This window comes from Heterocephalus glaber, unplaced genomic scaffold, assembly GCF_053883595.1.
Source record: "Heterocephalus glaber isolate CG9 unplaced genomic scaffold, H.glaber_assembly_v1.0 deba00000678, whole genome shotgun sequence".
Lineage (NCBI taxonomy): Eukaryota > Metazoa > Chordata > Mammalia > Rodentia > Bathyergidae > Heterocephalus > Heterocephalus glaber.
Window position 1 is genome coordinate 2,853,457 of NW_028258157.1, and position 288,358 is coordinate 3,141,814.

At 44.2% G+C, this 288,358-nt stretch overlaps 1 protein-coding gene, 2 long non-coding RNA genes and 1 other non-coding gene across 11 annotated transcripts; 1 reads left to right on the forward strand and 3 right to left on the reverse strand.

The window, feature by feature from the left end:
* Nucleotides 1–28,920: 28,920 nt before the first annotated feature.
* On the reverse strand, nt 28,921–29,024 carry LOC147829186 (U6 spliceosomal RNA). The gene has a single exon (XR_015449456.1). It is a non-coding gene; the product is annotated as a U6 spliceosomal RNA (small nuclear RNA).
* Nucleotides 29,025–50,081: 21,057 nt separating this feature from the next.
* On the reverse strand, nt 50,082–211,904 carry Sema3d (semaphorin 3D). Of its 6 annotated transcripts, none has more exons than XM_004839776.4 (19): nt 211,726–211,904; nt 181,331–181,511; nt 155,000–155,184; nt 140,903–141,063; nt 120,269–120,331; nt 112,598–112,717; nt 108,308–108,401; nt 105,865–105,990; nt 97,778–97,920; nt 88,015–88,129; nt 87,022–87,091; nt 84,205–84,349; nt 76,054–76,276; nt 73,958–74,046; nt 71,972–72,013; nt 69,276–69,433; nt 66,714–66,778; nt 61,239–61,378; nt 50,082–54,255 (listed from the first exon to the last, which is right to left on the reverse strand). In XM_004839776.4, exons 3-19 carry the CDS (start codon nt 155,145–155,147, stop codon nt 53,821–53,823), a joined length of 2,337 nt encoding a protein of 778 aa, XP_004839833.1. In that variant the 5' UTR covers nt 155,148–155,184; nt 181,331–181,511; nt 211,726–211,904; the 3' UTR covers nt 50,082–53,820. The 6 variants fall into 6 exon arrangements, with proteins under 6 accessions (XP_004839833.1, XP_012925809.1, XP_004839831.1 ...); XM_013070355.3 differs by lacking the exon at nt 211,726–211,904 and adding an exon at nt 211,096–211,248 and having other exon boundaries at nt 50,082–54,252; XM_004839774.3 differs by lacking the exon at nt 211,726–211,904 and adding an exon at nt 211,096–211,248.
* On the forward strand, nt 211,824–213,343 carry LOC147829187 (uncharacterized). Its single transcript, XR_015449444.1, has 3 exons — nt 211,824–211,915; nt 212,260–212,393; nt 212,496–213,343. It is a non-coding gene; the product is annotated as an uncharacterized LOC147829187 (long non-coding RNA).
* A 4,638-nt stretch (nt 213,344–217,981) lies between these two features.
* Nucleotides 217,982–223,472, reverse strand: LOC147829188 (uncharacterized). 3 transcript variants are annotated; one of them, XR_015449447.1, is made up of 3 exons: nt 222,830–223,472; nt 220,094–220,211; nt 217,982–219,937 (listed from the first exon to the last, which is right to left on the reverse strand). It is a non-coding gene; the product is annotated as an uncharacterized LOC147829188 (long non-coding RNA). The 3 variants fall into 3 exon arrangements; XR_015449446.1 differs by having other exon boundaries at nt 217,982–219,824; nt 221,751–223,472; XR_015449445.1 differs by having other exon boundaries at nt 221,751–223,472.
* Nucleotides 223,473–288,358: the final 64,886 nt, after the last annotated feature.

Here is a 288,358-nt window from a genome sequence, read left to right on the forward strand (position 1 = left end):
CACTCTCCTCTGAAGGGAGATGAGCTCAGTGCCTCCAAAGCTTCAAGAAAGATGCTCTTCCGGCTGTTGGGAAATCTTGTCAGGGCCAGAACCCACCTTCCGAAGCTGTGGGCATGCTCAAACCAAGGGCAGTGGCAGAGCCCACTGGGCAAGTAGTGGCCAACATTACCCAGGCGTGGCTTTCCTGAAAGGCTCTCTGCAGTGCACAGGACGAGGCGCAGCTCCACGCTTCTAGGGCAGGGCTCTCCAGTCTCTTGTAACACGAAAAGAAAAAAGAGAAACAAAAGAAGCAACTGTTGGCATGTTAAGGCATCTGGTTGCTTTCAGAACCGAGTTGCTCCTTGCTTAAAGGGATTACTTGGGTTGCTACAATCTGCTCAGTGTTCCTAGCAGGGCAGGGTGGTCCTGAGTAGCAGCAATTGCTGGGATGCTCATGTTAGTGTCCTTCAACTCCCTCTGCATCACCAGAATACGTTTATATGACTTTAGACCTCTGAGCCTCCCTGGTCAGTAGATCTCCCCCTGCAAGATGATTATGAGACAGCATTGTGAACAGTTATCTGTACACCAGTGCTTCTAAGAGCATTACAAACAATAGGCAAAAAATGTAAAAAAAGACCTCAAATGTCTACAAATGGATGAAAGGATAAAGAAAATGTGCAGACAGACTTGGGGTGCACATCTGTAATCCCAGCTGCTTGGGAAGCTGAGGCAGGAGGATCACAAGTTCTAGTCCACCTGGCTTAACTTAGGAAGACTCTGTCTCAAAATAAAATTTTCCAAGTCCCAGGGGTGTAGCTCACTGGCAAAATACTTGCTGAGCAAGAGGTCAATCCACACAGTGAAGAAGAGCACAAGAATAAAAGGAGGGAAGTGGGAAGTGTGGCACAGTGCACACACATACACACTGCATTTTCTTTTTATTCACACTGACTTCTGTCTCCAGAGATCTTTGGTTGATGGGAAAACAGCAAGAACTTTAAAGTCAGATAACACATATACTTAATGTCACTAAAATGTATGACCCTGATTGCCACGTCCACTCTGGTAGCCCCTTTGTGCCTGTGGAAGGGCAGCTCTGGACCCCTCACATGCCTGTCCATCCTTCTGTGTCTGACTCACTGCAATGAGTGTGGTGTCTGCAGGGTCCAACACTGTTGCAGAATATCTCAGAGTTTCCTTCTATTAAAGGGGTGAATAATAGCATAGTGTGTGGGTAACAAATAAACAAACAAATAAAACAAAATACACACTTAAAAATAACAGGGAAAAATGGTTAAGTGACTTTGTATATTTTATCACAAGAAACTAATTAAATAAGTAAATAAGTAAATGCAAATACACACACAGACTTCCTCTCTCTCTCTCTCTCTCTCTCTCACACACACACACACACACACACACACACACACACACACACACACACAGTAAAGAAGCCTGCATCTCCAAACCCAAATGGCCAAAATTGTGGACTAGGGTTCTGGCTTGTGTCTAAATGTCCCCCAAACCCTCACAGGGTCATAGGTGGGGCTTTTCAGAGGTGGCTGGATCTACAGTCTGTGATGCTGGGATTAAGAATGTGTGATTACTAAATCAGTCCACTGATAGTTTTGGCATAGTTCAGGGTATAGATAATGGGAAGGCCCACCTTGGGTGTGGGTAACAACACCCAAAGGTTGGGTAGCTTGAAAGGGATAAAAGGGAGAGGAAGGCTGCTGCTGCTGCTGCTGCTGCTGCTTCTTTACTACTTCACTGCTTGCTGCTTTTGCTGCCTTCTGCCTGTTTCTCCTCTGCAATGCTTCTGTGCCATGTCACCCTGCCTCGGAGCCAGCCAGCTATGGACTGAAACCTCTATGAACTGTGAGCCAGATAAACCTTTCCTTCTTTAACTTTGAGTGTTGGGTATTTTGTTTCAGCAATAAGAAAAGTAACTAGGGAACCAGCATTTGTGGAACTATGCCACCTGATGGGAGAGAGTGCTACTTTCTTGAAGAGAGAGACCTTTGGAAGGTTTGGGTGAGAAGAAATGTTAATTCCTGAAGAAAGTGTCACTAACGTGATCATGGATTCAGCTCCTGTGTACTTGAAATGGAGGATACACCCCATGGGTGAGCCTGTTCCCTCAAATGTCCCAGATAGCATGTTCAGAGAATTTCTCAACTCCTTCTAACCAGAAATGTTCACCATAGCTGGAAGGGCTCTGAGGGAACCCATGAGTCTCACAATTCTGCAGTGGAGGTTGACTTTTTTCATTATTATTGTGACATCTCTGAATCCTTATCCTTGTGTGGTCTAAGGAAATACGAGTTAAACAAGCTTTTGAATTCTAACCTGCATAATAATTGTCAGCAGTAGAATGATAACTTCAAATTCCAAATGGAGAGGTAAACAAGAATAGAAAGAACCTCCCTGTGACTGTTGACAACTGCAAAATTGCCACTTCTGTTCTCTCCTAACACCAGTAATTTCCACCAGCAACTCCTAAGTTGCTTCCCCTCTCCATCCATAAATCTAGCAGAAAGTAATAATTTTTAACAGAGACAACATAAAATGTTCTCTGAATTACAAGCGCTTTTAAACCAATTGCCTGAGGCCAATGCACTCTTTGCATCAACAAGTCAGTGAAAGCTGATTGAAAGAGAAAATCCCAAAGGGTGGCTCAGTGATTGATAGCTGGGAACACCTGTACTAAAGGGCTGGCCACTGAGAACTGGGAGAGGAAGGGAGGAGCAACTAATCTCAAGTTCACAGCTCAATCCTTGACAACATAATTGCACCTCACAGGCTGATATTTTCATCATAGTGCTAAAGAACACCCAGTTACAGAATCAGGAGGACACATGTGTGCCAGTCTTCCACCTACAATGCAGTGGTATGTGTGTTGGCAGGGGTTGTCTTATTTTATTTATTTTTTTAACAAAATGCATAGCTATTGAAGATGTACAGTAGCTAATCATATATTTCCTTTCTTCCTTATATTAAAATCATTTACCTTACTATTTTCACTAGTATCATTCTAAAAATAAGCTATAAGCTGCCAACAATATAATATAAAATATCATTAAAAAATCTCTGTATCTTTGGAACATTGGGGAAATAAGTAAACTATCTTTAGCAACAAATCTAATGTGTTATTTTTGCTCTACACATTCACAATCTGGTGAGTGTTACATTGCTAGAGGCTAATAGATTACACATGTAAACAACAATATGCCATTAAAATTCTTCACTTACCAAAAAATCATGGAATAGTGAATAGACTACAAAAATCCACTATAAATTGGAACTATTCTAATGTGTTTGTAATTTGTTAATAAAACAGATTCCCCCCCCTCCCCGGGAATTGCATAAATTCTGTAGATAACAGAACCAAGCATCTACCACAGAGTCAGCTTCTAATAAGTCTGCTGTGGATTTTGTAATAAAATTATTTCTCCAGGAAAAGAAAAATACAAGTGAAAAGATTTTTTATTTGCATAAAAGTAACTAAGCTCACCTTTTCAAATCAAATTTCTATCCTTTTGTCATTCAAAATGGCATGAAATTCCCAGAATTTGAATCAAAGAGATCTTATGAAACATTTTTTTCTGATTTCTAGGCTTCATGGCCAATAAATAATGCTCCCTGGGGTCAGCCTGTTAGGATTTCAGCAGGTGAACTTAAGTATTGATATTAGGGATGGACAGGACCACTCCTGTCTATTTTCCCAGTTGAAGCCCTGTCTCTGCTGTACCTCTTCAAAGGTCACCAGAGGCAAACAGTGGAAGCCATGTAGATGACATTTTCCCGGAATGTAGTAGAGTCCAGGGCCTATGAAGCTCCGGAGGGTCCACATTTCCTTCATGTGAAACCCAGCTCAGCTTCATGGTGCTCTTTAAATAGTAAATGCTTCTCTCCCTTGTGTAATAGTGGAGAAGCATCTTTTATATAGTAAAGACTATAGTCTTGCTTCTTACTATTCCTAAATCCAGTGATTCACTGCTATATCACAAGCAATAATTCATCTTGACTTCAGCTTATTCTATATTTCCACCTACCATTAGACAGACACTCAGAAGTTTTCTTGTTGATGATGTTTGCGTACCTGTGGTGTCTTTGATTCAATCTAGATTTATTAACTACTGAGTGTATTCCTTAGTTTTTTAACATTCACAAATTTTGTTAAGGTAGAATATTTATGGAATAAATATCTTGAAAACGTTAATGAAAAAAACAAGTATGTGACATAACATCAAGCTTGTGCTCTTTAATTGACTCCTAAATAGGAAGAAAAGGCCCAAAGGGGAAGGGGAAGTGGGAGGGGTAGGGGAAAGGAAAGAAGGGAAAAGAGAAAAATGGAGACAAAGTCTCTGTAAATAAGGAGGGGCGGAGGGGGTTAAGGGAGGGCAGGGGAAGGGAGAAAAATAAGAACCAAGATACTCATGTAAAGGTACAAACCTCCAATGCTGAATGCCATCATATTGTATACCTAAAAGCTACCAATAAACTTAATGAGAAAATAAAAAATTAATAAATAGTCTTGAAATAAATGGGGCAAAACAAGCTATTTTTAAATAGTACTGAAATTTCCTTCAAAATCTTTTTTTTTTACTTTATGAAAAATAAAATACAATTTCAGAAAAAAATAAGGAAATAACTATAGTTAATACATCGTGTATCTGACAGTCCTATTATTACATCTGAACCAAGGAAATTTAATACATGTAAAAGTGACAGTTTGATACAAATATTTTTTAAATTTTCATATATTCCCATGGGTTATTTGCACCTTTCTTCTATGAATGATGCAGCACACAGAAAGCCTAGGATGTTATGCCTCATGTAAACCAGAGCTAACTAGCCATAGGTATAAAGCAACAGAGGTGCTGAGCACAGAGTTCTGAGGAGTATGACGCGTAGAAAATGTGTTTTTTTAAAGTGAAAGTAGGCACCGTTTTTACACTCAAAGTATTTTTACTAGTAACCTTTGAAATATTTAGGCAGGTGGCTAGGTATGGATTTGGTCTGCGGAACAGATGTGTATCTATGCCTAACAGGTCATAAAAACCGAAAGGTTAATGAAAGGGTAAGAGGTGTGACATGAATGGGCTTGCTGTGAGTCCACTGTGCTGTGGAGCTGCGAGGTTGGCACAGTGCACAGAGAGACGTAATAAAGATTCCATTTCCTCGCTCCAAAGAGATATTTAAGTGTTTCCATCTCCCTTGGCTTGGTGAGGTGTGACCTTCTGCTAGATTATTTTCAGGTGGAATGAAGCTGTAAAGAAATAAGAGGCAATCAGAGTAAAATTTAGAAGTCCAATGTTCACTTCCTGAGTAAATAATAAAAATAAAAATCTAGAAACACAGGAGACTTGTTAAAAACATTATATCATCATTCCAGAGAATATAGTTTTCAAATGAAATTCAGTATTAGAGGCAGTTGGGTTTATTCTTTTATTATTTATTATGATTGTTGGAAATTACAATTTATTTTTAAAATAAAATTTCTTATAAGAGATGGAATTCAGCATTATAATGTAAAGTAATTTTATTTATTCACCATTGGTATATCATTTTGAATTTAAATTAGTTTAAATCATACATACAAATCACTAAAGTAACTTATAAAGTGAAATGTAGTAAGTTTATTCTTAAAAGGCAGATATGTTAGTACACAGCAATTATTTGACAGCCCTGTGTCTGGTAATCTTTTAAAAATAGCACAAGTAGCTATTACAGAGGCAGCTCTACAGGAAGCCTCGTTTTATAAAGTAATTGATAATGAGCACAGAACGAGGGGCCTGTACAGTCAGGGATTCCTGGGGAACAGGGCAGGACATGTGTAGCCCTGTAAGGTGGGATTTGCAGCCTGGCTCACACTGTTGGAAACTGGGTAGCCCCACAGCTGTGCCTGCAGCCTTGAGGGTGAAGCCAGTGCCGCTCAGTCCAAGAAGCTGGAAGCCTCAGAACACCAGGCCCAGAGGAGTTGCCTGGTCAGAGACGAAGCCCTTAAGTTCCCTGCAGTCTCACTGGTGCAGCCTCATTCAAAAGCTGAGGACTCGAGTCTGTGGGCAACAATCTACAACCCTCCAGAAGGACCAACCATGTCTGCCCGAGGCTCTTCACCTTTCTTCCACCTTGGGTTGCATCTCCCTGGTGACAGTGCCTCTCACATCCACAGCAGGTCTTCCCCACCAGGTTCACTGGGCCATGCACCAAGGGTCCCAGAAACCCCTCACAAACACACCCCACAAGTGTGCTTTGTCAACCTTCCAGGTGGCCCCCTCAATCCAGTGAAGTTTACACCCAGAATTAACCATCATCCTGAAATTGTGGGACCCAAAATTAAACAATAAAACTCATTGCCATGGTTCTGATCTAAAATACCCCCGAAAGTCTCATATGTTCACAGGTGGAGCTTCTTGAAAGTGATTTGATAGTGCAGATAGGAAGTAATCAGTGGAGTAGTCAGTGATCAGTTCACAGCGGAATGTGCTGTTAGAGTATAGGCCTTTTGGGAGGAGGTGGTCCGTGGGCTGTGTCCAGACAGGGTGCACTCTTGTTCTCAGATCTTCCCTTCTCTCTCTCTGTTTCCTGGACACCATGGGTTGGGCATCTTTCCTCTCCCATGCCATCCCACCATCCTGCTGCTTCTTTGGAGCCAGCCAAACAAGGACTGAACCCTCTGAAACCATGAGCCAAAATAAACCTGCTCACCTTTAATTTTCTAGTGGAAGGTATTTGTTCCAGCAATGAGAAAGTGACTAATACAGTGCTATTTATGTTATGATGTGTAAAGTCTGTGTGGAATTATTAGACAAATGTACTAACATACAGCTCAAAGATACTAAGCTCTCAGAGAATCATAGCCTAATGCTAGTATATTTTGTGATATTTTAAGAATTATTTACAAACATTAAAGAATAGCCCTTTGTTGATCTTCTTTCAGATATTAAACACACTTTAAAAAGCAAGAATCCAGAAATATAATATTGGTTAAGTAGAGTCTAGTTCTTTCTCCCATAGTGTATTGATCTGTTTGTTGGACAAATGTGAAATGTTAAAATTAGGCACAGAATTTCTATGGTTAACTCTTTGTTCAAAGGGTGATGTTAAGCAACTCACTAAATATTACATAATGATTTTCTGAAGATGAACTTAAGATCATTTCCAATCTCAAATGTTGGTGAAGAAAATGCTTTCCACATGGCTTTCAACCCACCACGATCAATGATCTTCTCTGAAGATCATTCCTAGGGTAGGGGGAAGGACACTGACAGCGGTATGATTGTAGGTCCACTTCTGCCTGTAGCTTTATGGCTCTAGAAGGAGATTATTCCTATTCTGCAATTGTCATCAACAAAACTTTGGATCCACAGCCCTGTCTATTTGGTGCCTTAAAAGATATATAATGTTGCCATTGAAAGTCATTTTCAGTCAAATTTTAGAATACATGCTCCTCTACAGTGTTTACCAGGAAACATCTTGAGGAAATGGTAATATTAAAAAGTATAGTGAAGCTTATCTGAATATTTAATTTCTTAGACTAATTGAAGGCAAATATAAGTACTCTCACTATCTTTCTTAAAGGGACAAATATATGGAAAACTTACAAGACAATTTTACTAAAATTCGATTTCCCTGAATAGGAGAAGTGGGATAAATGTAAGGATTAAACAAAGCGATGCCTACCAATGCCTGGGACATGTATGTGCTCTACAAATGTAACATATAATTAGATATCATTAACTCTTGTCATCATCAGTATTTTTAAAGTTTGGAACTCTACTTCACATTATAATATTCAACTTAGACCACGTACTTCCATGGTTCAAGATTTCAGAGTAAAGAAAACTAGATATTGGAAATTCCTTCTTCTCTCCTCAGCACCTGGTTCTGTGTGTGCAGATATTACATATCAAAAATGCTATCTTTTATTCACAAACATTTTTCCAAACCATTTGAAAATATAAATTTGTGCTTAGTTCAACGGTCATATAAAAGCAGATGTCATTTGTCTATTTCATGTAGATTGTTAACCACTGTTTTCTTCTATTTATTAATTTACTTATTCTTGAATCAACATCAGTAAGTATTTTATTTTTGCTTTATGTTATTTTAGCTTAGTTTCATCTAGTTTTGGGGTACTGGGGATCAAACCCAAGGACTTGTGTGTGTAAGATAAGCACTCGACCACTTAACTGCGGCTCCAGCCCTAAAACCATCCACTCTTATTCTAGTTTTACAGCATCTCAACCACTTATAAGCTTATTCCCCAGATGTTCCTTTCTTATGTTGTACTTTTCCATTCTACAAGAATCACTTGATTTTCTTTTTCTTTTTTTTGGTACCGGGGATCAAACTCAGGACCTTGGGCTTGCAGGGCAGGTGAGGGCACCACTGTGCTAAATCCTCGGCCCCAAGAATCACTTGATTTTCAATGACATATGTCAATGCTCTGCTGAAATCCTCCATCTTATTTCTTATTTTTCTATCTTTATTTTTCTTTTCTCTTGACTCTACTGATGGAAGTCCTTGTCTTTTGGACAGTTCTGGGCATCAGGAGTTGTTTGTTTGGGGTATTTTCCTTGATTTTGAACATGTGGCCATCCCTCTTCATAGGGCAATTTATTTGATTAGATGTCAACTTCGTATAAAAAGAATTTAGAGAAAAAAATGGGACTAAAGGCAGGAAGCAAAGTATAGCCTCTCTGGGACCCGGTATCAAGACACCTGACAAACAACAATTTAGCAAAGAAAAAAAAAAGTAGAACCGTAGACATCAAGAAAGAGCAGACAGGAAAACTGGAGGCTACAGAGAAACAGAGGACAATGTAGCAAAAGCCATAAGGTAACCTGGCTCCTGGGAGGGCTCTGTCTCCACAAACACAAGGTGAGCCAGCACCAGGGGAAGGGGGACGGGCAGAGGGCCCCAGGGACGCCCATGGTACTGCAGGCTGTGGGAGCAGGGTGGATGTTTACCCTGGAAATGCCTGCCTCCACTTCACAGGCTAGAGTTGCAGAAGAAATTCACTGCGGACTCCTCCGCTTGGGGTGATACAGTCCGAAGCCATTTTGGGAAGGGTTTTATTGTTCAGGATCCAGAGACAGAACAGCTACACTTCAGGGTCCCTGGTGTCACCCTAGCACTATGAACAGTGGGAGACAGCCACACCAGCCAGTCACAGAGAGAGGCTGGGCCAGCACAGAGGCCTGGGAAGCTGAAGCAGCAGTGGGCGGGCTGTGAAGAACGTGGCCGCCCACGCCCTGGGCCAGGAGGCCAGGACAGTCGTGTGGCTTTCAGAGGGGACGGGGCTGAAAGTGCTGTCATCGCGTCTAGCAGGCTGCCTGGCCTCCCTCACAGCCTGCCTCTTGCACAGGTCCCACCCTGAGAGGCAGGGGCAGAGGGGCCTCTGGGAAAGGGCGGCTCCTCCAGGGCCCCGGGGCCGTGAAGCCAGGTGGACGAAGCAGCGGCCTGGGGCACCAGAGGGACGGGAACGCGGACACCGCTGGAGGGAACGCAGCCCCGAGGCAGAGAGCACCCCTCGGACCCACCTCACGCAGTGGGACTTGGCTTCCCAGAGCAAAACAGGCCTTAGCTGGGCCTCAGGACCCAGTGCCACCAGGGAGAGATCTGCTACCCAACACGAGGAGGCGGTTTAGGGCCGCCTTTCTCTTTTCCTTTGTGTTTTTGGGTTTTGTTGTTGCTGTTAGTTTGGGGTTTTTTTCTGTCTTTTGCTTGTTGCTCTTATTACTTTTTACTCTTCTTTTCTGTTTATCTTTTTCTGTTAAATTTAGCTGATTCCATTAATATTTTTTATTCTTAAATTGATTCATCTCATTTCCTCTCCTCATCTTCCTTTTGTTACTGTTTCAAATTTTACTTCTTTCATTTGCTCTTTTCTCATTCTCTCCTTTTTATTAACTTTATTAATTTTAGCTATTTATTAAGCTTTAGTAATTTTATGCTATTGTTGAATTCTTTTATATTGTTGATGGTATAGCAGTAGGCATTTACTGTATGTCAACATTTGGTTGTATGTGTCTGCATTGCTACTGTGTATCTGGTTTTTATTGTTAAACATGGCATAATTGTAGCTATTATTGATTCTATGGTATGTCGATAGCATGTTAGTCTTTGACTCCGTTATTATTGCTGATTTCTGTTGTTCATGATTACAAAGTTGTTGCTCTTAATTGGTTTTTAACGTATGCCAATATCTGTTTTCTCTTTGCATACTCAATATTATTGTGATTTGTTTTCTTCTCTCTGAGCAGTGTTGGAGACAAAGTCCCCAGGAGAAGACTGGACATCATGAAGACTCTCTCTTGTCATTCTGAGCAGGCTGGAGAGTGGCATAGACACAGCATCATCATCAAGCTGAAGAACACATCCTGGGGAGATGGAAGCCAACTAAAGGACCTCCACAGTAGTGACTTTCTCTCTCTTAACTGGTCTTCAACCCACAGGAGGAAAACAATAGAAACACGAACAAGCAAAGCAGCAAGATGTCCTCGCCAAATCTCTGTCTCCCCAAAACTAATATCCTGAACACTGAATTAGAGGAACCTATAGGCAAAGAACTAAAAAACATAAAGCCACAATGTTTGAAGAGATAAAAGAAGAACACGTAAGCAAATGCATCAGATGTTTAATGAGGCCAAAGAGAATTTAATCAAACAGGTAAAGGATTTTACCAATAAAATTTTCAGAGGCTTAAAGAAGAATAATTTGAGTTAAGCAAGACAATGCAATACATGTATGACCATTTAGAAAATACTTAGAAACTACGAGAAAAAACAGGCAGATAGATGATATGAAAAGTGCAACAGTTCCAGCGCCTGCCTCACAAGCACAAGGCCCTGAGTTCGATTCCCAGTACCAAAGAAACAATTAAAAAATTCAATGGAAAGCATGTGTGTGGACCGAACAATTCAAGGAAAGGAAGGATGAAGCAGATCATAAGTCAATAATACCCTAAAAAATTAAGATGTCATGAAAGCTGGATTCTCCAGCTACTAGAAAACTCAAAAGGAATGAACATTGGAACTATAGGAATAAAAGAAAAATTAAAGATGACACAAAAGATATAATAAAAATTTTATTGACTGAAATCATAGCAGAAAAATTTCCAAATCTAGGCAACAAACTCAATATTCTAATACAAGAGGCACACAAAAGTCAAAATAACCACGCCTGAAAACAAACCACTCCACGACACATCATAATCAAAATTCCAAAAATTCAACCAAAGAGAGAATACTAAGAACAATAGAGAAAAACAGCAAATATCCTACAAAGGCAACATCATCAGCATAACTGTGGATTTCTCAACACAATCCTTATAGGCTACGAGAGCCTAAAGTGAAGTTTTTTAAATCTTAGAAGACAACAATTGTCAACCCAGACTTTTATATTCTGAAAAATCAGTCTTCAAAACTGACAGAGAAGTAAATACTTCCTAGGACAAAGAAGTCCTAAAGAAATACATGACTGCTAAACCAGAACTACAGAAAAGAGAATCCAGACAGAGATGGGGTAGGGGGGCCAGAGCCAAAGAGCCCAAAGGAACATGCACACCTAAATGGGAGAGTAGCAAAAGAAAAGGAATCCGCACTGAAAAATAATGCAGTGGCAGGATTCCATAAACAATTTGCTATGATAATTTTCAATGTTAATGCTCTCAGTTCCCCAATCAAAAGACTAAAAGGTTGGTGGGAATGTAAACTAGTACAACAGTTATGGAAATCCGTATGGAGATTTCTCAAAAACTAAATTAGAATTTCCGTATGACCCAGCAATCCCCCTTCCAGATATCTTTCACATAGAGCTTAAGATATTATAGTACAATGATACATACATGCCAATGTTGATAGCAGCACAATTCAAAATAGCTAAATCCTGGAAGCAGTCTGTCTACCCATCAACACAGAACTGCATAAAGAAAATGTGGTATCCATACATAAAGGAATGCTATCAGCTATAAAGAAGGTCATTTGTGGGAAAATAGATGCACTTGGAAAATATAGTGTTAAGAGGAATAAATCAAGCACACAGCTTAAATACTGTATGGTGTCTCTCATTTGAGTAAGGCAAAGTACAATCAAAGAGAATAATTAGGTTTGGACAAAGGGATGTATCTCTTGCAAGAGGGATAAATTATCTCTGTTTGAATTTGTAAAAGTTTGATAGAAAACTTTCCTAACATTCCTCTCCACATGGGAGGTGAAATCACTGCTTTTCAGGTTGTATTGTATTGTTTCATTTATCCTTTTCCACCTTGCCAAACCCGCATAATATCCCCTCATTTTTTAAATTCCACACCAATAACGTGTTCATTACTTACACACACTTGGGCTTATTCCATTGTCATTTATTCTAAAATGCTGATTTACTGAAGGCAGAAAACAGTCAGTTAGCTACAAACTTGGCAGTGTGCCAAAGGATAGGATGAGAAGTAAAATATTGTCAGTTTATGATAATCTGCTGTGTCCAGTGTGTTCAATTTAATGTAAATTAGTTTAACAATTGGCCTTAATCTATCAAGAAGATTATTACTAGCTGTTTTTAGTAGTAAAACTGCAGAGAGAATTTTAAAAACTTTAAAACAATGGCTTTCTGGCAGTTTGTTGATTCCATTTTTTCTTTTGTGACTTATAACAAGTTATAAAATGCTAAATGAATTTTGATGACATTTTACATTTGACTCAACAATTGCTTTTATCATAGAGTGGTAAGGACTACCAAAAATACAGTAAAATTAGGATACAGGAGGTAACATTCTTCTCTTTCATTATCCCTCCCCAACACCTGCTGTGGGACACTGTGCCCTTGGCCATGGGATCTCTTCCCATAGTCCCCACTTGCATTAGCCGTGACTCACACGGATAGGACCTGAAATCTCCCCACGTCATAACTTGTGGTGCCACAGACAGCTAAGTTAGAAATTATTATAAGGCAGTTAGACAAACCTGGGCCCTCAGCATAGAAAACAACTGAGGCACATTCACTGGTTAGCATTATAAAAAGAGAAGAGGCACTACTTCCCCTAGAAATGAATAGGAGTGATTGATATTCTAAATGGACATCAATTTTCCTGGCCCATTTCCTTTCTAGAAATTCCTTGTACATGAATTGTTTTCCTATTTGATCTCCATTTAATCAATATTACCTGGGTGACTGTACTTGTAATCTTATTGGTTGATCATAGTTTTGTCCCACCTCATGCCAATCTTGCAATTTTCCATTGGGTCTTATAGTTTTGTCCCACTTTGTACCAGTGGCTTTGCCCCATAAAACACCTCTGAAAAGTGGGGTGGGTGGGCAACGCACTTGCCGATCCCCCTTCTGTCTCTCTTAGACAGAAGGTATCTTTTGCTCAATAAATCTTTCCTACTATTAATCTCCGTTGTTCGTAGAATTCATTCTTCAATTTTACAGAACATGAACTCACTTTTCAGATATCTAACAAGTTTGGGAGTTATATTTCCCTTGTTTGGATTATTTTTGCTTATTTGGACACTATATTTGGATTACTTGCTGCCCTATATCAGTGGGATGCAAGTATCCTAGTTAGTTTCCTCCTTGATGCTACAGAATACCCGACAGCCACAACTTAAAGAAGAAAAAGTCTATTCGAACTCTCAGGTTGCAGAGGTTTCAATCAATACCCAGCTGCCTTCAAAGGAGGGTGGCATAGGAAAGGAGAAACAGTCCATGGCATGGTGGTAAGAAGCAGAAAGAGATCAAGGGAGGAGGGAGAGAGAGACCCCTCCAGGCCACTCCCCCAGTGACCTACTTCCTCTAACCAAGCTTCACCTCCTAAATCACATTCAGCTAGACACTCATGAGTATTACACATGAATATTACACACTCATGATCTCACCTATGAGTACTTGAGGCTTTAGAAGACATCAAGATATAAACCATCACATCAAGTTCACACAAGGCCAGTCAGTCCTCACCCAAGAGAACTGCAAATGGGAACAGAACCCAGAGAAGGAAGGAGGAGGGAGGAGAGGAGGACAAGGGGACATACAACGAATTCTATGTGTTGTGTATCACCTATATCACACGTGTAGCAACCTTTCATGATGAATACAATCATGATGTCCTGCAAACATGAACTAAGACAGATAAAAACCTAAGAAAAGAATGTGTAGTCAATGTCTGATACACAACAAAGGAAAATGATGTGGTTGTTCAATGTATTTAGAAAAGATCATTTGACAAATTCACTTTTGATTCCTGACAAAAATATTTCAGCAACCTAGAAACACAAGAGAACTTTTTCAGTCTGTTAAAGGGTGTCAACAAAAGGCAGAGGAAACATCGTACTTTAATGGTAAAAACTGAAAACAGTAAGAGAAGAACAGGCAAAGATCACTGCCCCTCTATCTTTCCCTGGATTGTCACCTCAGGCAGGAAAATATAGTGGCAGAGGGGAAAAAGGAGATAATGGATTCTACAGAAAAAGTACACTAACTTATACCAGGGGTACAAAAGTTCTCTTTCTCTCTCTCTCTCTCTCCTTACATCCCTCCCCTACCCTCTCTCTCCTTTTTTTCTAGTACTGGTGACTGAACTAAGGGCCTTTATACTAACCTGCATCCCCAGCCCTCTTTATATTTTGAGACAGGATCTTACTAAGTCAGTAAGTTTTCCAGGCTGGGCTCAAACTTAGGACACTCCAACCTCAGTCTCCCAGAGCTACAGGCAGGAGCTGCCATGTGTGTTTGCATGTTTTCTTTCTTAAATTAATTAGTGGATATACAAAGTTGGCTTTGTTATCATAGTTTAACATGTACAAGTAACATTATAAACTCTTGTTGAAACAAATGCTTTAAAAATAATGTCTAATGGAAAGAAAACCAATAAGTACTTACGTTAGGTAAAGATAAGCTAATAACCATGGGTATATAATGCAATTACTTTTGTAGACAGGTGATAATTGAGTTTCCTTATAAAGACTGCATATGAGTTCCAGCTCCATACAGGTGAGATTTCATCTACTCTGCATTTTACTCTGACCTGTGGGCATCTACAGAGGCCTGCACTCCTTCGTAGTGAGTCAGTTCCCACAAGGAAGATTTTATTTCAGATACAGATATTTACCTCTTCTGTGCAATGACTACAGAAGAGACAATTGTAAAAAGTCTTGAAGAGGTGGAAATATGTAGGGAACACTGTTGAGGGGCTGGGACCCCACGGAATACCACTTAACAGCTCACAAATGCCTAGGCCATTGTGTCACCAGCTTCGCAGGTTCAGTTTCCATCCTCACTTCTGAAAGCACATCACAGCTCTGCTGATAGTTCACAGTTTTTCAAAATAGACCAGTAGGGCCTTAAATCCCAATATTGTAGAAGGCTTTTTCACAATGCTTTCCTATATACACTTAGGTAAAGGAGTGATTGGAGGGACAAAAACTTTTTCATACTATTTAATTTTGAAGAAAACAAATGTAAAGAAATTCAAGATTAAACATGGGAAGAGAAAGAGGTTACAAAAGAGCAAGAGTAAACATGGACAGATAGCTGAAAAGACTTCAAAAGCACACTAGAACTAATAAGCAAATTCAGTAAAGTTTCAAGACAAAATCAACATACAAAAATCAGTATCATTTCTGTACAATAATAATGAACTAAGAAAAATCCCACTCACAGAAGCTACAAAAATACTTGTGATAAATTTAACTAAGGAGATGAACGAGTTTTATTCTGAAAACCATAATATGTGATGAATGCATTTGAAGAAGACATGATGGATGAAAGCATATTTCATTTTTATTGATTATAGTAATTAATATTGTTAAATTGCCCATACTACCCAAACCAATCTGTAGATTCAAGGTAACTCGTACCAAAATACAAATGATATTCTTCATAGAAAGAAGAGAAAAAAACACTTTTTTAAACTTTTTATGGAACACACAAGACTGAAATGCCCAAAATAGACTTGAGCAAAAGTGCAAAGTTGGAGGCATCACACTACCTAGCTTCAAACTTTACTAAAAGATATAGTAACCAAAACATCAGGATATTGGGATAAAACCAGATGCATAGACCAGTGAATCAGAATAGAGAGCCTAGAAATAGATCCATGCATTTCTAATTAACTGATTTTTGTCAAAGGTGGAAAAGTACAAAATGGAGAAAGGACAGTCTCTTTAATAAATATTGTGGAGAAGAGTGGATATCCACTTGAAAAAGAAGGAAATTAGATAGTATCTCACAATATAGATAAAAATTCACCTACGATGGATTAAAGTTTTAAATATACATGCAAAACTTAAATGAAACTACTAGAAGAAAACATACAGGAAAATGTCCATAACATTAGTCTAGATAACAATTTTTTAGATAGGATCCCAAAAGCACAGGTAAGAAAAGCTATAATAGAACAATGAGATTACATAAAAGTAAAAACCTGCTCAGCAAAGGAGCAAACAGAGTGAAGAGATAACTTACAAAATTAAAGGAAGCATTTCCCAATCATATATGTGGAAGTTAATACCCAAAATACAAATGATAAGAGCACAAATAGTTCAGTAGCACAAAAACAAATAACCCAATTTTTAAAAGCTCATTAGATCTAACAGACATTTCTCTATGCTCAACAGTGTTAATCATGAAAGAAATGAAGGTCTCAGCTGTGATGAGAAACTATCTCATCCCAGGACAAATGGCCACAACCGGAAAGGCCAAGCACGACACACACTGGGAGGTTGGAGAGAGAGAGGCATCATCACTGCACTTTCCTACAGGGACGCAACTCAGGGGAGACAGGGCAGTGATTCCTCGCAGTGTCAGAGGCCAAAGATCGAGCGATCTAATAGTGAGAAATAGCCAAGGGAGTGAAATCCGTGTGTCACAGAGTAATCCTCACTCCCGTGCTTACTGCAGCACTCTTCACTATAGGCAGGATGCGGGGTCAGCCTCACTATCCATGGGTGGCTGAAAGGATAAAAAAAATGTATCGCACACACACACACACACACACACACACACAGTGGAATGCTATTCAGCCATAAAAAGGAAGGAAATCCTGTCATTTTTAAAACATAGACAGACCTAGTGGACACTCTGCTGAGTGAAATAGCCAGACACAGAAAGACAAATACAGTAGGCTCTCACCCACAAATGCAATCTTACAAAAGTCAACCTCACAGAGACAGAGAGCAGAATGATCCTCATCAGGGCTGAGGGGACGGGTCGGGGGACAGGGAGAGATTTTTCTCAAATGATCCAAAATTTTAGTTAGCTTAAAGGACTAAATCCAAGAAGTCTGTTGTATAGCATGATGACTATGGTTAGCACTAAACTGTGTTCTTCAGAGTGGATTTAAAAGCTTTTGTAAATAAGGAGAGGAAGAGGGGTTTCGGGGAGGGAAATGGGAAAAAAAGAAGAATCAAGTTATATCATGTACAGGTACAAACTCCCTATTATGAATGTGATCATTATGTATATCTAAGTTGTACCAATAAAATTAAAAAAAATAAAATGTCCTCGGTACAGAAAACAATAGCCACATGCATGGATACACAGGTGAATTAGCTGGATTTAGTCATTCTGCAATGTGTATGTACCTCAAAATATCATGTTGAACATAAACAATTTTATCTATCAATTTGAAGTGTAATAAAATCCTTCAAACAATGCTTGCACATGAAAAGAAACTCACCTGACACTGCTCCCACTTTACATTATTAAAGCACCGCACAACACATCGACATTAGGCAGCAGACTGTCCACACTCGCTTGCTGCTTCAAGTCTTTGTCAGTTCCTTTTTGTCCTGGGCCCACTCAAGTCCCTTCTCCCAGGAGGGTGGACCGTGCTGGGAACTGTGCTTGGGCACCCAGCGGGTTTCTGGGTGCAAAGGCCGGAGGCGTCTGCGTTGTCAGAGAGAGGGTGGAGGGGGAAAGCCCATTTGATGCAGAGAAGGTGGAAGGCTCCCTGAGAAGGTCACGCTTGAGCACGGAGCTCCAGCTGCCACGCCCTGCCAGGAGCGTCCTTTTGAGATGCAGGTAAAGAGGAGAAAAGACTGGAACTAGGAAGCAGGCAGCAGAAGGACCCCTCCTGGCCTCCACCTCTGTTAAGTCTCCTCCGGCCAGCCACACCTTCCACCACTCCTCAGTCTCCTCCACCGGAAGGCACCAGACTCCCGCTCTTCCTGACCTGACCTGGACGCAGGCCTGGGCACCCACACGCAGACCTGCAGAGCTGATGGGATGGCAGTGAAGCCACGCCAGTCACCATAGCACCACAAGGCAGTGTTTGCATTCTGAGATGAGAAAATCCACCTCAGGGCTGCCAGCCAGAAAGCCAGGGGATGATTAAGTTTGAATTATAAATCTAGAGCTCTTTTCAGTCATGTCCGAAATTTCATTCAAAACTGGTAAAAAGCTACTGTAATACACAGAAGTACCATGAAGAGTACAAATTAAACACACAAAGAGGGACTGAGGCTGGACTTCTGGGAGGACATTTGAACTTACCTGATGTCACCATTCTGCAAACACAAATTAAAGAAGGGAAAGTGTGCCAATATCTTGGTGGAGTGACAGCATAAGCCAGCCTCAGGCCTGGAGTCTACATTGCCCCCAGGGACATTTCCAGGCTTATTCAAGCTGGGCATGGCCTTGAACGATCCGGAAGAGCTCATGCTTGGTGAGCGAACAGCACCCGAGGTGGGGGACACAGGTAATTTAACAAACGGCACCCAGCTGACTGAAGAACTGGTGGAGCATTCATTTGAGAGATTTTGTTTACTAGTCTTTATTACAAAACAGAGATGCTGTATGCTGATTCAGAGTGTGTGGAGTATCCGTCTTCCCCCTGGACCTTGTTTTGAAGTAACAGGGTTCATCTTTAGTTTCAGATGACGGAGAGCTGAGTTAATGTCGAGAGCTGGAATCAGAGGTATGCACGGCTCTGTGCTTTCATCTTGGCTCAGTCAGAATGATATCGGTGGTGGAGTTTTTTAATGCAGGCTGTTGATAAAACCTGCTTTACAAAGGAGTACTCAGCATGATGTTTCATCAAATTCTGTTTCTCTGCCTTCTGTATCTTTCAGAACTGTACTTAACAGTGATGTATTGGGGCTTCCTGTCTGTGGTTTGAGACCAAGTTACTACAAGTTAGACAATTTCTTTCACAAAAGGAAAGAGGAAGCTCTTGGTTAACTGCTAAAAAGGAAAAGTTCTCTCACATGGATCTGTAGAAGGAGCGATGACCCTCGAGCAGCACCTGTGTCGCTCCAGTCTCTGTTCAGAGAAATCATTTTCCAGCTAATGTTGAGGCCACTCAAGCACTCCACCACCATAAAAACAAATTGCTTGTCAAACCCACAAAGTGGAAAACCCAACTGACTTGAGGGAGTTAGCAGGAGAAATAATTATTGAAACACAATTCCAAATGCTCCAGAACTGAGTATCGTATTCTGTCCTGTGGGCCGAAAGCACTCGGCTGGCCTAATGCAGCTCCTAACCCTGGGGCAGTCCCGGAGCATCATTTACAATTCTCTCGCCCTGAAGGAGCAGGCATTGGTGGAATTGATAAATACAGTCTTCAACATTAACTAAATAATCTTCCCAATAGTCTGGTAAAACAGATGGAGAAAATAAAACAGAGAAGTTCTTAAAGGGCTTAACTCAGTCCGTAGAGACAGTCTCCTGACCAAGTTAGTCTTGGACCTCCGAGTTTGGGTTTATGACACTTTTTTCCATTCTTTACTTACAAACACCAACCATGCTTCGAGACCACAGACACCTCAACCTTCCCCCAGTGCAATTGTCTTTCATCCCTTCCATATAATTAAGAACAGGACACAGAATCCTGCAAAGGAAATTGTAACTTTTCCATGAATGTATTTTCTAGTATATATATTCATGAATATGAGAAGGGCTTTTCAATAGTAGATTATTTCAAGTGGGTATTTTCTCCTTTTTTTGAAGTATCAAATTAGTTCAAAGCACATTGTTTCTAGTAGCTTTTAAATTAATTCCACTTCTTCCCATAATCAACTCCTTTGTAAATAACTAGAATAAGCTCATTTATTCCTGAGTTCTCCTGGGTGACAAGTACTTTTCTTGGGTGCCAGAGTGTGCAGACAAGTGTAATAGGAACTGCAAGGTAGGGAGAGAGGTGACGCTGTTCCGCTATTCCGCAGAGTCAGTCGCGCTGACAGCAGCCACTGGGGAGCTCAGTGTGTTTTCCAGCCCCGGGCCGGGCTCACTTCCCTTCACTGGGCCCTTTGATGTAGGGCTTCTTTGCTGTTTTTACTTTTTAAGACCGTGGAACTGAAATTTTCCAGGTTAGTGCCTTTACACATCGAGCCCATACAAATGACTGATCTGCCATTTTCCCATTCAGAGCTTACCAAACCATCTTTTGATACTTTGGTTTTCCATCTAATTTTTCCACATAAAGCTTGCCTGACAGTTTTAGTTCACAATATAATTAATACTTTTCATTATAGTTTATATTTTTGTGATTTTTCTTGGCTTGGATTCTAGCCCGAAGTCCAATCAACTCTGGGTCCGTGATAAATGGCATTTCAGAAACTGCAGAGTTGAGCGTTATTCTAACAATCATTCTTAGGTCATGCTAATGTGTCAGTTTTTGTGGTTAGTGATTTTTCTCTCAAATACCATCTGATCTTTAGAAATTTGCCTGAGTTTCAGAGGCATGTGAATGCTACTTTTGTACAGCCCTTTTAAAATATCCCACATTGCTACATTTATTTTTATATCTTATTCATATGTTGACCTTCTCTTTCTAATAATAAATATCTTAAGACAGAAAGTAAATCTTGCTAAATTTAGATTATTCTAGTCCAGGTTGGGTGTCTGGCAAATACTAAACCTCATCATTGATTTTCTTGCTGAATTGAGTTGAATTTTACATTCTCAAGGGGAAAGACTAATTTGTGGACTCCTTAGCCTTTCTTTACATTATCTGTTCAAAAATCCTACCCCTTTCCAGCTCGGCCCTCTACTGTTGTCTTATCTCAGAGGCACAGCATTCTCCTAGCCCTCCCAGCACAACTGCACCGTTCTGCACTGTGGTCAGCATCGGTTTCAGGAGCAGCCGCTCAGGATCCCATTCCACCTTCTCAGTGGCCGCCATAGCTCTCATGTCCTTCCCTTTTAATCAGGCCTTTAATTTGTCTAAATTCCTTCCAAAAGGTAAAACATGAAAAGGGGGGACAGGTGGTGCAGAGAGTGCCCGACGCAGGTGATGGGGAAACTTCAGCTGTGAGGAAGCAGGCACAGCTTGCAGCTGGTGTCTGTCTCCCAGGACCTTGTCCTGTGTCCCTTGGAGCAGGTGTTGGCCCAGGCTGACCCAGCGGTGAACACAGGCGACTCCCAGCTTGGACCTCAGCGGCCGCACTGTGAAAATGGTGGCCTGCCACAGCCAGTACCACAAACGCGGTGATTTGAAATATGAACCGTGTCAGGCGTCCGGAGGGCACCAGCCTGAAGCCCAGCCGTGCCCTGTCGGCCGCGCCTCGCCCTGCCCCCGAGAGTCTGTGCCTGGCTCTCGGGTCATCCAGCTGGGCCTCCATGGCTCTGCCTTGGTGTCTTCTGGCCTGTCTCCCGCCATCCGTCACTGGAGGACAATGCTCCTTGGAGTTAGGGCCGCCCAATAGCAGGTGCGCTCACCTCGAGATCTGTAACTCTCACACGTGTAAAGGTGCCTTTCCCAAGGGAAGTCCCCTCCTGTTTTCATACTTGCAGGTCCACTGTTCCCTCATGACAGGCATCGAAAGCCAAGTCTGGACCTGTGGCTCTGAAGAAGAACCCGAGAAGTTGCTGTGACTAAGTGCTCTGTGGTCCACAAATGGCATCCCGAAACAAAGGACCTTGGCAGAGATTGAAAACTTCTGAAAACATTCAGACTGTTACTAGTAATGTATCAATATTGTTCACACACTGCAACAAGTGAACTGTACTAATGTAAGATGTTAAAAATAGGGGAAATTGTGTGTGTGTAATTTAAATACGAAAACTGAATCAATGTGAAACGTTTTTCCTTTAAACACAGTTTTGCTTTGACAATAACCCTATTATTTGACAATAACAGATTTCAAAGCTCAATTTCTCTGCTATCGTGACCCCTTTTGAAGTACACAGGAGCGCGTGTACCTGGGGGCTTCCTCCTGAACAGCACAGCGAGACACCTTCTTTTTCTGGCTCATTTCACGTTCTGCTACTGTAAAAAAAATCCTATCTAGTGGGCTAAAACAACCGTGATTTATTATGTCTTCCAATGTTTTCACTGGACTTTGTAGTCATTTTTCTGGCCTTGATTTTAGCCTCTTGGCCCGCGGAGTGAGGTGCCTGCTGGGCCTGGAATGTCCCAGGTCGGCCCCTGGGCAGAGGCAGCTGCAGAGCCAGGCCTCCAAGCCACCCTCTCTGTCCCCGTGACCCCAGGGCAGATTTACTGCATGATGGTTCAGGGCTGCTGAAAAGCTCAGCAGCAGAAACTGCCAGGTCTTTGTGAGGCTGAAGTCGGAGACCTGGATAACATCCATGCTGCCGCCCGGGTCCCAGGGTCGGGTGGATTCCAGGGGAGCGAGCAAGGGCACAAACCCCCAAAGCCAGGGCTCGCTGCATGCTATCTTGAGTGTGAGTTCGCTTTTCAAGAAATATTTACTTCTCCAATGTTTTTAGCACTCCACAGTCAGGACCATGCCTCACGACCCTTTTCCCTGCATTTCTAGGACACAGGACCAACAGTAGCAATTTTGCTGAGATGGCTAACTCAGTGAGAAAAGTTTCTGAAAGCCTCCCAAACTTCAGCACTGCTAATTTCCCAATTGTGCATCATTACCTGAAACCACAGAGACAGTGAAATAGAGTCACGTCACGCTTGGAAACCAGGAAGCTGGCACTGAGACTCAGTCCTTCTCCTTTCTGAGTCCCTGCTCTTTTTGTTGACTGTGTTAAATTTTTTGGCTTAAATAACTTCTAAGGAAGAAAAGAAAAAAATGAAAAGAAGAAAATGTGCCTCATGGGGTACCTTTAAGTTTCTGATGTTATGCCTACTGAGCTTACGGAACTTCTACTGAACTCACTCTTCCTATGGTCTGAATTCATTAGCTTTGCTGCAGGAACATCTTTCTCTTCCTCCCTTTTGCTCACTCACTTTTGCCCTTGCATGCTCTCTTTTTCCTGTGATAAATCCTGCTGGTTGCTTGGAAATTTTTGCGTTTCCACGGCCTTTTCACTTAGAAGTCTACCTGAAGTATTTTTATCCAATCACCCAGTCACCGAGGGCTCTTTCTGCTGACCTCAAACTCTTTCTCCTTTGTAATTACGAAGACTCACGGGTGACATTAGTAGCTCCATGTAATCTAATACGTTTGCATTCCATATTTTTTGTAGGCAAAGAAATCAACTTGACAAAGTAATGACCTTAACATAATTGTCCTTAACAAAAAGGTTACAGTGTTCTCACCAGAATAATAGCCCTGCAAGCATTCTTTTTTGTGAGTCTACATCTTACTTGGCTCTGAACTCTTTAAAGGTAACAAATAATTATGCCTTATTAAGCACCTGCACAATGAACTTGGAAAATCAGACTATAGAGGAATTAAATCCCAACCTTTGACTTCTCCTGTCAGATGCCAGAATGATTATTTCTACTGGACCTTGGGTTGACGTTAGGGAGCAATTGGCTAATCCTCATATTCTGCAAACCTGCTCTCTGGTGTCTTGCGAATGTCCGTCTTGTTCTATGTCTTAGATTTATGTTGATTTATTTACCATGTGTGGTAATAGTATCTCCTTTTAACTTCACAGGAACAATATCTATCTGATTTTGAGCCCCTATTCTCAAGGGAACTCAGGAAAATAAAGTTTGAAAACTTAGAAATAAGTTTTTATCTTTGCTGCTTGTTTTCATCCTTAAAACAGAATTTGAACAAGTGATTAAGTAGTGATATTGAAAGGAAAAGTGTATGTCTAATTACTTGGGATTTCACTCTTGAGAGACGTATTAGAATAGTACCACAACTCGAACAAAGAACTGTGGACTTGAATAGCTTTCCCAAGAGTACGCTTAACATACTCGTGCTGAAATTTAATCACTGGACCACTAGTATTTTGCAAACATAGTTGGAGTTGTCACTGCCTTTATGTTACAAATATCATGAAGCCTAGAATTGTGAATAATGGTAGCCCAAATTATATTCAGGGAGAAGTGTGGACCAAAATATTTTGTTAGATGAGATAGGAGAAAAAAACCATGGGGAAATGAACTCAAACAGGAAAAGTAAGCAAAGTGAACTCACAGTAAGTAACCATGCACTCTATGTGAAGGAACTTTGTGTGAATATAATAAATGGCACAGACGAACATTACCAATAGCAGACCATGAGAAGGAGGTAAACCAGGGAGTAGAGAAAGAAAAGAGCAGCACTGAAGTCATGATTTTATGTATAGAGTTTGCTAAAAATGTGTGAACATAACTTATATTTCAGAAAAACCCAAATCAGGCACAGTAGAATTTCACACTCGTGTGTGACAATGTAAGTGGAAGACATGCCACCTTCCTTCCACCCACCGGGCAGTTCACGGTGCTTTGTCAGCTCAGGCAGGTCCAGTCTGGACAGCACTCACTGAGTCCCTCCCACCTCAGTCACCCACGGCCCTGTGGCTGTCTGCTGTGCGAAGGGGAGCTGCTTCACTATCACAATGTTAGAGATGTCACTTTAAGTCACCATGGTAGTCACTTTAGGGATGTGGATGGAAGAAGCAAAATAAAGAACTCAGGCTTGATACTTACTAAGTTGCTTAACAGGAGGGAGAGAGGGATGAGAGGAATATTCAGAAGGCTATAATGTAGAAAGTGCGGCCCTAAATCAGGGACAAGGATGGGAAATTACATAGGAAAAAAACTCCTGCAGGAGAACAAGAGGCAGGTTGGCTAAAGAGGAAGCTTAGAAGTCATTACTGGCCTTTTGTTTTGTTTTTATATAAATTTTTGTTTGTTTTGTTTTCTTCCCTCACTCTCAACAAAGACTTGAACCTGAAACTCACTAGGGGATGCTTAATTCCATTCAGATATTATAAGAAAAGCTGAAGAAAATAATTCAAAGTCAAAGTTGAAAATGGAATTGGTAAGATTTAACCAGAAAGAAGAGTTAGATTTCAAAACGTTGCACCTCATCCAAGGAGCTACAAAGACAGGGGAGATTTGCAGAACCACTGAAAGAAGATTGATCCTGGATTAGTTCTTAGGTCCTACCCGCAGGAAAACTGACTATTTTCAGATTGACCAGGCAGACTGAACTGTAGGAATCTATTTGTATTTGTGGTGGTTTTATTTTGTTTTAAAATGTTGCCTTATTAGCACATGTCTGCAGCATATAGTGATGGCATTTGTCGTGGGGAGTTGGTAAACACATGTGACACACGCTAATTCCCTTTTCTTCCTCTTTCATTCATCACCCTCCTGCTTCCTCCATCCCCAAGGTCTCTTCCCCTTTGCAAAAGACCACCTTGTTTCCTATTATCTATCTTACATTTTCCCCTTAATTACATACAGCTTGGCTTTCTCACATAAGAGAAACCACGTGATATTAAAGCTTGTGTGTCTGATTTATTTCATTTAACATTACACTTTCGAGGTGCATCCATTTTCCTACAAATGACTCAAATTTATCCTTCTTTATGGCAGAGCAGTACTCCATTTTTATAAATACCACATTTTCTTATCCATTCAACTATAGATAGCCATGCAGGTCACTTCCAAGATTTAGCTATTGTGAGTTGTTCAACTATAAAATGCATATTTGTGTATCACTGTAATATGAGGTCTTTAACTCTTTCTAGCTAAGTTGAACAGAATTTCTGATTTTGACATTTGGATTAATCTCCATACCAGTTTCCATAGTGGTTGTACTAGTTTGAGTTCTCACCAACAACACAGGAAGTTTCCTTTGTCCCAGCAGCCTTGCCAGTGTTTGTTGTTATTTGATTTCTTGATGATAGTCATTCTTTCTGGAGTGAGATGGAATCTCAGTGTTATTTTAATTTGTGTTTAATTAATGACCAGGGGTGTTCAACATTTTTTCATGTATATTTATTGGCCACATGTACTCTTCCTGAGAAGTGTCTATTCATTTCACTTGACCATTTTTTGATTGGGTCTTTTTGGGACATCTAATTTTTTTGAGTTCTTTATATGTTCTAGACATTAGTCTTCTGCCCAAGAGGTAGCTGGCAACATTTCTTTCCTCATTCTGTAGGCTGTCTCTTCACCCTACTGTTTGTTTCCTTTGCTCCCAGAAGCTTTTTAATTTGACATTATCCTATTTGTTGATTCTTGAGGTTCTTTCTTGTGCAATTGAGTTTCTGTTCAGAAAAGCCTTCCTGTGCTATATCCTTCAAGAGTTTTATCTATTCCAGAATATTAAGCATTCTGTTTCAATACATATGGCCTTGATCCTTTTGATTTTAATTTGGTTCACGGTGAGAGTTATGGGTCTTTTCTGCATGTGTATACCGAGTTTTTCAAGCATGGTTTGTTGAGGAGGATGCCTTTCCTCCAGCATATATTTTTGGCCCCTTTGTTAAAAATGAGATAGTTTCATCCTCTCTTCTGTTCCATTGATCCACATGTCAGTCTTTGTACCAGTACCATGCTATTTTTTATCATGGTAGCTTTGCCATATAGTTTGAAATGCCTGATTGTGATACCTCCCACTTTGTTCTTATTACCCAGGACTGCTTTTGCTATTCTAGGTCTCTTCTTCCATACAAATTTTAGGATTTTTTTTTCCTAGTTCTGTGAGGAAGGCTGTTGGTATTTTATTGGGGATTGGATTAAATCCATATTATCAGATTTGAGAGTGTGGCCATTTGGCTATACTGGCTCTGCCTCTCCTGGAACAGGGGCTATTCTTCCATTTTCTGATGTCCTCTTTGATCTCCTTTTGCAAAGTACTAGAATTTTCATTAAAGAATTATTTCACTTGTCTTGTGTTAGGTTACCTCCTAAGTTTTTAATTTTTTGAACCTATTGTGAATAGTATTGTTTTCCTAGTATTTTTTCTTGGTAGGTTCATTGTTAGTGTATAGGAACACTATTGATTTTGTATGTTGATTTTGTATCCTGCTACATTGATGAATTTACTTATTAGTTCTAGGAGTCTTTTGGTGGAGTTTTGGGGGGGTCTTTTAGAAATGACAATGTGAATAAAGATAGTTTGGCTTATTTTTTTCCCATATGTATCCCTTTTATTTCTTTCTCTTGCTTGATTACTCTGACTAAAGTTTCAAGTACTACATTGAACAGAAGCAATGATAGTAGACAGCTTTGCCTTGTTTCTGATTTTTGAGGAACATTTTTCAGTTTCTCCCATTTATTATGATGTTGGCAGTAGGTTTGTCATAAATGGCTTTTGTCACATTGAGGTAAGATCCTTCTATACATTTTTCTTCAGAAATTTTACCATAAATGCATATTGAACTATCCTTGCATTCTAGATGAAGTCTTCCTGGTCACAATGTATGATCTTTATAATGATTTATTGCATTCCATTTGCCAGTATCTTGCTGGACATTTTTCCATATGTGTTCATTAGAGAGATTGGCCTGTAAGTGTTTTAGTTGAGTCCTTGTCTAGTTTTGTAATCAGAACAATGCTAGCTTCCAGGAAGGAGTTAGGTAGTATTTTTTCCCTCTCGATTCCATTAGTGTAAGTAGTATTGATGTTAGATCTTTCCTGGAGTTCTTACAGAAATCAGCAACAAATCTATTGGTTACTGGGTTTTTCTTAGTTGGTAGGGCTTTTTAAAATTTCTGCCTCAATTTCATGGCCTGTTATTGGACTGTTCAATATTTTTATATCTTCTCACTTCAGATTTTGTAATTCAAGTAAACTTAGGGATCTATCCATTTCTTCTGGATTCTCCAATTTACTGGAGTACAGGTATTCAAAATAATTACTAATAATCTTTTGGATTTCGGTGATGTCTTCTATGATATAATTTTTAAATTTCTACTTCCTTGATATCTTCTGTGACTCACTGATTATTCACGAGGGTATTGTTTAATCTCCATATATTTGCATCATTTTTGGTTTCTTTTGTATTGATTTCCAGTTTTATCTGATTACCATTTTCATCTTTGTGGTATTATTTTGATTCCTTATGGGCTTGTATGTAGTCAGTTTTGGAGAAAGTTCTGTGTGCTGGTAAGAAGCATGTACATTCTCTTGTTGAGGAATGGGACACTTCGTAGACATCTATTAACCCCACTTGTTTGATGGTGTGGTTCAACACTCGCATTGCTTTGCTGACTATTTTGCCTGCTTGACATGCCCCTTTCTGACAGTGACCTCCTCTACCTCTCTGATGAGCTGTAGCATGAAGCCCATTTTGTCTGAAAACAGGAAGCTATTTCTGCTTATGTTTAGTCTCCTTCTTACCAAATACTGTTTTCTATCCTTTGCTTTTTAGTCTATGAATTTCTTTTTGGACTAAATGCATTTCTTGTATGCAGAATAACATTGGATCTTTTTAAAATTTAACCTGCCAATCTATATCTTTTGATTGGGAAGTTGAGACCATTCATATTGAGAGTTATTTCTGAAAGGTATTGACTTACTCCTGTAGTCACATTATTTTTCTGTTGTTGATTTCTTTTGTTTCCCTTTTGCTTATCTGCCCACTCTGTCTAATGATTCATTCCACTAGACATTTTGGGTCATTGACTGCACTGTCTCTGTCTACAATATCCTTGAGAATTGTTTTTGGAGTCCTTTGGTGGTCATAAATTTCTTACAATACTCTTTGTCTTGGAAAGACCTTATTTCTCCATCAATTTTGAAAGATAGTTTTTCAAGATATATTAGTGTGGGTTTGAAATCATTTTCTTTTAAGGCTTGAAACACTTATCTCCAAGTGCTCTTAGTATTTAAGGCTTATAAAAATATAAAAGACTTCACAAATCTGCATGGCATCCCCATGCAAGTACCATAGGGCTCTCTGTATTGTTCCAATTTGGGGATATGTATTGCTAAAGTGAGCACTGAATTGTATGAGTCTTACTAAAGACTCTCAACACTTTTATAAAATTTGCTTGAACTGCATTTGTGATACACATACCTACATCCTTACAGTTCAGCATTAAATTTTTACCTTCCCTAACGTACTCATGACAGCTAATTCAGCCACACAACACATTCACCCTGTGATGATGTGGCACTTCATGGGCGCACTAACCTGATCTCCGAAAACATGACATAAACTTTTTTCTGGTCTCATAGTCACCTATTCTCACTCTTCTGGCCTCTGGCTTTTGCAGGTTGCAATTCTTCCCTTACTCTGGGTGGATGTCGCTCCATCTGACAAACCAAGGCTTAGGAAGAGGTGAGTAAGCTGGACTCAACACCTACCCGCACACACACTGGGAACTCTTATGTATACAATTTTATTGTCTTTATATACACTCAATGTATGCAATCTTTCATCTAGAAGTCACCAATTACCTTAGTAATGATGTTATTAATTTAATAGTTATTAATTTTGCTTCTTGTCTTCATAAATTTTGTTCAAATATTCCCTTCACCTGTTTGATCAAGTTTCTTATTCTCTTAAATCTGTCTGAAAAAAGAAAAGAAAATAGAAACATAAACTGTTCTCTCCCCTGCTGTCTTTTCTTTTGTTGGCTTTGTTTTCTGACACTGAATTACACTGTTGATTGAAGGTGGTGTCAAAGCCCACCAGCCCCAAATTTCAGGAGCACATGTGCTGTCAGTAGACACAGGGGATCTCCAGAAAGGAAGCTGTGAGAAGGAATACACTATAGTATTTGGGGCTAGACTCCATTACTCCAAGGAGGGACTGAAGAATTGGGGGTTTATTTTGAATTGAGTGCTTTTGGGCAGGAGAAACAATTCTGTGACTGGGTAGGTCAGTCATTTTTATCTAGAAGGTGAAAGAGTGAAAGCCTAATGAGGGTTGTTACTAATAAAACAGAAACAGTCTTTCTTCTTAGTGAGGAGAAGGGCAGTTATTTTTTAACTTCTTATTTCAGGCATAGGCACAGGATGGCCTTGTAGGTCTTGTGCACTATCCAGTGTCCAGGCTTGGTTATTGTTTATGGTCTTTGTGCATTGCTTATGCTCACTGGAAATATTCAGCCACTGGAGCTCAGCTGCCAAGTCTCCATCTTTTTGAATTCAGAATCACTTTATTCACATGGGTATTTTAATTTATTTGTTCATATTTCTTCCTAGGAAGATCTTTTCTGGTTGGGTTGGCTTAGAACCAAGTGGAAGGTGTGATGGGCATGTATGATGCTGGCGTGGGTCTCTGTATTAGTTTCTCATTGCTGGGACACAACACCTGACACACACAACTTAAAGGAAGAGAGGCTCAAGCGATTCATTGTTTCGGCGGATAATTCAGTCCATGGTCAGCTGGCTGCAGGGCAGGAACATCATGGCGGACGGGCATGCAGCAGAGTTGCTTTGATTGTGGCATCGAGGAAGCAGAAAAGGGAGCCATGGCAGGGAGGGAGGGGACAGGGACCACACACAGTCCCCACGGCCATGTCTCCAGGACATACCAAGAAGTGTGCTCCACCCAGGAGGCTCCGAGCAAACCAGTTTGACACTCCACTTAACTGGCACAGTCCCTTCCTGAAACCTCTATTTCTGCAATAAGAGAGAAGAGGAATAGAGCTACTATAAATTTGGAAATAGCAGAGATCTCAGCTGAAGAATAAAACTCATGTCAGCGTCAAAGAAATCAATCAAAAGCTGTGCTCATGTCAAGCCGTCGAGTGACCTGCATGAGTCTTGTCGATGTCTGGACTTTGGCTTTGCCACGTGACTGCAGGATTGCCCAGGCATCTTCTGTCTAGGTCACTGAAAGAAGCTTGCTTCAGCCTGCCCCTTGTCGCCATCTTGTGTAAGTGATATGGAATGGCTTTTATTTGAATTATTCCAAACTGCAGTGACTGGGGACAGCAGCAAGTGGTTCTCCATGCTTCCCCTTAAGCTCATGCCATTGGGTCTAGAAAAACAAAAAACTCTAAAAGCTTTGGGGAAGCTAATTTTTTTTTTAGATTTTAGTACTGATGTAGCTTTTTCTGGTTGTTTTGTTGTCTTGCTAATACCCATGAGGACTGATGGGGAACTGAAAGGGGAATTAGTTTGGAAAGCAGCCATTTTGTTTTCTTATCTAGAGAAATGTCTGTGGTTTCTAAAGACTAAGAGAAGCAAAGGTACATTTTTCCTCGGGAGTATTTAAAAGACTTACAGGCCAATAATTAGAAGGTCTTCAAACTTTCATCAACCTGAAATTCTCAGCATGTGACAGATCTTATGCTTCATTGCTTCCAAGTGAGAAGGAGATAAGCTTTAACAAATGGATCTGAGAATGGCTTTAGTATCCTTTGGTAAGGATGACCATGACCTCAACTGCAGACCTTTCTAAACAAAGACACAGTGGCCACTGGAAACCTGCCGACTTGTGCTTAAGGAAGGGGTTTGGGTTGAGTCTGAAATTCTCCCCAAAGCTTCTAGGTCGAAGGCTTGATTGCCAAGGAAGCAATATTCAGAGGTGAGGCCCAGAGAGGTACCCGGATCCCGAGGGCACTGACATCAGGGATGGACTAATCATCCGTGAGTCCACGGGGAGGGGCCGTAGGGGTGCGGGGCCTAGTGGAGGAGGTGGCCCAGAGGCCACGCCGTAAAGATGGCATCTTGTCCCTGCACCTCTGCCCAGTTCTCTGTCTCAGTTTTTCTCTTCCTCTTGTCCCCATTAGCTGAGCCACTTTGTCGCACCCCGAGCTCCCAGCATAAAGTTCTGCCTCGTGGGAGGCCCAGAAATACTGGAGCCAAGTGCTGTGGACTAGAACACCTGGCCAAGAGCCAGGTGAGGCTGTTGCACTGCAAGCTGTTTTCGCTCAAGCATTTTGTCATAGTGGGGGAAAGCTAACATTGGATTTTGTGAACAGGAAATAATCAAGCAGACTTCAAACCATCTACCTTTCCTCACAAAATACCCTAACCACTGACCCAGGATGCCAGTGAATATGGTGGAAAGGGATGTAGGAAATGCAGCGCCATGCTCAGGAAAACAGCTTTAGCATAACATGGAGTCTCCACACTTTCTGCCACATTATTCCCAGGTAAAAGCAAAATAATTAAAATTTGTTATTTTTATACTGCTCACAAATTTGGGTGAAATTATATGAATTTGTTTCCTTTAAATTGGCACATTATGTGCTTTCATGAATGTAATCACTGACTTTCAAAAAGTGTCTAAAAGAACATAAAGAAATGCATCCCATGTTCAATTAATTAATTCTGCTAAATACATAACCTCCCAAGAAGTAAATGTAGCTTTAATTTATTTAGACTTTTTCATTTCTAAATATGTACTGTGAATTTTCAAGGCAGGATATAAAATAATGTCCTACATTTATGTGATTGATCAAAACTTTTTCAATTTCCTTCCTATTAAAATTTTCTAGAATATTTTTACAGCACTGAAAACACACTGCATCTATACCACTTCTCTCGTTTTCATTAATGAAACCTGTCAGAGAGGCCGCAGGTTTAGCTCAGTGGTTTTGCCGTCTGCTGCGCAAGCGCAAGGACCCGAATTCGATCCCTGGTACCAAACAACAACAACAAAAACCTGTCAGAGAGAAGCTAAGTGATTTGCCCATAATCTGGTGATGGCAGTGCCCACCCAGAATGGTACCCAGGACTCTGCTTCTCAACCCACGTTTTCTAATACCTCAAACACACCGAATATTTACATCTATCAGCAACAGGTGTTTATTTTAAACCTGCTTACGTGTATACAATGTGTTATCTTCTTATTACTGTAGGATACATTAAAGAGTATTTTTGTCCATGCCTTTTATAATCAAGTAAATAATCTGACAATGTAAAAGCTGTTATGCTTAACATTTTGTCTGTATTTGGCTCTTTTTAAAAATATATATATATATATATGATACATATTAACATAAAACACGATAAGACTGATAGGAATAAAAGTAAGTTGGATAACTTTGTTAATTTTGTGCTATAGCCATCTAAATATGGCCAAGTAACTCAAGTCACCCTATCAGATGCTCTGCATTGCTGCAACTGCCAGTTTAACCTGAACCTCATGTTTAGGTATCTGCTACATGTTCAGAGTGGAGCATTTGGTGATATTGCCATTGTAAATAAACCGTTTTGCTATTAACCAAGTTCAATAATATGCAAAATATATTAGTTTTTTGAAGGCAAGGATCAGCTGTAGAAGTATTATGGGAGCAGGGAGCTTAGTAAAGAAAGCTAAGTGGATTGTAACTGTTAAAGATTCAGTCAGGGGAAATATAATAACATTGTTATGCAGATGCAACCTGGAACTTCCCCTCAGGGCATTTAAACTACATGGTAAATGGAATAAGGAGTATAATTTTTACCAATCTGGAGATAGCTTAGAAATTAAAATATACTAAAAATCTGATAATTGCCATTTCTGAGAATGATTACTTTAAGCCAAGACAAAACTTGGATGCATTTAACTATCTCGCACACTAATCGCATCATTACCACGCTGCCCACGGGAACGTACTCCTTAGGGTTGGTCACACAGAAGTCCTGACCCCGTGTTGGCTGTTATTTCAGAGAGAGAACGTGCACACAGGTCTAGTGCAGGGAGAGCTGAACACGGAAGGAGTTATCTATTTTCCTGGGATCCGTGAAAGCTGTGGATCTGCAGTCTGAGGAGACAGAGCCCCTCCGCCCCGCCCCTTCCCTGAGTGTGCTCCTCCTCAGGACGTCCGCTCTGCACTGCCAAGAGCTTTCCTCCTCTGGTTCTTCTTCTCATCCCAGCCAAGTACACACGAAACGTGGCTCTCACCTCTGCACACTCCCTGTCTCTGGAATCAGCAAGCTCAGTCCTGAGGGTCTGTCTCAGAAGGACTGCTGCTTGGTTTCTCTCCCCCGGGCCCAGGCATTTTCACCAAGGCCCACTGGCCATGTAAATTATCTCGGGCTGTCACACAGGGATGCTGGAGGAAGAAGCCCACGTGGGATTCACCTCCTGTCCCCTAAGCCTAAGCGGTGCCCACTATACGCGAGTTTGACATCACAGAGGGAAGGACAGTGGATAAAGGCTGAACTTAACTCAGTGGTACTCGGCAAAGTTTTATGCTTTAGGGTGTAAGAGCTGAGCAACAGGCTGAGCGCTGTCTTGGAACTGAGACTTGAAGCCTCCCAGGAGACGCGACTTCTAGCACCAAAGCGTCTACACGTCAGGTGACTCGTCTGCTCACTGGCACATGGGACACACAAGAGTGGGGGGTGAAGGGGAGACCTCTCGTCTGCAGGAAGCCAAGGTCTGGTTTTGTGGCCTCCCACGTAACCCTGGTGCACTTGGTCCTTTCCTTTCCAGCTGTCCTTGCCGAGAGCCCTCAACCCCAGCTGCTTCCCACTCCACCTGGAAGTCGCCTTCACCCACCTGGGTCCCTGCCCAGGACCCAGCACTCCTGGGTACCAAAAAAAAAAGATATGGAGTGAGCTAGTTGTGTATGGACTGAAATTTTTTCAAACCAATCAATACGAAACTGTTTTATGTGGGTTTCTGTTTAAAGGTGTATTATTTAATGTATGTCCTTGGTTTGTTAACATTGAACTATTGGCTCACACTTGTACAACTCATGCCATTACAAAGCTCATCTACATGTCCAAAAATAACTGAAAAGGTGCTGTAACTAATGGATTTTTGTGTTTACAAATAATTCTGAGCAGGTAGAGTAATTCTCAAATGTGGTAACCACAAATAATAAGGACTCACTATGATCCACATGGACTCGTTTCGACAGAAGAGGAGAAAAGGTCTCCCAAAATAATGGTTGAAATATGCAGAGAAGAATCTTCAGGAAGAGCTTCCAAGGTGAGTGTTTGCCAGGCAGACCCAGAAGCTAGGCAGCCTAGATATTTAGAACAGCAGAAATGGGGGCACAGAAGGGAAGATTCATGTGTTGTTTGAGTACAAAGGATGGAAGGTTGGAAAGATGTCTGCGCCCCCATGCCCACTGGACCACAATTTACAGTGCACACAAATGAAATCAAGCAACATCTCTATCAAGATTGTGCGAATAAAGAACATGTGGTATATAAACACAACAGAAGACTGTTCAACCATAAGTCATCTGTGATGATGTGGATGCACCAAGAGGGTATTACTCTAAGTGAAGAAAATCACATCACTCACATGGGACCTGAAAAGTCAGGCACAGTGGGCAGAGAATGGAAGAGCTGTAACCTGGGCCTTGCGGGGGAGCAAGGATACAAGATTCTGGTTGGATACGAGGTATATGTCCAAGAGATTTATTGTAAAACATGGTGATGATAGTTAATAGCAATACAATGTATATTTTAAAATTAAGAGACTAGATTTTAAGTGTCCCCACAAGAAAGTCTCAAGTATGTGAGATAATGGGTTGAAAATTGGTTTGATCTAGCTGCTCGGCTGTATATAAATACGACATGACTTTATGCTGTGTACCCTAAATATACAGAAATATTATCTGTCATTTAAAAAATAAACTACAATAAGAAACAAGAGAGGTTAATTTAATTGAAATCCAATATGAAGTTAATTCAGGAACTTAGTGTTAGTCATCAGTATTTGAAGGTAGAAAGATCGAGAGGGAGAGAGAATGAAAGTCCCTGTCGGAATGGGCCCTGACCAGGTCTCTGGTTTCCTGAGCAAAATTCTACTTGTCTATGGTTTGGGAACCATGAGGAAGATGAAGAATTAAGCACAGAAATTTATCTTGAAATGTAACTAAAAGAAAGGAGATTGGAAGAAATATAATCATAGAGCACAGGAAATGAGGATGTGGTCTTGAAACAGAGAAACCATGGCAGTAAGACCTGCTTTAGAAATGGCGGGAGTGGGAGCGACTGGGAGCCCAGTGGACAGTGAGCCTCAAATTCCAGGCTCTGCTCAGAGGCACAAGAAGAGGTGCAGAACAACGTAGATAGAAGGAAAGTTGAAGAAACACGTGTGTGACAGGTTTTCTTTTCTTTACAAAATAAAACATGCAAGTATTTGCACCTTGAATTTTTTGATGAAGAAGATAAAAAGTTCGCCGGCTTTTCCACAAAAATATCACATTTCTGATCCTGGCAGTGGCTGTGAGGAGGACCTCTTTGCTCAGCGGGGTTTCTAAGACCCCTTTGCATTGCATTCTTGAGACAAGGGAATCATACCCCGAAATGAGGAGAAGCTTTAAAATAAAAACTAAGTTATTTTGCAGAGAATAAAGTGACTGTGAGGAAAACTGCTAGTGAGGTTTCATTGTTGTCACCCTAACAAGCCCAGCGTAACAGTGCTGAGCTCCTCACTGCGGACAGAAGCAGACATGTGCGCTCTGCTAAGTGGTGTGTTCTCCTCCAGGCAACCTGTCCTCAGCCAGTCTGATTTACGGAGCCACCGATGAGGACCTAGAATGAGCAGAGCAGCTGTTTTCCTGCCCTACTAGGGCACCTGGGACCCTCTGACTCCCCCCAAGGCTAGCAGTATTACCAGTGCCAGCCTCTCAGACTTCTGCTTGCACGTTCTGAACAAGTGAGGGTGGAAAAGTTCGCATCTTCTCCTTCCAAACATAAATTCAGCGCAGGAAGGCATTTGTCAGAATAGCGCCTGCAAGTTGCCTTTTCCTGTGCACTTGGTTCCCAGTGCTCACTGGTCATGACCCACTCCCTAAGGGGACAGAGGACAACAGCTACTGTGTTTACTTTGTGTGAGGCCCGCCGGGCTGTGTGTGTTCTGTGTGTTTTTAGGCCATAAACCTTTGGGCTGGGGCCCTGCTGCATGTGGACAGCCGGACAGAACGTGTACTGTAGCTCGCCTGTGCCCACACTGACTGAGGGGTCATCAGCCTTCCTTCCTTCTGGCTGCCTCTGGGAATGTGGCCGGACCAGGAGGGGACATCCTAGGGGTCATCTCTTGCATCCATAGTGAGTTACGGAAGCTTACTGGTTTGGGTTTTGAGCCACAGTTGGACTGCAGTTTAGAAAGAAGAGTTCATCACAGTCAGGAATAGTCACTATTCGTCTTGGCTGACACCAGGCGAGGTAATTGAAAGGATTTCCAAAGAGCTTTGTGATCATACACTGGGCTGATTGCAGGCTGATATTCAGAAACTTCTAGGAACCATTTCAAGGCCTTTTCTCCTAAGCTAAAATGGTGCTGTATGCCCGAAAGGAAGACATCCTGAAGCCTTTGTGGACAATTTAGACTCCAGAGGCTCGCAGCTGTAAACAAGGGAATCTTCTAAATTACATTTAGTCGAGAATCTTTTCCTTGATATAAAGAAGCAAATTTAAGATAATGTAGTTAGACGAGGAGGTTATTCTTGCGTATCACGCAGGCTATGCCCAGCTCTGTAGGGGAATTAGAAACACTTGACCTGCTGATAGCAACGAAGGACAGAGGATGACATCTGCTTGACTATAGGACTGGAGCCTGGCCCTCCATTCTGTCTCCAGCTGCCCCACGGCCTCCAGCCCCGCCGTGACAGGACAAACAGAATAACAAGGCTCGCACTGCCGTTCATCTCAATTCCACTGGGTTCTTCCACCTGGGGATCGTTTACCCTCTGGAGTGAAAATCTTCATGGACCCCCAGCTCGGTCAGAATCCATGCAATCTTCCCTCTGTCTAAAATGCCAGATTTTGATGTTTCTCTTACGTCCACATCAGCCTCAGAGCTGTGTACCAGCTTGTGAGCTATTCTTTGGGCTCCTTTCTGGCCTTTGGCTTGGTTTCCCACACAGGTTGTTTCCTGTTTGCTTTTTCACTGTAATTTTGTCCACTGCTTGTTGCCCAGTCCTGCTGTCCTTCCTGTCCTGGTGCCCTTACTCTACTGTCTTCACTTCCACTTTCATTCTTGATGGGCCGTGAGCTGGGAGCATTTCCGAGTGTGTGGGTACGGTTCCCGTGCACAGCTGGAGGTGTAGCTGACAGTCTGCAGCGAATGCGTTCGTGTTTACCCTAAGGACGTGGGCTACAGGCTGAGATGCTGTGTCCCCCAATGCACATTCCTGGGAAGCAGTTTCCAATGTGAAGATGGCTGCAGGTGGGGTTCTGGAAGCTGAGAAGAGAGCCCATGAATGGGTGGAGGGGCGTGAGGCAAGGGCTCCCAGAGAGCCGCACACCTCGTCTGCTAGGTCAGAGTGAGGGGACACTAGATCGGGATGAACGACCTCACCAGGCACCAAAACTGCTGGCATGCCGACAGGGTTTCCCAGTGGCACAGCTATGAGTAAATATGGTATTTCTTAGCTCCCCTGTCTAAAGGATTTTATAAATATTTATACTCTATAAATTCTAGAGGCCCAGATGGACTAAGGCAGTATGCATAAACCCAGTGAGGATGCTGTCGAACACCTGTGACTTGCTCAATTGTGGTGCCTTGACCAGGAGAGGCGGCGCCATCTGACCTGGCTGAGGAAGCCACGCCAGTCACCTGGCAAAGATGGGGGCGTGGCTGGGGGAGCCCTGTCAACCTCTGGTCACTCCCAGGTCCCTGCACTGGAGCACGGGCTTTGGCAGGTGACATTTGCTTTCCTTTCCTGGACAGATTCAGCTCTTGCCACAGTTGATCAAAGCTGAGGAAAGTCGGAATGACTAGTGGAGATTACTCACACTCACACACACTCAGAGTTTAGGTTCTACTCTAAAGCGACTGCTGCCTGAAATGAACTATGCCTGATCCTACTGCTGTAGGGATTTCTCCACTTCCACACTGACGCTGGAACTTGGCACGAAGACATCCGAGGGGAAAGCAGAGCTGGAGTTTAACAGCCCTGTCTGTGTTGCTTCCCTCTGTCTTCTCATGTGGGATGATCGTTTCACACACGTTAAATTCACAGTATGTTCACATAATAAATTCTTACTAAATGTAAAAAATTGGCAGGAGATAATTTGGAAGAAAGTATTCCTGAAAAATTGCCGCATTTCCACCGACTAGAAACTCAGCATGTACGGCGTTGTTAATCACTGCTCATACCATTCCTCCTCGTAATTTTGTCTGGGAACAAGGTGTCCCGTCCGGTTGGCTGTGTTTGTAGACGCTCAGATGAAGGCCTGCAGCTCTCTCCCGGGGTCCGCTCTGCTGTGCGTAATCAGCTGGGGGGGATCCAGTCCTGCCGACCGATCCCCAGCACCGCCAGGGACAGCCCGGCAGGCTCCTGCTGACAGCTCCCTCCATCCCCCTGATTGCAACTTGGGCAGGAAGAGAAATGAGCTCTGCCGAAACTGAAAGTGGAATTAATTCTCCAAGCCTGCAAATGAAGTGTTCTGCGTAACGCACTTCCTCCTGGGCAGCTGTAATTCACCGAGGTCCTACAGACACTGCTGCTCTTTACTCCTGGGCAGAGCAGCAGGAACACTGGGCCAACAGCCCACTCCAGCCTCGCAAAATGTTTGCATTTGAAATTTATTTGATACTCACTCTGGAATCCACCCTTGATCTTAGCTGAGATCCTGACGTTAAATCACAGACGCAACCGAATGCTCCTGAAGAAGATGGAGTCCACTTCACAGACGTGAATGGATAGGGAGAATATTATTAACTGAACCTGTTAACACGAATATTTTACAAGGTGCCATGACTACTACCTAGCTCAGTCCATGACTGCAGTTTTTAAATCTATGGTGAGATAATGATGCTGAGAATCATTGGAAAGAACATGATCATGGAAAAAAGAGTAAATGAAGTTAAATGTAAATATATGCTGCACCTGAACATTAGCATGACTATTCAATTTTTATGGGCTAAGAGTCACCTTAAGGCTAATCTCTTAACTGCATTAACATGACACATACATTCTTAGCAGAGTTTGAGGGGCAGACACAGGGGGCTGTTTTTGCTTTACTAATTTTCCACTGTAAAATAAGACAGGAAGGATGTTAGGGTCACTCGGCTTGGGTACCGTCCTATCTGTTGCTTCCATGTGGCCTCAGACAGTACCTGTAAATCTAACTTAACACTGCTTATTTCACAGGAGGTTGGTGTGGATTAAATGAGAAAAGAGAAAATACTTAGACTTGGTACAAACTATATGCTATGTTCTTATGTGTAAAATAAATAAATATCTCGCATAATCTAATTTATGAAATTCTAAGGTTTTCATGTGTAAGTGTAAACAAAGTTATTCTGTTAGATTGCTACTAGAATTTAATAAATAATGATTTAAATAGATTTTAAATTATTAGCTATTAAGAAAGAGAAACCAAATTCAATTTCTGTCTAAAACTAATGAGAATATTTATTATTGACATTTTCAGTTATCTTTGGGCCAAAAGACAGCTTTATTATTGTTAATAACTTGGAATTTCAAGTCAGATATTCTTTGGTTCTTTGGTTTAGGAGCTTTGTGATATAATTCTAGATATGATTGCAGAACTTGCAAAGACCTTCCATTCTGAGAGCTGCCTATTATTTTATTAATTGTGCTCTTTATTTTATAGATTCTTAATTTTGATATAATTCAGTTTTTCAATGTCCTGTGATTATAAGGGTTTTTAGCAAAAGCTTTCACACTCTCTTACATTCATTCCTTTCTAAACGCTTGTGTTTGCACCTCACATTAGATCATTATGTCATGTAACACTCATTATTGTATTACATCAGGGTACCATTTTGTTTTCATCCACATAGTGAGCTGATTTGCCCAGCATTATCTACTCACAATCGTCTTCCCACTGATTTTTGTTCCATCCTTGTTATAAGTCAATTGACTCCCCTTGGTGCTCTGTGCTCACTGTCCGGTGGTGTGCTGATTCACTCCTCTCTTCCGGGGCTGGTACCAATCTGCTGCCTTGGCTGTGACACAGCTTTGTAGTAAATGCTTGGCATCTGCCAAGTTAGGATTATTACACATTAATTTAACTCTTTGGCAACAAATAGGCCACACTGTAAATGCTACTTACCAATTTTGATTGCAGTTGCATTGAACTTGAACACTAATGGAAAGAAATAAAATTTTTATATTATATAACAGTAACTTTAGCATAGAGTAACTCCTCCTGTCGTGTGCCAGTTAAACTTTACTCCATAAATAATGAGTGTATTCTTGGTTAAGTCCAACATACTTTTAATTCTTATTTTTTTCTTTCTTTTTCTTTATTTTCCTTTTTGTGATTTGTATTCATTTATAATTTTGTTCACAATTTTATTTGTTAAAACAGTTGTAGAAAGTGCTGTAAATTTTGTAAGTTGATTTTACATTCATTTTAATAGGTTTAATGACTAGTTTTCTTTTTAAGCAGATAAATGTATCATCTGTGAATAATTCTCATCTAATCCATTTCTTGGTTTTCTTTCCTTTAGTGTTAGACAGGATTTCTACTACTGTGTTAAACAGTAGCATAGATCGTGGTTATGCTTATCTTATTCTTGAACTTGAAAGGAATAAAAGGAAATTTTATTTATAATATTTACATTTAATTTACCATCTTTACCTATTTAGACATGCTTCCCTTCTGCTTAAAACTGGATAAAATAATTAAATAAAAATAGTTAAATTTTATCAGGTTTTTATTTTAATTTAGATAATCAGCTGCATTATTTCCATGTAGTCTACTAATGTATGAAATTATGTTTATCAATTCTTTTTAAGAAGTTTTATTAGGCTATAATTCATGTTCAATAATATACAGCCATTTAAATTGTATGATTCAATATTGTTTAGTATATTCACAGAATTGATGTAGATTATTCTGGAATTACACCATCTTAGCTTTGCTGGAAAGATCCTTCTTTGACATTTTTTTATATTTTGTGTAAATTGTCTTTAATCGCCATCTATCCATCTGAGTGTCAGAGTAATAACCACAGTCAGAGGCCTCAGCACGAACCCCAGACGCCGAGGTGGGAAATTAGCTGAGCACCGAAGCCTTCTCCTCCCGCCGCAGCTCCTGCCTCAGGGAAATCGCTGTGCCGACTGCAAATTGAATCATGGAGTGCGTGGGTCTGGTGTCCGAATTGCTTTGAACTCACGTCTTAAGCTCGATCCACTTGTGCCTAGCTTGAGTTCATCCGTTCTCCTCCATGTCTGGCAATCCATTTGCATATAATTCAATTATTTGTACAGCTGGAGAAGGAAACTTAAGCTGCTCAAGTTTTTGGCTGTTAACAAACAGTGCTGTGAATACTAGGCCAGTGAGGGCGAAACTGTTAGACACGAGGACCCAAAGTGCCAGCCGAACCCCACCTGTGTGCCACAAAGCCCCAACGCTGCAGCTCAACCTGAACACGGAGGTTTCGGCTTAGAAAAAACAACTCGCACTTTAACATCTTTTGTCCTAAAAGAAAACAACACATGTGCGTGGGTTCTGCAGCGCTGTCCTAGTCACTGCTTCCAGTGTTGCAGGTAGTTTCCTGGGGCGCGAAAGTGAAGCGGTCAGCTCTGGCAACAAGCCCAGGCTCCGTGGACCTGCCGGGCTCTCGGGACCTGTTCACTGTGAACAATATTCCTCTCGCGATGTTTGCCTCCATATCTCCAAATACATGGGCTTGACTTTCATTTCCACTACTGTTCACTTCTATGAGCAAGAACGCGCTGCACCACTCACAAACGAGCTGGGAGACTTCAGCTCAATTTTTATTTTCTGAATCAATTATATAAACTAATCATTTGATGTCCCTTCAAAGTTTGGTAAACTCACTTTTATAGTAATCTGGATTTTCCTGTTTTTTTTTCCAAGGGGTCTTTTAATATCATTTAAATTTCCCTGATTCACTACTGGTTTATTCTTATTTTTAATTTCCTAACATAATTTTGATGTTTTGTATTTTTCTAGTCATGCATTAATTTCATCTTGGTTTCCAAGTTACTCTTTTTCCATCTACTCTTCTCTTTGAATATATTTTAACTGTTTCATAAAAACATAACAGTCGTTCACATTTGCAGGGTGACATGGTCTTTTGATACATCCATGCACTGTGTATGTTTAAAGCAAGTGAACTACGTCTCCACATTTATAACTGTTTACGGCAACAGCTGTCAAAACCCTTCCTGCCACCACAGACAGCATTCTGCCCTCTAACACACCTCAGGACTTCCTGGTCCTCTCCCAGCTCTGGTGAACACAGGCCAGCGGCTGAGGTTCCACCCGTGCCTGAGCTCCAGTTCGGCTTGCCTTCCTGTGCCTGGCTCATTTTGTTCACAGCAGGACCCTCCAGCCCCACCCATGTTGCTGCAAAGGGCAGGAGTTCTTTTTTCAGGGCTGACTAATGTTCCCTGCTTTACACATGCACTGTGGCTTCATTTACACCCAATGACAGGCACTCCAGTGGTTCCATTTCGTGGCTATTGTGAACAGTGATTAAGTTATTTCCTAAGTTTTTAATGATATTTTGCACATTTCATTTGCATTACTGTATTAATAGTTTCTATTTCTTTTTATTTTGTGATTTGCTTCTGTTCTTTCAAATTTTTCTTGATGATATTTGACAAAAGTTCACCCATCCAGTCAACTCATCAGAAAGACAGCTTTTGCCTTTGTAAGTCCTTTAGTATTATTATTAAAATGTTATTTTTCTTGTTTTCTATTTAGTAATTCCTGTTCACACTTCCTATTTCTTCCTTATGAGCTCGGTTTATGTTTCTTCAAAATTCTTAAATTGAATTTCTCACTATATTTTCTTTCAAATTAATATTTTTAAATTGCTGAGTATCTTGCTAAATTATGCCTTAGATATTTTTAAATTAATACGTTGATACTCAGTTCCAGGCACTTCTTAAATGTTTATTAATTACTTTTCAATTTCCTTAGATGATTAGGGATATTTAGTAATATATTACTTAGTGCCAAAATGAGACTTCAAGCTTTTTTGTTATTTTAAAATGTTTATTATTTAAAAGGAGAAGTATATTCTGTGAGTGCTGATTGTTGACACTGTTGAGACTGCCCCTATAGGCTAAACTGTACATACTTTTGCAACCTCTTGTTTGTGGTTGAAATGAATATTACCTCTTACCTCACCTTTAGGATGCAGAGTAACGACCTGATACACAGGGGACTGCATGTTCTACCTGTCTTTGGATGCTTATGTCAGCGTCTAGGATGAATGTGTTAAAGTCCTCCACTCATCTTGTTGACTCACCTCTTTTTGTCTAGAATTTTATCAGTTGTTGCTTTTATTCCATGATATATAATTAATACTATTTAAATAGATATATTTTCTTCCCATTATTACTGTCACTCACCATCCATATGATTTTTGTCATTTATAAAATTCTTTAATTTGAAAGCTGTCCAGAAGGCATAAAGGTGGAGAGAGGACAGTATACTAAGTGCCCAGCACAAATCTACAGGCTTAGTAATTATTTCCAGTGTACTTCATCTATTTTTAAAATATTTTTACAATATTGTAAATATTCCACAGGTCTTGTAATTACAATATTCAGTATGTATCTCTTGAGTTATAAAGTATTTCTTTAATTATAATCAACATACTACTCTTCATTGGAAAATCAGTATTTTGTAAGGCACTAACTTCCCTTTGAATCACTTTTGCCCAACTTTTACGTGTTTGCTTTCAAAATTTGTTTTTGTCTTATGTTTATTTTTTCTGCCTGATTTACTGTTGGAATTTTTCAAAATCCATGCTGCAGTCTTTATCTTCTAATTGTTTTTAATTTCTTTTCATTTATTGTAAATATCATTTAAGGCCGTACTTCTGTCAACTTATGTACTAAGAGACATTTACAGTACTCCCTCTTTGTTTCCCTTTATTCTTCTTCTGTTTTCCTCTGGATAGAAATGATTTTCTTCTGTTGGTGTAACTGGCTTCCTTCTGCATAACATATGTGCGTAGGTATACGCTTACTGGTTTCTTGTACTTGTACCCTTAACAGTAAAATAAGAATCGATGCTGTTACCTCCCTTTGCTTCCTGTCATAGGAGCGAGTTCACAGGGCCCCCTGAGCTCCCTTTAGGCTGACTCAAGGGGAGAACTAAACCCTCAGTCGGCCTGCCCTGTTGGAAAAGACGCCACAAAATATCTCTGCATGCAGTTTAGTTTCTCTCAGTGGGATTAACTGGAAAACAAAGACAAATTGTTTAAACATGTGGGGTTTGGCGTTCTTTCATAGATTTCCTAGATATAGATATACTCATGAAAATCTCAGATAAATTTCTAAGTTCTAAAATACATTAATTTTTTATTTGGGTTAATTAATCTTATATACTTGCTATATAAAATGCTGCTATACAAATTTTTATAATTTTCATAAATATTAATGTTCAAAAGATACTGTTTTCTTGCTTTTGTTCTTATATAATCACAAAGAAAGAAAAGAGATCCAAGTTTCACTAATGGCTGGAACAGTTTGTGTTTTAGAAGCAAGATCTGAAAAGCTGATTTCTGCTCATTAGGTATCAAGTTACATACATCATCCTGGGTTCAAATTAAAATTAAAACTCTCATGTATCAGTATTTCATTTTTTAAAATTACATAATTTACCTTTAAAAAGTGCATCTTAATTGTTCTATCAGTGACTATGATTCGTTGGCTATTTAATAATACAAATGTGTAAATGCAAACAATTTGCCAGATTCAACCACATTCTTGAAACATCGTAAACACAGTAGAAAATGGATACAGCGATAGCTTTGTTTGCTGTCGCTTAGCAGTGGGGCTTAGAGGTCCAGTGGGACACCGTTCCGAGACGTTTCCATGCAAGATAGAAGAACATTCAAGCCGGAAAATACTACGGCAAAATAGAACAGTTTTCAAATAGTTTTATCCAAAGAACTCCATCCGAACCCACCTGGAGTCCAGATCTTGGAAGTCTTCCACAAAGGCCTCTTCGGAGTCCAGGCGTGCCCAGGACCAGGTCCGGAGTGCCGGCCCCGCCCGTCGGTTTGAAACTGAGTTCACAGCATTGAATACACCTGAGTCAAGCAAGGCATCGGAAAGACAATGATACCAGTTTGTTGTAATTGTTTTCTTTAAAACAGATAAATGCTCAAAATGAAAACAGGCCTTCATCAATTTGCCAATTTGATTTAAAAAGAAGCACATGGTGCTGGAATTTTAGAAAATGCTTCCATTTGGTGAAATTTTCTTCTTACTAGCTTCTTAAATAATGGACCATAATAGTTTTGGAGGAAAACTCCTTTTGTTGTTCTGAACTACAGGTTTAACTCTCTTCTTAGTGGCTACAACTTGAAGTAAATATTAAGAATAAAGATTCAGTCTTCAAAATATTCAGTTTCTGCAAGAATTGAGGTGTGTTATATATGTGGACCAGCTCCCCACAATAAACGGAATCACTATGTACTGGAAACATGTACTAATAAAAATAAATAAACCAAATATTCAGTTTCTAGTGCAAAAAATATAGAAAATTCTTCGACTGTGAGCTCTTTGATATCTCAGCACTGACTCACCAGGACACAGGGAAGGTACTGATTATTTTACACCAGGACACAGGCCACTCACCACATTCCCCAGTGCAGTGTTTCTCCACCTCGAGGCCGATGACACCAAATAATCCCAATTTTTGTTTTTCCTGAGCACAAAACCCATAAATCGAGCTCCCCAGCAGGCTGCGGTCAAACACCCCAGGCCCAGCGAGTCCCCATCTGAGGCTAGGACCCAGGCTCACGCAGGCTCTCCCTGTCTTCACTGCTTGGGGGCTCCACGTGGACACTCACGAGCCATGTTCACTCTGCTTGTTTCACAGGTACACGCTGGCAGATCACATTATGCCATTTATCTTCCTGAAACCCAAGATGTCTCCCCGGTCCAAGGACCAAAGCCATCTAATCTGAACCAGTTTTTTTTTAAAGTCAGGCCCTTCCCTTTCCCAGAATTGCCTCATTTCCACCCATGAATAAAGTGCTGTAATCCCCACCTTAATATTGCCTGTGAGTACTTGGAAACGTGCATAAAAGAGAAACTGCAACTACATAAATCACCCAAGAGAGTCAAAGTTTTTGTTTATTTGTTTTTCAGAAGTAAAAACAACCTGGAAGAAAGAGCTACAATTATAATATAATCAAATAATTGAAGATAATTGCCCAGCAATAATTTGTTTCAATACATTAAAAGCTTAGAGGGTTATGGCCCATGAAACAACTCTTCCTGAGTCTAAATGAGAATTTCCTATTGGTAAATGGGTTTCATTTTTTCTTAAGCAGATTGAGGTACTTTTAAATCAGTGCTCTCTGCCTGTGCTAACTTACATGGCTAAAACATGTATTTAAAATACCAGACCTCGCCAGCCGGAGCCCTCAGAGCAGACCACGCAGGAATAGGAGCTTTCCGGTGAATTGAAATCGAGCATGGGTGTAGAATCTCCCTAAGAAAATAACAGCTTGTGAGACATTTAAAGACAGTCAGCAAGGCGTGAATGTTTCTCTTCACTCTTCAGTTACACGAAGAGCACGAGTTGGTTTATAAACTTGATGTGTGAGTCCCATAGAAGGAACTCTGTATCATAAACAGCAGCCTGGAGCAGTGTCCGGAAGAAAGCAGAAGGCCCAGCCCGCCGCTCGGAGCGTGTGCCGGCCACGGGGGCAGCTCCCTTCCCGGGGGCCCCGCCATTTCCAGACCCCAGGAGAGGACAGCGCTGGTCTGGACGTCCAGGGCAGCCAAGGAGCTCGCTGACTGAGTCCAGCAGAAAGCCCATTCCGTACACGGGATGCGAGCTAGGAGGCTGAAGTAGCCTACTGTGGCTGAACAGCTCAGGTGTCTACGTTATGCTCCTGTGTGTGCGTGTGTGTGTGTGTGTGTGTGAGTGCGTGCACACGTGTGTGTTCGGTGCTGGGGATTGAACCAAAGGCTTCCAAACTAAGCTCATATGGCCCTTTTTGATTTTATTTTTTTTTATTTTGAAGCTGGGCCATGGTGGTGCACTCCTCTAATCCCAGCACTCAGGGGGCTGAGGCAGGAGGATTGCCTGGAGTTGAAGGTTAGCCTGGGCTATCTCCTGAGTTCAAGGACAGCTTGGAATACATACTGAGAACTTGTCTCACAAAATTAATCAATCAATCAATATTTTGAGACAGGGTCTTGCTTTGACTCTAAGCTGCCCACGCTGGGCTTGCACTTGTGATCTGCCTGCCTCAGCCTCCCAGAGTGCTGGGATAAATTAAAATTCTAACCCAATATCCAGCTTTGGCAGATTCTGACATTGTAATATATATATATATATATATATATATATATATATATATATATATTTTTTTTTTTTTTTTTTTGGTATCAGAGATCGAACTTGGGACCTTGGACTTGCCAGGTAGGTGCCAGAACTACTGAGCTAAATCCCCAGCCCTGATTTTATATTTTTAAGCAAATAAATTACCGAAACAGTGGCAACTGTGTCTTTATTCTCTTCTTTGTTTCTTAAAGGAAAACGTATTTTTAACTTAGTAACTTCTGTAGAAATGCTTCATGCATTTGCTACTTATAGAAGCACATACCTGTCATAAGGGGTATCATTTGTGCCTTTAAACTTGTTATATCCAGCAAAATTCTCCTTGTATTCCTACACTCCTTAGTTTTGTTCCTTTAAAGTGTTTCTGAGAGTTTTCTAAAGCTGACTCACGTGACGCTTCCCTTCATTTACACTTCTGTATGCGTTTGGTGATTAGACTTGAACTTACATAATCTCTTGTTCTTCATCGGAGACTGTCCTTCTGTCGACTTTTCTATTATAACTGATCTTGGAGTGCATTTTTGTAGGCATGGGAAGTTTCTCCAGAGCATAGACTATGCGTCACTCTGTAGGACATGCACGCCAGCACCTGAATTAAATTTCAGCCACACTGTCTTGGCAAGTTTATCTTCCTGGGGAAGAGTTTTCTGGGCTAATGAAGCCATAGTAGTGCAGGTAACAGATTGTGTGGCTGTCCATACTTTCCAGTCTTCATGTAAATGCTATGCCCTTGATTCTTGTCTTGAGAATTACTTATGTGTCTTTTGATATTCAAAAACTATATCTTGTTCTCCTCTATTATTATTATTATTGTTGTTGTTGTTATTATTTTGGGTTTTTGAGACAAGGTCTTTCTATGCAGCCCAGGCTGGCCTTGAACTCAGCATTCCTCCTGCCTCTACCTCTGTCCTGCTCCTGGATTATTAATCCTGTGTTTACAGTAACAATTTTGAACTGATCCTGGACCAGAGCTCAGTTATTGCCTGAGAGTTGACTCCCACCCATCTGGATACTGAAATCTGGATTGCCAAGGCCCTCGGACGGGCAGTGGGATGTAGAGAGGTGAGCTAATCCTAAGGGTGACAGGATGCTGCCCCTTCAGTCCGAGCCCCCAGGAGGAGAGAACCTGCAGGGGCTGCCCTAGGCAGTGGCCTCAGCGCCAGTGGGACTCTCTGCCCCAGGGTGTAGGGCACATTTCTGCTGCTTCTGAGCTGCTTGGTCATGGACCTTGTCATGAAGCCAAAGAGACAGAACTAAGGGTCTTACGTCATATTGTTTGTTCTGTTAAAGTTCACACATTAAACTTATAGTTGAAGTTTGTCAGAGTGATCAGAAAATTTGTTATTTCTCTTTTGTTCTTCTTATTTCTCAACATAGTATTTGCTTATGTTACTTGAGTACCACACATGTGGGCATATTATAATATCTGTTTGCAAATATAAAATTCATATGTGTGTAGCCACTAGAAAGAAATATAATCTCTATAAGAAATTCTTGAAATGTCTTCATAAAGTAAACATTATAACCACAGCTATTTCTTCAGTGTATATGTATCACTATAGATATATAAACATATAGTTGATCATTTTAAAATTTTACATATTGGATATCATTTGGAAACCTTGAAAGATAAAAACAAATGAAAAATAATTTCATTTCAGTCCACCAAAATCTAAATTAAAACACAATAAGACTTAATTATATAATTATATCAAATTGGGAGATATTCTTTTCTTTTGGAAGTGAAATTATTGCATACTAGCAGTACAATATATACCTTATGAAGTTTTTCAGGAAATATTTTCTTTGATATTTAGTTCAATCTATGTATTGTCATTATTTGGAGTGGAGGAAAAAATGCAAAATTTGCACACAAATCAGTACTGTTTCAATCACAGAATATGAATGTTGGTGTTTTATTAGAATACAACCAAAATATACATTTCACAACTTTTAATTATTTAATACTATAAGACTACATTTCTTTTGAAATAGTAAAACTATAAATTCAAAAGTGATTGCTAACCACTCACAAGTAGGATTAAATTACATGATTATGGCTTCTGACAGATTTTTGCCCTTCCCCCCAAATCATCTACCTCAAACCTTCCATAAATACTTTATACTACAAAATATTTAAATGAGAGGCATCAGTCCCCTGAGCACTCCTGTCTGCACTTCCCATGTGTAGAAACCGGGCTTTTAGACTTCAGTTCTTTAACCTCACCTGTAAGTGGAGTTATTTAAATGTTCTTATCACACTGAGAAAAATATACCTTTCTATAAAAATCATTGCAAATATCTTTTTTTCTACACTAGCTGTAAGGCCAAATAAAGGAAGCCTATTCTCTGAGACAAATGTGACATTTAAAAAGAGGGGATGTCAGTTTTGATTTACATTTGTTTTAATGATACATATGAAATATATTTAACTTTGGCAAAAAACAGAGTTTAATGAATGATCCTGCTTAACTTTATTATTTTGTAGAAACATGAATGATACCAAGTTGCCCCTAGAAGTTCAATTTTAGTAATTTTGAAAAATAGGCACTGAGTCAGTTAGCTTATCTTTTAGTTCAGTCCACTCAACTCATCAAGAATAAAGCATAATACCATATGAAGAACCAAATATAGGTCAAAGAAAAATTCAAAAATAAAAACATCTTGTGGCCAGCATATTATAAATGAGCATTAATCAACAGAATCATGAGACTGAATTATACTTCTACTATTTTTATGGCTTTTGCAAATTACTAAATATTTCACAACTATTTTACATTTCTTAAATAATTTAATTTTGTGTAATTTTTGTGGAATCATGTGAATGTAATATTCTGAGCTTTTTGGGAAAGAAAAACTTCTACATAAATTAATTAAAACATCTATTTCTAAAGAAACTCTCAAAATTGCCAATGAAGTGGATGTAAATGAATGCAGATGGCCAGGATTCTGGTCAGCAGCATCAGGCACTGGAATGCCATGCGGAGGGAACCAGGAGGGAGGCAAAGACCTACACGTGGAAGGCAAGAAAGAAAAACACAAACTACAACACCCAGGCATTTGAAAACCCTCTTCCCAGAGAGCTGACTTGTTAGAATACTGGAAATGACTGCATTAACTGTAATTTGATTTTTCATTATTTTCAAACAGGTTTGGCAAGATCAGTGGTGAGAATGTATTTATTATTTCTGTAGATTGAACATAATCACACAATTGCTGTAGGTGTTCGGAACAGCTTAGTTGAAAAATTAAATGTAGTTCAGATATCCTCTAACTTTAAAAATACATATAAGTCTTTGTCCCCATTTTGTTATATGAAATTGTATTATACTAATATTTCCAATATATTTTAAGTATTTACCATAAATTAATAGCTTTATACTCAGAGCAGATTCTTAGATAAAAGACATAAAATAAGGTCCCAAAATGTTGTCTGAATAACTAAGTTTAAAGAGTGGTAATTCAAAAATGATGTGGACATTCACATTTGAATAAAATATATTTTCAAAGGTCAATCCTAATGTTTGAATCTTATGTTATAATTTCTCCAAAGCCATCCACATTTGGGCACTGTGCCTGCTACACAAATATGTGCAAATCTCATACACACCAATCCCAGGCCCACATACTGCTGTGAGCCTGCTCTGCGCTTCCAGGACATTGCATAGCAGCACCCCATGGTCACAGACACTCCATGTGTCGGTGTCAGTTAGGAGTCTGACCTCACCACCACTCTTCTTTTGCAAACTTTTTAAAGTTTGTTCTGCTTCACTGTTGTTACAGTTGAAGCTTGACTTCTCCTTATAGTGAAATGTCTACCAATATTCAGGAGTGTAATAAAAAAGAGGATGCTGGACCTCACAGACCAGGGTGACTACTTTGAAATAGGCAAAGCACAAAGAATATGAAGGCCAAACCCAGATGGCACTGTGAGCGGGGAGACTCCCAGGCTGTAGTGAGTCTCCACTAGGGTTCACACGGATGTTCTTGCAAGACGTGGAGAGGCAGAAGAACCCAGCAAAGCATTGCTGGGTTTTCTGAAGAGCTGCCTTCTGTGTGAGGAAGTGACTGATTTTCCATCTCACACTTCAGGGTGTGGACAGGTTGGACAGAGGAGGTGGGGCTGTCAGGGGTGGAAGGAAAGATGAGCCTTGCCCTGTCCCGAAAGACAGGGACCACTGCACAGGGATGCAGGGAAGGGGACCTGCAAACACGAACATGCTCACAGGTAGGAGGGCATCATGTTCATGGTGGGAGTCTGCTTTCTTTACATGTGGTGAGCTTGATTTACCCTTAAACTGCTACTCGAATTACAACACATCACTCCAGAAATTCAAAAGGTTGCATGAAGAAAAGGATAGGAGAGAGTTAATTTTACCCTTCCTGTGGTTGAAATCGTGCACTTGATCTGTTACTGGGCAGTACCCATCCCCGCTCCCACCAAGGCTGTCTACTGAGTCCGCTCCTGTGTATTGTATGGGGTATCTTCTCCCTCACTCTAATGTAATCCATAATCCACTATTGAGATAGTAGAGGAAGCAAATGGAAATCACACACAGAGAAAGGTACATACATAGAAGGGAGGGAAGACCATTGGTTATAAATAAAATATGTTCATCCCTCCCATGGTCCTTACATTTTTTTACTTTTCTTCAGACTTTTGCAAGCAGGTTGTCATAATACAGATTTTTTTAACAGATGAGTTACAAATTGGCAGCTACCTATATTGGTGTGAAAGGAGCCCCATCACATCCTGTCTACTCTACTTGGGGTTGCTCTTCCGTTTCACGGGGATCTGAGTTTTCCCCAAAGCCAGGATTATGGCTGTCTTTGCTTCTATCGCCTCTGCATGTCATCCCATTAGGATGTAGCATACATCAAGATATTTCTCTTATCTCATTAAAATATTTTCCCATATCTTATTAAAATATGAATCAAGCATTCTGTTCTTATAGATCTAACCATATATTCCAGAAACCCACAGCTGAGCCTGGATTTCTGTCTGTGAACCTGTTTCTTCTTACAAGTCATGAGGAATCCCGGGAGGAGTGTTAGTGTCCTTCCGTAAATCAGAGTTGTGAGCTGAATGGAACCCGGCGGCCTGGAAGAAGCACTGGACCGCCACGTTCCCAAGCCACGTTCCCACGCCACGCTCGGCTCCGAGAGAGCAGCTCTGGGCCCTCCAGATCCTGCCCCAGACAGCGGTTCTAGTGTGGAGCAATCGTTCTGTTCACAGGAACACAGCCCAGCTGCACGGTGAGCGGCACACCGGAGGCCTCCGAGGGAAGAAGAATGCCCCTCAGCTGTGTCAGGCCAAGGCCTCTTCAGCTGACTATGTACTCGGCATCCCGAGCTCAAAGTCCAGAACAGAGCACATTCACAGGACAACGCCCTGCTCCGAGGGTGGCGCTGATGCTTTGCAGGCACGAGTCTCCGTTCGGGCAGTCGGTCGCCCCCCCCCCGCCCCTTGCTCTCTGGTCCCCATTCGCCACAGACCCCTGCCCAGGCAGTGGTCCTTGCGCTCAGCAAAGCCCAGGGGAAGCATTTACAAGGGGGTGGGACACGCAGTGCGGAAGGTGGCGTCCTGCAGCACGCAGTTCTCTGCCAAGGGCCTGCAGAGCTACGTAGCCAGGGCCACGGCCCCGAGCGGCCCCGCCCGGCCCCCGTGGTGCCTGCGGTTGCGCTTCTTCTTCAGCTCGTGCATGTGCTTCCACTTGGGGCTGCCCTTGGTCCGCTGCCTGCGCTTCTCCCGGTGCCACATCTGCTCGCAGTACTGGTCCAGGCTGAAGCTCGGGCTGCTGAGGATCTGGATGTAGTCTTTGTAGCGCAGCTGCGACTCGGCCAGCAGGTCCTTGGCCGGGCCATCCTCGCGCTCTGCCCTCTGGCTGCCCTCCATCTGCTGGCTCTCGATGACGTTCAGGCTGAGCCTGGCCACCGTGTGCACGAAGCTGTGCTCCTGCGCCTTGCAGGAGTACACGCCCGAGTCCCTCCTCTGCAGGCTGCGGATCAGGAGCCCGTACTCCGTCTTGATGATGCGCTCGTCTGGCTTCAGCTGCTGCGTGGGGAAGACAGAGGCAAGAGGTTAACTGCATCGCTAGGAGCAAATGCAAAAGGCTACACAGCTGTGTCTGGATAACCCTGAAAGGCGCCTTCTCCTCTCACTGTCATCAAGCACGACGCCGTCAGCCAGAGGCTGGGAAACTCGGAGAGTAACCGCCTCGGTCACTGCACGGTATTTCGGGGTGTCTGACGGAGCCTACACGGACAGGAACGGAGAGCAACGGAGGAAAGGTGGGAACCTTCAGCTGACCACTTACGGACGATTTCAGGTAGCATTTGCCCCACCGAAAGGACGAAGCAGCATCGCTGTCAGAGCAGCGATGCAGCTGCGAGGCCACTGAGTGCAAGCAGAGCCCCAGCGCAGGCCACTGCCAGTGCTGCACAGGAGAGCAGCCTTTCCAACAGGAAGCGACTCTGCTGTCCGGGACCCACACACATGTGGAAGCTGTCACTGGGCACTGAAGGCCTGGGGACCGCAGGGGACACCGAGCCATAGTGGCTAGACCACACCCAGAGCATTAGCAGCATCACAGCTGCATTTCCCTTGGACTCCAGACTGAATTTCGATCCTGTGAGTGTGGTAGTTAGATGGTGTCTTTTGTGGAGATATTTGCCATACCTCAGGATCCTCTAATGTGGTCCTGTGATTTCCCGGGAAAGAAAGCACTATGACCTAAAAGACCCTCCCTAAACTCACGGCTCTTTCTGCTTTGAAGCCAGGCACCGAGGAGAATTCACACGTGAGGCCTGCCTGGCCCATCCTGGTGTCAGCCACAATCGTTTCCTCTGCAGCCGGGGGTCATTCACCAACACCAGAGCTGTGAGTCACTGGGTGTGACATGAAATGGCGGGGAAACAGAACGAAACAAATGCGGAGGACTTCCCAGTCTACACATCTGCCCTGCACTGGAGGGTTCCAGCTGATGGAGATCAAGGAAGCAAAGAGTCCGCTAAATTGAATTCATTCACAGTGGGTGGACTAGCCTTGCAGTTTTATGTGAAAAATATGTAGGGGAAATTCCTCTCCTTCTGGAAATGCGAGAAGAGGAAGAGAAACCTCTCTGGCTCTTGGGTCCGTGACCTCACAAGTACACGGCACAGCCCAGGCAGCTGGGGGGCACCATCAGGAGGCTGGCGGCCCCAGGCCACCTCCTTTCCACAGCCATGCAGGCAGGCATCTCTGTGTGTGTTTGCTTCCCTTTCTTTGCTCATTTGGTGAGCTGCATATGGAGTCTTCTTGGTGGATTTATTCCAAAGCCTCAGACATTTTCAATGCTATTGTAATAGAAACCAACCTTGAATTTATTTACATTCTGATCAGCCATGGGAGATTCTCACTGAAAATACATGCATTTGAATTGGTATGGTGCTAAAGGGCCAATGTCCAAAGGAAATGGCAATCCTAGAAAGGAAAGGGCCAAGCTATGTGGGGCGGGGTGGTGTAAGAAGAACTAAGGTTCATTATATACACATACCAACCCCCCATAGGGATGTAGTCATTCTGTACTAGTAACCATAAAGAAATGCTTCCTCACAGTTAATACCTACATATATTTGTTGCCTTTCAATCACTTTATTGCAAGAATTTTTAAAAATGTAAATGTGTCTTAGAGGCCAGAGACTGGCTCCCTAATGTGGATTCTCACTTCTGTGTAGCGTGCTTCCCAGGACAACTCATTTACCCCCTCGGCCACGATGGTTCCACACAGTGTGCTGGAGGGTTGGATGCAACACTTTTGAAGATTCCAGTGTGAAGCATTATTAGCAACATTATGATGAGTGCCATGTGGCAGGAGAGGTTACCCTCTGCAGCTTTTACCTCTGTAATTCTCTGACAGAAAATGGCCCAAGGTTATTAGCCTGACAGTGGTAACCCTCAGTTCCAACTGATGGCTGGGTTTCCTCTACACAACTGTGGGTAATGGGTAAACAGCGCTTACTGTGGCTTCTAGAGATTGTCACATTGCTGACTCACTGTGCTTTATTGTTCTCTTTAATCTTGTGACAGGAAGAAATCATGCCTCTGATTTCACACATGTTGTGCAGCACTTCACCAGGACTCACTGCTCTGCTTTCGTGTCCTGTTTGTGTTGCTCAGCCCGAGATCTGGCTCTCTCAGTCCCCATGGGACTTGAGGCATCATAAACACCTGGCACTGCATGACTCCTTATGAGCCTCCACAGGGCCTGCCTCCCTTGGAACGTGCAATTTGTTCTTTGGAACAGATCAAAAACCTGCTTTACCAAATTACAGGCTTCATGTATTAACCCAGTGTCTATTAGATCATTTAGCCAGTTTTGAATCTTTCCTAAATTTTCAAAACTATGGCTTTAATGAGATGTCATCTCTAATGACACACATTTTGAGTTGATATATTGTCTTGGATTTTCAAAATTTAGAGATAAAAATCTCTGACCTAGAAAGTAAAGGCCCACTGGAGAGCCTCCTGCCATATGTCCCAGGTCTCAGGAGGCTCTCATTCTCCAGAGCAGGAGACTATGCTGGCTGTTTCTCCACTGAGAAAGGAGCACAGTCCACTAGAAAGCTCAGCTCTTTGGCAGAGACCACGGACTCTAGCCACTGACTTATAAACTCCTGGGATTTTCTCCACTCCTGAAGTGATATGAAAATCCTCTAAGCCTTACAAATCAAAATGAGGCTGACTGCTCACTTGCCTGACGTAAGCAAGGGTGAAATATCTGGTACTGTAAGTGTAGGTCTTCAGTGAAGGGCACCATTTGGAATGGGAAGAGTAATGGGAAAGGGAAGGGATGTTCAGGCACTGCAGTGGCTGTGTCCAGGTGACCCCCAGAGCCTCATGTGGCCATAGACGGGGCTTTTCCAGAGGTGGCTGGATCTAAGGTGTGTGATGCTGGGATTAAGGGTGTGTGATTACTAAATCAGTCCCCTGATTGGCTTGGCACTGCCCTAATCTCGGTAGCCTGGATAGAGTTTAGGGGACACAAAGGGGCTTGTCATGTCCCTTGCTTGCTTTGCAGTCTTCTGCCTGCCATGAGCTGTTTCTCCTCTGCTGAGCCTCCCTGCATTGGAGCCAGATGACCATGGGCTGAAGCTCTACACACTGTGAGCTGAATAAACCTTCCCTCCCTTAACGTGTGGACGCTGAGCATTTTGTCTCAGCAGCGAGACAAGTGACTAAGGAGCAGGTAAGGTCAGGGACTTTGGCTCTGGTAACAGCAGGCTACAGGCGGCTCCGCACAGGTCCTTCAGCTGTCAGCCCAGTCCTGGGTGAAGCACTGCCTGCAGCTTGGAGGAGGCTGAGCTTGAAGATCAGAAAATGTCACTGCTGGGAGAAACTTGGGTTATCTAGGAAGAAAGTTCTCAGAGCAATGGATCTACAAAACTCTGTCTAGGGCCGGAGATTTAGCTCAGTGGTTTCATCGCCTGCTGCGCAAGCTCAAGGACCTGAGTTCAATCCCCAGTACCAAACAAAAAAAAAACTTTGTCAAAGTTTATCCCTATTTAAAATAAAGCAATGGATTTTTTTTCTAATTTAATATGGGAGAAGGGAAAGGAAGCAGAATGGGAAAACGTGTATACATTTTTAAGTTTCTCAAAGTACACTTATGTAACACTGTATATGACAGATTGACTAGAACAACACAAAGCCAAAACTGATATTTTAAAGCAAGGATCAGAAAAAAGAATATTTACTGAAAATTGTACTGGAGGTACTGACTCGTTGTTTTTAGAAATCACATTTGCACATAAATAACTGCTACATTGCTATGACATCCTTGAGTAAATGTGAATATAAAATGTGAGTATAAATGTAAAGATGCTGTCTTACTGGGGAAGGAGTCTAAGCAGTAGAGAAATTATAAAACTGTTAATCGATAGACAGGTAAAACAAACATAAAATATTTTTTTTAGAAAAGTTAGGAATTGTTAGTAATTCAAAAATTAAGAGATACATGACAAAATACATTTACTTACGTATAACATTAAGTTATTACTGTCAACTCAAATCAACAGCTAAAAAGAGAAAGTTATGTGCATGCACATTAATATTAAAGAAATAAATATCAGCACACTATAATTTCCATAGCAGAGTGGGGAAGCTTTTCCTAAGTTGTAATACAGAACTCTACTGCAGTGCCACGTGGCCACTCACACGGTGGTGGATTTGATGCGAAGCTGGAAGTCTGAAGCTGTTTATCAAAAGCCATAAAGACAATCAGGGTCTTTAGCACATTTCTGTTGCTTTCAGGAATTTGGCTCAAGAAAGTAGTTAGAAGAACAAGACATGCATAGGAAAGTTCATTGCTCTTCTCTTGAGAAAACATGGATGACTCCATGAAGCATGGGTAGGTGGGTGACAGCCCCGGGTGGGCAAGAGGGCTGCATGTGTCATGGGAGTAGCAGTGGGGGTGTGCAAGGCCACAGGGACACACGAGACACTGCTCACACTCGCTATTCATCACAGCCGCCTGGTTCCTCCTGCCTCATTGCAATTTTAAAACCATTTATACTGATTTTATAGTAAAAAGAAAACCAGACATAAAAGTGGAAAATGCAAATATTTGAAGATGTTTAAAAATATTAAAACCCACTGAGAAAATACAGCCTGGCAGGTGGCATAAGGGGCCTCTTTGACTCACTGACACCCCACATGTTCCCCAGAAGCCTTCGACTGCACTCAGCTTGCTGGTTGCAGCACAAACATCATCAATTTTCAGAAGAGGTTTGTGGGGAAATCAGCAGGTGGCTGCCCGTGACCTCCCGGCAGCACCCAGCTGTGGACAGTGCAGGCAGGAAGCGTCCTCCTGTGGGCTGGTAACAGCGTCCACCCCAGGGACACTGCGTGGCCTCGGCGTCTGTGAAGCTCAGCAGAGACCCCGGGCTGTGACCTAAGGGGGGGGGGGAGGTCCTGCTGGGACGATGCTCGCGGGGCAGTGCAGGAAGCAGGCTGCAGACCCCACTGCAGGAGAGCCCACTATGGAGATGCCGCGGTCACGGCCAGGACAGAGGGGAGGAGCATTCTGCTACTGCACTATCTCCGCTCCACCAAGACTCAGGAGCAGGGCGGCACCGTGACTGTGTGCAGAGGGCACTGAGGCCAGTGCTGCGTCTTCAGAGAAATGAAGACCGGATGCAAATGGTCATGGACTGATCGGTATCTACAGCTGGAAGACAACCTGGACAGAGTCTTGCTTTTGTTCAAAGTCAAATTAGACATGCTGTGGTGGACAAATCATTTATTAAGGAGTTATATTTCACTGAAAGGAAATCATCAAATTTTACTAGCTATAAAATGAAAAATATTGGTTAATTACATTTCGAATTAAAACATTGCGATGTGACTAAAGCAAATCTCCATGTCAAAAACTATAGATAATAGTCCTCCAACACTTCATGGATAAAAAGCATTTGCTCTATATTATGAAATAAATCATTTCTACATCAGATAACATTCTGATATGCACTGGTAAAAGACCCTTAAACATTCAGTGTCAATATGAGTCTGATTAACCTTAGAATTTAGGTATCACTAATGAGGAAGAATCATGTTTCATTGAAGAAATGTGACATCATAAAGGATGGAGTTACTTGATACAGAGCTAAGTTTGTAGTCAATAATTTGGTAATAGTATTCTTATAGATGTTATAATATAGATTGTGATATTAACTGTTTCAGGCAGAGTTTCTCTAAGTCATTAAGTTGCCCAGGCTGGGCTCAAACTGGGATCCTCCTGTCTCAGCTTCCCAGAGTGCTAGGATTCCAGACATGTGACACTACACCCAGCTCACTGGAATTATGTCTTAAACCAGCTTCTTAGGATACAATTTCCGGTTCTGCTTCAGAGCTTGTCAATGTCACAGCTGACCCCTGGGTCAGAGAACTTTCTCCCAAGGGGCCAGCATCGCTGGCCTGGGCATCATCTCAGACCTGGTACAGGAGGCCCTTTGCCTGTCCACCCCAGCATCAGCTCTTGGAGCCAAAGCGCCAGAGACCAGGATCCACTGCTCTCTGCTGAGGTCTGATTGATCACATTTGTTTTGAGGCCTACCTAAGAGGCTGGGAAGCTGACAGCTGCCCACACACCCTCAGGCGTGGGGCCACGGGTCAGACAGCGTATCTCAGATTCCGGCACGGTGCCACTTCCAGACCCCCACGCGTTCCTGTGCTTGCGAGAGACTCTGCTTTGAAATTCTACATTTCAATGCATTTTCCTGTTTGCCTTTCACAGTAGCTTTGAGTTTGTTTTGTGTCCTTTAGAAAACCCCACCTTTGGGATTCAGTGACATCACGGCAGGTCTTCTGGAGCCTGCATCCTTCCACTGCACATGGTGAACCCCTTTAATGTCGAGACCTTTAGGGTTCTAGCACAATACAGTAACAAATAACAATAACAACGCTGCTGACTAAATCTGTTTCATAAATTTCAAGTAACATCAATCTAGGGTTTCCCAGACTCCCGAAGTCACTGCATTAAATTCTGTGACATACAAAAGCCATGTCAGAAAGTCTCTGTAATCTATTTCAGTCACATGTGTGTACGCTAGGAAAACTACCAGAAAAGCTCACCAGAGTAACTATGTTACTTTCCTTCTGTTGGTTTAATTTTAATTTTTATGTCCAATTTGATCATATGATCAGATAAAAATAGACATTTAGATTTTCACACAAACTCATGTGACCTTCCCTGAACACACTTAAAAGTCAGTCACATTACTATGAGTTAAACAATACTGTGCTCTAGCTCACAGGAAATTTTCCCAAAATACAGGCAATCCATAAGAAATAAAAAGGTGGAAAATCGTGTAAATTTCCTTTAAAAGTTCAGTCTCCTTGGAAATGGATTTGGGCAGTACATTTGTATCTACCTGGAGCATCCAGTGCTGCGCGGCAGGGACAGAGCCACCAGGCCAGAAGAGTCTGCCATGGCCAAGGACATGGGCTCAGGCTCCCACCAGTGCCCCATTGAGCCTTCGGGGGAACCATGTGTGACTCACCTCCTCACGATGCTCCTCGCCCGCCTGCTGGATGTACCACTTAATCGATGCTTGTTGGGATTTAGGAACACATTCCAGGAAGGTCGAATTAAACTCAACGCCAAAAATCACCTTTTCATCAGCAGCTTCATGGCTAATACCTAGAAAGCAAACATGGAATAGGAGATTAACCCTGACCTGATTTTAAAAGCAACGGGAAAATAAACTGATTTAGAACAGATGCCATTGCCAAAGAACATGCACATTGTTCAAGAGAAAGGAAACTCGTGCTCGTAATATTGTTACCTGAGTCACGTTTTATCCAATAAGCTGGTTTTTAAAACTCTACATCTGTGTTGCAATATTTACCCTTTCATCACTATATTTACAACTTACATTTTAAAAAATAATCATTCATAAGATCAATCTGAGAACACCATGTCCAAGTTGAATAAACTGTTGGCATCTTTTAATGTCTTAACACCTTTTTGTTCATATGAAATATAGCAATTTATAGTCAATTCTAGGAGACCAGCTAACTTCACTGTTAAAGAGAAATTGTGTCTCAATTGGCCCACAGAGCAGACTAGAAAACATTAAGATGTTTTGATATAAGAAAAATAACTGCAGTGAAATCCTGTCATGGAAACAAAGCCAGACAAGACCCGAATCTGGTCCCTCTCTGTATTATCTACCAAATTATTTTCTTTTTTTCCAGGAAAATTCCTTAGCCTGCCCTGCGTTTGCTGGGAGATGGTTCATGGGATGTAAGGGCCAGCTTCTCCAGCAGCTCCTTCCCAGAAATCTGCCCGACCTTCTGAATCCACTCCCCCAGGAGTGAGGGCTGCTCCCAGGCTGCAACTCCCATTTGATCCACAGAAGATGCTGGCTGCTGGCCCATGCACTTTCTTAGCGTATCTTCAGACCTCTCAATTCGGCAGATGGGCCTCTGCGTCTTGGCCACCAACCTCAGTGAAAGCTTGAGGGACCCAGGGAAGGCCTAAGCCAGACATACAGGGGCAGCATCGGGGGCACTGTGCACACAGCCCAGTGGCGAGGGTGGTTTTCAAGCATCTGCTTTTGAGTTCATTTATGTTTCACCTGCAATAATGACGCCAAACATGCTGACTCCTCTTGCATTAACCTTCACAACGTGTGGATTCTTTCTAAAACTTGTACCGATCCATGACCTGCAGCTATTCTGCAGGTTTTACCTCCAAGTCCTGCAGCTTAGTTCCTAATGTAGGGAAGACTGCTGGTGCCCACCATGGGCGGGAGACGCAGGTCCCCATGAGGGCAGACATGCACCTGAGCCTGGAGCCCAACTCTGAGCCCAGGGATGGTGGGCATGGGACCTGGGCTCAAGAGAAACTGAGGCAGACTCATCAACCTCAAAGTTGGTTCAGTTAGGAAAGGATAAACTAGCGTGATAAACCAAAAGATGAAACAAGCTTCCTGAAATCCTTTTCGGATCAGCAAAGATTGAATACAACACAAATCCATCACTACAGAAGTTTGACAATGAATCTATTCCTGTTCTAAATGTTTATTTAATTTCTGAATTTTACAATTCCTAATTTTAAAATTTAAAAATTGTGCATTATACATGCATATATAAACATACTACACACATACGCATGCAAACATACATGCAACATAATACATATTCTATTATCGAATGTTTAACCATGTACAGATTGTGCACATACAAACACACGTACAGCACATACTGCGACATCAAATTTTTAAACATGCAAAACTTGCACAAGTAGTATCTGAAAATAAGATATCTCCTTATTAAGTGTAGAACAACTTGAGTGTTTTTATCTTGTAAACGGCAGTCCACAAACTTTCACGGTGGAGTGGCTGGAAGCCTCTTTTTACTGAATATGAGCTAGCTGAGGATAGAGTTGGAGCCACACCCCTGCCCAGCACGTGCAAGGCTCTGGGTTCCATCTCAAGTGTTACCAAAAAATCCAGTATGATAAATATGCAACATACTGAAGTGCAGGGTTGGACCTGGTTATCGTTCCTGAACACAGCTCATCTGCATGTACTGATGATGACTCAACAGTAAAAATGCACTTTCATAGCAGCCAACAATCAATAAACCAGGAAAAGAAGGAAGGAAGGAAGAAACACAGTGTCTGCTGGCCAGGTGTGTAAGACTCGATTGCAGGGAGAAGCATGGCGCACCGTCACGCCAGATCAGAGACAGCTGCTCCCCGTGTCCTTCCTACGGAGCTGCCCGCCTTCCTCCTGCACCCGCTCTAGGTTGGAGGCGTCCTCCTACAAGTCGTTCACTCACAAAACGGTTCTCTGCTTCCAACTCCTCCTATTCCAATCAATAATCTATAGAGGTGTCAATCGCTTTTATTAAAAAAAAGTGTTCTGAGACGTAGGAAATACATAGGTCCTTTTCACCTATGAGATAAACGTGAACATGGAATAATGTAGGCGCTGCCACAAACTTAGCCCAACTTCGTGCGGCATTTCTGACTAATTCCTGTTACTTTGTGAAATCTCACTTCCTCCTGGGCATCACTTGCACGCCCCCATCTGAGGGCCCTGCTGCACCAGCACTGGGAAAGTGCTGTTAGCCAGACAGAGTCACTGCCCTCCTGAGGGGATCAATCACTGAACGGAGAGTGAAGAACATCATCTGTGTGCCAGCTTCAGCAAAGCAGAAGAGGGAGCAGTGTGTAGAATAGACACTGCCAGTGAAGGTCTTCCTGGGGAGTTAACTCGTAAATGTACAGGACGAGGGAGGCACCAGCGTGAGCTTTGGAGAGGAGAGGGCAGCAGACGCTGGCAGCACCAGCTGGCTGCCTGGGCGTGGACCCGCAGGAGGAGAGCAGCCCGGTGTGCACTGCAGCAGGTGAGCTGCCCTTCAGGCCACGGAAAGTGTGGAACTTCCCTGTTCGCGCTGGGAAGCAGGGAGTTTGAGTCAAGGCCGCAGCGCCCTTGAGCGGAGTCTGAGCTGATCCCTCAGGCCCCGAAGTGTGAGCAGAGTGAAGGGGACCCCGCGCAGCAGAGGGGCCCAGGGGAGGACTTGGAACAGGAGCAGGGCGGCAGGGAGGCTCCCGGCCACGGCCACGGGGCCAGGCGAGCGGGCGAGGCTGCCTCAGGCCGCGGGACTCCCCCGAGACTGGAAGGACTGGAAGGGGAGAGACACTACTGGCTGTTTCTGGGCCCGGCCGGGGGTGGGGTGGGGTGGGGTGGGGGGGCTGGGCCCTGAAGGGAAGGGGTCTGCAGAGCCAGCAGGCCCTGAGCTACGAAGGCATCTCCCAGGCGAAGGTGGGCTCAGGGGTGCTGTGCAGGGCAGGACGGGTGGACGGACGGAGTCTGCAGACAGGGCCCCTTCCCACCTGGACTGAGACTTGCGGGGGCTGAGATGGAGACAGGAAGGCAGGAACAGGAACGGGAGTGGCTGGGGACAGGCGGCGCCGGGCTGGGGGCCTTCCCCGAGCAGCAGGCGGATCCCATCCGCAGCATCCCCGGTTCTCCCTGCGTCCGTCCACAGCTGCCTGAGTGATCCCGCTGCCTGAGGCTGAAACCCGCTACACTCCCTACGCCTTCCCAGCCCCACGGCAGGACGCGGTCAGGGCAGTGCCCCAAGGAAGGAGAAAGGACAGCTGAAGGCACAACGAGAACTGAGGACCGGCCGCTGGGGGTGTCAAGGAGGAAGCGGCCCCTGGCTTCTCCAAGGAAGGCCTGGGCAGAGGCAGGAAATGAGGCCTGGAAAGGCACGCCCCGCCACAGCGGCCACGGATGGGCCTGCAGACCACAGCCTTCCCTTCTCCAGCTTCAGTGCTCACCACCAGTCCCTCCCCGAACGCGCATTGTGGGACTGCATAACTTTTGTTCCTTTTCTCCAGCCCCATTGTGATTAAATGTGAGCTAATGGATAAAGATGCGTGTTAGTTTTGGGACACTAGATAAAATCTGTAACAGACCTAAAGTCCCAAAGTAAACTACTCAACTCCTTGTTTGCCCAGAACTGATGTTCCGGACACCACAATCTATAGAACAAGCTGCACATGTCTGCTGACCATCAATACGTGACAGTCGACCACTAACCTTTGTCCCTTTTCTTTAATTCTATATGTTAACTTCCCCCTCAACCCCCTATAAGAGCAGCCTTGGACTCTGAGCCAGTTGCCTCTCTAAGCTATTTTGCTTTGGGAGTGCCGTCCGGCCAGACTAATAAAGGTCTGTTTTATTTTCCAACTTGTCTGGTGTGTTCCTTCCCGGGTGTTCTTCTCTGCAGTCAGCTCCTCGGAGGGTTTGGTAAGGCCCTCAGTGTTACAGCATGAGCGTACAAATCCCGGGGTCACTCACACTGAGTCCCTTCTCCCTCTTCCGTGTGCGCATGCTGGACACCTGTGCTGGTCTCTGATTAAACCCATCACATGTGTCAGAATCCCATATAAGGGACGCAGCCACGAATCCCAGTAGAACCCGAGTGAAGCAGTGAGATGCAGGGACAATAGGAAAAAAGTCAGACTTCTAGAGCAGACTTTGCCTTTCAGAGGAGCAAACTCTGGAGTCTAAGATAACCGCCTTGCTGTTAAAACAAGGAAATGCCGCTGGGCCCAAAGTTGCAGTCTATGGGAATCTGGGGTGGGTGCGGTGGGGGTAGCAGTGCAATGAGGAAAGGGCTTCTCTTTTCTTCTCCCAGTTGTGGGCATGGTGTGTGTATGTGCGTGTGTGAGCATGCGCATGTGTGTGTATGTGCATGTGTGCATGTGTGAGTGTGTGCGTGTGCATGCACGCGTGTGTGTTTTCTACCTTGAGGTGCAGTTTGAGAATGGAAAGCAACTACGGCTCCATCTATTTTCGGGTTTTTCCCGGCCTTCCCTCCCTCTCACTCCCGTTCTTCCTTCAAGACCCCCTTCCTGGGAGCTGTGTGCTGCAGAGTGGTGCTGCCTCTGCTGATGTGACCCCTTCTGCTTGGCTCTCAGGCCACTAACTGCTTTATGACGACTCCCAGGACGGGCTCCTTGGAGAGTCTGGCTGTCACACAGAGCCCTCAGGAGAGCTGCGTGTGTGGGTCACTTCTATTCACTGCGTGGGTGGAGGCGTGGATTCCTAAGTGAGCATGGTCCCTAGCTGCCTTCTAATCAGGACCGGAGTTCCATTGCCCTTTCTAGGAGGTCTCTGAGTTTACTCTACACATCCGAATGTTTTGGGCTGTATCCTGCTTTATCTCTAAAGCAGTTTTCAGGCTTTACAAGGATAAGGCAGTGAAAATGAAACAAAAGCCACAGCATAAGAATCTTAAACGACATGTGAAACCAATCATAATGTAACAAAGGATTATTCACTTAGGTATGTAGAAAGGGGTTGACTTATAAATTTCCTGCTGCTTTTCCAGAACATAAGCATTACATGAAATGAGATATTCTTATACAATAGATGTTTGGAGACATAAAATAAAGACTGAGATTATCATTTGAGATGAGAAAGAAAGCATAAGAAACCTCATATACTTACTGTCCTCAATGTCCCAGCACTGGGTAATCGGGTCCCCATACTTCACATCTTGGCGTCTCGCTCGCCTACAGAAAGGGATCAAAAGGATTAAACTTTGAGTGTGATGGCCGGAATACAGAAAAGCACGTCCAAAATGGTGTGTAGCTTGGGGGTAGGGTGCTTGTCTAGCATGCATGAGGCCGTGGGTTCAATCCCAGAGCCTCAACCAAAGAAAAATAAAGAAGGCTATGTCTAACATTAGCAGTGAGAGATGCAGAATTATATTTGTAGTCTTGCTCTACTTAAATGGAAGTCATTATTCCAATCAATGTAAATTATTTTCAATACTTCTGCTAGTAGAATCTAATAAAAACTCATTTAACATTAAGAGTATCTGAATTTTACTTAACTACCATTCTTTTTCTCTAACTTGACCAATTATTCAACAGAACAGGTGGACTATAAATAGAATCCAGGAGACACATATGACATGAGGGTGACCACTCTCTTCTGTCAGTCACTGGAAAAGCAGTAATACTGAAAAAGTTTTAATAGGGGTAAGAAAGGGCTCACAAGTATGAAGCACCATATCATGCATAGATTCATGGTTACACAGATTGCTGAGGCAATGAATTTAACATTGTTTGAAGAAGTCCAAGTTTGATATGGCACAAATGGCTACATGGTATTTATATGTGCTGATGTGTAGCTCACATTTTTCTGGAATAATAATAATGATGATGATAATAATATGGTTTCTGCATTATGTCACATATTTTCCTTCAAAGAAAAGAGCAAGTATCATACACACACACACACACACACACACACACACCCCCTACGCTATGTGTAAGCTAAGGATGGCTTATGTTCTTAAAGTATATTTTCATTTGCTTTGGCTATATTTTTACATTAAAATACATTTATTTTTAATGGTTGCACAAGAACATAAAAATACAAACACTGCACATATTAATGGAGGACCCAGTGATTTTTCCACACGTGTGCCCCTTGTGTAACATGCAAGTCAGGTTAAGCACAGCGCCCCTCCAAACACTAGTCATTTCTTTGTGGTGAACATAACCGCTCCTTTCTTGCCACGTGTAGAAATGCACAGGCCTATGTGACCTGTAGCGCCCTCCTGCACATGCACACACACACGCACACACACGCACATGGGCCACCCGTGCCTGTCTGCAGGAGCACAGCCTCACGGGCCAGCACTCTCTCTCCACTCCCTCCATCTGCCCAGACCAGTACAGCAGCACTAGGCACAAGCTTTCTCCTCCCCAGGGCTCCTGGGGGCCAGCCCACCCGCTGACAGGCTGTCACAGACGGCTCCGTGTGCATCTTCATTCTCCCGTGGACCTGATGTCAGGTCTGGAATGTCCAGGCGTTGTGTCTGCAAACCCGAGACACAGTCTTGGGAAAAGAGGAAAAGTTACAGTGCACATGGCACACAAGGTCAAGAATGTTTTGGCTTCTTAAGGAACGGGGTGGATTCATCAAGCTGAAGGGTTACTGCCAGCTACTGAGCATTCAAGCAGCCCCTAAAGCCTCAGCATGACTAGCCTGAGCTTTACAGAACACCGTGAAAAAGTTTTAGTGCATTTTTATTGTTCATTCCCAATAACTGAATACAACATTTACATTTAGTTCAGAGATGTGAGCGAATGGAGAATGTGTCCCAAGGTTAAGCAATACCTGCTGTGCTCTGCACATCCATTCTGTGACTCCTAGGATGTGGAATCTCACAAATCAGTACAGTTTCCAAAGGAAAAAGTACTCATGCACTGGGGCCAACACACGCTCACCTCTTAATTTGCTTAAAAAAGGACCTAAAGGAAAAAAATCCACAATTTTCTGACATTCTACCTTGAAGAAAATACACTTTAAAAAATAATGTTACTATAATCTACATCTAAAATAATTATTATATGTTTAGCTGGCATTGCTTCTCAATTATTTGGTATTAAAATAGTGTTGAGATGCATATCTTATAACCTTGTGGTGTTTCACACAAGTGTGTGTAGAATAAATCCCTAGATGAGAATGCTTGGCTCAAAATAGCATTATTTCCAGACCACATAAAATAATGATCTACAAAGGGCAGGGGAGCAGTTTACTGAAATGCATCTGATTGAAAGAAATTGATGTATTAGAGTAAAACTAAAATTCTACCAAGACATTGGAATACATAATCTGCACTTTTAGGAATACATATATTTATAAATAATTTACAAAACAGTAAGTAGAAATACGTGCATATTTAGAAACAAGAGGGAAGGAATGTAAAAAAGAAAAGTAATGAAGAAAAACAAACTTTTAATGGTGAGAGATGTAAATGAAAGAAAATGCCATAAACAATTTATCAGAGTTTTCAAAGTTCCACATTTCTGAATTTCAGAACATCTACTCTACCCTCCTTCAAACTTTAGTTTTAGGTGCAGCTATGAAGCGGCACTGGAGGGGTCACATTGCTCCACTCCCACGGACCGGTCTCCGTGGACCCCCGTTTAGAGGAGGCCAGGCCGGACGTATGCGGCTCACGGAAAGGCGGCTTCCACAGGGCCAGGCTCTTACCTCTTGGAGGTGGGCGCGTACCGAGAGCAGGCGTGTCCGTCCCAGGCACAGTAAGGGTCTCTGGCCAGGCAGCAGTCCGCACACGCTTTCCCGTAGGTGTCGCATCTGTGCAGGGAGAGCTGAACCAACCCGTCTCGGGAACCAACGTACAGCTGTTGCTGGAAAGCAGGCAGAACAAACGCATGGGAAGCGTCGCTCAGTCTGGGCTTAGGACTTCCTGTCCTGGGATTCCATGTGGCCGCTCTAGGTCTGTCTCCCCAGTGTCACACACTTGTACAGGGACATAACGGGGGTCACCCCTCCTTTCCTTTCCGGCCCAGACTGCCAGGGGTGAAGATGTTGACCCTGAAATGGGCATTGCTCCCTACAGCTGAGGGAGCTTCCCGGTGATCCAGGGAGGTCCTAACCCTAACCCGCTACCACACTGAGAAGGGAGACGCCAGCCCTTTCTCCACCGCAGGAAGTACACGTGGGACGCCGCCGGTGAATGACTGCCCCTCCCCTGCCACAGCCCCTATGTGAGGTGACTGCGGAGAGAATGGGAAACTTTCTTCTGTTCTTAACTAACCACCGCATTTGCTACGGAGTCCTGACCCCTGAAGGAACGTGGGTCCTAAGTGCTCCAGGGAGCATCTGGGGTCCCTGTGAGGAGAGTGCTGAGCAGGCTGGAGGGACGCGGGGTCCGTCCCGGGGTGCCGAAGGCACAGCAAGCGGAGACACATCCTGAAAATCGGCCCGAGATGGCGCACTCCTCCGCATGTCCTCCCTCGGGGTCTGCCTGCCGCAGTGCCGGGGCGCAGAACCACACTCTGCCTTCACAGAACCCTGGCCAGCTGGCCAGGGTTCCCTGCAGGGGACGCACCTCTGAAACAGCTTCCAGCGGAAGTTACAGGCGGAAATCTACCTCTGCTTTCACTGCCCACTAAGCCTTGCCTGGTTCCTAAACGCAATGAACACCGTTTCTGTTCTATGTAAATTCTCTACAGCCTTTGAGATGGGTGAGACTACTTTTCTTAAAACTCTCCTCTTTTTCCCATTCTCTTAGTTCTGCCTCGGACATTTGTCTCCTTTGTGATTTCTTTCTTTGAGCTGTATGTGGGATCTCCTCCTTTTCTATTCTCGTTCCTTCTACACTTTCAACGGTGCAGGACCCAGAGGTGTCCTCCAAACAAGACCATGAGCAGCGCTTTCCCGTGCGTGCTCCTCACCAGGGCCCGAGGCAGAACCTGAGCCCCCTGAGCTGCCCTCACGCTCGGCCGGGCGCCACCCTGTTTCCACTTGGTCACACGGCCATCTCCAAGGGCTTCCCCTTCCCACCGCTGGGCTCCTGTCTCCTGGACGGCTCCAAGTGTCCCAATGTCCTCTGCTCCCTCAGCCCCCGCCTCTGCCGCGGGACCCCACCCATCCTCCAAGCTGCCGCAATGTATTTCCTTCCTCCTAAAGGGAAAAGCTGCGGCTGACAGCTCCCTGCAAAACCTTTACCCGTAATGCTTTGCACTGTTCTGGAGACAGACCGTCAGATGTCTCAGGAGGACACGTCAGCGTGGGCCTAGCTCGCGCTGGCCTAGCGTGCAGGTTCATTTCTGACCTCTTCTCTCTCGAACGTCCCTCGGCCCTGGCATCAGCCGTGTGGGACACAGCCAGAGCAGGAGATGGCCTCTCCTCCTCCACGACTCTGCAAGCTCGCGCCCCTGCACCCAGGCCCAGCGCCGACAACGTCCTTCACCGCCCAGTCTCGCTGTCCTCTCGGGCTCTCTTCACCACTCCTGGTGACTCATTTTCAGGCTACCTTCTTCCTCCTGTCTCTCGCGTTCATATTGCAGTCTTTATTCTGCATTGTGAGCATGCCTCACGACTTGAGCCTCTACCCCAGCATGTGGCGGTTAATGCTATGCCATTGGCTCATTTTCTGAACCCTACAAGCACAGCATAGGTTTTCAAGAAATGTATGTTGGATAATGAACAAATTAGTGAAAAGATCTGAAGAAGAATCCTATTTAGATCTTTCCCTAATCATGGTTCTGCTATTCTAGGCAGAGTAGATTAGGAAATTTTAGCAATGCCTTGATGTTGAACATGCATTATCATATGATTTTCTTAAATCTTCAGAAATGGTAATGCAAGGATCAATCTCTTAAATCAGTTGGGATTTGGAGTATCATACCCAGGGACTGTGAAATCACATTATCCAGTAATCAGTGAGCTTCCATCCTCTTTGTACTTATAATGTATTTCTCTCTTTCAAACACTGCCCTGCTACATCCTGTTTAAACTCACATTATACATGGGAGGTTTCTCTACTTCGCTACTAAGGACACTGATTCTCAGAGTTAGATACTGAGTGGTATGAGGAAGGTTGACCACACTCCCTAGTGAAAAATTTTAAGTGGTTAAGACTACTATTTTGTATGTATTTCTTATGACCTTGACAGAAAGACACCCTGATGAAGCCAGAAAACTAAGCTCAACTTTTACCAACAAGGAAGAGAAGAAAACATTGCTCAATTGACAAACTCCCCATTCTACTGAGGCAAGGCTGAAGCAATGGTTTCTAATTAATAAGAGAAATAAAAAAGCTTTAACTTTCTACACTATTTACAATTTAATTTCCAATCTCAATGGATTCTTCAGATGAAGTTTGTTCAAAGCAGCTTGTTACTCTTGTGGTTAATTCTTACACAGATAGGAGAAAGTACCTGCTTCAGAGACAGCTCCATGGCCAAGATGCTCCGTGAGTGCTGAAAAGGGAAGAGACATCAGTAAAGATAATTGTTCACAGTCTTTTATTCTAAGCACTCTGTTTTTCTGTCTTATACTAAAGAATATGGACAAAGAAAAATGGATCTTAGTGTTTGCAATTTTCCTGCAATGTGTAGTGATTCTACCATAATAGAAATGATGAAAATAGTCATTTTAAAGTATCTGATTAAAGAAAAGTACCTAAATGTAAGAAGAAACGCTTTGCATTGAAAACTGTTCCCAGTTACTCACAAATTTTCCCTTTCTTCAAAATCTGCTTTTCTTAACTGCTTCCATATAATTCAAACTAGTGTTGCCAAGAACATCTCCATAATTACGTATTGCCTCTTTCTGCTCCTACGTAGACCAGCGACTCGCCCTGCATAGTTACCCTGCTTCTCATGGGTGTCAGGTCCTCTGTGGAACATCTCAGGATGCAGGGCAGACCTTTTCAAGACCGGAGCTAAGGCCAATTTTGTATGTAGACAACATGGTTCTATACATGCAAGGTAAAGCCAGAAATGTGAACATACAGGCTGTTAAGTGAAAAAGAACAGGATTTAAAAAATGACAGCCGTTTTATTAAAGGTGTGAAAAGAAACAAGCTCTGCAGAATGAGTTTGGACCCAGCAAATGTAGGAACAGAGTGGACCCTGCAGCGTGAGGGCAGCCACCGTGCAAGAGAGGACACAGTGGCTGAGCAGGGTGTTTTATAAAAATTATCCCATCTATCTTTCATGCATCTATTTATTCACCTGCCCTCAGCCTGTATTTACTAATCAACCAACAGTAGTAGATGTCAATGCAAATTTGTAAGAGAGAGTTAGTAAGTGAGAAAGTTCCATCCAGCAATTTTTGTGCTGAATTTTTAACTACAGACAAACTCATCAAATCATGTAAATTAATTGCATGTGGGATTTTTGTTCATGGAGTATATGTCAATAGAGCTATTTTATAAAAAGTAATTTAAAAAGAGAAGCGGACAGAGTATGGCCAGTACTCGGCGAGCAGCCCCTCCTGACTGCTGTTAGTCACCGCGGAGCAGGGCTTGCTCAGAGGGCTTCGTACACCCTCTGGGCTCACCCTGACATCTGACTCTGGCCCTTCCCTTAGGAGCCACCCAGCTTTTGTTTGGGTGGAGGCTTGCAGGCCTTGTTCTTGCGAACTCCCTGACCACTTCCATAGCCCCAGTGGAAACAGGACCTGGGGCCCCTCCTGCTGGGTGTGGGGTCCCTCGTGTGTGGAGGGCTCTGCTCCCCTGTAGGGAGGAGATGTTTACGTGGAAACAGTTATCAAGAATCTGCTTCAACTAGACGTTATGAAACAGCATAGCATGTTTTTAAAGGCTTTTCTAAGAAGTAGAATTTTATTTCTAATGTTTTTATCAGGAAGTAATTTTAAATTAAGTTTCATTGAGGCTTTATAAGGAATGTCACGATTTAAATTTATTGTTAAAAGTCAAAGACATTACTGAAACTTGCAGGCCTCTTCCAGTTTTTCTAACTCTCTCAGAAGGTGAGAGGAATGACATATATGAAGAATCTCCCACACGAAAGCCATGCGATCCGGCAATCTGCTTTTTGTTGAATTTCCTTACAGAAAAGCAGGGACACATGATATCTATGCTCTTCCAGTTTTCTCCAATTCAATGGGGGAAAATTGCAAGGGGGATTTACCAAGCAGGAAAGTGTCTGGACAGTGAGGGAGGCCTCAGGCTCTCAAGACTGCGGCCATCTGTCTGACTGCTGTGTGGGGGATGCGGAATGGGACACGGCCCAGGAGCTACCATAGCACCCACTCTGTGGAGGGAGCTGAGTTCTGGTCTTACTTGCTTATAAAATTTTTCTGATGCTTAGGGAAAAGGAAAACAAGGAAGCTAATTTTTTAGCGGAAAAGCGATGATGTAAGGATGCGATCTTGCTCTCTCCTCTGCCTCCTCTTACCTTGAAGACCTGCAGCTCCTCCAGCACGACTTCCTCCATGCTCCACTTCTCCTTGGAAATGCTGACCACTTTGAGCACAGTTCCGATGTCTGAAAAAACACATCACCCATGATCCTGCCCTCTCTGCTTCAATGTCCAGTGGTAAGCATATTCCTAGAAACCTTCCAGTTGTTTCTTTCATTTCCCTTTAAACGCTTTTCAAGAAATCAGATTAAATAAAACATACAAGAAATAAAGTTTAGTTAGTGTATATGATTTTCCCTTTCTGAAACGTTGCGGCTTTTAGCTAGTAGAACAGATATGCATAAGGAGAATGTTGAAAGAGACATAGACAGAATATATTGCTAAGCCTAATTTAAGTATTGTTTGAAATTACAGCAGAGATGAAACAAAATTTCAAGATCTTGATTTAAAAAGTTAAAATGTATTAAAATAACTGTCACTCTATGTACTTATCTCTATGTGTGAGACATTTTCTCAGTGTTTCTTATAACCAATTCATCACGAAATATAAGATATATATTCTTTTAATAATGTTAACAAATGGATAAGAAATGATTGAGGCAATCTAGGGGAACTGTAGCGCCTCAAATGCATTCTACCTTTAGAATCAGTGTTCATGGACCAGGAGCTAAGATTTTGTTTAAAATTGTTTCCGTTCTACTTAATAGACAATACAATATCAATAGTGTAAAACTAAAATCAGTGTTTAGAAAGGATGTCTTAAATACATCATTTTGTATTGTAGTTCCACAAGGTGGCACACTAATACAAAAGATAAACAAATACTAGAAAAAGAAAAGAATAAATCCCATTTTATAATTAATTTGTATGAGACAGATACCTTTAATTCTGAGCCCTGGGCTTTCATTACTGGAACATAGATAGTATTTTTCCTAAATGTACAAAGTAACTTGGATTGTTTAATTATTTTTCAATGATTCTGGGATCTGAAAGGTATTAAATAGACACTTCCTAAATGTCAAGATTCACTATCTTAACACTGCTGTGATTTTCTCAGTAAAAGTTACCTAGTACCACCTAGTGGCTGAATGACTTTGGGACGTGTACCACTGAAGACCAAGAGTGAGGGCTGAGTGACACATTAAGTGTCACACAGGCGAGGGTCTGCATGACCGCTGATTCCACTCTTGACCCTGCGTCCGGCGTCCCCAGTCCTGGGGGCCCTTCCATGTGTGGCTCTCGGAGTTGCCAAGCCTCCCAGCCAGCTGGGCTGGTGCCTGAGGACGTCTGAGCTCAGCACACACACAGCGCCCTAAGGAGCCTGTCTTCTGCAAAGCCCAGGGACATTTCAACCTGAATTAACCCTGCAAGGGTCTTCCACTCTTAAAAGCCTGTCCTGACAGAAAAGTCTGTCCATTAAAGGTGCACTGATTTCTGCTCCCACTGGAAGACACGGCATCGTCTGGGGGCATGCTTATGCTCTCCTAAGACGTGGTCTGCTAGAATTCAGAGAAGTATTGTTAGATTATACGTTTTCTGATGTTTGAGATGTTCAAGTAAATAACACGTCCCTTTCAGAAAAATATGTTAGTCATTTCATAATTAATTACTAAGTTGCTAGACCAAAAAGAAATAAAATGAGCTCCAATCGAGAGAAACAATAAAATTCACTTTACTCCACAAAATTCAAGAACAGGAAAAAATCTTCAAGAAGTTTCTACTTAGAGGTCACTGCAAAGTAATCCTAAGTGCTCAGAAATGCTATCCTAAGTTAGCCACATCAGTGCCTCTCAATTCGGGTGAAGAGAGGCGCGTAGAGACAGGTCAAGTCCAAGTCTGAGCATACAGAACTCACTCAACTGCACTCCACAGTTGTCCAGTGAGCAGGGACTGAGCACCTAGTTGATGATAGGCCCATTGCAGCCAGGAGATACAAATATGTTTTGAAATTTCAAACAGGACATTTATGATTATCAACTACAGACATGCACTGCACAATTTAAAAACTATTCACGAGGTACCAGCTGATAACTACCCATGCTGCTTCTCCAGTAAATCATTTGGAAGCTCTTGTTTCTGCAGCACATGGGGCCCTGTTCCTGCGACCTAGCGGTGGCCCAGCCAGCGCTCACCTGTCCCTAGGAACATGACGTCGTACTGCCCGTCCTCAGCCACCACGTGGTCCACCACGATCTGTGTGAGCCTGTAGTCCACGTTGATCCGCTTGAAGCTCGGTGCCCCTGCGGCTGGGTACACGGCCTTGTACATCAGCGGGTGTCTGCGGATGAAGCTGACCACATCGTCGGGGAAGTCTCTGGTGGACTTGATCAGTGGGTCATAGGTTCTGCTGGGACACTGAGGAGAGACGTGCAGGGAGAAGGGCGTTGCTGTCCACCCGGGCCACTGGATGACGCCGCCAGGAGGACAGAGGCCACGCACGGAGTCGCTGCCTGGGAATGCACGCAGCGCTTCCCCAGTGTGCTTAAATCTGGCTGTCTCCCTAAAAACGCTCTAAATTACATCTAATGTTTGGACTTTTCAAAGTTCCCATGGTCAAGTCATTTCCTATGAAGATTAATTCCATATAACAATCGTTTCTTTTTTTTTTTGGTACCGGAGATCGAACTCGGGTCCTTGCACTTGCGCAGCAGGCAGCGAAACCACTGAGCTAAATCCCCGGCCCAACAATTGTTGTTTCTAATGAACACTCTTGAAATTAAGTTGGAACAACTGTGAAGAAGCTGACTGACAAATGTGAGAATATATCGGAAACCACTCACTTTCAATTTCTTTTGAGTAAATCCAAGATTTCAGTTCAAGTGAAACCATGATTATTGAAAATTAAAAAGAACAAATCAACAGGTCACAAAATAATGTCAGCAGAGCTTCATTAGCTTGCAGTTGTGATTATCTAGTTGTATAAAGCTGGTCTGAAGTTTACCGTGAGCAGTGGAGCCATTCCTCCCATGGGATCTGTGAAGACCCTAATAAATACTTAGCATAACCTGCCCCCTGGTGGTAAAATAAAAAGTACAAATTAGTACAAATATAGTGTGCTTTTATCTGAAAACACACAAACCACTTTACCATTTTGCCTATTTTTCCAGAAAATATATACTCTCTCACATGCTCAATCTAATTTGTTTCAAATATTGTAACTTAGATTCTTTACACTTAATTAAGATGTGTTATGTACATGTACGAACTTCCCACAATGAATCTAGTCACTTGGTACTGCAAACACGTGCTAATAAAAATAAGTAAATAAATTAGAAGTAACTAAAAAACATGAAATATTGTGTGGAAGTTCTCCACACGGTAAAATATCATTGTCACATCTGAGTCCTTAGTGGACTAACGAATCCAGGACGGAAGACATAAGTTAACAGGTGCAGATACAAGGAACAGAATGGGTGATGGTAGAGGAATTCTGTGTGAAAGAGTTTTTCCTCTCTGAGCTTTTAGAGGAGTTGGAGCACTGAGCTGTGTGTTCTAGGCACCCAGACTCCCACCAACGCTCCAAGAACACATCAGACCTCTCACCCAGCTGTTCTGCTGAATGCTCAGGAGGTAGTCACCACATATGCCTCTGACCTGAGCTTTTACACCAATAAAATCAGAGTGGCTTATTATGAGTCCTACACATCAAAACTCTACCAAAAACCTGCCAGTGACTCTCTGTGATTCACTGGACAGCGCCTGTCTTTCACGAGACTCTTCCATGCCTGGCAGGAAGAAACGGATCCTCCCTTGATGTCTATTCATTCACCTCGGCCTGCGGCGAGGAGAGAGAAGTGTCCTCATTAGCCATTTGGTACTGACTTAGTGTCTAAGTGGACATTGTTTTGAGGATCAAAATCTGAGCATCCGTCATGTCATTGTTTCTGCACTTTGCTCTTGCTAGGAGGAAGTTGCCCATTTGATAATGGAAGAAGGCCTGTCCTAAACAGACTAACCCGAGACTCAAATGGACAAGGAGCTCCAACAATACAAAGCTCCCTGCAATTACAGGCTCTCAGGCATTCACAGTGGGCCTGCAGCTTTTCACGCCTGTGGCTCAATCCCTCAATCCAGCTGGTCTATCAGGAAAATCAAAGGCAGGGCAAGACTGTGCTTGCAGTACATTTTTGAAGCAGGCTTCCAACTTGAGGAGAAATCTCTTTTGACTTTGCAGCTGTAGCAATGTGGTAGCCAAAATTCCTGGAAAAAATATGACATTCAAGCCATGATTCTCATCTCAAATTGTTAAATAATTAGAAAGTTTAACGTAAGAAAGTCCCACTGCATGATGAGGTGAACCTTTAGCAGAGAAACAAATCTACCGATTTTCCTTATTGCTTGCTTCTGACAAAGTGTAATAAAATCTAAGATGAAGAGAAAGAAAACCTGGTTTCTATTGACTGTTACAAAACGATCTCTGGAAATAGGTTTGCTCTGATGGGGTTTTCCTCCTGGCTGCCATCCGGAGAAGATGCTGGCCTTGACCACTACTCGGTGCGTGGGTGGGGTCCACAGCCCACACTGGCACCCCGGTAATGGGGGGCGGGGGAGAGCAGCTCCGAGTCTGCGCAGGACAGTGCCAGCCTGGCATCGCTATCTTTGTGTCTCACTCCAGTGGGGTTTTTGCCTTGACACCAAGTGGCTGAGAGGCATGCAGATCTCAGAGTAACTTGGGAGGCCGCACAGGCAGCATGCTGAGATAAGATCACAGGGAGATTCCATGAAGGAAACACACAGCCTGGGGACATGTTACATCTGAAGCAAAAATCACAGCCAGTTACTTAGTTTCCTTAGAAACTCCTAGAAGATCTCCCTTCTGCAGCTAGTGTCCCAGGAGTGAGAACCTACTGTGCTTTTCCGTGTCTGGGTCCTGCTAACTTCCCGCTGTCACCCACAGGCCTGGTCTCCTAGCAGCCGCTGCTGCTGCTGCCCCAATAATGTGGCGACTCAGTCCCCCTTCACATGGGTTTGGAAATCAGCAAGACAATTTAAAGTCTGGGGGGAGAAGGAAAACCAGAAGGAAAGGAAAGCCATTAGCTGTACTTTAAGACAGCAGTACAGTGCTGAGCCATCCGCGCCTCTGAGACCCAGACATGAAAGACAGCGCCTGGCAGCCAGGCGGCCAGGCCCCGGTCAGCGTGGTCTCTGCGGTGGGCAGGTGGCCACCGGGTAGGTGTGACTGTGTTGCGCTTGGCACAGAGCATGTTTGTGCAAGGCCCGCAGGAGAGGCGGGGGAGGCCACGGATAAGAGAATAGAGGCCGATTTTGTCCGAGGAGAACTCTGCCCTTGGCCAGGCCCCGGACAGCTGTGAGAGGTTTTCTCTGGGCTGCAGTCTCCTCTGCAGGTGGCAGCTTCCTTTCAAACCAATCCCCGGGCCTAAGAGTGTGGCAAGGAAGGACATCCCGGCTTGGTTCCAAGCTGATAAAAAGCCCTGGAGCATCTTAGGAGTGGTGTGTAAAGGAAGTCTGATTCCTTCTTATTATGCAGAGTGCAAATGCAGACGGCCGCCTCATCACCTGAACCCTGAACGTCCTAGAAAATCCAGAGGTGGATCACCCGCTCTCTGCTTTTCAGATTTCTCTTCCTTTACAAGAATTTCTCTCCCAGAAAAAGCAAAACACTACTGAATATAGTAAGTCACCAGGATTTGGAGAACCTAATTTGCAAAGCAAACATTGGCTCTATCACACACACGTGCACACAGGCACACACTGCTGGCTGGGAAAGGTAATTCCAGTCAGCACTGGGGAGAAACATCATGGTGGGGCCTGGCTGCAGGGACAGCCCAGGAGAGGCTGTGTCCTGCATGTCCCACAGCGGCAGAGGCAGGGTCAGAACTGGGAGCCCAGTGGCTCAGAGCCCAGTTCTGACTCTGCTCCTCCATTCTAGGAAAGGACTGCAGATCTCTTCAGCAACGTAGACACCAGTGGCAAACTAAGGCTGTTACCAACAAAAGAGAAAACAAAGCAGGCTTCACTGGGAAAGAGATGTGGAACTGGTGAGGCATAAAATGAAAGTCTGCAAAGCTTTCTGCACATTTTGAATTCATCAGAAAAGCTTCCTGAAAAGAAAACACAATAAGCAATGACAATAGCACAGCATTCATGAGCAATGACACAGCGACAGCCATGTCCTGCACGTGTAGGAAGGAGAGGCAAGCCTCGGACACTGGGAGGGATTCTCTACATTTTTCTTTCCCTTTGTTGAGACTGTTAGAGTCTAGCACTCTAAAAATCAGGAGGAAATTTTTCATACTGCTTTTGAAGTATGTATTTTTCTTTGGCCAGTTTTACCCACATTCAGAAATCAGTCATCTGCCTTGTAAAAAATACTCTAACGTAAAAGGGGCAACATAGTTTATAATCAATCTGCACACTTTTAGATATTCTTTAATTTAATAAGAACATCAAATTCTGAGAGGCCCCAGCTCTTTACTGAAAGAAGTGGAGATGGGAATACATCAGTGCTCAAAGCACATAGCCAGATGGAACCTAGAATCTAGGACGAAACAGGGTGCCTGAAGAAGATGAATTCATGGGTTCTATTTTCACCCCAAAGCCTAGATTTTTGAATAAAAACCATGGTAAAAGTTGGGATTTCTCAACAATCATCATAATTCTGGTCAAAGAAATTGTATGTGCTGATCCAATCAGGATTTGGATTTGTGCAGACGATTCATGAGCTAAGCCCAGGTAATTCTCAGGGATGCCCCATGTGTTCAAGTAGAAACATCTTCCTCACAGAGCTGGTGATGCAGGACCTAGGCTGGTCCAGGGTCATAGTTCTCACAAGATGGATTTTTCAGGGGACCTGGAATCACAAGAACCTGGTGGTGCGCAATGTCTTTTCAGTGTTAGGAAGCATCCAAGTTGGTGGGAAATAAGAACTGCTAGCTGTATCTGCTCTCACATCCTGAGTCCAGCGGGTTTATCTCATAGCAGAAAAGGACGGAAGAGCCTGACTACAACAGGAAGACAGAGATAGGTCTGCACTTTGATGTTTTTCTAGAGAAAAACACAGATGTGGAATTGTAGCAGGTGGGGCTTCTTGGTGAGAAGATTCGAAATGTTTTAGAGACAGAGACAATACGTCATTTACATTTAGTGGAGGCTGAAATATTGTTTAACATAGTTTTCGCTGTGGGCTATTAAATTGAAAATTAAATTAAAGTTGAGGTAGTTAATATATAAATATGACTTTTTTAAAACTTTCAATTGTATAACGATCTGAACTGCAAAAATACAGGTAGAGAGGAAGTTTATTCAGGGAATATTTCAGATGTAAAAAGTTTTACAGACCATTTCAATGTTTCTTTTAATCAAGTTTTACAGATATTCTTAAGTTTTGTCGATCAAGTTTTAAAGGACATTTTTTTATTTATGTCCTCTTTTTTTCTCACTAGAAGGACACTTTATATTCAGAAATTAATATAGAAGGACAAGAGACAGGAAAAAGGTGGTCAGCTTAGTGGTTTTTGATATTTTATGTGGTCTCTTTCTCCAACATAAAAAAAAGGATTAGACAAAAGAAATCCAACCATAGTCCTTACACTCAAGGGAAAAAAGAAGAACAGAGATTTAGACAGAGCTGAAAACAGGCACGGTTCTGTGGGTCTGGGGTTGGGACAAGGTGCACCATGGTGAGATTTGCACTCGGCACACTGTCCGAGTCTTCCTCCACTCGACACTGCTCCTGGACACCTGCTTCCCTCTCAAACTTCTAAGCCATGAAATTCCCCACAGTGCATGTTCTATCTGTACCACCTTGAAGATATCTATATGCACCCTACGATAATTATAAACACATGAACTGTAAACATTTAAAAAAAATTCAAAAATTTAAAAACATCTATATGTGAAGAAAGGATGGGTAATGGGTTATACCGACGTTTAATAAGATGGTTAATGAGAATTGCAATGTGTTTGTCCTTTACCAGGACCCATAGTAAAATAAAGCTATGAATTAATAATGGCACCTAAACCACTTCCTTTCGCTCCCAAAAAGTGGGCAACTGCTGGGGTGATCACGTCTTTTAGTTCTTGAAAGTCAAACTACATAAAATAAATAACAGTAAAAGCAGTAGCCACTTAGAAGGAAACAGAATTTTAAAGTGAATTATTATTTTAACAAAATTAGACATTGCAGAAATAAAAACTGTGACAAGATGGCTCAACAGTAGTAAAATGTATGTTTCATAAGTATTTGAATTTCAAAAACAACAAGTACTTTTCTTACTTTTTTGGTAACGGTTTAAAAGCCAAAGCTCAGCGATGGGTAGCGCTGACCATCATGCTACATCTATGCCAAAGTCAAAAATTACGTTAGTACAGAATAACACTATTTTATGTATTAAAACTGAACTCAATTATTTCTCGTAATCACATGTCAGAAGTGAAGCATGCCTCTGCCAGTCTCCCCAGTCTGGGTGCTCGGGCTGAGTTCTGATGGGGCCCAGGTGGCCATGCCAGGCCCTGGGATGGGTGGGCTCTGTCTGCTCCTTTCATGTGGCGCTCCTTACTTCCAAACGCTCTGAGTCAGCAGTGGCTGCAAAAGCCACCGGGCAAACTAGGAACTGCTTGGAGAGCCTATCTGGACAGCAGAGGGCAGGAGAATCACTTGAAGTGAAGGAATTCTGTAAACGCACCCTGCAGACTTGCAGGCTTTTTAAATTGTTGAGTAATGCGGTGAGCAAGGGGATTGGGTTTGACGTTTGGTCACTGAAGTACAGCGTTCTGTTAAAACCAAGACACGAGTGTAGGCAGGGCAGCTCCTGTGCCTGTAGAATTTTTTGAGAGACAACACCAGGACAGCTTCCAACCGGCAGAGTAACTTGGGATTCAATCTTAAGAGCAATATGGATACTGAGAAGGTAAAAGCAAAAGTGTTTTTCTAAATGATGCACTTAAGTTTTTTTACATAAGAGTAAAATAGCTGTCAGTAAAATCTGCAACTGTTACATGGAAAGCAACTCACTCAGCATCCCTCTGTTAAAGTAAGGGGTGTCCCAGGAACTGCCATGAAATCGAGTGTGGAGAGAGCCTGCAGAGCCCATTATTCATTCCCAGTGGAGAGGAGAGCTCCGTCCCTGGGTCCCCTGCAGGGTCCTGTTTGCCCATTTGAATTAATGAAGGTGAAACAACAGAGTCTGTGATAGATCTAAACTTAGTGTCTTAATCAGGTCACAGGTTATGAGGCCATGAGCACACATGTAACCTTAGTGCTCTTTTTCTTTTGCATAAAATTGGGATAATGATGCACAGTGAGATTTTAAGAATGTAGCGAGATAACTCATAAGTGAGTATTTACTGGATCATTGGAATGTTCAATTTTTTTTACTAAAATTTCTGAAATGGAGGAAATAGAAATTAGATGAATCACAACTTTTGGTGCTTTCAGAAAGTGCAGATAAGACAGAATGGCAAGAGATGTGATAAAAACAAACACAGTCAATGTGAGGAAGGACATTCATCACTGTATCAGGTGACCAGAGAGTAGGTGGACATCAGAGAGCAGGGAGAGGCGATCAGCCAGAAAACACCAACCAACATTCCTTCACTTCTGCTATTTTTGGCAAAATGATATGGAGAAAATTATTTAATTATTCTGGGCATCAGATTCCTCCTGTGTAAAATAAGAGTGAGTTATGTAGTCTCTATCAGCCATCTCAGTTCTTGTATTCTCAAATTTTACAAGTGTAGTCACTTGATATACTGTAAAGGGTAATTTTGATGATTTTATGAATGCTGAGTTATTTAAGATAGTAAAGTTCATTAGGAAAAGCATGAGTGATATCTGTGTACCGGATTTTCACCTCAGATCATGAGGAATCAGAAAAATAGCATTGTGAGCAAACAAAAAATAAATATCATTCTAAAATAACTAAAGAAGGAAGGGAGTAGAGAGCTTACACATCTACACATTGTTTTAGACATTCCCAAATGTGGTTATAGCAATTTTGAGTGTTCAGCAGCAGACAAGTATGTTTAACACAATTTGGTAGAATCAAGTCAACATGGGTTAGATGATAAGAAATCATTTTTCTGAATCTACAGACACACTGGGGCCTCTGTATCAACACATACCATCCACAGTTTCCCTCGTCCTTCAAGATCTTATTCAAAGGAAAATTTTAAATTCAAGTGGAGGCTGGAAATGCTCTTACATCCCTGTAAACAACAACAGTTGTCTAAAAATCAACAGCACAGGCTGCTATGGGAAAGACTAGTTTACAGTCACAGTCAGAAATCGAACAAGGGACTCAGAGGACTGGCTGGGTACGTACCGTGCCGGGCCGGGGGTACGGGATGCGCCCGTCGTACTGCACCCAGCGGTGGTCCGCGCTCTCCTTGTGGGCGTAGGGCCCGTTGAAGGCGGCCCTGACATCTGCCATGCTGTACACGCACACGGCCGAGCCTCTGAACACGGAGCTGGAAGGAAGCACAGGACCTGGTCGTGCCCCTGGCGCTCTCTCAGCACAGACTGCCCAGGGGCTGGGATGCACCAGGTGCATTCTGCCTAGGGGGCGCCATGGAGAAATAAACGCGCCTCGTCCTCCGCGAGATGCAGCCAATCAACCTGGCCAGTGAGGATGAACACAGCATGGGCGGAAGCCCGGGACCCTGAGGGACACCTGCGTGGGCTGCCGGGTACGGGCAGAGGCAGACGGCCACACGGACGGTGGGGGACAGACAGAGCAGAAGGCTCCCCAACAAACTGGAGGCAGAGAGGAACACGGAGCACGGGGTTCTATTCACCCATAGAGTCTTTCATTTTACCTGAATGATGCCTTATAAAGAGCCTGGAGTGTGAGTGACTGGAGCCACTGTAAAGCAGCAATCATTTACGTACAGGAATAGCCACCGCCTTGTGTTTCTCCCTTTTAATGAGTGACATAGAGTTCAGCTGTTAAATAGTGCGTTCATATGATTTTTACTAGGCTGACTCTTAAAAGTGTGGAAATAACCCTTCTTCACTAAGTCTGCATCCCAGTGACCTCTCTGTTCCTAAGTGCAGACTATGGGGGCAGGGTCACAGGATGGGGAACCAGGGCTTCGGGGAAGCTGATGACCAGAACAGTTAGCACTCAGCTAACAGCTTCTGGCTTTATCTGTGGAAATTAAAAGACGTTTTCTTTGAACGTAAGCCTTCCAATCATTCTGTTCCTGATGGTGAGATCACCCCTTATGAGCTCAGAGATTTACCTCTCCAGGTGACCCAGACAAGTGCACGCTGCTCTAGCTTGAGCAGCTCAGCTGTTCATACTCTTGGGGTGACTTAATGGGGACCATCAGGAGGGAACAGAACACAGGCAGCCAGAAAAACCAGCTGCTGGGAAGGGTGTGACGTTCCCTAAGAGTCACCTATCTGCTCATGCTGCCTACGGCATCGCCCTACTGCGGGCTCATTATGTCTTCTCACTCAACACACGACGTGACATGCACACCAGCCTTACCTCAGTCTTCAGGGCAGCCTTAAAATCAAACAACAAAGCAAACAAAGAACAAAGAGCTGACTTGTACTTCACACTCTGGGTGGGCAGAAACTTGACAGGAGAGAGGCACTATCTCAGGCTGGTTTCCCCGGCACCTATGCCTGTCTCCTTCGGGGAACACACACAGTGACTTCAAAGGGTGTGGACTGGGGCCAGGAAGATAGGAAGCCCCGGTCGGGGCCCTGCTCACTCCCCTGCCCCTTCCACTGTCCCTGTGGAAATCAGCAGAGCCCAGTTCCAAACAGCAGCTTCTCCGTGCATTTCCCTATTTCACACTGAAATATCCACATCCTGTCTGCAATTAATCAAACACTCTTTCGTTTTCTGATCTATTCTGAATGAGTGGAGAATTTCAGTTTATGCAGAAGGTGTTGTGAACTAAATGAGGATCATGACACAGAAAAGAAATTAAACTATAATTTGCCTACAAATTAGTTGAAGGGTTTATTCTGAAGGATACAGCAAAGCCTTTCTCCCATGCTTACACCGCCATCCGATTCTAATGTGCACACGTTGATGAAGACCCAGAGCAGAGCTCAGGAACACATGGAGCAAAACTCCAAGAACACGCAGTACCGTGTGCAGGAGGAGAGGCACACTCTGTGCACAGTGGCCTGGAGTGTACTGAATGAAGTCAAGTGAGGTAGCTGCGACCACAGCTTCTGGAGAAAGCTTCGCAGATGTTAGTAAAGCGTCTAACCCTGTCACAGGCTCAGTCATGTGTACAGGATGGTACTGTGCAGCACAAAGACAGGGACACAGCGGTCGAAAGGAGGAGGACTCTGTTCCGACCCCACTGTTAACATGAACTGGCTGCTTCCTCGGGGTGGCCATGAAAGCCGGCTTCCTCTAACGTGGCCAGGCACAGGACCAACAAGGTGGCCACACTCCCTTCTCCCAGGAGATGTTAGAAGTCAAGCGCATCCCATCTGGCATTTCATTACAGCCTTGATGGTGAACTCAGTCATCGTTCAGGGATTTCTGCAGGCCCCTCTCCACGCCCACGCAGCTCGGGCGGCTGTAGCATGAGCAGGCACACTGGATATGCTTTGGCAGCCGGGATGGACCTAGGAGACGCTCTCGTCCGCGAGTGCAGGGAGTGGCATTGCAGGGCATGTACAGCAGTGAAGGATGCGGCACAGGAGAGCCCTGGAGACCTGCCAGTGGAACTGTGGTAAGCAACGCTGAGGTGCTGCAACGGTGCAAGAATAACCAGGGGAACTTCCATGCGGACATTAAAAGATTTATGGGTTTTGGTGTTTTTTTGTTTTTGTTTTTGTTTTTTTGGTATCGGGGACTGAACTCTGGTCCTTGCGCTTGCGAGGCAGGCAGCAGAACCACTGAGCTAAATCCCCGGACCTTATAAAAAGATTTATAAGAAACACTAACTGAACTGATGAAATGAAAAAAAAGTGTACAAAGAAAGAGATGAGAAAATATCATTGCATTGACATACATGCACACAAAGGTCTTTAGATGTGTTTGAGCTATAGGTCATGGTAGAGCATTTGCCCAGCACATAAGAGGCCCGGGCTTCAACCCCCAGTACTGCAAAATAACCTCAAAACAAAAACCTTTAAAATATTCCAAGTATTTTGTTAAACATACCTGGATGTGGTAAAGACTCCATATACTACAGGATTTCTTTCATCTCTTGTAGGGAGTAAATAAATATCTTCTATTAATGAAAAAAAGTTGTAGTTTATTTTTCAGTATTACATATCTGCTTTTTAATATAACACAATATATCTGAAGCTCTAAACAGTGCTGTATATCCAATTAAATATATAGAGACACTATACTGCGCCTTAGGAATTAGGGTAAAAGTTTCCTTGTTATGTGACACTAAGTTGGACATTTAACCTCTCCTAATCAATCATTTATAAATGAGTTAATCCAATTGATACTCTCTACACCTGTATACCTTTAGGAGTATGTGATTCCATATAAAACAGAAACCAAACAAAGGCAATGTTACCCTTCTGTGTAACACCACGTTGCTCTGTAATGGTGCACCTTGTCAAACTCTGCACAGACTAGGCTACACGGGTAATGTACACAATTATTTAAGATGTGAGTGGGCAAGTTTGGGAAGACAGAGCTAGTGGCAATAACTGTATGTGCCATAAAGAGATTCCTTCCGAGTTGGCTGTTGGAGCAGTGAAGCAGTGAGGGGAAACTGCACCCAAAGACTTTACCTCTTCTCAGCAGCTTCAGTGAAGTAGGGAAACGTCTAAGAAGACACAGTTGGAGCTCAGAGTTCCAGGTCCAGGCTCTCCAGCCAGGGCCTCCTGGACCCGGCCCAGCTCCTCCCACTGCTGAAGGCCTAGCCCATTCAGCAAAGCCCCCAGAGGGTGCAGGGTGCTGAGTCTCTGCTCACTGCTTCCTGCCCATTGCTGAAATTTCATCTCCTTGGCTGACTGGGACCTCAGAAAGAGGAGCTACTTCATCGAGGGTCCACCCGTGTGCTCTGTGTGTGTGGATTCGGTGAGAACCACTCTCTCAAGCTGCTCTGGGCTATGCAGAGTCAGGACTGGGGGCTAACAGGAAATACACTCTGCAGGACTAAGTCATCTTGGGAAGAAGGAACAGGTGACTCACGCAGCTCATCAAAATGGGTGTCTGCCCCGTCGCTCCCAGGAATGGAGCAGACCAGCCGGGCCTTCAGGAAGGTGGTCCACTTGTTTATCAGGCTGCGCTGTCCTCCCACGTCATTCTGCAAAGGGACAACAGCCGTGAAGGGGAAGTTCTGCCAACGGCAGCCTGTCACCAATAATACCACAGGGAGCCCAGCAGGGCCCCACCAAGGGCCCTGTCTCCGGAGACGGCTCTGTCTCTAAACTGAGAGGAGATCAGAGCAAAGCCAGGGCATGAGCTAGCATGGGGACTCACAACCCGTGAGTACTTCTGATAGCAAACAGGGAGCTAAAAGAGCAGTAAAGGTTCAATTTAGAAGCACCAATATTTAGTAAAATGTGTCATATATGAACTAACAATGTGCACTTAATGAACTAAATATCATGCCTTATAAACTGCACTGTCTCGCTGCTTTCACTGACTCCAAGTCATTATGAACGCGCACGTAGAAAATGTGTGTCTCCTAACTCATGATTGCTGAGGGCTAACTACACACACGTGAACATTTACAATCAGAACCAACAGAAGGCTTTTCTGGCAGCAGGATTTGGTCACAGATACAGTCAGGGTTCCTGGTTAAGGTGATAACAAAACGTGTGACAGCTCTCAGTTGGTTTTCTTAGGTTCAGTCTCTTCTCATGCCTCTTTATTGCCTGGATCCCACACTTACTGAGACATGTCACTAATACCCTGTCTATCGGCTCAGTAAATACAGTTGGACGCTTAACAAATAACCACCACTACAAGATAAAGTGGGTAGAAGTCTTTAGAAAGGTACAGAAAACCAAGGAGAATGAATTTCTTCTGAAATTTCTCTCTAGAGGAGAGTGAGGGAAGCCAGCCCTGAAGGGCTGGGTTTAACTCCGTGTCTAGCACAGACAGGTAGATCACTGGACACAGTCAGTGGCCAGTTCAGGAACCAGCCCAGGTGCTGGGCAGGAAAGGACAGTGGTGGGACTACCCAGAACCCTGGCAAGAGCCAGGACAAATTCAGTGTAAGTGAAGAACAGAGAAGGAAACTTGCAAATGTAAACTGAGGTGAGAACAAGGAAGGCTTTAACACCGGGCAGGTTAGATGCGAAACTGCACTTTGATTTTGAAAACCACGCAGCACATCCTGTCTAACGCCCCTGTAGCAATGAGCACGCCTAGGATTCCTCAGATATTTATGGTTTGTATCTGGCTCTTCTCTGACTACCATTGTTCAAGCAGCATTGCAGCTAGTGGGGAATTTCAGGTGTCTGCAGATGCAAAGACAGGCTTGCCTTGGTATTACTTATTTTAAATGCCCATTCCTCAGATCATGTTCTAAATATAAGTCTAGATGTCATAGGGAATGGACAGAAATACTGATGCTTTCTTCTAAGGTAATAGTGAATTCTCTTTCAGTACAGTAGGGTTCCAGCAAGAAAATATGAAATTACTGGAGTAATAGATTTTTAAATTAATTTTAAAATGCAAAGTAAGTTCTTTCTTCATCTTTTTCATGACCCTTGATTTATATCTTTTAAAGTGATATAGATTTTAGTCACATTACTTTTTAGATCTCCAGTTGTATGAAGCAGTCCTTGTTCAAAAAATGTAACTTTGTGAATGATTTTTACATATGTATAGTATTTCTTAAATTTTACTTCCTTGTATTTATATATTTTGAGAGGGTGAGCAGTGACTACTAAAAATAGTATTGATTCAATATACATAAACTTCTCAGGCCTAATGAATGTGATGCTAGGGGCTACCTCTGATTTAGTGCCTTACCCCATCAGAGAGCAAAGTAAGAGGAGCTGCAATTATTTTGCTACATAAATAAACACATGTTAACAATTTTTGTCCAAGGACATTCCTTTAATAACTTTACATGGCACGGTTTCATTCCAAAATTATGTACATTCTTTTAAATATTCAGATACATAACGGTGACAGTAAATGTCCATTTTCACATATTTCTCCCTTGCCGGCTTCAATCATCAGCCACATATAATGGTAACCTTGGGAAGTTTCTAACCTAGCAGCTTGAGATTTGTTGGCTACAGAAGGAATGTGCCTGCACCTGTACTGTTTAAACTGACACACGGAAATTGCAGTCCTGGAAGAAAATAATCTCTAAATGCTCATGCCTACCTGCTCCACCATTTTCATGGCCCCTGGAGGGGCAAAGCGGTAAAGACAGAAGGAAAAAGCCAAGTGACAGACGAAAACCCCCTGCCCTGGTGGGCAGCAGGTCCCAGGGCAGCAGCTCGCGGGCCAGGCAGCAGTGCTCTTCCGGCCAGGCCGTGACCTGCGGCCAAAGTTCAATCCACTCAGAGCTGCCCCCCAGGGAGGTGTCAGTGGGGCTGACTTTGTTTACCCTGCTCTCAGCCCCTGGATTTGTTTGCAAATCCACTCAATCCCGCCCCCCGCCCGCCCGCCCCGAGAACTTAAGCCCAGCACGAGCTGCAAGGAAGATAAGGTCTTCTGCAAACTGTCATCTCCCCGCTTGCTTTGGTGAAGCTCTGGGGCGCACACTGGCCTCACTCACACAGGTTCAGCACTGAGATGTCAGAGTCACAGCAGGAGTCACCAGTCTCCTCTCTGTCTCCACCCTGCCCGGCTGCTTTGTGCTCAGCTGAGCAGCAGCCTGACATCCTCTCCAGGAGATGCAGAACGAGCAACCGAGACAGGAAATGGGAGCAGGCCTGGTGCTGCACCTCTCCGGCCGGGAGTGCAGACGGGACTGCACTCGGGTGCGGTTTTCTGTTTCTCTGCAGCTTTTCACACGTGCAGTATTTCTAAATGTTAAAGCAATGAAGGAAATGAGCAGGCACAGGGCTGCTGAGGCCTGGACTGCATGTGACTACACCACGGTAGGTCAGTGGATGTGCACTGTTCTCCTGCCATCCCAGCAAAGTCCAGTCCTTAGAAGCCTCACAGACACGTGAAGCAGCTCTGAGCTGTCACATGGGAACCTTTGTGGAGACCTCGGACAGGGTGCTGGGTTTACCTGTATGCACCATCCTGTTCCAGATCCCCGTGCACTTTCTAAATATTGTCATCTCCATCCGGATATTGCGAACAGAAGCTCTTAGGAAGCCTGATGTGCGGCATTGGCTTTCTGTGCTGTTAAACTGTGAATATTTCATAAAACCAATGAAGTGTTCAAGACATTTGAGGACACAGTATCCTGCAAAGCCTGGTGTGTGCTCAGAGACCTGCTGGGATGTTCCTGAGCTTCCATGAAGGAAGGCAGACTTTTCCAAACAGAGACTGGAGGAAAATGCACCATTAAGAACTTTAAAAAACAAAAATGGGTTTGATGATGGAGTTAAAACCTACACATTTATCTCCTTTTCCAGAATGCATTTCTTTTGCCTGATGGTACTGTGTCCAGGTGAAAGAATGCAATTCTATGAAGCACTGAAAACTGTAACCTCCACAGCTTCTATGTGCTCCCTTTTTCTGCTGGCTCCTAAATTCCACTTACTCCGAGGTCTTACATTAAATGAATACTACTCGCCTTTTTTAAGGCATAATAAATTGATAAAATACTGCCGCATCCCTGGGGTACTCTCAGGAGGCAACCACACAGGATTTCTATGGGCCATTTTCCATGAGTTTAACATACAAGGTGTTTTTTCTTTAAAGACTTGTATTTGATCGTTCACGTTTCTTATCCAACCTGTCTTTTATATGAAAAGCTGCACCTTGTGGGTTTAGGGGCTCCCAGTTTGAGATGCACCCGTAAATCTACAAGAGGTAATTCAGAGCTCAGAAACAGGGAGACACAACACCAGCCAATGTCTCTCACAGTGGTCTGTCCTGCTGAGGCTCCTCTGAGCTGTGGCTGGTACAGATTTTGGGGAGCTTCTCTGGAAACTTCACCTGAGTGGACAGCATGTGGCTGTGTGTGAATAATAGTGGCAGGAACTGGAACATGGACCCAAGAACCCCACTGGAAAGTGTCGTCCGTCTATTAACATAACTATTACGCTGAAGAGGACGTCCCCTTCAGTGAAGGTGTTCCCTGCCTCACGTGAACTGGAAGACAGATGTGTGTGCTGTCACACACCCAGCGACCATGGAGCTGGAACTATCCTGTACAGCCACAAGTCTTCTTTTGCAATAATTATGTTTCACTCCACTAACTGGTTCATTGGGATAAACCAAAAATTCTGACTACAAAAAGTAAAAAGCAAAAAGAGAAAGATGAAATGACAATACTATTAATGAAGAAGAAGCCTGAGCTCAGCCTCCACGTGAGGTGGGCTGCTAACCTTCTCAGGGACACGGGTTAGAGGGCCAAGGGCATGGTCAACTGCAAGCCAGACGGACAGGTCACAGGGAGAAAACAAGCGTCTCGTTCTGTATTTTCTTGGGAAACTGAAGTTATAGTAGTTTTTCATTTTCTAAAAAGAGCTTTACTCTCACAGTTTTTCCAGGTTTTCTTATTTATTTATTCGTGTTTTTATTTACTGTGCTTGGTGCAGACAGAACTCAGCCGTGGTCTACAATGAGCTATATATCCCTTGACTTTTTCTTTTTTTAATTTTTATGTTGAGATACGATCTTGCTAAGTTTGCCTCCTTGGCCTTCAATTCTCAACCCTCGTGCCTCAGCCTCAGAGTAGTACCTCGGATGAGGGGCCCACCCCAGCTCATCTTACCAGCCTATTATCTGTCAGCACTTGCTTTGCATTGTTTTAAAAGGTTCTGTATCTTTTCTGCTATGTAGGGATCCAAATAAATTCCAGACAGGTTGACAGTCAGGAGGTCTTATTTCACCTGCTAGTAATGACCTGGAGACACTCAGCAGCAGAGGAAACCAAAACATGCAAATGTAAACATCTAAGCCAAAAGAGTAGGGGAAGGAAAATGAATAAACTGAGATATTCTGTGGCAGGCACTGAATACAGTAGTTTTTAAGGGACAAGGAAAAATGTTTCCTTAAAAAACTGTGCTAGTATTTAGGGCCAGCTGTTTGGGATTCACCCTTGAGAGTGACAAGGCAAATGGAAGCAGCACGTTTTCCTAACTACTTCAAAATCTCATGAACATTAGAAATGCAGGCTTGCAGGATACATTATGCTAAAGAATTCCATTTCTAAGGTTTAGCAGATTAAATTACTCGGTAAATGTGGGCATGTTTAGCAGTCTTTCAGGTAGCATCAGAGTTCCTTACCTTTTTTCTCTTTTTCAGCTACATCAAATAGCGTAAGTCCCTGGCTCTGCGTTTCCGAGGAAGGAAAGCAGATGGACGCACGTCTGTAAAGGCCGGGCCTAAACCTCCCACTGAGGCTGGAAGTGAGGCACTGGTTGTAAGCTCAGAGCCCGCCCGGGAGATCTCAGCCTCCGGAAGTGTCCCGGCCCAGAAACACAGGTCTCCAAAGCCGGCGGCCACCCCAGCAGGGCCATCTATCAGTCACTGCCTGGACCCGGGCAGGGAGGGGCGGCCCCAGGCGGCCCGGGAAGGGCATCCAACTTGAGTCCTGGGCACGGACAGGACAGGAGGAAACTGCGGCACAGAAGGGACTGGCCTGCAAGGAGTCAGAGTGGGCTGGCGACAAACCCGAGGAGGCCTTTGGAAAGGGAGCAGAATCCAAAGCAACGCCAGGCAGCCTGGGGGTGGGAGGGCCAGGCGGTGTGGGACGCAGGCACGGGCCTCTCCTCAGGTCAATTCACAGGGAAGCACACAGGGCGGCGAACACTGCAGACTAGACAGTGGCCCCTTGCAAAGCTAACAGACACCAGCCCTCCTGCCCGGGCCGTTCGGTGTGCCTGCCTCCTGTCTGCACCCCATCTCACCAGGCCGGCCTGCGCTAGTGCCTCCCGGCACGGACATCCATCCCACGGGTCCGGGCCCGCAGAGCTCCTCGAGGACTCTGGGAGCCAGTCAGGGCTGCGAGCCTCGCTCCAAGTGTGCAGAGATCACTAGGTGCACGGCCCACAGGAGAGCTACTGGCGAGGAAGCACCTGCCCCACGCAGGACGGCGCACAGATATAGTTTGCAAAGAGCTTCAGATGCAGGTTGTCACTGAGCAGTTTTGTCATGTGAGAAAAGTTCTAAATCAACTTACTTAATTCGTAGTATCTCCTTCATCCATATCTCATAAACAACATTTGCAATATTCAAAAAGTATACAAGATTCTCACCATGAATGGTTTCAAATGATTTTGCTATATCTAGGAATGAGCTCCATTCTCAGAGGCACAAATATTCTCAAAAATGAAGGCAACATAAGAATGGTAATTCAGCCTTTAAAGCCAATAGAATGTCATTTCTCCCCAGTAACCCTTGGCAACTCGCTGTCACTAACACCTGTGTCACACCAGGCCATGCCTCTCCCCTTGCTGCATCATGGTCAAGGGGAGCTGTGTGCAGTGTGCATGGCGTGTGGTGTGTATAGGGTGTGTGCGTGTGTGTGCAGTTTTCACCACTTAACTCACTGCAGCGTGACCAGGTGTTTACGTCTCTCGGAACACACTGTCAGAAGCTGAAAAGCAGGGGTCTAAGCCCTGCCTCCATACCTTCCTGAGTGTTGGTCACATCCCAATTCATGTGCTCTCATAAACAGTCATAATGAGAGGAGTGTCCTCCTCATTCCTGCCACTTTCTGAAACAGCTGTGGGCCCTTCTTTTCTGAGTTTCCTCAGTTGTGTTATTTATGGGTATCATGGTATTCTGAATCAATTCAAAATGTTTGCCTCTCATGGTCACTTTGACTTTGGGAAACACCCAGAGGTCACATGTGAGAGCCAGTGATGAGGTGGGACACACCATTATGGTTTATGAGCTGCCTTTCTGTCGGATGGCTCTCAGCAGCAGCGTCCACTGTATTTCTGATCACGCCTCATAATGACACTCAGGAAGAGGACTCCAGAGCTGCTTCAGAAAGCGGCAGGGCCAATGGGACAAGTACAGTCTCCTGGAAACCAGGGGAGGCACTTTGAGGGGGATTGATGACAATGTGTCTTTTACTGTAACAATTTTTAAAAACTTAAACATTCACTATATATTCTGATCATATAGTGTATATATCTACTACCCTCACTATACCAGGTTTCAGAGATAAAAGTACTGTGGCTTCTATCTCCACTAATTGTCCAGGGTAATACATTTTACACATGAGCTATTTTATACTGTTGCTGCTGTTGAGATAAGAATGAATTACGATCCTTTAGTCATTTTTGGTGTGATCTTTGCCTATCACTACAACCTCCTCCCAACCAATCACTATGATCTATTCAGCCTAATAATATCTTTGGTGGATTTACAAATACATATTTTTTCACAGATAACACAACCACTTTTTAGCTTAGTAACTGAAGAAGCAGAGAGCTCTTAAATTGTCAGCGTGTTTTCACTGAGCCTAAGTATTGAGCTCAAAATGGAAGCAAACGACACTGCACACAGGCACTGTGGGAAGAGGCGGGTACCAATGATATAAAGAACCCCATGTCAGGGAAAGAGCTTGGCAGACTCAGGAAAGCATGTGGGCTGCTCAGTCTCTAACGCGACCTCCTCTGTCTTCTTCAATATTTTCTTCTTACTGCCAAACTCGGCTGTTTTTCATAATCTAGATACGCATTCTATCATTATTTTTCAAAAACTGAAAACAATGTTATGATGAAATTGAGGGTAAAAAGAAAAGAAGCGAAAGGAATAGCTTCCAGTGACGTCAGAGGAGCCTTTGGGTATGAAAATAACACACAGACACAGCAGTGACGCTGAACTTTTCAAATCATGATTAAATGTGTTAGCATTTTGTAAGACCGACCTGTGTCTATATATATAAAGATTTCGTGTCAGATTAATGTTGTTATTGAGATCTCCACTTGGAAGTGTTCAGCTTTTGTAAAATTCAATGCTAAATTATTAAGTAAAATTGGGAAACATGGGCTGGATGTGCTATAATTAAGAAGCTGCAATGAAGGCAATTAAAATAAAATGGTATAAACCTTAGGCCATGGGGTCATGCTCTGACGAAGGTGCTCACTGAATGGAGGGATCCAGTGAACACACGAATGATTGAGGAGTCTCCATTTCTTATGCAAATTCCCCCGTCATACGTTCTTATTTGATCTCACAAATTATTCACTTTCTAACCAAGAAAAACAGCATGACCAGATCTTTCTGTGTGGTCTCAGGGTGTTTTTGGGCAGAGAGGACTCATTCACTACAGTTTTCTTTGCCCTTTCAGCTCTGAAGGAGTTTGCTCATAACTGAAAGAAAACCTTCTGTGTGATGCTCAGGGCCCAGTGATGCCTTCAATGCAGACATTTTTGAAAGATTCAACCACACTCTAAGCCTTTCCCCACCTTCAAGACTACACTTATGCTGGGATAAAGCGTAGTTTGATTATGGATGACTTGCTCTCTGCTGGGTCAGAATGCTCAGGAAATGAGCGACGGCGTGTGTGGGAGGCAGTGCACGTCCTTGCCGTGCAGGGCAGTGCCTGCGACCTGAGACACGCTCATGGGCCGAGACCCTTTCGGACTCCTTTGCCGTGGGCATAGGGATCCCCAGTGCTCTGACTGGCGGCTGTGCCACGCCAGCCTCCCGCCAGGAGAGGCTCTGGGGGAAACTGCTGCTCCCCTCAGACTGCAGGGAGGGTGCCTGGGACAGCACTTATGTGGGCGAGGGGGCAGGGGACATCACTGGCCAGGGCACCAGGCGAGGACATCTGGGCCTCTCTCACAGGGTGGCTGCGAAAGCCATGTTTGCATGAGCACCTGCAGTCTGTGTTCTGTCCAGGGAGGTGTTCAGGAGCCTGAGGCACAGGCAGAGAGAAGAGTGACAGGCTCGGAGGAAGAAAGGAAAGCTTGCCTGAGACCAGAGCAAGCTCCCGCTCCGTGTTCATTAGCTTCAGAGCTCTGGCCCCACGGCTGCGGTTAAGGGGCAGTGTCTGTCCACTTCGGAAAGGTGATTTCAGGGGGTCCGACTCAAACAAAGACATAACATCGCGGGATGCAAAGTGTGATTCCAGTGGCACTATTGTTCTTTAAAGCTCATGTTTGATCAAATAAGAGTCGGACACACAAAGGGGAAAGGGCTCACTGAGCTCCTGTATTTACCTATAATTTATGTAAAATGGCATTATTTAAAACTAATCGCAGTGCTTTTCAAAATAAATGTTTTGTGTTTTGGTGTATTTGCTCTTCTTCTTCATTTTCTCTCAGAACCCAATCTAGATTAGTGGTCTAGAAAATATTTAATATGGTAAAATATATGGCCATATTTTAAATTCATTTGGTCCTTGTAAAAATATAGAACTTCACGGGTGAGCTCTGTATTTTGATAAAAACACAGAATGTGACTTTGTTAGTGGTCAGGTTACTTAGTGATTACATTAAGTTCCTTCAGTTTTAAAATAGGATTATGTAAGACTGCATAAAAACTGTAGCTCCTGGCTCCGGACACTGCGGTGACCTCACTGCAGACAGAGGCGGCCAGCCGCTGTGTGGAAAGGAGTGAGCAGCCCAAGCGGCACATGGAGCCCCGTGCCAAGGCTGGAGGACAGACTGCCATGCTTGAAAATCACATTCTTTGTTTTCTCCTGTTACTCTTGGATCTCAAAAATTGCACATGTATGATAGTGTGAATCTATTTTACAAATTTGTAAATAAGGGCTGCTTTTCTTTCAACACTGCATGGTTGTTTCATGTACATAACACAAATATATATAGCACATAGTGTACATCCATCTATATTCACATGTATAGTGCCTAAAGTAAGATAAATAACGGTATCTTGCCTTACAAACTCTCCCGACTCTGGAGAGGATGGCCTTGTCAGAAGTGCTGCCTTCTTGAGATGATTCACGAAAGAAGAAATATATTTTGTCATCGTCTGGATTGTAGGTGTCTGGGATAGGGAAAGTTCCAATAAACTTTGCTCCTGTGAGAAAGGGAAAAACAATAGATTGAAACACCGAAGCAATCGGGCTGTGATGGTACCGATGTCTTTGGATGTAAACGATCAGAAGTAGATGAAGAGCTCGGTGCAGGAGACCGGAAGGGCAGAGACAGGAACACGAGGGCACTGACAAGCCCCTAGGGAATCTGGACCGTGGTGAGAAGGACTGCAGCACACTCACGACTGCCACGGCCTCACTGAGCCCGGCTGCTCAGCATTTATGACGAGGTACGCTGGGAACAGGCCGCTTAGGCCTCGCCACGTCACATAGACAGCATAGAGTGTGGCTCCCTGAACCAGCAAGGCCATGCTGTCCCTGGGAGACGTCATCTCTGGGCGACATCATCTCGTGGGGCCAGGGTTGGATACAGCGGATTGCATGGTGTGGGTGCCCAGTGTTGGCCAGAATGTCATGCAATTGCTCTACCTGAGTCTTTTCACATCTAGAATCATACCTTGTGGCCACAGGATCTGGCTATGTAGCCCAGGCTGGCCTTGTATTTGTGGTGATCCTCCTGCCTCAGCCTCCTTGTGGCCTTTTATAAAGAGCTTAGGGAAAGAAATACACATATATTCTAAAGTGTGACATATAAATGTTCTTTGCTGCATTTCATAAAGTTGCCCAAGGAGAAAATAAATGAAAACAAACAGGAGTGTGTGTCGTCTGCAATCTACTCTCTTTCTGGGTTTCTATCTTGTCTCTGCCACTTCCTGTAAATGTGAGCTCTGCAAACTGTTCATGCTCTCTAGGTCTCAGCTGCTGGACAGATACAGTGTGTTCCCCACGTCATGGCCCTGGCAGAATCCCTGAGACGGGAGCAGATGAGTTGGTCCACACCAGGCATCAGCATCTCAGGACTATCCGATGGGTGAGATTTATTGTTACGGTCATGACGGTGACACCTGTCCCTACCACTGTCTTCACCATAATCCCGGGGTGACAGAATCGAGCACATCCTGTGCCTCTGAGAACAACACGGTTATTAATGGAAAGGTAGCCATAATATATGAAAATAAAATAGACATTTTCAATGCAAAATCCCCTTGGCAAAGCATCAGTGACAAGTGTATTTGTCTGAGTCCTTGTTAAAGACCAACGTCTTGGTTTTATGTAGCTGTGGACTTGAACTTGGCTGGTTCGAGTCTCGAAGTGATCTCTCGGTTAAAGGGCCAGAGACAGAGATGGGGCTGCTGGGAATGAAGACAGCACCTCAGGGTGAAGGTGAGGGGCAGCAAGAGCCTCACAGTGCCAGGCCCAGAGTTTAGGAAGCAGACCCGGAAGACCAGAAGCTTCCGAAGGGAAAAGGCTGGTAGAAAGTGAAGCACTCAGCACTGCCCTGAGGCCCTGCGGGCTGTGACTGCGGGAGCCCGGGCTGCTGGAAGTCTCCCCAGGCACAGCGAGGACAGCTGTCCAGGAGCCCCGCAGACCAGCCCCCTGAGGGCCCTCAGACGGGTGGTCCAGGCCTCTCGCTCACCAGGCCCCAGAGGAAGGGAGAGGAGCAAAGTGTACAGGAGCCTTCTCTTCATTCTTTCCTGCTCCACTGCTTTCCAGGGTAAAATTGTGATGCACTCTGAACACCCCACATCCCAGCCGTGGATGGAGGTAGAAGACTACATCAAAAGCGCAGGCCTGTGATCCCAGCGCTTAGGAGCTGAGGCAGGAGGATCTCTGCAAGTTCGAAGGTGGCCTGGGCTGCATAGCAGGAGCTTGTCTCAGAAAACGAGGCCGCCGTTCCTCCTGTGGGAAGAGGGTGCAGCTGCCTCCTCAGCCATGGCCAAACTGCAGACGTGTGGACGCACTGGGAAAGTAGGGGACACAGAGGAAGCTACACTCCCGAGCAAGCAGAAGACAGAGAGAACGAAGTCATGCAGAAATTATAGAACCGTGATGGGTTTCCCTGATCTTGACAGACATGTGACCCAAGGTGGGCGTTAACACACGCAGGGTCATGGCTGTACCTCAGTGCGAGGCCGGCAGCAGTCACACAGCGTCCCGGGGACCCACATGGTGACTGCCACCGCTTGTCACTTCAGAAATGACACAGTGGTGTGATACTTGTAAGGTGGCTCCATATTTACCATGGGAGGGAGGGAGCCTTCCCTCTCCATGGTGTGAACGCAAAGGAGGGGCACCCCGGAAGCGCAGGACCTCGAGCTGATCCCACCGCACCTGACTGTACCTGGCTGCCCTGGGGCTCCCCCGGAAACGGGGCCCTCAGCAGAGTGTCACTCAAGGTCTAAAGGCTGCAGGAGAACCCCTTCCACCAGAAGAACTACCACCAGCTGACCCAGGAGCTTCGGGAAGCAGGAAGGCCTCGCTGTGACAGCGGCAGGGGCGTGGACAGTCTTCCCAGAGCCGCTTCCTTGAACTCCCAACTAACCCGGAACATCCAGCACACATGGCCTCCTGCTTCTCCAGTCACCACCCATTTTACTGAGCTGTTTCTCTGGGACGCTGGCTCTTTTACAAGTCTCTGGGAAAGCATGCTGCACATGGGGTAGCCAAATGTTTATTACATGAAGAAATCTAACTATGGAAAAAAGAGGATCACAGACTATTCTGTGACTTAAATTATAAGCATACTTATAAGTTAAAAATAAATACATGCTTCGAGGATACAGAGTATCTTTCTTGCAGATGACACTGGGTCTTGTCTCAGATCTCTGATCTGAGTAAACATTTTATGATAGAAACTCTTTCCTGACTGGCTGCCAGGATTGGGTAAAAATAGTTAGCATTTAATTAGTGCTTAGTTGTTGAGTCAGACAAACTAAAACTGTTCCAGTAGAGACCTGGGCTTCATTACGGCACAGTGTTCCGGTTTGGCAGCTGAAACTCAGCCAAGAGCGGTGGAGTCTGTGGTCACGCACGGCACAGATGCACTCACAGCCTGACACCCCGGGCCTCTGCCCGAGGGATGGTGCTTCCTCCTACAGCTCATGGGGTGCACACCCCTCTCCTCACTGCTGAGTTCCTCCTCAGAACTTCAGTTTCCTATTGCTTTAAAGAGAACTCACATCTTTATGTGGGAGAATCTACACACAACAGATCACCCCGACAGAAACTTCAAGTGCAAACTACCTCCATATGTTAAAAATAAAATTTGAAACAAAAGCCCTCATCTACCCAGAAAGAAAACAAAAACATATGCAAGTGAGACGTCATTGTTTGTTTTAATTTTCCAGGCAGTCCCACTCCTTAGTTTTACCCTACAATTCTAACAAAATGCCACTGTGTCCAGCAATCACCCTGACGCAGGTCACTATTCCCATCCCTTCACGCTGCCTAAGACAAGCTGGTGAAGAAGATCAGGAAGCCTTCCTCACTGGAGGCAGAGCTTTGAAGTGTTTAACCTTCTCAAGAGGGGCTAGAACCACAGGGCAGGGAGGGTCTGGACTGAATGAGCAGCACTGGGGCCCCCGAGTGGCTCCGTGGGCTGAGGAGGGCAGGGGTGGGCGATGCCCAGCGGTCCAGGAGGGACACAGAATCCAGAGCGGCCTGCTCGCACAGGGGGACTCAGGGTTCCCGGCGCCCCCAGAGGCCCAGGACTCAAATGCACTTCGAGGAGATTCCTTAGCATCACATTAAAGAAGCGTGATTCTTTAGAACCTACATCCTCAGTTAATGTGCTCAATGGTGTCTTTAGTTCACTTCATCTCAGTACATTTATAAGGGTTTAGTTGATCACAAGCAAATAATACCTAGGAATTAAAACTGAAAATGAAAGGATGAAAGCAAACTCTAAGGAGAGTACTTTACATATCTGACCAGAACTAGATGACACACTGCTCTAGTAGCACCTAAGAGGAAGGAATCCAGAGTCAGACATTAACATGCACACGCCCTGCACTTTTCTCACCCGGCAGCGGCCCATGGAACTGAAGGGCAGCTTCCACGTCTGCACGCTGCGTGGACAGTGGAGAGAGCTCTCCAGTGGGCTGTAGGCCTGGCTGCCGCACTGTGCCTATCAGGAGAGAGCACTTTAACTTCCTCCTACAGGAGGAAGCTCCTCACCAAGGGAAGTGCTCCCGACCCAGGAGCCCTTGGTGACATCCCCAGCCTACCTGGCCAGGGAGAGCCTGAAGTGTGGCCAGTGTGGAAGAGGAGCCCAGCTGCGAGAGTGTTCATCTTAATTAACCTAAGGGAGAAGCCACACAGGCCTGGTGTTGCCAGACTGGACAGGCAGCCATGGAGCAAGCACGCCCATCTATGAGCTCACAGTGGCGGGTCCACACCAAAGCAGAAACTCTGCTGTTCCCGCAGCTGCCGCCCAGAAGAACCCCCTCCGGGCGGGCTCTGAGGTCCTGAGCTCCCTCCGGGCTGCTCTCCTCTCGGAAGCAGGGGACGCTAAGGGCAGGCCAGGGCTGGAACCCAGGAGACTGGACGTCCCTGGCTCAGGGTCCACCATGTGGTGTAAAAGGAGATGGCATCCAGGACGCCGTCCACCCAAGATCAGTGCAATCCCTCTGCACTGTCCTCTCCTCTCCTCTCGGTCCAGAGCTAGTGGGGACCTGGGGCCTGAGCCGACTGTCCCTGGAAAGAGTCACTTCTCATTCTCACACAGGAGCAGCTCAGCCCCGGGCTCCCCTCCTTACAGGGCCTCTGACCCCATCTCTGGCCTCCTCCTGCACTCTTCCCCAGACTGCCAGCCTCCTCCTCCCCACACTGGCTGTTTCTCCCTGGTTGAACTTGGGCACCTTGCTTTCTCTGCCTCCTGGCCCTCAGCGGCCAGGGCTACTGCCCCTGTGGTGTGGCCCAATCTCCAGAGATGTGGGTCTGTGCAAATGCAGGTTCCGAGCAGGGCCATGCCATAGAGAGCAGACGGCCCTGGACTGCATCGTGCACTGGGGGACCCAGTGTCCAGAGCGGGATGGACACGCCCAGGTCCTGTATGTTCAGGCAGGGTGGCTGTGTGAGCTCTCCTGCAGCCTCGCAAGCGTGGTGAGCAAATAGCAATCCTCCCAAGGCTGTGGCAGTACCCAAGCAACATTTCACAGGGCCGTGGAGGGCCCAGGGTGGAGATTACATAAAGGAGATCTGGGGGAGCAGAGTTGGGAACGGGGCGGGCAGTGAGCGGGAGGAGGTAGAGGGCTCTGGGCGAAGGTGGCTGGAAGGAGCAAGGGCAGTGGATGTTCAGAAGGAAGCGGAGGCCTGGCTGGAGGCTGGAGATGAGATAAAGGATACGGAAGGAGGGACTGGGAGCTAAGCCCAAGGTAACTGGGTGGGGGGTCAAGAAAGCAGCATGTCCGGAAGCTGGCACAGAAGGGCAGGTCAGAATGGAAAAAAGATTTTAAAAGTTTAGACTCAGGGGTTTTAGGTTTCAGATCAAATTAAACCAAAGGGTCACTAAAGAACTCGTCAAATCCCACAGCTACACAATCAAAACTAAGATGTTGATATCTTTAGTCCTGTGCAGAACGTTCGCATCCCTGACTTACAAATAAATACATGTATTCAGGCACAGGGGGACTGGGATTAAAGACTCTACACTGGCGTGGGAAGCCCCGCAAGGACAGCTGAGCTCTCGGAACCCCCACATAAGCAGGGAGAAGGTGGGGACCTTACAGAGCCCCGAGCAACATCAGGCCTGCTACCAGCGCAGCTCCTCGGGTCTCCTGACTAACACTCCCGACCTGGCCCGGCTGACACTGCTCCTGCACTGGAGTCCGTGCTGGTATCAGCGTGAAGGTCAGAGTCCAAGAGCCCAGGAGGCTCTGACCCAGTCACATACCTGAGCCGTCGGGCTGTGCACACAGGAACTCGGGTGCCAATGAGATGGCTTTGCTCTTGGACTAAGCTAGGGATTCCAGAATAAATGGTGACGAAAAAACCTGGAGCTGTCCTGGGCCAAGTAAGCTCCTTGACCGCCCTGGCAGCTCTGAGAGAGCTCAGCTCTCTGCCGGAAGGGCCCCGAGCGAGTGTGTGTTCCTGTAGATGCTGGCCATTTGCCTGAAGACTTCTGTGACTCTTATCCCTTCCTCCTCCATGTCCTGTTTTCTGGGCTGCTGGTCCCGAACTCTGTCTGACGCCCTCAGAGCCCTCTGTTGGCCAACAGTGTGGTCTGTCTCGAGTGCTTGAGGCAGCATGGCCTCCTGGGCACCCATGGCCACAGCCTTTCTCTGTCCCTTCCTCATTGCCAGCTGACACACCAGGGGCTCCTCTCTGTCCTGTTCTCCTTACACTTCGTGCCCTGGTCACTTTACCTTTAAGAAAGCAAAGGTCGGGCTGGGGATGCAGCTCAGAGGCACAGCTCCTGCCTGGCAGGCGTGAGGTCCTGAGTTTGAGAGCTAAGGTCTGCCTCCAGAGTTAAGACTGAGCCCTGGTGGATCCAGACAGAGACAGCTCCTCGCCCCCCATCCCTACATTCAGCCCTCCTGTCTCTCTCTCTCTGGCCAGGGCAGGAGGTGCTCAGCACGAAGTGAGCAGGAGGGGAGTGTAAAATGGTCTAAGGCTTCCCACTTTGTGTTCTATTAGCACAACAATAAGAACAGCACCCCGGCAAAGAAGGCAAAGAATTGTCTCATTCATGTTTGTAAATTAATTGTTTTGGCAGTGCTGCAGACTTCTTTATGGACATGTCAGTATTAAGGAAAATACTCTTCAATAATCTTGAATACGCCTGCCTCTCAAGCGCAAGGTCCCGAGTTCGATCCCCAGTACCAAAATAAAAAAATCTTGAATAATCTCTTTAAAGAATAGCGACTTGATGATATTTGCATTCCCAAATTGAGAGACACACCCTTCTACTTCATGTGAAGTCATGGAACATCTCATTATCTAAACATTATTTACATAGGCACCAACTCCCCCCGTGATGAATGTAATCATCATGTATGGAAGACATGTACTAATAAAAATCCAGGAAAATATAAAGACCCAGAGATCTAATAAGCCTTCTAGAGGTGAACCCTGTGGAGTCACTCTCAAACCAAGAAGTTTCACGAAAGTTAACTTTGGGTCCATTTATTTTGTCAGAGTAGAGGCTCACATTGTTGTGTAAACAAATGGACCTGGAGGTTTTAATTAAAGAAATGTCTCAGAAAGTGTTTCTCTTTGTAAGGGTGTGAGGTGGAAAGGAAGCCTTGCATTCATTTCTGAATCAATTAAATAAATTTAAATCTGTGTTTCTTTGAAACCCAAAATACAATATGACCCCTAAATAAAATAGTAGTTAGGAACATCTGTGTCAGTAACAATATGCTTAGAATTTTGGAGGGATATGTCCTCATCCAACCATACATTTTACCAAAAAAAGTTATCATCGCACATATGTAATATCAAAAAATAATGAGGATAAATGCTAATTACTGGACAGGGTCAGCTCTGCTTTGCTCAGTATGTTGTATACATTAAAATTTCACACTGTACCCCCAAATGTGTACAATTGTCATATGCCAATTAAAATTAAAAGGAGCCATATTATATATCAGTCAAAAATAAAAATATATTCAAGGAAGGAGAGAGCATTACATTATTACCCGTTCCCGTTGAGCTCAAGGCAGTATTTGGCTGTGTCATTAAAACTCAGCCCGGAGGGGACAGATGGCAACCGGGAATCTGGGCTCGGAAACTAGCAAGGTGGACCCTGACCAGATTAGCGAACTTCTCTCAACTACAGACTGCCCGTCTTTATAAACTGTGAAATAACCACACACCTCACGTGTCACGTAAACGTTAAAGACATCTATTAGGTGCCTGGGACTCAGCAGGAGTTCAGAAATATCAGGGATCACCGCGCACAAAAGCTTCTAGGCTGTCTAACTTGATGCGGAATTGCTTCAGATGTGTCTTATAAGGCTGTGCTACACACACACACACACACACACACACACACCCCAGCGCAGCTGAGTGAATAGCAGTGCGCTTCTCCTCTACCTCTGCCGGAAAGTGACGTCCAAACTAGCGAAAGGGAGAATGGCACTCACCGTTGAGCCAGTAGTGCTCTGAAATGTCGGTCCGGATGTAGTGGTCCTGCGTGGGTCCCAGGGACCGCGTGAACGCAGGGTCTTTGCCCAGGAAGTCGGACGCCGTTCCCGAGTAGAGGTGCTCACCTGCGGGAGGACACGGGCTCAAGAGCGCAGCCGACACCGCTTCCATGCGCGAATCGACGCTGGGCGCCAGAATACGCTGTTCCATAAATTTCACTTTCAGATTTTGAAAAATACGCTTAGTTAAGAAAGGCAATTAACTGTGGCGAGCTGGTGCTAGATGCTGGAATATAAAAAGGCCAGGCTCTCAGGCAGGCGTGACCGCACACGCATCGGCTTCTCTCGGAATGAGCTCTTCCTCTCTCTGTCCTCCCCACAAACGATCAGAGAAATATCGCGAGTGGAAGTTCCCCTGGGCACCACAGAAATGTCAGACATGAAGTGGTGGAATGAGGAAGGGGTTGCCTGAGGAATGCTCGCTTAGCCCACACAGCCTTAGCCTGACTTGTCTTCCCCAAATGGGCCAGGAGGGAGCCTGCATCCGGAAGTCCTTCCTGGGACTGGGCGCTGTGCTCCGCGTGGCTGGTCCACAGCCGGCAGACAAAGCTGCTCCCTCCGTCAGTTATGCGCAGTGCACGTCTGGGTGCACAGGGAGAGTGGGGAGAGGAAGAGGAGAGACAGGAGGGAGGCAGGAAGGGAGAGAGGACCAGGCTGGGGCAGAGGGTGCACCCCAGGGCTGGCAGAGCCCGGGAGCAGAGCAGCGGGGACAGGAGAAACGTCCTGTTGAGGCTGAGACTTGCAGTCCACTACTTTGAGTTGCACTTAGTAAGAAAGGAAAAATAGCTGATCTCTCCAGAACATTTGCTTTCTTTAATGTTTGGACGTGAAAATAAAAATATTCTTCTATCATTAAAATTTAAATTTGTCTTCCATGAGAACTGATTGTTTGAGTCCTCTGATGATGTCGCTCTCGATCAGCTTTCACTGAACTCTCAGGAGCAATTCAATCTGAAAGTGACAGTCGGCAACTTCTAAAGGAAATACACCAGGTGGGAGACAGCAGCTGAGGAAAGTGGGTGTGGATACAGCGCTGCTTCCATCCCCTCAAGTGCTTCTCTAAAGCACTTTGGGTAAATATCAGTATTTTATGGGGAAGTAAAATTTTAAAATAGAACAACATCGCAAGATCATCACTTCAAAGCATCCTCAGGAAGTTTGGAAAGAATATAAAGAAGCAAACCATCATTTTGAAATATACAAAATCCCAAATATTCAAGTATGTCATCAGAAAAAAAAAGGTATGTTCCAAACTAAAATTTGTATCTACTACTCAACTTTTAAAACTGCCTTCTTTGTCCCTAAAATGACTTTGGGATTCCTCAGCGTGTCCCTGAGGCCCTCAACCTATTGTCTCTTTATGAAGAACGTGTCAACGCCACTTGACAGATGGGACTCACAGATCCTATTTGGTTTACTGAGAAAGAGAGAACATGAGCTGTATAATTTTCAAAACACACACGGGCTTTCACTTCAAAGCAGATTACTGCTCTGGCTGAGTGAACATCACAATGGCGCAGCAGTTCACTGTGAGCGCCTATTCAAACATCTGATAGACAAGTTACTAAAGGACAGTGAAGTCAGGAGCCAGAGACAAAAGGGTCCTTGGAGGCCTGCGGCCCAGGGCTCTGCCCACATTCCTGGAGACGCTCAGACCACACAGTGCCTCACCTCCTCCGCTCTGCACGCTTCTCTTACTGGAATTTAAGGCATGCACAAGGGACTTCTTTTGAAAGAGAGAACAGAAGCAACATGGGAATAGAGCTTTGGCAATGGGAACAAGAGCCAGAGGAAGAGGGAGGGACAGGAGGGTAGAGGATCGAAAGGGAACTGAGATGGAGGTGTCCAGGTCCCAACTCCCCATGACGAATGGAAAGGACGTAAAGGTACTGCAAACACGTAGTAATGGAAAACAAATACAGTTTTGAAACAGATGTGTTTCAAGTGTGAGGAGACTGCACGTGCCAGCAGAAGCTTCACATACCCCTGGTACGGCAGTGAGGTTGGGGGAGACAGACCACAGCACACCTGTGCTCTCCGGCCTCCTTCACCTTGTTTACTATTTACTTATAGAATCGCCATATTTAACATTCACAGTGAGCCAAATATAAGGACACCCCGCTACGCTAGCTATCTAAGTGTACTATTATAAGATGAGTAATTTGCATGAAAAAGAATCCCAGCAGGACTCAGGCAGCAGGGCTGCAGACAGGAAGCTGGGCTGGGCTCACTGAGGAGGGCTCCATACACAGAGCCCTGGGTGATGGTCCTGGCACCATGGGGCTGTGACAGAGTCCCCCAAAGGTATCTCTGGCTCCACAGGAAACTGGACGCACACCTTCCCAGAGTCAGCTAACAGCAGACGGTTCGTCCTCGGTCTTACCTGTCATCACAGACGCAAAAGCCTGCTGAGGGTCAAAGGGGCACTTCAGCCTACCCGACTCCAGGTTATGGGTGTCCAGTTTGAACGCTACTTCCTGTCAGGAAAACAGGAACACAGGGAGATGGTCAGGATTATCACCATCTGCAAGAACACGGACGACAGAGACTGAACCGCTCAGGGGATTCAGGGGAACCTAACTGAGCTCGTGGCACGAGCTTAGGCCTCAGCTCAGCTCTTCCACTGCCCTGGGTCTGGGTAATGGGCCAGGCCTGTCATCATGTCCAAGTTCCACCACGCACACTCGTCTTCCAAGCTGAGGACCTGAGTTACTGAGCCCAACAGAACCAACTCCCTCTGCTAAGGAATACATTTATTATAAAATTTATGCTTTCAGGAAAATGATTATGATTTGTATAACTAAACATTTGCAACTACACCAGACCACTTCAACCCCAAGGCTTTGTTTTTATCATAACAACATGAAAGTGCTCTAAGTCAGGCAGTTAATCCCCAGAGCTGTGGATATATGTGGGCAATAAAAGCATTCTTTTGTAGCAGTTTCACTATAATGAAAATACTGTACACATGAAAGCCGCATAGTTATTTTGGCTGAAACATCTATTTTTATAATAGTGGCCACAGACAGAATGACATTGGCAGACTTTTAATATTAAAATTAACATCTTCAGTTGAACTTTCCAAGAAAAATACAAATGTATAATGAATGCAGCCCCAGGAGCCCAAGTGTTTTGTAACAACGATGACACCACCATCCAGCCAAGAGGCAGCTGGCTTACCATGCACGTTCAGAGAAAGTCAGCATTTCGGAATTCTCTCTAGATGGTCAAGTAGCTGCACTGTCCTAACAGCACACACATCTCACGAGAAAGAACCATTCCATGCTGCTTACACAGGAAGCAGGCAAGGAGCCCAAGTTGCAGAGGTCTGTTACATCGTGGTGTCACCTAAGATCTTTCTCCACTCCTATCGCCTCTCTAAAAAGCAGCGAGCAATTTAAATGGCTGGGTTAAGGAGTGGTAGTCCTTAGTTTCAAATGCACACTGTAGCACTAGGAATAATGTCAGCCGGTTGGGTGCTGGAAGGCACTACCTCAGATGCAGTGACTAGGCACCTCATCTCTGCATGCTCACCTGAGCCTCCCGATGTAGCTGTCTTGAGAATCCCAGCCCTGCACATGTGACCTTGGGAAGAGAAAGGCTCCATACCTGGATCAGTGCTAGTAATCGGGGCTAGTGACCCACGCTGGGAAAGGCAAATTGGGAGGCTAAGCTCAGGCTGTCCCCAATTTAATGCTCTTAGCTAATTTGGTCTCAGAATTTCAAACGCATAGATTTAAAAATCAACTTAGAGACTCCATGTGACCATGTGACAGGATTGAATCCAGTTCCTTGGTTTGAACAGCTCAGGAAAGTGATGCAGAGCCTCAGGATGGGCAGGGGGGAGAGAGAGAGAGCAGTGGTTGGAACAGCTTTCCAATGCAGCCAGGAAGAGAGGTGCTGAGAAAACATCTGCAGACGGTGGATCCGAAGTATATTTGTGTGTCGCTAAGGGCACATTATTTTCCACGGGTCAAACAGAGCCGTGGACTGTAAGGTCTACCAGGGGACGCTACAGAGTGAAAAGTGAATTGCATCTGGCACCTCAGAAAGTATACTGCACAGCGAGACAGTGTCTGCGAGGGTGTCACAGGGCACGCAAGGAGAGGCCTCAGACGGACTCATCCACTGTGCACTTTTGTTTCTAACTTCTCAGGAGAAGCCCATGATCTTGGTGTCTGCGGGCCATGGGCACACAGTCCTCCCCAGGAAGGGCAGAGCAGGTGACCTGCTTCCCGAGCAGCCATGAGCGCCAGCAGACGTGCAGTCCAGCAGGTGGAGTCCCGCTGATCATGCCTGGAGACCTGTTTCATAAGATTGGCCCCTCGAAATTCCCCGGCCTGATTAATTATGCAAAAAGCACCAGACTGAGCTGCACAAGCTTAAGTTAGCAGAGAAGTGCAGAGGTCAGTAGGCGAGAAGGCAGTAAGGAGAACTTAATCATCCAAACGAGGCCGAGTTACTGTCAGACCATCCCCACCTAAACTCGGGGTGTGCGGCTCCAGAGCGGGGCACAGGGGAAAGAGCCTCCTGCCAGTGCGGCCACTGAACACCACAGGCACTGCGGTGGTGAGGCGCATCAGTATTACTCTGCCTGTTCCCGTGCCGTGTGCGTGTGCGTGTGCGTGTATGATGTTGCAATTCATGCCACCTCACCTGCCTGTGTTTCTGCTGCCTAACAATGACTGGATGTTACTGTCTGGAATGCAGCAAGCCTTACACTGAAGCACATGCAATCATAAACACAGCTCTTGAACACTGTTGCTATCATTTTCATCATTTTACTGAACAATCACAATTCTGAGAAAGCCTGTGGAGTGTTCATCAGGTCATGCAGCTGGTGAGTGACTGCAGTCCTGTTTCAAACTCCATCCAGGTTCCAGTTATTGATGACTGCCTGGATTTTATTCTTGAATTCCAGACCCGGTGGCCCTTGGGGTGACCTGAGCATGACCCTCCAGGCACGTGCACAGGCGCAGTCCTGACCCATCCTTCCCCAGAAATGGTCCTCGCCCCTCCTCAGCCACCACAGAGCCTCTGCTCCTCGCCTGCTCTGCCTTCACCTCAGCTCCCTCCTCTTCCTCCCCTGGGCCAGAAGTCCTGGGAGTGCCTGGCACCAGCCCCCTGCATGCAGCAGCCTTTCCTACTGAAAACAGAAAGCCTTCCAGACTCCTCTAAAGGACTAGGACTTCCGGGAACCAGGGGTGATTTTAAAGGTTCCCATCTTGCAGCAGATTTGCTGCTCAGTTACCTGTGCTCCCGGCAGCTGAAACACAGCCAGCTCAGAATCAATTCTCTTATTTATGAAGCTTGTAAATTTGACTGCCCTGGGCTTCTTGACAGTCCCAAGCCAAGCAATCAGCGCCATCCAAATTCCCTTTCAGCACTTAGGGAGTTAGAGGACACTGTTTGCTCCCCTGGCAGGTTGTGAGTTTGACCTTTAGCCTGGGCTCTGGGCTATCTTGCATACCTGCACCCTGTGCTGGGAGCTACTGGTGTGTATCACCCTCGGGGAGAACATTACCCCAGCACGGAAGAATGATGGATTCAGCTGCCAAGTCTCCCGTGGTTCAGAGATTTAACTATCAGGGCTGCTTGACTTTCAAAGGTTTCAGTCTGGGTTGGTTGGGCAGTTTGGTTAGGGAGGAAGATTTATGTAGCCCCAGTTGTGGGTGTGGTCTTTGCAGGAATCAGTCAAATCCCTGTCATGACTTCAGCTGCAATCAACTATGCTACAAGGTGTGGTTGGTCACAAGAAGCACAGGTCTATGTGCACAGGGACCGGGGACCAGGCCCCCACACAGGGATGGTTCGGGGCTTGGATCGAATTCGGGTGCTCTTGCACCAGAAGCAGCCCCTGCTCCACGCCAGGGCTGGGCCACTTATTAGTCTGGTGAGCTTGGAAATGCAATGTTTTCCCACTGAGTCTTGAAGTCTGCTAGCCTGTATATCAGGGATTATAGCAGAACTGACTTTGTTAATAGTTTGTGAAATTTAAGGATCGAATCCAGGTAATGTGCAGTAGAGTCCACAACTCAGACAGCCAAGTGTTCATCATCAGCTAGATCTCAGCAGTGCCACTGCCTCTCTCCAGATGCTCAGTGATGTCTGGAATGGACTCATCTTCATTATCACATCCTTATTTCCTTACGTGAATTTGCCCCAGCTGAAACGGAGTTCAGTGTGACAGTGACTATCTGCATCCAGGAAAATCATTAGCATGCCCTTCCTTAATGCCAACTGCCATAAACACACTGACCAGGCCAATTTTGAAGCAGAATGGAAAAATAACGTCCTTTATGATATAGTTCCATTGCAAAATCTAATGGAAATGGATGTTTACCAATAGCAGTGTAACCTCACATATTTAGTTATAAAGGAAACTCAAGGGAAGATAAAGATATACACAGAACCCATAGAAAACAAGCATTTTTAACATTTTATACTATTAATTTTGATTGGCTCAATAAAAACAACTTTTAATAGGAAGGATTTATTAGGTGGGTAAAATGTGTACTGAAACTGATAATCCATAAAATGGTTACGAACATGAATCTTTATACAGTTCATAAACTCTGTTTCAATTCTTATATTCAACTGCCTGTTTTCTGTTACAGACATTAAGTAACAAAGCATCGCGATAAACTGTTTCTCCAGTAGCTCATTGTGTTACCTCCTTAGAGACTCCAAGGTCAATGTAGCCACACACTGGGTGAAAAGCTCCCGTTCCACACACATAAGTGTGAGTTTTGTTGTAGGGTTGAAGCACTCTGATGAAATTCGCACATTCTGTCTATGGAGCATAAAAATTCAAAGCATTAGCACATGATTCAGGTTCTGGAGGATTAGCATTCATACCATCAGTTGTTCAAGTAGATAAATCTCAAAACAGAAAAAATGAAAGAGTTATGAGAAAGGTTTAGGCACCCGAATTAACAACAAAAAAAGGCAAGACACATGCAGGAACTGTGGCCTGAAAGAGGACTCTGCAGCTTCGTGAGGTCACACAGCATTTGAACCAGTGAGGGTGTTGGGTGCGGGCTGCAGCACCTGCAGGGAGGGTGAGTGGCCGGGCTTCTTCCCCTCAGGATGCCAAGAGGACAATGCCCGCTGTGCTGATGTCACTAAGCTCCCCACAGGGCTGCCCCGGGCCCAGAGCACTGGGCACAGCCTATGTCCATGCACGTGAGGTGCATTCTCACTGGGGGGCTCGCCCACCTCAGCCTTCCACTGATCTTCAGATGCTATGGAACCTTGAAGGAAAAATAGTTTCCTGCTGATGACAAGAGCAGCTTCTGGTTTTCTCGAGGAAATTCTCCTACACCCAGTGGCATCCGGAAAGGCTCTTAGGCATCTCCTTCCCAAGCCCCGCTCTGCACAGTGGCTGTCTTTGGAATTAGCTCCTTCACTCCCTGCACAGCCTCAGGAGGGAGCAGCTGCCCTCCAGGGCAGCATCCTCTGCACTGTGTGTTATTTCCCATTCGCCTCTGGAAGTATCTGCCTGCCTGGGGAAGCACTTTCTCAAGGATGGCTTCATGATTCCAGGCCCACAGACGCCTCAGAAAGTACTGGGCTGTGGCACGCCTGTATCCTAGGGGCTGCTCCACACGGGAGGCTGGTGTCCCTCAGGAGTGCCGCCCACTGAGGCCCTGACATCCCAGCGGAATCCCTGCCCCTGCCCCGAACCCGGCAGACACAGCGCTGGCCCGGCCAGGAGGGCTCACGGTAGAGAGGAAGGACCGATGACAGGACTCATGACAGACGGCTTTGAAACAGTGACCCAGCTGCAGCGCTGTTCTGAGCGTTACCCAGATTGACAACCACACAACACAACACTGAACGACGAACCCTGTCCTAACCTATGAAATACCCACATCCGGGGGCCACTCTGCCTGGAAGGTGAATGGACAGCTGTTGAAACTCTGCTAGCTCCAGGCTCCCTGTTTGACCTTCACCCTGCTGCCCTGCACTTTCACATCTCAAGAATTTATAGCTCTACTCAGGGAAATGTGAACCTATCACAGAAGAATGTGCACTGCGGGCTGAGTCTTGTTGCTCCCTAATAATAATAATAATAATGAAGTCACCGTTTCAGACCACGTGAAGTGCCAGTGTTGACCCCTCGGGTACCACACAGGCGAGGACCCCTGCTCTCCGGCAGGAGACAGTGTTAGCTGGCAGGGTCCGGCCTACGGCTGTGCACCGTAAAGGGCCACAGTGCAGGGCCCAGGGCTGCATGCTGCAAACATCACACTGTAGGGGCCTGCAGTTTGTACTGTGGATGTATTCCTGCCTTCGTATGTCTGATGCCTTTCCATGTGCTTACTATATGTAGACTCTTAAAGAAGATTATTTAAAGACAGCTTCCTGCTAACTCGTCTAGCTCATCAAAGCCACGGTGGTGAGCGGCTGTCTCTCGCGCTGGGCGTCTGCTGTCAGGGACTTGTCTTTATCTGCACACAGGCAGGGAGCTCGCTCACGCTCCTGATGCGATGTTGCCTGTTAGGGAATCGCCCTGGAAACAGCCAGGACGCAGCAATCTGAGGGAAGAGAGGCCGCCCACGGACCCTGCGGCGGCCGGGGCAGCTGCGAGGAACAGGGGCCACAGAGCGTGACCTCTGCCTGCGCAGCTCGGGAGGCCGCTGCTGTCTTTCCTCGGGGAGGGGAGGGGAGACGTCCGCGAGGGTGCCCGCACAGCCGGAGACTGCTGGGAGGGTGAGGCGGGGCCACCGCGAGCCCCCTAGTTTTATTTTTAAAATTTAATTTAATTTAATTTGTTTGGTACCAGGGATCAAACTCGGGACCTTGGGCTGGCAAGGCGGGCGGCGGAAACACTGAGCTAAATCCCCGGCCCGAGCCGCTCCAGTTTTTAATAGTCACAGAACTGACAGGACCATCGCGCAAGGTTCTGAAAGAAACATTTGTATCAAGAAACCGCCACAATGCACATCGTGAAGTCAGAAAGATGGGGCCCAGAGGCGATACTGCGTGAGGCTGGCCAGGAATCTGTATACACATGGGAGGTATTTCAGGGCCATAAAACAAAAAGCCCTGCATCACACCAAAGCATATCTTGTTTTGTTTGGTTTGGTTTAGTTTGGTCCAGGCTGGCCTTAAACTCACTGTGCAGCCCAGGAGGACCTTGAACTTACAGCGATCCTCCTGCCTCGCCCTCCCAAGTGCTGGGATTGCAGGAGTGCACCACCACGCCCGGCTGCATGTCACACTGTGTGATTTCTCCAGAAGTACGTGTCATAAGGAGGGGGAGGAGGGTTGAAGGGAGGGGAGGTGAATGGGAAAAAAGAAGCAAGATGCACACTTACAGGAACAAATTCCCTCTGATGAATGTAATCATTATGCATATCTAAAAAAAATGCAGCCAGCCCTAGAGAGTAACCTACCATGCCAGCTCCCTGACCGAGGCTTGGCCTAGGAAACCCTGCCTGCCCCCACACTGGGCTGGCACGGGGTGGAACACAGTTTGCGGAGCCTTCAGTTATCTGGCACAGGAAACCAAACAGAAAAGAGAACCGCTCCCCCGGGCAGGGAACCTGTGAGCAGGGTGGGAAGATGAGGGCCTCCCACTTTTCGTGCTGCGCAGCAAGGGTTCCAAAAACGGCCTGCTGCAGGGACATCACAGTGGCTCTCCTTTTAATTCAGTATTTCATTATTCTAAATCCCAAAAATGAGGTGCTGCCTGACCTGTATACACGAGGTTTCCAAGTTTGTCCTAAACAGCCTGGTTAATGATTAACCTGATTTATTTCACTTAGTGACTTGCCTACCCTTTACTGGTACACAGCCCTCCCAGCAGCCTTTTCAACTTGCCCTTAAAGCTGGCTAATTTCTCAGCTGTTTCCCACAATGGCAATTATTGCATGGAACTAAACAATGTAGTGAGTAAGATACTGGATTTGGAAAAATGTTGGATTTTTTCTTTTTTCACTATTCTTCCTAGAGGCAGAGAAAGAGGCTACCAAAATGAAGCCACCAGCTTCTTAGTTCTCTTAAGTGACATTAGATTTTTGGCATTTCATCACATATGCATCCATATATGAATAGTTAAATAAAGCTGAATTCATACTTGGAGAGAAAATATATTCTAGTCTACTCACGGACTTTCAGAATTTTAGTTTCTGCCCAGGTCCTTGGAAAGATACCAGCCAAGTACTTGTAGATCACCAGATTTACAGAGACCATTCAATAGCCTTAGATGTAATTCTGACAACTGAAATACAATGACTAATTTAAACTTATTAGGCTAAATATAAGAAAGCAGCCATTTAGAAATCTGATATTCTTTTGTTCTCTTTGGTGGCAGTGGGGTTGGAACCCGGGTCTCAGTCCTGCTAGGTGAGTGCCACCACAGGACCACACCCCAGCCCCCTGAGTTGTTTTTATTTTTGGTCTGGTTTACAAAATATTGTAATAATCATCAAACCTTTTTTGATCACTGACCAGATGCAGTTCTCAGACAGAATCCTGCATGGAGAATAGCTACTTAGGCCTTAGAATATTTAACATATTGTAATAAATTGCTAAAAATTCAATATAAACATATAAAAATTCAAATATCTTATTTATCTTAAAAATGGATGATTTAGCAGTATAGATTTCTAAGGAGCAATAACCAGTTGTGGTAAAAGAGCAAAAGAAAACACCTTAAAGGAAAAGTTTAAGACACATTCCTATTTAAATATTTAAAGGTATATATTTAAAATAGAGTAATGAATAAAGTATATTTTTCTCATTAGTGGAACCCAGCATAATAATATGCTTTATAACATATTTACACATACATTTTTTAACTGTACACATACAACCCAACATAAAATAGACACGTATAGATATATGTGTTTTATAAATCTGTAAGTAATCAATGAGAAAAATAAGCACTAGAATAAAAATAAACAAATGGCAGTGATATACCATTAAAATACTAATTGTACAGTTATGTACAATATTTAGTATTTATAGTGAAAGAATTTCAAGCTAAACAGCAAAAATATCTTTCCATTTGTTGGCAAAGATTGAAGTATTCTATTCATTGCTATGCATTCATAATAAATTTTCTCTGTGTGTTGTATCCAATATTAGCGGGGGTCTAGGGAATTAAAGTCTTGTAATCATGAAGTTCTGGCTAGAATGTATTCGACATAAATTTTTTGGAGGGCAGTTTAGCAACATGTGCATGAAAATTACATGTCCTTAACTAGTAGAGGCCTGCTTAATAGACAAAGGTCTTGTCAATATTACAAGAGCGGCTGGTGAAGGAATGTGTAAAGGAACACAGTGTGCTTATGGAAAGTTGCATTAGAGCAAGGAATTCAGTGGGATGGGAAAATGCCCATGATAGACTACAAAGTAAGATAAGTGTTTCGAGGATTGTGTGTACAGTGATTTGCTCTGACAGTAGAAATGGGTATGGAAGAAGAATCAACACCACAGCCGCACCAGTGACCTGAGAGTAGGGTTTGTTAGGGACGAGGTATTTACCAGTGACTCCAGTATTTTCTTTAGAATTTACAAATGTTCTACAATAACACTGGGTTCTAGACTTCCTTAAAATGTTAAAGGAAAGAAGAATCATAGACTTTTGCAGCTGGACGACCCTTTGTGATGTGTGGCTGCCTGACCCTGTGCTCTTTACCTGTGCTGCGCTCTTCCCTCAAGGTCAAGACTAAGGGCATTTCTTTAGTGGCTCTGGTTTGAAGAACCTTCTACACACAAAGGCACACTGCCCAACATCTTCTTCTCATCCCTTTCCTTCCTTGCAGTTATGTGCGGGACCTTGCTCAGGAAAGTCTAACGCCTCTCTTTCCCTCCCACTCCGATCAGCTGATCAGCTAGCTTTCGTGATGGTAAATGATTTGCTATTTTGTGGTTGTATAGTAGCTTTGTCTAAAGGGACAGTCTTTCCAAAGGCTTTTTAATCCTAAACACACTTTTAGAAAGCAGGTAAAAATTACTGGAAAGGAGGAAGGAGAGAGAGAAAGCCAAAAATAGTAAAAGATAACATAATCACGGATCTGTCTCAGGTTCCTATCGGCCAAATTATACACAGTGCTGTGCAGGAGGAAGGCCTCCATCGCGGTGGTACTGAAGAGAGAGGTAATTGGAAGACACTGCCTTTAGATGGGATGTACGCATTTTACGGACAGCTCCTGGCTCCACTATTACCACGTGTGAGACACTGGACAGATCAGTGATTTTCTGGCTTTGTATTTGTTACTCAGAGGATGGGGAATCGTAATAAAACATAGCATACAGTGTTGTTGTGAGGACTGAGAGATTACACATACAGGAACTGAAAGCCATTTCTTAAAATGGTAAGTGCTACAAAAATGTCAGGTTTCAAAGTCATATTTTGAAGTGACAAAGTAAAAATGAACTTCATGATTCAACTTCCAACTTTGCAAATTGGAGTGAAGAAGGGAAGCGTTTCATGGCGCATCTTGGCTTGGTAGTAGATGTGCTCATTACTGCTTCCCAAGCAGAGCTGAGCCGGGTGGGGGTGCTCTCTGCAGAGTCCATCTGCCCATCGGCATGGCCTCCAGCAAGCACGCATCACGCTTTGCTCTAATTCGGTACACGGGGCAGTTGAGCTACCATGTAACTGGATTTAGTGCACACGCTATAGCTTAGCACAGTCACAGTTTAAAACTTCACTGACTACTTGACCTCTAGTGTTTATCCCTCAAATAACCATGGGAAAACTGACATCGGCTTATTGAAGTAAGTGGAAAGCATCCTTTCCCTCCTGGCCTCTTCATCCCACAATACTGGTGAGACACAAAATGCAACAGTACGTACACTGGTTATGCCTTGCTCCAGCTGTTCACTGGACAGAATAATGCTGAAACTCTCACAACCCAAGCCTCGTGCATTCTATAAAGACGATGCATCTGTAGACCTGACCCCTTGCTCAGGGCTGAGATAATAACAGGATGAAGTTTTTAAAGTCACAGGAAGAAGAATCTATTCTCAAAGAGATTAATTACTTCTTTACCAGTGATATGGATGGGCAAACTCTGTCCCAGTGCAGTTGCCTCTCACTGGCGTATTTCTGCAAATGTGCACAGGACTCAGGGTCACAGTTAATACTAACTGAATACAAACCCAGGTGGGCGTTAGCACAACTATACTTTGCTTGGGTCTGCGTATTCTGTCTCCTGGTGCTGTTACTATGTCCAAGTCACCCATGTGCCTTTATGATGCAATTCACGGAAGGCCCATGAAGACAGATGCCATATTCGTCTCACATTTACATTTGTGCCCATATTTAGGTGGTTTAAAATATTTTTGAATAACTGTGAACACTGAATGAAATAACTTGCCTTGGACTGCTGTTGTTTTGACCTGCTTGTCAGCTTATTAGATGCCACTTGACATACTGTGCTTCTATCACATTGGTAACTGAAATCTAATGATCCTTTCATACAGTTATTATTGAATGTGAAGACCCCGCTCGGCTCAACACGCCTCTACCACTGTGGGTTCACGAAGCTTTAGAGCCTCGAGACATCCACATTTCTGCAACTCTTCCTCTTTAGCTATATTCAGATGTGCTGTGTTTCCCCTAACGAGCACACCTGCCCCCTTCAGCATAGGGCCGGAAGTCAGGGCCCATGGGGCTGAGCAGAGCCCTCAGCAGAGGGTAGGAGGCAGCAGGGGTACAGCACCCTTCAGGGGATGCAGCCTGGAGTGCACTCGGGCACTGGCCCCCAAGGGCAGCCGGTCAGGAGGACGGCAGCAGGGTCCCGTGGAGTCTGGCCTGACCCAGCATGCACTCCGGCAGGTCTCGGGAGGCCACTCCTTATCTCTCCCGAGCAGTTTCATGTAATTGTTACCAAGTCATTTGGAGGGCTGCAATTCATTCCCAGCAGTTCTTGCTTTCTCTGTAACATCACTGCCCGAAGAAGTCTTCCAGGGCTGGGTGTGGCTCTGCCAGGGGCACATGCTCAGCAGGCCTGCAGCCCTGGGTTAGCGCCCAGCACACACACACGGTCTGCTCTGTGTTGTAACTTTGATTTCAATTCCAATGAAATTAAATATTAATTCTGTGCTTGTGATGGTTTTGTGTACACTTACAAAATACATGTCTTGTGAATAATAATATTCAGAATTAAAATATTTGAAAGCATAGTTTTTTTAATTTTTGGATTTTAGCAAATATTATCAGTGCTTTTGGCAAGGTAGAAATATTAACACCACATTATTTTTTATGGAGACTGTTAGCCTTAAAATAATACACTAATGTCATTAATTCAATAAAAATGAACATAAATATTCACTATCATATCACAGAGGTTTACCGAATGCAATTCCAAAGTTTCATACTTACATTGGCATCTTTCCCAGCCAGTTTGCATAATTCCACCCGTTCTTTCGCAGCAGGCCAATAGATCTGTAAAACATTTCAAAGTGTATTAGAATACGAAGTCCACCACACAGGGGCACTCCCTCACTCTGGGTAGAGAAGGGAGGAGGTCCCACTGAAGAAGGGACATGAACCATGTGTAGGGCCACACGAGAATCCTGAAATTTACATATTGTCCAAAGCCAGCCTGAGAAGTTTCTAAAAGGAGAAAGCACAGGACCAACCATCATTTCATTCCTAGTCTCCTTTCTCCATGAACGTGTACAATGATGGATGCATCAGTCACGGGGCCTTAAATCCCCTTGGTGCTGGCAAGAGAAGTTCAGGCAGCATCTGTCTCAGGACAGGTTGGGCGCCCTGCTCCTCCAGGACAGCCTGCATGCTGCACGCCAGCCCCTGCCAGAGGTCTGGAGACAACTCTGTCGCACCGTGAGTGGTGCTCCCAGCCCAGTTCCCTGGGAACTTGTTGAGAGAATTTAACAAGCTTGGAGTCAGGCATGCCTGTCACTTAGTTGAATATTTCAGAAACATTATCTTACTTAAATTCCACCATGACCCTGTGGGATAGCCGAATTTATTTTCCTCATTTTTGGGTCAGAAAACTCAGTCCCACATGAAATTGAATGTCCACTGTAATAATTACTCCTGGCACAGCTGGAACCTGACTGATTCAGCCTCCTACTCTGGGAGCCGCAGATCACAGTACAGTAAATGTTACTGGGACAAATGCTGAGATCAGGGCAGCGACCCCCTCAGTCAGTAGCTTTTAATTATGATTAGCAATCTTGAATTTATCAGAACGGCTTTGCTGTTGTTGTTTGGTTTTTCAAAGTTTCAGAATTCTGGCAGGAAGCTTTTGCAAAGAAAAGTTTAAACAGTTGAACTTATTAGCTCCAGAGGCAGGAAGAGGCCGGCACAGCCAGCTCTGGTGGCTCACAACACATCCTCCCCAGTCCCGGGGAGACTTTTATTACACTTCTCACCGATGTGAGCAGAAAACTCTTTAATAGGTAAAGAAAAAAATTCCCTGTGGCAACACACTGCAAAAGACTTGTTAAACCTGAAATGAACACAGGGATTGGAAGTCACCAGCGTTGGCATGATACTATCTTTATCATGAAAGTCCGGGCTTTTATGTCTCAGCACCAAGAACAGAGAATAGCACTACGGACTCCCCTCACAGGCAAATGCCATGAAATGACGGAGGTTTTAAGTGAAGGAGCCCTGCTCGTGAAGAGCAAGGCAGCGTCCAAGCTTGCAGTGAGGAGGCGCACAGCAGGTGGCTCAGGGATGGCTTTAAAAGGCCACGGCCCTCGTTCGGAAATGAGCTCGCGTGGCCATACCTTCATGTCATTTTCAACAGCAGCCAGTGCCAGATATCGGGGCACCACAGCAATGAATGGCAGGGCAGCTGTACCTTGGCAATTCAGTATTAGGTGAAACAAAACAAATAAAACAACAACAACAAAAGAATCCCCCAAACTGCAAATAACTTGAATTGCTTAGAATAAAGCAAAAACATCTAAAACAAAGCGGACACATTTCAGATCTATATGTAGATCAATTCTGAAAAAATATTACTCAAGATGGGGGAGGGATAAGTTGACGATGAGGCACAGGGCATTTACCGCTTGTTTTGTTCTGGATGGTGTGCTTTCAGGTTTTTGTTTCATGTTATTTGGTTTCGGTTTGGAGTTTTAGAGACAATCCTCCTCTTCAGATTCACGAGTGCTGAGATAACAGGCCTCTGTCCCCATGCCTGGCTTATTTTCAGGGGATTAAGACATAATTTAAAACAAGTAAATAATGTTTTAAGTTAGTAAAGAGATACACAAAAATGGGCCATACATTGATCAATAGTCAGGATTCAGTTAAGTACTCAGAATCCTGAAAACCGAAATGAATGTATGCATCTTGTAGGAAATTTGAAAGTTCTGCAAATTTTTTCCTTTTGTTTTGTTCATTTGTTAATTTTTTCTTAATACCTAGTAGAAAATTACTGAACGAGGTATTCTTATTTCCTTTAAAAATAACATTTTGAATTTATGGAGTCCTTGCTTACACTTGAGCACATGAACTAAGGATATCATCTTACTTTTTTCTTGTTTGAGTTCATTATTATTTTAAATTATAGTGAAATACATGCAAAATAAAATTTGCCATTCCCGTTGATTCTTGAATGTAATAGTAATTTTGCAAAGACAACTTTATATCATTGGACAGGAAACATTAACAAACACACACTCCTGATCTGACAATTGGTTTACTCTTTGAGTTCTTTTATTTGATCTCCAGTCTAGATTTATAATTCTTTGGGTCATTTCAATATGTCAGATCCTATTCTTCCTATTTTTGATAATCAGCTATAATATTTCACCACATTTCAAAAATAAATTCAGGGCAAACATTTATAGCTTTGTGCAGAGCTGTATTTCTTATTGGTATTGATCCTATAGCAAAAATCAAACGAAAACAGTGAGCTCTCTCCTACTAGCCATGAGTGTGGAAGCGTGCAAGATCATCACAGGATTCTCGTTTTGACCTAAACCAGGGTATGGGTGATTGAGTTAAATTATGAGGTGCGTGATGTCCCCAAATTGGGTTCCTTAGTACTCACTGGTGGTGCTGAAATGAAGACTTCGGCTGAGAACGGTGAGATGTGAAAGCCATCTGAGCCTTCAGGGGATCGAAGTGACACTGTGTGAGCCAGCACGGAGCAGTGAGTGTTCGTCAGACAGCACCAGCCGCCGCCCGGGACCTCGGTGCTAGCTCAGGGCCGCAGCTCCGCGTCCACGGAACTGAGGGGCCGCGTGTCCTGGACAGCAAGGATCAGGGGGAGGAAGGCGCCGCTTAGCACCCGCTTCTGAGTCCTCGCTTATGGAACAGCTCCGTTCAGGCTCATAGCGTCAACTCTAACTTTGTGTTATGGATTTGACGCTAAAACCCTAATTGCATACTTTCCTCCCTCTTGCAAAGGAATACAAAGGCTAAGTGAGGTTTTAATTTTCCATTGTACATTTTCAGTTATTAGCGATCAGCCACATAATACACATGGGGTGGTTAATCCTACTTAGTGAAACAATAAACTACTGACCTCAGAGAATTGTCCCTTTTTTGAGACAAGGTCTCACTGTGTAGTTTACACTGGCATTGAATGCACTATGTACCCTAGGACTATGTACTATGTAGCCATGAACTCATGGCAATCTTCCTGCCTCAGCCTCTCAAGTGCTGGAATTACAGGTGTGCACCACAACACCCAGCTTGAGAATTAATTTTTTTGATTATCGGGTAAATGTTGTGCAGAGATACAAAGGTCTCTTAGTTTGTTGGACTCCAGAGCTCACATTTAAATAAATCTTCTAATCTGTTTATGTAACAGATTTTCCCCCAAATATTCGCTCTGTTCTCGTCACCCATATTCAGTTTCATAATTCCTAGAAGCTGATAAAAGCAGAAACTGCATGGACTGTTTGAATCATGGTACAGGGATTTTAACATCATATCTCAAAGAAAATTTTTCCTAAAGTACCACTGAAGCCTTCAAAGTAAAGATTCATGAGATTATATATTGGCTTATTTTAAATCAACACCATCACAAACTTAGGAATTCCAAATAGAACTATGTTCGATTATAACAAACTACAAAATCTTTGATTGTCTTCCAGACTGGAAACTGTTATTTAGAAGGAAAAAGTAATACAATTGTACTTATGCCAATATTTAAGATGTAATTTTAATTGTGATTTACAGTGGGATTTTCTTTTATTTGCTGCCTAGTCATCAGGATCAAGGGTTTATTTTTTTAAATATTGTTTTGATTCCTAATTAGTAAAAAATTTAGAGAAATAAAATTATCCTTAATTCAGTATAAATACGAAACAAAGCAAGGTAAGAAGTGCTGACATACAGTCTACTTACATGTGTGTTTATGAAGAGCTGGCAAAAATAATGTTCAAGCAAGCACTCCGTGGTCTAATACTCTTTTGAAATGACATACATAACATGCTGTGTACACCCATACACACACATACCTGCACACACACGCACACATGCACCATAGACTGTGAGACCTAGATGCCTAACAATAGATGAATGGAGCAAGAAAATGTGGTAAGTTAGAATGGAGTATTATTCAGCCATTAAGAAGAATAAATTCAAGGCATTTGTAAGAAAATGGGTGGGACCTGAGACCAGATGTTGAGAGAAAGAAGTCAGGCACAGAAGGTTAATTATAGCGTGGATTCTCTTATAGGAGAAACCCAAAATACACGTAGACTAAAGAGTCCAAAGAGGAAGAAGGCAGGAAACAGAGACGCTTTTCTCAGAGATGGGGAAGGGGCAGAAAGCATATCAACAATCACCAGGCTGATATGTATGAATGTCCCCAGATACATTTCATTATTACGTACTGCAAACATGCCAGTAAATAAAACGTAAAATAGACTCCACGCCCTGCCTTCTGGTCTCGCTGTGTATGCAGGGTGTGCTTGGGAGCAGCTGCGGACCGAGGCAGGGAGAACAGCCCAGAACTCGCTGGAGGGCAGGTCCAATGTGGGGCGGGGCCCACGGATGTGCTGTCACACGCAGCAGGCTTTGCACACACTCCCAGCACACCTCCGAGCCCTCCGCTGTGTCAGTCCTGTGGAGGCTACACCCTGAGCGGCCTGAGGCACAGAGATCAGCCCGGAGGCTGCAGAAGCCAATCGCAGCTGCCCAGCAGGCCCCCTGAGCAGCAAGCTGCTCTCTGCTGTCCCGGTTAGCACCAGAAACCCCAGTACCCTCTGGATTTTCAGGGCTCTGCACACAGAGGCCCAGCCTCACACTGGCCAAAGCACAGCGCATGCGCCGTTTCAAATGCTTGATGGCTCCTTGTGAAGTCATTCGCGCACGTTTCTTTCACTTCACTTAGAGACACTCCAGGCCCGGAGACAACACTTCTTGAGAGCCTGCCCTCTCTGGGCCCGTGGCCTCTCCCACCCGGGCTGCAGACAGTGGGCAGCACAGGGCCTTCCTCCCACTGAGTCACCAGAGCCTGATACCCGCTGAGCCCCCGCACACAGTCGGGGTTCCAGGCTGGTTCTAACCTGGGCGGTGATTCCACCAGATCTATTTGACAGCAGAGCACTATGAGAAACGGAATTCAGTGAATTATTTAAAAATTTGCTTTGGAAGTCATAATTAAGGGTTAACATCAAAAACCAAATGGAAACTAGTGCTCATATTATATAATATGCTGCATAATCATTTTCATGCATTTATGTAGGCTTTAAAATATTTCACAATCGATCATTTCCAAAAAAAATTTTTTCATGCTACACTTGAAGGCTTAACTATCAATGCCTCCAAATGTATGTTTCTTTTAGGGTTACACAATATACATGCCTGGCACAAAAAGATCTTTGTAATAATTCCCTTCGGTGGCCCTTATATCTGATCATATGCCATCAAGCTATATTTTCAACACATTTTAAATGATTTAATTATAATTTTGCTGCATGAATTTAAAAATACAAGCTGTGATCTAGTTATTTTACTTGACATTTCTGCTTATCTTTATCAAAAATTCAAAATAATATTTTGAGTATTTCTTTGGAAGACTGTACTTCACTCTAGGAAAAAAATATAGGAGAAACTTACAAATAAAATTTTGTAATGTCCAAAAAAATGTTTTTTCTATTCATATTTTTTATAAATTTTCATACTTTTTATCAACAATTTATACAGCTCATTAACAGTTATCATTTAGTGAGGTGAAAATGTCACACAATTCACTTTTAATTGTTTCATGTCAGGCAAGTCGGGGAAGCTTTCCCACGATGAGGCCTCACAGCAGTGTCCACAGGAAATGCCAAGCCTGGCATCTTGGAGTTCGCTGACTGGCGCTTCAAGCGCAGGGTTGGAGCGCCCTTTGGCCCAGCTCAGAGATGAGCAGGCCGCGGAGGCGGAGGAAGCTGCAGCCAGTTCACAAAACCTAGTTCCAGAGGAAGCTGGTGCTCCAGAGGGCAGCGCCCGTCACAGGTCACGGTGGGGTGCTCGCACTGGACCCGAGGCGAGGCCTGGACCAGCAGGAACAGCTCCTGCCAGGAGCCGGGAGCGGGTGGGGCCACGCCAGGCCCCAGAGCGGGGCAGGAGTTGACGATGACACAGGCGGAAACTGTCGCCCACGGGAAGGTTGAATCCTCAGCGTCTTCCCTTCTTTGAGATTCACATAAAGTTTCCCAGTAAAATGTCCTGCAGCACAGGCGATGGGCTCCAGCTGTCCCCTCTCTGATCCCAGGGCCTCCGGGGCTCCCGGTGACCCACCCCTGTCTTCCTCTCTCGCTGTGTTCCTCATGCCCCATTGGTGTTTTCGTTTTGCAGGAAATTCAGTTTGGGACCACATTCTAGGTGTGTCCGACAAGGAACTACAGCAGAATTAGACACGGAGGCCCAGTCCTTCCCGCCTTAGGTGCTGTGAGTCTCAGCAGCTCCACCCAAAGCCAGGCTGAAACCTCTACTCTGGACACCCACTGGGCTCAGGGACGCACTGGGCCTTCTGTCTGGGCACTCCTGCTGGCCACCACCCTGCAGCCAGAGCTTGTTCCACTGCAGGACCCCCTGCTGGTACCCCTGCCAAGACGGTCACCTTTCAGGTTGTGTCTCTGATGACCCATGTGACCACTGTCGCGGGAATGCCAACGCCACCGTACTTCAGAATTAACACCTAACAGCATGTGACGCGCCTCTGCTGCCCTGATTCTTCTCTGACCGCCCTTTCTCTCACACTGGAGGCAGCCTGAGAGTGAGGGCCCACCTGCTTTACCCTCCACTGAGTTAAAGCGAGGACTACAGTGGGGCCTCAGTGAGAGTGGACGGTGTGAGAAAGACAGATGCTACTGCAAGTTGGACATCACAACCCATTCGAAGAAATTCTCAGGCTGCCAATGTGAAAGTGCAGTCCAGCTACACTTATAGGTAGGCAGCAAACACTCTGAGGAATGTCACTCATTGCTTGCATTAGGGTCTCAAGGAGCTGGTGGAGACCTCTGAGTCCATGGCAAGGCCATGGGCCACTCTGTGAAGATGCACTGAAAAGCAATCCGAAGTGCTTCCCCGAGAAACCCTCCCTGGGCTTCCCTGAGTGTGAGCCACAGAGGAGCTCTGGTCCAGTGCTGGAGGGAGCCCCTGTGTGCCGGGCCTGGGGTCCCTGCAGTGACCACATGGGCCCCCGAGCAGGCAACTCTGATTCGTCCCTGGGGCTTTGAGATCACGTGTGTTCAGCATGGATTCCCACCCTGAGCCTGAGCAGGGTGCCCTGCACTGAAGGCTAATGCACCAGGATGGTTTCCAGGGCATATACTTCTTCTTTTAACACTAAATAAAAAGCTGCAATGTAATTTTATCAGTGAACTAATTTGAAGTGAGAAAGTCATTCACTCCAATTCCTTTTCCCCTGAGAAACAGGTGTACAGGGTTAAGCGTTGGAGGAAAATGGCCTATTCAGCCAGAATAGTTAAGAGAGGAGATCAGAAGTCATCTTGATTTAAAATTTCAGCTTCATCTCAAGAAATGAGCCAGTGTTGGATCTTGATGTATGAAAAGCCTTTTGTTTTAGACTTCCTTAAAGAAAAGGAAATAACAAGCCCTTTTCATATTAGGCAGAGAAGGGTGTGTCTAATAATATGGTGGTCTAGTAAATATTGCATTTTAAGTTATGATTTTGTTTAACTTAGTTATTTTTATGATATAAGGACTCAGAAATAAGGGACTGGTTTGATGAATTTCAAGTAATCTGAGGAATTTAGTAATTATACACTCCATTTTCAAGATTAAATAATGACAAAATAATGGAAAAATTATATTATCATTGCTATGTAGCAGAAAGATCAAATTTATGAACCTGGGAATTACGTTCTAATTTTTAAACACCAACTTTCTACAGTGCCCAGCTTCTAGTGTAAGTTTTTAATCTTTAAGTTTTCCCAGTCATTTTTTTGTATAATTCTGATTACTTTTTGGTTTAGTAGTAAGAGAGCAGAATTCTCAAATAACTGTAGGAGCGTAAGCTTATTATAGCAAGGTGAAATAAAATTCAGATTATCCTATGCAAATATGGGGCTCTCTCAGAAAGGGTATTACATTTATATGATGTTCAGATCCATTGTTTCCTCATTTTTATTTTCCCATTTGTTTGCAATGGATATTAATGTGTGCATTCTAGGAAACCACTCCACCCACAGCTACCCACACAGACCTTGTTTCCTCATTTTTAGGTCTACAGAAAAATTTCTTTTTTATCCAGAGCACATTTAGCACATTTTACATTAAAGAATCTTTAAAGCCAAAAGTATTTTTGCATCAAAAACAAATGTAAAGTTGCTTTAAACAGGCATTATCCTGATTTTGCATTTGACATTGTATGTAATTTTGCTAATATTTTGGGGGGTTCAGATAAAATCTTTGCTTTTGATTCCTAACACAGCAATTCTTTGAATAATTTCTATACTACCTTTAATTGTCACATACATAAGTACCAAGAGATAGTATTTTTTATTAATTGGATAAAAATAAAGATGACCAAGCATTATTTGAAAATGAAAGCTAGCTATTTGAACATTAATTTTGAGGCACGTTTAGAAGAGGTCAAGGCATAATCTACATTCTTTTTCATTAGGACTCTCAGTTCCAGCTGAGCTATGCTGGGATCCATCGGAAATACTACTGGAAATCGTGAGAAACAGACGCAAAATGGATCAGACTTCAACTGGTGCTGTCCAAATCCAAACAGTAAATAATATGAGTAGGAATATTAATGTTGCTGACCCTAGGATCCTAATGCAAACCTTGGGCATCTAACTATGGCCTGGATGAAATTCACAATGAGGTGCAAGCTCATGATACAAACACTGTCAAAGTTGGTGGCCAGGAACCATTCAGAGGACTTCTCCCATGTCCAGATTGTGAACTACTGGCCATTTTTCTGAGATACCTGTGCCATCCTACACCTCCGGGAGTGGAAGTCAGGAGCAGGGAACTTCAGAAGCAGCTGTTGCAGAGCAGGCTTCCTGGGCCATGGGGTCAGACTCTTTAGAAACAGAGCACGTCCAGCAGAGAGCACAGGACAGCTGCCCAGGGGCACATGTGAGCCCCATGGGGTCACATGGGGTGCTAGGGGTCATCGAAGGCCCTGCTTGGGTGTGAGGACAGGAGGCAGATGCAAACCCAGGGCACGGCCACCTGTCTTTCTCTAGGTAAGATTCAGAGCATATTAGAGTGGAAATGCAGCCACCTGACCCAGAGAATGGGAAGGGAAAGAATGGCAAGTAGGAGAGACTACGCAAGTCACAAAGGTGCCCACTGGGAGATGTCAGCTTGGCAACACGTGCCAAGGCCAGAGGCCCCCCAGGGTCCCTGAGACAAGCCCGGGGAGGAGACGCTGCTCGCTGCTCCTCTCCTCTGTGCCTGGGGTTTGACCCTGGACAGGGCAGGTCCTGTGTGCAAAAGCTCAGGGAGGAGACCCCACAGAGAAGCCACTGCACTGCCTGAGTGACTGTGGAAGCCGGGGGAACCATGGGGGCTGCCCCGTGAGCTGGGGAAGGACTTGCTCTGAGCAGAATGAAAGAGCCAGAGGAGATGAAGTTGTCTGCCAATGACACAAGGAGGTGACGGGTCGGGCACTGTCACCTTCGTAGATGAAACAATAACAGTCGTCTCAGAGTAAGTTATTCCTTGTCAGTCTACTCACCTGCCCCATCATCTATTAAAAAAAATAAATAGAAAGGAAGAAACAGAAATCGAAATACAACTTTGAATAATCTGGATCTAAGTGGCAATGTCCAGCTTGCTGAGCCATTCTCTTTGTGACTGTTGTGTGTGTCCTGGTTGACAAACTTGCTTCTTCCAGCAGATTTGAACTATTTTTAAAGTAAGCAATTTTTCAGATGGAGAGATCCCAACAATTCATTAATGCAGAAGTCCAACCAAGAAACACAGCCAGAGAGCTTTGAATATACTTTTTTTGTACCATCAACTGTGACTCTATTTAAAAGAAAAAGTGAGACACGGGGAAAGGCTTTCAGCTTGTATTTATTGCTTGCGAAGCTTACATACAGAAGGCTCTGGGTTTTATGTAAATCACTGCTGGGCTATGAAAGGGTGGCTGAGGCAGAGAGCATTCAATGCTGTAAATGACAGATGCTCTGCAGGTCAGAATCCACGGCATGGCAGTCATCAGCCTTAGACCCTGCTGCACGAATGCCAAGCATGCCCGTTACTGCAGTGTCTGCCGAGATCATCAGGGACAAGGGAATGACAAAGGGATGCTAATGTCATCCACAGTTGAGCCCTGCCCCCAAGGACTGTTGACATTCTTTTAAATTCTTCTGACTCAACAAATGGCATAGAAAGTTAAGGACTGGGACAGGAAACTTCAGCTCCCATGATGCAAACTGAGAAGGCTCCACACAGAGACAAGACCTTCTCCTCTATTTCTCAACCACACTCTTCCCCAGCCTTAACAGAAAGCAAGGAAACAGGAGCCCCAGATGCCAGCTTCCAATGTATGCCTTTTTACGTTACCCAGGTGAGATTAATCTGAGTTTTACAGAGCCACACTGGTTTAGTTCAAATCCAGGCACAGGAGACTTTCTTCCCTCCCCAGGGTCCTATGCTCTGTGACCTGTTTCACAATTTAGGACACGTAGACATTTTTGACTGTCTTCTAACTGAGTTATGTCTCAGGCACGGGCAATCTCAAGGCCCGGATTTTATATTCTATTTCAATATCCTCAACGCCAACAGAAAACACTGATTGGATTTTTATTTAAAAAAGAAAAAGAACACGTTAAAAAGGACAGAATAGAAAAGTATTCAAGGCTTAGGCCTTTATAAAATAGTCCCAATTTTACTTCTGTAATATATATAATTGGTTTCAAACTCAGTCTGACAAAACTAAGTCAATAGGAGTACCGATATTTTACGTGGAATGCTGTTACGGAATACAATCAATGATTCTGGTCATTTTTGTTCATTTAGATTTTTAAATTGCTGTCTATATATTTGATAGGGGATGATATAACTACTGAAGAACGATGTATCTTTTAATTCTTTGAACCTAAATTATAATCCATTCCTCATGGCAATATCACCTCCAAAAACTGCAATAACATTAAAATGAAAAAGTTTGCAAGGCATCAGCAAACTGAAGAAGCCAGGTTCCATACAACTTGGCTTAAATTAGGCAGAAATGTAACTGAGGTGAAGGAACTTTTATATAAACAAGACAAATATTAAGTTAGCAGAATTTTTTTTTATTTTTACTGCACAAATCGTAGAAAAAAACCCATTATTTCAAGGACTCTTACTGGAAATAAACACTTTCCAGGCTATCTCCTGAAAGAAAAATAAGTCAACCCACCACTTTTTGTAAAACTATTTGATGTTGAAATCCTTCCCAAGTAGGCAGTATACGTGATTCCTCGTGATCCGCTGAGAAGAAGCCTGCGTGCCAGTCCTGAGCGCTGTGCTGCACTGATGACCACCAGCCCTCTGCGCGACCCCTCGCTGGGTCCTGCCCCATGTCCACCGAGGAGACCGGGCGGGGAGCAGGAGCCCGCGGTTTCCTCACCCGGCTCCAGCTGGGAGCTGGATTTGTTCCGTTTCGCACCAGAGCTGAGGGAGGGCCCTGGCAGTTCTGGCTCCTCAGAGATGGAGCGGGCATGATGCTTTGGCCTTCACCTGTAGGTGCCCTTGTGTGGCTGGGGCCACCCTGGGAAAAGCCAGCGCTGAGAGGACACAGGGACAGAGAGCGGCCAGGTAGCACGGAGACAGCTCCTTGTTCCCCAACCCCAGGCTCTGGACTTCACCTCCCTGCACGGTGCCGTCCTGGTGAAGTTGCTGAGCCTTTCCCAGCCCGGGTCAGGTGTCTCTTCAGTCTTATTTTATTTTTCATTGACTCACACAGTGGTGCATACTTAAGGCTTCCTTCCTTCTAAGCTGGAAGCTTTCTAGCTGCTAAGAGGGAATAGCAGTCCTTCACACGGAGGAAGAATACTGTCCCCAGTGCACAAGCGCTGAGGCGCGTGAGGGTGTCGGAGTCCTGTGGGACCCTGGGCTGCGGGCGGCAGCATCGGAGCGGGTGGAGCAGGTGGGAGCCACCTGCCTCCCGCAGGGACGGGCGGGAGCACTCAGGGATGCGGACGGGAAACAAAGTCACCCAGGCACCCACGCTGTGCTCGCACAGGACACGCGTCACCTCCAAGGGCGAGGGAGGTCGAGTCAGCTGAGGGCTGGACGAGGAACCCAGGCAGGGGCTCTCGGTGGCGGCACCGCTGGGGGCCATGGGTTACCCCGGCGAGTTAACGGGCAATTTGAGTAAGGGAGAGAGAGGGACAGGACCAGAGGGAGGCGGAGGGAAGAAGAGAGAGGGTGGAGTGCAGAGGAGGAGCAATGACGCATGGGCAGAAAGGAAAGACCTGGGCTCAGGGAGCCTCAGGATGGAAGGCTAAGCAGCCTGGATTTACTCAAGTTCCTAAGAAACTGCTAGAGGCGCACGAGCAGTGGAGAGGCAGGAGCAGACTTTTAAAAAAGATGTCTCAGGACTACGGTTAACGGATGAGATGCAGAAAGGGGGACACTCAGCCACACGCAGCATCGTGCCCACGCTGGAGGACAGAGGTGAAATGTCTGCCCCCAGCAGCCGTGCTGTCAGCCGAGGCTCCTGCTGGCACTGCATCCCCTGCTGTCCAGTGCTCTTTCCTGGCTTCCCTCCTGCCTTCCCGGGTGACTCCACCGCTCTTGCAAACACGCCACGGCCAACGTTCACGGAGCTGTGTTCCAGGGCAACTGCGGCGTGGACGCAGGTCCTGGGAATGGCGGGTGCGGTGCGGGCCAGCCCAGCTCCTCCAGCTGTCTACAGCCGTGGTGTGGGTCCGGGAGAGGAGATCAAACCAGTGTGCGTCTTCTGCCCCACACCCATCCCGGGAGGAGTCCTCGTCCCGCTTCCCACAGTGCAGGCCCGGGTCAGGAAACGCGGTGCACACGCCGTGCACACGCAGGCCCTCAGCGAGCAGCCCTGCCCCACACACACTTCCCGCCTCGGTGTGTAAATCCTGGGGGCTGAAAGCCCACTCGTTTCTGTTTCCTGGATATTGGGGGTCCTCCAGAAGGTCTCACTTTCCTGCCCTTCCAATAGTCCTTCCTTTATCAAATATTTATGAAGAAATCCTGCACCGTTATTGATCCTAGATCCGAAATCCAGTCTGAACAAAGACAGTAAGAAGGTACTATTAAATATTCAGCCTGATCAGCTGGCTGGCTTTCCACTGACACCTCACTACAGGCCCTGCAGATGGGAGCGACCAGGACGGTGTGGCTTCAGGGAGGGAGGGGGGAGGGAGGGGCAGCCTTGTCCCGAAGCCCAGGTGCACCGAGCCCGCACTTCCTCCATCAGAGCTCTCCCTCCGAGGGTGTCTCCTTCCCTCCCTCCCTTCCATTTTTTAAATGTTCAGGGGTGAGGGACCCCGACCAGCCACTCATAACCAAGTCAGGTGCAGCAGATGGCTGTGACCCCACGGAGCACAGACAGAGCCCTGCATGTAACTTCTTCCTCAGGGGGTCTGGCTCCCTCCGTTGGGCACAGAGTGAGGCAGCAGAGTCGCCTAAGCTCCGGCAAAGCTGCACATTGACGGGCACCTTTCAGCACCGAGTGATTTACATAACTCAGAAAGGCAGGCGCCGACATAAGCACAAATTGCTACCGCTGCATTTCTAACCCCTTCTGAATTATACCTTATATATTTTTCAGTTATGTAGAAAATCTCTAAATGGAAAATCCGTTCAATAATCATTTGTTTCAATAACATCATATAAGAAGTTCATATCTCATAAATATTTATTTTTTTTAATATTAGCAAATTTATAGCATGGAATATAGCCAAAGGGAGATTTGCTTAAAGCCATCACAGAAGGAAAGTTATGCCGTCAGAATTTATTTTAAGCAATGATCTAATGCACTCAGCTCAGATAAACAGACGTTTTCTTCCACTCCCCGAAGGCAAAGAAGAGGGCTAGAGTAAATTCCCTTAAAAGTTTGAATCAGTTTCTGCTACTATACTAAGACACACATATGTGGAAAACTTCATTTGAAGACATTTAGTATCTCAAAGCAAAATTGCAAAGTTAACTAAGAATCTGCCTTTTTAATAAAAACTGCCATTCTCTGCTAAAAATTCTTTCCTCTTTTATATAAAACACTGTCATTCTCAGCTGACAATTGAGATATTCATCAACACTTTAATTGGCTCTCCTAGGAGGATGGATAGTTTTAAAAGAAATTACTACAGAAAAAAATACGCACAAATAGAATGGGACCATGCTCTCAGAATAGAAGGCAAGCTCTTCAAATTCCAATACCCATTTAACTGTTTATTTTACACAATATCCAGACTACAGCATAACTGTAATACTTGAAAAATCTGAGTTTTTAAATGTTTGGATTAATCAAAGTTGATAAAAACTACTGGCAGTATTCTAACCTTCACTTTTCTTTCCAGAAACAGATTATGTGGAATGCAGGCATATACATTTACATTCCGAGTTTATTTTTAAATGAGAAATAACTCCTTTTCCCTTGATGGAAGTAACAAAAAATACATGGAAGAATTACTTATCAGTTAAATGATTAAAAGGCAAAAAAATTGTTCTAATAGATCGAGGAAGTGGTAATAACACAGACGATAGCCCTGAAAACAGGTAATGCTCCAATAACTGGGCAGCTGAGGTGCGGTTGTGAAAAGAGGTGGTAATCAGAGAGCTAAGTGACAGCGCCCCTTGCAGACGGGTGTGCACTCGTAGGGAGGTTCAAGGTCCCTGACGACCAGCAAGCAGCTCTGGGGAGCGAGGGAAGGAACAAGTGCTGGAACACTGGCCCAAGCCCCCAGTAGCGCCTGGCGTTTGTTTTGCAACCCTTCCGAAAAGGAAGGAAAGCAAGCAACCTCCTCCTAAGCGCAGCGGGCCACATCTCCTGTCCTCTGCAGTCCTGCCCACGCTGCCAGTCTGGCGTCTTTAACAGTTTGCACAGATATTGATATTAACTAACATAGTCGTTAGTTATTATTGATAGGGAGCTTGAAAATGTAGACTATGGTAGCAGTTGTTTGTGGGGGTTTTGAATGACTAGTGGGTATTTCTCTTGTAATGTTAAAATTTAAATTTACTTTCAACAGATACATACACTGGCACGTTACGATTACCCATATGAACAGGGAAGCGTGTGATCTTCTCACGCTGTAGTTTCATGTCAAGTCTAACATAATGATCCCCAATTCCGTCCATGTTTTTGCAAATCCCAGGTCTTCCTCTTCTTGTGGTTGAACAGAACTTCCTTGTCTACATGCACATTTTCTTCTTCTATTCATCAATTCATGGACAGTGGGGTTATTTCCACTGCTGCCTACTAAGAACGGTGCTGCAGTAAACACGGGTGTGGAAACAGCCCCTCAGTATATGATTTTATTTCCCATTTAGCTATACACACAGCAGTGGGGTTTCTGGATCATACGGTAGCTCTATTTGTACGTATTTGTTTTTGAGGACCCTCTATAGCTTTTGCTGTTTTCTATTCCCACCAACACAATGCAAAGTTTTGCTTTTCTTGCACCATGGCCATTCTTACTGGAGTGACATGACATTCTCATGGCTCTGATTTGCATTTCCCTGAGGATTCATAATACCAGGCATTTTTCATATAACCACTGGTCTTTGTGTGTCCTGTTTTGAGAGATGTCTATTGAGGTTTATTGCCCAATTTAATTGAGTTATTTTCCCTACTGAATTTTTCCAGTTCTTTATATAATCTGGACATTAACCCCTTATCAGATGTACACTTTGCAAATATTTTCTCTTCTCTGTCAGTTGTTTCTTTACTCGGCTGATTGTTTCATTTGCTGTGCAAAAACTTTCTAGTTTTCATTTGTGTGTGTTTGCCTTTGTTTCTCGTGTTTTTTGGAGTCTTGTACAAAACAATCTTTGCTCATTCCAACAACCTAAAGCATTTCCTCCATGCTTTCTTCTATCAGTGTCACCTGTCAAATCTTAAACTTAAGGCATTGATCCACTCCCAGTTTATGTTTATAGCTGTGAGATAACAGGGTCTAGTTTCGTTCTTCTGCATGTGTACTCCCAGTTTTCCCAGCCCCGTTTGTGAAAAAGGCTGTCCTGTTTCCACTAGCACCTGTATTCCGTTGGTCTGTGTCTGTTTTTATGTTACTGTCTCCCTTTTTTGATGACTATACCTTTGTAATATATTTTTATATCAGAGAACATGAGGCTTCCTGTGTTTTACTTCTGTGCTTAGAGAAGATATTTGATATGACTTCAATTTCTTAAAAATTGTTGAGACTTGCTTGGTGACCCATTCTAGGATTTACCCTGTAGAATTTCCCATGTTCAGAAGAGAAGAACATATATTTTTCCCTTGTTGGATGGGATGCTGTAAACATGCCTGTTAACTATTTGGTCTAGGCTGTGACATGACTCTGTTGATTCCTTGTTGATTTTCTGTGTGGATCACCTGTCTGTTGCTGGCATTGGTGTTAAAGTTCCCAGCCATTACTGCATTACGGAATGCTTCTTTCTTAGGTCTATTAGTATTTGTTTTATATACTTGGTATTCCAATATTAGGTACATATGTATTTAGAACTGTCATTTCTCTTGCTGAATTGACCTCTTTATTATTATGTAATGACCTCTTGTCTTATCTTACTGTTCTTCAATTAAAGTCTATTTTGCTTGACATAATTGTGGTTCTACTGCTTTCTTTTGGATTCCATCTGCATGCATGTCCTTAGCGATGAACTAAGTTTCTTCTAAGCAATATATAGTTGGGTCTTGCTTTTCATTTTTTGTTGTTTGGTTCTTTGTTTTTGGTTTATTCAATCACTTATCTCTTTTAATTGGAGAATTCAATCCATTTACATTCAGGTAATTACCTGCAGGTAAGATCTTACTACTCCCATTCTGTAGCTTTTCTAGTTTATAGTACTTTCTCTTTTTTTTCCTTCCTCCTTAACAGTCTTCCATTATGGTTAAATGACTTACACTAATAGTGTGTTTTAATTTATTGCTTATTAGTTTGGGGTTTGTATGTTATAAATTTGGCTTTGCGGTTACCAGGAGATTTACCAAAATCATATTTTAGTTATAACAAGCTATTTTGAAATGACTGCAACGTAAGGTGATTGTAAAGATGAGAAAAACAAAGAATCAGAAAATATACAAAAAATTTATACTTGTGCTCCATTCTTTTCCTGAATTTCAACATTTTCTGTCCCAATTTTTATCTTTCTATATTGCCTAGCTCTTAACATCTTAATGTAGCTCTTAATATCTTAATGTAGTTATTTTAATCTTCATGGTGAAGACGTGAATGTCCTACTCATTATCTTTATATTAGAGCATTCTCAACATGTCTGTACAGTTAACCTTACCAGTGAGTTTATAATTTCCCATATTTTCTCCTTATTCTTGAATGTGTTTTAATCTAAGTTCCTCTTTCAGTCAGTAGAACCCCCAGTAGAGTTTGGCTCAAAAACACCCCCCCCCATGCTCAGGTGTTTAGTGCTTGCTTCTGAAGGATGAATGGGTCATGGAGCTACTGAGAATCGAACCACTGACGAGTTAACAGCTCAGTGAGCTATGAGGAGAGGAGGTTCAGTTAGAGGAGGTGCTGCAGTGGCATGCCTTGGAGGGATCTATCCCTTCTGTGTTCTCTCTCTCTCTCCCACCTGGCTGCCAACCATGGACCAAAATCTATGAAATCATGAGACAGATGGTCCTTTCCTTCTTTAAGTAGTGCATGACAGGTATTTCCTCCCCCATTTCTTATGACACAAGTCTGGTCGAGATATTCCGTGCATTCTCAGCTTTCCTCTGGGAATGTCTTTATCTCTTCTTCATTTCTAAAGGACAGTTTTGCCAAGTACAATATTCTTGGTAGGAAGTTTTTTCTTCTATCTTTTCCTTCAGTGCTGTGCAAATCTCACATCACATCAAATCTCTCCTAGCCTGGAAGGTTCTGGTGAGAAGCTCCCTGCCCTGTGAACTGAGGCTGCATCACACGTTTTTGCTTCTTTTCTCTTCCATCTTTAAGAATCTTTTTCTTTCACTTTTGAGAGCTTGATTATAATGTATGCTGGAGTTGACTTAGTTGAGTTAAATTAGAATAGTGACAATTAACCTTCCTGAACCTGGACATTTATATCCTTCTTTAGATTTGAGAAGTTTCTATTATCATCTCTTTGAAATAGGTTTCAATACATTGGCCATTTTTAAATTTCTTTTAAAAACCAATAAGCTTGGTACTTGTCCTCCATGAGGTCCTGAAGTTCCTGCAAACTTTCCTCCTTCATCAATTCTTTTCTCCTTTGATTATGTATTTTCAACTGGCCTGTCTTCAAACACACTCATTCTTGTGTGTGATTGACTTTATTACTGATGCCCAATTAACATGGTTTTGATTTTACTTAGTATATGCTTCCACCCAGAGATTTTTTTAAATGTATTTCCATCTCTCTGTTAAAGTATTGAATCATTTCATGGTGTTTTCTTGAAGGACTCTGCATGTCCCTAAAATAGCTCTTTTAAATGCTCCACCTGAGAGTTCACCCATACTGGTGACTCTCATGTTGGTTTCTGGTGCTTTATTTTGAATGTTGGGTGAGATTATGGTTTTCTGAAAGCTTCTGACATTGAATGTGACGCTGTCTGGGTCCTGAAGGGTTATATATTCATTCCAGTGTTAATCTGGCTTTATTTGTGCCTCTTTTTCCAGAAACTCTGAGCAGACTGTTGAGTTTCCCCAAACCTGTAGCTATTTTGCTGTTTCAGTGGTAGATGGTTCTCTTAGCCACTTTGCACCGAGCCTGCTGTTAGAGCATCACTCCGACTGCAGCACTGGAGGGGCACCTAAGCCCAGGCTTGTCCCAAATCTGCAACTGGTGAGGGGAATTGGTGGGGGCGGTGGTCCTTGAAAAGAGTAATCCACCCACCCCAGCCTGTCCCTGGATCCACTGTAAGCCTGGGGATCTCTTCCCCAGTAACCTGCCTGTGGCTAGACAGTGTGGGCATCTGCCTGGCTGGGGCAGAAACACCATGGAGTTGCTAGCCCTAGATTCTTATGCCACACATAGGGCCACCAGTGCTGCAGACTTGTACATTCTGAGCCCACAGCTTGCAGGATGGACCCAGCCCTGGGTAGGACCAACACTGCACTGCTGTGGGCTGCTTACTGCTGATGTGGACTCAGCGGCCCAGGATCACTGCACCTAGCCACCGGTGACACTGGCCCGAACAGCAGCTCAATAGACTTCTCCCAACTCTGGGGCTCTGTCCATGGGCACCACCCTGGTGCTGGTGTCTCCTAGGATCTGGTCTGTATTAGGTTTTCCCAGCCCAGCGCTGAGGCCCTAGGTACTAGCCTTGTGCGGTTTAGGTTGTTTTACCCTCTGTGAATGGAACCTTATTCCACACTTTGCTGCAGGGTCGGGCAGTGCTGGCAAAGGCATTTCCACCCAAGGGGATGCAAAGCTGCATCATGCCTGAGTCTTGCAGGTGCGAGGACCTGTACCATCTCGGGGATGTACCCAGGCCCACACTGCAGCGGGGGCTGATGTGGCCAGAGCACACAGCTCTCCCACTGGGGCGCGGGTCTTTGCCCTCGGCCAGGCAGGTCTGGAGGCCCCATCCCCTAACACCAGCCTGGAGAGAACTGCTGCCCAAGGTGCAGTACGGAGGTGGGGACAGTTCCTTGACTCCCAAGGCTCATGACAGCCTAGCTCCCCTCAGTCACACAGCCTCAGGTGCAGTGTAGGGGAAGGACAGTGGCCTTGTGCCCACTGCAAGGCCGGCACTGATGTGGGCTGCACACTAGTCCTTCTCACTGGTCTCCTCCTGATGCCAGGCCAGGTCTAGCAGTCGGAAGCCTTTTGTTTCCAAGCTCGGGCCCCACTCTGGGCCCTGGGACTCCCTGGGTCTCCTTGTTTTGGGCCAGCACTGAGCTAGGTTTTATGCCTGTTCCCACCCCTTCTGCCCAAGGCAGGGCAGAGCCATGCAGATGGCCACCCAGCTAATGCAGTCCGGGCAGCCAGATGAAGCCCTGTGCAGGGTCCCTTCGGCTCTGCCTGGCACCCTGCTTCGCTAACTCCAAGGCCAGGAGTTTGTCAACCAAAAATTAAAGGAAAATCGATTTCACAGTTGCTATATATAGAAATCTTCATTCTTGATGGACAATTTTCTTGCCATTTCTTCAATCCAAAACTCTGCATTTCTACTCTATCTGAACAATGCCCTAGTTTTGATGCCTTTCATTCACATTTTCAAAGGTTTTAGAACTTTATGCATTCACTCTCAAGAAAGAACATGCATGCGAAAAGCAAGAATATGCGTGTGTACTTAAATCCACAAAACCACAAGCGTCTACCAGGAGCAGTGTTTTGTTTTTAGTACAGTCTATTCTTTTTCTGACACGTAAGTGACCTACTGCATTCAACATGGACCCAAAGCTGGAGAAAGGCAGAGAGGAAATGGGATGAGTTAATCAATGTGGGAAATAAACTGACCTTCTTGAAGTTGCGGTTGAGGTCGGCCAGGCTGAGCAGGAAGACGTGGTCCTTGGCTCCTAGCAGCAGCCGGCCCTGCTCCTCATCCAACAGAACAGTCTGGAAATCCAGGCCCTCCGAGGAGCCCAGGAAGGGCATGCAGCTGTTTGAAAGCAGCAAATCTATGAAAAGGAAAAGAAGAAAGGGAAAAAACCCTTAATTGACAATATATTTGCTTGTCTGTAAGAAAGATGGAAAGAGAGTCCCGTTTTGTGGAAAGCTCCACGTAGGGATATGCAAAGGAATACAGTTTTTAACATGTGCTCATTTAGAAACAAGTGAAGTACACTAGTATTAGCACTGTTTTATGTATAAAAATAAAGATTAATATCAATATAAAGCATGTGAGTACCAAAACAATTAAATAAAGGTATTCTACAATGCTCTATTTATATTCTTGTTATAATTCAACGTATCTATCTATAATATTTGAAACTTGATCAAATTAATAAATGCATATAAAGTAAGCACCAAGCTGTGTCACAAACCTCATAGTATTTCTTCCATTTCTGCTTTTAGAAATCAGCCTTTATCTCTAGAATGGCTGTGACCCTGGGAGCCAGGTGCGGGGGGTCTCCGGGTGTGCCTTGCATGCACAGGGATGCGCGTTGCTGCAGCCAGGGAGCTGACGGACATGGACACGGCGCTGTCACTCAAAGTCCGAAGTCTGCTAGGATTGGATCCTAATGTCACTGAACCTTTTATGAGGTGGATAAAGGGGTCGTGACATGTGTCCAGCATCACAATATTACGGAGAGGGGCTTCACTGCCCTGACAGTCTTCTGGGTTCTGCTATCACCCGCTCTCCACCTCTCCAACCCTGGCCCTGGCAACTGCTGATCTTTATTAGGCCTCCAGAACTGTGCTTATTGGAATCATGCAGTGTGCACCTTTTCAGTCAGTCCTATTCCTCACTAGCGAGCCAGTATGTCTCCTCCCTGTCTTCATAGCTTGGAAGTCAGTGTTAGCGACCATCCCACCCTCTGGATGTACGGCAGCGCATTTATTCATTCACCTACTGCAGGGCAGCTTGGTTGCTTCCAACTTTTGGCAGTGAAGAGTAAAGCTCCCCCAGACATCAACGTGCAGGACTTCCTGTGGGTATAAGTTTCCAACTTTTCTCTGAGCTAAACACCAAGAAGCATGATTTAGTGGATGATTTGCTTAGTTTTAAAAGAAAGTGTTCAAGTGCCTTCCAAAAGATCTGTCCATTTCCTGAGCCTGGCACCAGATGGATGTTGGCAATCTGGGTGTGCGGTGTGGTAGAATTTGCATTTCCCCCCACATCCTTGTTGTCATCATTGCTGAGATGTCTACGAAGGTTTCAGCCCATTTTGGGTAAGTGTGCTATTTGTTTCTTATTACTGAATATTATCAGATCTTGGCATCTTTCAAATCAGTTTCTCATTAGATGTGTCCATTGCAAATATTATTTCCCAGTCTATGACTTCTCTTTTCCCACTTTCATTTTTTGATAGCATTTAGAGTGAAGCTTGCTTCGAACGATTGCAGGGTTATTATTCTGCAGGAAGAAGAATCCAAGCAAATGGATTCTGAAAGAGATGGCTCGCACTGATAATGCGATGAAAATCTTGGAGTTGAAAGTGATCACTAAAAGTTCTTAAGCAAGAAAGTAGTGAAGAGCAAAGAGACAGCCAGCAAGATGAGTAGACTTCGGGGCTCAGAACAGGGGAAGTGGGGACAGCGGCAGTGGGAGGGCCCTGAAGCTGTGGAACAGGCAAGTCCGAGGGGAAGACAGCTTTGTGTGCTGTGTCCACACACACACACAAACAGGCAGCTGACACAGTGATTTGCTTTATTTTATTTTTCCATAACCAAGTCTATCTGATTCAGTTTCAAACAAATTTGATGAGGACAAACAGCTGCGGAAATACTGAGGAACCTGGAGTCTTATCATTTCCAAATGATTCAATGCTGCGTTGTGACAGCATGAGCACCATAAGGAAGAGAGTGAGCTTGGCCAACCCTCTGCCGCCAAACTGAGGCACTGGACTCAGGCATCACATGTGCACGTGCGCTGTCTGGGGCTGGGACGGGCTTGGAACAGCTCCTCCCCCAGGCAGTATATCTTTCTTGCATTTCTGCCAAGCCAACCAAAGCCATTTTTGTTTCCAAAGCTTGCTTCATCAACCAAAACCCCCAAAAAACTGTGTCATCCCTAGAGTCTGTGTCTTAACACCTCAAGGCCATACCCACCTGATTTCAGAAATCCCAAGGCAAGGCAGCTCTGCTGCATGAAGACTTCAGAGCGTAGTTTCTGTTTTCTCCCTTTCATCCTAATTCGGCAGTTCTGAGGCATGTGATGTTTTTGAGGATTGCTCACAGTGTCCCCTGGACAGAGGGGCATGCAGAGCCCGCCCGAGGCTCACTGACCACAGCCACCTCTGGTCCTGAAGGGCTTCTCTGAGCCTGTGACCCCACCAGTCCTTCCCTAATGACCCCTCTTGGCAGCGCATGCTCCTGCCAACTGCTGTCTGCAGCCCAGAATCTCAAAGTCCCATGATTGGTCTAAAAAACACCATCTTAGAAAATGTACAATCCAATGGCTCGGGAAATCAATGAAACCAAGATGTGCTATTGATGGATTCCTTTTCTGGTCCTCTGGAAGTCTCCGCCCTGGACGGGTGTTGTTGTCAGGGTGTCTGGAGCCCCTCCGGGCAGGGGGCCAGGCCAGGAGAGTCCTGCTCTGGCTCTGAAGTGAGGTCTGTACTGCCCTTCTCCTGTCCTTTGGTACCTCCGCTCATCACTCAGTCAGAGGGGAGTCTCTGACCCTCCGCATTCTTCCTGTTCACCCCACAAAGGAAGGGAGTGGCTAGTCACACTGAATCCAATAAATTTAGGATTGAGTGGTACAGGCTTCCTCTGAGCTTCACAGCTGAATGAACAAAGTCCCAGTCCTGACACCCTGCAGTTATCTCCAGGAACCTGCACTGGGGTGGGGGCCGGGGAGGGACGCTGTCGTCTCTCCCTTACATTGGCATCGCTGAAAAACAGGCTCCCACGCCCTTAAGGAAGAATGCCAAACTGGAAGAGGGAGAAGAGAGAGAGTGTCAGGGAGCCAGAGAGAGAGAGAGAGAGAGAGAGAGGAAGGAGGAGGAGGAAGAGAGGAGAGCAGTGGAAGAAGAGAGAGGAGGAGAGGAAAGGAGAGGAGAGCAGAGGGAGAGGAGGGGGAGAGAGAGAGGAAAGCAAGAAAGCAAGAAAGCAAGAAAGCAAGCAAGCAAGCAAGAAAGAAAGAAAGAAAGAAAAAGAGAGAGAAAGAGGGTATCAAGGTTGTTAAAGGCAGAAATCTGAGAGGTAAAAAGAAGATGAGGCTTGAAGAAGGTGGAAGTTAGATCTGCCCCCAGGGTAGGAGAGCCTTCCTCAGCACAGAAAGTTCATGACTGGAAACAGACCCAGGTCAAACATGGTCCAGCCAGCCAGCACAGGACAGTCACTTGCAGAAACTCTTGCTGCCCCACCCTGGCTTCCTGAAGGAAACAGAGGTTCTATCATCCCAGCGGGCAAAGCAGGTCAGTGGCTGTCCAGCTCCAGGGCTGCTGTCAGCCCCACCTTTCCCTAAATGCAGCTCTGAGCACTTCCTTCTGAACCAGTGCCCTGGCATCTCCTGGAAAGAGTGCCTCCGAGACCTCTCTGGTGCTTCCCGGACATGTCTCCGGGACTGGGCCATTGGCAGGGACCGCTGGCCTGTGCACAGTCTGGTCAGCACAGCCCTCCTCCCCGATGAGGACGTCCACTGCTGGGGCTCCGAGTCCCTCCACTCCCTGGACCTGTTTGCTCCCCCCGCTCTGTGTCCCAGGAAGCACCTGGATTCTCCCTGGGATTTAACCCGTGGCAAATTTACCCGTCTCACACTGACATCACCTGATTTCTAACAGGTTTTCTGAGTCTTGAGATCATGTGAAATATTTGGGTTATCAAAATCCACCTACTCAAAACTGCCGATTATACTGCATATGTTTATTTAGAATAACTAGCTAACTACTCAAGCTATACAAAACATGTAAAGAGCACCAGCCAGACCTATAATTCCTACAAAAACTTGCTTCCCAATCACAGGTGTATATCACATTATTCTTATGTTTTCTTGGGTGAAATATCCAACCCTAACCATCTCCCGTATATTCAAGGCCAAGCAAAAAAAACAATAAAATTCAAATTTTCATTTGCTCTTTCTTCTGTGGTGGAAAGTTGGAGAGCATTCCATTCATTAGGTCTTAGAACATTATCTACATCAAAAATAAATCAGATGATATCACACAGGGAAACCTAAATTAGAAACAAATAAAGCCGTTTATGCAAGCAGATTTAGGTCCTTCCTGGGACAGGATGTGGATAGGAATGAGGTTATTTCACACTGTCGAATTCCCATCCCTGTCCACGTTTTTAAGTCACAGGTTGATTCTTACTTGGCAAGTGTTCAATGATGCCTGCTTTATGTAACCCATCGCAGGTGAAGTTCCTAATTCAGAATTATGAGTCCTTTCAAATTCTTACTTTCAGAAAGATGAAATTCCTCTTAAATTTTTCAAAGTGTTGGTATGATTCATAATTTTGCCTACTGACCTAGAAAAAGACTAGATTATAAATAACTATTACTTTTACCTAAAAGCAATGTCTTGATAGAATAAACTTGCTCAGAAATAGTGGAGAGGATATTTCTGAGGAAAATTGCTTCCATTGTGACAATTATTTTCTTAGCTTCCTTAAAGATATTTAGAATATGTCTCCTTTTTCAAATTTCAAAGAATGTTTAAACTCAACATCAGGTCACAAATAGAGGAGGATTTGTTTCAATCAAGTATATAAATTTAGTTTTTAGAAAGGCCAGCACATCATAGCTTAATGAAGAGCTACTGTTACTCTAAGGAGCAAGACAAATATAACAAGAAAAGATAATTCCTTGAGCTAGGACCGCTCCACAATAATGTATACAGCACAGGAGTTATAAGTACCACCTAAAAGGTAAAATTTTGTAGCCATTACAATTTAAATTATACAATTATATGAATAAAGTAAGATCTGCATATCAACAATAATGTGAAGAGGCTCATGTGAGGCTTTGGTCCCGTTGAGAATTCTCAGCCCTCTGTACCCACAGATCCTTGATTGTGCCTTCTGTTTTTCCCAGAAATTGTTTAAATCATGTCCTCACTCCTAGGATTATGAATTTTTAAAAAAATTACCATATACTATTTATCGTGCTGAGCACTCTTTTTAACACTTGAAATTTAATTTCCATAAATCCAAGAAAATTTTAGTTTGGCTTTCCATTCAGAGCCAACAGATGTCAGTCACCCATAAGACCTTTCTCTGTCAGTGCTGGTGAACCTCTGGCTAGCATGCTAGCTGTTTGTCGTCAATGAAAGCTCTAAAAGGTTCACCATCCCTGCTCTAGGTTCTCAGCTGAGGGTGGCATAGCCACTCAATGGTGCTCAGACAATTTGCACCAGAATTCTCAAATATCCTGACAAGGGGGAAATGAAAAACAACACTGCCAGATGGATACTGCTCCCCTCCATTCCGGGCAGTGTTTACACAGTCTAAGCAGTGACACGGTGTCTCCCATTTACCCTGCACCTCCGGGAACTGTTTATCTCCCATCCATCTTGGTGCTCTTTGAATGACTTGAAACCCTGACCTACATGCACGCTGTCTCTTGAGTGCATCACTTCAGAAATCCCAGGCGCTTCGGGCAGGAGTTGGGTGCCCTGTGACCCCCTCACCCTCCTGAATCATGGCTCTGTGATGTCACCCAGGGCCTGGGGCTCAACACCTCAGAGTCACCTTAGTGTCCCTCCCTTGTTCCTTCGCTCTTTCTCCTGTAAATAATGGTGCTCACCACCTTGCAGGCGAATCTGAACCCTTAAAATCCTACGATGCAGGGCCAGGGATTCAGCTCAGTGGTGCCTACGCCTGCCTTGCAAGCACAAGGTCCCGCATTTGATGTCCGGTACCAAAACAAACAAACAAACAAAGATCATATGATGCAAATGTCTGCTCTCTGTCGTCAAATATGGATCCTCACTATGAGCCCGGCAGAAACCGCACCTCCGCCTTACTGTGACAGGCTTGTAAACTGCCCTGCTCTGTCTGTGTCCGTCCTCACCAGTCCCACCATATGATCCTTCCAATTCCATTTTCCCCTTAGTTTCAATAAAACTAGGTCAATTTCATGATCCAACCCTTCCAATTCCAATATGTATGTCATTCAAGAAATTTTAAGCTTCCTCCAATGCTCAAAGGTCAATTTCATACTCATTTTTCTGAGTTCTTTTAAACATTTGGTTTTATTTATACCACAGAACTAAGCTTTTTGCAATTAATTTGTGTACTCATTTTGTTGCTTACAAAGCCTACAGCCCCTCATAGGTAGGAATAATTTCTACATTGCTGCTGAAGGCTAATGAGGACTTAACTAATGATTTTTCACACCAGTACTTGTGAGCTGGGATTTACTAAGCCCTTGCTGATTCTGAGACACCGGCTGTGGCCTACACTTCACAGCCACGGGGGCCCTGCTGTGGTCGCCACGTGTGAGCTGCACTCTGGGGTGAAGGGGGCACGAACGCCCCAGCGTGGCTCCCGGGACTGAACATGCCATCACACCACTGAGACCCTACACAGACCGTCCCTGCCCAGTGCAGAGCACAGGACTGCGCCTTCTCTAAGTCCTCGGTTACAGGGGTGCTGCTGCTCCCAGCCATGCTGGGAGCAGAGGAGCAGCAAACACTAGCCCAGCATCCTCAGCTTGCTCCAATTATGGAGCTGGAATCCTTCCCTTTCCTCATACTGCAGATTCTCTCCAACTCTTAAGTCATGACATGTGTTCCTTTAAGCAATTTCTCTTCTTACAACACTAACTTGATAGCATCTGTATATCCCTAATTTCTTCCTGAATGTTAGCACTGATAAACAACCTACTTAGCTTAGATCAGTGATATATGACATGTGTAACCATCCTCAGTTTTCTTATACAAGAAGGGGACGTGCACTCATTTAAGTGTTACCATTTTTTTTTTTTTGGTACTGGGGATCGAACTCAGGTCCTTGAGCTTACGTAGCAGGCGGCGAAACCACTGAGCTAAATCCCGCCCCCCCCCCGCCCATGTGCACTCATTTAATATGCATCAACTTGGAAGGAAGGTGTCTGAGCCAGGAAACCTCAGGTATCTTTCCTGTAGCTACAAATTTCTCTCCAAGAAAACTAAATACAATTACATTTGTAAAGATGCCAGATGCTCTTTCCATCTTCAGTGACACGTTACATTTGAGCTGTGTTTGAATTCTATCAAAACATCCACTTTGGGCTCTTAACATCTGATGAGCTTGGCCAGGATTACTTTGGTTGATCCTTAAGGAGAATATAATTTCTTGGTGAGGAAGTCAAGACTCAGATAGGATGAGAACTTCTCACGGTGCACAGACAGTACACATAGAGAGAAAGTGAGGTCTATCTACGTCTTCTGGTTCTAAGTCCAGCTTTCTTTTATAGTTTAATGTTTAGCAACATTGGATAGGCAAGACTCTTTCTCAAAGCAGCTCGACTTTCTGTTTGCACTGCATAGACCAACATCACCTCTATCACTTCTTCACACTAGGGATTTATCACACTTTCCAGCATGTGTCTGGTCACTGTGACTTAAGTCAAATAAACCTCTTTATGATATCTTTCTTCATAAGTAGAAAAAGCACTCTAGTTCTAATTTATGCTGCTTTTGAATTAAGATGAAAGCAGTATATTTAATGGATTCTTACAAAAAATGCAAACCATACATTACTAGCTCTTAAAAAGTAAAGAGGCATTTGTCAATTTTTTCTGTTAAAAAAACTCAATGTCTACAAATTATAGAGACTTGTACTGAAAGAATCTCAATGTGAATTTTTTTTTAAACCCCAGGAATGAGAGCCAAATTTTAGGTAAGTGAAGTTATAAAATAAGAAGTTGCTCAGAAACACTTTCATCTCCTTGATAATTTATAGGATAGTAAAACAACTGCACATAAGATCCTCTCAAAGAAAACTTTTTCAATCAAAACATAGATGACTGGGCTTAACTCCAGTTCCAATTCTTCCCTTCAGCTCTGGCCTTTTACACTTGCTTGATTTGGGCACGGTGGGAGACAGCCGCAGGCTCTCATGATCTGGCTCTCTTTCCGCTGACCAGGAAGCCAGCGATGGCCTCTCCAGGATCGGCCAGTTTTACCCTCTCCGCCCGGGAGGCTCCGGTGTGACAGTGCATGACTGATGGTGTTACATTGTGTCTCACCTTATGTTTCTATGTAATTCTGTGGTCTGTGGACTTCCATAGCCCAGTACAGTGTAGAATGGTGCTACACACAGCATTAAGTAGATTTTAATTGTCAAATAATAGGAGTGGGTACAGGTAAGTTTTAGCACAATCACTACTAAACTGAAACAGTAGATTTAGGTCCAATCACCAGATGTTCGTATATCTATTTATGTGATTCTACGATTAATCTTTCTGTAACTTTGCTTTCAAATCCTTATATATCCATTTTCTAATCATATATCCAAGGTGACAGACCACTTGCCTGCCTAGCATGCCGAGGCTCTCGGTTCAGTTCCCGACGGCAAAATGTGAAAAGCCCGCAGTGTTTACAACCCGCCGCATCAGCGCACCTGAACAGCCTCCTCCTGGAACACAGTGCTTATGGTGTAGACCTACAGCGGCCCGAGTCCCATGTGTTCAGAGGTTGGGCTTCCTGAAGGTGAGGATTGCTGAGGGTGCCCTCCCCAGCAGAGTAACCCACGGAGGGGTCGCAGCGGCAGGCGCCTCGGGGGTGGGCCTGGCTGGCGGAGGACCATGGGGCGTGGCCCTCAGGGGGCTCTGCCTCCTTCTGCCCCTGCGGCTCATCCCACTGGCTCTTCCCTCCAACCTCCCCTCTCACCCCATAGACCACCGCCTTGCCTGGATTATTACAAAGCTTGGAACGCGGCTCTACTTCTCTGCCTGCTTCTTTTTTGGTGTATTTTCAGCCCTGAAATCAGAGCAAATCCTATGGCAGAGAAGAGTCAGATCAAGTCAGAGTGTTTTGAAATTTCTCCCTTAATTCACATAGTGCTCAGACTACAACAAAGGCTAAGTGTTAGCTGCCTAAGTCATCGGTCTGCTTCGCTCCCATAATGTTTACCATAGGATCCCTGGAGGCGTCAGTCAGACACTCTTCTCACCTCAAGGCCTTTGTACTTGGATCCCTTCTGCCAAAGATACTCCAGATATCCGCATGACCTGCCACAGGCATAGTAATTATCTGTGAAAACGTCTCCTCCCAGTGAACTTCCTTCCCTGCCCGCATCTGACTGCTTCACCTTGGCTAGTCCCTAGCTCCCCTTCCCAGCTTATTTTTCTGCATACTTCCTGTCACTTTGTATCCTGCTAAATAATTTGCCTATGTATAGTCTGGCTTTCCCCACCAGAACTTCCACTGCATTATGCTTAGGACTTTTGTCTCTCCTCTTGGTGGCCATATCCACTAGTGATATAAGGCATTCACGGACTATGGTTATTAACTATTAAAGGCTGACTATCACACAGGCAGTACAATTATTCTGCACCCCTTACACCCATGCAAAAGACTGTGAGAACTTGAATGGAGTGAAAATACATCTGGGGAGCCCCGGGAGTCCATTCAAACACAACACATCCACAAAGTTAAACAACCGATGGTGTGTTATAGGCCAAAATAAATGCCTTTGAAAATCTTCACTGAAGCTGACAATGCTCCCTCACCTGATGTGCAGATCTGCAGGGGCAGATGTTCAGGACAGGCCGTCTCTGGCCATTGATTTAAGAATGAAAAGTGCCCCCGTGGATGGCATCAAGTAGTCTGAAGTCCTGAGGATTTTACGGCTCATGCCAATGCACCCAGAGGGCTGTGTTAACAGAAGGCCGCCTGGCTCCAGAGTGACAGTGATGGTGCTACCTGTCGGTGGTCGTGAACCTCAAAGCCCACCACTTGCCTGTAAAAGACCACGACAGCACAAACACCAGGACATGGCTTCAGCAAACTCACCCCTGTGGGCTGATCTTGCCCAGCAGAAGCTAACACTAAGAGCAAAGTGGTCTTGGGTCCTGCAGGAACCACCCACCCATCCTGCAACTGATAACAGCAGGAAAGACCTGGACAGTCTGGTCCCAGAATCTGTGGCACCTCTGTGTGCTGCCCCGAAGGGGGATGGCAGACGTCTTAGGAGCGTCAGTCATGCTGACTCAACAGCCAGGACACCTCGGGCTGAGATGCGCTGCACTGTGACATTAAGTAAATTAACTTGTAAAGGTACAAAAATATGGATTTATCCAGTCATTTATCAGAAAATTCTAATAAAGAACCATTCTATCCAATAAATTAAGGTAACAGAAAAATCTAAAAGGAGATTTTCAGGTTTTCCTTGTCGATGAGAACACGTACAATTTTGGAGATAAAAAAATGATTACTACTAATGAAAGTTATTGAAAATAAAATATTAATAAAAGTAAAGAAGGGTTCTATCATTTTTTGATCCGCAGGCTTTTGTTCCTGAATAGTGAGATTTCCCCCGCAGGTCTGATGAGGTCTGAGATTGATAAAAAAAGTAAGCTTTGCACTTGGTTGTGCTCCCGATGTTCTCACACTTCGGGCAGTCGCTCAGGCTCGCAGCCTCTGGCCTCTGGCCTGGTGAGTGTGTTTAAAAGCTGTGTCCACAGAGCTGTGCCCGCACACCCGCGAAGTCTGAGAAACGCAACGCGGCCTGTTCGCCCCGCCCTCTCGCTTGCTCGGCTTCATAGTGCTTAGCACCCTGTGAACAACATTTGCTAATTTGTTTATTTCTTGTCTGTTCCTATATAGAGGAAATACATTCACGGGAGACTGAGACTTCCTCTGACCTAGAAAATGCCTGGCCCCTAGTGGGGTCCCAGGACATGTTTGTGAGTAGCTGAACACTTTGCCCTTATTGATTGTTCCAGTACCTTATGCTCTTCTCTTCCCAGGAGCCTTCCAAGCAAGCAGCATACAGAGATAGTGCTACACAGGTTCATAAATGTCCCCAGCACAGTCTCAGCCCTTAGTGAAGATGACAGAATAGAAAATTATCATATTACTATGAAGGTGAAACTGTTCATTTCTGAAAATTTTTATGGCTGCGTTCTCACTGTGAAGGTCATAATGAAAAGCTGTTTGTAGTGCAAAATGTACGTAATTGTCACATTACACAAAATTTGAAATGATGGAACATCCTGACCTCTGTAATTACGTACTGATTGTTCAGGAAAAAGATTAATATACATAAGTGGGTAAGAAACCAAAACGTGAACTCGAAGAAAATCTCTTTAGTAATAGTAGACCCAAACGAGCTCCTGTGAATGCTAACGCTTAAAGCTCAGCCCTTATCGAAAGCATTCTTCGGATAGAATGGTTATTACAATCTTGCCAACCTTAAGGAATCCCTGAAAATTACCTCTCAGCTGCTCAGGTACCAAGGCCACCGGTGCTGTCTGTCTCCCCGGCCAGTGCCTGAGGGGGCGGGAATCATGGAAGCAAAACAGCAGTGCTGCTTTTGTGGCCATAAAACTTAATTATTTTTAATTCCACATGATCTTGTCATTTTGGCCAATCTGTTTGTCTTCACTCTACCAGTGCTTCTCAGGGCCCACGTGTGAGTTTTCAGACTTGCACAGTGACTAAGATAGAAAGGCTGGTGCTGGCTGAGCTGACAGAGACAGAGACAGAGACGCGCTGTGCACGGCACAGAGTGCGAGGTTTGCGGCGGGATGAATGCAGCAGCTCCTCACCCTAACCTGGACTGGCAGCCCTTCCTCCTCTTTCTCCCTTCCAGGTTATCACCACAAGTGAGCAGCATCTCCGTTCCACCACGACGCATCTTAATGGACACACGCCACCTCCACACAGGGGCTGCAGGCACTGTGCACCGCAAGTGGACACAGAAGAAAAAGGAAAGGAGGCGGGAGGGAGAAGGGAAGGAAGCAAGGGAGAGGGATAGAATGCCTCCTGCGTCTAACATTTCTTCCTTCAGGAAGAGGCGCTCTAAACTGTGATGTGGCAGGAACCGAACTACATCATTTGAAACCCTGCTCTGATGCAGAACACACAGGGCTGTTGGGTGGACAGCAGGGCTTCCTGGGGCCGAACCTGCGGTGCTTTCCCACAGGAAGACCCTGTGTGGACAGGCTGGAAAGAGGACGAAACTCCCCCAGCCCGGGTGGCTGGGTCCTCGGTCTGTGCCCTGGGGATGAAGGGCGCAGGGCGAGGCGGGGCGGGCACTCCCGCAGCTCACAGGTGCGCAGGGCGGGTGCCGAGGGAGCCCCAGAGCACACACCTGCGCTCAGCCCTCGGTTAGCTGCCGCCTCTTGATGTGTGGACGACATCAACATTTGACACAAGGCAAAGGAAGCAAGCAAGGAGTGGACTTATTGCATGTGACCCAGCAAACGCTGTACCAGTTCTTCTGGAGCGGGCGCAGAGGAACAAGACGCTAGAGACGTACACAAGATTCGCAGCCTTTGCTGGGTGCACCGTGAGGCTGAATTATTCATCGATATGACCTGTTACTGTGAAATGATTAATTTATCACGTTGGGTTCGACATTTAAATTTGACTCTTGTACGAAAGTTTGATTATGAGGAGCAGTAATCACAGTGACAACTGACACCCCCCCCCCATAAATAAAGCAGTTTTAAAATCCCACAAAATTCAGCAAAGCCCCTTTGGGCACCCAGTGACCTTCAAGGGTCCATGTGGTTTCTTCTCTTCCATTTTATTCCAGCAACTTAAAATCGCGTGCTCAGATTCAGTCAGCGGCCAGCAGAGGCCTCACTCTACTCCGACTGGTGGGGGTGGCAGGGTTGTCCCCCACGAGCGGCCCAAACCGACGGGCAGACCCGGCTGGAGCCCCGCAGTGTGGGAGGCAGAAACAAGGGGCTTCCGGAGCGACCCTCACTGGCGGGGCACTCACAGTGCGTTTCCCGGAGCAGCCCCTGCGGTGGGGCTTCACGTGCATGTTTGGTTGTTTTCACACATATCGATTTATTTTTGTGATGTTTACTTTATTCCAGTAACCTAATAGTTCACTCTCTTACTTGCTTCAAATCTTTGTTTTGAACCTTTCTGTATCCTTTTTCATTGTTTTGATTTTTAATAATTTTTCCTGGGTTTTTTAAGGTAAACTTTGTATATAAACACACAGATCTTACACATGAAATCTGCTGATTTGTACAAAGGCTACACACTGAGGCCCAAATCTATACCATGACAGAAAGCACCGCCTGGTGCCCTTGGAAACTTCTCCAACCCCTCAGGAAGCCCTGCTGGCCACTGCTCACAGGCAACTCCTCTGACTTGTTTCTTTACTACCCATTACTTTTTCTGTTCTAAAATTCTTGAATAGAATAGGACCCGGCTAAAACATCTTTCCAGTTTTATATTGCCATGGGCAGTATTTGTGAGTTCATATTGTTCACATGATCCTGATATTTGATACTGCAGTTTTTATTGCATTTTCGCTATCCCAGTCAGCACAGAGGAGGATTTCATTGTAATATCAACGTGTGTTTCACATACTGCTAATTGTGCCAGCATTTTTCATGTTCTCTTGGGCCATTTGTGTATCTTCCTTTGTGACTCTCTGCTTTTCCCTTTTTATTTGTTTTCATTGGGGGGGGCTACCGGGGATCGAACTCAGGACCTTGTGCTCCCGAGGCAGGCAGCAGAACCACTGAGCTACATCTCCAGCCCTGCTTGCCCCCTTTTAAATGTACTTGTTTTATTTTTTTTGATTTGTCTCAGTCATGTACACATTTTTTTTTCTAGCCTTAAAATTTTTCTCAGATACAAATAGTGTGAAACTTTCATAACTTGCTTTCCATAAGTAGAATTTTGTTTTAATTTTGCTGATATCAATTTAAAAATATTTGTGGACGTTATTTTCTGTGTCCATATGCATTTCTGAATAAAATAAAGACAATAAGCAGAAGCAGCGTTTAGATGCCCAGTGAGCAGTGTGACGTACTCATGCACTTACCCTGGTAGGTCAGCTTGAGTCGGGGCACATCCTGCTTCGAAGTCCCCAAAGCGGGGAGGACCAGCACCGCGGTGCTCAGCAGCAGCACGACAGGGAGGAGGCGCGCACCTGGCCTCCCCTTCTGCCTCCCGACCTCAGCGATGTTCATGATGAAGCAAAGTTCTTTCAAACTGCGTCAAGGGGCTCTAAAAATTAAAGAAACAACTATTCAGACCCATTTTCACAGATTGCTTTAGACTTAATATAATTTTCTGATTGTATTTACTTTTTGAAGACAATTCCTTGTCTTGTTTTGCTCTTAAGGACTTGTAGCAGAGAAACCGAATGATAAAATTCAGGGCTGCTTTTACTCGGCTGTAGAAAAGACCACACCACCAGAAATTTGGTTATTTTCTCCATGAACCTCTCTCTCACTCGCCAGAGCCATTTACATCTCCTGTGTGCTTCAGTGCAGACCCCCAGGAGGAGAGGAGCAGCTCAGCGCTCCTGGGAGTGCAGGGTCGCCCTGGTGCACAGCCGCGTCCACATCATCCCGGGAGCAGACCCCCGACACACGCAGACAAGGCTGTTGGGTTGCAGGGTTCTGCACGCCTCGCAGGACACGGGAGAGTCCCCCTAGCTGGGACGGCGTCAGATGGGCCAGGTCCGCCCGAGCAGAGCAGAGCAGCCTCATCGGGACCGCTTCCTCCGCTGGTCCAGCCAGGCGGCCCTGGGCAGAAGCATGAAGTGCGAAGTGCGAAGGTCTGCAGAGGGAGGGGTTCGGCAGACAAGTGGATCTGGTGGCTTTTAAGACATGAAGAAAATCAAAACACTTGTTTCAAACCGAGCCTGATGCTAAGAATTGTGACTAGTATTTGAGCATATGTATCCACTTGCTTTCGTTGTTTTGAGACAGGGTCTTGCTATGTAGTGCAGGCTGGCCTTGACCTGAACCACGGAGCCCAGGCTGGCTCAGAATTGTGGCAATCCTCCTGCCTTGGCGACCCGAGTGCCTCCGGGCCTGGCTTTCTGTTCCAGACGTTTTGGCTTTGCAGCGCCTTCCTGGGGTGGTTCATGGTCCCGCCAACCTGAAGAAGAAGTGCCTGCTGGCTCAGGCAGCACAGCCCTGCCTGTGTCTGGGTGGGGGCCTCGCGGGTCACAGGCTGAAGGCAGGAGGCCCACACCATCCGGCAGGCTGGGAGCCAGGATGGAGTAAGGGGTGGAAGGAGGAGGAGGACGAGGTCTGCTGCTCGCGTGCTCACGCCAGGACGTTCAGTCTGGGGTGCAGACAGCAGGGCTCTGCCACGCGGGTCCGGGCTCTGCCTCCTCCGGGACGCAGGCCTGCCCGTCAGTCAGCCAGCCCTCTGCACCGCATCCGTGCACACGGCAAGCGGCCCGCACACGGGGTCGCGGGCGCCACCTCACAGACGGGGCAGCCCAGCCCGAGGTGACCGGTGCCCAGGCCACACGCGAGTGAGCGAGGACGGACGCTCCGCGAGGCCCACGCTGACCCCTCGTCACACCTCGGGGCCCGGACCCCTGCTCCCGATGGAGTCTCCACTCCTCTGCCTTCTCCGGGGTGTCTTCTGGCCCTTTAGGAAACGCCCCCAGAGTGCTGCCGGGAGGGGCCCTGTGTGGACGGCACTGAAGTCCACAGGCTGTCCTTCCTTAGCGACAGGTTTAGCCATAATACGCATGTGAGTGACTGCAGAACCGTCTAACACTGAAAGTGTTCATATACCTGAGCACTGTAGGAAGCCCTACGGACGATGAGGTTTTCTAGGAGATAGCAACTCTCCACGTAACTAAAATCCCACAAGTTTTGAATGTCAAAGTCCCAGTCGCCTATCTTGACTATCAGAAGTTAAAATCAATCTGGGAAAGTAAAATAAGATCAAATTTTGAGGTATATTAATTTATGCTTATGAATGAGAATCATTTAAAGATTGACTTGAATTTTGTGTTGTTTCCTCATGAAATGTTGAACACAAATGCTTTTCTCCATTACTTGTATTTTATTCAAAGATACAGAAATTATCAAATTATTATTTGTGCATAATGTGTGACTATTTAGTTTTTCTGTAGACCATTGCACAGGAATAATCAAGTCAATTTAGATATCGTTTTAAGGATATTTTATTAAATATGCCATGTAGTGCATATTTTATTCACATAAGACATTTCTTGAAGGTTTCACCAAATAGGTATAATTTCAGAGACAAGAAAGCCCTTTGACTAAACATATTCACACAGGGCCAGGGATTTAGCTCAGTGGTGCCACGCCTGCCTTGTAGCGCAAGGTCCTGAGTTCAATCCCCAGTACCAGGAAAAAAAAATTCATATAATCAGCTTCCCTTCCTAAGCATTTTGCTTTCTCAAATGTTATTCATATTTTAATATGTTACAAAGTCCTTTTATAAATAAACATGTTTGAAATAAGCTTGAGGAAATAACTGTATTATTTTAAAAGTCACAGGAAAATGTGTTTGAGCTATTGTCACAAAACAGTTTTCCTGACCTACAGACAGAATATTATTGGATTAGACTTATGTTTTGAATCAGCCTCTTAGGAAAGACATCCTGTCAACTTCGAAGCAGCTGGGAGCCCATGTCGGCAGCGCTCAGTGCTCACACCCCGTGTGGAGCTGGCACGCCTGCAGGACAAAGCTGAGGCTCCTTCCTCCCGTTCCCCTCCTCCCTCCAGCCCCTAGATTTGAGAAAGATCCAGCCCCCTCTACACCACTAAAAATGGATGCAGTTTCTGACTTACAGATTTTCCTTGAAAAGCTTGCTGCTTTCAGGCAATTATCATCACACGATTGCCTATCTAAATAACACGTGACATTCACACACATTCATATTTAACGTGTATTCCATACACATTCTCATCAGCTGTTAACACTGTGGGTCATCCGCAACCATTTATGCAGGTGAAGAAAACAGGAAGACTCATTTCTGAAGGAGGGCATGATTATATACAAAGGATTAAGGTACAGAGAATGCTTCACTTGGGGTATTCATGAGATGCTGGGTGAAACAGCTTAAAAGACTATCATGTAGGTTCAGTTGTGTGTGGGACGGAGAAAAGAGAGCAGAGCATGAGAAGAGAGCTCTGGAGCAGCGAGGCCTGGCTGAGGTCCCAAGGGTCCAGGCAAAGGCCCCGGGTGACAGGGTTGAGCAGACGGCGGGGAGGGGAGGGGATGGCGAGAACAGGGTAATCCCTGGGCTGAGGAGGGTGTCAGGGAGGAAGCAGGCGGACTCTGAAACCTGCCTCTGTCTGTTCTGGGGACTCAAATCAAGGCCTCAGCTTTGTCTTGCTCTTGGAGTCCATCTTGCATTGGGCCCTTCTCCTGTCTCATACCCCCGACCTCTCTCTTCCCCTGTAAGAAAGTGTTATTCTAACATGGGTATCTGATTTCTGCAGACACACAGCCTCAACATACAAACACATATTCTGCTCCTACCCACAACCTTTAGAAATAGGACAAGGTACAGTGGACCCTTGACTTACGAACTCAGTTCATTCCCAAGGGCTGGTTGTAACTCAGGTTGGTCAATGAAGGCCCCAGCTCCTCTACACAGCCTTCAAAGTCTCTCTCCTGTACACAGGCAGATCTCAGTGTCCTTAGAGAGACACCGGCCAGGATTTCTCAGTGAGCCCCACACAGGAAAGGATGCTGTCATGTTCCTTCCAGGACTCTCTAAGGGTTAAGTCTGTATCTGAGACCATCTGGAAGCAAAAGCAGCCGGCACATTCAGGTCCTAACTCAAGACTTTGGTCACAAATTAAAACTAAAAGTCCAGTCAAACCCAACTTGTTCGTATGTCAGGCTGGTCATAACTCCAGGGTCCAGTGTAAATTGAATGGTGAGACTGAGCTCATCACATTTCTTTTAGGCTTAGTTTTATTTTTCCATAACATATAGCACAAAGCATGTCAAGTGAATGCATGTTTATGTACACAGGCAAGAAAGAGGGAACTGTCCATATGTGCATTTTATTAGCAACAATGACCTCAGTACAGGACATTTCCTGGAAATTAATGACGAGTCAGAGTTAATGGCCCTTGGCTATGTGCAGAGATGTCTACTCCTCCAATGGTCATTAATCGCCAAGACAGGCCCTGTGCCTCTAACATCGTGACTTAGAAAGACTGCTTTGGTTTTCGGTGAACAGTAGCCATACTGTTCCTTTAACCTAACTCATTAATATTGTTCAATGAGCTAAAAACCGAAACACTACCTGCTTCTCTACTGCGATGTTTGGATAAGTGGCCACACGTGCTGAAACACATACTGAGAGGGAGGGATAAAAGAAAGTGACAACCCTGACACTGCTAGAATGTTTGAACTTTGACTATTTGTCTACTATGAAACAGTCATTTTCAACAATCTGCTGCTCCTTACTTCTTTTCCTTCCTAACAAGTCTTTGAATTCTATAATCTTTTAATTGAGATAATTTGTAGATTAAATGTTTTGCCATCAACCTCTCCACTAACATCTTGATAATTTACCTTCGTGTGTGTGTGTGTGTGTGTGTGTGTTATGTGCACAACATACATGTGAGTGAGTCTTGCATGGGAGGAATTAGAAAGAGAAGTAGGTGTGATTTACCCAAAGTGGGTGGATTTAGAGAATTGCATAGGTTATACTGCATGCTACTGTCTGTAACAGGCTCAACCTGGAGCCAATTAACTGCATATAATCTATTCCAGATGTTCACTTTGACAAACAGCACCCTTGGGGATCTTCAATGCAGAGCCAATAGGGAGTGCTCTGACTATGAGAGAGTTTTACACACTGCTCCACTAAATCAGAGATCCAAGGGCACAATCTAACATTCAGGCAGCCTTGTGCCACTTCCCCAAGGAATGGAAGCGTTCAGAACTTAAGAGGCAAATGAGAACTCATCAAAAAATTTGAGAAGAAATACAAAACTTTATATGTGAACTTAATTGATGCTTTATTGATTTATATCTATTTGTTCCAAAAGTCATTAAAGAAAGATGAGGTACAGTTAGTGAGGAAAAATATCTTCTATGCATGGAACAATAATTAATATATCCAATAAGTCTTCACACATAAAAACCTGGAACACTGAGATTTAAGAAGCATTCTCAGGAATGAGTGAGTGTGTGTGTGTGTGTGTGTGTGTGTGTGTGTGTGTGCGTATGCAGCTCAAGGAAGGGAGGACAAGAAACAATTTTTCAAATTTTATAAGAAGTTTTTTGTTCTACATATCTTAGTTTGATACATGAAGTCATTTGAGATACGTTTCCCTAACTCAGGAGACGCAAGGAACTAACACTACTCCGAAACTACAAGCAATATCTGCATCTCACTTAGGCAAATTGCAGCTCATAATTTTGAGCAATTGTTAGGTTAGATGCTTTTGCCTTAGGGTACAGATCCATTATTGATAACTTTACTTCATGGCCTGGTTGTGGACAACAAAACAAACAGATATTATAGAGAAACCTGAGGACCAAAGAAGCAATGTAAGACACACGGAGGAGAAGCCTTGTGATGCAGAGGCTGGTGTGTGTTTCATGGAGGCCATGATTGTGAGATAGGATGCAAGTGGCGTGGAAGACGGTGCAGCATGAGGCTTGCACTGTGAGAACTTTCACTGAAATTATTGTATCCCACCCTTCCCACTATTTTTCTAATATACGTAATGCCTCACTAATTTAGTACATCTTACTAATTCAGTGCTCAAGTGTCTATCACTAATTGTAATGAGTAGAATTTACAGGGCAACAACTTTTTGTTGAAGGAGTGACCTGTCTAGTATTGGACTTTCTTCAAATATCATGAATTCCCCCTCAGTTGATACATTCCAGCAGTCTGAAGAACTTATTTTTCAGAGAGCATGAAGAAAGAGACTTACATTTGGTTATGTTAACATGCTTGCTAACATTCTTAAGATAATACTTAGTGATATTTCCCTGTATACAAAACCGACTATGCTCACTTCAGGAATCAATTGTAGTGTGGAGCCAAGCTATTTGTCAGTCAAGATAAATTACAGTAGTTGCATTTTTATTGTTCAATGGCTTAACCATGACTTATGCATTTCTAAAATACACTGAAAGTATATTGTTACATAAATACAGTGATATCTCAGTTCACAAACTTAATTCGTTCCACAATTCTGGTTGCAAACCAAATTGGTCTCTATTCAAATCAGATTTCCCCATAAGGCTCAATATCACCCAATGCAGAGTTGGTGAACGGAATCAAAATCTTGGCCAAATTTTGTTGAACCAAGGCGTTACTGTACATGGTCAACCAAGCCCCACTATTACGTATCAGCAGGGTTTGCAAGCTGTAGTCACGTACTTGCAGGCAGATCAAATGCTTTATGATCTCACCCCTAACGAACTGAACAGAAAATAGTGCAATAATGAGATTTCAGAATGTGCATATGTGTGAGCGCTTAGATTTCACACTGTGAGTTACACTTCTTCAGACCATAACAGCAACAACAAATCAATGTTTAAATTGCAAAGAGTTCCAAAGAAGTCAAATGCCTCTTCGGTCCAAACTGTTCAAATAATGAATATATTTACAAAAAATATATAATAAAACACAACTGTGAAAGACTTTATCAATAATCATATTCCTTATATAAAATCTTTTATCAGTTTGTTATTCAAAGTAGGAAACTAAATAGTCATCAACTTTTGGGGTTAAAGAAAGCACCAACAACATAATCATACTGTTTATTTTAATTATAGCATTTGTTTATTATTGTGCTTATTATTAAGGGTACTTATCTCTAATAATTTGAGTCTTTTTTTATTTTACATATGCCATTATTATCAAAACTAAGTGATAATTTGGCAAAAATTTTAAGCCATAATTTCTTTCTTTCCTGAAGTTCAGTTTATTTATGTTGAGTTGTAAGGTCAGTAAATACTTTCCTAGACTTTATAATATTTATCTAACATTCTGTCGTGTGGGTAGGTAGTGAATTTCATCTTGAAGCATTTGATTATTCATAATAAAATGTATAGAATAGTCTATTTGAAAACTAATTTAGTACACCCACAGCCATTCTATCAGTGGAAATAACTAGAAGCTCATTTTTCAAAACAACACAGAGTTGTACCATACTTTCTATGAGGCTGCAGAGTCACAAAGAAGAGCACAAAAGCTCCCAGGAAGAGACCGATACGTACAAAGGCCTGAGAATTTCTTCTTTTTTTTTAATGTGCAGTAGCCCTGTTTTTTTTTTTTTTTTTTGTTTTGGTACCCAGGGTTGAGCTTGGGTCCTTGAGCTCGCGAAGCAGGCAGAGAAACCACTGAGCTAAATCCCTGGCCCAGTAGCCCTGTTTTTGACAGTTTCCACATGTATGCTGCATCTCTCCTGAAATTAATTTATTGAAGGAATTACTTATGCTAAAGGAGGGAAAATTAACAACTGTATTACTTAATGGATATTTTAAAAAATATTTGCAGCAAGGATTTCATCAAATCCTCAAAAACAATATTCAGAGGTTTATTTATTGCAGCATGTAAAAATATATCAACCTATTTATGCAAAACCACTATGGAAAATAACATCTAAATATGTGCCATCAATGGGTTGTAACTACTGAAAACTAGTAAATAATTATGAAATAGTAAAATTGTGTTTTCAAGATGTGATATTGAACAATTATGAAGATTCTCTGTTAAATTCCTAACTCTTTAAAAGTAAAGGTACTGTGGGCCGGGGATTTAGCTCAGTCGTGCTGCCACCTGCCTTGAAAGCAGAAGGTCCAGAGTTCGATCCCCAATACCCCCCCCCAAAAAAGGAAATGTACTGAGAAACAGCATAAAATTTAATACCAACTCCAATATTTAACAACAAATTTGTTAATTTAAAAAGCAGCATGTAGCAGGAAAAACATTATGACTTTGGATTTAATATTTACATAAATTCACTCAGAACACATGTTCTTTTGAGATCAAAACACCTAACTTTAGGGAATCCTATTTAGCCTTTTTTTAAAAAAAGAAAAAAATGCTAAACATATGTATACTTCTTCACTATTTAATGAATAACTGCAAGAAATATACATTTTTAGCAATTGAAGATTTCTAACTACCACATAGAGACAATAATTTAAATAATCCATTGCATAAACATAGTACTCTCTGAGAATAGCAATAGGCCAGGCATCATCTAGGCTACTAAATGATGAATTTGGGAGATAGTGCACTTGTTAATGAACTAGATTTGACTCCCCCTGCCTTTATACACAGTTTAAGCCACTGTGCTGCACGTGATGAAAACAGAGTATTATCTTTCAGTTAAAAAATAGGTGGCCTGCAGAATGAACGTAGAGTCACATGTGAAACAGGAAATAAGCTTCGAATCAGATTTAAATTTCATATTTGACCAACAGTGCGACAAATCATTGTGCTGAACGCGACCACGGCAGCTCCACACAAGCTTGGTGGGCTCCCTGTTAAAGAGCTGGGCACGTCCCTCGTGCACGGGGTCCTAACCCAGGTCAGGGCCGCCCGGACTGGCGAGGCCTGAAGCTGCCCGCTGCACAGGGCGTACCACGGGACAGCGGGCCGGGCACTGTGTGTCAAGGTGACCGAGAAGGTACCAGAAACCTCAACTTCTTCACTGCCGCTCCGCAGATCTGGAGGCTCCTGGCCTGGTCTCCTAACAAACGCCTCCTGCCCTCCCTTGCTGTGGCCATGCAACACCTGGACTCTGACCACTTAGGCCTCCCCGTCTGGACCCAGGCAGCTCTGGGCTGTCTTCAGTCTCCTCATGGGATCTACAGGGCCATCGCCAAGCTTTCTGTCCCTAAAAAGTGCCTCAGTGAGGACCAGCACTTCCGCTGAGTAACAGCTGCTGACGAGCACTTCCCTGTCTTTGATTTGCCTCTTCGGCTCTTAGGGAGAGCATCGTTACCTCTTCTATATCACCTCTGAAGCTGACTCAGAAGTGAGAGCACTGTGGACTGGATTTCAAAACCCTGATCCCACTCAGATACCTCTCGCTGGTGTACTCACTTATGTCTACCACGTGGTAGAGCAACTGAGATAAAGCTAGGATTAGGGCCCAGGCCCCGCCCAGAGCACACACGTACGCGTGTGACCCCGTTTGCTTGCTTATCAGCACTATACCTTCAGGTCATTCACTTCATTTCTTTACATCTAGTTTCTTCAGAAGGGTAGGAAAAAGGATCACTAGTTCCCATCAAATGGACTGAGGAACAGCTGTTCTTCCTAAAGATACAAAGTAGGTGTGGACTCAGAATGGCATCTGGAAGCCTGCTGATTCCTCCTCCAACTTGCGAAGGTGTGAGGAAACTTAGCTTTAAAGTTCCCAGCCCTCACCCCCCAACCTCAGTTTTCTTCAGTGCTCAGAGCTCAGAGAGATAAGATCTTTATTGCAGTAATCACTTTCTCTGGACTTCTCATTTCTTGAGCCTGTATGCGCTGCCAAAATGAAATCCTAACAAGAACACTTAATGGCTTTATTGGATGCGGAGATTGTTAGAAAACAAAAAAATAAAAGGCAGACGTAAAAAGCAGTGCTAGTTTATTGCAATGTCCAATTTGGGATTACTAAATATTTTTGAAGAAAATGTCTAGGGGGGAGGTCTTAGAGCCCATGATATTTAGCAACGATTTTGGGAGTAAGCCAGCCTAAAGCTATTCTGAAGGCTTATTTGGATACTGTAACAGGCAAAGGAGTTTATGCACACTAAGAACTTGAGCCTCAAGTGTAAAGGCTATACTCTTTTAGAAGATGCAAACACTGAGTTGTTCTAACAGGACAAAAATCACTTTAAAAACCCTTTCTAAATGAAGTATAGGCCATTCTGTGCCTTTCAGGAAACCCGTAGGCATGCCTTCCTGAGGTGGCCCCCACCAGACGCATGCACACAGGGCCTCTGTCACGTCCAGCGCTGCACCCAAAGCTAGCGCAGGGCCTGGCGCAGAGCTGGATGACAACGATGCCTAAGATGAGTGAGGGATGCAGGGTCCCCTCTCCCGTTCAGCTCCCCTCTTCTCTCATCTATGCTGGGGAAGCAGCTGAGATGTGTGAACAGCAGCCCTACCTGTGACTGCCGGGAAACTCAGTCCTCCCAGAAACACATGGAACTGGGTGGGGGACTAAACTCAAAAGACCGTAGATGCTGTGTGGATTCATGCTCAAAGGAAAACTGAGGAAATACCCAAGTGGGTCGGGCATTCTTGGTCTTGCTGGCTATCTTCTACCAGGGCTGCTCAGCAGCATTGTTCCAGCATCACGTGGGACTGCGTCCAAAGCCCCCGTGTGCACAGAGAGACCGTGACTTTAGGGAGAGAACAGGCACTCAGTCAGGTGTTGTGAGAGTGAATCCCAGCTTTGCCACTTCTTGGACAAGAGTTTTCTGAAAGTTAGAAAGTGATAACAATGACCTGTGTTGTTAAATTGGAACTAACATACAGTGGCTTTGTTGCGGTTGTCCAAGCTCAGCCCCATTTTCCAGCCTGGCTCTGATCTAACAGTAACCCTGTGGGCACCGTGACTGGGGAGGGAGCAACGCTCCACAGTTGGAGAGTTCTGTTGACATTCTCCTCCCTCCTAGCCCCCATCCTCCCAGCGGAATAAATTTATAATAAGAAAATGGCATTTTGATGAGATGCTTACTCTACTATTAGCCTTTCTACTTCCTGTTTCCATCAATTATCAGGCTGTACCCAGAAGACATAGCATACATAGGCGCTGTATGTTAAGAACTACATGTTGACTATTCACCCTATCATACAATTGCCACATTCCTGTAAAATTCACAGAACAGCCCTTTTCCTGAATAAACGCAGATCCAGGTTGAAAGGGAATGGGAGAGAGGTGTGTAAGTGGCAAATCGTGCCAGACACTCAGAGGAGAGAGGTGAGCTGTGGAGACAACCATGCCCAGGGCAAGAGAGAATGGGTGCAGCTGCAGCTGTGCACTTTGCACTGGGGCCTCTGCAGTGTGACAGAGAGAGCAGCACATTCTTGATTTCCAAAGCACCAGGACACAAAGCATCCCTGTCCTTGACACTTCAGTAAGTCAGTTTCTCAGGAAATTCTTCAATGAAACTATTGTATTGCATTAACTCACAAGATTAAGAGTTCTCCTTCATGAAATTAACTTGTGTACTATTTTATGCCTTCACTCAAAAAAGGTTCACTTCCGAGGATTATGATACCATCAGCATTAGCCATGCAACTCAGGTTTTTCAAATTGTTGCCTTATTAACTAGAACATATTGACCAATTAGCATATTTACTACAAATTTGTGAAGTAGCATTTTTAGGAAATATTATTGCAATCTGAAAATGATATTTCATGATGATTTAAGCTTAAAAATTAAGTCATGCAATTAATTATCTATAATGTGTTTTTACTTTAAATACTGTGAAAAAGGTAAAATTGTCGTGAGAAGGCAAATTAAGCTTTATTAGTGCTAAGAATGAAATGTGACCAATGGGGAGTGCAGGTTTGGTTTTCCATTGCAGATTTTACTGACCACTTAGCTTGACCTACTGAAACCTGTTGTCTCAAGGCCATGTCGGGTTCTCCACCTCTTCCCTGTAGAGGACGTGAAGGGCAGGTGAACTCACAGGCCAGGCCATGGCACCTGCCGAGTGCCAGGCTCTCAGCCCGAGGTCCTGGCTACAGTCCCGGCCCGGCCTCGGCGGGTCATCTCATCTCCGGGACACAGTGCAGCACTTTGTGTCTGTGATCTTTGATGTAAACTATTCTTTTTGTACGATCAACCCACTGGGAGATTATACAGATCTGCTAGACCACACATAAATATTTTTGAAATGATTAACAAACCACATACATAGCCATATTTGTTCAAATTAACTTTTTTAATTTAGCTCAATCTTGCTCTCTTGGGGATAAATGTTACTAGATTTTCTCTAGTGCAGAGTGAGATATCAGAAAGGATGGTTTCAGATCTCCTAGAATCAGTCTTTATCTAGTAAGGAAGTAACACACACACACTCACACACAGACACACACACTCACACACACAGACACACACAGACACACACAGAGACACACAGAGACACACTCACACTCTCTCTCACACACACACACACACACACACACACACACGCCGCTCAGAGGGAAAGCCAGGAGGATCCATTCTTTACCAAATTGCCCACAAGCCAGTGCTGTCCTTCCTGGCATGCAGCTCACTTTATCCCGGCACTGAGCATCTCTGCTCCTCTTCCAGGCCCAGCCCCGCAGTCCTGGGAGCTGTGACCCAAAGCCTGCTCTGCTCCCGCTGGCCTTCTGGACCCTGCCTGCAGACTCGAATCCTAGGACTGCTTACTGTTTTCAGATTTGTTTTCCTAAAGCAATCGCTGTCATAGTGCAATTTCTACTTTGCAATATAAACTCCCTCGGCTGGCCCAAGTTCCTCCTTTAACTGCATAAATGGCTTCTCCCCGGGTCCCTCAGGTGCATCCCCTGTTCCAGTCAGAGTGGCCAAGAGTGCCAGGCCTGCAGACCATGCCCTGTCCTGTGCCTTCCACAGTTCTCTGGCTTCCTGCTCAGACCTCATCCCAAAAGCACTTTTGGATGAGTTTCAGGTCAAAATAATCATCCGCTGTATCTCAGGATCTCTGCAGCAGACTTTTCTGTACTACATGAACTTAAAGTTTCTTCTACAGACAGCCCTGAATTTAAGATGATTTGGCCTAAGATTTTTAGACTTTTTGACCTTACAGTGGTGTGAGGGTGATATGCATTCGGTAGGAATGTACTTCAGATTTGGATTTTCCCCAGGCTGTCTCTAGGAGTCAGTTAGCAGCAGTTAGCTCCAACCCTGTCAGCCACTGTCAGGATTCTGTGCGGAGTGCTGTGACTAAGCCACCTATGCTGCAGACCAGTGCATTAAATGCATTTTCAACTGCAGTGGGTTCACTGGCATCTACCCCACTCTAAGTCCAGGGGGAGCTGCGTGTGAATGGAATTTTATGTATTTCTTATCTGTCAAAACATTGTAGAAGATGCTTAGAACCAAAAATGTACAATTTCATATTCATGTCTAAGATCATAAAAGCTGAGTGGACTCAAAGTAAAGTCTAATGAGTGGTTATTAGATAGATAAGAAATCAGCCAATTACAAAGACAGAACAGTGAAATTTCACTTTTCTGATTCCTTAAGCATTACATGAATTTTTGAGATACAAGGTTCTATATATTTTCTAAGAAATTTAAATGATATTCTTTAATAACTTGGAAACCACATAAAATTTGTGATAGAGGATTTGATAACCTGTAATATTATGATAAGGAATTTCAGAGATAGATTGTGTTTCATGGATAAAAGAAAATATTGAGGCATGGATGAAAAAATATCAGGTTGTTTCTCAGCTGTCTGGGTTTTATTGAGGCATTTTTGCTTCAGTTCTTATAGTATCCATTTCTTTAAGATGTTAGCCATCAACAGGATATTTTATTTTAAAACACACCGTCAAGTTAATTGATTTTCCAAGTATCTGCCAATGAGTACTAGTCTATAATGGATATCTAAGTTATGTTTATGATTTACAGGTATATCCACTGAATGAAGTCTGTGATATTAAGTGACTTGTGGACTGACTGAAAATTGTAAAAAAAATCATAATGAAGGATAAAATTTTTTAACATTGCTAATGGTATTTTTCTTCAAAAAAATTTTAAAAGCATTTCAATCTTACACTGGAATGGGTGAGTGAGTGTGGCAGAGATTACTTCCCCTTGGAATCAACACCCCCACTTCCTGCTAGGAGTAGAAATGGACCCGCCCGCCTTCATGTGGAACACAAGGTAGCACCTTCCTGCTGCACCTTCCCATGGTCGGTGAGAGCAAGTGAGAAGCTTCAGCGGCCGGGAGCAGCGTGCAAGGCACTTGCCACTCATTAGAACAGAGCGCCTGCCTCCAGGGCCTGCTGCTGTGTTCGGAGAAGCCCCCAGGTGAGCAGGGTGCTGACCCTATGGTGGGCTTCACAGCTCCGGCAGCATGTGGGCCCCAGGTAGGGAGAAGCTGGGTGCAAACACAGCCGCTTGCCCACCTTGGGCCTTGACTCTTGTAAAACAGAAACACGCCACTGTCTTGGCTGGGCAGGAAAACAATGGACATTCATTATATGAATGAGTATTAATGAAAATCATCCCAGTAATCCCAAAATGTATACAATAGACATTTTATAATCTTTGACCTAAGATACATTTCATCACACAATTGTTTTAAAATTAGTGAGGATGTAAAAGGATGCAGGTGTAGTGTGATTTTGATGGGTCTTCCCAAATGCTCCCTGCTGGAAGAGGATTTCTGGCCTGTCACGCTATGGAAGACAGGGGAACCTTTAAGAGGCGTGGCCTGGCAGGAGGAAGTGTGGTCAGGGGAGAGCCCTTCCCTTGCTCTGTCCTGCTTCCAGGGCCCATGAGGTGAGCAGCCTTTCTCTAGCACCTGCTCCTACCTGCACTGCTCTGCCCGGCACAGGACCAGGGCCAGAAGCCACCGGGATGAAAGCTTCTGACAGCATGAGGCGAAACAAACCTTCCCTCTTGAGCGGATGCGGGGTGCGATGCCACAGGGCCAGGAAGCTAATGAAGACATTTCTCTGACAGATGATTAGAACGCGGGGTCTCAGTACATCCTTCACGGGATCAGAGAATAGAAAGTGCCGCATTGCTGGTTATAAAGTCTGAGCTTTCTGGCTAAGCATACTTTACCAGTGCTTTACCAAAAGCCCACTGCTTTTGTTCCACCTTCAACCTAGAAATGCTATTCCTTCTTTATTAACTTTGCTTCGTAATTTGACAGGTGTGCTTTCCTATAGCAACTTTAAAAATAATACCACTGCTTTAGTACAAGTTTTTAAGCTAATAATAAAGGCAGATAAAAAAATCTGACAATGACAGCAACATGCTAGAAGTTTAAGGAGAAGGAGTAGATGGCAGAGCAGAAGCCCATTTTAAGGCATTTTACCTGGGAGTGTGGTGGTACAACTCTGCTCAACAGAGAAAGAAGTACTCAGGGCATTCATTACCCTGGCACTCTCGTTACTACTTAACAATTCTAAACGACCACATGGTTTAATAGGCAACATAATATACACTAATTTTCCGTATCATAACTCATAACTAGGAATCTGTCGAACTACTTCGAGAGCAAAGATCATCCAAAAGGCTTCCCTGAGGGACTGCTACAGCTTCGCGTGCACAGCTGGCCCTAGAATACACGGCCTGTGAGGGGAGGGCAGGCCTGAAATAGCGTCAAGCTGTGAGTCTGGCGAACAGGAAGAGAGAAAGGACGCTGGGGGCGGGCAGTCGGGATGGTAGAGTCAGGGAATGGATCCAAGGCGGCAATATTGACGTTCTGAGTGCACTCAACTTGGCGGAACAGCTACAGGGTGAACAGGACTCCTGGGCTCTGAGGTAAAGCCTGGAACGGAGTAGGAAGCTCTGTGTCTGCGGTGGGCGTTCTCTGAGTCCGGGTGCGGGTGCAGGAGGGGCATCGTGTCGCAACACACACAACACACACCCAGGCTGTGGCCGGAGCCCTGGGGAGAGCTACTACGGGGAGAGGGCAGGAGGGGCTTCCTCAGGAGGGAGAGGGAGCTGCTGGGCTCTGCGGGACAGAGCCCGAGGGCTCCTGAGGTGGGACAGTGAGTGCATTGGGGTGGTGGCACTGTGCTCCTCCGCGGATTCGCGCACTAATGGCTCAGTGGCTGAATGTGCTGGGTGGCTGGGTGCTGGTGGGAGGTGGTCACTGTGCTGTGACCTGCGAAGGGAATTCTTGTCGCGGCCCTGGCTCCCCCTTCTCGCTCTGCTTCCTGCCTGCCCTGGGAGGAGCACCTTTCCTCCAGCATCCCCTGGCTGCCTTGGAGGTAGCCGACCATACACTGAAAGCCTGCGCGGAAATAAACCTCTCCTCCTTCAGCTGTGGGGTCCAGTATTTTGTCCCAGCCACAGGAACATGAGGATGAGCGGTAGCTAGAGAAGTCACGGATTAGGATTACCAGATTACGCTGGAGCAAAGATGGGAGAAGACGGGGGATGGACCCCTCAGTGTTAGCTGTGGAGGTGGGGAATGGCACAGCCAGTGTGTGCACGCGTGTGTCTGTGTGTGTGTGTGTGTGCGCATGCGTGTACGCGGGGGCTGTGTGTTCGTGGTGTGCTGAAGATGGGGCTAACGCCACGAACGGATTTCAAAGATGCGGTGGGGTGGGAAAGGTTAGGAAAGGTTACTCGCGGGAAGAGCGAGCTTTGGCTTTGGATATTTTGTCTGACTGGAGCTAAAGCCCTGAGTGAGGAGTGAGCGCAGCTCCAGGGAGGGAGCCCGGTGACAGGTGAGAAGCAGGGGAGGCTTCCGTGTAGTGTAGGAGGAGCAGGGAGCAAAGACATCCGGCCCTCCACTAACAACGGAACCGTGACTGACACCGGCCAGCAGCCCAGCCCGGGAGGAGAACGGAGAGCGAGCGCCGGCTCCGGGTCCCGCGACTGGAGGAAGAGGACGGAGCAGCAGAGCCACCCTTCCAAGCGTGTTTTATGTCAGAAAGAGGACGTATGAGAAGTAATGCAAACAGCTAAAGTGACTGACGTGATTCTCAAATGCTGCTCAAACACGAAGCTGTGTCGCATGATTTTAACCAGGAAAATACCATGTCATATCAGCAAGTGCTTCAAAGTTAAGGCTTGCAGCATCTGGAAATCATTGTAACAGGAAAACATTTCTCTTTTTCACAAAAATGATTATAAAATGAAAATACTTGAACTTTGAATTTTTACAGGAGTCCTCTGAGCACAGGAACTAATCAAATGCCACAGAACTAGATAATGCCTTCGACCCCATAGAGGATTGCAGTGCAGTGTCAGTGCGAGTAAACTAACATGCTTTTCCCGACTTTGGAGAAGTGTGGCCATCAGCCCAATGTTGAGCTTTAATTTGAAAACGCAGGATGATTTTTCCGGAAAGTATACTTATTAAATAAGACTTTTGCTAAATAACGAGAAACTAGAGACACTTATAGCTAAATGGATGCACATTGAGGCAATACTCTTAGGTGAAATAAATAGGACACACATGTGTAAATACCAAACAGTTTCTCTGGTGTGAGAACCTGAAAGTCGAATAATTGATAATTTGAAATAGGAAGAAAAGGTCCAAAGGGGTAGGGGTGGGGGGAGGGGAAGGGGAAAGGAAAGAAGGGAAAGGAAAAATTATGAGAAAAGAAAAAAAATGTAAACAAAGTCTGTGTAAATAGGGAAGGGTGGAGGGGTGAAGGGCACACAGGTAATGGAGAAAAAATAAGAACCAAGATACATCGTGTACATGTACAAGCACCCAATGACAAATGAAAACGTATTGTATACCTAAAATGTACCAATAAAAGAATTTAAGGAAAAAAATAAGTTAATAAGACTTGAATTTTCTTCTGTTCCCTAAATATGCAGAACTTTTAGAGTGACGGAGTGAAACTGAACAGTACTGGAAATCTTTTAAGTTCTGGTTTTAGCTCTGCCAATAAATACAAATGTCACCATTACCAAATTATTTGTCCTTTGTGAATGAATGTCCAAAAGCCATTGTTTACAACTGATTTGCTCCACTCAGGACCCAACGCAGTGTGACACACTTCACAGAGCTAGTCTTTTCATTTTTAAACTAACACAACACCCCTACACACACACACACACACACACACACACACGCAAACTTTCTTCATGACATGAACTACTTGATGAGGGATAAGTTCAAGCTAGCCTTTCAAAACTGTTTTCAAACTTCTTCAGAAATTTCACCATCATCGAACAGTTGATTTATTTCAAAATCATGTGCTAGGTAACCGCACAATTTTACCTATTTCTCAAAGATTTGTTGGATTCCAGAAGCAATCAATCATGGCAGGACTGTGATTCTGTAGTGATTCGTGAGGGTGGATTGTTCCCTCGACATCCCCGGAGGAGGAGGGGACAGGCCCAAGGATGGGCAAGGAGGTATCCAAGCACAGGGCTCAGCTACTACTCCAAGGAACCCCTCATGTGGCTTCCTTAAAAAGCAGCTCCCCCTGTACCCTTCTCCCATCACAGTGAAGCCTAAATAAGCATGTCTTCCCTTTGGGCTGCACAGTGCCAGTTTACCTAAGTTAATGTTTACTTAGTATCTAATGTTTTCTATTGAGAAAAAGTGAGCTTTGTTTTCTCAAGGTTTTTGCCAAGTCTCATAAATCTGGGAAAAGCCGGTCGGGTAACTCCTACGAATAACTGAGGTGGTCACACACAGAATGAACAAGGGCCCAGTTTATAAACCCATTGTGGTGGGGCTTTCTGGGTAAATTTGGATTTCTCACTATTAATTTACAAGCTATACAATGTGCACTCAAAGAAACAGAATTAGAAAAGGGTAAAATATATGTATTTAAACAAAATTTAAATGTATTAATGTACAATCTAAAGTAAATAGCTATGAAAAAAGAGAACCAAAGAAATTGGCAATGCATTTTAGTTGGTGGTTTTGCTGTATTATAATTTTCAAGCAATTATACATCAAACAACATCACTAAAAAGAATAATTTTGTGGGGGTATATCCTTCACCTTTTAAGTTGACCAGTCATTCTTTAATCAAAGCTGAGGAGTCATTTATCAACCAACCTAACAGATTTTTTGAACCAAAAATTCCTAGTAGTGCATTGAGAAAGTGCTTAGTTTTATCTACAAGTTGCATATAAGCCTGCATTAATTCCATGTGAATTTCATTGTTTTAAAGTCAAAATTTATTTCTCTAGACATGGAATTACAACATTATTGAAAATGCCATCATAGAAACTTTCTAAAAATGTCATAATTTATTTATAAAGGACACAGATTACATCAGGGAAATAAGGAATCCAGCTCCTGGTGGTCCTATTTTTATTTAATCATTCTCCATGGTAAAAAGGCATTTTTCCCAATTTATACTGGAGATGGCTCTCAAGAGCAGGATGTAGATGAGTTTTAGGGAAGAATCAAGGGTTTGGGTATTTATTTTATTTTAGAGATCCCAGAAAGAGAGTTTTCCTAAAAAATGAAAGAGAGATGGCATTTTTTAGTGTCTGAAAAGCCTGCTGGTGTTTTCTTTAATTTTATGGCTCCCTTTGCATTTCCACTAGAATGTTCCCAGACCACAGTAGGATGTGAATGGACTAACCTTTTCTCTTCAGGGCTGGGCGGTATCTTCTCAAAATAAATAGACATCATACACATTTTTCTTGAATATTTCTTCCTTGAACCATGTCTACAGATTGAAAAGACTACCTTGGGAAACCCCAATGCTACAGCAGACACTGGTAGCTTAATTAGAAAAGTCCAAGAGTTAGGCTGGCTCTAACAACTTTTTCTCTCTTTTTTTAAAGTGTTTTGTACACCTGCAGTACTGTACAGTAAAAATGGTTGCTAATAGGTCCTCTTGAAAGTCAGTAGTTCACAGGACGGTAAGAAGCACCTCCTGGTCCCTGTGATGCTAGGTGCAGTTAGGAACCAATGGGACCTGAGAAGACCCTATAAGGCAGAGGAAGACGCTGACAGGCCAGCTCTGCGTCAGTGTTAACAACCTTATCACAGGGGTCACCGGTCATGAAAGGTAAGGGTGACATAAATACAAAATATGCATAGCGAAATCCAGTTCTGTAACATACTACAATGTCCTCTAGCAACAATATCATGAGACTGGTAATTTTAAATTTTCTGTAGTTACACAAAAGTAAATAAAGTCACAGGTTGTCAATTTTTATGTCTTATATTTTCTAACATCTCCAAAACATCATCCTTTACATATAAAGAGTAAAAATGATTAATCAGGCATTTAACTTTTTTCATCCTAAATCTTGGAAGTCAGATGTGCGTTTTACACTTTCAGCATTGCTCTATATGAATGATACATTTTTGTCAGATACACTTGTTCTGTATTCAGATTTCATAAAATTTACAATTGAAAAAGATTGCATGTAGTAAAGGTGTTCAAACACATAGGAGTTTTTAACCTCTGAGTCCAGTATCATTTTTAAGTTTAGCTAATTAAAGGGATACACTTTAAAAGGCGAATTGAAAGCTAGCCTGAGGATGTAGACAGAGAGGGCCTCCGTCCAGAGCGCCTCCTGGAGCCGAGGACTCTCTGCCTGGGCCAGGCTCCCGAAGAGAGCCTTGCCTTCCTAAGCCTCACACACAGCCCTTCTCCCACCCTCCCTCCTTCCCTCTTTCTTTTCTTCCTCCCTTCCTCTTGGCATCCTGTGCAGTATCCAAGAGCTCAAGGCAGCCCCCAGCCCCAAATTAAGTCTCCAAGTTTTCCATAGCTGTCCTGTGCCCTCACCGCTGGTCTCTGCAGAGTGGAAGTGGATGTTGTTCTTTCAGGATTTACTGTGCATCCATGTCCACACTATTTATTGATTAGCGTTTCAAAAACTGGAGGAAGTGCTGTCATGAATCTGCCGGTTTGGTGGCACTGTACTTAAAGTAAGGAGAACAAGCAGGTTTGGAGCAGAGTCCTGAGGCAGTGGTGACACCACGCCAGCCAGCTTGGCGAGTAACGGTCTTGGCTTTGCTTCCCTGTATTTGGAAGATCACTCTGGAAACCGCGTTAGAAATGTTTCCAGGCTCCACACCCTGGAATGGAAAGGACAGCAACACCCACTACCTTCCAACTTTAAAATTTGGGGGGTTTTCCTTGACGTGTAGGGACTCTACTCTGCATCCCCACGTCTTTCTGAGCCAGCCCAAGGCTCAGCAAAGGGAGGTGTGCGGTTCCTTGCGTAGAATCAGGGAACGATGCCAGAGAGGACTGACACGTCCAGACAGAGATCTCTAAGTATCGACATAGACAGGAGGCGTTGCCCTTAATATCCCACTGCATTCGCAGGGTAAAATTCTTAAATCAACAATACAATAAGGAAAAATACCATGTACCTGTGATATGGCTGTTGGCTATCTTCAGTTCTAAAGGTACATGAGGACTGTGTGACAGATTGAGAAACTTGACATTTCCAAAGCTACCTTGCTGCAAACTTAAAGTACTAAGGTAATAGCTGCATAAAAGGAAAGGAAATTATCATTAATCACACTTTCTTATTTTCTGGGCAAGACAAGCAATATGTTTAGTAACAATTTTTTTTTTAATCTAGTGGAAGGAGAACTTCTATTGGGAGACACTCATGAGCTATTTGCAATTAGAACTTCTTTCATATTACTCAAATACAAAACTTTGAGGGAGTCAAAACATGTAAAATAAAAGAAAAACCAATTGGCATTTACAGAGAATTCAGCCTATTCCACCACAGGCTCACTTGCTGTGTGTGTGTGTGTCTACATGCCACATATATGCATATACGTACATACAGAGCACCACAAATGATCAGTCCTGCATTTAAGATAGTATGTGACTGTATTGATAGAAATAAATGAGTCAGATTTTTGAAAGAAAGAAAAAAGTGCGAACGGTGGATATCGCAGGTAGAAGTGGAAGTGAGGGAGAAGGAAGGCGGAGCTCTCCAGGCCGTTCTGCGGGACGGATCAGAGTCTGGCGGAGGGACAGCGACGCGAAGCCCGTTGCAGGCCCGTGTGGCCCCCGGGGACAGGACAGTGAGCTCAGGGTGGACACTCAGGAGGACTGGCTGGGGAGAGCAGAAGGAAGGGAGGACGCACTCTCGGTGCCTGTGCTGTATCTAAATGCACCTCTGTCCAGGATTTGCACCCAGGTCCCTAGCGAGAAAGTAACATGAGGCCAGTAACACAACTGCAGTCAGGGCAGAAGCAACAGCGGGAAACACACACACACACACACACACACACACACACACGTATCTCAGACACACGGATTTCTTTAAAAAAGAATGATTTTTCTTCCGTTAGTTTTTCATTTGTTTCTCTTGATGTTTCTGTTTTCTAGCTGTCATTTCACCTACCCGAGTAGCAGATAGCGTGCTGCTTCTGCTGTTCTGCACACAGCCCAAGCTGCAAACAGCCCCCTCGCCTGACCAGCTCCCAGGATGCACCCCCGCAGGCTGGGGGTGTCTCTCGGCTGAGGTGGGCGAGGTGCCAGGGTTCCAACCCGTCCAGCACCAGGAGGCCCACCGTCGCTCTGTTGCCTACTGCCAAGCTACAGGAAACTGCTTCAATTGGTGAGGAAAAAGTAGGCAAAGCAGCCCGGCTCTGCAAGCCCCTGACGTGTTGCCACCTCGGCAGCAGGACTGGACCCCCGAGAAGGCTCAGGACTCCACCCACCGAGGAGGCCCAAGAAAATCCGGATGAAGAATGAACAGGTGGGGAAAACTGAATGCTAAAGTGTGAATTTAAAATCATAAGAACATCAGCCAGGGCTGCCAGCTGGCAACAGGGATGATCCACACGGTGCCACCCTGTCTGAACTGCGTATGCAAAGCTCTCTGCCATCCCAGTTTTCTTTACTTTAACTTCAAGCCTGATTGACGTACTTTATTTTTCCTCTTAAAAGCCCTTGCTTGTTTTCTGCCCTGAGCTTGTTTTCTACCCTGACCCAAACATTGCTCACAGTTAATGGAGCAGACAACAGATTACATCATGTAGTTTAAAGACACTAGGCAGGGAATGGAGCGCATGCCTGTAATCCTAGCACTTGGGAGCCTGAGGCAGAAAGACCCTCAGGAGTTTGGGGCCAGCCTGAACTACATAGTGAGAAACAAAAGATTCTCATAGTTGAATTCTTCTAATAATCCACATAAAATCCACTAAGGCCTTTAGTTAAGGGCAAATACTCATTTCTTTAAAATATTTGCTTTTAAAAGGAAACAATATTTGTGTGGGTAACACATTCATGACAGGGCCGTAATTCTGAAGTCTTGCTGCTGGGCAGCGCCAAACCACTGGTGTCGTGTGTGACTGTCCATCGATCGGGTGGCCCTGGACAGGCCCTGGGGAATGGTTCCAAGGGACCAGAGGAGGTACAAGATGGGGGAATTACAGCCCCAAGGGAGAGGATGTGCAGGCAGTGCACATGCCTCCCTGCCATGGCGCACACACCCCTCCTGTGACATGCACACCCCTCCTGTGGCACACACCCCCCTCCTGTGGCACACATACCCCTCCTGTGGCATGCACAACCCTCCTGTGGCAGGTGAGTAGCTTTCTTCAACGGACGGCTGGTTAGCTGCCTTGAGCAGCAGTGCTCCACTCCTCAAACTACCCTGTCAGCGGTAAGTGTCCCGCTACGCACTGGTAATGTCATTTTCTTTAAACTACTCTGGTACTGCTGGCCTCAAGCCATCACAGACACAGCTGATGTTAAATTTCCAAGGCCACGGACGATTATGCTGGCAACCCTGGTAAATGTTTGCAGTCAGTCAATTTGGAAGTCTAAACCCACTGACATCAAGGACTGTGGTTTCAAGCTTTCACACTTGCTGTCCGGTGCTTCGGCTTGAAGCGTCAGGGGCCGGCATCCACCTGCCCGAAGCAGGGTAATCCGTGACCGCACAAGAGCAAGCCACAGACACCTGAGTGACGAGTGGGCGCCAGGCAGTTCCGGTCGGCACGCAACTCGGGCCTCGCTGGACACCGCAAGCGGCCACCGCCTCACAGCTGCCAGGCAGTGAGGGCTGTGGGCTTCCGGATGGCACAGCTGCGGGCCGCTGGGCCAGGCTGTGAGAAACCAGGGCCTCTACCTGGGCGTCCGCGGGCCCCATGGACTCCAGGGGGTGCGATTGTGCAGTGCCCAACACACACTCCCCAGCAGTCAACAGGGAGGAGCCCACAGAACACCCGAAGCTCATTCTTCAAGCTTTCAGGACATAGACGTTTGTTAAGCAGCTTTGCCACAGCTCCTGAATGGTCAAAATTGTTCTACTGTGAAAAAAATTAACACTGAGAAATCTTGGAAAGAGTTTTCTATGTGCTTTTCTGGAAAATAAATAAAATAAACCTCCCTGTAAGTAGAACCTGGCCAGGTCAAAACGGAAGGAAAATGTGTGTATGCGATGTACTCATGAGTTTCCCACTTGAAACTTTGTGTTCATTTTGATAACTCCTTTGGACTTCCATATTTTCCAGCTTTTGCTAGATTTATGGCCAGAATTTTATAGTCATTTGAGCTTTACCGTATTATGGTTTCCCGAGTTTATGTGTGGCCCAGGAGGCAGGGAAAGCCTGTAACAAGGCCCTGTGTGGCCCAGAAGGCTCCTCGCCTGGACTTCTGCGGAATGGTGTTACTTTGTTTCCTCTGAATTCTTTTCGGTGTAAATGTGAGACACACAAAATAACATGTCAAAACACATTATCTGCAAAGTTTTCCAACTACTTAGCCCATTTATATTTAAAAGCTTAATAGAACCTTGAACTTTCTTCAAATGCAAAGCAAAATAAATATAGAAATAGCACTGTTACCGAAACAAAGAGAATCACACACACACACACACACACACACACACACACACACACACACACGGGTAATCTGGCATTGCTGAGACTGAAAGGCAACTAAAGCTAAATCAGAAAATCACTGCAGAAACTGTAAGTAAAACTGAATGGAGAAAATAAAGTGCTGTTCAAGACAATTGTTCATTTTCTATTTTCTTCTTTTCCTCGTGTGGAGTTGGCCTTCTCTCTCTCCTCTGATTTTCCCCTTTGGAAATCTTCAATATAAACCAGGTAAGCTTCTACAAGTTTATACATGCATAAATAAATTGTAGAAAGCTCTCTAATCTTGTATTAAAAATAAAACAGCAAAGCAATAAAAAATAGTATGGTGTTCTTAACAAATACTAAAGATTATTTCAAAATCAGTTCCAAAATTGTACCATGTATAATTTTTAACCAGGGAAATTAGTAGAACACCAATATAGTTCTAAACTGGGTAAAATTAAATTTCACAACTGAGCTGTGTGTGATCATCATATGGATATGCAAGTTTGATTCATTATGGCTTATTTGATTAGTATCTGATCTATATATTCAAAGCATCTTATACCAATGGAGCTTTCTGCAATAGTATTTCCCATTCAGTTCATCACATTGACCTTAAGATTCTAGACACTCTTAAGCTTTTCAACTACATTTTCCAATAAGAATTTTTTATATTCCTATAATAATTTCCAAAATGTGAGAGTATCTATAGACAAATGCAAGGTTTTTAAAAAATAAATTTGATGAAATAATGAAAAAACTCTTAACACTTATTTGGAAGCAATACAGCTTACAGATGTACTGCATGCCATGGGATGTTTTCTTTACTGTCTAAATACAATCAAGGTTATTTTCTTATGCTATCTATGGCTGGACAGGTGAAAGAGAAACATTTTTAGATTTTATTGTTTTAGATTTTATCTTAGATTTTCAGATCTCATAATCATTCATAGCATAACCAATTTAAGATTTTTTCTTTGCCCTTTGTTTTTCTCTTTGTCCACTTGTCTCTTTAGTCTCTTCTATACTTTGTTTATTTCCCACACCTATAATTATTTTAGGAATGTATTTGTTATAGACTGAGTACTCTTTGATCCTAGGATTTTGATTATTTCAGCTACTCGTTAGACATTTTACTACAATGAGTAAACAAGTCGTGCCTGAGTTAGCTTTTGCCGATTAAGTATTAGAATTCGCCAGAGTCGCAGGAGAAGGGTCACTGTTGGCAGTAAGCAGAGGAAGCGGATATCAATTTGCCCTGGGATCACCAAATTAAGTGATTTGATGATCGAAAAAAATCACAGTCCTTGCCCCCCAGGAATCCTTTGTAATTTGAATACAACTCTGTCTGGTTTGTGGAAGGCAGGTTGGACAAAGGGTCAAGATGATCTCAGCTGGTTAACCCCACAGTGTTAATCATAATCTTACAGTAAAAGGAACTAAGAGCTACTGGTTATGCATGGCAGACAATGACACATCAAACATTAACAGGTCATGCAGTGCATTTAGCATAGCTAGCAATGATTTAACAATAAAAGAGAATTGGTAAGATTGGGTGCCAATGGTGTATTTATATATCTAGGATCCTGATATATATATGGAGCAAAGTTAAAAATAGAAACCAGTACAAGTCAAACTCTGGTGGCCTCAGAAACTAGGATACTTAGACATATTCAAATAAGGCAATTACTAGAAAGCAGGCCTGTTAATTCTGAGATTGAAGTACCTAGCTGCAGGTGATAGCCAACCTAGTGACATTTTGATCTGTATGACTAGCAGGACCCAAGGTGTTACAGTGACTTTACACTACATTTGTTTCAATGAATCAGTAAGGTTATGAAATATGATCAGCAATAGGATCAGCATTTCTATTTCCAAATTTCTGGAGTTGTCTAGCGGGCAGAGAAAAAGAGAGAGAGAGGAGAGAGAGTTTTATAATCATGAATTGACTCACATAATTGTGGAGACGGACGGGAATGCCAAGAAGATCGGCAGCTGTCCTCGGGACACCTGCAGAACTGGTAGCAAAGCTCTAGCCTTCGTTCCAATGCCTGGGAACCAGGAGGGCAGAGGGTGTCCTTCAAGCCTGCGGAGTGAGGACGGAGAAAGCCAATATGTAGCTGGAGTCTGAATGCCTGCAGGTTCAAGAAGCAGAAAGATTGGATGTTTCAGTTCAAGTCCAAAGAAGAAGACCAAACAAGCAAACAAACCCCACAAAGACAACCCTGCCCACGTCCAGCAGAAGAATCTCCCTCCCACTTGTGAGTAGGTCAGGCCTTGATTCCAGACAGGATGGGGCCCACGAACACCAGGGAGGCCAGCTGCCTGTCTCAGTCCACCCACCCCAGCCCCCAGCCCCACTGGCGGCCGCTCCAGATGTGTACAGAGTAATGACCAACCACACCTGGCCGCAGGCTGGCATAGACAGCATCACAGTGGCCCTGTCTGCCCATCCTGCTCAGCACACAGCTCACTGAGGCCGACTGCACTTCCACGCATTTGTACCCCAGTGCCTGGGGAGCTCAGGCTGGGCAGAGGTGCAGACGGGAGAATCCCAAGTTCCAGGCTCCGCTCACCAACAGTATACCGGGACTAGCTAGGGAGTCCCATGGATTAAACCATGGCAGTGGCTGATAACATTTTCCATCCAACCCTGAGTATGTTAATAAAGTTAACAAGTCAGAAGGAGGCATGCACGTGCTCATGGAAGGAGCCTGGGGCGTGGTGCAGGGGCCCCACCCCACTGACCCCCACGCAGCCCCGCTGAGTGGGGGGCCGGCAGCGCTCTCCTCTGCACACAAGGGCTGGCCACACTTTCACTTATCAACACTAAGGAAATGAGCACGTGCAAGGTACACTTGACACTTTGTGATTTTATTGCAAGTGAAGTCACAGAGCGGCAAGAACTCGATATACAGTAGTACAGACCATGCCTTCCTTGTGGGGACCCAGACATGTGGTCTAAGGTGACCCTTACAAACACCCCAGAGAGAACCTCAAAACTGAATAAGCTCATTGACCAAAATACAGCACGAGGTGATAACTTTAGGTTACCCGTAAATAACAGACACACATAAAAAATAATTAGGTTTGAACATGTAATCTAGAGAAAAGAATGGAATGTTTTCTCAAAAAATATGCATAAATCTGAAAGGAATTTAGCTAAAGCTCAGATTTACTTATTTTAAGAAGCACTTACTTTACAATATAGAATACTTATATTTGTACTGATAAGGAGCAGTGCCACAGTAGCACTGGCATCTCATTTCATATTTTGCTCGATTGGCTTCTTTCAAAATGAGGTAGTAATCTCTTCCATGGTGCCAATATTATTCTCAAATTTTATTATAAAGACATTTGCACTACAAGGACGTTGAACAGTGTAGCAAGCTCCGCTATAAACATACTTGGGTTCTGCAATTAATCTCTTTGTATTTACTCTATCACACATTTGTGAATTCCTACTTATCCATCTGACTTAAGAAATTGGTTTTCAAAGGCAAAAATACCAATATCCTGCTAGGCACATTAGCAGGATACACTTGTCTTTATTTTCTGTTAAAGAGATAACCCTAATTAGCACAACTCACTTGTACTGTCCCCTCTTCACCAGGAAGCTTACAGACTTCCTCAGAGCTGAGTGCTAATGAGGACACGGCATTAGTGTTAATCTCCCTGATGGTCCATCAGTTATTTTCTTTACCATGAGTCTGTATTAAACCCCCAATAATACTGAGCCATACTAAGCTTACTGGATTTTAAAGAAATAATTTTATTCTCTAGAATAGAAAGTACTAAAAAAACCTCTCTTGAGAAAAACAAGTCTCTTGAAGGCCTGTGGTCTTGACTGTATTTTAATTCAACATTAAATATTTTGAGAACGCGTCTTAGTGTAGGAGCAGGCCTCAGCCCTGAGGTGCTGTCACTTTTCCTCCCAACGCCCTTGCCTAGAAGTGGCCCATGTTCATGCAGCGTGGAGGACGCCAGGCAAGGTCAAAATGCGGACATTTCTGGGCCAGGGCTTTAGCTTGGTGCCACTGCACCTGCCTTGCAAGTGCAAGGACCTGAGTTTGATCCCTGGTACCAAAAAAAATTGTAGACATTTCTTTATTAAAAGGACCCACCTGTTCACCACACTAAACAAAGGGATCAGCACACCAGACAACAAAGACAGCCACGCCACGGGAGTGTCCTATAGAGTAGACATTTCATGGCAATTCCCACAAGAAACACCCCACAGCAGTGAGTTAAACGCTCTCGGTTTGAAGCAAAGATGCCATTAAAGCGGAGCACTGCAGCCCCCAAACGGAAGAGCTGCTGCATAATGGTTTACGTTCCTCCTTCTGGAGATAAAGCCGGTAAGTCAGCAGCCCCTGTGCAGGAAGCCTCGGGAGCCAACGCCAAACCGGTACAGAAAGGCGCCCTCATCAGCGACACTAAAAATGGGTGCACGGATCTAAGTCTCTAATCTGGCTGTTCTGTTTATAAGATTAAAAAGTCGTTCTTATGTTTTAGATGCACAAGCAAAGGAAATACTAAAAGTGTGGCAGTTATGCACAAAATATAAAAAGGCCGCACTTTTGATGACCCCTGCATTTATGATACGTCACCTGCGTGAAAGATTCCGACTGTCCTTCAGAAGAGTCCGATCCATCGTCACAAAGGAACCTGCATCCCTGAAAAGCGGCTTTTCCAAGCGGGCACCGTGGGCTGCTCACCTCCGTCCTCCTGATGCCTCCCCACAGCCAGCGGGAGCCTCCCTTGCTGTGTCTGGGGGTCTTGGCACCTGGTTCCAAGGTGCCCTTCCACTTCCCTTGCCCTTTTATTTTCTAAGACTTATCAATAAATTCAGTGAAACCCTAAATTTCCCGCTGTCCATGCAGCAACAGTGTTGGAGGAAACAACAAATAACCACCGAGGGTCCGGGCCTGAGCTCTGCCCACTCGGCAATCCCGGCATCGGCCACCTCGGCCACCAACGCTCTCAGCTTCGCCTCTGGCCCAAGGCTGCGCCTCCGTCCCAGGCCGCCGTGGCTCCTCTCACTAGGCACCCGTCACTCACAGGCTGCCCTGGTCTGTTCCCCCACGGAGCCCGCTCTTCCAGCTCACCCGTGTTCGCTTCCCGTGAAGAGCGGGGGGGGGGGGGGGGCTGTGCTTTCCGGGGAACTCACAACCGGATGGACCGGCGAGGGGCTGTGGGAGCTGCAGTGTCCAGGGCTCCCGCCCAAAGTCCCACGCAGACAGTCGCAGAGTGAGGACCGGAGACCCGGAGGGAAGGCTCCACCCGTCCACACTTCAGGGTCACCCACTGTCGCACTGGCTCCCAGCCTCAATTCCCCTCCACACCCGAGGCCTGAGGCGTCCACGGCCTGATTCCTGGACCGGAGCTAGGTTTTCCCAGCTCCCTTCCCGCTGCCTCTCTCAGTCCTCTGCATCCCCCTCTGAAGGCGTCCTGCAGAGTTAATCCTGCGGGCAGCTGCAGCCCTTTGCTGTTCGGTTCTCAGGGTCCCTCGATCTGATCCAAAGCTCCGTTTGGGTTTTTCCTTTCGCTAGTGCCTTGCTGTGACTAAGGTGCTGCCCTGCTCTCCTCCATCACCAGTGCGCTCACCCAACCTTGCGTGCATGGTGTCCCAGTGCCAGAAGTGATGTGGTGCAGGTGGAGAGCAAACCCTGTGTGGGCAGCACGGAGGGGACAGGGGTGGAGGGAGGGCAGGTGTCCCCCCCCTCGAGTGTCTGCCCACAGAGGACGTCAGAGCCTCGGGAGGTGGAGGAAGGAAGCAGGACAGGCAGGAGGGAAGGGGAGGGGAGGAAGGGACCAGTTGGGGCCCGGTGAGTATCTCCCGAGGTGCCTCACCCACCACAGCTCCCCGAACCACACAGCTTCCGAATAAAGGCTGAACTGCTGGCTTACAAAATGGCAGACAATAATGTTGACAGTAATGGCTCGATTCTCTGAGCAGCTTGGCTAAAATTGAGTTTTCAAGCCTAGCCACCCAATGCCAGACTATGCACTGATTTGGTAAAAATCAAAACATAAAGCACTGGATAAATGGGGGGAAATAAGTGTATCCTGCCCCACAGGTAAGAAAGAAAGTGATGTGGTTATGTGATCGCGTGCGCAGGAAGATGGGCTGCACTGCTGGCACCTCAAGGGCTAGGGAGAGAGCAGGCCCGGAAGACACCTGGCCAGGTCAGGATGAGAAGAAGGGAGTCATCAGGTAAGGTAAATGAGCTCTGTGAGGCAGGGGAGCCACATAAAGTGCTGAGGAGCCAGAGATGGAATCGGGGTGAAAGAGAAAGATGGGGGGACCTCAGCCTGGAGGTCACCCTGCAGCCTGTGCCAGGCCTGTGGGGATGCCCAACCCTCCCCCAGGGAGCACCTCGGAAGCAGAGGCATGTCGGCGGCTGAGGCATCCGTCCCCAGATAAGCCAAGGGGACAAATGCACTGGAGAAGGACGGCCACTCAGCCAAGGGCCGGGAGGACAGGGCTGCAGGGAGTGCCTGGGACACCGCTGGAAAGAGACGAAGCTGACCGTGAGGCAGGCGGACCACACAAGGCAGGCTCTGCTCAGGAAGCGGGTGGTGCCAGGCCAGCAGCACGAGCCCAGCGCAGATGGCGCCAGGGTCCGGAAGGCTCAGGGCCACCAAGGCAGCGGAGGGAGGGCCCGGAGTCACACAAGTCGAGCTCCCATTTCACTCTCAGTTGTATCCTCTATCTTTTGTTTATCCTGTGGTCTTCAGCAGTGAAAGATCCGAAATGCTCAACTGATGCAGTTTCCACAAAGAAACTGAAGAGGAGAGTAGGCTCTTTCAGTGTGGCTCCCAGTGAATCTGTACCTCGGCTTGCTGCACAGCACTTCAAAACACTAGCGCATAAAGGCCTCACTGTGCAAGTACGCACAGGTGGAGAGGAAACCTGGCGTCACATTCCCATGGGAGAGCCACGGCCTCCCGGGGACCTCGCCCTGTGGGTGCCAGCTGTGCCATGTACCCGTGTGTTTCCCCTATGAATCACTGCAACAGCCGTCCTCCCAGGGAGAAACTGAGCTGCCCACGTAGGAATTACCTCCAGACCGGGATCCCCGGGTCCCCACCCTGCACCCAGCCACAGGCAGCCTCTCATCACAAGCCACCCTTGCCAGGGCCTGCATCTTCCGCCTGTCCGCCCAGTGGCTCTGTCACCCCTGGATTCTCACACGATTCACAGACACCATCACAGCCCCAGTAAGCGCCGATAGCCAACAAACAGTACTTAGTGAGCAAAACTATCCCCAACCTTGACTTGTTTGGGAATCGTAAAAGAGCAATTATTATGAAAGAAGAAAGAGGAAAGCGGGAAAAGATGACCTGGTGAGGAAAGCAAGAACACAGGCAGTTGCTCGAGGGTGTGTGGCATTGGTGTTCCCAGCGTGGCTTTTGTTTCCCTGAGTGATGGATCATCGCTGATGGAAATAAAACTGCCACACAGAAAAAGCCAGTGGGATGTCCAGGCAGAGCTCAGCTGCCTGAACAAGAGGACCCTGAGGACGCATGGGGCCTAGCCGGAGCAGAGGCGGCCCAGCCCGGCAGGGCAGGAGGAGACACAGCTCCGTCGGGCTTCCGCACTGAGGCACAGCATGTGTGAAAAGAGGATCAAGACTCCTCCAAGAGCAGAGAGCAGGCTATGGGCCAGAAACTCTCGGCAGGGCGGCCTCGTCCTGGAGCGCGTGAACGGAAAGCAGACTTCAGTGGCTCGGCCCTTGGAAGACAGACAGGAAGGCACCGAGTCAGAGTCGGAACACCAACGTCGGAGGCCTGCGGCCAGGCAGCCTTTCCAAGGCCGGAGAGTGGCAGGAGGAGATGCAGCTGGCAGGCGGGCCACCAACAGGAGCACAGGACAGACAGGCAGAACCTGAAGGGCCGCATGGCAGCCTGCACTGTGCAGGAAGGAAGCACAGCCCGATGGACAGCACCCAAGGGCTTCTCCGCACAGTGGCCTTGTGTGGAGCTGGGAAAGATTCAGCTCAAAATCGACCCACCTGGTCCACACTGCGACCCCACCACGCACTGGGAGACACGGTGGGCAGGTGCTCTGGTCGCCCTGTTCCTCAGTTTCTCCACCTGTGAGGAGTAGAGTGTGGAGTCGCTCGCCACACACATAGCTGGAGAACTCAGCACAGGAGGCTTTGGACAGCAGAGCCCAGTGCTCCTCAGAGTGAAGTGAACTCAGCATGAGGAACTCCCAAAGCCACGCCACATGTGCACCTCTTCAAAGGGCAGGAACGGAATTGGAAACATAAGAGGGTATAAAAATGGTAGCTCTGATGGAAAAATTTAAGAAAAGAACCAAGTGTCTGACAGAAAGTATAAAAAGAAAATTAGATAATTTAAGGCTGCATTTATAAAAAGTAATGAATAAAATGAGTGATGTACTTCAGATGTATCCTGGCCAAGGCAATGCACTGTGAAAACATAAATTCATGGAAAATGGGCAAAGATGCCCCTTAGACTTGAAAGACTCAGTTGAGAAACCCATTCTTGCCTGTTCAGAGGCCCCCTGCTTCCCATCCCCAGCAGTGGCTTCAACCAGCCCTGTGTCTCTATCCTGAACCAAATAAATAACTAAGCATGTCTTGTCTGGATGCCCCATCAAAGACAGTAAAGCAATTCCTGCCAGTCTCCCAAGTATAAACTGAATTAAGCCACAGATTCCCATTCTGGGGAAAGGAAGGTTTAAATGTTCACTATCAGTTACAAATATTTATTTTGTCCATGGATCAATAATAACGCCAACAACCACATCTCCTCAGTGCTTACTATGAGATAAGCCCTGCGGGTCTCTCTTCAGAAGTCTACGGGGCAGATGCTCCTTTAGCCTCAGCTGGTTGCAAAACTGATGCCCAAACTAAACCAGTGTGTGAGAAGCTAAACCAGTGTGTGAGGCCTCGCAGTGCTTCAGTGCCAGGCTGGAGCTGGATGAAGCTCTGAGCAAAGTCTGATCTTCTGATAAAGTCTCCACTGAATCATAACCAAACGGAGCACCTGTGTTACTGCATTATATGGTGGCCTGTTACTTGGACTCGAACAAGCCACTTAATCTAGCTGTTTATGTTTAACCCAAGCTATCTATACACATTACCTAGGCATTTACCTGCATAAACACTTAGAAAACTTGGGAAAGTGAGTTTTTTGAAAGCCAACAAGATAAGATCTGGTGCTGAGAATCAAACCCAGGGCCTCATGCATGCTAGGCACGGGCTCAGCCCTGATCTGCACCCCAGTCTGGACCACCTGTGTTTGAAAATGTTGTTTTGGGAAAGAAAATGAGATTCCTTTATTCATTCTCAGTTCTCATAGTCTGAGCATCTCCCCAAGCTGCATTTGATTTTCACGTCTAAAGACACATGGATTTTTTTTTTTCATACAACACAGCTCCTAAATTCAAGCCAATTCTTTCATCTGGTGTTGCATCAGAGGAGAGGACTTGACACAATGCAGAGAGGAACTGTCAGTGGTCAGCTTCACCCGGGGACTGCGTGTCAGCCCCTAGCATGGCACACAGACACTGTGCGGTGCATATTCTGTTAGTTAAGGTCTTCCCAGGAGAATTTTGGTAATATGAAACCCTAACTTTAAATATTGACTTTAAATCTTGGGTATAAGATTTAACTCCATTATATTTTTCGCTGGTAAATCAAATGGAATCTTTTACCCAAGGAGATAATGTACTTAGAGAAATAAAATGTGTACAAAGAGCCAAAATTTAGGCAGAATGTAAGACAGAAGAGCTATGCAATATGAATGAAATAATAACAGTGAATCTTCTTGGCTGAGGTGGGAGGGGAATGGAGTGTAATCAGAGCAAATTTCATAGCAATGATGTCATTTAAGCTGGAGTTGGACAGTACATTAGGGTTCAAAAGACACATAAGATATGGCCCAGGAAGAGGAGCAATTTGTTAGCTCCATATGGGTAAGATCAGTGTGGACAAACTGCAAGGTTAGAGCACACCCAAGCCAGGACAAGGCAGTGTTTGCATTGGCTTCTGCCCGTGGTCTGGGGTAGGTGACAGCAGCGCTCTCCAAAGGAGGGCATTGAGTTACCAGTTTGTCACACTAGCAGCTGGGCTGACTCACCTGACAGTTCTCAGTGACGTGCAACATGTGTGAGCCAGTTTTAAGTCCATGACATAGTTCTTTAAAATCATTTCAGGTCATTTCCTTAAACAAAGAACATCCATGAGAGTCGAGTCCTCTGATGTAAAACAGCAGTAGGTGTGTGGTGTAAGGGGTCTTAATGTATAGACAGAAGATGTGGTAGAGAAAAATGTCCATGCATCTTAAACACAGAGAGCCAGCTTCCTATGAAAATATTTGGAAAAGACAATGAAAAAGAAGAAAAAAAGAAGCAGGAGGACAGGCAAAATGGTTCACAAATTTAAAAAGATGCAGTCTTGTTAACTGTGCTAATAGGGACCTCAGCATACCCTGAGCATCAGCCGAGTGAGTATATGAAATATTAAACCGCAGGTATCTCATTTGCTTAGAATGAAGTTGTTTTCACTTTTATTTACCGATGTTTTCACCTATCTGGAGATACAGGCACAGTCATACACACATGTGCATAGACATACTTCTGAAGTGTCATTTTTAGTTTTACTTAAATTCTATCATTTTCTCTAAGAGCGTGATCTTGTCATGGAAGTGTTCCTAGCCAGGATAAAGACCATGGAACATAACATACTATATTTGTTAGGATTATGATAAAATGTGAACGAGGATATGAGTTAGAAGACTATTAAAATAGTTTAGGCAAAAGATCATGAAGGCTTGAATCATAGTGTTGGCAGTAATAATGGAAAGGAGGGAGATTTTAACAGAACTTGCTGAACAAACAAAATAGCAAAGGAAAGTAACAATAATGGTAGCTGACACTCATGTCGGGATTACTAGAGCTCAGACACTTTTCTGAATTGTGAACAAACACATATTAACTCCTTCATCCTCACGGAGCACTAGAAATTATGTTTCTATTTCCATTTTACTGAGGTGGAAACCAAGGCACAGAGACATGAAGGAGCTGGCCAAGGCTCCTGCAGGTGAGGGACAGAGCAGGATGGGGCCTGGAGCTGAGGAGCCCACAGACCCTGCTCCCTATGGCCCAGGAGTGCGTGCAGGGCCCAGGACACTGGCTGCCCAGAGGTCACAGAAACAAGGAACGGAGGGAAAGAAAGTCCCTAATAAAACGAATGAAAACCTCGTTTACTTTGGACATTTGCTTTTGAGGTCCTTGGAGGAGACCCCATAGGTAAAGAAACATGAGCTGGAGTTTTTGTCTGGGAGCGCATAGTGGATACAGCCAAAGCAGCTGGCCAGAGCCTGCCTACAGGACAGTGTATGGGCACTGAGAAAGGCAACGAAATTACCCCAGTTTCCAAAGTTTAGCTGAAATAATCTGAAAGCAACACAAACGAATTGGCCTTGGAGAACTATTCCCCAGCAAAGGTAGCTGGGAGCAGCCGATATTTCATTAGACACAGGTGAGCCAAGGCCCACTTGGTGATCATGAAGGCAAAGTGCGACTATGCATCGTTACGAAGGCAGCTACCTCAGCTACACCAGAAGTTCAAAAGATGAGATGCCACCACAGGCCAAGACCTTTGCTTGAAATCCCCCTTATCTAGTGGCTCGCTGGATGCGAGGATGCAGCCAAGAGTGTTCTGAAGCCGGGAGAGCGGTTGGTCCAGGTGAGCGCGACCCAGGGAGACAGCGAGTCCCAGCGGGAACGCAGAAGAGCCGGGAGAGAGCTACAAGGAGCGACTGCCATTGTTACACACTATACCTCCCCTCCAATGGCGGCGAGGAGCTGCTGCAGCTGGTGAGGCCCATCTGCCAGCGAATGTGTAAGAGTGCGATTCCTCCTAAAATTCTTTACTATTTGGATACAACAGGAATATTTTCAGAAAGCAGTATGAACACTCTACCTACACAGAGATACAATCAAAAGACAAATACATACAAGGAGGAAGTACATTTTCCCATCAACTCATTGCTTTGAAAAAATTCATCTAAAATTTGAGGAATTATTATTCCAGGAAGGATGGAATTTCCCTCACAGGAAAATATCCACAACTGAAAGATAAAATTCAAGAAGAATGATTTCAAAGATAAATAAGACTGCACATCTGCTTCCTGGTAGGATTATGATGAACACATTGGGGAGCGTTTCTTTTGTTCCTGTTGTTAAAGGTGACCACATCGAGAAAGTATGATATTGTGTAAAAACGCTGCCTTTTGCTTTGCCCACACCCAGGGGAGAAACCGAAAGTGGACACAGTTTAGATAAGTCTGCACTTCCCACAGACAAAGCGCTATTTTTTCCAAAAGGCCAATCTGTGCTTTACAATTTGCATGAGCATTTCTGATAAGGCCATTTACTCTGGACTAAATCCTGCCCTAAAATTGAGCAATTTGTCCGCATTTTTACATTTCTCATCAGCATCTGATGGCAGAAGTAGATTAATCAACCTGTGGTTCTCGTCTTGAAAAGCAAATTAAAATGAAATAACAACTCCTGTGGCAGAGGCCTCGTGGCAAAGGCCGTGGTCATGAGGGGCTGGCGTGAGACAGGAAGGCCCCATCCAGGTGAGTCACACAGGCACCTTCCGTGTCAAAGCCACCCAAGCTTCTGTCGTTGTTAGATGTGACCTATTTTTTTTTTTTTTTTTGGTACCGGGGATTGAACTTGGGTCCTTGCACTTGTGAGGCAGGCGCCGGAGCCACTGAACTAAATCCCCGGCCCCAGGTGTGACCTATTTTAAGCTCTAAGGTGGCTGAGGGCCTCCTCAAAGCCCCTCTGCAAACAGGTGCATCTCTGCCTGTTGTCCTCCGCAAACCTGCTCTGCTGTAAATCTCCTGGTGACGACTTTTCTGCGCAGCCAGCCAGCGCAGAAGGTACGTTCCGCAAGACAGACAGCAGCCCACAGCTCGTGCTCTCCCGTCTTCTGGGAAAATCTTCGTCCTGAGTGGGCGAGGGACCCCAGGGAAGGAGCCGCAGCCCCCCACGCCTCGCCACGCCCTTCAGCGCCCGCCCACTGAAGTGGGCACGCAACGCCGGTGCACCATTGGAGCGGCATCAACAGCACATGCATGCCCGCCCGGTGGGCTTCACGCCGTGCCAGACGGTACCGCAGGTAAGGGGCAGCGGGGAGACCAGCCCTTCAGCCACCATGTGCCGCCACGGAGCTTACCCTGTGAGCATCACATGTGCTTCACGTAACTGGAGTTTCCTTCCACTGAATCTTTAGAAGTTTACTTAAAACTATCGTATCTATCGTGTTAAGTAGTAAACACTACATATAAAACTATGGCCTTGTATGATATACTACGGTATATGAGTCACACATAGTATGGACAATCATATGTACACACTAGCTTCGCATGTTACATGATATGCATGCATGCATGTGTATGTGGTCAGAGACACAAATGAATAGAAAATTCCCTTTGTAAGTGTAGTTTTCGTGTGTAAGTCAGTGAGGGAGAGGCCACATCCAGGGCAGCTCTAGAGTTGGAGTGGCATCCCTGAGTATCGGGTGAGGACCTGTCCCTCTGGCAGTGGCCCTGTCTGGGTGAAAGGCCAGTGACACCGCTGGAACCTGAGCTCTCTCGGTCCTACGTCGCCCCGGCCCCAGGTCAGCAGAGCACACACCCGTGGAACCGCAGCTGGGCGTCTGCACACTCAGCCCGCGTCTCCCAGACCCCACCACGAGAGCCTCGGCTGGCTCTTCCTCTGGGACACTGGACTCAAACAAAGCCACTGTGTCTGGTGTTTAAGGAAGAAAGGAAGGGAAAAAGGAAGACAAAATGGAGAAAGGGCAGTGTCCAAGGAGGATGAAGTCTTCACATCACTCACACCCAGCCCTCTCCATAAAATTAACAGTTTGGACTAGAGCTTCTCTGGGCCTTTTTGTTTGTGTTGTTCTGTAATGCCATGAGTCCATGAGGCAAACTAGACAAAACATATTTTATTATTACTATTTTCCCAATCAGAGGGATTTCCAAATAGGTATCCTGAGATCAGCTGGTCAGGGCTACACACCAATTGTTTCCACTACTAGAATTAAACAAAATGAACAAAGAAGCAAACAAAAAACCCTCTGTTACCAGTTCTGTTAAACAAGTTTTAACAAAACATGCACTGCTGGAGGCATTCCAGAGTTGCGTGTGGATGTTCGGTGCAGGCAGGCTGTGACACTGAGCTTCGGAATTCTGCTTTCTGAACTGCGGTATGCTACTTTCATGCAGTAGATTTGGCCCTTAGGAGATGGCCTTTTGAATGCAGATAATCTAAAGCATATATAAACTGGTAACAAAGAGGCAAAATAGAGTGCTTGGAGAATTTTCATAGCTCATTAGCTTACTAGTATGATGATAAAAAATTCATCATTGTCATAACACATTTTAAAAAACTAAAACACTATTGATACCTTAAAGGCATATTTAGATGTTTTTGTCTGAGAAAGAGATAATTGTCCCACCACCGCTGATTATGCATGACCAACACTGAGGAAAAAGTGCCTGAGAAGCCACGCCATTACTTATGTACACAAAGTGCTATTTCTAGCTCTACATATGCCTCAGGATCCTAATCTCAGCTCCCAAAGCTCTCCTTAGATTTGCTATTTCATTAGCAGCAGTAACGATTGCTATGAAGGGCTTCGAGGAGAAAGGAGGGGAGACCTGGACCTCAGCGTCTGCTCCAGGCTTTCTGAGGAGATGAATTTGCCACAGAAAATAATTTAAACTAAACTGTCTTCGTGAAGGTGAGAGATGTGTGACTATAGGTTCGGGATTTACGTCTTCTGGATTGGTATCTGGCAGAGATGAAGTCTGAACTGGTTTCTGAAAATCAGGATACCAAACTGCTAAGGAAAGAAGGGGAAGGAATTCCACTCAGGATGAGTAGCCCGAGCAATGCCTCACCAAATGTTAGAGATGAGTAGCAACAGATATCTGTCCACTCTTCCACGCTTACACTGAGTACGCAGAGGCATGGCTTCCCTTCCTGGTTCCATGGCATGAGTCTGGAAGTCGGAGTCTGCACAGACTCTGCCTCCCTGAAATAGCTATCTTCCTCCAGCAGGAAGGACGAGGGGACCTCCCCATCCTGTGGAGGCCAGCATGACCCGAGACCTGACACTGCGGGAGGTGCTGCGTGCTCCACGATGGATTTCAGAAGCCATGGACAGGCAGTGAGAAGTCTGAGGTCAGTGAGGGTGTGCAGTTCAGATGTACGCACCAGGTTCTGCCAGAAAGGTAAGACAGCCCATGTCGGGCTGAGGTCGAAGTTTCCGTGAGAGCAAGGACCCTTCAAATGTGCAGCAGGGAAAATGGCAAATCAACAGCAGGCAAATATGACATAACCTTCTGGGGAATTCTTCCTTCTAATTCTCCAGTCTCCTTTTCTGTCCTCATCAGTGCTGCAGCAGCCCGGCCCTTAGCACACTTACGCCTAGGCTTCCTTAGTTGCTCTCCTTGAAAACGATCCCTAGGCCACCTTCCTGACGCACTGAGTCCCTCCTTAGTTACTGTGCAGCTGCAGTCTTCCGGCGGTTCCCATCTCCTATGGAATAAAATCCGCATTCTGTGTCCTAACTTATCAAGCTTCAACAACCAATACCTGTTCTTATGTCATGGAAAAAATCAGGATACTGGTGTTAATTCACTAGATGTCAGTGGCATCAGGCACTGGGGTTTGTTACTTGTGTAAAAGGCACAAGTGCTGAAGGCACAAAAGTGTCACCTCAACATGAGTGTACCAAAGCTGACTGAGTTAGAAAACTGACTGCTCAATTGTTCTCAAATTTAAAATCTTAGCATAGAATTCTGAGTAGGGGATTGTGGAAATGGGGTTTCCTTCGCACAGAATGGAGCGGCAAAACGTTGTGTGAAGTCGCAGCCACTGGAAGCAGACGCTGAGGTTTGGTTGTGACTGGAATCCGCCCCTGCCTCGGGGCCGCTGGGAGGAGCACGAGGAGTGGAGTGCTGGGCTCTGAGAGGTCCGCTTCTCATTTAGGGCATAAGCAGGGCTTAGACAGCAGTGGGGAGCGTCTGCAGCCAGAAAGGGTCGTGGCCATACGTGCGGGGAATACGGAGACAGAGACCGAGATGACAGCGTTCGGCCTTTTCCTCCAGATACAGCCTCGCGGGCAGGAGGGAGCAGGCCTGGGCCTCGGTGCCTGGGAGACAGAGCTTTCACAGGGAGGATGCAGGTGGCAAGTGTCGCTCCAGGCAGCCTCGCCTGGGTGGACATGCAGCGATTGGAGGTGAGGGGCGAAGGAGCTTCGTGGGGTGGAGGGGTCACGGAGGGCTCCCGGGGAAGGAAAGGTCATCGCACACCGCCGCACGCGGACAGCGCAGCAGCTGCAGACCCACGTGTGTCCTCAGGCGCAGGCCACGGTTTGTCTGGTGACGGGAAACATTTGTGAGACATTTGGCCTTGCTGATACCGACACATCGTCTACTGAAAGCACATGCATTCAACATGCTCCTGCGTAAAGGAAGAAAGGGAAATGCAGTCCTCATGTCCGATGCTTGGACCAAACACAGGACTGCAGATGAGCAAAGGGCGGTCGTTGCTGACAGCAGATGCAGGCTGTAGGACTTTTAAATTCTCGGGGAAAGGAAACCTGGGGCTATTTTTGCATGTGCTGTCCCGGAGAGAGTGCATGGGATGGGAAGTGACGGTCCACTGGACACTAATGCCTTTAGGGACAGGAATCCAAGCACCATTTCCCAAACTAGGGAAGAGGCAGCTGACGGTGACCCGATAGCAGAAGGCTGCACCATCCACAGCAGCGTGGGCAGGGTGAGGTAGGGACCTCTGACCTGCACCAGGGTTCGCGGAAGGCTTACCAAGCACACATGTGAGCACAGTGTTCCTGCCCAGGCACCGAGCTTCTGCCAGAATCCTGCCCTCTGTAAAACCTGGACAGCAGACGGTCCCCACCAATCCTCACAGTGACGTCTAAGACAACAATCCCCGGCTCTGAGAAACAGGGATTGAGTGGATCACAGGTGTATCCAGGGTAAATGCTTTTGAACAGCTGCTTTCTAGGCAACAAAAGCCTTAAATTCACACATTAATACACTGATTCGCATTAACTTCCCATTTTGCAAGTATAAGTTATTGTGTTTTTTCAGGCAGCTACTTTTGCATATAAAATAGTCCAGCTACTTTTAATATCTACTAACCCACTTGGAAAGCAATCTCAAAAACATTGATTGAATTATGGATGGTATAGAAGTAGATAAAGGCATAAAGAGGCAAAAAAGAAGAGAAAGTGGCCAGAAGTGTGAGTTCTGAATTGGGAAGTTTGTTGCACATAAAAATTAATAAATATTCAATTGCACTAATATTTTAGAAATTGTCCTCTGATATGTAAAGTGAAGTCCCAACATGATAAAGTATGACATGATTATTTTCACCTGCACAGCTATTTTGAAAGATAATACTTTGACTTTATTATTCACTCATCATCAATTACCTGAGGAATATGGATAAGCAGAAAGGAGAGAGGGAGAATGCAACATTCGAGCTGCACGTCCGGGTTACTCAAGTAAATGTGCATTTAAACAGTGTTAGTCATGATATCATGCTGCTTCATTACTCTTTTTGATTGAGTTAAATTATTACTGGTAGGATCGCTGTTTTAAAAAAATCTTTCATTTCTTTTGTGTGTTAAAAAATTAAAACCCTGGTCTTAAGGTTCCCAAGAGACGCCAGAGTGTGTCAGGCATTGTGAGGTTGGTATTTTCAGACACTTTCTTTATATTATGAAATTCACTGGGTTATTTCCAAAAGGAAGGCCTTTAGGCAACACATTCTGGGACCAGGTTCTTTAACTTTTCCCAAACAAGTTCCTGAGATGTGGCTTTTATGCTTCGACTCATGTGAACTAAAAACAGCAGGAAGCAAGAAAGTATGACTAAACTTCCAACAATCATTATAGTGGAATACAAATTCAGCAGAAACTAGCTAAAAGTACAGGTGCAGGTCACTAATAAAAGTGATAGAAGGGGGACGCCATAGCAGCACCACGAGTGACACAGAATGCGCCAAATCAGCCCGCACCCCGGCAGCAATCCACTGGACACCCACCCCTGCTCCTCTGTGCAGCCACCTGGTTCCACACTACAAAGACGCAGAGGACACCAGACCACCAGACCACTGTACTGGGTAAGTTGGAGTCATCTTCACCTCCCATCAGGACTGGGACTATCTTCAGGGGAAGGAAGGGCAGCTGGAACCTACAATACAACTCTGCAGAGTTCAACCCTACAGGAGGACAGGGAGCTCAACTTGGGACTTGCAGCCAGAAATCTGCCTGAATCTCATGGGTCTGTGACTAGCTTGCTGAGACTCATTGACTTATATCTGCACACTGCAATCCACGCTGTCTATTGTGACAGCAGAGACATACCCTGAAAGAGGCCCTTCATCTTCATGGTTATTTTTTATTTGCAAAATTAGTGTTATTAGTTTGGTTTTTTTTCCCTTTTCTTTTCTTTTGCTCCTCTTATCTTTAATTTTTTTCCCTACTCTTTGCAAATATTTGTTTTTCTCTCCTTTCGTTCTTTTCTTTTCTTCTTTCTGTTCTCTTTCCTTTCTCTCTCTCTTACACTCACTCTCTTGCTCTCCCACATTGTTCATCTTCCCTTTTTGTCCCTGTTTTGGTCCTCATTCCGAGTTCTTCTTTATTTTCCTATTATTCTCTTTTTCCTTCTCACCTGTGTCCTCTGACCACACTGCTAACGTTCCCCTATCCTTGTTCCCATTTGTCCCTCCCTCCCCAACCCCTTCTAACTCCCCATCCCAAAGGGTAAAGTTGTTATATTGAAGAGTTTATTCACTATATGCTGGGTTGGTCCTCAAGCTTGATTTAATTCTCACAGCTAAAGGTGATAGATTAATAACTACCACAAAATGTCATTTTCAAAGATGTACTTGATGCAATGGTGTTGCTGATTGTATCACTTGGACTAAGGTGTTGGTATTGATCTAGTCAATGAACCTTCCTAGTATAAAGAAAATGAGATAGTCTTAGAGTCATTAGAGACTCAAAACTTAAAGACCAGCTATATCTGGAAGACACCTCTGAGAAACAATCATTCCATAAGGGTTCTAATTACAAGAAACAAAGATACCAACAATAAGCAGTTTCAAACTATCAACCCAGGAGTCAAACCAAGGACAGTACCAAAAACAAAAATGAGAAGACATTTAGGCAAGGCACAAACTCAGACTTCCACCCCACCAAGGGTAAATCCTGGGGGAAATAAGATGGAAAAGTCCCATAACCAACCACCTGGATACCCTGAACTGATAGCACAGGAAGTAACAAAACAGATGAATGAGGCTCTAGAAAAATTCAAAGCAGAAATAATCTCCCAGATATCCACAGAGATGGTGAGCAGAGTGAAAGACATGATTAGAGGATCTAGAATGGAAACAGATAAAAAAAATAGATGAGCTCAGAAACATGCTGGAAGCCATGAATACCCAGCATAAGAAAGAAATGGAAACCATGATTGCCCAACATAAGAAAGAAATGGAATCCATGAAACAGATTCAAACACATATTTAGGAGATCAAAAACTCCATTGATAGTATCCACAGCAGATTAAGGGAATCTAAAGATAGAATATCAGATATAGAAGACAGGATCGCAGTTAGAGACCATGAAAATAGAGATTTCTTAAAAATAGTAAGGGACCACGAGAAATCAATCCAACAACTGCTAGACGATGCAAAGAAGAATAACATAAGACTGAGAGGAGTCCAAAAGAAAACAGGAGAAAGAACAATTGACATAAAAAAAATGTTCACAGAAGTAATAGTGGAAAACTTCCCAGACAGAGGTAGAGAATTGGACATACAGATAAGTGAGGCATATAGAACTCCAACTAGCCATGATCAAAAAAAATCTACATCTAGACATATAATAGTCAAGATCCCAGAAACCCGACAGAAAAACAAAATCCTACAAGCAGTTAGAAAAAAGAAACAAATCACCTACAAAGGAAAGCCCATCAGAATCACAGCAGACTTCTCAACACAAACCCTCAAATCAAGGACAGCCTGGACTGAAGTATTTCAAGCCCTAAAAGAAAATAACTTCCAACCTAGACTGTTGTATCCTGCAAAATTATCTTTCAAAATCGATGGGGAAATTAGATACTTCCACAACAAAGAACACCTGAGAAATTTCATGAACACCAAACCAGCACTATAAGCAATTCTAAACAATATCCTAGAAAAAACCAATAATGAAGATCACAACTTCATGAGGCCCAACAGACGGAAGGCACCAGGCAAGGTAAGACACTAAAGGTAAAGGGGAAAAAAAAAAGAAATAAAAGAGCCAACAAAAGTAAAACATCATGACGAGGATGAGTCAATATCTGTCAATTATAACTCTCAATGTTAATGGGCTCAATTCACCAATCAAAAGAAACAGACTGGCAGAATGGATTAAAAAGGAAAATGAAACAATATGCTGTATACAAGAAACACACCTAACTCAAAAAGAAACTCATAGACTGAAAGTAAAAGGATGGAAAACAGTTCTCCACGCCACAGGAACCCAGAAGAAAGCAGGGGTAGCAATCTTATTTGCAGACAAAGTAGATTTCAAACCAAAACTAATTAAGAGAGACAAAGAAGGTCACTACATCCTTGCGAAGGGAACAACCCATGAGGAAGAGATGACAATCCTAAATATATATGCACCAGATACAAATGCCCCCAACTATACAAAATAAATATTAATAGACATGAAAAACCAAATAAACACTAACACAATTGTAGTGGGGGACCTCAATACCCCACTATCACAAATAGACCGATCATCTAGGCAAAAAGTTAACAAGGAAATTCTAGAACTGAACCAAGCTATTGAACAAATGGACTTAATAGATGTTTACAGAGCATTCCACCCCACAAAATCGGAATACATATTCTTTTCAGCTGCACACGGGTCATTCTCCAGAACAGACCACATGCTAGCTCATAGGACATATCTAAGTAAATGTAAAAGAACTGAAGTTACCCCCTGTATATTATCAGACCATAGTGCAATAAAAGTGGAGATCAATAACATAAGAAACCGCAAAACCCCAACAAACACATGGAAACTGAATAACGCCCTCTTGAATAACCAATGGGTCACAGAAGTAATTAAAGAAGAAATTAAACAGTTTCTACAAGTAAATGAAAATGGCAGTACAACATACAGGAATCTATGAGACACAATGAAAGCAGTTCTATGTGGGAAATTCATAGCAGTGAATGCCCATATTAGGAAAACAGAGAAAACTCTGATAAATAACCTAATGCAGAACCTCAAGCTCCTAGAAAAAGAAGAGCATAATGAATCCAAAGCACATACAAGAAAGGAAATTATACAGATCAGGGGAGAAATCAATGCAATGGAGACTAAGAAAATAATACAAAAAATCAATGAATCAAAGAGTAAGTTTTTTGAAAGAGTAAATAAAATTGATAACCCTTTAGCCAACCTTATCAAAAAAAGGAAAGAAAAGGTACAATACATGCAATTAAGGATGAAAAAGGTGAAGTTACAACAGATCCAGCAGAAATCCAGAGGATCATCAATACCTACTTCGAGAACCTCTACTCCAATAAAATGGAAAACACAGAAGAAATGGGCAGATTCCTAGATACATAAAATTGCCAAAGTTAAATGAAGAAGATATAGAAATTCTAAACACCCCAATTACAATGAGTGAAATTGAAAATGTAATAAAATATTTACCAACAAAGAAAAGCCCAGGTCTGGATGGCTTCACTGCTGAATTTTACAAGACATTTAAAGAACTAACACCATAACTCTTTAAACTCATCAAGGAAATTGAAAGGGAAGCAATACTTCCAAATTTATTCCTGGAAGCAAGTGTTACTTTGATTCCAAAATCAGGGAAAGACCCAACCCAAAAAGAGAACTACAAGCCAATCTCCCTAATGAACATAGATGCAAAAATCCTCAACAAGATACTCACAAACAGAGTACAGAGGGTCATCAAGAAAATCATACACCCTGACCAAGTTGGATTTATCCCAGGGATGCAAGGATCATTCAACATTCGTAAATCAATAAATGTAATACACTATATTAACAGAGTCAAGGACAAAAACCATATGATCATCTCAATAGATGCAGAAGAAAAGATTTGACAAAATCCAGCACCCATTCATGATAAAAACCCTACAGAAAATGGGAATAGAAGGTTTTTATCTTAACCTGATTAAGGCTATCTGTGAAAAACCAACAGCCAACATCATACTAAATGATCAAAAACTGAAAACTTTCATGCTAAAATCAGGAACAAAACAAAGATGCCCACTATCACCACTCTTGTTCAATATAGTTCTGGAAACATTAGCCACAGTAATTAGAAAAGAGAAAGAAATAAAAGGAATAAAGATAGGAAAAGAAGAAGTTAAACTGTCTTTATTTGCTGACAATATGATACTTTACATAGAAGACCCACAAAACTCCACCAAAAGACTTCTAGACTTAATTGACAGATTCAGTAGTGTAGCTGGATACAAGGTCAACACTCAAAAAACAATAGCCTTCTTGTACACAAATAACAGACTCACTGAGAGAGAAATTAGGGAAACAATTTCTTTTACAATAACATCCAAATAAATGAAATATCTAGGAATCAATCTAGCAAAGGAAGCAAAAGACCTCTACACTGAAAACTACAGCACTCTGAAAAAAGAGATAGAAGAGGATACAAGAAAATGGAAAGACATCCCTTGTTCCTGGGTAGGAAGAACCAATATCGTGAAAATGGCCTTACTTCCAAAACTACTATATAGATTCAATGCAATGCCAATTGAAATTCCAACAATATATTTCACAGAACTAGAGGAAACAATCCAAAAGTTCATTTGGAACCAGAAGAGACCTAGAATAGCTAAAGCAATTCTGGGCAACAGAGACATGGCTGGGGGTATCACAATCCCCAACTTGAAACTATACTACAAAGCTACTGTGATAAAATCAGCATGGTACTGGCAAAGGAACAGACCTGAGGATCAATGGAACAGATTAGAAGATGCAGAAACAACTCCAGACATGCTCAGTCACCTCATCTTTGACAAAGGAGCCAACCAGCCTCACTGGAGGAAATACAGCCTATTTAATAAATTGTGTTGAAAAAACTGGATTTCAACCTGCCGAAGATTGAAACTAGACCCATATCTATCACCATGCACTGAACTAAGATCAAGGTGGATTAAGGATATAAATATTAAGATAGAAACACTAAACTTGCTGGAAGATAAGTTACGTAGAACTCTTGAAAACATTGGCATAAGAAAAGACTTCATGAACAAAACCTCAGCAGCACGGGAACTAGCAGAAAGAATCAACAACTGGGATCTCATCTTATCAAAAAGCTTCTGCACTGCAAAAGAAACCACCAACAGAGCTAACAGACAACCTACAATATGGGAAAAAAATTTTAGCAGCTGTACCTCAGACAAAGGACTACTATCTAGAATATATAAAGAATTGAAAAAAATCAGACCCCCCCAAATTCAAAGACCCAATTCAGAAATGGGCATCTGAAATGAACAGATATTTCTCAGACAAGGAAGTAAAAGCAGCAAACAAATATATGAAGAAATGTTCAACATCAGTCATCATTCGAGAGATGCAGATGAAAACAACACTGAGATTCCACTTCACCCCAGAAAGAATGGCTGCTATCAAGAAATCAACCAATAACAAATGCTGGTGGGGGTGTGGGGAGAAAGTAACCCTTCTCCAATGTTGGTGGGAGTGCAGACTGGTGCAACCACTATGGAAATCAGTAAGGAGATACCTCAAAGAACTAGGACTAGAGGTCCCATTTGACCCAGCTATTCCCCTGATGGGTATCTTCCCAAAAGAATTAAAAGAATCATACCACAGTGATATATGTGCACCCATGTTCATAGCGGCACAGTTTGTAATAGCTAAAACTTGGAAGCAGCCCAAGTGACCATCAACTGGAGACTGGATACAGAAAATATGGTTTTTTAATAAAATAGAGTACTACTCAGCCATAAAGAATGAAAAACTAGAGTCATTTATAGCTAAATGGATGCATATCGAGGCCATACTCTTAAGTGAAATAAATAGGACACACATGTAAATATCAAATAGTTTCACTAGTGTGAGAAACAGATAGTGTAAACAAGGGTTAAAATGATTAAAATGAATAACTGATAATCTGAAATAGGAAAAAAGGTCCAAAGACGAAGGAGTGAAGGGAGGGGAAGGGGAAAGGAAAAGAGGGAAAGGAAAAACTATGAGAAAAGAAAAAAATGAAAATGAAATCTATGTAAATAGGGAAGGGGAGAGGGGGTGAAGGGTGCACAGGGAATGGGGAAAAAATAAGAACCAAGATATATCATGTACAGGTACAAACACCCAATGATAAATGTAAACGAATTGTATACCTAAAATGGACCAATAAAAGAACTAAAAAAAAAAAAGTGATAGAAGGAGGAATAAGGAAGCGTGGGACCCTGGATTGTAAAAGCTTAGACAGAGGAGCCAACAGGGTGGGACTTTTGGTCTAAACTGTAAGCCCAGCTGGTCAGGAGATATGTCCACACAACATAGATGCATTTACATAACATGCACCTATACGCAGTCTGTAAATATTAGCAATGTGCTCAATGAAATATAGTATGTAAATGCACTCAGATATATCTACACATGCACATACAAGAGCATATACCACATATAAATAAGAATTATAGGAGGAAGGAAGATGGCAGCTATATTTGCTGCCCACTTTACATTAGCTGGAACACATACAATCTTTACAGTACTTAATGTATTTGTTCTTGAGATTTAAAGAGAAAGAGAAAAATAATCAGATCCCCAGTCACTCTATGAAGCACTTTGGAAGGGTAAGGATCATCTAGCACCAGAGCCCTCCGCACTGATGGAACTTTTATTATTAACAGTGAAACGGGACAGAAAGGCAGGTGGGAAAAGCTTCCCTTTTAGAAAGACTTCAGGCCGATTTGTAGGACAGGATGACACCCAGCTCCGCTGTACGAAAGCCACGAGGGTGACGACCTGGACATGTTCAGCAATACACAAATTCCACCTTACTTGGAACGGTAAGCAACCACGAGGTGAACAGCTAATTCACAACATGTGTTTCTGACCCTGGGATTTATATGCTTTACCATCGACAGAAACAAACGGCATTCAAGCGGTGCCCAGACGCGGGGAGCTAAAGCAGCATTCAACTGAAAGTCATTACGCTTGCTTGGCAGAGGGTGGCTCCCCTTGCTGCTACGTCTCACCACATGGGTTCTGAGTAGTTTTCACACTTTTTGAAGAGCTGTTACCGGCTTTTAGCAATGCTGAGAGGGCGGTGCAGAGAGGCCCCCTTGGCCCGCCCCATCCCCTCTGCTGTTCACCTCTTGGGTTGGTCCTGGTGGTCCCGTTCCCCGCAATCAGTGAGCCAGTGATACCCTGTGGTCACGGAGGTCCATGGCTTGTTCAGACTTCCCAGGTCCGGATCAGTCTTCTCCTCCCTCCCAGATCCCATGCTGGGAACCGCAGTGCACTCAGGGTGCTTCTGGGGCTCCCAGTCAGAAGGAGGCTCAGACACCCAGGGCCACGATGCAGGGCTGCAGACCCTGGTCAGCCAGTACACTGCAGCCCTTGCTGCTGGCACAGTTGCCCCCCATTTTTCTCCTAGGTTTTGGGGACAGCGGTCGGGGGTGGGGGTGCCATTCCACCCTCTGCTGCGGAGGACACACACCCTCACCGCCACTCACGATGCCAGTGCGGACCGTGACCCTGGGGAGCTGGGCAGGCATCAGGAGGCTCCTGCACCCGAGCTGCCCTCGTCTGCTGCCTGTGCACATGCTGCTCTTCAGGAGCAGGTCGCCCCGAGCCCATTCAGAGGAAGGGCGTCTGCTGTTCCTCCTCCTTGGAATTCTTCCACATGGGAAACCTGCCTCTTCTCCCCGTTCAGTATTTTATTCAAGGGTGTATCGATGCTGGCTTGGTCTCGTGGGTATGTTTTATGCTCATGTTATAACCAATAACACTCTGACCTGGCCTCCTTTCTGCAGGGCTCCTCTGACACACCACTATCACTGTGTGTGTGCGCATATCCGCGAGTGTGCGTGCTAGTGTGCACGCTGGTGTTCCATGAACACCTCTTTACTTTCTGACTCTTCAAGCTGCCCAGGTCACCCATCCGTCCACGCTGAGTGAGGAGGTAGCATCTGAACACTGTCAAATAGAAAGCTTATTCTTGATATAAATTTAAGTGTTAGATAAAAACTAATGCCGTTATGTATAGAAATTCATAGGTAAAGTTTCACTAATGCTTCTCTATACTTCTTGGTATTTTCTAATTTTTTAGCAGTGATCATAAACTATATATTATGTAATGAAAATTACTACTATCATTTTTTAAAAATGTACATAAATCCTGTGTCCCATTTAAACAAGAAAACTCTGATCATATCAGGAGTAATGTTGCAATACCAGTTACTCAGGAGGCTGATGCAGGAGGGTTGAACGTTCTATGCCAGCCTGGGCAACCTAGAGAGAGTATCCCAACATAAAAATTTAAAAAGGGCTTGGAATGTAGCTCAATGGAAGACTCCTTGCCTAACATGCTTGAGGCCCTAGGTTTAATCCCCAGTATTATCAAGAAACAAACAAACAAGAAAACTCTAATTAGTACCAACTTTGGCTGACCCACCACTTAGTATATGAAGTAACTGATGACTGTGAGCTCTAAATATCTGTCTTGAAATGTATGATATTTCAAAACTGGAATTATTCTTTCAAATAGTATCATGGGTTTGAGCCCAGCCTGGGGAACTTAGGGACTTCGTGAGACCCTGTCTCAAAATAAAAACTAAATAAAAGGCAGGGAGGCAGCTCAGTGTGAAGGCCCTAGGTTCAGTCCCCAGTACCACACACAAAAAGTGTTCAAACATTTTTTCCAATAGATTACTTTTGGTCTGAAGAAACAATTCTTTGTTCCACAAACCAATCACTTTAGATGAAGGTCACATGTTTATCTGGAAACATCAACAATGACAAATACCAAAACCCAGAGTGTCTGAACTTGATACATGTAGACAGGTCCTCTGAGGGGGAAGAGTGAACTGGGAGCAAAGGCCAGCACTGGGCTCAGGCTGGGAGATCATTCCACCATCAGCGCGGGCACCTGTGCACACCACGGCGGGCAAAGACAACTGCGTGGTTTTTATAGACCTCACAGGGCACTCTCGTTTTGAAAACCGCTTGTAATGGTTCATCCAGGCTGTTGATAAACACATGGATTGCAGCACTCAGTCTCCCCACTAGAGTTCTGACTTTAGAGCAGCCAGGCAGGCTCATTTCTGGACCAAATATGACACCATGATCCCTAAAGTCCACCGAGAATGCCGAAGATTGATTAAAGGGCAGATCTAGTAAAACATACAATTAAATTAATATAGGAAAATAGGCATCCACTGATAGGTTAATACTCTCTCCTTCATGTTCTTACACTGGTTTATTTCCCATAAAATAATAGTAGCATGTTTATTTTAAGGAGCTTGTCAATTCAGATTTTTTGCCTATTTTATTGACTTTTCCTAAAAAGTAATTGTTCTATTTAGTAAGGGTAAATTCTATTTCATTTGAAAAACAATTTTTTGTTATTAGAAAACTCACTAATAGAGCACACTATAAATTGCTAGTATTAAAAATAGAGACTGATAAAAGTATTATGTAAAATATCCTGCAGAACAAAGAATAGAAAAGAAATCATTCTCAATTTCTGAACCAGAAGACTCCACATCTTTAAGGGACAACATGGGCAATACAGACAGACAGACACAGACTCAGGTGGACAGACTCCGCCAGGATCTAGACAGCACCTAAGTTTTGGTTTAGATACTCCCTTTTATTTGAGCTTAACATTTGTAGCACACTGAGTTTTTCTTTAAAAGGAGCAAACTGAATAATTTGCCAGTGAAAGATTAGCAGGGTGGTTGGAGATGCTCCAGTTCATGACTATTAAAATCATTAAATCTCATTATTAACATGGAAAAGATCAAATATTTGCAATAGAATAACAGTCACCAAAATCGTTAAAATCCATGCATGAGCAGCTTATTTCATTACATAAGCCACCTTTTTAACAGCACTTAAGTATTCAACTCTGCTTATTAATCTACATTACATATAAATATCCATAACCAAAGTCTGTCTCATTATGAAATTTCAAGATAACTTCAAAGGTGTTTCAGTTTTTATCAGTATATTTCTTGTTTACCATAAATCTTCCCTTTGCCTTAGCTTTCTTGATAATTATCACTTAGGTATTTAAAGTTAGGGTGAACTAAGGCATCTCGACATGATGCAGATACCCATTTATTAATTAGACTGTCCAGAAATGCAATTATAATTCTGTGACTTTTTCACTAAGTATTCTTACAAACCTTGTCTTGCCTGATCATACACTATTTCTGTAGGTTATGGATTATCATAAAGCCCTCAGCTTTTCATCACTTTTTTATCAAAAGTAAAACTCGGATATAAAAAATAATCCCTTTGCTAACACCTCAGAAAATAAAGCATAAACACAGAGATCTTTAATGTGTTACTTTATACACAAGAAAGTGATTCAAAATTATTATTAACTGACGAGTTAGACGTGGGCAGTATCTAGAAAATGTTCAGAATAGTATTAGCTTAAAGGTATAAAATGTCAGGACAGATTCCTTCCCTCTAGACTCTTTAATCTAGTGAGGGATTACAAGCAACATCAAAAAAATGTTAGTAGGAAAAAAATGACTGAAAACAGACTAGTAGTTCAAAAAGAATAATAAAGTTATGTAAATAATGAGGCATTTTGATGAAGGCTTTCGGGAAGGAGGGATTTTTTCAGCTATGTTTTGAGAGGAGAGGCCAGTGATCAATCGCGAATTACACCATTGTTGTTATTACTGCTTCTTTGATTTTTCTCTCAAGTATTATGTCACAGAGGGCTGCCATATCTTGCCTGGCTACCCTACAGTGCTCCAAGTGTTTATGGCTAGAACATAAGAACTTTTCAAAGCAGAGCTATGCTTACTCTTGCTTATTAATAATTGGCAAGAATATTTCTCCCCCAAAAATCCATGCATTAGCAAAGCATTAAACCTCCCCAGACAGAAAGGCAAGCTTCAGAGTCAACATGTTTTTCCCAAAATAATGAAGCTGGGAGAGTCTGAAGACATGTTAATGGTCATTAAGCTAGCAGTATTTTCCTCTTGGGATTGAGAATTCGAAATTCCACATACACAATAAAAATAGTGGAAACCTGGCCCAGTAGCTCTGCTCCAACAGTGAACAAACGCCAGCCATGGGGCCCACCTGTGTCAGAAGGTGAGACACCTGCTGATCGGTGGGACCCTTTCCAGAGCTGGCACTGTCCACGGGAGCATGGCATGTGATATCAGGGCCACACCACGAGACGCCCCTGTAAATTTAACTCCTGCCTCAAATGATGTATTTCCTAGTTCTGGAGAGGAAGAGAAAACGTGGGAGCAGTTCAGCTCAGCTCGGAGAGCCAAGCTCAAGCCGGTAGTCCAACGTGCCTGCCTGTCGGAAGAGAAGATGTGTTTCCTTTAATGGCAACTGTTTATAGTCCCACCTTCCCTGTCACCAAGAGTGGACCTCACCTCCACTGACCCCCACACAAAGACAGACTAGAAATGCAACTTTTCTTTGTGCATCTTCCCCCTGCAAACAGTGAAGTGAAGCTCACTTTAGGAAGGCAAGTTCCTGGGACCTAACAAAACCACAGCCACAACTAGCCCTGCCCTGGGTTTGCGCTTGCTCATCTTGCTCATGAGCCCAGAACCGTGTGAGCTACCAGGCATGTCTCCTCAGCCCTTCACTCAGAGTCACCAGGAAGACAGCAGAGTCCCACCTGGGGACTCTTCTTCCTGGGGAGCAACAGGCTCTTACAGGGATGCGCAGTGGGACCACAACCCGACTCAAGTTTTCCACACGGGCAGGAAGACCTCGAGGAGAGGAGGACTTACCTCTTCAGGAGTCTCTGCACGCTCCTGGATTCCCTGGGAATGAGCCATGTTCCTTTGCTTCCTGGTGTGCAGACCTGGTCGGAGCGCCTGTGATCCAACAGGTGACAGACACAACGAGGCCTGTGCAAGCACAGGTCACCCACGCTGCCCACACGTTCCAGTTCCGGGGACTCCACATGCCCCGAGGCCTTGCGTGCCCTGCACAGAGACGCTCCATTCGGGGGACAGCCACACCCCGGAGCTGGAAAGGTCTTCACCTCGGTGGGAGCTGTTTTCTGAGGTGGCCGACAGAGACCCCCTGCAGGCAGAACTCTGCTACCCAGGGTCTCCGCAGTCCACACCTCAGACCCTCTATCCTCAGCTTTAGAATGAGGGTGGCTGCTTAGTCCATCTAGCTATCAACATGAGTTTCCGGAGCTGTAACTGTTTAGAACAGAAAGCCAAAGTGGGACAACACACTGTAAACCTTGGGTGCTCCCTCTTGCATCAAGAAGAGAGTAATAACATGTGGGGGCCACTGCAAGGATTATTAATCCTGCTACTGTACAAAGCACATGGGACACAACAGGTGTTCGACAAACGTCCTGTCCTGAAGTGGGAAACTTCCTAAATGGGTAAATTCCATCCGAGTGTGGCCGCCCAGTCAGTCGGAGCCATTTAACGCCTCTGCGGCCTCTCAGCTCTTCCTATCTCGCCCACATCGACTTCCTGTGCTCCCTGCCCACGGACAAGGCCCCTCCCCGCCCCTGACCGTCCATCACCTGGTCCCCAGCTGCAAAGGCCCTGTCACCACGCACAGGGAGCCCAGCTCGGGGCAGCTGCAGCTCCCAGCAGGTCCGTCCCCAGGGGCCCCTCACCCTGCACCACCTGCCCAATCCCTGCCTTCAGGCTCTGCATCCACATCCACGTGCCAAAGCCCGCAGTCGTCATGGTTACAGGACAGCCACACCGGGACCGGGAAGAGTCACCCAGTTTCGGGTCCCTGCACCCTCGCCCAGGCCAGGGGACCCTCGGCCCCACGTGCACACCCAGGGCACAGTTCTGAGGGCAGGAAGCCCCGAGTGCCCCGGCCCGCAGCGGGGAGGTGGCGAGGACGAGGCCCCCGGGACGCGACTGTCGCGGTGCCACCCGGGCTCGGAGCCACAGTCCCCGCGCTGCCCGCTGGACCTCGCGGTTTCACGGACCCCACGCAGCCCAGCCCGGCCCCCTCCGCCCGGGTCGGGTCCGCTTCGCTCCGCCCGCGCGGGGGCGCAGTCCGGGTCCCTTGTGCAGCCGGGGCTCCGGGACTCGGCCGGGCGGGACCGGGCGCGGCGAGGGGATCAGCGGTCAGCGGGGCTCGGGCTCGGCCGCAGGCTCCCGGGTTCCGCGCGCCCCGCCCTTCCCTTCCTTTCCCTTCCCTTCCTTCCCTTCCCGGCGCGTGGCCCCCTGCTCGGGCCGAGGGGGCCTGGGGACCCCGGGACAAGCGGCCCCGGGGCTCGGGTGGCGCCCGCGGCTGTGCGCGCCGCCCCGGCCCGGCCCCGGCCCCGGCCCCGGCCCCGGCCCCGGCCCCGGCCCCCCCGCTGCGTCAGGCGCAGGTGCCCGAGTCCTACCTGCGGCTCCCCGGAGGCGGCGGACCCGCGGCGGCGCGGGCGGCAGGGGGCGCTGCTCCCCGGAGCAGGAGCGCGGGCGCCCGGTCCGGCGGGCGCGGCGGAGGCGGCTTTTAAGCGCGGGTGCGCCCGCAGCAGCTGCCCCGGGGGAGCGCGGCGTCCGGAGGGGACGTCCCGGCCCGGCCCCGCCGCTGGAGCCGCCCGGCGAGGCGGGGCCGCAGGGGCGCCTGGCTCCGGAGCCGGGATGGGGTCGCCCGAAGGGCCCCGCACGACCCCGCCCGGAGCCACGCGCGACCCCGGCACTGCCGTCCGGGCGCCCACCGCGCTCCTGTCTTCCGTGGCTCCGCCACGGGCCCCGGGCAGCGGCAACTTAGACGTGAGCGGGCGGAGCCGGCCCTGCGCGCCCCCGAGACCAGGACGCTGCTCGCAGAGGGGCCTTGCCCGGGCCCGCGGCGGAGCAGCTCACTTGCGGGCTGCAGAGGCCCCGTGCGCCGGCTGCGCTCCCTGCCCCCCTGCGCCACGCGCGACCCTGGCCTGGCGTGGGCCCCCGGCGGGCGCAGGGCGAGCCTGGGGCCGAGGGACAGGGCCTCCCCGGACCCCACCCCCGGGAATGCAGGTCCAGACAATGCCCACCTCCAGCCGCTTTGCTCCGCAGTTTCTCATTCAGTGCTTTGCCACCCAGTTTGCAGTGAATCGTATGCGTTTCCGGCAGCGCTTTATATGTTCGTATCGTTTTCGCCATGGACCTCCACGCAAACTGCGGGCTCATTTCGAGCACCTAGGGCTGCTGACTCCTGCAGCGTAGTTCAGCGCTTTACGCAAAGTAGGTTCACAGAAAGCAGCCTTTGATTTTAAATATTCTTTATCAATCTTCTGATAACTTTGCCAGTTTATTGGCCAGCGTCTCATGTTGAACTAGAAGTTTTGTTAGCTCTGGATTTGCCCCTCTCTTCCTGTCTACATCGTAGCACCGTGTTCTCCAGCCGGACATGCCCTGCGCTCCCATTTCCACTCCTTCCACAGCGCCCCTGAGGCGATAAGCCACCCAGTTTCCTAGGGCACTTTGATCTCAGCGCCACTATCAGCTCTTTTCCTGGGCGCCATAACCAGCTGTGCCTGAGCCTGCATCCCACTGACAGGCCTGGGCTGTCTGCGTTTGTTCCCCAGACCCTAGTGCAATGGCAGGGACCTGTCCCGACCGAGTGGTCGCCTTACATATGGACTGAGGATGCAGGCCCCTTCCACCTCCATGTGGACGCTCCTGACCCTGAACACAACACGTCCACTCACCCCAGTAGCAGGTACGCTTAGATGGCGTGAAATACACTATTTCTCAGAGGGCTGCAGTTGGTACTGAGAAGCCAAGAATAAATTTCTAATGGGGGAATTTCCGCAATCTCCAGTCTACAGGGAGAGCCTGGGCACTGGGCGTCGAGGAGGAAGGGTAGAGTCGGGGTGTTCTGGGCTCCTCCGACTCCGCACATAGCTGCCTTGGCCCAGAAGAGAGGAACATCATTACCAGGTCCAAAACCTGAGCCCAGAATCCCGGGACTGGGCTCTGCTCTGAAGAAACTACCAGGCCGCTGCTCTGGTCCACTGATGCCTCTGTCCGGATCACTCCGAGCAGGCATGGAAATTTGATAAATTTGAAAGGAAAGGAAAAGATGGAAGAGGCTGGAAATTTTATGTACAAATAAACAGCCTTAAAAACACTCACTTGGCGTTCACTTCTGTATCACTAGCTATAGCTGGGCCATACATAACCTCCCTGCTTTACCATGAACACGGCGTGGAGTCTGTTCCAGGGTTTGAACACATCAATACTGACAGGCAAGAGCAACCTGGGACATAGGTAACTGACGTCTGCTTGGAGCAAGTGACAGCTGAGCTGAAAGCAGCCCCGACCTTTTGTCTGTCCAGTGTTTCCCCTTGTAAATGCCGGGTAATTTCTCCAGCTACTTCACTTGATCACGGGAATCCAACTCTCCGCTGGAGCCCTAGAAATTTACACTCCAATTTCACTATTTAATGGCCAAAGGACCACACCTGACTTTTATCTTGTATTTCAGTGTTAATTACACACACAGCAACTCTCAGAAGTAAACTCGTTCCTGCTTTTCATCATCAGATAAAGACTGAAGATAATTTACAGTTAGTTAATTGGAATGTAAAACTGTCCAGATTGCGCTTCATGGAGCCACAGCATAAATAGGGTGCAGAGCTGGGAGATGCCAGGTTGCCTTCCAGGCAGTGGCGCTCCGGTGGGGAGACCTGGCCCGGATGGGCGACCACCCTGCTCTCTGACTCCTGCTGGATGCCCGCTCAGAGCCCTTCACCTTGCTATGGAGCCTTACAAAAATCAGCTCTTTTTCCAAAGGTTAGGAGTCTGTATGTTAGGTTATATTTACTTAGCTGGGTTGGGGTGGGGTGAATAATTAAATTCAGCAGGAATGTGCTTCAAAATAAAAATAAAAACACAGCCCCACCCCTTTGGCCCAAATCCTAAGGCCTCAGAGAAGAAAGCCCTCTTTGACTTTGAACACACTGAGCTGGCAAGGTCTCCCGTCCTGAGGCAGAGACCCGACAGACAGCATGGCAGAGGGGAGAGCTTACAGCCAGGCCAGTCTGTGAATTTATTTGTGACAGTGTACTTGTATCAATAAACAACCCCAAGGAAGGATTTTAAGGAAAAATAAACAACGTCCGTGTACATCCCACACATGAAAAATGCTTAAGTTGGGTTTTGGCTTTTCCTAACACCCCCTGCCACTGTTCAACCTTTGGCATATTTGAGACGCAGAACAGCCTTCAAGGTGGGGGCGCAGATCCTAGGGTGCCAGTTTAGGCCACCTTTATCTGTAGAAGGCCATGAAATGAAGGACAGGATGCCCTCTTGTGGCTTATTTGTTCTGGTTTGCAACTAACCAGCGCCTGCACTTTTTCCTCCAGCCCACACACCCGCATTCCGAGGGGGCCGGCTGGCCCTGAGGCCTGGCAGACAGGGGCCTCCCCAGGAAGGCAGCTGGGGCGGCAGCCACGAACCCTCCTGAGCAACTGCTTGGCCGCCGCAAAATCAGTATTCCTGAAGTGGAAAAGGTTCCAGAATAACTCGCGGCCCTCACAGATATTATCAAGATGCCTTCTACACAAATGCGTAGACAGAATTTCCTTCTTTATATAGTGAGGTTTGTTTTGGACAGACCTAAACCATCAGCTTCCACAAATAGGAGAAAATGCATGATTTCCCTTCCTACTGTATCTGTGCCTCTACTATTTCTTTGGCTGTGAGAGGATGCTTATTTTTCTATTAAACAAGTGGAAAATATATAATAAAGCGGTTAAGAGAATAGTGATTTTCATTCTGTGCATATTTTTCCTTCTCCTTTCCTCCTATCTTACTCAGAAACACGGCTATAACAAGTCCGTTGCTTTCTATGACTCACAGATATAATTCATTTCATAATATCACATAAAAAGCGCCCACCGTATTTTAGTGTTTTTTCAAAAGCACTAAAGTAGAGCTGTTTATTGAGAAATGGCCTCTTGTTAGTCAGCTTTCCATCACTTTAACTAAAGACTTTAGATGGTCGGTGTTTAAAGAGCAAAGGTTTATTTCAGCCCAGAATTTCTTTGCCTTTAGCCCAGGAATGATGGCCCCATTGCTTCAGGCTGGAGGTGAGGCAGGACATGGTGGGAGGGAGAAAGAAGAGAGGGTGGGTCAGGGTCCCCAGACCCCCTGGAGGATACCCCACCCTGTGGCCTGAAGACACCCCCAGCCCCAGCAGCCATGACAAGAGTCTATGATAATCCACACAGTTTAAAGATATCTCTGATTTAACTGCACCTCAATTTATAATTCCAAGGAGAAGAAACAAATGCAAGAGGAAAGTCCTGAAAGACTTAACTATATCACTCTAAGGGCAAAGCAAATCAAATGCATAAAAATATTAAGGAAGACAATATAAATACAGAAAGCCACACACTGTCTTCTGATTACTGCTTTAATTATAGCCGCTAGTTTCTGACATGTAGGATGAATTCCACAGTTTTTTGGCAATTTCTCTTTCTCCTGTGTACTAATAAGGAGGTTTTTTAATTGTAAAAGAAAAAGACATTGTTATTTTTATTGTTTATATTCAGTTTTAAATTGTGCTGTTTTCTAAATTCATTGTACCCCTGTAAGAAAGTGTTGTTTGTAATATCTCTACTTTACAGAAATCTGTGGGGTTTAAGGGACCAAATGTACGTGTAATTTTAATTTTAATTTTTGGTTCATTTCAGACTAAGACACCTTTTGCTCCCCAATGTATTTATATAAGATTGTACTACTTCAGTCTTCATTAACATGTATTTGTTTTTTAGGTCCTCGATTTGTTTTGCACTGAGAATGATGTGTTCAAGTCTTCTACTTTTTCGCTATTTTTCTGTCTCCTTTGAATCACATGTAGTCTCAGTTTTATTTAGTTGCTCTGCTAACTGGTGTGTAGATGTTCGTGATACCTTCATCACGGATTGTGCCTTTAGCACGTAAAGTGTCCTTTCTTACGCCTTGTATTCTACCTTGTCTATTAAAAGGATTGCAACGAATCCTGTCTTACTTCTCCTCACACACTTCTGCCTGTCCCTTTATTTTAAGCTTTTCAAAGTTCCATTATTTTAGATTTATCGCGTGCATTCAGCATATAATTGAATCTTCCTTTGTACGCCAGTTTGAAAATGCTTATCTTTTCATAGGCGAGTTAAATTTACAGTGTTTAATGCTCTACTTTACCTTGACAAAGTCTAACATTATTTAGCGCTCTATGCATATGTATAGCATACATATCATGTCATGTTTTTGTAATTTTTAAACGTGACCTGGTTTTCTTTGGCTTTGCCCCGTACCTTTTACTTTTCCGTACTGCTTATCGTGAATAGGAGTGGCCTTGCCTGGCCCACACTGCTCGCTAATGCTGAGAAGGAAGGAGAAGCAGGCCCAGGAGAAGAGGGAAGACAGGAGGGGCCTCCTCTGTGACCCAAGCTCTCCCGGAGCAGCCCCGCCCAGTGCTGAGCTGGACCTTCCTCAACGCCTCAGCCCGGAAGTCGCACTGCCGGCACGGCTCCTGGGAATGGGTGCAGCATGGGTTCCAGGAGGGACCCGCTGACCCGCAGCACCGGGGGTCTCTGCCTGTGTAGGGCTGCACTACCTTCTCCACAGCTGCTTCCTCACTGACCCCACCTGCTCTCCAGTGTTTGTCTCTTTACATATGAGACTCATCTACAGGGTAATTTGTCTTCTAGTTTTGCCGTAGGTGTGAGTCAAGCATGGCTCCTGTGCACTCCTCATTCTATGTGGGCCTTTGAAGGCTGTGTGGACAGAACTCCATGGAGCTGGCTGCTACCAACAGAAACTGAGACTTTTCTTTTTATTCCATAAAACCAGTTCTATTACGCTTCCATACTGTGGATATTATATGGTAGACAAGGAAAAATATGTAAACATATGTAAACAACTTCTGGATGCCACTCAGGACAGAATTCTGCGCCTGGAAGGAGGGAAGTGGGCAGACAACCTGCTCTGCACTGCAGAAGTTCTCCCTTTGGTGCCTGTCATCTTCAGGGAAGGAGGATGAGGCATGGGCTCAGGTGGAGGCTGGGGAGGATGCAGTGAGGAGAGAGCAGAAGTATGAGGTAGATCCCCAAACAGAGCTGGTGTGGCGCTCAGAGAGTCAGCAGCCTTGCGTGCTTCTGCCCATGTCCATGTTCCCTTTGGAAATGTGAACTGCTTCACATGACGGCTCAGCGCCCATGTGCCTGGGCTGAGCGGAGGAGTGTGAGACCTAGGCAGCAGGGAAGTTCTGTCATGCACTGTGAAGGCAGAAGGGATGTCTCAGAGCAGACTAAACATGCAGTTCTGCTGGTGTCCAGAGGACACGACCTGCAGTGGTGAGAGCAGAGGAGCAGCTGGACATCCAGGAGGATGCAGTTAGGATGGCATTTGAGCGAGTCCTGCAGAATGCATGAAATGTAAGGACGTGGAGCTTGATACGAGTGGAGCCTCCAGGGGAAGGCGCTTTATGAGACAGACAGGTGGATCAGGTGAGGTCCTGAGGTGAGGATGCGGGGGAAACTCCCTGCATTTCGGGAATAAAAGTGAAATGCAAGAGAAATAAAACTGGAAAAGATGCAAAAGATGGGATGGCGGCTGGCAGGCACCTGACAAAGAACCTGGGACTTTACAGATTGAAGGAAAGGAAGATACTGGGGAAAAACTAAAACTTTGCATAGAGTAGTGACAGCAATGATACTAGAATTCCTGGCTTTAAGAAGTCTGGCCTGCAGGTTTTGTGTTAGAAGTGAGAAAAACTGGAAACAAGAAATCCTCTGTGAGACTCTCCTCATGTTCCAAGGTAATGAAGACCTGAACACAGCAGTGAGAAGGGTGTGTGGTCTTGAGAAATAGATAAAAATTACATGTCCGTGCAGTCTAGATTAAAAAGAGAAGATACTTCTTTCTCCAAGTGATTTACAATAGTGCCTTTAACAACAATTGAGCACTTATCAAATGAATTTGTAGTTCGGTGTGGGCAGAGGAGAGGGTCTTGCTAGACCAGAATAGACTAATTGACCTTTGCCACTTTAGTCATCCAAGAGAAGTAGTGGATTTTCCAGCTTGCTGAAGGCTCTACTCCAAAGCACTCAAAAGAACAGAACTTCTAAGTGGCAGCTATTGATCTCATGTGGTGAAAACACAGTCAGACGCTTTAAAAGCCTTCCAATGCCATTTATTGATTTCAACTTGGAAAATAATTTTTCCTGAAAACAATTTTCCCTGGTGGCCAGGCCTGCAGCCTGAAGCCAGGGCAAATGGCAGAAGGGCACTCTACAGCAGAGTCCCAGAGAAGGGTGGGCAGGAAGCCCCCTCTGTGATGGGAGAGGGGCCCCTTCCCAGTTAGCTGCTGTTATCACCAGGGAGAGGGCTTCTTGCTCTCCGGGGAGGCCAGGGCTGAGCCGAGCACCCTGCACAAACCATCTGGAAGCAGGATGCTCCATTCACCTCCCCACATGCTTTCTCTGCCCTTAGGAACCAGTTTTCTTGCATCATTGTTCCCTAGCAGTGCTCCTGGTTTCATTCTCTCTAAACCCAGTAAGAACCTTAATATACTCTGACAATTTTTCTAGGACTCTCTGGACCTTGAAATGAATCTCAGATATTTCAAAATATTCTAATACATTGAAACACTAGTGCTCAGAGAGAAATTAAGCCCAAAAGCTTCCTGTTTGTTAATAGCCATTGTATCAGGTATGTGATGTTATTTCAGTCGACTTTTAATATGCATTTTCTTGATGATGAGTGACGTTGGACTTTTTTTTTCCCCATATCTGTTGGCCATTCGTAGGTCTTCTTTTGAAAATGTCTGTTTAGGATCTTAATGCATGTTTTCATGGGCTTGCTCGTTTTCTTGCTTAGAAAGGGATTTAGTCCCTTGTCATGGAATGGTGTGCAGGCATGTTCTCTCCTTCCTGGGCAGTTTTGTCATTCTGTTACAGTATGGTGATGCATTAACTGTGCAGACAATCCCTAACTCATTTTGTCTTGCAAGTTACCCGCGTCACAGTGGGGCAAGACCTGTGCACATCCACTAGCACCGTGCTGGACACAGGATTTGGTCTCTTCCTGGATGGCTGACATGAGGTCCATGTGCTTTCAAGGTGCCGGGCCCAGCTGGTACCAGGATCAGGACGGCAAACGAGGCCCTCACAGTGCTGCTGAGCTCTAATGTGCTGTAGCTGAGATGTACAAAATGCATTTAGATTTCTGAAATTTCCAACTTATGATCGGCTAGCTGGGGAATTGTACATTTCCAAATCATTAAAAGAGTAGATTTTAAATGTCCACATCACAAAATACAAGTAGGTGATGTTAATTAGCTCGCTTAGGAGGTAATATACTAATTAGCTTGATTCAGTCATCCAACAAGGAATACACATATCAGAGCATCATATTGTACCTATAATGTGCCAAATGTGATCGACCAGTTAAAAGCAATGCCCAGCAGGGATGCAGTCAGAGGCACCAGCATACTATGTTCAGAGTACCCATATCCACCCTCTGTTGATGGTTTCTGAATTTTTGCAGGATTGAGGATTGTAGGACATAGAGTCATCCTGTCCAATAAAACCTGCTTCTGCTTCAGTTCTTTAGGGATGGATTGATTGGTCTCAAATAAAAGTGAAAATATAGAAGCTATTTTAAAGAAATATTTGTGGATCATTAGATACTTGTCACAGTTAATAGAACAGACATAGTGAACGGTATGGTTATTTTAGAAACCATAATCTTTATTTTTTCTCATATCTTTTAGTTACATGTTTAGAGAACGGTTAAAATGCCTCGAGGAGGAGGAGTCAATGGTCATTTTTTGGAAAGATGACAGTGTTTTCATCTTCTCCTTCGTTCAAACTCCACAAAGGAGGTCAAGTTTCATAACAACCACGTCATCCACGGGAGATGTGTCAACCGGTTGAATAGTGACATTTATTTTGACAGGGATGCTTCGGTAAATGTCTGAATCCTCTCCTTTTCAGTTAACAAATACTTAGCGACATCTGGTAGTTTGTAGTTTCCTGCAGCAAGCTGTGGAAGAATCCAAAATTGTGCTCTTTCAGGGCACAAGTGTCTCTTAGATTCTCATCATTCTACTCCAGGGAAGATGGTGAACAAGGTGTTATTAGATGACAGTGAAACGCAGCTGGAAATTTAGAAATGTGATTTTTAAAATCTTGCATTCAAGTTGCACCATTCTGTTGTCATCAATTTAGATCTAAGGATTAGGGATTTTTTTTTCCATGTGATTTTTTGAAGCTGTAGGTACACACCAATATAAATTGAAAGAGAAGTTAAGACTATCATATTAACCTTGTGAAAATAATCACAAATATTGTCTTCGATCATTAAGAATAATGGTGGATTGCTTCAGCAGAATTTTAACTTTGTCTGTCCCCCAATTCTAGAACTCACCTGGAGACAGGACTTTACCCTGGTCACCGACTTCAGGAAGGAGAGTAGATTAGTCATAGTGTCACTGTCCAGAGCACCCACCAGAGTTTCATGGAAATCGCTCGTTTCTTTCAGTGACCTCAGAAGAAGAGGAGAACAAAGTTCAAATTTCAATTTCCTCTTTATAGTACTATGCTAAGACTCCTAACAGATTCAGATTTAATTTTCAAGCTTGCATGCACTGATACATAAAAGTTTAGTAACTAATAATTACAAAATATCATAAGCATTTAATTTGCATAATTACAATGACTATATTAACCATAAAATATTATTTAATGTAAAAATTGACATTTATATGTCAAGCAAGTCAATACATTGCTTGTCCTGTTTAATTATTTTAATATGAATAAAACTGAAAAATTCTTGAAGGCCTAAGGTTGTCATAACAACCAACAGGATGCTATTCGAGTTTATACATATGATATTGTGGATTTATAATAGAGTAACTACTGGAACAAAAGAGCTATTGATAATGCCATGAAATTAATTCATTACAATGGCAAACTTAAAAAAGTTATCCATTCAGATATTTGTAATGAGAAAAGATTTAAATAATGTTTCCACTTTTCTTGTTTTCCAGAAATTCATTTTGTGACAATGATATACTGATTGGGCCCCAGGTTAAATGGAAGTTTGATTTTGCTGCTTGCTCGCTCATCTGACATTCGTCTGGACAGAATTCTGCAAACCCTTTGTACAAAATCCCAGGCTGGCAGTGTGAGCCCTCCCCTCGCCCTGCAGCTCTCAGCAGTCCGCCCTGGGAGACGCAGCGGAGGTCAGGAAGAGTGGCAGGCGGGGCTCCACTTGCAAACCTTTCTGCTGCCCACATTTTAGGTTTATGTAAAGATTTAAACAAAAAAAAATCACCACAAATACTCTAGGCATGTTGATGGAAAGAGTACAACTGCTTCAGATGCTTCAAGAAACGGCTGCCCAGCACTGGGCTGGGCAAGCAGGAGCGGGCCCTGGACACTTCCTCAGTCCTGTCTGTCCCCTGTTAAAGGTGCAATGTTAAAGAACACCAGATTTTCAACCTAATCAACAGTCTCGGCAAAATTTGTTGGTTGAACTTAGTGTACAGCATGGGCTGGGCATGAAATGTCTTTGACAGAATGAACTCAGCACATGTTTACTGACTGATAGCAAAAAGGAGTCTGATGTAAGTGGTGGGTGTATAAAAGCATCGACTTTGGTATCAGCTGCTTCTTGGGCACAGGTGACCCGGAGGCCCCTGCCAGGACGGGGAGGACACAGCCCAGAACCAGGGTGATGAGTCATCGCTGCTGAGCTCACCCTCACTCTGTCCTCACCAATCTGTTACCCAAAGCACGGAGTACACATGGCGCTCATTGTCTATGATTGCCTTCTCTTCTTACTCCCATCCCACCTTTGCTTTGACATTTGGTGAAGACTGAGTTTTTATTCCCAAATATGTTTCATATCAAGCTATCAACCAGTAAAATCTCCAAAACTCAAACTGTTTCATGAAATACATTAAGAATTATAAACAACAAATAATCATTAAGATCATTTAATAAATAATCAGCTAGTTTTTTTAAATTATCTCTTAGGCTCTAACATTTATACATGTAGCATCTATATATTTAATTCTTACCAAGGTCAATGACAGCACATTTCCTTAAAAAAGTAAAGCCATACTCTATGCGACAGTTCTCAACTTTGTCTTCTTTATTATTAAACCTGCCAGACTATTTACAATGTCTCCAAATTCACCATTCAAAAATTTGCCAGAAAACCAGTGTCTGAGTGGAAAACCTGGGGCCATCACAGAAAACTGTGGAGCTTTGGGTTTCAAATGCATTGATCTAATCTCTTAATTTACTGATGAAAAATCTAAGAGTCAGAATTGTTTCCCCAGGTCCCATTAGCTAATGGAAGACTCTAAACCACATCTATTTGTGGTGATTCTATCATACACAACAGCCTCTCTCAGCAGATGCTAATTAGGTAATGTCATCACAAACCTGTCTTTTGACCATAAAATATGGGTCTCTACACTTAGGAAGATGACCTATTGATTATTCCTTTCTCCGCTTAAATCATCTATTAATCATTACTTAGCCATAACACAAATAATATCTAAAAGTATAACGTTCCTTATAAATGATCATAACTAAACAAGATACATCTTCCTTTTTATTTGGTTTATGCTTTTGGTGGATTTCTCAGATCACCATTGTTTGATACACAAACGTTAACTGGAAATTATCCATTTGTGCACAAACGTTTCAGAATCATTAGGTGATTTCCCAAGAGCAAGGATGGATTCGGATACCAGCTAACCAGCACAGGTCTTCAATGAATAAGACTTTATCACAGGTTATATTGTTTTATGTTCAAAACAGTGAAGAGCTGATCAACTCAGTCGCAGTGAATCTGAGAACATGCAATAGGATTAAGATTATTAGGTTAAGTAGGATTGAATGTTATTTTGAATGCATCATCTCTAGAAATGGATACTGGTTTATCTATTCTAAAGCAACACAGGACAACAAACAAACCTAAAGCGGCCATGTTAGTCTAATTTGGTCCGCAAACATGATTAGACACAAGTGCATGGAACTGACATGTAGTCATCTCTGCTTTTATTCGTGCTTTTTCATCAACATATCGAATACCTGCTCGGAGTCAGACAATTTCGTAAATGATAATCAAGCAGTGAACAAAAATAACCTTTCATTCCTTAGTTGAGGAGATAGATATTATGAAATGTGCTGTCAAAACTCTAAAATGAGAACTGCGGTACATGTTGGGAAACCAGGCATGTGATACTTAGAGCAAGCAGAGGGTTCCTGACGCTGTGGATCTAACGCAGTGTCTCGCAGAGCAATCGTTCAAAGAAGTCAAGTAGGCTTAAAAGTGTTAGCGAATTTCTGAAAAATTCATCCAGCAACTCAAATGAGCTCCTCAGAATCGGCTGAGACCATAAAGGCACCGGAGGCCCGGTTCAAGCACTGTGAATTGTTTTAATTCTGAGCTTTCGCGCCGCCCTTCGGAGACGGAATTCACAAGGCTCCCGCTGCTCCCCTGCCCGCAAATGTCTGAGCCCCCCGCGTCCCCGGTGCAGGGCGGGCGCCGCACAAGGCCGGCTGCGCTTGCTTCCTGCAGCTCGGCAGCTGCAGGGCCAGGCGGCTCCGACTGAAGACAGCACGGAGAGGAGCACGCGCTTCAGCGGACCACTCCGAGGAGGGGCGGGGCCTGGCCCGGCGGGCTGGGGGACAGCGCGGGAGGGCCTCTCCGACGAGGTCTACGGCCCTGACCCCTCTGCAGCCCTGACTCTCGCAGGGCCAGGAAGGCGCGCGACGCCCGGGTTGGGGCCCCGGATGTGCTCCCCAACCCCGCTGACGCCTGCGCATGCGCCTGCGTGCTCAGACCGCGGGAAGGGCCCTGTGCCTTTTAGTCTCAGGACTTTACAGTGCCGAAATAAGTTGGCCTTTGCTTAATGATTTATCAAAACAGCTTTTGTTATTGAGACTTTATTTCTGGTAACAAGATTTTCTTTTGAAGTTTAATTTGTAAATTCATGTTGCTATTTCCAAAGCGTGCACGATTTAGTATTTATTTTTAGAATTTTTCATTTCAACTCCATTTATAGCAATTTCATATCAAGCTATTATATTTTGAGTCAAATATTTGCTAAATGAAACCGCATGTAGTGGTGTTATTCACAGTGCCTTAGACTGAAGGATAGATGAGACTAAAACATTACCTAAAAATTTACTTTGTCAAACATTAAAGAACTTTTTATTTTGTCAAACATTAAAAGAACATAGAAAACCTTTCTATTCTTAAAGATTTATTCTAAAAGTTATAAAATATCAGTCCATCACAAAATTTATTAGAATGTACTTAGACATTTGACTATTACTATTTTTATTATTATTGTATTCAGATCAGTTTTCTCAGATATTAATATATAGTACTGCTTTTTACAAACCACAATTGCCACATTTTAAATATAGGGGCTATAGGTCGTTATCTTAACCTATTTTTTCAGTAAGCAGTTAACTAATAAAAAGTGCTTGGCCGGAGATTTAGCACAGTGGTTCCAGTACCTGCCTTGCAAGCTCAAGGACCCAAGTTCGATCCCCAGTACCAAAAAAATAAAAAATAAAAAAATAAGCTTAATTTATTAACACACATTTTATATGCAAAGAATTTTCTTTACTTGTAATAGCAAAACGAGAAAAATCTTCATTAGATTTTCGGAAAACTTCTACAAATGCTGAAAGTGCCCAGAGGGATACTAAGGTTTAAAGGTTGAAATTCCTTTAAAAATCTAGATTTTCAATGTCCAAAGCAATGTTCTTCACTTCATTTAAGTAAGTTATTATGTGACCTAAATATTCATTGCAAGAAGAGGTACTGTCTAGTATTTCAGCAAAGGGCTTTGTGATTTTTAGAGTGATAGATGGTGTATTTGTTTTTAAGCAATCACCTCTTAAAATCTAACTCTCTGGGAGCAGTTTTCCAGTTACTGGGTGTGTTTTTGTTATCTCTTGTCTTTCACAGTCTCTGCCTCACTGATGGGCAATGAGATTTCTCTCGGAGCTGCAGGAGGTGAACAGAAGCTGGCTTCCTTTAATCGCTCAGTGTTGGCACTTGTTGTCTTTCACCTTTGTGGCCTGCAGTACGTGACTAGGACTAAAACCTTGTTTGATACATGGGTTTTATTTTTAATCCTCATTTTGTTTGTATAATATTATGTTACACTTAAGTCGGTCTGCATCAACAACACTTCTAGATGTGGCTCTCTTTGGCTGCCTTTCAGTTACTTGGGCTATATAAAAAAAATACATGAATTATTAGGCATAGCATCATTGGAAACATGTGCATCTATTGTAAAAATGCCATGCATTCAGTGGCTCCCATCAGTGGCTGTAGGAATATGAACCCATGAACGTGCACAGCCCTGTACATTGATGGAAATAAACAAACTCCGTGTGGATCAGAACCTGACACTGTGGTTTGGGTCAGTACCATTTCATCTGTCAAGTATCAAACAGGAAGATAATGGAATGGGCATATTGTTTGGGTTAGTTGGCGCTCTGTTTCTAACAAACATGATCCACTCCTTAGAGTAAAACCCTAACTCAGTGCTGCAAACTGACACACGGAGGATCTCCCACACATTCCCACATTGTTATCCATAGATTACACCCGCTAGTGGTGTCCCTGCAGGGGCGAGAGCTTTGCCCTGTACCACTAACTGCACCCACAGTAGCATCTCTAGTGTCATCTGTTAGGGCAAAGAAGAAACAAATGTCACATAAACAAATGCCACACATTTACTTTTATCAGGAGGAAGGGAAAGGAGTGTTTCTCCATTAAATTCTTTCAATTTAATTATCTCTCTTTTATAAAGGTTGTTGAAATGATTATTTTATGTAGCAACTCAGTATCAAATTTTCTGAGGACTGGTCATCAAACTTGCACATATATACATTTTCTTAAGATTGTTGTGTGGAGTGTCTTTCTATGACAATAATTTTGCAGGATTTCCTACAAAAAAATACGAAAAATAGTATTTTCTCTATGTTATTTAAAATTTTTACTTCATCTTTGGTAATTTAGGAAAAGTACTTTTGGATATCTAACTTTATTGAAGATAAAGTCAAATAAAATTTAGGATTACTATCAAATTCATAGGAAGTTGGACTGACTTTTTTTTTCCACATAAAAGCTTTAAGACGTCAGTGTGTTCGAGTTACCCCCTCCTTCCGCCTCTGGAGAGGCCTTGTGATAGCTGTGGTTGACACTCTTATTTCTGAAATCAGGGATCTGGGAATTAGAGGCACTGAGAGCTGCCCCAGGTCCCGGAGCTGACAGCCTAGAGCAGCTTTCACGTGGGCCTGGTCTGTCCACTCTGACTCCACCATGTCTCACTGAGCTGCTTTGCTCCAGAGCTCCCAGATAAGCCATGGGGTCAGAGAGGGAAAGAGACAGAGAGCTACTCTGCTTTCCCCCCGCACCCTCTTCATGGCAATGGTTCTCAACGTTTTAGGACTCCTTGACACAGAACTATTACTGGGGGGTTCTCATAGCTTTTGTTTCTGTGAATTATATTTACCATAAGAGAAAATAAAATGGAAAAAAGTGAAATGTACCAATTAACACATTTATTTGTAAGCACAATGCTTGTTAATGTCAGTGATGCCTTTAATGAATATATAGCTTCCAAAGTACCAAGAAATCTTGTATTAAGAGTAAGAATATTTTAAATTTTTGTAAATTTGTTTAATAGCCTTTTCAGATACTTGTATAAAATCTCCTTTGACACTATTCCCAACCTGAGAAATAATAATTCCATAAAAGTTGGGTAAAATGGAAAGTTGGATGTTATTGGTCAATTTTTCATCTTTATTTTTTTCATATATTATTGTAACATTTTCATCTGAAAGTTTCTGGTTCTTTGATTTATCCAGATCTCCCAAATGCTTACGTATTTCCCTACAGGATGGTAAATAATTCCATCCACCAATATTGTCCCAGATCCCACCAGAGAAGTCCTGAAGCTTGGAGAAGCTCGTAGTGTCCATGCAATTTTTCCAAAGTTTTAATTTTTCCTTAAAAGCTCTAATTGTATATTTGACAACATAGGTTATTTTTAATGAAGTAACAGGCTTACTTCATTTTGAGAAAATGTCAGCCAAAAACCCAACTCAGAATACTCATAATTTGTCAGTTGTTCCTTCAAATAAAAAATGACTTTTAAAGAGAAAAAATAACTAGTTCAATTTAGAAAGAAAATAAGACTATTTTACTTGAGAAAACTATTGTAGTGCAGCACCTGTGCTTTGAGCATACTTCTCATGACATAGTAAAGACATTTACAAACCTTAAATAAAGGCTAAATTTAATAAAGTTAATAGTTTTACTAACTCACTGAGAACATTTTGAAACTCAGTTGGCTTTCTTTGTTTCTCAGTGCATGATGGTGAAAAGCAGTGACTGCAAGTTGAGCTTCGTCTCCTGCTTTTATTTTGCCTGGGTCTTGGGACTGACACAGGGACTGACTCCCCAGACAGACACATTGCCACCCTGGACCATCACCCAGGACCTTCAGCCAGACGCTCCCATCCTTGTCCCTGGTCAGGCCCCTCAATGAGGTGGGGGAATGTGGGGCTTTATATTCCTCGGGATTTATAAAGTCGATTGTGTGGGCTGTTCTGTATACCTATTATCCCTAATTTGACATTGGTGATATTAAATGCTTGCACAAAAGGTTTCTCACACCTAAATTTTATAAGCTTCAAGCTCAACAAACTTGTATTTACCCTTGATACACTGTGACCATTAAATGAGATAATGGCTTAAAACTCTTAGTTCGTTGCTTGGTCCTAAACATTTTTTCTAAATGTTAACTATTATTTCTAATTTGATATAGAGCCAAGTGATTATCTAACCTTGAAATTTTAATATATTCATAAAATTGCATGTAGTAGCTGAATGGATATATCCCAAAGCATCATGCAGCCTGTACCTAACTTCTTTATTAGTCCCCAGTTATCTCCACTGATCTAGCTATTAAGTGTATGACCACTACTTATTTAGAATTTAGCTAAAAACATTACTCTTCTATCTGTCTAGAATACCCTCAGTGGATCATCACATGTGCTTGTTACTAAGCAGACCAATGTACTGGGCATTTACTCATCAGATATTTATTTGGTACCTACTGCATGCTTGCAGTAACAGTCCTGGGCTCGACACAGATGGAGTAAGAAGGATATATGGTCCTTGTTCTCACAGGTCTGATAGCTCAGCAAAAGTAAACATGGAAGAGTATAGATAAACAGTGCAGTGAATAATAAAGATATGTGGTCCCGGGCAATTATCCAAAAGGCCATGAGGAGTGAGAAGCGAAAACAGTTGGGATGGTGGAAAAGCGTGAGTCTGATTGGCCAGGGAGCAGAGGGGAGAAGGGAACGTCAGAAGCGGTGACTACGGCACTTGGGCCATGGGCTCCCCTTGTTCAGGCCCCTAGAAAATGTCCATTCACTCATTGAGGACTTGTAAAAATGTTGTTACTGATACTTCGGTGATGGCCAAATGTGGAGGTTAGGCTCGAGTGTCAATGTGATTGCCTGTGGAGCCCTCTGGGGGACTGGTGAACCAGGCTTGGGGGTGCCTGGGTGGCTGCAGACCCCTGACCTCGGGGTCTAGACCTGGTCCCTCCCCTTCCTCTCTGGCACTGCCCCTGCTCTGCTCCTGGTTGCCGTGGACTGAACAGGCTCTTCCACCACTCGCTTCCGCCCAGAGCTTCCCACCGTGGAGCCAGCAGACCGCGGACTGAATCCCTTAAAGCCTGCAGCAAACGTCAGCCTGTCCTCCAAGATGTGGGTCTCAGGTATTCTGTCCAGCAATGGGAAATCTGACTAAAACTACAAGCAATTAACTTCCTTGAAATTGGTATTTACTGATTTGAACATGGCGACTCTGAATACTTCTGGTAACCTTGCACAGTGCTTGACATAAGGCTGACACTCAGTGGTTACAGTTTTTCTTTGAATCTGTGAGCTCACCCTTTCTGCCTACCTCCCATATTCACAGTGTTATTTAATTTACATATCACAACTCAGGTAATCATTTCTATGGTCACAGATTTGGCTGTAAAAGTGGAAGTTATTCCCGGTCACGCGTGTGTCCAAGCAGTGCCACTTGTGTAGAAGTGCCCCACACCCCGCCGCCAGCCTCCCAAGCGCAAGGTCCCGAGTTCGATCCCAGGTGCCAGAAAAGAAAAGAAAGGAAGTGCCCCAAGCCAGAAATTATTCATTTGAGACAAGTATCCAACTACTCTGCTTTGGCTGAGCTTCAGATTTTAAATGATGGAGACTCGGTGAAGGAGCATGACCTTTGAGTAGAACAGGGCACCAGCTGTTAGATACACAGCCTCAGAGGTTTCTGAGGGCTCAGGCCCCAGCAGGAATCATCGGGCTGTGTCTCGGCATGTTGTTCACAGGAGCTGGGCATGTTCTACAGCATCAAAGACAACCATAAACCACGAGTACCAAGAAAACACTTATTCATAACAATACTTTGATGCACTTTTTATTTTTTTCATTAGAAGTATAACATTAACTATCAGTGACATGATTATATTTCAAATATCTTGACCATTCCGAATATTTTTGTATAATTTCTTGCAATATGTGATGAGGCTATCAGGGGTTTCCCTTCACGATGTGCAGCTGAGAATGGTTTTTTCCTAAGGGAAGAAATGCTATCTCTGTCTTTTTCTGTGTGTTTCTTTCTTTCTTTCGAGACAGAGTCTCCCGAAGTGGCCAAATTGTCTGGCCTGAGCTCAAACTTGCAACTCTCCTGCCTCAGCCTCTCAGAGGGCTGGGATTACAGGTGTGTGCTACCAAGCCCAGATCCGTTCTCCTTCTTAACCAAGGTTAATTGCAGAACTCATAAACAGAAATTGGCCCTGTGTTCTTACCTTGGGCTGTCACAAACAAAGTGCACATATTAAAACCCCGCATCCTCTGTATGTATCCCCTCATGGTGGAGTCCGGTAGGGGAAAGAGTTTGCAGTGGCATCTGCAGGAGAAGGAGAACAAACACTGCCCGCCGTAGGCTGCAGAGGAAAGAGAGCAGGAGTGGCTGGTCATGGAGCAGCTCCTACTGCCAGAGAGCAGAATGGGCCAGGGATGCTTCTGTGAGCTCCGCACAGATCAGAGCTCACCGTGGACACCATTGAGTCCATTCACGTTTGCAATTCAAACGCTTCCTCCACACACACCTGGTTCATCCTTCTAGTCTACTCATGGTAGATGAAAGACTTAAAGTTCAGTCACCAGTAGAGCACATTACCAATTCTCTAGTCACTATCATTATGATATATCATTATATATAGTTTCAATTTATTTCATAGATGCAATACATCTAGTAAAATCCATTCGATTTAAATGTAACATTTTAGGGAGCCTTCCTAAGAGAACTCTGCAGAATCATATCATGCCTCGTGTGGAAGCATCCAGGCCCAGGATGCCACCTTAGTGATGTGAGTGTGGTCCATGTACACAGTGGTGGTGGAGAGAGAGCTTTTGTGGAAGATTCGGACACTTCTGTGCTTAGTTACGTCTAGTAATGTGGCTTAATCATCCCAAATGAAATTTGTGGAATAAAAGTCAATAAAAGTTATCAGAAGGCCTCCGAGTTATATTCATGTAGACCAAAGAACACAGCTAAAGTTTCCCCGACAAGAAGCTACTAGATTTTTTTGTCATTATTTTCCAATTTTTTTGATAGAGAGTTTCAAACAATCTGGCTTTAAAATGCCATCTGGTATGTCATTAGCAAACTGTCAGAAAGCTCTCCTTCCAAAAATATTTCTTTGCTTCTAACGTGAAAAATAAAAATTCGGGACTTTGTAAGGTTAACTTTATTTCACCATGTTTGCCCAGGTATCTCGTCCCTTCTGTGTCCTAAACTCCCAGCTGGGTCTGGACACCATGTGTGTGGCCTTGCACCTGAGCCACTCATCCCTGCAGCGAGAGTGCGTTCCTGGCCTGTGTGCACATGTCAGCCGGGAGCATTCCACAGATGTCCCGGGGTGGCCTCCCTGTTCCCTTCAGCCCAGCTTCGCTTCTCAAGTTGTCTGGCACCTCTCCCCCAAGGAGAAATTAAAATGTTTCTGTGAACTCCGTCTTTTCTCCTTCTGATTCACACTTTGTGAGCAGCTGATGTCAGTCATATGTGTATGGAGAGAACTAACTGGTTTCTGATTCAAAGAGCCTGAGCTTGTGAGCTCCATCCACTCCATACCCTTCTTACTGTGCAGCTTGGGCAGGAATTAAACCTCCCCAGATTTAGCTTTCTGGTGTGCAAAATTAGAATAACAATGACACCTGATGGAACCACTCTGAGAGCTGCAAATTCATAAATTGGCTTTTCATATTAAAAGTCTGAGTCTGCCTATCAGCCCACAGTGGCTCGCCTGGTGAGTGGGAACTGAATAGCTCCCCATACCACCAGTCACAGCAGAGGTCTCAATGATCCATGACACTGTGACATCTTGGGTGGCATGGTAATGTTGCAGCTAAGGGCACCACAACTCATACAGAAAACTCCTATAGAGGCAAAAATCAATCCATGGGAAGATACAAATTTCCCATTAATCACTGATCTGTTCCCACTATAGAATGTCTTGTGCCCTTGTTGCTAGGACCCTGCTCCCATCAGTGCTCTGCACCCCACTGTTCCCTGCCCTGCCCCTTACCCCTCCTAGAAGCTGTGTGTTCAGTAAACAGTGGCAAGCTCCAGGGGACAGCACAGCGTCTCAGCCTGATAAGAGCTCTGACTGCCCTGGGTCCCCATTTATGCATTAAGATCTTGTCTTGTCTTTTGTTATTCTGCTGCCATAGCCTTGGTCAGAGGACTGGGAGTTTTCACAGCTGCCAATAGATACCTACCTTGATAATGATGGATTCTGGGCCTTACTAACTGTAAAAAGGCCTACACATTTAAAACTGACGATTCACTAGCTAAGAAAGAGCTGGTGGTGTCTGAGAGACAACTGTGGAGATGTGAGGACAAATGAAAGGCAACATCTCTGCTTCTCTGATCCACACAGACTCATCACCTGGAGCCACGAACAATAAGATGGCATAGGCCAGAGAAGCCAGGACCCAACTGCACAGAATCGGGTTGCACAAACCTCAGGACAAAGAACTCAGCAGAAAAGCAGCCCAGAGTAAAGAAGTCAAGCAGCAAACTGAACTTAAAAAAAAGTAAGGGTCAGGGTCAGATACAAAAGTGATGGGGAGTCAGAAGCCCGAGGGCTCCTCTTGCGACAGCAGATGTGTGCACCAATGTCATGACCCAGCCCAGACACAGACAAAGCCAGCACAGTTTACTGACTCCCCAGGGAAGCGCAGTGAGTCCCTGTGTAGACACCCGCTGTTCCACCAGGTGATTTCTCTGGGGATGGGGGAGGCCCATGCAGGAGAGAGAGGAAAATATGAGTAAGATGCAGCTCAGTGATGCGTATGATTAGGATGCAATCTAAAGTGGGAAAGTGGGGGAAACAGAAATTCAGGTCGTATTATGGTATTTGAAGAAGAAACTGCATTTTTTGAAGGTTAAGACTGACCTTCCCCCTACTGTTGAGGAAGTCAGGACTTCAGAGGGAAAGACTAGGCTAAGTTCACATACTGAACAGAAGCTGAGCATAGTCAGGACTGGCATCAAATGCTGTACTCTCGGGTCCTATGATACACAAGACGAAACGGTGTCCAGATGGTCTCATTTGGTGGCTACTAATGACATATTTACTATCTTCGGTTCCTTTAAAATACAAGTTAATATAAACTAGACACCCGAGTATATGATAGCTTACATGGTGTTCATTCACATGATGCTTATAGTGCATACCCACAGTCAAGATGTGTCATACAACATGTCACATGATGCTGCAGGTGAGGGCAGAAAAAGGAAAGAAAAATTCACATTAAGATAAACTTAGAAATCAGTGCTATGAATAGGAGAAAATGTGACAAAAGGACAGAATTGACTTAAATGTCAAATTCTCCTTTTGTTAAAGCCATAGAATATAATTATAGCATTTCAACCTACATTCTTTTAGGCCACTCATAGACATAGCTCACAGGTTGCAAGCTATTGAGCAAGGCTTTTCTGGAGGAAGGCATGCAGAAAATCATAAAAATCATTGCAGATAACAAAAATTCTAAAGGTTACAAAATCAAATTTACCTGTCTGTCCCGGAGACAAGCCCCTTGCGAGTACAGTGCTCTGCAGTCTCATTTTTAGGGCACACACCGTAAAAGCTGAAATGAAGTCTCAAAGTCCTGATTACTTGGAAACTTATTTTACTACCACTTTCTACTCCTGAGAATCTGAACATCTCCTGTTTGTGCTTTCATTAGTAATTTGATGTTTTATTTAAATGAAGCTCTTTTCTAAGTAGAGAGGGACAAATTGGAATTTTTATTTAAATTTCTAATTACATCAATGGGAAAATCAACTAAGGTGGGTGCCCGAGGCTGTGTAGACAGGGAACCACTCCAATCTGACAACAGGTATGAAATCTACAGGGCCACAGCCACTGCGCTCTGCTCTGTCAGTCCCATGTCGCTTTTGTCCCACTGGCGATTTTCTAAAGACGAATCCGGCCATCGGTGAGTGCACAGCATGAGCCGCTATCACAGCGCAGACAGGCTCAGCTCACTTCCTCACACCACATGGAGAGCTGTCCCCTCCCGGGCTGAGGCGGCAAAGGCCCGCGCCTGGGCACAGCTGCAGGCTCAGGCAGAGCCCCTCAAGGAGCAGTGAGACACGGATCACAGCCAGTGGTGAGTAGCACTGCCCAGGGAGTCCCTTTCCACTGTGGTGGACACCACGGTGAGGGTGGCGGGAAATGTCCTGGTCTCTTGATTATTTTTGTGCCAAAGTTTGCAGTAAATTTACACTGGAGAAAACAATTCTGCAACTATGAGCCGTTGTTTTGGGGCTGTTTCCTAGCTCAGGGTAAAGTGAGTGTGTAAACGGTGCCACTGTTGTCCTGAGCTGGTCAGCAGCCAGGACATAGCAGCTGTCCAAGCAGCACGGGGCTTGGTCTGAAGGATCCCCCAGCACCTCCAGCTCCGCCCCTGGCTGCTTTATTGTTCAGGGTGCCGACACCCCAGCCAACAGACGGGAATGACTGAGCACAGGATGCAGCCCCTGGAGTCCAGCTTCGGTGGTGCAGAAGAAACACTGACACCAAACTCATTATCTGTAGCTAGTGGCCACGGCCCTCTAATCATTACATATTTCAAATTGATCTCCGTGATTGCATAAACTTAAAAGTAGATGCAGTCGGGCTAATCCAGCGTGTTTCAAGCTGAACTAGCTATGTGTTATAATACTTTCCTAGAAATTGCAATTTTTCCTTCTTAAAATCAGAATGCAGTCGCACTATTGTTGCTTTGACTTGAACACAGTGGCTGAGGGGAGAGAGCTCATTTTCTAAGGGATGCACTGTGTACCTACAGCTCACCAAATCCACTCCGCAGCCTCTGGGACAGAAATTCCAAAATGTTGAGAGATAAAGTTTCTTCCTATACCTTTCCCCCTAATTTTCTTATCAGTAAAGGTCAAATTCAAAAGCTCTTCTTTGTGCATTGTTTCGTCCGAATGATTTTGAGGGATTGTTCGCTGTGGTGAGTTCAGGAGTCTGAAGGTTGTCTCGGCGCCTCTGGGTGACTATAAAGAAAGGATGACATGTGAGTGCTCACCTAGCAAACTGTTGTGGGACATCCCTTTTGGTTAACTAACTTTATTATCGAACACACACATACAGAAGTTAAAACCGTTCAAAGAAGAACAATGCAAGGGAAAAAACCCTACAATAATATTCAAATACAGTAGAACTCAACCAAAGCGAAACTGAAAAGCACGGACACATTTTTCCATATAACTTAAAAAAGCATCTCAAGCACCAACAAGACACCAGAGGATGTGATTTGTTTCCGACAGATACTTTTTCATTTAGAGGAAAGAAATGAGTTTTGTTCTTTCAGTCTCGAAAAAGAATAAATATTTGTTGAAGAAATGGAGTAAGTGAAAGCCAATTTTGAGGAAAACACATAAATTTAAAAATCAATAGAAGTTCTACTTTGCAGCTTTAAAACAATTATTTATTTGGTCCTGTATTTTTTAGATTTAGATAATATCCAATTTTTAGTTATGTATAACATAGCTTTTCACTATTATTTCTGTAGATAAAAGTTTATATTCTCTTTAAGAAATTAGATTGTTTTAATTGATGGTTCAAAGGATATATTATGGCTCTTAAATGCTTCTGGCAACTTCCTCAGTGGAAATAGACCCTACAGTACGACTCCTTTGGTGTAGGTCTTTATGTCTAGAAATAGCTGGGTTCACAGGACTGAAAGGATTGGGAAGCCATTACCTAACACGTGCTCCCATTTGCTTTTCTCACTAATACGTCTCTTAGCAAGGGAATTCCTAAACTTTCACTCCATTATTTCTGATTTGAATATTTAAAGACATTTAAAAATAAAGTAGTAGCTAGAAAACACATAATAGTAGCTACTCATAGTTTTCATGCAAGTGCCCTAATACTTTCTTTGTAAAGATTTGTGATTTTTATGCATGCATGTGAAATCATACGTAGATACTCTATACTTTATCTTGACTCTGTGTAGTACTTGTATATAATGTCTAAGTCCACGTTAGAATATATGTTAACATTAAGGGACTTGAAGAGGTCTTTATTTTGATTTATGAAGGTCACTGTCCCTGGAAGGGTCGTTCAGCCCTCTTTGAGCCTCTGCTGCTGACAACCCGCAGCCACCAGAGCAGCCAGCCTCTAGGCAGTGGGTGAAGCTCAGGCCTCATTGTGGTGAATATGAAACTCTCATTTCCCTTCCACCTCTCCACAAGATCCACACTCTTATCCAAGAAAACTGTGTCCAGCTTCATTTGAGCAGTTGATCCAAACAATACTTGTTTCCCTTTCCAAGCACCAAATTCCACATTGTTTATGCTTTCAAACCACAAAATCTGGGTGGTTTCTTTTTTGGGAATGGCGGCTGCGGATTCTTCACAGGAGGCCAGAGGAGTCTGTGTCCTCAGGCCATCCGCTGTCTGCCTTTCGGGCTCCTCCCCCAGGCTGTTCCCTCCTGTGGGGACAGGGTCGCCTCTGGGTGCCCAGCCAGGCCGGGCGAGGGTCCTGCGTGGACGAGGGTGTGAGTGACCCCAACCTGGGTGGAGGAGTCACCCTCACCGAGAGCCAGGGGGGTCGGGAGAGTCCAGGGAGTGGCATGGTGCAAAGGTCGGGCACAGGCCTCCCGGGGAGAAGGACCTGCAAATGTGGACGGGGGGCGGGGGACAGGAGTGAGCCCTGGGGTGTGACTGAGGGGCAGCGCGAACTCATGGAGCTGAGTGTGCAACACAGAAGTGAGCTGGGTGTGCATGTGTGATACTTACAGGTATGAATGTGATTGCAGATGTTGGGGTGAGTGTGAACAGACCGATGGGTGCACACGTGTGTGCATGCACGTCCCACAGCAATGCCTCACAGCGCTGGCCACCTTCGTGTCCCACACTCATCTTGCCACCCGACCTCCCGCTCCTCCCTCTGCCTGCCTGGCGCTCTGGCCCCTCTGATGCCCTCAGAGGGTACGGCTCCAGCCCTGCAGCGCTGTCCCTGCAGTGTCCCCGTCCCCGGGCAGGGCTGCGACTCCTGGCTCACACTCAGGCTGCAGCAGGTGTGGGACCACAGCCTGAGCGCGCTGGGCCTCAGCGCACTCACAGCCACAACATACCCGCCTGGCCACCCAGGCGCCCCTTACCTCTGGAGCTGGGGCCGAGGATCGGAGTTGGTCGGGCAGCTGCCCACCAAGAGTCCAGGGCAAGGTCAGTGGACGCTGGCTCCGTGCTGCACCTCGCTCACAATCGCATTCTAGGACGTGGTGTTGGACTGCCCGTGAGTCCACACACCAGTCATCCTTCCTCTCCACTGCGCCTCGTCTTCATTTAGTTTTCATACTTTGAAAACTTCCCCCACCTTAGCTTTTTATAAACACTGTTTTAATGTAAAAATGCAGACTCCTTGTTTATTTACATTTTGTGATACTCAGGGTTCAATCCAGGGTTTTCACCCTGAGCTCTATCCTCAGCTTTTCTTTCTTTTCTTTCTTTCTTTCTTTTTTTGAGCTAGGACTTATCTAAGTTGCTAAGGTTCCTAGGCTGTGCTGGAACTTGTGATCCTCCTGCCTCAGCCTCCCAGAGTGCATGGATTGCAGGTGTGCCGCACTATACCCAGCTGAATGAGGGCTTCTCCGCAATGACAAATGTCCAACTGTTCTTTAAGAAAGAAAATGAAATAGGTTGTGGATTTGTTTCCTGAAGCATTAATCTATTTTCCACTGTGCATGTTGTGAGTGTGTGTGTGTGTGTGAAACTGGCTGCTAACAAGGCATCCTTGGCCACACTGAAAATGTTAGAAGCTCCTATGGATGAGTCCCAGTGATTCTGCCTGGCTTCTCAGTGGTGGATGGAAGGCCGGTGTGAGGACAGCATGCTGGGGTCCGGTTGCATCCTCTCCGGTCTCCCTGCAAATGAGCGATGCAGGCACCAGGGTGTGACCCCCGCTGACACTGATGACTGTCAGAGGCCCCATTTCCAGCACAGGCTGGGGGCTTAGGACAAAATCCGGGCAGACACAGGCGTTTGGGTCAGAGCATTAACATAACAGAAACCAAACTTCTTCTCCATTCGTGTTTATAAAATAAATATATCAGTCCCACGAGTATGTAGACATTAGATTGAATAGATCTGATTGGCAGACATCATCAATCGAGTACATATTCTAACAATCAGTATTTGCCAACAATATTATTTCTTTATCCAACTTTAGTAAGCTTTGATGTTATGTGTTCAAGGATTTTCATTTCAGTGTTAAAAAACAAAACTGGAAGCAAATCAGAGGCTCCTTCCTAAGTGAATGCTATGTAAATCTTAATATATTAATATAGTGAAATAGTATGCATTTGTTCAAAAGAATAGGAGACATCTCTATGTACTGATATGGAATGTGGCCGATCTTCATTTTCATTGCAAACCGCATGGTCTGTGAGGGTTTCTGTGTAGAGTGAAGGATTCATGTATGTACCTTGTTAACACGGAAGACATGCAAGGATACTTATGTAAACAGAATATCCTCTTAGAAGGAGACACTGAGTGAAAGAGGGGGGAAGAGAAAATGCTTTGCTTTTAAAGTCCTCTCCTGTAATCTGTGGTTGTGTTTGGTGAAGGACTGTTACTTCCCGAGCAGTTTCCCCACACACTGCTCTGAACCGGTGCAGACAGGTGAGCGTGAGCAGCAGGACCAGGAGAGGCAGAGCTCGGTGCATTTCACAGCCCAGGGGTCCAAGCGAGCACGCAGATGGCTTATTCGGTGCACAGGACGTAATGGCTGTGTTTGTTTTCATCTGCACTTGTCTGACGGATGTCATGATCAAACACAAATGCTGTAGCATTACAAACTTCTAAACAAAGGAGAGAGAGCCATCTGAGGCACAGGAAAGACCTGAGTTAACACACAGGAGACCCTCAGAGTCCCGACTACACTGAGCTTCCTAAGCTGTGTATTTTAAGACATTAATGTCAGTGTGCGCCTTTAACCCAGGAAAAATAGATCTTGTGGTTTCGTGATACGAGCATCCTTTCTTCAGAAGGGTAAATTTTTACAGAAATACATATGCAATGCTATACAGATACAGTATGAGGGATGATAATGATTTCCCATTGTATCCATTTTTATTTCAAATCAAAATATTTTCTAGATTCCCTATATATTTCTTTCTCACAAAGTTATTATTAAACTCTCAAAATTCTTGCTTAGCTTCACACCAAATTCCCATGGTTTTCTACAAATGCATTAATATACTTTCCTACAGTATTAAGTCTGTTTAAAATTCCAGAGTTTTTACATCTTTCATTCACTCTCTCTTCTGTAAATATTCTTTACCAGCTTGAATTTATATGACAGTTCATTAAACAAAAAGCTGCTTTTTCTTTCTTTGTAAGTGAGCTAAACAGCTTCACTCCAAATGGCAACTTCCTGCTGCAGATGAACATTGTCATATTTTGGAGTTTTTTCAACTATAATCCAGAAACAGTGCAGTTTTCAGATTTTTACAAAAGTTGCTCCCATTCTTATTAAATGACAGAATTATTGTATACTGAGTGACTCCTCTTTCTTTGCTTGCATATAGAACTACCCTCTAACTGATAGATAAGAAATGTCCTCTGATTCTGTCCTGGTGAAGGAAGCATCGTGGACACCGGGTCTGTGCTGGCCGTGGTGAGGAAGGATTTTGAGTTGATGCTGCAGGATGTAAGGGAACAGTGACAGTGAAGAGAGACACAGTTTTCTAGTTCCAAAATGGAAAACCAAGGTAATGTTGTTTTTTTCTATTCATATCCAAGAACAGTCTTTGAATCACAAGCCAAAGATTTTTCGTCAAAATACTTAGTATTGTTTAAAATGAAGGTTAAATATGGTCTCCTTCTTGGCATAAATACATATAGACTACAGGGCAGATGTTTTCAAAGTGCATGCCCTGTTGTCCTTTATCGAGCTTATATTCTAGAATTTATGGAACTGTGAAAATCCATCTACACATCAGTGGATGGAAAAGCCCTGGCCTCCTTATAAGGCATGTCATTAAGCACAGTGACCTTTATGCACTTCCATAAAAATAAAATAGAACTGTAAAAGCAATAATTGCCAGCCCTTTCTAAAGTTTACTTTTTGAAAAATGATATTGAGTTAATTGACTCTTTTCATCCTTTGTATTTATATCTTTTGCCAGAAAGTATTTATCCTGCTGTAAAGTATTTCTCTAAAAATTATAAATGTTTGTCTATGAAGTATAAGGAATGGGGCCAAAAACATCTGAACAGAATCTAAATATCCACACCACTGTTCCTTGAAACAGCGTCAATCTGCACAATTCTGTGTTCTCATCCTTTGTGTCTCCCCAATCCCTGCTCAATGTTATGCAGCAGGGAGTGGGCGGGTCAGGAGGCTCCATGGCTCAGGAATGGGGTGTGCACAGAGCTCTTCCTCCTCCCCAGACCAGGGAGAGAGGAGGGGGCAGAAGACCCCATCCTGGTACCTGGATCTTAGACTCCACAGCCCCAGAATGCTAAGAGAGAAAAGTCTGATTTTTGGAAGCTACTCAGTCAACACCATTTTTTTATAGATTCCTAACAGACTGAGACACATGACATTTAGTTTGAAAAGATATAGAGAGCTACATGTAATACATGAGTAGATTTAATGTTAGAACAATAGATAAAGATGCATTTCTGTAGTAAAAAACAAATATATGATACACTTCATGGAGGTATATTTACCATTTCATTTTGAAGAAATTTTCTAAAACCTTATTAATCATAATTATAACCTCTCAGATTCTTTGTACAATAATACAAAAGTCCTTCATTACATTTGAAGAATATGCTTTTCTAATACAAATCACATTAAACACAAAGATTAACACTGGCAATAATTACGTGAATGAAATAACATTCAAAATCGAAGAGTTGTTTTTGCCTCTTCAATCAATTTTCATTTTAATCCACTTGATAAAAAGTTGTAAGAAAGTCTTAGTTTGTAAAATTTGTTATTACATATACATACAGTATTGGTGATAGGCATAACAGTGTACTGTGCTTTTTGTAAACTATAAAGGTAAATGACATATATTTTGCCTTAAAATTAAAACACATACCTTGCAGCTTTTCATGTGTTTGTCCACTGACAGGCCTTGGGGACTCTTGGTTCTTCTCTTCAGGCATTTCTCTGTGCAAAGCCAATTCCACTCTGCAAAATGTTGAGGCCAAATAGGCTCAAAATCCCCAGATAAAAATAGCAGAAAAATAATCATCCAGATTTTTTATACTATATGCCAATTTTCTGAAAGATAACTTTATTGTTGATTGGTAATTTATCATAAACTATGCAGTGTGTATTTTTTAACAAATGCAACAAACTAATGATAGGTAGATAGATGATAGATAGAGAGAGAGAGATATAAGACTTCACACAGATCTGCAAGTGCTCAGTGGTTGCATCTCTACTTCAGGGCATGTCTGGAAATCTCATTAGACAACTTGTGCTGATGCCTTCCAGGCCACATAGTTGAAACTCTGTCTTTTCTTTAACCACCCATGTGTTTCGGAAAATTCTTTTTTCCAAAGGGTAGCGATCTTTCACTGTTTGGATCTTCTGTTTTACCATCTCCATTTTCCTTATTGCTTTTAGCAATCTGAAAAACTGCCATTTTTGTGACTCTATTGCTCATAAGCAATGAGAGGATGATGAAGGTGTGGAAGAGAGGAAACGATACACGTGCTAAGTACCTCCGCTACTCAGGGTGTGCGAGGTAAATAACAAGTGAAATCTGCTCAAAATCAGTGCCCTATTTCTTCACAGTGTGGTCATCCCAGAGGAAAGCTATGCTGTCCAGTGCATACCACGTGTCCCCAGCACACTAGTCACAGTGGACTCCAGGAAGTTTCCACAAAGTGAAGGCAGGAGGGTGTCTAGACATTATTTCAATTTATTTTCACTCAGTTTATTTCTAAATAAAATAAAACCTCCATTTATCAACTTTTCTTTGAAAATTGCATTTTTAAATTTTACTGTATTTTTCTTATCCAACAGTTATTTACAACAATAAACAAAAGATGTTCAATCACAAAACAGAACCTTTCCATGTTTGATATTTTAAAAATACGTGTTACCATATTGTGGAAATGTTGAATCCACAAACCAGCTTAAGCCATCAGAAGATAAACAACTTTCTAAAAACACATTATCTTATGAAACAATCCTCTGTCTTAGGAAGATTTGCCAACCATCATGTTACCCCAAGGCGCTCCAAATACTTTTCAAAGTATGCTTGAAATACTGTATTTCTGAATAAACTGTCTCAATTCCTTGCTAATTTTAAAATGCCTTCCAATAACATATTTTGGTTCAATAAAAATCACATAAAACACTTTCCGTATTCAATAAGACCGTTCAGTGGGGGTAGGATGTCTACAGTCCCAGCTACTCATCCTCCTAATAATTGGTTTTTGTAAGAGCATTATTGCATCAACGTTCCAAAAGTTACACTGTCTGTTTGGTAATGTGTCTAGTTTTAAAATGCATTTATCTTGTATTTTTTATGAAAAATCAAAATAAAATGAATAGAGTTTTATAGTCCTACTTTATCCTAGTAGCGTTCCAAATGGAATGCTGGAAAAGATTAAAAATGGAAACTTCCAATAACGGAGCTCAGCATGGCCAGCGCCTCCCTCACTTTCCTACCGGGCTGGTCCGCTTAGCCTGGTCCCTTTTTGCACTGTTTCTCGAGCTCCCTTCTCAGCTGCCACTGGCTGGCCTTCTGCTTGCTCTCATCCCCTCTTTTAGGTTTTTCTTAGCTAGTACACGTTTGAGATACCCGAGCATCACCTCATCCTGCGTAGTTGAGTGTACAATATTTTAAAAGGTAAGCAAGCTGCAACGCACCTCTGCCTTATCGGAAGGGCTCCTGCAACTGCTTCACAGAGCCCATTTTCCAAGTGGGGAACCCTTCCTCGTGAGCTCTGCACGTCTGCTGGGGGGTCGCCCTTCTCCGCACCTTTCTGGGGCTTGCAGGTGCTTTCGCCACAAGGAGCTTGGGCTGCTCACTACGCTCCAGCCTCCCGCAGCGCTGCCTTCTGCTCTCTTCATCGGGTTTGCTGCCTCCTCCGTCTGTTCGGAGCCTTTCCAGCGCCTGGAGCCTGCTTCAGACTAGCCGCCCGCAGCAGGACTGCTGGTCGCTCCGGTGTCTCACTTCCTCTCCTGTCTTCCTGGGCCCCAAGGGCTGCACACCGCGTCCTGTGCAGTGGGTCCCACTGCGGACAATGGGCTCAGGGCCCCGTCTGCACTCCGGGGTCACCCACGTGCCCTGCGCAGCCCGAGCTCTCAGAGTAGCTTCTCCTTCCCCAGGCCGGCTCCCTTCCGACCCCAGCTGACCCAGCCAAGGACACAGCCACGGGCTCCCGCGCTCGGGCTCTGGTCAGGTCCCAGGTATCTCACAATGTTTCCTCTGTGAACCCTGATCTTTCCTGGCACACGCACGATGTTCTTCAAATCTCCCCTTACTCAGTGTGCCTTTTGAAATATTTTTGCCTTAACCGCTTTCTTTCTTTCTCCTGTTTTAACCCTAGACGCCCTGGCTTCCTTTTCTTTTCTTGTCAACCCCTTTACCTGTGTTATAGCAAATGCTGCACTATTCATACCCATCTCAGTGTGTTGTGAGGACAGAGAGTACAGCCTCTCCAAGTCCTAATGGATCATTAATTTCCCTAGGCAGATCCTCCATTTAAAAAGTGTATGTTTTGGGGCCGGGGATTTAGCTCAATGGTTCTGCTGCCGGCCTCGCAAGCGCAAAGACCCTACTTCGATCCCCAGTACCAAAAAAAAAGTGTATATTTTCTAAATATCTAACCATTGGATCTTTCAAGCCAAAACTGAATTCTTCCCATCCTCCCTTAAAACAAAGTGCAATGTCCTCTTCTCATCAAGTTACATATGTAGCAAGGCAATATATGAAAATTTTGTTCTTTGTATTTTTCTTTTCCAGATTTTATTTCATATGACCTTTCTTCAAGTCAATTAGAGGCATTCACATTGGCCAAGAGAAAAAGGATACTGTCACAGGCAGTATAAAAAGGAGGACAAACTATTTTTAGAAAAGAAACAAGGTCTGTAAGCATCAAAAGAAAGATTAGCAAAAATCAGAGTTATGAAAAAATAATCAAATTACAATGGAAATGAAGATTCACCCACCTCACTCCAGGAGACAGAAGGTTGCTTGGGCTGAGATGGGAAAGCAGGAAGGTGGTGGGTGGGGTGTGCTGGGCAGGATGTGGTGACTCAAAGGGAGGGTGGCATGGGTGAAGGAGAGGATTGGTGTCAGAGGGGGATGGAGCCCCAACTGTCAGCAGCAGGGCCCTGAGGACCGAGGCTAGGCCTGCCAGCTCTCACTGTTACCTGACAGATCCCAACACCATGGCCCTCTAGGCTGCACTGTGTGGGTTGCTGTCACTGAGGGATCATCATCAGAATGATGCCCAAGTGGAAACACTTGCTGCCCCCTGAACTCCCTTTTCTTTCAGTAACTCAGGATATTTCCAAAAACCTCTGAGAAAGAAGGGCCATGCAGTGTAGAAGGAAAAGCTTGTCAAGAGGAGGCTTCTGGGCTGCCTCTCCACAGCTGCCAGCACACAGAAGAGCCCAGTGGGTGCCAGAAGTGCCCCCACACCGTGGAAATGAGAAGACACCTAAACAAGCCTCAAAACCAGACTTCCAGATCACCTACAGAAACCCCAAAGAGAAATGAGATGAAACAATCTTATACTCAACCAACTGGAATCCCTGAACTGGCAACAAAGGAGGATCTGGAAAAAAATGAAATCAGAAATAATTTCTCTGATAAAAGCAGAGATTGTGCTCATAGTGCAAGACATGATTAATAAATCTAGAGAGGCGCTCAGGAACATGATGGAATCCCAACATAGGAAACAAATGGAATCCATAAAACAGATGCAAACAGATTTCCAGGAGATTAAAAACTCCATTGAAAGTCTAGGAAGCAGAATGAGCTAATGTGAGGACAGGATTTCAGATATAGAAGATAAGATTGCAATTAGTGACCAGGAAAAGAAAAATTGCCTTAAAATTGTAAGGGACCACAAGAAATCAATCCAGGAGCTGCTAGATGATGCAAAGAAGAATAACATAAGACTCATTGGAGTCAATGAAGAAATAGAAGAGAGTGCAGATAACATAAAAAACTGTTCACAGAAGTGATGGCAGAAAACTTCCCAAGGAGGGGAAAAGAACTTGACATACAGATAAGTGAGGCATATAGGACTCCAGCTAGCCTTGATTAAAAAAAAAAATCTTCACATAGTTATATAATTGTTAAGATTCCAGAAACCCAACAGAAGAACAAAGTTCTACAAGCAGTGAGAGAAAAGAAACAAATCACATACAAAGGAAAGCCCATCAGAATCACAGCAGACTTCTCAATGCAAACCATCAAGACAAGAAGAACTTGGAGTGATGTATTTCAGGCCCTAAAGGAAAACAGCCTCCAACCCAGATTGATGTACCCTGGAAAATTATCTTTCAAAATTGATGGAGAAATAAGATACTTTCATGACAAAAAGCACCTCAGGAACTTCATGAATATCAAACCAGCCCTCCAAAACATTTTAGACAATATCCTAGGAAAGGACAAAGAGGATTACAACCCCAGGAAGCCCAGCAGAATGAATCCATTGGGCGTGACAAGAAATTAAATGCAAAGGAGGAGATTCCAACAAAAAAAAAAATCATGACAATGATAAGTCAATACGTATCAATTATAACCATCAATGTTAATGATCTCAATTCACCAATCAAAAGAAATAGACTGGCAGAATGGGTCAAGAAGCAAGATCCAACAATATGCTGCATACAAGAAACACAATTCAAAAAGAAACTCACAGAATGAAAGTTAAAGGGTGGAAAACAATACTCCATGTGACAGGAACCCCCCCAAAAGCAGGAGTAGCTATCCTCTTTGCAGACCAAGTGGATTTCAACTGAAAATCTGAAACAATCTGGTCCCAAGAATTTCAGATAAGAGATACTCAACTTGTATGTACAAATCTATTGTGAACATGTGTTTTCATTCCTCTCAAGTAAAAACTTAAGAACAGGACTATTGGTTCTTATCAGTAATACAAGAAATTTCTATATTGTTTTCCAAAATGGTTTTATCATTTTACATTCACATTAGCAGTATTAGAAAGTTCTACCTGGTTCACACCTAAGCTGACATCTGTTCTTTTAAAACTTTTAACTTCATCTCCCTAATGAGTGTATAATAAGATCTTTTGATTGTACTGATTAGTATTTTTCTGATTCTAGTGTTGCACACCTTTCCTTGTGTTGTACTGGCTATTTATCATCTTCTTGTGTTTACTTTTTAATTGGGTTGTCTATTAATAAGCTGTGAGAGTTCTTTATAAGTTCTGGTCATAGGTTACATGCATTATAAATATGTTTGTTTAAGGACTACTTTTCATTTTCTTAACAATGTCATTTAAAGTTCTAAATTTTGATGGAATCTCATTTATCAATTTTTTTTCTTTTATACATCATGTTTTTTATATCCTAGGAAATTCTTGCCTACCCGAAGTTCATGAACATTTTCCCTTATAATTCCTTCTTAAAGTTTTATACTGTTAGGCTTTCATATTTAGGTTCATAGATCCTTTCACGTTATCTTCATGTTTGGTAATCAAGGGTTGAGGTTAATGTTTTATATATGGATACCAGGTGTTCTAGTGCCATTTGCTGAAAACACTATCTTTTCCTCTGCTCTTGAATTGAGTTTATGTTCTATAAAATATTAATGTTAAATAATCTTTCAAAACTCACTGGAACATATATGTGTGGTTCTATTTCTGGATTCTCTGTTTTATTCCAATGATCTATATGTCTTTCCTTACACCAACACTGCCTTGATTACTGTAGCTTTAGAGGAAGTCTTAAAATTAGGTACTAAATGTCTTGCAACACTGTTTTCTTTTTCTTTTTCTTTTTACTTTTCTAGGTCCTTTGTACTCCTACATAACTTTTAAATTTCAATATCCAATTCTTCATTTATAGCAAGTATACATAGACCCAAATTTTTATATGTACCTTGTGTTTTCTAATCCTGCTAAATTCAAATACAAGTTCTAGGGGCTCCTAGAGATTTCTTAGTATTTTCTCTGTAAATGATCATTTCATCTACATATAAAGATTTTACTTCTACTTTGCCAATCCTATGCTATTCGTTTCTTTTTATTGCCAGACTATTTTGGTATGGGCCTATGTTTCAAAGTTTAATGGACAGATGAAGAGTAGGTATATCTGCCCTTGTTCCCCACCTTAGGGAGAAAGCATTGTATCTTCTCCATTCGTGTAAGGTGTTCTCGCTGGAAGTACGGAGTACATGTCTTTGATCTGTTGAGAAGGTTCTGTTCTACATCTAGTCTCCTGATAGCTTGTACCATGAAAGGCTGTAGAATTTACTCCAATACTTTTTCTCCAACTAGTGACAGGATCATATGGCTTTTTCCTTTCCTCTGTTAAAATGATGACTTTTGGGCATGGATCTTCCAATGCTGAACCAACACTGTCATCCCTATAATAAAACCACTTTCTACATACTGCCAGATCTGACTTCTATTAGTTTGTTTTATTAAACAAATTTCTATCTATGTTCATACTTTTTTCTTCTATTATCTTTAACCAGATTTAGGATTAGCACAATGTTGATTTCCTAAAATGAGGGGAGAAGTGTTACCTCTTTTTTCTGCTTTAATTGTTTGATATAACTTATCAGTTAAAATGTATATGAGCCTGCTGTTGTCATATAGGTAGGTTTTCAAGGTAGGAATATACTTTCTTTAATAGGTGCTATTCAAATTTTATATTTCCTCCAGAGTTAGTTTCATTAATTTGTCTTCCAAGGTACTTCTTAGAAGTTATCAAATTTATTTCAAAAAAGATTTTTGTAACATCCTTTCTATATCCTTTTAAATTCTGTAAAATCTGTGGTAATGTCTCCTAGATCTTGATATTGTAATTTTAAAAATGTATAATTGATATTGTGTAACAGGAAGAAAGGTCTAAAGGAGCAGTGGTAGTGGGAGGGGTAGGGGAAAGGAAAGAAGAGAAAAGAAAAAATATGAGACAAGGAAAAAAATGGAAACAAAGTCTTTGCAAATAGGGAAGGGTGGAGGGATGAAGGGAGGGCAGGGGAAGGGGGAAAAATAAGAACCATGATACTCATGTAATGGTTCAAGATCCCAATGATAAATGTAACTGTATTTTATACCTAAAATGTACCAATAGACTTAGTGGGAAAAAAAATAAAGGACCTCTTGTGGTCCCTGCTGGTGTGCAGTGGACACAGATAGGAACACTGCTAATGCCCAATCCTGCGAAGCTGTAGTTTCTTGCAGGAGCCAAAGCACTGCTGTACCAGCAGTGAGCATCTCTCTGTTTTGTCTGGATTGGTTTAGAATGGCCCTGAAATGTTACAGGAAGCACTTAGCATTGTGCTGAGAGACAGGTGGGAGGATTACCTGCTAGCCTGACAGCTAAGCTCATACAGCCAGAGGGTTAGGGGTCTTCTGAAGACCAAACTGGAAAAGTGGAAAACTGCTGAAAATAAAGACCCCCGGAACAGACATGTAAGCCACAGTGGACTGGACTTCATGAGAATGCGTGCAGCTCCCAAGGCTGCCCCTTCTGTCCAACATCACAGCGTACTGCTTAAGGCCCTATTCAGTCCCTGCCCGGGGAGGTGTAACCTCTGGGTTTAACAGGGCCTCTGGCCACTGTCAAAGATGTTTTCTGCTCAATGTGCAAAGATGATTTCATCACAAAGGCTTACTGTGAGGGGCTGATTCCTCTTCTTCCCGAGGAAAATGTGTTGAGGTTGTTTTCAGAAAGAACTTGGAGGCCCGGTGGTAGGTTTCAAAGGCTGGCCGGTGTGAAAGAAAGAAGCTGTTTGGAAGGCCAGAGCGGGATCCAGAAGGCAGCTCGAAGGAGGCCACAGTGGTTGCAGTGGCCACAATCCTTCCGGTCGTGATCCCGGCCAGGGAAGGCTGGGTCCAGGACGCAGAGAGAATGCTTAGGCAGAGCTGAGCAATGTGTAGATGATAGAATCAGGGAGCAGCATCTCCTCACCCTAAACCTTACCATCAAGTAGACACCTGAGGGATTAGGCAGCAGGAGACCCGAGGAAGGGTTACTGACTCAGCACCCTGGAACCGGCTAGATCAGGCCTTCGCTTTCTCCCTCCTGGGTCAGAGCTTCTCTAGATTGGCTAATTATCAAAACTGATCGGGAATGGGAGATAAAATCTGCAGCCCTCTTAGATGCAGAGTGCAGCCTGGCTATCCATGCAGAGCACTGGTGTGGGGAAGAGCCAGGAGAGGAGGGATGGAAATGAGGGTGTCCACCCCCGTGGCACAGCCAGTCACAGTGGAAGTAGGGGACTGCAGCGACCGAACCCCAGCTCCACGGAGTTGGAGATGCGGGGTGACTGGAGCTGGTGCCGGTCTGCTCAGGTGCCGGTTTGCTCAGGTGCCGGTTAGAGGAAAGCACCATCACGCCATGACCTAGGGGGCTGCCAAAGAGTGAATAGGAAAGCTCATCAGAGAGTGGAATTTCACCAGGGTCCAATTTTCCTAACTTGATAATGAAAGAGGATGCTCTTGATCTTAGAAATCCCACGCTGAAGTGTAGAGGAGAGGGCAACCAGTCTACAGTGATCCTCTAACCTTCAGGACAAAATGGTAGAGCGAAGCTCTCGGGTGTCCATGCAGGACAGCTGTGCCCTGGGACAAGGGCTCTGTCCTGCTGCTCACCGCTCTCTCCTGGGTGGCACCCGGCTCGGATCTGTTCTTCTTCCCCACCCTGGAGACTGCCAGGAGCAGAGGATTGGGAGCGCCCGGAGACCCATGCCCCAGCCAGCCTGGGAAGCAGCTGCGCCAGGAGATGCTGCCACCATCACAAGCTCAGGGGCCGCTGCAGGTGGAGGCTCTGGCAGGTAAAGCTAGGGCCAGAGAGGCCAGTGTCCTGTCTGCAGTGATGACACGTCAGTCTGCAGTTGGAGGTAGCAAAACACGAGGGCCTGGAAGGGTGCTACTTCAGGTACATTGCCAGTCTAATTTGTTACTCTCCCTGAAGGACCAGGTGACCCACATGATCTACTTCAGTCCCGAAAGCCTTGAGCCATGAGCCCTACCTTTCTCGGGAGGTGGCAGCAGGTGCAGATCTTGCAGTATGATGAGCACCTCCAAACACGCAGAGATGCTAAACCTCATGTGGGACTTGGAGAAATATAACACTGGGACAGAGACACTGTGACTCAAAGGATAAGACAAAGGGGACAGTGAGAGGTCAGACTGATAACCAAGCAGGGTGGGACAGGATGGTGAGAGAAGGAGAGGTCTGCAGAGCAGGAGAGTGAGGACCTGCATGAGAGCAGAGGCACCCCAGGGAACCCTCTGGAAGAGTGCGGGGAAATGTAAGCGCATGCTCTGAAGCACAGCACTGCCCTTGGTTCAGATGTCAGTGCACATACTTTCAAGACATAGCACCAAGAGCAAAATACCCTAAAACTTTCAACAGCAGCAATTCTGAATAACGTTCTGAATAACTCTGTCTCAATGACAGAATATCTTCACTGCTTTGCATTTGCATCACATTAAAACAAATTTAAATCCTTATAAGCTTCAGTTTCCCATCTGCAATGCACACACTGAACTTCATCATTTGTGTTAAGACTCAGTTCAATTTTAATTGAACCAAAAAGATGAACAGATCAAATATGAGTCATTATCTTACTTTTACATGGTGTTTTTCTTTTCTGACATAAATGAGTAAAACAAAAATACTATTTTAAAAGTTATAGATTGTTCCTCATTATGTATTCCCTTAGAAAGATTTCTCCATTAAAGCTGTAATGAAAGTATTTCTCATAAAGTACCAAAACATGCATGTACTGGCTAGACTTATTGAGTTGCTTGGGGCTAAAAATTCATTCCTGACAACAAGGTGACAGTGAAAGGATAAATGTTAAACCAGGAAATCTGCTGGAAACCAGAGTCTGAAGAATGATAGAAATGGCACAAAAATACATGGCATAGAATTTATGAATAAAGCCAGTAAAACTGGAGATTTTAATAACTACATTCATTATCTCTCCCCATAACAACATGCAAAATGAGGTATTAGCTGGTATTATTCGACAAGTCAGTATATTCTTTCATGTGTGCCATCTTGGTCCTGGTCATTAAAACTTTACATAAGAGCTTTCTTCACATCTACATTTTGTTATTGGCATGAAGGAAGCTTCCTCTGCAGTGGAATCTGAACAGAGCCCAGGTGATGTTAGTCAAGGCGGTTGGATTACACTCCTTTCAGATATTCCAGAAGGAGAGTGGGTGGGCTTTGGGAGCTCTGCACACAAAAGGGCTGTTGATATTTTCCTCCCAACTTTCCAAAAATAGAGCAGCCCTCCAAGAATTTCCTTCGTATTTTCTCAGAGATGTGAACGGTTGCATCCAACTGAAAATGTAAATGAACCACTACTGCACTTACTGAAGAGATCGTTCTTGGTGAAAACTGGCCAGCATGTAAACACATGAAATGATACTAGATCTCATTATTAATTAGGGAAATCAAAACTGAAACCACAAGGAGATACATCCTAGTAAACTTGTCTACCAGCAGGTGTAAACTGGAAGTGTGGAATGCTAAGTTATGTAATAATGGGCATGCCTATAAGGTGTAGCTGAGAGGGTGTATCATCTTTGGAAGTCCAAACAGCAATCTGACAATGCCTAGGGAATTTGGGGACAACCCTTGCCCAGGCAGCCCATTCCTAGGCAGGTAACCTGAAGAGACACTCAAGTTTAGGAGTCAGGACACACACACATGGAGGCCATCAGCTTGGTCATGTGAACCTCAGTATGGAAGCATCTCACCTCTGCCCACACAAATGTCTACATGAAACTCATGAAATATAGCAGTAAAAATAAAAGAACTACAGCTCCCTGCAGGGAAAACACCAAGCTTTGGAGTGGCTCTTGAGTGTCCTCCAGTGAGTGGCCTGTGTCTTAGGGTGTGGTCTCCAGGGTGGCCCTATTGTCTGCCTACTGGTGACAAGGGGGCTGCTTTGTTCCACTGTGCACTCCTCTCAGGATGAGCTGCCTCAATACAGGCCCCAAACAAGGGCCCATCAGTCGGGAACCTCAGGAACTGTGAGCCAGGATAAACCTTTTTTCTTTAAAAGTTGATTATTTCAAGTATTTTGCTACAGTGGCAGAAAGTTGACTATACCCCGCAGAATGAGATAACAGTTAAGAGTGACTCACACATACAACAATGGTCCTACGGAACATTTTCTCCAATTCTGTAGGCTGTGGATTATTTCTTTTGCTATGCAGAAGCTTCTGAAATTATGAAGTGTTAATTGGAATTTAAAGCTCAAATATGCATTTAAAAAACCAGATTAAAGACAGGTGATGGTATCAGTGAAGACTGTCCTGAGAAAATCATCAAAGAGAGTCAAACAACAACAAATTGAAAAATAAATAAATGTAGACATAATGACAGAAAGTAAAAGAAGACAAAGGCAAAAGGCCAGTATATGCCTCACTGAAGTTCCATTTTGTGAAAACAGAGTGGTTCAATTTGACAATAGCTGAAATTATGTCAGCAGCAATATCTTCAGAGCAATGAAAAATACAACCAAACTTTTACATCTAGAAACATTATGGTGAAATTTTGAAAGTCAAGGAAAGATTAGTACCAACAAAATTATAAGAGATATCTACAAAGGATACACAAATATGATTGAAATTAAACTTTAGGAAGACAGTAGGAGCTGACAGATAAAACTTGTTTCAAGTGTAGAGAGAAAAGTCATCATCAAACTAATATATATTTCAATTGTGCAGAACAATATTTCAGCCAACATTGTATTAGAAAGTTGGAGAGAAATACAATTTCAGATTAAAAATACTGATTCTATCACAAACAGATTCTCATGGAACATTGCTACATACGATGGGTGATCAAAATACATGGTGAATGTTTAAACCTCACAAATTTAATACAGAAGAATACGTTGCCATTAACCCTCCTGAAACATCCCCTCTCACTGTGCACAAACAGGCTCCCTCATCCCCCACTATCGGAGGCAGTTCTGGGGGTCCTGGCTGCTGGGTGTCTCTAAGAGGTATGATCAAGACCACAGTGCAACCAAACTGAGTGGAAGGTGCAGAGAATCCCCACAAACCCGCACAGTGCCCTCCCTGCCCACAGAAGACTTCGCTCAGGGTGTGAGCCCACCCAGCACCGCATAGCCGGCCAGCACCCACGGGTTACATTTGGACTCGCGCTTGGCATTGTAGATCCGTGGGTTTTGACAAACTCACAGTGGTGGCGTCCACCATTGCAATGTGACACAGACAATGCCTGTCCTAAATCGTGTGCTCCATCCACCCCCTCTCCCTTACCTCAACCCCTGACATGCTGACCTCTCTGCTGTCTTTGTAGCTTTTTCCAGAACATAACATTGTTGAAATCCCACAGAGGTTGACCATTTCAGACTGGCTTATCCCACTTATTAAAAATGTATCTAAGTCTCCTCCAGGTCTTTTCATTGCTTGATAGGATTAATTTTTTTGGAAAGACTTTGAGAAAATACATCATAATACAGGAGAGGCAAGGTGAAGGAATGAGGTTTCCACTTTTACCCAAGACCCCCCTCCTGTTCTTCCTGCCCTAAACACAGCTCGAGTCCGGAGCCGGAGCAGGGCATGAAAGCATGGTGCAGAGGGTGCCAACTATGCACTTCATCTGCTTGCTTGGCCCACGCCCCTTCCCCTTGCAAACGGCCTCTTGTGCACACAAATCAATCTTTGTCATGAACATGGACTCTGTTTTCATTGCCGCTTCTGTTGGGGACATTCCCAGTCACCTGTATCAGACACCTGCAAATCTCCTTTGAGGCTCCTCCCCTCCCCTTCCATATCAAGAGGTCACAAATCCACCTCTTCTATTCCTCGCCAGTCTCTCTTCAGCCTACTGCTCCTCGCCCACCTCATTTTACCTCCTTAGGATGCCCAGGGACCCATCTCTGTGCCTTACTGTACACTTGATGCTTAATCTGGCACAGAAAACTTGATTTCTTTCATCCACTCAGTGAACTCTTATTTACTAAATAGACCTTCATTATTAATCAACATGTACTGAGCTGTTACTATCATTCTGGGGGTATCAAGATGAGACAGAAAAGAAAATCAAAACACAGTGTTTACAGCATAGTGTAGGAGACAGAATAAATAATTAAGTAAAAATAATCATATAATTACAGTTTCATTTGATACTGGAAAGGACAGTCAATGAGTCCCACAGCAGTGAATATCTAAGGGCATTTGGGGTCTCTGTCTGATGGGATGGTTAGAGAGAACTTCCTATTAACTGACCTACAAGTAAATGGTCAGACAAAGGTAATGGTGGAGAAATCAGAACTAATCACGCAGTAGCAGGAGTTTGGAGAGGGGCAGCATGCGGCCCTGAGGTGCAAAGGGCACTGGGAATCCAGGGAAGGCTGATGTGGCCAGGAGTGACCGAGGGGAGGTGAGGATGTGGCTGGACAGGAGCCTTGGGTGGACTGCACAGAACCGTGTGCACCAGAGCAAGAGTGCTGCCCTGTCCAGCAAGTGCAGGGGAAGCCGCCGGGTGCTGAGGGGGGTGTCTTGAAAACAATTGAAAATCTACTTCCCATTTTCTTCTTCTCTGTGGCCCGGAACCCAGACATGGTGGGAGTGCATAGGGCTTGAACAAGGAAGGAAGAAGGGAGGACCGGGGAACAAAGTCCAGAGCAATCTGGGGATAAGCCATGTGCTGGCTGGGACTTTACCGGAACAAATGTTTCTGTCTTCTTTGGCTGCAGTGTGGTGTGCAGGGCTGAGGGCCTTCTGCTCAGCCATTCCTCTGGCCTGGGAACACCACCCTGCGGCAGTAGCCCTGCAGAGTCCGGCAGAGCAGGGCCTTAGATGCCCGCCCGCCTGGCCACTCAGAGCAAGGTCAGTACAAGGCCTAAGCTTCTTTGTTCCCGGGCTCTCCGGTGTGTCAGGTGAGGAGAGCCGTGGCCTTGTGTGTGCTCCTGTGGGGAGCAGGTTGTCTAGGCGGGCAGGGGCCCGGCCGCTTCTCACCAATGTCTGGCACATGGAAGCGGTGATCTGATTTAGCTCTGAGTGCCTCAAAGTGTATGGAATGGTGCCAGCTGTCAGCAGAACTGTGCTTCCATCCTCAAACACAGCACAGTACAACCACCAAACAGAGAGAGAGCAGGGCGGCCAGCAACGAGCTCAGAGGCCGGCTCAGAAAGACACCTCACTGTAGTCTGTGCTACGAGGGAAAGAAGCAGCTATGGAGCCCCTGAGAGGCAGACCCCCCATCCACGGCCAAATGCTGGCTGTGCCCACGGTCCCCATGACGCCTGACCTGTGAAGGCCACTCCTGGCCCGGGTCGCTATTCCAGACGCGGTTTTCACACTCCTGCAAGGAGAAGGTGGCAACCACACTGGTCTCCTGCAAGCCTTGCCTCTGCACCGCTTGGCTGGCTCTTGAGTCCCACAGATCACACCTTCGCGTGCTTTGTGAGTGGCCCCCACCCTTCACCCCAGCAGCACTGCTTAGTCTGGGCCCCGCATCTTTCTCTGGGGCATTATGTCAGTTTCAAGCTTCCCTGACTTTGTTGTTTCTCCTCCACATTCCTCCACTATCCGAGTGTCGCATCCGTATTGTAAATGTAGTCTTGCAATTCCTTTGCCTTATCACAAGTTCTCAGTCAGGTGACATTTAAGATACTCAGCGATTCAGCCTGAAATTCAGTCATTACACTTCAGCACCCTGAACATACCTAATTATTGGCCATCCAGTCCATGTGAGTGTTTGTTTCACCGAAAACACCTCACCCTCCTCAGCTGGTTGCCCACAGCTCTCCTCCTGGGACCTTTGCCCTCCTCTTTAGAGCATTTCATCTCTCGAAAGACTTCCAGGTGCTTCCCCTGTCGCATCTCAGAACTAACTAAAATGTACTTGAAATTACTTGGCTGCCTGTGTATCTTCTCTGTAAGTTCTTCAAAGTGTGTGCCAAGACATTGCTTAGTTACACTAAATAAAAACATGGGTGTTCAAAGATTTGGTGAATCGTAACAAAATACTATAGTCATCAACGGTAAGAAGGAAAAGATATGTTAATCAAATTTCCTCTTCCAGAAAATCTCCATGGAATTCAATACAGACCAACAGTGACTGGTGGAGGGGTAGCTATCATTTCTGTCTGCAATCTTTCCAAGGTGAGGGTGTCAGAGACCACAACCCAGCCCTTGGTGTGTCTGGGAGGTGCAGAATTGTGGTTTGCTGCCATCAGCCCAAGTCAGCCTCCCGATGGGCTGATTGATCTCAGGTCTTTGATAGAGAAATGGAAAGTTAGCCCAACTGTTGTATGAAATATTCAATAAGTTTACGACAAAAATTTACTCTTCAACACAAATTTAACCGTTGGACCTGACGGCCCTCAGACAATACCTGCTGTTGGACACGAGGCTGGTACAGTTGCACCTCTGACCCAAGTGCTCTCCCCTGTTGGTTTATTGGTGCCCTCTGTACTTGTGGTGGGAGGTAGTTAATGTTTGCTACCTAGAGATTCTCTCCAGGCTACCTCCAGCAGTATAAGAGTGGATCACAGCAGATGACCCTAGTAGAGCAGAAGTGAAGCATGTGATAAATATACACGGGCACCATGGGAAGAATATGCATGTTCAATGTCTGCCTCACCTTCTCCTGGTCCCCACTATGCCCACCTGATGTCAGCTCCAGGTCTCCAAGAATCCTCCCCTCCTCACTGCCCTGCCTGACGTGGGGGCCATGATTCTATTTTGTTGTATTCATTAAGGTTATTGGTACATTTTAGGTATACAATGTGATGACAGTCATCACTGGGGATTTGTACCTTTACATGATGCATCTTGGTTCTTATTTTGTCCCCATTCCCTTTCCCTCCCGTCTACCCCTCCCTATTTACAAAGACTTTCTTTCCATTTCTTCCTTTCCTTTCTTTCCCTGGTTCTATTTTGATGCAATCTTTTATGAAGTCAGCTTCAGAGTTGGCTTGAGTAGATTTTATTTTAATGTTTTCATTGTCTGTCCTGCTTACACTGATATGCATTTAAAAGCAAGCATTTACGTGTGGAGCTGTCTTAGTAAATTGCGTGTGTTTCACTTTCAGGGGGTGATGCTAGACACAGGATAAGAACATTTGGAAGCGTCTTCAAATCTAGGCACTCAGATGACTCATAGTCCCTCCCTCCTAATGCCTATAAAAGACTTATCATCTATGACTGATACTTAAGCTAATTATCTGCTTAGCTTTAAGAAAGCAAATCAGAAAAATGGTCAAAATTTTCAATTATAAAATAAAGTAGGGAGAACAAGTATTAGTAGGTAAAGTGGGAAAAGGTGTAATTTTCATGTTTTAAAAGTGATCTATGACTTGCAATTGAATGAGAATATTATTTATATAGCCAGTATAAATTACATTAGGGAAGAATCATGTAGGCTAATTAAATTCAAAGAAAACTTCTTTGCCCACCTTTCTCTAATGAGACTTTAGAATATTTTGTTAGCAATGATTTTAGCAATGTGTTTTTATTAAGTTCAACATTAAATGCCACCTGTGTTGCAAGCACAAGGACCTGAGTTCGATCCCCAGTACCCCAAACAAAACAAAACAAAAAGAACAACAAAAAATTAAACTAGAATCTGTTTAGCATCTCAAACCATGTAGCACTGTGATGCTGGAAGGAAAGAATACTAAACTCTGCTATAAAATATCTCCAGTAGCTATTCTAGGGTATTTTATGATTATATTTCCTGACAGGAGGAGGGAAAATTTGTTGAGGATATTTTTTGACTCAGTATCCTGGGTGGGGAGACCGCCGGTGTAATTCGGAGCGGAGGTGAAAGTAAATCCTGTCTTCCCGAGTGAGAGCGCAGGCAGGCTTCCCCTTCCCCGGGGACTCGCAGCCACAGGGAGGAGCGCGAGGGGCCCCAAGGCGATCAGCACAAGGGAGCACCGGGCGCCAGGGGCAGCCCTGGACGCCAGGGGCAGCTCCGGGCACCAGGACCAGCACCGGACGCTAGGGGCAGCACCTTAGCAAAACAAGTTGCTGCTGGTCGCGGTGAGGCCCGCCTGCTCCTTCCTCCCACCTTGCTCCGTGCACCGCTCTGAGCCCAGCACGTCAGCGCCTCCTAAAAAGAGCAGCGTCTGGTGTTGCCCTGAGCCCAGCAGCGCTCCTCCGGGAAGAGCCGCCCTGGGCCTGTCCCCGAAGTTAGGTAGGGAACCCTGTGGACACTCTTCCAGGCAACTCCAGGTTCCTGCTGCGTGAAGCCTTTTTATTGAAAGTAGATTAAAATATAAGCTCAAATATAACAAAACTGTACTCATAATTATGTCACGTAGTTTTGCATTTACTTATTAAATCCAAAGGTTAAAATTGAAATGAAATTATCATGTACATCCCATATCGCATATTTCTAGCCAGGTATGTCGACATGAAAGGTTTGGACACTGATTGGGACGGTTAAGCAATGATTTGAGATAACCATTTGGCCCCAAGGATTTTAAATAAGCTTAAGTCAGTGAAAGGACTCCTTAAAAAAATATGGACGCATCATACAGTAATGATGCACCAAATAACGACAATTAGCCACAGATTGAGAAAAATGTGGAGAACAAAACTTTCGGCAGACATGTTAATTAAAACAAGCCATGAAATATCAAGTTTTTCATTAAGTATATTTTCAAAGGAAATAAAATTCCATATTGTTGATGAGAGTATAATTGGCCAACCTGTATAGATACAGTTTGCTAACTGAAGAGAAATAAAACATACTCATGTTCTTCACCAAGTGATTCCAAAAATGTTAAGTCTGTCCTAACAAAATATGGGAAAATACCACATTGATGTAATATTCTTTAAAACAATAATTATTGTGAGGAAAAGGGAAATTAGCTTTAAAGTCCAAGACTGGAGGTAGATAAATTGAAGGAGATCTGAAACATGACAGCTTACTTTGCTACTACATATTATGAATACACTTTTTATTCTTCCCGAGAGAAAGTGCACCTGCACAGTGTTAGAGGGAGCAGCAGCCCAAAACGCCACGTGTTAAGTCCTGAGCTGCTGAAAACTGGGCGGATGGGTGGAGGGAGTGTAGTGCTAAGAGGGTAACACAGAGATGAATTTCCATTTATTTTTTTTTGAAGCTTCGACAGGTGCTAATGGTAACCGTATAATCATAAAGAACAGATAAATAACAAAACAACACATCAAAATGTATAAGTTGGGCCGGGGATTTAGCTCAGTGGTTTCCCTGCCTGCTGTGCAAGCACAAGGACCCGAGTTCAATCCCCCCGGTACCAAAAAAAAGAAAGTGTAAGTAAGTAGAACGTAGAATTAAGGGTTCATTGACTAACACTGCGTTGAACACTTTCCCAGTACTAAATGAATAACGACTAAGTAAAACTAAATTTCCCACACTTTAGATAGTACAGTATTTAATCGCCAGTGATTTGGTCTAACCATTCTGTCTCTTTGCTGAATACTGTAAGTAGCTTATTTTAAAATGCACTCCTTTGCTTTGATTGAATGGAGACAATGGGACCCAGTAAATTTTGCCATCAACTTTGCATTCTCCTCAACTTTTCAATTTCCTCCTGCCCCTGCCTTCTCTCCTTCCTATACTTCAGTTGATACCATAGCTCTGAAAGCCTATACGCTTCATATTACAGGTGAAATGAATTGGCATTATACTTCTGGTAAGAATGCCATCAAATATTCCCAATGAATTATTACTTAAAAGTGATATTCCTACCAAAAATGCTTTCATGTTTTCACTTTTATGACAAAGTGAGAAATAGGAGCACCAGGAAGAGACAAACAATATTTTTGTTTCTATCTACTAATTTCAAGATACCTAACTATCCCAAGAAATTCGCATTTTTTCTTTAATATATTGTGATAGGCTACTCTCTTGGTAAGGACTCAGGGTAGAATCAGAAATTTATTCCTACATTTAGGGAGGACATTTTGTATTTCCGCCTAATTTCCTAAGCTTCGCATCTCAGTATCTCAAGCCAGCATATCAAAGGGTGAGCCCTAATCATCCCCGAGAATTGGCTCAGTGTGGCTCATTACCTTCGAAGACTGACAGCAGGTGAGAGTTGGCGATAACACAGACCCAATCTTCCATTCCACAGACGAGGAAATTAAAACTCGGAGGAGATGACGCTTGCTGATTTTTATTAAAAACTATAAATTGTATTTGAAAGTGGACATTTTATTTTATCAATGAGTATATCAATACTATTTTGAAAATATTTTCCCATAAAATATGTATCTAAAGAAATAGCACAGTGGTCTGGAGAGAGAACTATTTTTCATATAAAAATTAAAACGCAGCATCAGGGCCAATCATCTGCTTTCTGAGTTCTCACAGTGAGCAGCTCAGTGGATCACTGCAGCTACAGTGTAGATTGTAGGCAGCTGCTCCCCTTCTGCGCCTTCTGTCTGTACATCATCCACTACCACCCATCTGTTATTTAAACTCTCTGGATTCAGAGCTGGCTTGCCAGAGGCTACTGCCAAGCCTGCTTGGATCTTCCCAGAATTTAGTTCTTAGCGATAAAGTGTCTCAAAGAAGAGAGCACTTGGAGAAGGAGTACTGGGAAGATTGTGGCGTTTGTCTTTAGTTAATTCAGAAAATGCTAATGATAGCATAATTTAAAATAATTATAAGGAGGGGCCTGGGATTTAGCTCAGTGGTGCCACTGCCTGCCTCGCAAGTGCAAGGTCCTGAGTTCGATCCCCAGTACCCCCCCCCCCCAAAAAAAGAATACGGGTTTTAGGGCCGGGGATTTAGCTCAGTGATTCCAGCGCCTGCCTCACAAGCTCAAGGTCCTGAGTTCGATCCCCGGTACCAAAAAAAATAAAAATAAAATAAAATAATTATAAGGTGTTCAAGTAACCTTTATTAAGTATCTGAATCTTTGTTCCATCAAAACTTTAGAAAGAGTCCACATTAGATGTTATATTTTATTTATTTATTCTTTTTGGGGGTATCAGGGATTGAACTCAGGACCTTGCTCTTGCGAGGCAGGTGTCACTTAGCTAAATCCCCACCCTCACATTAGATGTTTTAAATTAAAATACCGATAAGGTAATCTTCATTACTAACAGTTATTATAAAAACACATTTTTTGTTTACATCAGGTTCTTTGGAAATCGTTTACATGGGTTCATATTCACGTCCGCCCAAATCGGTATCCTAACATATTATAGTAACTCCCGTGTCACGGCTAGAGGAGCTGAAGTTTACGGATCTTTCCAGAGATGGGGGCAATGACAGACCTAACTGCTTACAAGGCCCATGCTGAGCACACAAGGGACTCACAGCACTGGCCGGTGCCTGAGGAGGAAACCCGCCTTCCTTACAGCCTGAAGGCGCTGTGTCTGGTGAGGCCTCCCAGACGGTAGCGAGGACTCTGTCAGCCAGGAGGCCTGGGAGGTCACTGGGACTGGCCTGGGAAACAGAATCAGGAGGGGCCGGAAGCGGACAGGAGCAGGCAGGCGAGCTGGGAGCCTGGGTCCTCTCCTGGGCTCTCCTTTTGTCTGCAGTCACCTCGCCTCGCAAGGCTTCCAACTGTGGCCCCAAGATGCCCTCAGAAAGCCGGTTCATACTCTGGAGAGTTCTGGGGAAGCCTAGGGGTGGGAACAGTCGAGGGCCGTGTGTCTGATCACAAAGGCTCCAGTGTCCTCTCAGCCAGGTCTAGGAGTGAGCTGAGTTCTCTGGAGTATCCGCCAAAGCCAGGATGAAAGACTCAGAGTGGACACACAGGCAAAAGGGGCCCTGACCGTGAGTTTATTCCCATTGTAAAGGAAAGACTAAGAAAACACTATTCTGCATTGATCCCGTAAAGATGATTACCAAAATCACGTGTCTCCGAGCAGCTGAGGAGCGCCTCAGATGTCTGAAGAAGGAAAGGACGGGCATCCGGCTGGGTACTGCTCTGGGCGCTTCCTGTGCCACTACCCTCACTCTCAGCCCTCCCCACGCAGACCTGTGCTCCTTCCGCTCCTCTCCAGCTCACTTGCTTTCCTCTCTGGGCTTCCCTGAGGTGGATGGTTCTCCCGGCACTGTGGAATTGGCCTGGGCACCATGCACGAGAAGCCTCCCCAGTTTTCCTTTGCCCACTCCTCACTCCTGCTCCCTCTCTGAAATAAGCAACCTGCCCGAAAGCCCTGTCTCATCTTGTCCTGCCTAGGAGACACCAAGAGCAAGAGAGCCTGTGGCCACTGCGTGGACTGTAAGAAGGCTTCATAGAAGCCAACTACAACTAAGGTTTATTGAGCACATACACAGCACCAGACTCCCAGCAGCACTTTGTATGATGTGTAATCACACTGAAACTTCAAAACAGCCCCTCACAGACAGGGTCCTTATCTCTGTCCTAGTGGCGGGCACTATGGGTTAGGAAGCCCTGTGTTCACCAGTGACTGCTTTATTGAAGCTTTTAGTTGTTCCCTTTCCATGACCGCGGTAGGGTTTATTCCCCTGCATGGCTGCAGCCTGAGTAGTAGACTCTAAAAGCCTGTGTGACTCTGGTTCCCTCCTCTGCACATTGGAAAGGGTAAAATCTGGGAGTCTGCGTGTTACTGGGCAAAGCAATCAGAGCAGAACCCCGGCCAGCTTGGAAAGGACGCGCAGCACAAGAGGTAAGCTCTCCCGCGAGAGCTGCTTGCAGGTCACCTGTCAGTGCACCCTCATTTAGATCCCCCTGACTGCATGTGGATTTGAAGCCGAGCAGTCTGACCGTTTTCACAACTAACCCGGAGGCTTGGAAACGTCCACTGCAACATCACCAAGTTTAAGCAGCGACAGTTGTCCAAAGAGAAGGAATCTCACAGCAGCGGCCAGAGTCAAGAATGTGGCTGCGCAGAGCTCAAGGCTGGTGAGCTGGGTGGAGCCGAAGGTGTGCAGAGCGGAGCAGAGGAAAGTCACGCCCGAGAGAGAGGCGCATGCGTGCATGTCAGCCTGCAGCACCCTTACATTCAGGAGTAAACACGAAGCTGTTAACATTTGCTTTCCTTTTTGTGCAAGAGCAGATACGGCAGCTGATACGGCAGCTGTTAGGGAATTACTAAATCTGTGGGACGCAGAATTTAAGGGTGCAGGGGGAAGATTCTTTCGGCTGCCGTGGATAAGATGGACCCAAGAGAGTAAGAGAGAGTGCATGGGGTCAGTGAGGAAATCATGAATAAATGAAACATGGTCCTGCCAGTGAACCAGAGCTGCCAGAGGGGAACGAGGGTGCGTTTCTACCAAGTGGTGACGAGACAAGAAAGAAGCCAGAGCTGGCAAGTGACTCGGGAGCTGCAGTTCAGTGCACAGATGTCAAGGGTGGCATCACTGAAACGATCCAGAGCCCAGAAAGAAGGTGACAGAGTTTGAAGACCAAAATGCATGCAAACGTTGAGCTGGAGCTCGGGACAAAAGTCGGGGCAGAAACAAGGAGCTCTTCTCCTTTAGCACGTGGATTTGGTGGGGCTGTTGCGCGCGGCGGTATTGGTATTAGCCAGCAAGTGGACAAGGAGCGCACGGCTCGCCATGCGGCGGGCAAAGGCCACCAGCCATACTCAGGCCTGCCTGACTTGCTTAGGGTTTGCTCGCAGTTCTTGTTTCAGGTGAGCGTATGCCAGAGGTCTAAATCATTAAAAAGTGAAGGAACAAAAGGGAATGCTCTTCTTTCTCCCTGGTGCGACAGCAACCGTGTTACCATCTGGGGGTTGAGAATCCTTTATATTCAGACTAAGTCTGAACCTCACAGCTGTCGCTGACTGCCACTTCCTGGCTATGTTGTGTTGAAGCAGTGCTCTCCTCTTTGGATTTTATGTGAGCTTTTCCTGTGTTTTCTCAAGTGCTATTGTAGTTGCAGTCAGTCTTAAATGGTTGAGAGTTACACTGGCAAAAGGAAATGGTTATCAGAGGATGGCAGCAGCCGTGCGTGGCGGTTATAGGGCGGGATTGAAACAACAAGGCCTATTGTGGGCACCCCCGCCGCCCCAAGTCCCGCCTGCCAGCAATCACTGAGCCACGCCATGTGCAGACCCAGGCCTCAGCTCCCAGACTCCTTTACCCTCATCCTCAGGGCAGAAATAATAATTGTGCTTCTTCCCAAGCAGGTACGTATTCACCTGCGCTGGAAAACAGCAATCAGCAATCAGCTGTGTGCAGAGATCTTAGACAAGCAGCTTTGAGGCTGATTGCTGAAGCCCTCGGTAAGAGCAGGACCATCTGCATGGTTCTCAATTAGGTATTTCCCCCAGTTGTCCCTTACCGAGAGACAGAGAGAGGGAGTGGAAGTATAGTTTTAGAAAAAATGGGAAAATGTGTTTCTGTAAGATTATGTGGTTGTATGTAAAAGCAAAGAGAGATAATTCTGTCCTAGATTTTTCATACCCTGAATCATAGGGAAATGTGGTCAATAATTTCTACTATTGAGATGAGAAATGGGAAAATTTCTACTGAGATGAAAGAAACCATCCTCTGAAACTCCAGGATCATCTGCAAAGAAGGAACAGAAGTTCGGAGGGAAGAGCGCAAAGCCCCTGGCAGGAGCATCTGTCCCTGCTCAGCATGCTGCATTTTTACTTTTTCTATGCAGCTGAATGAGAAAGACATTCACTGAATATCCTCTGGCATCCTTTCATCTAGTCTGTGCATCTAGCCTTCTGCTCTAGCCTGTGCAGTCCACACGTAACACAATTACGGCACAGTAGCAGATGCAGGGGAGAGGCCAGGAGAGGAGGCCTGGGAGGGGGATTCCAGGTCCCCTCCACCACCTACCGCCATGGGGAAGTCATTTACCATCCTGTCGCCTTTTCAGGAAGGAACGTCTTCATTAGAAAATGTAGCAGTTTATGTTAAGTGATCATATGTTGCCCCTTCTATTAAAAGTGCCAAGATTTTTAGACTATTAATTTTTGACAAAACGTAAAGTTTAAGATAATTTTGGGTCTAAACTCAACTTGCAGATTCTTAAGTAATGTAAAATAGAAAAAAGAAGGAAACTGATTTAAAAAGTACAGAATAGAAATATTTTCTTAAATATTTATATGAAGACAAAAATTATTCTAGTAGCACTTACTAAAAATTTCACAATTAAGATAATATTTACCTGCAACAGAAAACCAACAAAATCAATCAGAAATGACCTGAAATTTTCTTGCCCTGGGGGTTATTAAAATAATGGATTAGCAAGGACAGAAATAGTCTTTCTGCAGGGGAAAAAAAAAGGAGAGACATGTTTCTGAGGCCTAATTCTATGTGTAATTATTTGATGGGTTTCTTACTAAGCTGAACCACAGGGAAATAAAAGAAAATATCAAAGAAATGAATGCACTACTCAAACGTCTACCTAGTGTTTCCATTTATATAGACAAATCCACTGTGAAATGTAAAACAGAATATATTTCCAACTTTAAGGCAGAAATTTAGATAGCGATACAAAACTTGATAGCAATGAAAAGTTAATGTAAACATTTTCATAGCAGCCTGGATTGCTATGATAGTCATGGTACTACTCAGCGAGGCTTACTATATTAAAATTCTGCATTTACCAGTTGAATTTTGACAAGTTCCTAAAAATATCATGATTCTATTATGACTAAAATTCTCATCACTTCTGGGTATTTTAACCTGGTATTTGACTATTTCTAATGATACAGTGGTTATACAAACCAGAAACATATGAGAACTCTGGGCTCCAAAAGAAACTACAAACCTTAACTCAGAGTTATTTACTTCGATTGAAACAAAGTTGTAAGCAAGCTCCAGCTTGGTGGTCTCCGAAGGAGGTTTTGGAGCTGGGCATTTGCTTTGTGGAACTCATTTGGAAAGACAGCCAAGACTGCCCAACTGAACTCTTGAATCCCTGAGCAGCAGCTGGCATTCCAGAAGGCCCACTTGCAAACGGTGAAGTGCAACTGTCAGTTAGGCTTTTTTGTAGCTAGAATGAAATCACCAAAGCTGGGTAACGGTGTCAAGAAAGAGACTGTTCAACTGGGGATTGTGGAAGTTCTGCAGCGGCCTCCTTACAGACAGAGGCCCAGCATGTGCCAGACCTCCCCAGAGATCCGGACCCTCTTGCTCTTTCCTCTAAAAGCCATCTTTCAGCAGCAGTCATGAAGGCTCCAAGCCAAGGACTTTACCTCATTCTAGTCACCTTCAAAGACCCAACCTTTAAACACCACGCTCTGGTTAAATTTCCATTGTATACCTCACAATGGGGATCAAATTTCAGCACTGCAACCCCTGGAGGATACAATGAAACCCAGTGGAAACCAGAGCAGACTAATTGTAGAGTCAAGTTTGTTTCCTAATTACGAAGAGTTATAGAAAAAAGTTCTCACCAGTTTATTTGTGCACGGAGGCTAATCAAGTGACCAAAAGTATTTAACCTTAGCAGATAAACTACAATTTAAATGTCCCAAAGTAACACCTAGGAGAACTACTGAGGTGTGATTAAAAGATATGGGGTGTGTTTAAGTAAAACAAAAGCGATAACAGTAAAAGACACATTGCCAGTAATTCCCCTCAAAATGCACCTACTCATTTGGAACACACCCCACTGTTCTTACCGCTTTCTGAAGCAGTTCTGAAAATCTTCTTGCCTGAGTGTCTCTAATTCTGCTGCTGTAATTGCCCTGATGTCCTGAATTAATTCAAAATGATTTCATTTCATAGTCATTTTTCACTTGGGGGAAGAGCCAGATCTAGTGAGTAAGGTGTGTGAGAACACACTGCAGTGTTTTATGAGCCTGCCTTTCTATCACATTGCATTTGGCAGCAGTGTTCACTGTATTTGTATCACACTTTATAAAGGCACTTGTGAGAGAGGGCTCCAGAGCTGCTTCAGAAAGTGGCAAGAACAGTGGGATAAGTGTGTTCCAAGCAAGTGGAGGATTTCGAAGGGGATTTAGGGCAATATGTCTTTTATTGTAATGAATATATTTAAAATGTAAATATTCAGTGTATTTTTAGATCACCAACGTCATATATAGATCTATCACCTCATATATAGATTATCCCATGTAGATAGGTGTAGAGATAGATAGATGGATAGATAGATAGATAGGTGGATCTCACAATACTTACATCAAGATGTGTTAGGCTTGCATGAGAAAGTTCCTCAGTGGATAACCCTGGTACAACAATATTTATTAATTAACATTGTAGTATTTTTATCACTGTAGAACTATTAGGAAGATGGAGCTCAGTTATAAGCAGTTATAGTTGAGTTATAGGTTTGATTAAAAATTAAATTAATGCTGGAAGAGTATCCATATAGCCAGAGTGAACTGAATGAAAATTGTTGTTTGAATCATAGAGCAAAAGCTCAAAAGTAACAGTATGACCAGTCATTTAACCTTTGCTATCTGCCCGTGGTCCTGATGCCTGATTTTATATCCCATTCAGATTTTACTGACTTGACTGAGCAATGAATAGAAATCTACCACTATTTCCTAATGACTTTGACTTTTTGGGGTGTGGTAACTTCAAAAATAGCATGCCTATCATAATTAGGCCATGTATGGACAGAGGCAAGTAAAATAAAATAAAGCTTGATAACTCAATGTATTTTTTCCTCATTTATTCTTGATTCAATAAAGATTCATTGAATACTTCCTTTGTATCAAGCTGCTACCCCAGGTGCAGGAGACAGGATGGGGTGCAAAGAGAAGAGCCTGGATTCGTATTTGGGCACGCACATGAAAACTCTTTTTCAGGAAAACACCAACATTCGTAAACAGGCCTTAAACTCTCTCGGGGTGTAGAAGGAAGGAGGATCTCCCAGAGAGAGCCTGTCACGGCTGCAGCAGGCAGTCATAGGCAGCAGTGCACTCCACCAAGGGCCAAATAATGTCCCTAAAAGAGAACCAGGACTAAATTCTCCCCTCGGCCCCTGAACACTGGTAGTTCATCATTTTTATGTCCCAAAATAGCAGCAACTTGGAAAATAATAAAAGTGGTTATGGGTGAATGATACTGCCAGCAAGATGGGCAATTCCTACAGAACCATTTCCAGCCTAAATTTTCTTTCTTTCCATGAAAATGAAAATAAACATAAAAAGGAGAAGGTATAGATAGGGAAAGAAGGCAATGTAGTATGAAGTCCGCCATCTCTTTTCTATAGCAAAAAAGCAAAATATTTTCTTCAACATTGATTATAATTAGATGATATGTATACTTGTATATATGTACATACATACACAAATAAATTCATACACCTGTAGGGGTATATTTATTATAAAATGTTTTTATAAAATAAAAGTTCTCAATAAGAGAAAAAGGATTTCAACTCCTAAAATTCACATCAGCTCTACTCTAAAAACAATGAAAAAATTATATTACTGTTTCTTTACCTAATAAAAAACAAACTGATGGCTTATAGCTACAGTCCTATCTGATTTACCTTTTTCTTTCTAGATGTCTATGGAGGTATAAATGAGGCATAAAGAATAAGTTGCAAGGTTTTCCTGCAGGAACACATAACTACAGTTTGTTTCTCAGAAACCCTTTCTACTAAGTGCTTATGTTATTTAAACAAGAATTCTTTGCTTATTGATAACAGCCTCTCTTCAAAAATATATATTTTTTATTATGTCAGTTCTAATGCTTTGTTGTGGATAAGGGTCATGCAAGCAGAGGCTGGGCCATGAAAATACTGAATAACGTGCTTTTTTCTTCCTTTTTTTAAATCTTAAAGATCTCTGCGTTATTAGAAAATTGATCCCTTATAAAGGACCCTTTCACTTGTCATCCCAATACTGTAAAGTACCAACTGGAAATAGTTTAAAAAGCACTGGAAACATTTTTTCCCAGAAAATTTAGCTTTGATGAATGGAAAAAAATATTTACTGCCAGGCAAATATTTTTATGGCGGAGAAATTGAAGGAATGTTTTATTTGATGGCCAGAAGGACACCTTTGATATTTACTTTATTCTGGAAGCCAAATCCACTGATTTTGAGGTTCCTATCTCAAATTTCACTTCTCTTACTGAGACCAAACATAATGAACTATCAGAAATTCCATGTTCTGCTCATACCGTTCTCTTTTTTGTCACTATTTCCACAATGAGAAATAAAGCAAATTCTTAATGGTAGAACACTTTCTAGTTCAAGCGATAGGCCCTGGAACCAGAAGGGCTCCTTGGAAGGGCATTACTTCTATCAGTCGGTTGTGTGCTACTGATTTATTTAAGATTACAGTCGTGCTTCTGTTCATGAATGCGTCTGCTCCTGATCAATCTGGTTTCCAAACAGAAGCACTGGGCACAATTTTGCTTCCATTTCTGAATTCTCATCCGGTAGTGAACACTAATGCGGCATTTCCCCTGAATCGGAGCCGAGGCATACTCCACTAAACCCGTGATCCCCCAAACATGCTCTCTGACTCCAGTGACAGAGATGATCATTGGCAAAGCCCCGGCCCAGCTCCCCCATTACCATAGTCTTACCTTTCAGACTCAGAAGGCTTCGTGGGAATAGAAGCGCACAAAAGCACTTGCCACACTTGGGAAACCCTGCGAGTCTCCAGGAAGAGCTGGAGCACACGTCCAGGGCCTGCAGGGGTCGTTTTAGGAGGGTTATGTTTTTAAGCCTGAAATTCTGAAATCATCTTGAAATGTCCTGCCCTGTCCGCACCTCTCTTCCACTCTCTCCCCTTCAGTGGCATCCTCGCTGCACCTCAGCGCGTCCCGGAGGACAGAAACCTGACATTCTCTCTTCCCGATGGCTCTAGACCATGGCTGCAGAATTGGAAGAGAAATATCTCACTTGTATTAGGTAGGAAAATACACAAATTTCTCAGTAGTGTCCAAAGACCCACATTCCTTTCAAACACACAAAAGTACATCGCTTAGGAGCAGGAATAGAGGCAAAGCTAAGCCAGGCGTTTAGCAAAGCTGAGCAACCTGAACGAGGCGTGGCCCTGAGCGCCGTGCATCTTTCTCTGATTTCATTATGGACACATGGGTATTGACGAACTTCTGAAGGCATATGGATTGATTCACATGCCCAATATCGACAAAATTATGACATTATGTATGCATTAATGTTATATCTATTCTAAGTGAAGTACAGAATGTTAGTAATAATATGTCTGTATAATATATATGATATAATTATATTATTAGAATATATTAGGGTTATAGATGTGTAAAAGTTAAAATATGGGGGCAAATCTCTTGACCTTAGTGAATATGCAGGTGATTTGTGTTTTAAAAATTCTGCAGCAGGGCCGAGGATTTAGCTCAGCGGTTTTTCTGCCTGCTGCACAAGCACAAGGACCCGGGTTTGATCCCCAGTACTAAAAAAAATAAAAAATAATAAAAAATAAATAAAAATTCTATGGCTATGCACATAAGAAAAAAGAAAAGTCATATATTGTACGTGTAGGTTTTCTTTACTTGTGTTTTAATTACCAACAAAGATAAAGTAAAACTTCACTACTGAAGTTAATGGGCCAAAAGTATCTTTTTATATGTTGACTTTATAAAGCAATCTGATGACCTACATTATGCATCCTGAGGATTAATTCAATAAATTCATTATTTCTGGTGATAGGTAAGAAGTAAAAGAAAAAATTGAAATTACGCCTACTCATATATGAAACATGAAGAAAACCTTTATTAAGCACGTAATTTCCATAGTAAAATGAGCCTTGGTTCTAGCTTCATATTAGAATCATTTGGGGGGAGATTTTATGGGATTTATCCTCAGAAATTGAGTAATTAATCTGAAGGGAGAGTTTGGCTACCTTTCTGGATAATTCTAACGTGTAACAAGGAGATTAAAAAGTCACCGTCCTATTATTGAGTGTTAGAAATCTACTTTAATGTGAGCAAACTGAAGACTTCCAAGACCACATGCAGTTAAGCAGTATATCAGTGTTCACTGTTCTCCAGTCTAGGATTTCCCATTTTCTTAGTAAAATAATTTAGTATGTGATATAAGTAAATAAAAGAAACTCAGAAAATACTGTAGATCTAGCAAAAAGATAGGAGATGAGATGAAATTTTAAAATATGGTTACTAAAAACAATTTTATGTATTTTTAATCCTGTATTCTGCAACGTATTGAACAAAGGCTAAACTATTGTTAACCAGTGTCCCCAAATTTTATTGTTATTTTATTGTCACAATGATGTTCATAAACCATTCATATCAGATATATGAACATGTTTTCTGATCTATATAGATTTAAAAGAAATGACTAATTAGTTCCTTAAAGGTTTTCTATTAAAGCTAGATAAATTTTGAACAGTTTTCATCCTGACATACACTCTCTAAAAAGCATTTGTGACATAACACTGTCTTCAGACCTAGGGTGAATCTAAAAGCAATTTGGAAGGTACCGCTTCTGTCGTGGGACACTTCACCCGCTCTCCACATGTCTCCCATCAATAACCAGCCAAGCAAACCCATCAGATCCAGACCAGCAGGAGGCCTGGGCCCCCCTGCTGGCTGGACCCCCTCCTTGCTCCACTGTCCTTATTTCCAGGGCCTCTGCCTCAGCGTGTCAGCCAGCAGTGACCGGCCAGTCGCTCTTTCCACTGGGCCACATGCACAGTGAAAGGTCTCTATTAACCGAATTCTGCCTGCAGTCTGTGTCCTTGACCCAAATCACCTGAACGTAATTTATGACTATGTGCCCAACCCACAAAAGAACCAGGTCTAGAGGCCACTGGTATCCCCGGAGATGGGGGAACTGGGATGGACTTGTGTGAGCGCCTGCCCAGCACGTTGCTCTTGAAAGAGCCTCCACAGGCGGCAAGTGGGAGAGGCCGGGCACCACACTGTTTACACAACGGGAAGCATTCATCTGCTCCCCTGCAGCAAGCCCAAGAAGGGGTGCTCTATTCCAGTCACCTAGCAGAAACAAGTGGAGGCCCATCTCGGAAAGTGAATCACCGGAGCACTAAGACATCAGGGGAGAAGAAAGTGATTTTTAAAAAGCAGTTCCATTAAGCAGTTTTCCTAGGTTTCTATCAAGTGTTTGCTCTGGAATTGGTTGCTTTCTGTGACTATTTTAGAGGAAGGCAAGAGACAGGTTGTGGGTGTGGGTCCACAACAAAGTGAGAAAAATGTCATAGACCAGTTACACCAAAATGAAATTTTATCCTCATTACGTACTTTGTTGAGTAAGATCTTTATTGTTCCCAGAGCTTTTGATAGCTTCGGTGTCCAAATTTTCCAAACCCTTTAGGCTGTGTTTTATAAAGAGGTGCAACATTAAATCTGTCATGGATACCCTTTCTAAAACAAACAATAAAAGTAGTTAAAATGAAGATATTGGATTTTTCCAGTTCTACTCCTGACTTCAATTTCCATACTATTTTTCTTATATCTTTGTAATTCTCAATATTAAGCATATTTCTTATTATGAATATTATTGTTATGGCTGGGCTAGGAGGAATTGTATGACTTAGGTTCAAGGCTATCTATGTAGCAGAACTAAATCCTTTAAAAGAGAAAACAAAAGCAAACAAATACAATATTAAACAAACTATATCTGTTGCACAACCTCAAAAATGAAAATAATAGTTAAAATCTACTTTCTCTGTCTCAGGTACTGTGCTTCATGTGCATTATCACATTTAAAATTCAAAATATTATGAGATAAGTATAAAATATTAATATTGATGGCATGCTACTTATTTCCCATTTTGAAGGTGAAAAAGTAAGGACTTAGAAATCAAGCAAGAGCAATAACTTTACCCAGGTTTACACCAGCACTGAGTTTGGACTGGAGATTTGAAACTATTGTTTTAGAATTCAGTGTTCACTCCCTTAATCTTGATTCCATAGTGCCAATTCTACAAAGTTTTGGTTCTGCTTTCTAATTTACAGAATAAGTGTGATTAAACTGTAAAATGAAAAGATCTAGACAAAGCATCAAAACACAGGGTGCTGTGGAAGATAAGGAAATATTACAAGACACTGACAAATGCAAGATGATGCTTTCTCATGATGGGAAGGGGGCTCCTTCCTAGGTAAGAACATTCTCCAGATCCCTATTTAAAAGGATTTATATGGGGTTGGAGGTGTACCTCAGAGCATTTCCCTAGCTTCCCCCCATTCCATCTCCAGGACAAAATCGATCAGTCAATAAATAAAACGACAGATTTACGTGGCTTAAAAGCACACAAACCAACAGCTACATAAGCACCAGCCATTGATGTCCTGTTTTGGAGAAGCAATAGCATCCCGGTCAAGACTGTGGGCTGTGGCATCAGACTGCCTGGTTTTAAAATCCATCTCTTTGACCTACTAGTTTTGTCATCTTGAATCAATTAATTAACTTCTTCACTGTCAATTTCTACACTGGTACAATTTGGGCAGTAATTCTAGACCACTTTGTGGTTGCTGTGAAAAATCAAATGACTCATTTCCCAGAAATTGCCTTGGACAGTTCCTGGTGCACTGCACTCAGCGCTGAGCCAACCCCCACCTGTCCTGAGCTCCTGGCAGTTTTCTCTGTCCACATAGCACAGAAAGTGATGCAGCTATCCCACTGGGCAGTGTGGCCACATGGTGGCAGGGAGCTGTGGTCCCTTTGATGCTGGAGGGTGGCTCAGTGGCTGGACCGCTGATTTCAGTAGCAGAGGCAGAGATCGTCTTGCTTAGGAGCTGCAGGAAACAGAGCCAGGGCTGATGTGAGCTCGAGGCCTGGACTGCAGGGAATTCTCTGTGCTTGTCAGACTCAGATTCACAGTTCTCACAGGCGCAGACATGGCAACACTTGTGCTGAAGGTGGCATCTGCTGTCCTTGGAGAGGTCGTTTATTCTAATGCCACATAGACTGAGCTGACCATGCTTGGGGTGCCAATGCAGGGGCTTGAGATGAAACTGATTGACAAGAACCAGTGAGAGACTCAGCTCTGTGTCCCCTCTGACCCATGAACATGCGTACATGATGCACTGGTTGGTAAAGTGGTTTAGTTCTTCCAGGTGTTTTGGAAGAACTCCATCGTATGAGCACTGGCAGCTAGCATATGCCCCAATGGAGAAAGCAGTGTTGGAACCAATGGGCCCTGGAAACCCTGGTGTGATCAGCAGAACACACGGCGTGGAGCTGCCCTCTGCATCCCTCCACCTGTGAGCACGCCCACCACTGATCTCAGTGTTTCTGCAAAGACTGGCAAACACGACTGGAACTATCATGGACACCCCAAACCGCTGTATTGGGCATCCAGTTATTTCATTCTCTATTCTCCTTGTTATACCAGAATTTTCTTTTCTTATCTGGAGAAGCGGTTAAGCAACACAACTCTGAAATACGTGTTAGTTGTTTAAAAATGTGCAAGATGCTCTGTAACAATCCTGATACCTTGAGGAAAGCAGGAAGAGCTGCTCCTGTGTTGCATGTAACTTTTTACCTAGATACGAATGTCTTTCCTTAGTCCTCTATAGATGTACATAACGTTGAGATTGCTTTTCATGATAATCACATATCCGATGGCTGTTTCAATGACTTCGTCTTCAAAGTATGCCTTTTGCTCTCTTATGATTCCTCCAGCAACCTCCTATGAATGATACAGTATTAGGAAATCTTAATATAACAGGAATTGCTGTCAAATTGCCAGCTGCTGCTGGACAGACAGCGAGATCCAGACACACCTCCCTGGCTGCATTTGCACATCTCTGCACAGTTGTCCACCCTGTATTAGTGTAAGCCTTCACCTGGCCATATGCTGAGTCCCTTGGAATGCAGGGCCAGGACTGGAACCACGACAGTTGCTGAGCTGCCACTGGGACTGTTGAAAGCATTGCTAATTCTCCATGCCTTGAGTGTGTCACTGCAGCCTACAGACTTGAGTTACACACAGATAACAATTGCTCTTGTCCAGGAGGCACCCAAGCCATCATAGGGGAGGTTCTGCCCATAAATCCACATTGACGTGTGGGGCAGCAGCCGCACTGAGGGTGTCATCTGCCGGCCTTGTGGGGACAACTGCCCACCCCGCCCAGACAGCCCTTTTAACTCTTAAGTTTATGATTTCACACTTGAGGCAAATCTGTTGCCATTTAAAAAGACAAATGCACATTCAAGAAAATTAATTCTCTTTGAAACACAGCTGGAGAGGCATCCTGGTCCCTCACAGAGGAAATTCCAACATGAGCAGAAGACTGCAAGTACATGTGGCAGCAGATGATACCGAAAATTCTAATCTTGTGTGAAATAAAAGGTAGTTTTGCAGAAGTGGGTAGGAAGGAGAAAGGAAAATCACACACACACACACATATATATATATTTAATATATGTCTACATGTACACATTTGTACTGGGGTTGAACCAAGGCCCTCATGCTGTGATACATCAATCTTTACATTTTTTTTTAATTTTATTTTGACAGTTGCTAAATTGGTCAGACTGAGCTCAAAGTTGTTATTCTCCTGTCTCAGCCTCCCAGGGTGCTGGGATTATAGGTGCTAACCATGCCACATTGACAATTATAGTCTTTTAGTTGTACTTGGAAGAAGAATTACTGCTACAGGACAGTCACTCAAGGTTACAGTGTCTTTTTCCCTTCCAGGCAACTCACTCCAAAGGGAGAAACAACTCCTATGTTTGAGACCTGTGCTCTTCCATGGATGTGGCCCTGGGCCAGCAGCACTGAGGGGCTGCAGTGTCTCTCAAAGCCTCAGACTCAGGCAAAACCTGCCTTCTCACCTCGCCCAGAAAATGGGAAAGGGCAGACCGGGGACCGCATCCTGGACTGGAGCCCCAGCTGCAGACTCTGGTACCCGCTCCACCTAACAAACCGGCAGCAACTCTCTCTCCCTGACCCAGGGCCCCTGTCCAGGGAGGACCCCACATGAGGACGGTTTCATCCATTCTGTGTTAATGCCTGTGTGCAAATGCAGCCACGAGATAATTCCACTCATGCACATTTCTCATTAAACAAGACTGAGAGCCCAGCCCTTTGTGACAAATTAGAAAGAAAATGTAAGAAATCTCTTACCAGGGTAACTGATTTGCTAAACAGTTCTAGATCACTGTCACCTGATTCGGGATGATTTCTGTAATTTCTTTGTTTTACTTTTTAAATTCAAAATTTATGTTTTACCAGTTATAAAAAGTCAGATTGTTTGGCAGTATATTTCATAATAATGGCACATTACCATATTTTCACTGAGGTACCTACCTGTAACTACACAAACTGATCTCAGTGTATTTAATGCTTGGAGGAACCAAGTGAAGCAGCATATTTCATAAGAATTCCTGAATTTTTTTATATTTAAGGAGGCGATTTAATTATGTTATTATTACATTTGAACATGAATTTTAGAGATTTTTATATTCATACTTTAAGCTTTGAATGAAGAAAGCTGTATAACATTTATATTTTGAAAACATGAGGATTTGGTAAGTTCCTTTTATTATTCTATTTACCTCAATTTCTACCTCAGTGCAATATAAAAGGTATAATTTCAGCCAGGTATTTTAGAGGACTCACATGATTTATAGAAATATAAACTTTCTTTGTAGTGACCTCTACTCACTCCCCAGAAATGAGTAACCCACAAAATACAGAAACAGCGGAGGTGCCAAGAGCCCAGCTGGCCTGAACCAGCTTCCACAGGGACAGGCAGCCGCAGGGAGGGCCCGGCCTGTCGGAAACCTGGACTAGATTCACATTTATCCCTCTTCTCCCCCAAAAGCTCCTCCCGTCTCCTCAGGCCCTCTTGCTGCTCTCCTATTTCCTGCTGTGGTCCGAGGTCCACCAAGGAAGTGCTGTAGGGACAGTGGGCAGTGGCACTCCGAGGTGGGCCCACTGCTCTGTGCCTCCTGTGTCTGCCGCCCCGCCCCTCTGCCCCCCAACACCCAGCTCCCGTGTCAAACCTGGACTCGGAGCTTGCTGGAGTTGATCCTGCCTACGTGCAGGTCCTCAGCGCCATGTGTACCAAGGCAGACAGCACAGACCTGGGACTCTTTCTTCTTTGTTTTCTCCCTGCAGGGCTTAGGAGAAAGAAAATAAAGTGCGCACTGAGAAGACAGGAGGGCAGACAGAGCTTTGCCCTTGCTGTTGTACTATTGTTGTTATTTGCCCTCGGAAGACAAACTAATTCATCTGTATTTGCTTCAAACATCAAAGCACGAGAAGTGTAAGCAGAAGTGTGTTTGGATTCCTGGCGTGGAGGGAAGTAGAGGCGCTTCTGCAGATGGATGTTGAAATGCAGGAATTCAGTACGAATGGAGTTAAAATCTACACTAAGTTGCATCGCGGTTGCAAGCCACACTGTATCTTCTGTACGTTTGTTCTACAGAGTTTTGACACCTCGGACCCACAAACCTCTGCAACTGAAAGGGGTCTCCATTCACACCTTTTTTACTTATGGGTTCTGAGGACTTTTCTAAACACTTTGTGTAAGACGTTGTTGAACATGGTAGAAAATAGATTTAAATTAATTTATTTCACATGCATTATCTTCTAAATTAGGGATAGCTTTTCATTATGTTTGAAGGATTCATGAACCAAATGCTTTAATATATCAGTATGTTTAGTGACGCAATACAGAGCGTCAATGTCTTCTTTTAGAGGATTTGAGAGAAAAGGGTATTTCCAACAGGAAGGACATAGATGCAGAGATCCTGATCGTTTTCCTTTTTGTCATGTGCAGATTCAGGACAAAGAGTACTGAAAGTGAGGCAGCATCCGAATGCCTCCTGTGCCTCATATCTTAAATATGAAAGGAAAGAACCGGAGAGTCTGCGTTCTGAGTGTGAGGACGCGGTGGCTTGATATTGCGTTACACTCAGGTTCTGGGAGCCCAGGCCCGCAGCTGTGTGCATTATTAGGGTGACTGTGCGGGCTCGCCGCTTCCTTCAGGGTCCTCTTCCCCAGCTGTGTGCTCTGTCATCTCACCTTCACATTTACAACCTCAGGAACATGTGGAAGGTAACTAAATGCCTGCAGTGTCTTCCGTGCGCAGATGGTGTGCCTGGCTGGGCTTTGTCATCCACAGAATTATTCAGAATGTGAGTGTCCCATTTACTGCACAGGGTATGATGTTTAAAGAGACTTCCAGGAATGTCTACGGATAAGGAGCACGGTTAGGATCAAAAGGCAAAAGTTAGGCAATCGGTCTGATCGGTTTGCAAATCTGAACATGGACTCTTCCTCCTCAGGAACTGACTTTTCCTCTTTCTTTCCTCTCCTCCCAATTCTCAAATTTTCAGAAATCAAAGCATAAAATAAAGTGTCCTCAAATTTCTCTCCTTGGTTTATTATTCCTCATTATCTTACCAAGTTTTTCATTGGTCCACTTTTACTAATAAGCACATATATATTTACACGAATATTCATCACAAATATTAGTGTTTTAATACCTGGCAAAGATTTTTAGGTAATGAAAAAGGGGTTTGTTTCTCTGAGTTTTCCCCTCCATTGTACGTGATTTTTAGCCTCTTTTTGGCTTTTCCCCCTCAGGTTATTTCTATGTAGTCTCTTCTTTAAGACACACCAAGTTTATATGCTCCCTCTTTCTCACAGAAATCAAATTTTTTACCAGGTCAGGATATCCTGCAACCAAAGTCTTCATTATCATGCACTGTGAACATTGATGTGATTATTTCCTTTTTTCTTATCAGATTATTTACTGATAGAATTCCAAGCATCAAAAACCTGAGGTTCTCAGTCACTTCTGCAGGATGGAGGAGGCCCTGGGTGGGGGGCAGAGGTCAGAGGGCCCAAGTGGAGTGCATCTGGGGGCAGAGCCGGGCAGTCCTGCCCAGGGCTGCGGCTGCCCTGCCCCGCAAGGGCCTGCAGCTGCGCCCCTGGAGAGACAGGGCTGTGACTCCGTGAGCAGTTTGGGGTGGCACCCACTTGGCTCATCTCACGTCTGAACTCCCAGGTAGAATCAGTGTGAAAATTAAAGCGATTTATAGATTCTTACTTTGTGACTCATGCACACATCCATTTTCCCAGATAGTTTTAGGGTTCTGTAAGTGCAATGGTCTTGTTTATCCCTACTCCACAGCAGTCAACTCAGCTCAGGAAGATAAAATAAAGCCAAATACATACATTTTAGAATTAATAAAGCTGCAAGTGTATTCTAATAATAGATCGCTACCCTTTAAAGTGCATAGGATTGGACTGAGTTAAAATGAAGTCCTTGGGATGGGCTCTAATTCCACTTGCTTAGTTTTCTTATGGGAAGGATGGGCACAGGTGGCAGGTGCTGAGGAAGAGGGTGGAAAAGGACAGGGAGGTCACTTGTGCGCTCCATGGAGCCCCTGGTGCCATCTTTCCTCTTGGGCTCTGGGGTGACTGACTACCAAACTGTGACACGGTTTCTTAGAGCAGCACCGGTAAACTCACCCTGTATGAAGTTACCAATTTCTTATTGGGAAAATGAAATGCATAATTTAGAAAGAGTTTAAATTATCAGAGAATATTGTCAATGTTGTGGGATAAAATTCATTTGCATGGTTTTAATAAATAATCTAGCTTTAAGAATTCATCAGTAAAAGTATTGAAAATACTGGTTTTCATGGATGGTTTCATAACACCACACGTTTGAGTCATCTGCAAGATGTCTTGGTAAAATCTGTAACGTTTAAGAAATTACCACATCGTTCAATTAAGACGAGCTATGTTTTCACACGGTACCATAGTTTTATTCATGGCAAATTTACATAAAGCATCTTAATATAAAGAAACATGTTGGTAGAGCGGTACAGTGATTGTCAACAGAGCTTGGTTTACCCTGGGTGTTGGAGCAGAGCTTGCCATGACAGGGTCACTTCATTAGCACAGTTGGACTTTAGAAAAGGAATTTGACTAGAACCTTTTTAAAAGGAGTATTTTCAATAAAAGATGTTTTCTACCCACAAAATAAAGAATTCCAAGGGCCAGGGATTTAGCTCAGTGGGTTCACCGCCTGCTGCACAAGCACAAGGACCTGAGTTTGATCCCCAGTACCAAAAAAAATTAAATAAAGAACTCCAAAATTGCATCTCTAATTTTAATTTTATATATTGACATAGAACATAACCAAATTTATTGTCATTTTACAAACATGTAGCTTTTCTTTTTCCTTTGGACATCCTTTTCAAATAAATTTAATGCCACTGTGAAAAGGAAGGATTTTCCGGCGACTCTCAGTCCCGGAGTGTGAGCCACTGTAGGTGTCTGGGTTGTGCGGTGGCCTTCACAGGCCGTGAGAGAGGCCTGCAGCTCCCAGGGTCCCTGACTCTGACAAGCATGGATCCTCTCAACGCGGAAAGCAAGAGCTCTGAGTTAACCGGACAGTTCGGGACCCATCGCTAAATTACGCCTTTCGCTTGGCATTCCGCAGAAAGGGGTACCCGAGTGCTGCAGATGGGAATCCCAGGGTGAAGTCCCACAGAAAGGGGAACGGCATGGGCCTGCAGCCCCTCAAGCCCTGCTGCAGATGTCCTCATTTCCAGACCCTCACGGTATCCGATGCAAGGTGAATGCTATGTAATTATTTGTTGTACTGTTTAGGGAACAATGACAAGGAGAAAGAGTCTGTACATGCTCAGCACAGAAGCAGCGTTTAAAGAGTTATTTTCAGCCTGCATTTGGCTGAGTCTGAGAGCCCCTAGGTATGGTGCGCTGGCTGTAGTGTAAGAAAAGCTACTTCCTTCTCAAAGTGAATATTGTGGTTTAGGAAGACCACCATATTTTATTGTTGTTACTGTTATTCGGCAGTAATTACAATCCTTTTTTTTATTAAAAAAGTAAGCTTAAAGAGATTTGAAATTGCAATTGGTTTATGTTGAAATTAAGCCGTCAACCAGCCTAAGTTGCCACTTGCTGGAGTGTATCAATTCCTCTTCTTTTACACCAAAACAAAACTTGCATGGAAACAGAGCTGCCTCCTGCATGCAAGACAGACTGATGGGCGGCCCTCGTCTTGCTGAAGGGGGACACCTGGCACGTGTGCATCCCTGCTGGGGGCCTCCGCGCTCCACACTCAGCGTTTCCACGTGCGTGCGCTGGGGAGCAGCAGCTCCAGCAACCTGAAATGAAGGGCACCTGGAATCAAGTGCTGCATACCCTCAGAGGTTTGTAAATGTAAACTTGATGAATGCTCCACAGCATTCTGCAGTTAGGATTCAGGTACGCGGCGACATATATTAGTTTTCCGGAGAGAGCGTAACAAAACTCATACTAGGTGATTCACACAAAAGGAAAGCAGCCATCTCGCAGTTCTGGTGCTCAGAAATCCACCTCAGACCAGTCTGAGACCTTCGGAGAGAAGCCCTGGCCCGTTGCGTCCCCTCTCGGGAGTCACCAGTAATTGGCGTTGCTGGACATCCACAGTTCTGGTTCCGAGTCCCGCCCATGTCGTCATAGTAAGTTTGGAAATCGGGAAGCATAAATCTTTCCTCTTTACTCTTTTCAAAACTGTTTTTGCTTTTTTCAATAGGTTTTTGGGGATGTTTAATTTACATAAATTTTTCATCTTTTCTAGATTTCAGGTAGGATCTTTATAATTGGCAAAGTTCACGGCTTTTTATTCAAACATTGAATATAATTTAGGGCATTTCAACTTTAGAATTTTCATTATTGAAATATTTTCATCTTCTTATTGAGGAAATCTGTTGACTTATTGCTGTCACACCTTCCTTTATTTCTTTAAACCTGATCACCTTTACTTGGTGGAAAATATTTATAATCCCTGCTTTGAATTTTTTCTACAAAGTCCAATATCTAGGTTTCTCATTCAATTTCTAATCTTGGCTTGTTTCCCCCAAAGTACAGGTGATATATTCCTATTCTTTGCTTGTCTCTTTTTTTGTAAAATTAAAAAATGGACATTTTAAATACTACTTTATAGCAACTCTAAATTCAGATTTTTTCCCCCTCCTGATGCTTGTCATGGTTGTGTTTGCATTTGTGAGTTTCTTGGTTTCTTTGTTCAGGAATTTATTTTGGCTAAGTTTGCTTCTCCCATGGTGTATGGCCACTGTTGTTTTTATTTTGTTTGTTCTTGTTTTTAAGTCTGGCTGTCCAGAAATTTCCCCCTCTGTCTGCCCAGCTTATTTTTCAGCCAGGGATTAGAGCAACACTGTACTCCAGCATCTGGAGCTGATCAGGCTTCTCTGGGCCATCACAGGGCCGTGTGTGGACAGGAGTGCTCAGGTTCGCACTCCGCCTGCCTGGCTTCCCGCTAGACTCTTCCATGTCTCCTCTGCACATGTGTGAGCAGAAGGTCAGCCAAGTGTGGGTGGCTGTGCTCTGCTCTGGCATCCAAGGCTCCAGCAAGATATGATTGCTTTAGTCATAACCCAAGCATGATCGCTGGCGCTGATAACACCAGCGTAGTCATGGGTCACCATTCCAACTGCAGTGGGCTCCCTGGACCACAGAGGCAGAGTGGAGGTTCTCACGGCCTGGCCTGCCTCATCCCCACAGAACCTCAGCAGCACTGAACTGGGAACAGGGCCGGGAGCAGCCCCAGGCAAGAAACCCGAGGATTCTGGGTCTCCTTACCTGCTTTTGGAGGTTTTCAACGTGAATGCTTCCCTGATGGCCAGATGCCTGTTTCACTTCTAGAGCATGGAAGAGGCTGTGTTGCTCTCATGCCTGGTGGATGTGGGGATGCCGTTCCCACTGCCCTTGCTTTGCCGTGGTGGGGAAGCCCTTATCCAGAGGTCTCAGAATTCCATACAGATCTGGCCCTGCACGTGCAAAACCACATCAGGTGGTTCTAAGAAAGAGGTGGAGAGATTACATCGACATGCCGGCCATGGCTTCAGCATTACTTCTCCCCCCGTCATCCCTTCTTTCTACACCGTTCCCCTGCTTCCTGGCCCCATTCGCTCCAACCTGCTGCACTGTGGAGGGTCGCGGTCTCTGTCTAACTGAGCAGGACGCGCTCCTGGCCGCACCAGGGCTGCCACTCACTGGCATCCACTTCTCGAACCTCCATCTCTGCACTGCCAGGTGCGCGTGTGTAAACATTCGCTCAGGCCAGGTACCATGAACATGCCCGAGGAAGTTGAAAGGCCACGTGAAAGGAATATATCATTACAGAGAACAGTAAGTTCTGTTTACGTTTTGGAAAGCTGTGGCCAGAATACCACGAAATTTCCCAGTTAAGTTAATTATACATATTGTGTGATACTAACTAAAATATTAACTCTTTCCCAATTATTAATCCAGCTTAAATGACCACTTATGGGACACTTAGTTTATTATTAATTTTGGTTAAATTAAATATACAGTACATAAAGAAATCCTTTGTCTGTAAAATATTAAGACTGACTTTTCAGTTCAGATTGCTGCTTATTTTTTAAAGGTTATACCTTTCAAAGATTTTATTTTGTGTCGGCACACATTAAATCCTCAACGTATGTAAGCCTTTAGAAAAGTCTTTCTGTGATTCAAATAAGTAGAATTAAATATCACCTATATTTAAAAATAAGACTCTCTTACTTCAGCAGCCAGTAACCTCGCAAAATATCTCATCTAATCATCTCCTCACACAGCCAGCCACGGAGTTAATTTTGTGAGAAGCAGGAGCAAAGGGGAGCCTCATATGGTCTCTGTCTTTTCCGGTACTCTCTAGTAGAGTGCTGGGCTTTGCCTAAATACTACCCACTAGTATTTACTGAGTGTGCCCCGGGTGCCAGGAACTCAATTCAGAGTAAGGAAATCTTTGATTCTAATAATTTTCCAAAGCCCAGATAGGTTCCCAAATTTTTCTTTTTAGAAAAAAAATGACTTTGAACCATTTTCATGGCCTTTCAAATGCTATTCTGTACTATGTTCAAATCATAGCTATTATGTGCTGAAAGCTTATTTTGTGGAATGTCTCCTTGCATTAGATGCTAATGAGCCTGCAGGTTATTTCTGTCCTGTAGAAGAGACAAGAAGTTGCTAATGGCCACAGGTTTGGTGACTTGTCTAAGGCCATGAAGCTAGTAGATGACTGAGCCCCAAACTGAACAAAAGCTCTTCTGAATATATCCTAGCTTTTCTTCCTCCATTAGCTGGAGACAATGGGCATGCATTTCTGTAACATATAAGCCTCACTAAACTTCACTGAACATTGAAGAGTAAATATCATAAAACAGAACAATTACCATTTAATAGATGACACACATTGATGTAAATTTAGTTGAAAAATAATGCCTGTCTTAGTCACTTTTTTGTTGCTGGGACAAAATACCCACACCCACACCCAAAAGATGAGAGGCTTACTCTGTTCACATCTCAGTCTATGGCCAGAGACTCCAGGCAGGAAAGGCCTGACCAGAGGAGAGCTGCATATGTCATGGTGACCAGTAAGCAGACAGACAGGCTAGGAGATGAGCCAGGAAGGGAGACCGAACATCCGGGTCACACCCACGGTGACTACCTCTTCCAGCCTGCTCCCTGCACATCCACCCAAGTCAGCCACGAGCCCCAAGTCCAGTCTTCTTCTAAACACAGAGGCTACGGGGGCTATTTTAGATATAACCTTAACCCTGCCAGTGGATCATTGCAGAGATCCAAGTTAATGTCCATATGGGGTTCAATACAATAATCCCCTCTCAGATACGACATGCCATTTTCAAGTACAGAGTATTATAAAATACTATTTTTTGTGTAAAGTTTTTATTTATCAAAATCATTTTAAATGCTAAGGCCAGCAAATCCTTCCTGGCCTCCTCTCACAAATCACCTACCAAGATCACAGGTAGTATTAGCACGCTCTGAAACATACTTTGCAGAAAAGAGCGTGGCATTAGTATAAAACATGAAAATCAGATTTATAAGAATTAGCTAAGTGATGAAATGCTAGAGCACTGGAGCAGTTAAAATGTAGAAGAGCAGCACAGTCGCAGGTATGTGACGTTTTGAGGGTGGACTTCAGCATCCTGTACCTGAGAAGAATATTGGAAAGTTACAGAAGGAGTTGAGAAATGTGGCTGGCTGGGCAACATGACAATGACCTCATGTTCCTCGTTCAGTGATGAGGCCCAGCCTTCCATGCAGGGGAGGCCAGGACAGGAGGGGATCAAGAGGCTCCATCAGAGAGACACCTACATTGAGCCAGATCTGTGTGGAAATCAACAGAAATCCGTCTGTAACTTTTACTCTGCCTGTGTCTCTCCCAGACAAGCACACACTTGACGTTGTTTGGGGCTAACCCCTGTCAGTTTCTCCACTTGCCAGGAGAGGATAGGCACTCTTAAGGCAAAAGAAATCAACTCAGAATGTGTTCACGTGCTTTGGCCAGAGACGAGACTTTAGACATGAACTTGGGGACCAGCATTGGATCTGAATTCAGCCACGCCAAAGATAAATTTGAGAGAGGAAAAGGAATATGGAAGACTGAAAAGAAAATACAGGAATCAAATAGGAAGGGATTGGAAAAGTAGGCTTCGAGAGGTTACTTGCTTTGAGATGCAAGAGTTCCCTTAAGAGGTTCTGCTTTTTGTAGGAAAGTCCTAATATATGAGATATTATCTGAATTCTAGCCCTCACTTCCACCCTTCTTTAAGCGTTCCCAATATATCATTTTTCAAAATTGAAAGAATTCTTTTATTCAGTCTCCTGGCATTTTCCTTTGAACATCTTGGCTTCAGAAAATTAGGAATTTCTAAACCAAAATTGCTGATGAAATCCACAGCAGATGTGAAGAGGCTATAAAACTTGTGAACAAGGAACACCTCTCCTAGGAACTTGTGTTGGATTGTGTGCTATGCACCCTCTCCCCAAAGCCGAGGTTCATTGCTCTTAAAACTAGAAAGAAAGAGGAAAGAATATGTCAGTTTCTGCTATAGCCACAATAAAATGAATAAACACTGTTTTCTTTCCTTTATTTCTTCATGTTCTTTCTTTGTTGTTGTTTTTAACTTTGCAAGCCACTCACAAACCTGGCAAATGCAATGATTGCGGAGACACTGAGTAGATGAAAGAAATCCTTATCACTTTCATCAAAATTTAAGGCAAAAGCACAGAGTAGTGGCTGTGGGCAATCCTGATTCCTACGTGACTGCCACTGTCTCCCAGGAGTGAGGGCTGCACAGGACATGTGTGCCTCTTCCGGGGTAGCATTTGCCCACCGATGTGTCCGTGCTAGGGAGCACAGAGCCAGTTCCCTGTCTAGGAATGACTCCCTAAATATCGCATATTTCTGCACATTCTCCTGAACACTCAGGACTCCTGCTCTGTGTATGATAACTTTGTGCTTCTGCTCGTTTTGTTCAGTGTCTCCCTTGTGCGTCGCTGAGTGCCTGGACAGAACCTGACAGGAGTCTGAGGTCTGCGTGGCGTCTCTCTGAGGGGCTGTTGATTGTGATTGTGAGGGAATGTTTTCCTACCCTGACCCTTATGCTCTCTCCATCAGCTGACTGGACTGGGTCTGACTCACAGATTTGAGATAAGGTCCCTGGTGAGAGGGCTGGGTCTGTTAAAAGGCTTTTTACACATTGACATTTGTTTGAATCAGGCTTCGCTTTGTTTTTTTTCAAATGTGCTATGGAAACATTTTTAAAATCCAACATATTTTGTTAGTTTTATTACTCTACTGTATCAATAACATGAAACCATGGAGGAGAGGAGCTGAGACAAATATGTCAAGGAATCACACTACCCAGAGGTTTCTGACGTAGGAATTAAATCGCAAGCATTCAAAACCCTGTAGTATACCATGTGTTTCATTTGATTTCATTTTAGTAGTAAAGCCAAAATTTTTAAATGTTAAGATATTTGGCAAGGGTAAGGTCTTGTTTTTATCTACAAAACCAGTGTTAAGCTATCTTTTACTGTTGACTACATTTCCTTTTTATTTGGCAAACAAAAACGGTAATTCTAAAGAAAATTCTAAAAGGGTAAATAAAAACTGGACTGATTGTTCCTCCACAATAAAATTCTCTGTAAGTTTCTTATGAAATATTGTTTGCAAAAATCAGTTCACTTAAAAAAGAGTAAGTATTGGATCAAAGGTATGAAAATACTTACTGTCCTTTTTATGAAACGGTCCAATGTCAAGATTTGCTCGGTGCCATAGGGCTTCCTCTGGGAAACCTGAAACCATATATGATTCCTGTATGTTGATGCAGTTTCCTTCATTTTGAAACTTAAATGTAAATTTCTGTAGAAGCTATTTAATTTTGTCACTTTATGTCATATGTTAAAAATAGGACATGTTAAAAAATAGAAAATTATCTACTTTATTTGAAAAAAATCAACTACTTTGAGCACTATGTAATTGGCAAGGAACATATCCCAGTGTGGTTGTTAATATCCCTGCAGTCCATGGTTAAGCTGAATTCCAGTGACTTCAAGCTGGAAGGTGCTGCTAGGAGGGAGGCCCAGCTGGGGGTGGATGACAGGAAGTGTGCCTGTGGAGGATATGCAGGGTGTGGTCAAAAATATGGCAAATGTTTAAATTTTTTAAAAATGTATTAGAGTAAAAGACATCGTGCCATTAATCCACCTCAAAGTACCCCGTCACTCTGAGCACACTTTTCCACTCTTCCCTCCACTTTCTGAAGCAGCTCTGGAGTCCTCCTCCGTGAGTGTCTTTACTTGAACTGTCACGGCTGTCTCAGCGTGCTATGTGGGTTCAAAATGTTTAAGGCAATTCTTGTTAAATACAATGTTATGGTATGTCCTTGTCCCCTTATTTACTGATCTGGCACCATGACACTTCTGGCTCTTTCTCAAAGTACAAATGACATGAAAAGTAAATGTTTTGAACTGATTCAGGACATCAAGGCAGCTACAACAGCACAACTAAAGACACTCAGAAAAAAGACTTCCTATACTATTTCAGAAAGCAGCAAAGGTGATGGAATAAGTGGGTTTGAAGCAAGAGGGAATATTTTGAGGTTGATGAATGGTAATGTGTCTTTTATTGTAATAAGATTTTTAAGAGGCCCGGGATTCAGCTTAATGGTGCTGCACATGCCTCACAAGCGCAAGGTCCTGAGTTTGATCTCTGGTACCTGGAAAAAAAAAAATGTTTTTTAAAAATTTATTTGCACATTCACCACACAGGCATTTAGCACACCTTGCATCACTCTCTGGTGCCCCCCACCCTGATCTGCTTTGCAGCCACCACCCCTTGAGCGGCTTTGCTCCTCCATGCCTTTCTGCCCCATTGTTTCCATCTTGGAGCCAGCTTACCATGGACTGAACCCTCTGAAACTGAGTTGAAATCAACCCTTCTTCTTTAAGTTGTGGGTGTCAGATGTTCTGTAGCAGTGATGGGGAAGTTGACCAACAAAATACTGTAGGTACAGTCAGGGCCTCTTTGTTGACCTGCTGTTGAACTATGAATAGAGTCAAAAACTGCACAGCTTTCAGTAATACCACTACAGTGAATTTAATTCTATCTCTTTTTATAATGTATGTGGAGAATCTTCTCTCTTTTTTGCGGTCTATGAAAATACAGTGTTTGACAAAAGCTAATCATGCATCTTTTTAAGCATCAAATTTCTATCTTTGAAATGCGTATGAGTGTCTTTTAGGGGGAGAAATAATTCGAATACTGACTTTGCATGAGCATGGTTGTCTCCTACAACTAGCACCTGTTGCAAAACATCGTCTTTCTTGTTTCTCTAGTCCTTCTTTTCAAGGTCTCACCCATCTTAGTTTTCCAAGACATCATCTGTTCTGATTGCTTCTTCCCACCACCAGAATGTTTGAGAGGTAACTACTTGATTTCGTATTTATCATTACTTAAATGGCTTCTTCTGTAGGCATGGAAATAACTTTTGCTAGTGGCCATTACTCACATTGCTACCTGAACATGGAAGAACATATCTGAATTCAAAGGAGGTGGCATTATTATAAAGAAAAACTTGAATCCATTTTACCTTATATAGAAATACAATAATCAACAACCAACTTTGACGCCTCGGTGGTTAATAACAGAACGTTTCAATCAAT

What these genes read in the sequence shown, in the direction of transcription:
- Sema3d (XM_004839776.4), bottom strand. Translation starts at nt 155,147, where the DNA reads ATGAACATCGCTGAGGTCGGGAGGCAGAAGGGGAGGCCAGGTGCGCGC. An exon ending in TCAACCGCAACTTCAAGAAG is followed by an intron (nt 120,332 to 140,902) that starts GTCAGTTTATTT and finishes AATGTTTTACAG; the next exon opens with ATCTATTGGCCTGCTGCGAA. An exon ending in CACCCATTTTGATGAGCTGC is followed by an intron (nt 87,092 to 88,014) that starts GTGAGTCACCTG and finishes TTTCATTAATAG; the next exon opens with AAGATATTTATTTACTCCCT.